The sequence below is a fragment of the Jatropha curcas genome, chromosome 3 (genome assembly GCF_041381405.1).
Source record: "Jatropha curcas cultivar XTBG-Jc1 chromosome 3, XTBG_Jcur_1.0, whole genome shotgun sequence".
NCBI lineage: Eukaryota > Viridiplantae > Streptophyta > Magnoliopsida > Malpighiales > Euphorbiaceae > Jatropha > Jatropha curcas.
In genome coordinates, this window is record NC_143153.1 from 31,982,905 (window position 1) to 32,253,705 (window position 270,801).

The window sequence follows — 270,801 nt, forward strand, 5'->3', positions numbered from 1 at the left end:
ATCAATGGTAGAGAATCAAGCTGGCTCCCCAATCAAGATTTTAAGATCTGATAATGGGGCTGAATTTACATCCAATCAATTCAAGCAATATTTGCAAGAAGCTGGCATTCACCATCAATTAACAGTAGCTTACACACCTCAACAAAATGGTGTAAGTGAAAGAAAGAATCGATCTGTGATGAATATGGCGAGATGTCTCTTGTTTGAGAAAAATCTACCCAAAGTTCTTTGGGCTGAAGCTGTAAACACTACTGTATATCTTCAAAATCGGCTTCCAACCAAAGCTATTGATGGAAAAACTCCTTTCGAAAGCTGGTTTGGAGTTACACCATCGGTTGGTCATCTCAAAATCTTTGGAAGCATATGTTATTCATTTATTCCAAATGCAAAAAGAGGGAAATTGGATCAACGAGCTGAAAAAGGAATTTTAGTAGGCTACAGCAGTGAATCCAAAGCCTACAGAATTTTGAATCCTGTTACTAAACAGGTGTATGTCAGCAGGAGTGTCAAATTCGATGAGAAAGGTGAATGGGATTGGAGTAAAATGGAACCAGAAAATTCTAAATCAATTCTTGATTTTCAGCAAGAGCAAGAACTTCCAGTTGACAATGAAGAAGAATCAAATGAAGATGATTATGCAATTAGAGGAACTAGATCCCTAGAGGAAATTTACAGCAGATGTAATGTTGTCTCACTTGAACCAACTCAGGTGGATGAAGCCTTAAAATTGCCTGAGTGGAGAGCTGCCATGGAGGAGGAGTTGAAGATGATTATGAAGAACGAAACATGGATTTTAGTTCCTAGACCATTGAATAAGCATGTAATTGGAACTAAATGGGTATTCAAATTGAAATTAAATTCTGATGGCTCCATCAATAAGCACAAAGCAAGATATGTTGTTAAAGGCTACGCTCAACAGCAAGGGGTTGATTTTACAGAAACCTTTGCACCAGTTGCAAGATTTGACACTATCAGATTGATTTTGGCACTAGCAGCAAGTGAAGGTTGGCAAGTATTTCAATTGGATGTGAAATCAGCTTTCTTAAATGGTTCTTTGAAGGAAGAAGTGTATATTGAGCAGCCTGAAGGTTTTAATGATGGAAGCAATAGAGTGTGTTTGTTGAAGAAAGCACTCTATGGTTTAAAACAGGCCCCAAGGGCCTGGTATGCCAAGATTGATCATTACTTGCTGAATTTGGGTTTTAAACGAAGCTTGAATGAGGCAACACTTTACGTAACTCAACAAGGAAGTGATGTGCTTATCGTTTCTGTGTATGTTGACGATCTACTTGTCACAGGTAACAATTTACAATTAATTCAAGAATTCAGATTGAAGATGCAGCAGGTTTTTGAGATGAATGATCTTGGCTTAATGTGCTATTTCCTTGGGATTGAAATTGCTCAAGATGAGCAAGGGATTTTTATTTCACAAAAGAAATTTGCTTGGGAGCTGCTTAAAAGGTTTGAACTTAGCAAATGCAAACCAGTGAGTACACCTACAGCCCATGGAATAAAATTGCAAAAGGATGATGGTTCTCACTCTATAGATGCTTCAACTTATAGGAGCATGGTTGGTTCTTTGCTGTATTTATCTGTAACAAGACCAGATATCATGTTTGCAACAAATTTACTGCCGAGATTCATGAATTCTCCAACTGAAAACCATCTTACAACAGCCAAACGAGTTCTGAGATATGTGCGAGGAACTGCTGAATTTGGTTTGTTTTATAGAAGATTAAATGGTGTGAAGTTGTTGGGGTTCTCAGACAGTGATTGGGCTGGTTCATTGGACGATATGAAGAGCACTACTGGTTTTTGTTTTTCACTTGGTTCTGCTGTCATTTGCTGGGGAACAAGAAAGCAAGCTTCAGTTGCTCAATCAACTGCAGAAGCAGAGTATGTTGCAGCATCTGCTGCTGTAAACCAAGCTATATGGTTGAGAAAGGTATTAGTTGATCTGAATTTTCAGCAAGAAAATCCAACTAAAATACTTTGTGACAACAAATCAGCTGTTGCTATGGTTAAAAATCCAATCTTCCATGGAAAAACCAAGCATATCAAAATCAAGTATCATGCAATTCGTGAAGCTGAAAAGGAAAATGAAATTCAGATTATTCATTGCAATTCTGAAGACCAAACAGCAGATATTTTCACCAAGGCATTGCAAAAACCAAGATTTGAATTTCTTAGGAATAGACTTGGTGTTTGTCTCAACTCTTGCATCAAGGAGGAGTGTTAAAGTTACAGCTACAGCTATTGATGCAAGTGTTGTTGACAATTTTTGGAGGTATTTTGTTAAAGTCATTTAGATTTTGTTGTATTTTGTTGAAGTCAAGAGGTAGGTGAACTATCTTGCTTTTAAGTAGGTTTGGTGAACAACCTTCCTTGACTTATGGAAGGTTGGTGAACAAACTTTAGACTAGCTCTACTATAAATGTTTACATTATGCTGTAATGGAATTAATAAGAAATTAATTGTTTCTTCATACTCACAAAATCTGCAGCTTTTTCTTTTTCTGCAGAATTTCCTTCTCTTCCTTAATTTTCTGCTCTTCTAAACCAACACAAGTATTATGATTGGTAGTTTTGTTGAAGATGATAAATCACCGATACGATCCGGGCATTCTGGAGTGGAATGTTTGCCTGTTAGCTTAGTGACAATGTCTTTCTCTCTTGATCAAATAAAACAAATCAGGACCAAGCTTGGAGTGGTAAGTATTTCAACTGTAATAGCAGTAAGTACGTCTTTATATCAAAACTCTTGTATGTCAAATTGCTAATTTATATATATCATTACCTCTTGATACGTCTAAATGAAGTAAACATCTTTTAGATAATTAAGATTTGATTAATGTTTTTGTTCTCTGTAATAGACAATAAAAGATGTGATTACCGGAACAATTTTCTTGGGGAATCGAATGTACATGGAAGCAATGAGTAAAGGATCAGGACAAGCCCGAACAACATCATTAGTGTTGCTAAATACAAGGATGTTTGAAGGTTACAAGTCAGTTCAAGAAATGACTAAACCTAATGCAGAGTTTCCATGGGGCAATCATATTACCTTCTTGTCTGTACCAATACCAAAGTTGAGTGGTACAGACCCTAAAGACCCTCTCCAGTTCGTTTGGAAAGCAAGACAAATCATCCAGAGAAAAAGAGCCTCTTTTGCTGTTTATCTCACTGCAAAATACCTTCAGCTTGTAAACAAATTCAGAGGCCCAGAGGTAATGCTTTAAGCAATTTTTATTCATCAAATTGATCGATATATATATATATATATGAGCATTCTTCTTTTTAATTTCAGGCTTTATCGAAATATCTTCGTAACACATTGAAGAACTCAAGTATGGGAATTACAAATTTAATGGGGCCAGTAGAGCAGATGGCTTTAGCTAATCATCCAATTAATGGCTTCTACTTCGTGGTTACTAATTCTCCTCATGTACAAGTTTATAACTCCCTAGAAATTTTCTATTTATATTTTGATATGTGAATAGAACTGAAAATGAGACGTGATTTTATTGGAATTGCAGAGTCTGGGGACAGGAGTAGTAAGTTACATGGGAAAGCTTAGAGTTGCAGCTTTAGTAGAAAAAGACTTCATTGATCCACAAAAGTACACGTTGCATGTAGAAAATGCATTTGAGATGATATTAAAAGCTGCATGTGGAGTTCCTGCACCAGCAAATTAAGGACACAAGCTAGTAATATGGATAAAGATACGGGATTAACTAGACAGGGTTTATGGCTTTATAACTATGAATCAAACTAATAAAAATAAAAATTTTTTAACAATTGTTCTTACTTTTATCTTTCTTTTTTTTTTTCTTGGTAAGTTTATCTTGAAAGGAAACGTTCCTCCAAGTGTTGGCTCCTTAAACCTGTATATAATAAAATAAATTAAAGATAATATAATTAATTTACTTAATTATTTATTATAATATAAATAAATTGAATTATATAATATCTTTAATAAAATGGAGAGCCATCGTTGATAAGGAAGAATTGAACTTTATCAACATTAATGTATTTCAGAATAAATTTTTTAGGAGGATTTCATCATTTATTCCGCTCCAAACTTCCTCATCTAACGTATAATATTAAAGATGTTAACATTTAAAGCGACAGGTTCAGAGACCATCTCTCCCTATTTTTTTTTCATCTGCATTTGTCTAGCAACTATTTAAAATTGAAAGTTTCAAAAATATAAAGGTTTTATATAACACGAATTGGTCTAAGCAGAAAAGACATATTTCTTATATAAAAGGTCGAGCGTTCGATTTTAATAAATCGACCCTTATAAATAGAGAAAATCAGATTTGAAAAAGTTTCCCTTATAAGCCTGAGGCAATTGAATCATTTTTGCATTACTGTTATTTTTAAACATGATAAATGTAATTGGAGAGTCCACCATCTTACTTTAAAATAATTTTATTTTATCTTTATCTTAAACTAATTTATTAAAATATGAATGGATAATTTAATTGTGGAATTCAAAACAAAAATCAAGAAATAATAACAAATTTGATAAAAAAAAAACTAATAGTTGATGTACTTCTTAGGCTCCGACTCATTTATTATGACTATTAATTTGTCAGCTGCACTTATGCTGGTAGCTAAAAAGCAGGTAGATAAAGGTGGACACAAAAATAATATACAGTGTTGTCATTGGGATTGCGAGGCCAACGTACATCCATAAATCATTGAAGAACTCAAGTCACAATCTCAAATCTTTATAGCTAACCATCCTGTTGAAGGAAAAATTTATGGTTGTCTAGGGGGAAAAAATCTATAAATTTGGTCATGTTCTCCTTCAGAATTAGGTTTTTGTTTTCTTTAGTTGAAGAAAAAAGAAAACTGTAGGATTAATGGAGATAGAGCAAGAAGTAGGACTAGAACCTGTAAGTCCAACAGGACAATATTTGAGCAACTCTGTTCTATCACTTTGTATTATTAGTGTTATTGAATCACAAGTTCCATTAGATTTACATGAGTCGAGTGCAATACAATTGCTCAAAGATGTATTCCTTCCCATCAACCCACGTTTCTCTTCTGTTATGGTAATGTATCTCTCTCTCTCTCTCTCTCTCTCTCTATATATATATATATATATATATATATAGTGCAATGACAACTAAATTTTGGTAATAACATAACAGTTAATTGTATTTATAACAGGTAAAAGATACAAATGGAGAAAAGCGATGGAAGAAAGTAGAAGTGAATCTCAAAGACCACTTAAAAGTGCCCATATTCCCAACTGGAATGTCAGAAAAGTTCTACAGCAATTGCTTTGATGCTTATTTATCAAATTTAGCAATGGAACAGTTACCCCAGAATCAACCTTTATGGGAAGTTCACATGATAAAATACCCAACTAGCTCTGAAGTAGCTGGTAATATAATCTTTAAGCTCCACCACTCTCTTGGAGATGGCTTCTCTTTAATGGGAGCTCTTCTTTCTTGCTTACAAAGAGCTGACAATCCTTCAATTCCCTTGACTTTTCCTTCTGTTCAATTGCACACTAAAAATGGTAATATGGAAGGCAAAAAGAAAAGAATACGAAAGTGTTTTCTTGGAATATTTTCTTCAATATTGAATACTCTATCAGATTTTTGTTCAAGTATTATGATTGGTAGTTTTGTTGAAGATGATAAATCACCGATACGATCCGGGCATTCTGGAGTGGAATTTTTGCCTGTTAGCTTAGTGACAATGTCTTTCTCTCTTGATCAAATAAAACAAATCAGGACCAAGCTTGGAGTGGTAAGTATTTCAACTGTAATGTCAGTAACTAACTCTTCATTGCTCATTTATATAATATCAGCTCTTGATATATTTGATTATGGAAAAGCAAGACTAATGATTTAATTCTCTTTGTAACAGACAATAAATGATGTGATTTCCGGAACAATTTTCTTGGGAACTCGAATGTACATGGAAGCAATAAGTAAAGGATCAGGAAAAGCCCGAACCACATCATTAGTTTTGCTAAATACAAGAATGTTTGGAGGTTACAAGTCAGTTCAAGAAATGACTAAACCTAATGCAGAGCTGCCATGGGGCAACCATTTTGCCTTCTTGTCTGTATCAATTCCGAAATTGAGCGGTTCAGAACCCAAAGACCCTCTCCAGTTCGTTTGGAAAGCAAGAAAAATCATCCAGAGAAAAAGAGCCTCTTTTGCTGTTTATCTCACTGCAAAATACCTTCAACTTGTAAACAAATTCAGAGGCCCAGAGGTATGGTTTAAGTAATTTTTATTCATCAAACTGATCGATGGATGAATAAAAAAGATCATATCAGCTCTCTTGTTCTTAATTACAGGCGGTATCGAAGTATCTTCATAACACATTGAAGAACACAAGTATTGGGATTACAAATGTAATGGGGCCAGGAGAGCAGATGGCTTTAGCTAATCATCCAATCAATGGCTTCTACTTCGTGGTTACTAATTCTCCTCAAGTACAAGTTTATAACTCCCAAGAAAATTTCTATTTATATATATTGGATATGTTAATGGAATTAGTGAAAATGAGACATGATTTTAATGGAATTGCAGAGTCTTATGACTGGAGTAGTAAGTTATATGGGAAAGCTTAGAGTTGCTGCTTTAGTAGAAAAAGACTTCATCGATCCACAGAAGTACACGTTGTATGTAGAAAATGCATTTCAGATGATATTAAAAGCTGCATGTGAAGCTCCTGCACCACCAGCAAATTAAGGACACTAATATGCATCTAAATGCGGAATAAATGCGGAATTGGCTGAACCGGATTTATTGCTTTACGTATGAATCAAGCCAATGAAAATAAAAAATTTTTAAAAATTATTATTACATCTTTCTTTTTTTTCAGTATATGAACAAAAATACTCTCATTTAGTAAAAATTAATATTTTTATTGATTTCATGTTGAGTGAAAAATAATGCACGCAATTACATATGTCGTATTGAACTTTCCACTTGTTTTGCTTTTGAATATCTTAGATATGTTCCCCTCTCTTACACATACATATGATGTCTGTGTTTCAGGATTTTTTTTTTTTAACAAGCAAGGTTTTGTTTCTCATTGCAGGCCTTAAGATTAGGTTCCTATCTATGTTAGTTGCTTGTCCATTTGTGAATAATTTATATGCTTTAAATAAGCAATCTTTTATATCTGAAATCTTAATATTCAACGTTATGAATCTTTTAGACCAAGATTTGCATTAAAACAAAAAATTCATTTTCTTCTTAATGTTTTTGTGCTTTTTTTTCTCTGTTTGTCAGAGTGTAAATTCGTAACGATTTGCTATCGAACCTTCAAATTAATTGGAATCCAGTATACAAATCTTTTATTTTTATTTCGCTATATTTGTAACAAAGTCCATACTTATTAGATTTAATTAATTAATTAATATAAAATGATGAAAGCAGGATATATATGATGCAAGTCAAGCTAGCTACAGTTGGAAATTTTCAAGTCCTAACGTCTAGATTATTGGCATTAACGTTAACTTCCTCAAGTTATTGATTACTTGCAAACGTCAAGCGTTTTGACATGCTAACTGCTTGCTTTGTGCATACATGGATATTTTAACCAATTTGGTTGTGCATGATGCATCTCAGCAACCACTCCTACTTTCTAATTCTTATTTATCTACTCATCCATATAAAAGTTTTCAATACCAAACTATAAATAGAATAAATTGAAAAATGCATGCACGTTGTGTAATTTTTTTTTTTTTTTTAGTACGACTGTTTCTACATTTTGGACTAAGAAGAAATAAAAAAACTTCTAACTACAAATCAGAGTGGCGTAGTCGTAAGTGTAGTGGGCCCATACCTAATAGGTCCCTCGATCAAACCATAGTTCTGATAAAAAGTGGCTTCTGCAAAAAAATAAGATAAATTTTTTTAAATATTTTATAACTACACTAGATTTTCTGGAAGTAAGAAAAAAAAAAGAATTGAATCAAAGCTTGAATATTAATAATTATAATTATTTTCTCCAAACTTAATAGTCATTGTTATAATTATTTCATTATTTCTAGAATTTAGATATTTGATTTTCTTTTTTTTTTTTTTGAATTCTATGAAATATACTAATTTAGTAGATATAAAAATAATTTTTAATCCCTTTCAAAAAAAAAAAAAAAAAATTAGTCGGGTGCTTGAAATTGATGTCCTCTTCTAGAAGCACCGAATGGCAAGAGACCTTCAAACACGTATGATTCTATCTGTACACGTCAAAAAGCCAAAAAGACAAAGTGGATGAGGTCATGGCCACGTCACCACGCGGAGGACGAGGTCGATGAACTGGTGACGACGCAGATACTACAGTTCACTGTCGTGATATAAAGTTCCACGTGGCGGGCCCGAAGGTGACATCATTCACACGCTCGATGACGGTGAGTTTTAAATTCGTTCGGCTGACGTCAGCATCGCGCACCGTCCGGCGTCTGCCAGCGGCTAATTTGTTTTGTTTGGCATCGATGATAGGAAATGGGCATATACCGTATTTATATTTGTATTCTACTAATTTATAGCATTTATGTCAGCAAATAATATAAGTCCAGCTGTCTGTTTCCCTCAATTTCTGTCAACTCATTTTGATTTATAAATTGTTCCTATCTAGATTTGTGAGTGACTTTGGATATTGCTTTTTCGTAATTTTTATGATAAATGGTATTTTCAAAAAATTCTTTATTTTTCTAATAAATTTAAGAAGAAGACTCATAGATTATAAATATATAAATTTCAATTTTTATTATATGATTTAAAAATAATATTCATACATTTAAAGATTATTTTTAAAATCAAGTGACCTTTTTCAATTTTATTATTAATAAAAAAATATGAAATTTGTGAAATCACATGTTAATGTATAAGATTATCTATGAATTTTAATATTTTATTCTCGTGGTATTTAAAATTTTTAAAAGGTCGATCATATGCTTTTAAAATTATAATTTTTATTATGAAATAAATCTCTTTTAACGATACGATGCATCTCTAAAATTAAAAAATTATATTAATAAATCAAAGTAATTTAATGCTTTAAAGTTCAAAATGAAAAGCTCACTTAAAAATTTTTCTTTTCTAAAATAATAAAATTAAGATTATCACAAAATAGCTGAGATTTATTTTTCTAAATCCAGAAAATTTCATTAATAAACACAGATTATACGACAGTAAGTATAATTGGATTGGTAGTTAAAAAGTCAATAACAGAACAAAATGATATTTATACTACGAAACGACAAGTAAGCTGACTCACCATGTAACGTAGACATTACAATTCCATGATTTGTTTATATATATAAATTTTGGTAAACGTCATTTCGTCACCCCTTGTTGACATTTTCGTCGCCCACCAGTTATTCCATACACATACTGTAGGTTAGCTTCTCAAATGGGACAAAGAATTTGTGCATGTGAATCATCATAGTATAAAATTCAAGGGCAGTATATTATCGGTAGTCATTTCAATTATGTAAAAAATAAAAAATTTAAATTTAAATCTTTTTAAGTAAGAGAAATTTCAATAATTGATTTTATTATATAACGTGCAATGTGATTTTCGGCATAATAAAATTCTCGATAAATAAAAATATTTAATTAAATTATGTATATGACTTTTAAAATAAATTTATTGAATTTTTCGAACATAAATAATTGAATTTAATGCATGATATGCAAATAAAAAAACTAAATAAATCTGAATACAATCATATTAATGCAAGAATAATATATATTAGACATATTTCATGTTAGAAAAATATTTAATAGAATACACGTAAAGTTAGGGATGGACCGTTGGAGTGCCTAAAGGGCCATATTTATCTCAGCCACCATAATATGTGCCAAGTGGATTTCTATTTATCTTTTACTTGTATTATGTAATAAACGTTACAAACACGTGATTTTATAATTTGTATTTACAATTTTTTTTTAAAAGTTTTGCTATAAAAAAATTTAATTTTATCGTGTTTTGTTTCTTTCCATCATAAATAAATAAATATTTCTTCAGACATACTCATGAAATTCTTTGAAAACTTTTTTTTTTTTATCTCTTTTTTAAACATAAGATATTTCATTGGACTTGATTGAAAATGTGCTAATTTTCTAAGATTTTATTCAAAATGTAGAAAGTTATATGTATAAATAAATATGAAGATATCTTTTTTAATTATTCTGTTACATAATTTTTGTCTTAATTTTATTTTCACACAAATTAATAAAATTTAATTAATATAATTAAATAATAATATTTCTTTTATTTTTTCAATATATGGTTATATTAGTATTTCATTAAAATTAAATGATTCATATAAAGTTATTTTGAAAATTAATAATTACAATCAAATATTTAATTAAATATAAACTTTTTAAGAGATTATATATTGATATTTTAATTTTCTTTATATCTAAATTTAATTAATATGAATATGATAATTTAATTATGATATTTATTAATAAAATATATATTAAATAAGGATAAAATAATAAATTTTGAATACTATTTATTTCTTAAAAGAAAATTTGAGAAATATTTAAAATAAACGAAGAAGGAAAATATAACAATAATTATGAGATAAAAAAATATTTTTTAATAAAAAAAAGAGTCAGTATCAATCAAGACGCAGGCACTTTACATTACATGTGCCTAATAAAATACATAATAATGCAGAAATAATGACACAATTAAAACGTCACCCACTAACCCACACAGGGCGTGACAAAACAAAACAAGAAAAGCCCAACTGCCGTTGACGCTCAAAAACGCTGTTTTCCAATTATCGAAGTCTCCGTTTCCCAACTATAAAACCTCCATTTCCCAATTCAAAAACTACCCATTACCCATTTCTCTCCTCCTCTCTCGAACCTCTGTTTTCTGTTTACCCATTGCAATTATGCAACAAGCAATCCCTTACAAGTCATGGCTGCCCTTGTACACCACTTCACCACCAATTGGCGTTTTTGGCACTAATAAAGGTAAAGAATTTTTAAAAGGGTCGAGAAATATGGCCAATTTGGTTCAAGAAAATGCAATTATAGTGTTTGCCAGGCGTGGATGCTGTATGAGCCATGTAGTGAAAAGGTTGCTATTAGGGCTTGGAGTGAACCCACCAATTTATGAAATTGATGAAGATGATGAAGCTGGTGTTTTGCAAGAACTGGAGATTATTGTTGGTGGTGGTAATAGTGGTGCGGATGATGATAAAAAGGTTTTGTTTCCTGCTGTTTTTATTGGCGGAAGATTGTTTGGAGGATTGGATAGGCTTATGGCTACTCATATTTCAGGAGAATTAGTGCCTATATTGAAAGAAGCTGGAGCATTATGGCTTTGATTGTTGCAAGTTTTGTTCTTATTTCTAACTTCTTATTGCTGCAATTTAATTCAACAAAAAATGTAAAAGATTAAATTTTTAGGTTTAGAATTGAGATTGTAATTTTGTTAGAAGGAAAGGAATACAATTTTTTTTATGGAAAGTTGAAGACTTTGTTTCTTGATCGACTTTTGGTATTTAAACAATAGTATTCACAGCTGTTTACAGTTGTTAAAGAAGAGACAAACTTCATTGGCATCACATGGAAAACCTTATGTTATGTTAAAAGCATTTCTTAAGAGACTACCTAACATTTTTTTTTTTTAATTTATTAAATAATAAGGTGGCTTTCAGTTCTTTCATTTCACTCAGCATTAACAGCTAGTGGCTAAGAAATTAATTCTTTACAGAAATTATTGAAATAAGAATGAATTTTACTTACAGTTGCTAATCAACCCAAAAGAAATAATAAATGGAGTTGAGAACCATGAAGGAACTCAGCGCTTGGACTCTGAATCTTTAACTTTTAACTTTTGAGTTCGAACCTCCACTTTAATAACGGCAAAAGAGCGTGTATATATATATATATATATATGTATATATAGACACACACACACACACACACTTGTATAGCATTGAAACACAACAGATAAGGATACATGCGTGAGGTTTTTTTAGCTTAGAAGTAATCAAAGTGTATCTAACCATGAATCAAAATCATCCAAAACTATAGACTTTGTGACAGGCTGGGAGGAAGAAGAAGATTTGATTTCATTATGGGTAACTGTCACTTTCCCCAGCTGACATGAGCTGTTTTGGTTTGACAAATTAGTCGTTTCGTCAAGCAAACCATCAAGAACATCATCTAGTTTGGCAGCAACAGCTGTTGTTTCCAAAGAAGTTGAGCTAGAGGTGTTTCTAGTGAATTGTGGCATAACTACAGGAGCTTCCTTTTGGGACACAGGAAAACTACTGGACTTCAAGCCAGCAGAAGAATCAAGAAAATTGGTCTCACTAAATGAGTCGAGAAGCATATCCAGTTCTGCCTCCGCAGCTGCTGCCTCAAACGTGGATAGTTTCTTCTTGGAGTCTGCTTGGGACTTCTGACTCTTGCTTTCACTGAATTTGCTATCTCGACTTGAATACTGATCGCCCTTAGCCTGGTTTAATCTATCCAATCCTTGATTAGGTGAAATGAGGTTTGAATATCTGTTAGCAGTGGATTCTGATGATATAACCTCAGTATTTTTGTTGGCAACCTTATTCTTCCCGGAAATATCTCTGAATGCCAATCTTTCAGCGACCATTGAGGTTGCTTCAGTTTCACTTGTTTGCATTTGGTCTGATTCCGGGCCGCAGCTTGCCTTTGATCTATTGTCAGTCTGTCAAGTAAGCCGTGTTACGTTCAGCATGAGAAACAGAAATCAAGATGATAGACATGCAATTGCAGACAGTACCTTACAAACTGATATGCAAGAGGAAATATTCTTGAGTGCAAAAAACTATTTCAGGGTGATACTTTTAGGTCTAAACATTAGCAAATAATTGTCAATTCTGACTTCTGCAAGTATCACAGGATCCAAAATATTTTAGTGTTTGTGACATCCTAGCCAGCTTACTACTAATAATCTAATACACAGTAGGGGATGTTGAAAGCACTCTCAAAGAGGTTTTAGTTCCTACAATCAATCACATCAAAATTGTCAAAGTGGCTAAACTAGTTAGAAGCTTATTCTAAGATCTTCGGACTGGAGAAAACTAAACTCAACTATCAGTACATTTGGCATTTAAGTTGATGAATGCTTTTTACGAAAGAAATTTTCTTCAGATGCTGCAGCAAAAACAATCTGAAATTATTGTTTAGTTTTACAGAGTTCTAATGTCTGAAATATGTAAAATTTACCCTAAAATAAATTTTAATCACATATACTCAGCATATTCAATTGGTGCTCATATTCAATCTAGTTTGGGATCAGGTATATACATCACTTCCATAACATTGGACTATTTAGCCTAAAAATAAAAGTAGCATAAACTCTTAGAAAATATTCACCAATCAAATTCGTATGTGAAGCGTACCAGCTCTGGTGGTAGTAAGTCTTCTTCAATATAGAGCCTCTTTGAAATGTCTACTTTTGCAAGTTGTTCAGCAAGAGCATTCAAATTCAGAGAGAAAAATGATGCCTGGTTGAAAAACATTCAGCAGAAAATCACACAGAGAAGATAGTTAAATAAGCCAAGACAAGGAATAAAAATTGAAAGAAGAGAGAAAAAAAGAGGAAAAGAGCCCACAAAATAGTTATAGGAACAATAGCACTGACATAATGATAAATGCCTAACACTCCAGATCACTGCTTTAAATTCAACAAAAGATGCTTCGCATGTTTCTCATAAATCTTTAAACCAACAGAAATTCCATTTTGTTAACATCAAAGTCAGTAAGCAAAACCTCTTTATAAATATTCTAAGAAAGGTCTAAACTCGAAACTAAATATCAGAACTTCCAAATGAATTAGGATTCCATCCTCACCTTCTCTCCTTTGTTGGAGAAAGGAAGTGTAGACATAGTCCATATCAACGAGAATACATCAAATATTATTTTCACTTTTTCCAGGTAGCTACACTTATAACTGGTCAAGTTCAGCATAACATTAACTAGACTTGCAAAATTCTAATGCAATCCAGAGTTGAGCATAAGGTTTGGGTAATATACTAAAGTTCCATCCAAAAGTGATAATTTCATTTTTAAAACAAACTACAAAACAAACATAAATTGGGCTCAAGATAAGATAGTATTTCATCCAGGACTCGATGGTGTCATCCACCCAGGGTAAACCCCAGCTTTCATTTGCTTGAAACTAGAGACGTACGTTATCACATTGGCATCTTATATCTAACCTATCTAGCAGGGGGAACAATGGAAGAATATAATTGTCCACAATTACTAGCATAGTAAGGACATATACTTCAAAATTCTGAATCATTAAATTTCTTTGTTTCTCTTCTTTATCATATATTATTGTCATTATAAAGGGAATAAAGCAGTCAATTACCTCAGGGATTGCAGTTGTTTCATCCTCTACAACAAAATTATCATCTCCAGTCCATGACAAAATGCCCTCTCCCCTGACTGAGAGCATTGACCTTACTCCGAGTTCAAAGTCCCCTGTCACATACACACCAACTTAGGTGAGACTTATAGTAGAAATAGATTATAATGAAGCGCAGTATGTGATATTGGGGTGTGTGTATTCCTACAAAGTCATAAGAACAACCACCATAACTTTCTTTCCAGATCACTCCACCATTACATTAAAATGAAATTAGCATGTGCATATGATTTCTCCGCCGCACATACAGTAACTAAACAATATAACTTAAGCATACTTCTATAACTAATGAAGCAGAAAGCGTCAAGGAAAAACAATTACCAGGCAAAATGTCGTCCATTGAAGGGAAAGTATCCAGGCAAACATTTGACTGGCATTGAGACTGAGCTTCAGCAATCAGGTGACGAAAGTCTGCACCTTTACTCTTGGGCAGAATAACATCAGAGGCTTTACTTATACTATCCCCAGATGGGACTTCAGAATCTGAATCAAACTCTTCCTCATAACGATCCCAATTCGCTGGAAGACCAGACTGGCGAGCTTTCTCTTTTGTTTGCTTCCCCAATGCTTTATTTCCACCTCCAGCATTATTTGCACCTCCAGAAGGAGCTTTTGATTTTAAACTAGAATGAGAAGGCTTTTTGCTATGGTGTAGTGAGTGAGCCCTCTTAGATTTTGCTAATGCTTTTGCGTCCATTATTCAACACACTAATTCAAATATCTATCTCATTGCCATTCCAAATTTAATTCCCCACTGCAACAACACAGACAATTCAAAATTAACGTAGAAATTTAATTCATCACCTAAATTTTAAAAGACCCATTAAAGGATTTTCAAAATCATGTGCAAATGTATCAACCGAATGAAGAAAGTATCAAACTTTCCTCTTTGGCGAACAAAATCAATCTAACCCAGTAAAACGACAGGCAAATACGAATGGATTAACTTATTTAGGATATATTTGCTCAAGGAAAACAGAAAAGAAACAGTTAGCAAGTAAATTCTAGAAAGATACCTGGATCCTTTGGAGACTTCCTTCTACTTTGAGAATACTTTGTCTGGTTTATGGGCAATCTTCGCGAACGTTGAAAGACAACGCGAAACTCTGTCGTTTAAGCAGCGAGTCTGGGTCGGGTGTTGGTACATGGTGCCCTTTTCACTTGCGGCCCAAATTAAAATGGGCTGATCCTTTCTTACTATTCCATTCATCGCTGGGCTCATTTGTTTGCGGCTTATAACAAAGCTTCGACCAATACGAACGACAAGTCGGCAAATTGCTAGGCGCTTGGAGGACTGTCGTTCACAGAAGATATACGGTACGTAGCTTATTCTTGAAGGAGTTATGAAACACACTTACATTATTTATTAATTTAATTATTTTATCAAAACTTTAGTTATTAACAAGGTGAAAAAACAATTCCTATAAAATAAAAAAATTTCATCTTAATTTAGCTTCCTTTCATTTTTGGGATTGAAATTAAAAATTGTGATGAGGATGAAGAAAAGTTCTTGAAAATAAATTAACACATACTAGTTTTTTTTTTTTTTTTCGAAAAATAACACATACTATTTTTATATACTCTATTTATCATCTGAGTACATACAACATACTCCCTCCATTTTCAAATACTTACTACATTTGAGTATTTCACGTCCTTTAAAAAAATTATTCAATTTATTTAAGTTATAATAAATTATTGAGAAATTTAAGCATTCACTATTGGTCATATACAAAGGGTAAAAACGAAAAGATTAAATTATTATTTATTAAATCCATAAATGTAATGAATATTTAAAAATATAGTAATTTTTTAAATGTGATAAGTATTTGAAAACGGAGAAAATAATAATATACAGTGATGAGAGTGGGAGAAGCATGGGTAATGGATGCTACATTATATGGCAACTATATATGTATATTTATGTATGTATATGTAAAGAAGACTTATAGCTTGCAAAAAACATAAAAGTTAAATCATTTAAATTTGCTTTTTTAATTTGTTGGTTGGTAAAGTTAACTTATGATGAGAGAAAGCAATTGATCAGTTGATTGATTTGAATCTTTAGGACTAATATTTTCTTTTTTTGCAATCACAAGTGCCTAAACTGTGCATATTAGGCCTTTTATGAACACACATTTATGGTTTAAATTTTATTCTATTTCTATATTTCTTTTTCTTCCTTTTTTTTTATAAATTAATATAATATAATACATATGTTGATATAACGTTAAACCAACATTAAATTGGATATTTTTAAAGATTAAAAAGATTACACTTTTTCTTTTTTTTTTTTTTTTTTCTAATGATTGTATGCTTTTCTTCTCAAAATAATGATTCTAACTGTATTGACAAACCAAGTAGAAGAGAAATTACCCTCTTTTTGAATTAATGTTTTGAATTAGCTTAGATAGTGAATATGCTTTGAACAATTTCTTGTCTTTTCTTAATTTCTTTCCCCCTTTTAATGTAAATGTAACCATGTATGCAATAATTATATCAATCATTAAGATGGATATAATCACCATTTCAATTTCTTAATTAATTTATCTATATATATATTAAACATTTAAATTCTTTTTCTTAGTGGAATTTCAGTGCTCATCAAAAAAACTTGATGGAGACCCAATTAGTTAATTTGTTTATTCTCAATACATATATATATATATAATTAATTATGTTTATGTTTAGGCATTATATGGTGTCTTTCTTCTCTCTCTCAAACTCACACATACATACATACATATATATATAAATAAAATAAAGGTGATGAATCAAGAATGGTTTACTAGTTTTTCCCTTTTAAGAAAACATGTAGGGACATTTAATTCCAATGGTGGGTGCTTTATTAAATTTGCTTTCCAAGCCAAAAAGAGAATCTTTAATCTTCTTATATATGGTATTTTGAATGAGTACATTATCATTTGGTTGATTGAGCATGTCTATAGTGGTGGTCTCTTTCAATGTTTTTTAGATATATATATATATATAAATTGTCATTAAACTATTAATTAATAATTAATTTTTTAAAAATTTGACCAAAAAGTTACATGAAAGAGAGATAGATAGATAGGGTTAAAAATGAGTTGGTCAAATTATATATATTTACAAGTGAAAACAAATTGCCACTAGGTGACATTTACATGCTTTAGTCTCTTCTTGTAATGAGTTGTATTAGTGTTTGAAGTTTGAATGGTTGAGGAAAAATTGATTTGTCTTCTTCGATATCTAAAATTCTTAGATACTTGCACTATGGCATTAGGAGACGAAAATGGTGCTCCTTTTTTTGCTAGACAAGTTGTCTTCCATCTTCACCACCTTCATATATATTCACTCACCTAGGTCTAGGTGGAAATAAAAGATCTTGTCTACCCACTTTTTCTTTTTTCACCATCACTACATAAATTTGGACTAGAAAAGAATAAGAAAAATCAAGATTTTATCAACCCTAAATCAATTTATAATCTTTACGGTTTTGAACATCACTTTGTAATTACTATTTGGTATTTTCTTCCATCAATTACCCAAATCTATGTCGTTTATATATCAACATATTGTGGTTTCAAGAGAAGAGGCGCAAAAGAAGAGATCCTATGAATCTGTTGTATAAAATTAATTGTTTTGATAGACGTTAGCTGTTTTAGTAGCTTTTTATAAAACGGTAAAAGCTAAATAAACTTTACGTGAGTTAATTTTTTATAATTAAAACGATATCTTAACCTTTGAAAATCAATTCAAATATTATATTACTGAATGCTATAAAAAACACCATTTGGCATTTTGATCTCCTTAAAAAAGTATTACCGAACACAATCTATATGACAAAGTGAGTGCAAAGAGATTGACATATCCACAGAATCGATATACAAAAGTGTGATATTAAAATTTATTGTTGTAATTAGTTTTAGCATATTATTTGTTTTTATGCAAAGAGAATTATATAGCTTTGTGATTGCATAAAAGTAATATTTTTTGTAAAATAAATAAAAAAATAGATAATTATATACATAAGTTTAATGTAAATTAATTAGTAAGTTAATTTATTAAATTAAATTTTTTAACATTTGGTATGTACATAAACAATATCTTCAAAGAATATTCACTTCCCACTTTTTTATGTGTTTAAAGCTGATTGGATTAGATTTAATGAGCCCTCCACTGTTAGGACATGTGTAATACAAATAAGAAAAGAAAGTCATAAAAGAAAAAGAAAGAGAAAAAAAATAATAATAAAAGATAAATAACATGGTTTGCAAAAAGGCATATATTCTCTAAATTTTTGATATAGCCACGGCATGTGGTTTCTGTAGGATCTAGATCCAAAATCTGTTCTCCCTTTTGGGATATTTTGTTCAGATAAAAAAAAAAAAAAAAAACCCATTAAATTCTCATTCTTACCTTAGAAAAAACTTCAATTTTCAATATTTTTCTCAAAAAAAAAAAAATCTAATATATATGTAATTGCATATCCTATTGAATTATTCAAAGTAAATAGAAAATTAAATTAACCCATCTTCATGGTAAATTGAAAGATCTTAATGGTAATTAATTAAAGGAATGAATATTATTATTATATATAGGAATGGTATAAACATCCATCTCATCACATGACTAGGTTTTCAAGGGAGTTTATAATTAAGGAATTGGGACTTGTCCATCTCTTGAAATTACAAAACAAAACTTGTGAGGATTTCTTTGAATTGCACAAACAATAATTAATTAATTAATTAATTAATAATTAATTAATTAAACCAGTCTATCCTCCCTTCATTTCAAAGTTTAAAAAGACAAGCAAAGAAACAAACATACTCTTGGTGACAACATTTTGCTTTTCCCTAAACCCTAATTCTATTTCAAATGCCTATATAAAGTGTAAATATACATATTTTTGAATTGAATATATAGCTAATTAATTCTGATTTTCCTTTTTAATACACACACACATTATATACACTAATCCTTTCTAATTAACTTTATAAAACTTTTTTTTAACCATCCGGTGTCCGGATCCCACTAGCCTAACTAATTTGGATTCGTGTTAGGCAGGCCCACAAAGGGGCAAAGCGCTCTCTCCCGAGCATTTAAATGGGCTTCATACTCTAGGGTTCGAACTCGAGATATCTAGTTAAGGAAAAAGAAATCTATGTCATCTCATCTCACCTATCGGAGATCATGCATTTTTTTTTAGAGAGAGTAAATTAATTGATTAATTAATTAACTTTAATAAATATGTGGGGTTTGCACAAGAATCCCATAAGACCTTGAAAGTTGAAGCCCTAGAGAGAGGTGTTGGAGAAGGAGAGAATATTCTGAAGCAGCCACAGTTCAACAGCTAAATTCCAAACATAAATACTAAACAAACTTAGAAAGCTAAAACATGATTAGATTATGATTAAGGTTAGCAGGAAAAGTCAGCCCACAAGGAGACGACTGCTCATACTTCCAAAAATTCACTGCCTTTGTCAGCTCTCTGTCTTTTAACATGTTCCCTATTCTATTCTATACCTTAATTATCTTTGCTAATCTCAGTAATTAATACTTAATTAGTTAACCAAAGTTTAATTTTATATCAATATATTGAGACCATAGCAGCTAGCTAGCTTTAGGGCATCCCAAATATAATTTTGCTTCACAGCTTCAAGACTATGTCTTAATTAATACATTTAAAGCATCTATTTATTAATTAATTGAACAAAACCCAGTTCATTTTTTCTTTTTTATAATAAAAAACCCATCAATTATGTGCTATTAAATAATTTTAAAGTCATAACAAAATAAAAAAAAAAGTTGTAAATCACCTTTACATTTACTAATTAAAGAAAAGCAAAACATAAATAATTTTATGAAAATCATTAAACGATAGAATTATAATAATGCTACCTAATTTATTAACAAAATATTTAAGCCAATATCCATAATAATAATAATAATAAAATAAATCAAGAAATCAAGAAAAATAGTAAAATAGGCAACAATAATAGAAGGGCAAGTGGTAAGAAACATAAATACATATTGAAGCAATGGCCCTACTGTCATTAGGACGATTATTCCCTTTTATGTGTTACTTTCGTCGTTTCCCTTGGATTTTACCTTCCTTGACAGTTGGGCACGTGCATGGAAGATTTAATTAAATCCAACAAAAATAATTAATCAAAGAAATAATTCAAACCATCAAAATTAAAATAGCTATGGATGGTCTGTGATTAATATATATATATATTTTTTTTTTATTAGCAAATAATAAAAATAGCATCAATCTTGTTTGGAAAAAAACTTAGCTATAGCTTTAAATTTTGACTAAGGAAGAAATCGATGAATTGATAAAAGATTTTTATGACTTTCGTGGAAAATGAGGTTAAAAGAAAGGGATTGTGAGTGGACGGAGTGTATGTCTCAAGCCAGTCTCACTCAAACTCAGACAACTTAACTTCTCTTTTTTGACAAAAACCAACATATACATAAATCCATGCCATTGCTTTTTCATATGACCACCGCTACAATACAATTCTTAATCAAATTTTCTTTTAATCAATTAATTAATCACATCTTCAAAAACATATATAAAAGAAATTTCAAGTTCAAACATTAAAAAAAAAGGAAAAATTTCATATCCTAATTACTATTAAAAACTTAATTGTTGTTATTAAAACATTATCAAATCGATGATTCCCATTAAAAATTTGATCGTCGGGTCGTGTTAATTCCATACGTATCTGTTTCAAATCGTCAATTAATTTATATGACTATCAAAGACAATATTATAATTCTACCTCTTCCAAAGTAGCATCTCACTAATGGTTCCAACCCTCGGTATTTGATTTGATTACTCGCTTGTTATGGTTTAATGGTTACTTGCAATTAATTAAATTGAACCAAAGAAAACAATCCAATCTACCTACTAGCTAGACACATGCTTTTGTGCTTATATATGTGTGTGTGTATATATATATAGGATATAAACTCATATGCAAAGCAAGATATAGATAGGATTACCATACAAATATTTGTGTGGATTCTTGAGTATATATAAAATTAATATATCAATTTGCATTTTAATTATGTTGAATGCATAATATTTTAATACATATGGGTAGATTTGGAAGCTAGGGAGATATTTTTCATTAGAAAAATAGGAGAACAAAAAAGCAAACAAATAATGGGATAATCATTCCAAATAGAAAAGGCATAGAGACTATCTTTCCTTTCCCCAACCTCATCATATGTGTCATCATGCACCTTTGGTTTTTGCCCTTCAAGTACCTATAGATACTAGCTATTAGTATTTCTCTCTCTCTTCTTCTTCCACCTTTAACTTTTCACCACCTCTCCCCAAAATATTTTTTTCCATTATTCTATTCCACCTTAGCCAAAAAGCAAACTACACTTAAAATGACTGCACCATATTAGAAAGAGAAAGCCTCTAGTCAAGATAGAGATCAAACATCTTGCATATATCTGCTTATGTTGTTAGGGTTGAGAAACCCTCTCCCTAAAGAAAGTATCTATTTTCCTTTTCTTTTAGGTTTTCTCTTAATTACAATTCAAAGATTAATATAAACTCTCTTTGATGATACTTTCTTTCTTTCTCTTCTTGATTTGTACAAGATTGAGCCAAGCGAACTGAGAAAACAAATAAGAACAAGAAAATATTAGAAACCTTTGATATATTTTAGAGAAGATCATGTCTGCAGAAGAAGCAATCTCAAGTATCAGTAATGGTTTTGCTAATCCAAACCCAGTTAGTGGATCTAATCCTCCTCCTCCAATAAAGAAGAAAAGAAATCTTCCAGGAACACCAGGCAAGATAATTATAAGCTAGCTAGAGCTTTATGATTAATTTATAATGTTCTTCTTTATTTTATTTTGTTAATTTAGAAGTAATCTTACGAACTGTAGCTTCTTTTTAATTGATTTGTTGAATATAACTCTGTTCTTCTATTTCTTTTCTCTCTCTAGCTAGCTTTTATAGATGGTGATGATCATGAGTATATTCAAAGTTATATATACTTACTCATTTTTATTAAGATCTTTTTAAAAATTTAATGGGATATACTGATTCTTTATTCATATATGCAGATCCTGAAGCAGAAGTTATAGCTTTATCACCAAAAACTCTAATGGCTACAAACAGATTCTTATGTGAAATATGTGGAAAAGGGTTTCAAAGAGATCAAAATCTGCAGCTTCATCGACGGGGTCATAACCTGCCATGGAAGCTAAAGCAAAGGACTACTAAAGAAGCAAGAAAGCGCGTATACGTCTGCCCTGAAAAGTCTTGTGTCCATCACCATCCCTCTAGGGCTCTTGGAGATTTAACTGGCATTAAAAAGCACTTTTGCAGAAAGCACGGTGAGAAGAAGTGGAAGTGTGAGAAGTGTTCAAAGAGATACGCTGTTCAGTCTGATTGGAAAGCACACTCCAAAACCTGTGGTACTAGAGAGTATAAATGTGACTGTGGAACTCTTTTTTCGCGGTACGTATATACATGAACACACACATATATATATACCCATGATTTTAATTTTCGAGAATTTAACCAATTCTTTAGCAAAGTCCAAAATATCAAAGAAGATGATAATTAGAGATGTATAGCATAATTAAATTAATTAGTACAGTGTAGAGAGCTAGAAAATAAAGCATGAAAGTGATTCTTGTGGTTGTAATACGTTTGTCTGTTTGATAGTTGATAGAGCTATAGAGCATTACTTTTCAAGAAACAATAGAACAACTCAACGAAAGAAATCAAGAAAGTGATTTTTGTGGTTGTGATATCTTTGTCTGCGCACCGCCCTCCCTCTTTCTCTCACTGTGTTCTCGAGAAAAAGAGAAAAAGGAGATATAATGAAGACAAGGAAATAGGTGTAGAAGACAATATTGTTAATTTCCATAAATTTTCTAAATATTTCTTACACATAGACAAAGATTGAGTATTTGGTTTACCTTTTATGACCTATGTATGCCTAGCTACTAATTTTGTTCTTATAGTAATAAGAATTTCTAAGATTAGTTGATTAATTTTGTTAATTAAATAATTTTAAATGTTTTAAACTTTTCTTTGAGCAGGAGGGATAGTTTCATCACTCATAGGGCATTTTGTGATGCCTTAGCAGAAGAAACTGCAAGAGTAAATGCAGCAACAAGCATAAACAGCTTAGCAGCTTCAACAAATTTCAACTATCATCTAATGGGAGCACCAATAGGGCCTAATAACATGGCACAACATTTCTCTTCTATTTTCAAGCCAATCTCAAGTTCTAATGACCAACAAACAATTGATCAAACAAGAAGAGGACTTCCCTTATGGGTAAGCCAAGGACCTCAAGGCCATGAAGCAATAATCAATAATAGTATCCAAGAAATTCACCGTCAACTTGGGTCTTTAACTTCATCAGGAACAATATTTGGTCAAGACCCACTTGTTTCATCCTCAGATCAGTATCATCAGATAAATTGGCCAAAAATTTTTGGAAACAATAAGCAAATTTCTTCAAATAATGTTCATCAAGAAGAGCTGACAAGCACTACTTCACTTCCATTAAACGAAGCTGCAGTTCAACTAGCAAGTGTTCCTTCTTTATATAGCGGCCAACAACAACAAACCCATCAAACCACTACTACTGCAGCAGCAAATATGTCTGCAACAGCTTTACTGCAAAAAGCTGCTCAAATTGGTGCAACTTCAACTGACCCATCATTTCTTGGAAGTTTTGGGTTAAAATGCAGTAGTAACGGTCAAATTCAAGAAGGGAACAAGTTTTGTGGATTGTATGGTGCTAATAATCTCGATCTTGATCTTGTTCTTGATCATCAAATGCAAATGTTTCCGGCAACAAAACGGCAAAAAGTAATGCAGAATGAACCAGAAAGCACTGTCGTCGGAGGAGGAGGAGGGCAAACAAGAGATTTTCTTGGTGTTGGTGTACAACAAGCCATATGCCACCCATCACCAATGAATGGATGGATTTGATATGAAATGAGGAATATTTCTCATGGGTAGCATGTTTTTATTTCTTTTACTTTTTTTTTTTTTTTTTTAATTTTTAATTTGACTCGATTGGAATTTCAACTTGCAACCTTTGTAACAGCACCGAGTCAAAAACTCATTATTTTTTTAATAGAAATTAGTTAATTTTAGAATTCTATATACTATAATAAAGTGGAGAGATTTTAGAATTGGGAAACTTTACAGAGAGGAAAAGGTAATGGGCTTAAAGGTTAATTTATGCATAGATAACCATGAAGAGAGGTGGAAGGACGGAAGGAGGAGATCCATGCATATTCCTGTTGAGTACCGAAAGCTGATTCCTTTAAAAAATGGTGGCTTTTTATTGTTTTGGATAAAAGAGGGAAGGTAAGTAGCTAGTGGGGGCAAATTATGAGTACCTTTTGAACTCCATTATTGCATTTGTTTCATCTCTGTGGTGGTAGTTGTCTTGTCGAACAAGAACTTGGAAAAGAGAGAGAGATCAGTAGCATTGGGCAAAAAGCATCATATATATAAAATTCTACTATCAACCCTATTGTTTAAGATAAACTAACATAGCTTTTTTACGAGCATATCTTGCATAATTAATTTTATTATAACAAGTGTGCCCTAGCTAATGCATAAAATTGTCCCATCCTTATATAAGATTTTGTTCTCATAGAAACTCCCAAATTTTCAAGATCCATTATATACCTTTTGAAATTGTAATTTTTAATAATAATAATCTTACGCCTTTGAAATTGAGAGATGTAATTTTTAATAACAATCTTTAAATATCGATCATTGCTCTTGAACGTGCTTATTCATAACAAAAATTGTAAATTTAAATCCACGGTAAATCTTTTAAAAGTTATAATGATAATTCAAAATTTAATCTTTTTCTTTAATACTTAAGATCTAGTTCCACCTATGACTTTATTATATGTTTAGACAAATATAACCAGGGTTTATTATTGGTAAAAATTGAAACATAATAAAGTACATGGTATTCCGACATGAAAAAGAGCAACAAAGATCAAAAGAAAAAGAAATAAAGAGAAAAGAGAGCTATATTCTTTTGCATTACCCAGTCTCTTTGATCTTGTAAACCTTTTATTGATACGATTGATTGGATTTTAATTTGCTTTGTGTATCATACAAGTTAAGCAATGAATGCACATCAGAAAAATTTATATGCCCAGTACTTTCTCACCTCCAAATTTTAGCTTTTGATACATATATTTAATTTTTATTTTCAAAGTAGAACAAATTTATTTAAAAAAAAACAAAAGATCACCTATATATGGCCATGAAGCATAATGCATTTTGTGTGCATGCATGTGTTGGTGTTAGGCTTTTGAACTAGTGCCAAAAAACATAGTGGGATTTTCAGACCCGGCAAAATTCTTTTAGGTGGACCCTTTGGGAAAGAAAATAAAAAATTGAAAAGGGTTTTATTTTCTGGCTTATTTTCAAGCAAGAAAATATGTAGATGAGATGATGATATGATCATGATGCATATTCTTCGTATTGTGACATAATCTCTGTCCCACACCCACATTCTTTAAATTTCACATCCATCTTCATTATTTTTTTATCTACTTTTTCTAATTTAAAATTTGGTTAATAATTATTTTATTGTTTGGAGTGTAGTAGAAATTTTTGATTACCAACAACCCAAATGTGACAAAATGATATATAAATTTATTAAAAAAGAATAAACAAATATTATGGCAAGATGATTGAAATGATTTTAAAAATTACAATTAGCCTAGAGTTTAAACTCTACCATTGCTAATAATTTTTTTTTATAATAAATTAGAGTAGGGGACTCGAGATTTAAGGCCTGAGAATGGAAAGACAGAGTACAAAAGATTTCATTAACAATGATTAAATAAAAATAAAATTGGAGGGGCATGGCAAGAAAATATACATGTTCTTACAAAACTTTGTTACACAAGTTTTCTTACAAGCTTCTTCGCCCTTTTAATGAGCTCCTAGAAGTCTGGAGCCCAATTTCACAGTCTCAAGCCCAATTACATCAATAGGCATGGATCCAAGCCCAAGTCCATCAATTGTTCTCTTAAACCCTACGCTAATCGGAGCTAGCAAAGCAACACTGTAACAGAAAATGAAATTTACAGACTCACCGACGATTGATCTTCCGATACGAGACAAGATTCTCTCTATCCAACAAGACAATGGCTCCATGCATGTCGGCACCTCCGTTTGGCCCTGCTCTCTTGTTCTCGCCAAATTCGCCGAACGCTGGACCCCACCTATCACCGGTTCATCCACCACAAACCGTTATTCCGCCCTGCTCGACTTCCACTCCAAGCCCCGCCGCGCAATCGAGGTCGGCGTTGGCTGCGGAGCTGCTAGCATGGCTTTTTACCTACTAGGTCTTTCTGATATTATCCTCACCGACATTGCTCCGGTCATGCCAGCATTGAAGCACAACCTCAAGCGGAATAAACAAGTCCTAGGAAAGATGTTGAAGACCTCGATCCTCTATTGGAACAATCAGGATCAAATCAAGGCCTTGAATCCGCCGTTTGATATTGTGATTGCAGCGGATGTAGTTTATATTGAGGAGTCCGTAGGGCACCTCGTAGGAGCTATGCAAGCGCTGGTGGCGGATGATGGAGTCATTTTGTTAGGGTATCAAGTGAGGTCGCCGGAGGCGGATAAGAAGTTTTGGGAAATTTGTGGAGATGTTTTTGAGATCGAGAAGGTTCCGCATGAGGATTTGCATCCAGATTATGCATATGAAGAGACTGATGTGTATGTATTTCGCAAGAAGAAGACGTAGCTATACATATTTTGGTAATTCTTGTGCTTGTTTCCATTTGTACCTTTTCCTTGTTGACGTATTATAGTTGGAGAAGCGAGCATCTGAATTTGATGTTGTTGTGATTCTATAGTTGATTACTCTTGAAACTATATGCGAACATTGTAAAAAGTTTTGTTCTTGAAAAATAATTATATTTCTATTGTTGATCAACCTTGAAGTTGTACTGGAAAATTTTTAATTTTCTTCTTGATTTGAAGTATATTAATAAATTTAGCGTAAATTTAAAAACTTTGGTAGTAATAGCAGAAAGAGAAGCTTGTGTGTTTAGAGCAGAGTCAAGATAGAGTGGATAATTGCTGCATGATTGTTATTGCTTTGTAATTTTACCATGTGTGTTCGTGGGAATATTGAGTTGTCGATTCTGATTTTTGGAGAATGCTATTTAGATCATGTATTTGTTGGATGTCAAAAACATCATAAAATTATAGAAATTTGGTTTCAGATTTTAATTTGAGAATTGAGAAATAGTTAGAACTACTGAAAAATCATAACTTACAGGAAGCTCGAGTATCTATAGAAGTGTCTTAATTTTGAGATGGTTGATTTTCCAGAGGTAAAATGTCCTCCCTTCATCTTTGTGCTATGAAGGAAAAAATATTAATCAGGGGGGCACGATTCACATGGACGAGCTGCTTTTTTCTTAGGTCATGTTAGGCCTTGCAGCACTAGACCATTAGTGTATTATTTCTCAATAGGAAAACCTAGAAGTATAAGGGTTGAATTATTCAATTATTATTGTAATCAAATCAATGGATTCTTGATCTTCTAATGTAAGAGGAGAATTGTATCTTGCAAATAAGGCCAACCATTGTGGGCCAAACAATATTTAAACATCGGTTTTTCTATTTGTTGAGTGATGCCATCATTCCCTGCATGCATTCAATGATTTCATTGCAGAGTGAGGTAACATTTCAACAAGGTCAACTAATCTTGCCAAATCCCCCCTTCTCTTGGGTTATCTTTCTTTTACTTCAGAGCTCTTTTCTTGATTCCACTGTTATCTTTTGCTGTATGGGAAGATTAAAGATTAGCAAGAGCCCATGAGTAAGAATCTGAAATGTGAATATGTAAATCCTTTTTCTTCCTCAACAATGGATTTCTTGTTTGTTATTGTTGTTCGTTCAATGATTATGAGGTTTTCTAGGGCTCTAAATTGGGCTTGACATTTTACTTGAAACTGTTCATACATGTCCTGTGTTTTCTCAAATTAAATTTCTGTTCTGCTAGAAGTTTTTACAATGATCATAATAATTGTTCATCTTGCTACAAGCATCTGAAAATAATTTTTGTTGTTGATTTGTACTGGGCAAGTTGCCTTACATGTGTGCGTGTGTGGTGGGGGGGTTGGGTTCTTACACAAGTCGCGCATCGACTTCTTGCAAGTTTGGAGTGACGTGAGAAACGTCTGCATCACTGACTGAACCTTGTAATGTCTCTATGCACATTTTTGACGGAACAAACATATTGTGTGGGACCCATTTGGACTTGGGTACAGCCAAGCATTATGGACAATCACAGCTAGGTTAGTTGTTTAAGACCAAGAAGAGGCCCATGAAAATGAGGACTTGTCAAGTGCATGCATGTTACCAAATCTGGACTTAAGGGTGTGAAGTCCCAGAACTAGTAATGGAAATTGAAGACAAGTATGCGAACTAGAAGTGTCAAGATTATGATATACAGACACAAAGGAACTTGAAACTACCAACTAGTGAAACTTCTAGGTTGTATTCTTTATGTTACAAAATTACAAGCCTTCTTGCAACTTCTATCTACACAGGAAGGTCATAACTGACTGGCTCAGAAAGCCTTACTGCAATATGTTTGCTTCTGAACTATGAACTGCTAACGGAACTATATAAAAGACTTGCTTTTAACAATAAAACATTAACCTGCAACTTTCAAATTCTACAGTTTAAAGTCACTGTTTGTATCATTATTGGGGTTCACCGATTTGGCCAAGAGGCCGTGATTGTTCTGTCGCATGTTGACAGGAAATGTTAGACAAGTGTATAGCTCCTCTTCTGGAAACTTGCAGGTAGCGAGCCAACTATAAGTCGTGTTTTCAGATGACTGCGAGTTCGCACGACGATCATCAGATGTTGAGCCTGATAAGAGAGTTGTCGTGGATCGGTTTGATGCAAGTACTAGCATCTCTTGAGCCTTGTCGAGCTCACACTTCAGCATGAGAACTTCTTTCTGAAGCCTAATCTTTTCTGCTAATACATTACGTAGTTGTTCTTGAATGTTCTCGTATTCATGCTCTTTGGCTTCCATTTTGTGCCTTGCTCTTCTGTTCTGATACCAGATTGCAACTTGTATCGGAGGAAGTCCTAGTTGGTAGGCAAGGTCAAGCTTGAGGTCTGCATTGAGCTTCTGGTTGGGATAGAAGTTTGATTCCAAGATCTGAATTTGGTCTCTGGCGAGCCTTTTCTTGCTGGCTTTAGTAGGGTGGTGGCTTAGGGTTTGGGATTGATGGAAGTGGGAGTTCATTTTGTTTTGGTGCTTTAGGAAGAACCAAGTCCGCCTATTTTGTATATAGACAAGGAGCTTGAACCCTCTTTTATAGACGATTTTGTATCCTGCAGGCGCAAGTACATTTTTGGAATTTTCTCATGGGTGAAGATTGAGATGATGATTCAATTTTCACTCCAAACAGACCCATCATAAAAGTTCTTCTTACATATGTATTTGCATTGGAAATTATAAAGTTTGAACCTTTTTCCAATGCCCAAAAATTTAATTGTTAATTCAACTCTTATTCCGATAATTTTGACATTTTTTAACTTTTCAATATGAATGAAGAAAATAAATGAAATTACAGAGTAATTAACTAATTAGAGTTGAAATAAAATAATTAATATTTAGTATTATTCATGGAAATTTAATCATATAATAGCAAAAAGTTGACTAAAATACTCATTTGGAATTGATTCTTTTTCCTATAATATAATTGAATTGTTCATTATGGAAATGTTAAATCAAAATAAAGATTAATGATCTAATTTCTTAATTGTATTATAATTTTAAATTTTATTCCATCTACCAATTTCATTGGATGAATTTATGGTGATGTAGTATAAATTTTACATTTTAAGTATAATTAATTATTAAATAAGAAATTAGAGACATAATAATGATTTGTGTCCTAATTTGATTAAATAAAATTAAATTGGAAATTAATTTTATTTGTATATGTATATAAGCAACAATGATCACAACTAAGACAGTAATCCAGCGATGGACAATGCGGTGTTGAACACTGTCATCTCTTCCTCTTCCTCTCCTCCTCCTACCTCAAAAAAAGCGAAGAATTTCGACGATGGCAATTCAGAGAAGCCCATACGATTCATTTACTCTGATGATAATGGCAAGCTTAAGCTTGACCCAGATGCTATTCATGTTCTCGATCAAATTAAAGGACCTGTTGCCGTTGTATCAGTGTGTGGCCCTGCCCGTCAGGGTAAAAGCTTTATTTTGAACCAGGTAATTCTAACTCATTCTTTAATATTTAGCTTGATCAATCTTTTTTTTAGCTTCTTATTTGTGAAAAAAAAAAGTGAAAAATCGCAACTTGCCTTTTTTGGGTGTTTGCTTGTTAATTTTTTTGGATTGTTTGTATTATTTGGAGCCTTTTATATGGTTTTGAAAATTGTTGGTTGCAGGTGTTATATCATTTTCTCTTTTCAATCTTTTGTTTTCCACCCTGTGCTTGTGAGTGCTTTAGATTTTGAGACTTACTGAAATTTTATTTTGGGGAATTGTTAGTATTGTGCATCATGTGGCATTTTCTCTCTTCAGATCCTCTTTTGCATGTTTTTGTTGATTGGTAATATTGCACATTTGTATCTATTTGTGAGCTTAGACTTTGTTTACTGCTTGTGGAGTACAAGGGACAGGAATTGCAATGCTTGAAACTGAGTTTCATCTGCAAAACCCCTTCTTTTATCCATATGCTTCCTCAGATTTGGAAGAAACAAGTAAAAGTTACGTTTTTGGCATTTTTAGTATCAATTAAGGATTTGCTTGGGTACGGAAGAACCCTGGGCGATGGAAATGAAAGATGTTAGTGAAGGTTGACTGTGATTAATACTTGTCTTTTTCTGTCTTCTCTGTTGTCTTTTTCACTCTACGTCATTCTTGGGTTTTCTGTTTGTGTTATTATTTTGAGTTGTGTTTGAAACTTTTGCTCGTTGAAGTATGGGTTCTAACCGAAATAACTGCTGCATTTTTGTAGCATTAGCAAGTCTAGGCTGTGCCAAATAACTCGCTCATTTGGAACCCAGTTTACTTTCTGCATATTTCTTTCAAATGTATTGCCTGAAATTGAACTCAAATATGATTATCGTGCGAACATACAATAGCTTCATGGTAGGAGCACTGGATTTCAAGTTCTGCCAACCCACCAACCATGCACTAAGGGGCTTTGGATATGGAATACACCATTGAAGAGAACCACATTGGATGGAACAGAATACAGTCTCTTACTATTAGACAGCGGAGGAACCAATGCTCATGATCAAACGGTGAAGTTTTTCTTTGTCTTCTGATTTTACATTATCGCAGAAACCTGTTAATATTGATTTGACTTTTTGTTAATATTTAAATCGACTAAAGATTATATCATGCTATGTGAAAAAGATTTCTTTGGTGAGTAATAAAGATAGACTCAGGTTTATTCGTTTTTCAACATACATTACATCAATGGATGGACTGGGAGAAAGAAGATTAACCACTTATTTCTGTTGAAAATAAACGAATATGAGGAAAGGCATGTCATTAAATATATATATATATATTGTTATGCATAATAATTTCAATTTTTCTGACTGTTACCATCCAACAGGGAATGTACAGCACCCAGATATTCTCATTGGCAGTCCTATTGTCGAGCTTGTTTGTCTACAACCAGGTCAGTATATATCTTACAGTATATATCTGTGCACCTTAACAGTGACTTTGATGCCATGTATTCCCAATTCTATGACATCCCATACAATTTTGCTTTCTCTTTTTCAGGTAGGTCTTATTGACGAAGCTGCACTTGATCATCTCTCTCTTATCACTGAAATGACTAAGCATATTCATGGTAGAGCCTCCAAAGAAAATGACTCGGTTTCTGAGCTTGGAGAATTCTCCCCAGTCTTCACGTTGCTTTTAAGGGTGATTAGTTTTACATCATTATCATATTGTACTGTATGCATTATCTGGAAATCAATTCATTCTGAGCCTGGTAGCCTTATTATTCACATCAATTCACCTTTTTCTTTGTTACTGTCAGGACTTTTACTTGGACTTGAAGGAGAAGAATGCAAAAATAACACCACGTGATTATCTGGAAGTCTCCTTGAGACCAGTGATGGGTGATGGAAAGGATATTGCTGCTAAAAATCAGGTATGTATTGAAAGATATCTTGAAAATATAGCAGTAGGTTCAAGGTAATCACCAAAGTGATATGGTCATAGGTGCTAATAGCACTAAAGAGGCGTTTTGGATCAAAGCCAATCAACTATAATATTACTTGTAGGCTAAAACAAAGTTGTAGAAAAGAATAGTTAGTCACTGATAGATAATGTGCTAATAGCTACCATTGAGCAGCTTAAGTTACTTGCCAACTGAACCATAGTCCATGGTGGTAGTTCGTATTTGGTCATCAACTAGTGGTTAACGCTTTTGTTAGTGTTTTCTTTTCCTTATATACTCATAATAATTTTATTAAAGGAGTAGTTTAACCATTTTCTTAACATCTTTTATCCAGCTTGGTTTTGGTTAGCCTTTTGTAGCTAATTTGTACCATTCATTTTCATTTTCATTAGTTTTGGCATAGTCAGAGATTCAGAGTAAAAGTCATAGTGATGCTCTTATTGCATTTTTTCTTCATTATTTATTCTGGTCTATGAGCATGTCTTCATTTGAGATCAATTGTATCTTGGTTGTAATATAGTCTACCTGTATTTTGGTTTTGTTTGTGAGATTAGAAGTTAAAAATTCTTTCATAGTCAAAAGGAAAAGGAGAAGAATGGTTTTGAGTGTTATTCCCTTATTGGTGCTCACATGAGATTCTTCATTGTCAAGCTTTCCCCTTATGTAAATGTTGACTGTAGAGCAGGAAGGATATATGGATCTACTTGTTCCACATTGACCTTAGCTCATATTTGCAAAGAAACAAATCCTGGCACCAATATTTTTTTCAGTGTTTCACTCACATATATCATAGTTTGGAAAAAACCAAATATACTTCTCAGAGATTTACTATTTCACTGTCTGAGTGTTGCAGATTGCTGATTTTCATTTCTAAGATCAGTGGAGTTGAGTATTCTTTTAGTTTTAGGTTCTGTATGCCTGTCTTGACTTGCTTGTGTGATGATACCAGATTCGTGAGTCCATTCGAGCTTTTTTTCCAAATCGAGAGTGCTTTGCTCTTGTTCGTCCTCTGAACGACGAAAATGAACTACAGCATCTTGATCAAGTTTCTGTAAGTAATTCTTTTCGTCAGTTGTCACATTCCAGCCTAGGCAACAACTTATCATTCCTCTTCTTTCTGTTGTAACAATTTGTAAGTTTTGTCCAGTTAGACAAATTTCGGCCTGAATTTCTGTCTGGGCTTGATGCATTTACAAAGTTTGTTTGTGAAAGAACTAGGCCTAAGCAAGTCGGAAGTACTGTCATGACAGGACCTTTTCTTGCTGGTATCACAAAATCTTTCCTGGATGCTCTTAATAATGGTGCAACTTCCACAGTATCTTCCTCATGGCAGGTTAGTGTTTGATTATGACTTTTAATTTTCTGTTTCCATATCTTCTACTCTTTTGTTATTCATAAGTATTTAGGATTTGGTGCACATTGCCCTGAATATTCGTTCTCCTTTTTGATATGTTCTTTCCCTGTTTTCTCTATCCTTTTTTTTTTTTTTGTTATTTTATTCATGAATCAAAATTACCAAAAGCAGTTTGTAGTTTATTTCTCCAGTTACAATTATTTGTTTAGCAAAATCATACTTGAATAAACTCAAGTAAGTTATGCTTATTATGGGAAAGGACATCCAAGATCATACTATAATAACTAAAAGCCAATTGCTTACCCTTGTATTTACTGGCTAATTGGCTTTTTTTTTTTTTTTTTTTGTGCTGCCGGTGGAGCAGTACAGTAAAGCTGCATTTATGGAGGCAGATTTACAATGTTCAAATGCTATACAACTCATGGAAAATAAATTGCAAGGAGCTTGTCTAGTTGCTGATGCGAGGATTGAAAATGTTGCTATGGTAAACCCTTTCACATTTTTTTATTTTACTTATCTATCAGTGAAGTGGTTTATTTCTGTTTGATGAATTCTTAATTTTATATGTTAGTATCAGAGAGCTGCAGTCATTTATAAGTATGCCATTTGTCTATTTGTAATAATTTGTGATGAGTTAACAACGATATTACTCAGGTTCTTGGAAGTCTTGTATCTGAGTATGACACATCCGTTCATGGTCCTATGAAATGGCAGAAGCTGTCTTTCTTTTTACAGAAGAGGTTTGTGTTTGTTGATTCCTTACAAATTTTACTCCACTTTACAGTCTGGTTTTTTCACTCTGTTGAGAAGCCAGATTGCCCATATTGTGGGTTGCTGCATGATTAATGCTTCTGTGTTATGTGGTGGGAGTTTCATAACTACTATACCAAGATCAGTGTCGGTAATATTCATCAAAAAGCATATTTTATTATTCACCAATGTTTTTGCTTCATGATTTGAGCTGCCTAGTCAAATGAGTTTATTGTCAAGAAAGTGATCTTTTATATTTCATATTTTTAACCTATCTAGTTTATTGTTATGAAGATCTTTTGAAGCAATGTAGTTTATTTTTGTCATAGAAGGCTGTCCTAACCAATGAATCTACCTACATAATATTATCACGTGCCTTAACTTTCATCTAAAGCTGTTGTATTTAGTTTGCAAGGCCCAATAATCCACCATGCTAAGAAGCTGATAGATGAGGTCTCGTCAGAAAATAGCTCCCTCATGTTGAAATGTCAATCCCTAGAAGATAAGATCGAATTGCTTCATAAGCAGCTTCAAGCAAATGAGAAGTTAAAAGCAGAATGTCAAAAGTGTTATGAAAATGCGATAATTGACTTCCAGAAGCTCTCTGATCAGTATAAGAGCCGCATAATGGATCTGGAGAGCAAATGCAGTCTATTGGAGGAGCGATTTTCTGGTTCACTCGAAATGTTGGATTCTGCGAAGCAGGCATCTTTTGAGTGGGAAAGAAAATATGAAGACACATTGACTGAGGAAAGAACAGCTGTTAATCTTCGGGATATTGACAAAATGGCAGTTTGCAAGTCTGGGATATCTGAAGCTGCTAAAGAATCTAGGCTGGCTTGGAAAGAGGCAGATGAATGGAAAGAGAAGTACGATGTTGCTTTTAATGAAGCCAAGGCTGCAATGGAGAAGGCAGCTCAAGAGGCAATGCTTAGACAAGAAGATCTGAGAGCCAGATTCATCAAAATTCTGGCTGAAAAGGTTGTGTACATACATCTCTACTCTATACTTACATATATTTCAATATAGATAATTCAGTAGACGAGGCTAAATTCACAGCTTGAATGCTTGGGAGCACAACACAGTGCAGCAAATTAAGAAAAAGACTGTTGCTTCCCAATCCATTCTGGTTGTGAAAATTGTGATTTCCTACAATATATTGTTCAAATTTCTACGTATTATACCAAAACAAGGAACAAAAATAAGAGAGATAAGATTTTAATTGGACCTATGGGCCTAGACTTTGGACATTGTATGCATAATTAGTGTGAATAAATGTACAAAGGAAATTCGTTCCCTTTCTTGACTTAGCATAAAAATATAATTAAGGAGAAAAAAAGATATAAATAACCATTCTGTTACTTAATTTGTATGAGATTGTACAGGTTGCATTCTAGCACTGTAGGCTTTGCACATGAGCTCTCGTGTTTGGCAGTAAAATGTCTAATCTCATATGTTGTTGTTAAAGTTGAAAATAAAAGGTTAGAGAGAAGAAGTATTTGAATGAAAGGGAGGGGAAGAGAAAAGAGGCCAAATGAGGCAGGGGTGAGAGAGCCATTTACCTGGAAAAACAGTAAGAAACTAGGTGTGTAGTTTGAGGAGAATATAGAACCGTTTTGAATATCAGAAGGGACATATTTGGATACTTAAAAGTTCTTAAATTCACATTTATAATAATTTTTCCAAGAAATTTCGGCATGATGACCATTAGTATATTAATTACATTTCCACGCACATATTATATATGCTTAGATAATGCTTTAAGGTACTTCTTGGAGTTTTCTAATGGCAGGAAGAGGAAATCAAGAACAAGGTAGCTAAGCTTGAAGAGGCTGATCAAAGATTAACTACTTTGACTTTGGACTTGAAGGTTAGCATATTTCAACTTCTTTCATGTGTTGACCAGCAGCATATGGTAGCCTCCAGTTTCAAGAAGCTTACAAATATTACTTTTTTGTGCTTTATCTATGCATTTAGGCTGCTGAAACTAAGATTGGAAATTATAAGTTAGAATTATCTGACTTAAAGCTTCAAATGAAAGAGTTGTCTGAAAAATATGAGTTTGTCAAATCTTCTGCTCAATCGATGGAGAGAGAAGCTCAGACATTGATGGAGGACAGAACCCAACTGGAAAAGAAGTACCTGTCCGAGTTAAAAAGATTTGAAGAAGCAGAAAAAAAGTGCAAAGTTGCAGAAGAGGAAGTTAAAGTGGCAAACGAGTTCACTGAAACAGAACAATCAGAAGTTGTAAGTATTCAAAACGAGAAGTTCACGATTGATAGACTTGCCCTGACAAAAAGTGCAGACAGTCATATTGAGATCTTGGAAAGATCAAAGATGGATCTTGCAGGTGAAGTTGAGAGGTCAACTGCGTCAGAGGGTTATGCCATGTCTAAGGTCGCTTTATTAGAAGCAATGGTCAGAGAAAGAGATCAAGAGATAGAGTTATTGAAAAAGAAGTCTGAGCAATATGTAACCTCAGTTCAAATCCTTGAGGGTAGATTGGACTCTAGGCATGTAGTGCAGGCAGAGGCAAACAGAATAGAGAAACAACCTTCCTTGCAGCTAGATTTAATGCAGGAAAGACTAAATTTACAGCAAGATTTAACTCCTGATGATTCAATTGATTCTGCTATGGATTCTGGGCTGAAAACTTACTCTGGTAGGAAACGCTCGAGGCTAGATACTCCTGACGTGAGTTTTAATGAAGAAATAGCCAGCGGAACTAAAAAGTCCAGAAGCGCTTTGGCCCTGCAAAAATGCACGGCAACAGAAGCTGAATCCGTTTTCAAGGCAAATGAAGAAGATAGTGAATATCTAAAGGCTGCTTCAGCTAGCTGCACCAAATTAACCGTAGCGAAACTGCGGCAAGAACTTATTGAACACGGTTTTGGTGATGAATTGCAAAAGCTGAGGTATCCCAAGAAGAAAGACGTCCTTGCTCTTTACAAAAAACTGATACTGAAGTTGTAAAATCTTCAAGTTGGAATTCTGAGTTTATGACTTTTTGACTAAAAGAGAATATTTCACGGGCGCCTAGATGAATATATTGTTAGCATATTGTTGGCAGAAGCTTCAGGCATATGCATATGCATGTGAACATTACTTTTAGGTGTATATTACAAGTGGTTCAGTGAAATCTATTGGCACTGTAATCTTGTCGGAGGGGGGAAATCTAGATGCTTTGTGTATGTAATCTTCATAAGCAAAGTTATATTGCTGTGCATTATTCAGTTAAAACCGTCAAACCAAACCAGACCAATTTGGTACGGTTTAGTGTCGTTTTGAAAACAAAAATTTTTTGCTTGTGATGGTTTGACTTTTAATGTTTAAGAGTGTGAATCAAACCGTAAAACAAATACATAAATAAATATTATGTAGTTACCCTTTAATTTTGAAGTCTTATTTAATTTAACAATTCTTTGAGTATACATTTGAAAACTAATATTTTAAATATGAACCTGTGGAAATTTTTTTGAAGTAATATTTCAAATATTAATTTCTTTTTTTTTTATCAGAACAATATTAATTTCTTAATACAAAAAAGCGTTACATTTTTATTTTATTTTATTGCATCTTATAATATGATTTGTGATATGCATTGTAAGAATGAAGGTAGGACTGGTTTTTTAAATATAGAACCTGAAAATTTTACTTGAATTCTTAAATGTGTTTTGGAAGAATTTTATCTGCTAAGTTAAAAATTTGAAATCTGAAATCATTGTTATTGAAAATGATTTACCTGAAATTTTATCTGCAAACTTGATGATTATTACTCATCTAAAATAAAAGAAAAAAAAAATTAATATCTGATGTGTAAATAATAAAAAGAATTCACCAACACAATCAATTGGATGAATAAAGTGAAATTTTTAAGTGGCTAAGGAAAATTTTGAAAGAACAAATGGAATTTAGTTACAATAAATCAAAAAGAATTAAAAGAATAACAGGTGAAATTATTACATCATATGCAAAGTTAAAAATTCATCATCACACAATCATTATAAAGTTGAAAAAGAAATTAAAATGCAGGAATGAAGTATAACCTGTTAGAATATTTAAGGTAAGAATCCTCTTTGTACAGTTTCCAAAGTTAAGATTGTCTCTCAAAGAAAAAGGTTCATGACCCATGTGAAATTTACACCTTAAGCTCTTCCTCACACTGTACAAAGAATGCAAATATATATGCATTACATATAAAAAAGAAAAAAAAAAGTTATAATAAACTAGCCAAAATCTTCAAATTTAACCCTGAAGAATGTGGCTCCTAGAAGTCTTAAGCTAAAGAAACCTTATTCTTTTCATCTTCCTTTTAACCCTAATTCAGAATATCACATATATAATAGTAATTTATTTCTCCATTGCATGCAAGTATCTTTCCATGCATAATCTTCTTATAATCCCTCGTTTTTTCAGTGCTTTTTTTTATTATTTTTCAAGGGATAAAAGAAGATCCATCATGAACTGCAAAATGAGGAAGCAATTGATGAGGAGGGTTTGCTCTGGTTTGGCTACCTTGATCAAAGGATATAAAAGAAGGACTATAATACTCAACAAGATTTGAATTCTTGAGACTATTATTACTCCCTTCATGCCCACTCTGTAATCCTTTTAATTTTGAAGAGAGAGAGTCTTTATTCAAGACTGAACCACATTGTCTAGGCTGTGTTTGGTAGAAAACTTTTGAAACAACAAGCTCACCATCTTTCTCTTCTTCATTGTTGCCAAGATGGTATTGGTGCATTACCCAATTGGTCTTTTCAGGCTTTCTTTGCTTGCCATAGTTAGTGTAAAGAACTAGAATCTTTTTATACCCTTTCACCTTTCCACCAACAAAAACTGGTCTAGTCTTGCCTGTTTTATGCCATCTTGTCTCTCCACCTTCTGTGTCTGTGTGAACCTTTCTTCTTTTTCTTGTTCCTGTTGTATATGCTTTTGAAGGTCGGTGAAAGAAATGGCGAATAAGACCATCTTTGCTAACTCCTGCGTATAGTAACAATAAGGTAATAAAATTAGTCCTATAGAAGATTTTAATCTCCATGTTCGTAAGCTAGGCATGTAGATTATTGCAAGTTTAAGGAAATTATGGAATTAATACAATTGTTTCATTTCCATTAGATACATATTGGAAAAGTAATGCTTGTAAGAATTGTGTATTAAGGTTAGTTGGAGGGTTTTGTCATTTCTAGCTAGGTATTAATGGGTTTCTTCTATTCAAGTATAATGGCAAATCCTATGTATATACCAATTACCAAAGTTAGCTGGTGGGTTTCTTCTAAGTGAGAAGATAGGTTAACTACTATTCTAGATCAAGAATGTTTCACATATATATATTTTCTTTAATTTCATTTTTTAAAAATTTAGTTTAATTTGAATTCAATAAATCAATTAATTGCCAGCCTTACACCCTGAGATTAATCATATATTGTTAAACTAAAACTCATTGGTATATACATTTTCATATCAATTAAAAGGCAAAAAAGAAAAAAAAAAAACTTTGCCATTGGAGGAATCCATACATGTATATATGTACAATTGTACATACATATATCCGATATCTTCCCCATAAGGCCATGACTAAGAATGATCTTGGATATTTACCTAATAATTAACCTAATTTTTCAAAGATCAGAAGGTTATGTTTGTATGTATGCATGGGTTTTAGTGTAATTAGCAATAATCAACTTAATAATAACTGGACCCTTATGTTTGCATGCAAACGTTCAAGAAAGTGGTAAAAAAAGTTGCAGATCTAAATTAATGTAACTATAAAAAAACAAGAAGTAAATGAAATATAGAAAGATTATACTAGAAACCAAACATTGGACCTGGTAACTTTTCTGGGTGAGTATAGCAAATTCCATTCTCTCCTTCAATTGTAGGGATAAACTCGTCAATCAGAGGATGAAGTTTATGAGCATCAGACTTCACCTTTCCTTCCAAATGCTCAAGCAGCTCTTGATCCGTCGGATCAAACTTCACTCCAGCTGGTAACCCTGGCAGATCATGGATTCTCGCCTATACATACACATGAAATATATTTATATATATATCTATATATGTGCACATAAGAAAATGAGACGAATTAAAGCAACAGTCGAACATAGTTAACAAGAAAAAGGAAGAAAGAAAAAAGATTATAATATATGATCATAATAATATTAGAACAAGAAAAATGAATACAAGAACCTGATCATGGCATTTGATCTGATGACCACAAGACGGGCAGCATCTAATTAGGGTTTCTTTGTGTCTTTGAGCAAGAACACTTGCATTATTATTATTATTGTTATTATTGGAAGAAGTAGGAGAGCTTCTGTCAATGGTTTGAACATCATTACAGTCATTACACCAAGTCATTTCCTCTGTTTCCTCTTATGCCCATCCCACTGTAAATATAATCTTTCTTTCTTGCTCTCCTCTCTCCAAAGAAAGAAAGAAAGAAATAAGTGATAAGTGAGAGAAGAAGAGAAAGAAAAGAAAGAATAGAAAAGCAATTTGTCTCTTCTAAAGCATGTTCTCTCTCTTTCTCCCCTTCAAGAAGCCATTAATCTCTTCTTGAGGGTAGGGAAGGAATTCAATTCTTCCTCACTTTTTAGTCTTTTGCATGACTTAGAAACACTTCAACTTTCTCTGCCCTCTTTGTCCTTTCCCAAGAAAAAGAGGGAGGAAGAGAGCTACCTAAAAAATCAAAAATAAGGTGATAATTAATTTATATATATATATATATATATAAACATAGAGCATGGTTAATTAATTAAAAGAAAGGGAAATTACATGATTTTTTTTTTTTTAATTAGGGTTGCTTGGATTTTAAGTTTGGTTGTGATTGTGTATATGCATATGTGTGAAAACTTGTTGGAGAATAAATGTAGTTTTCGGGTCTTTTTTACTCTGTCTAAAGGCAGCTTATGTTTTCTTGAAACAAATTTGTAATTAATTAATTTTGAAACAAAAATAATAATAATAATCAAAGATTTAATCAGGATTGAGTGAAGATGGGGCAATCTGTTACTCTCTACAGAACTGTTTCACCACATTAGAGAGAGAGAGAGAGAGATTTGTTTCAGGTCCAATGTCAACCTAGAGTGTGTACAAAGCTATATATATGTATATGAATTCTTGAATTGAAAAAGAAAAAAAATAATAATAAATGAAGATAAAATGGCCAAATAATATTATCAACCAACCATAATTCTATTTCTTCACGCAGACTTTTCATGCATCGCAAGAAACCCATCTCTCACAGTAAATTGACACCCTCTCTCTTTCTAAATTTTTTTTTTTTTTAACTTAAAAATTGATAACTACAGCTACCAAATTATATAATTAATCGGCATATTACGGATTTATTTTATTTAGATGGAGATTTTCTACATCAATAGCTCCATCTTACTACTAGATTAAGGATGGTTTACTTTGTTTTATTGACAGTTTATTAAATTTTTACCTTCTTCTTTCATACAATAATTAAATAAATTTATTTGTGTAAGCTAAATCAATTAATAAGTTGATTATCAAAATTTATAAGCCGAATCATTTGAAATTTCGCAATTGAATGAGAAAGCTTATATTTAGAAATAATTCAATAAACTTACAGATTATGACTCAATTGGAACGCATGCTAGGCAATTGAATGAGAAAGATTTTAGATTTGATCCCACTAAACACACCTTCCAGAGGCTAAGCCTCGAACCGGATTTAGTTGGTCCATAGTAATAGGGTTCGGACACCGGTAGTTTACACGAAAAAAAATTCAATAAGCTCTACAGTTTATTAGATAAAATAATGAAACTCTCCCCAGCAATTATGAAATAACACTATATACTATTTTTTCAGTAATCAGCCTTAATATTAATTCTTAGTTATTCCATCAATAAGGTTTTTAATTTAGATTTAGTATTCAGAATTCAACCTAAACAAACTATTCCTAAATCATTAACTCAAATTATAAACTTTATCTTGCTAACTATAATAGAATAGCCTAACCTATATGTGTATACAATTACAGGTTAAATGTTGCGATTCACTCTTGGAAAAACTAAATAAATTAATTAATTATGACTATTTTCTATAATTTTAAATTTAATAAAAGTGAGTAATTAAGTTGCACGAAAATAATTTAATCTACTAATGAAACGTTCATATGTGTATATATATATATTATAAACATAATGTTAATGATTGAGTATTTTATTTATTTTTATTTTTTAAAACTTAATGGTTTAATGGTTAAGTACTTACAGTATTTTTGAACGCCGGATGTGAAAAATTTGAACAAACTTTCATCAACTATCTTCTTTTTTAGGCTTTTAGGCCTCGTTTAGTTTAAATCGATTTATTTTTTAAAAAGCTGCCTTTTCGAGAAGTAGAGTTTTCGGAAAGTAGAGTGCGATGGTATTTAATTGATATATTAAATTTCCAAGAAGTAAAACTGGATTAATGAAATATGAGATTATAAAAGACAAAAATACCCCTAACATATTTATAATAATTGAAATATTTTATTGAAAAAAATTTAATTGAAATATTACGTTGAAAAAAATTTAATAACCTAAAATATTTCATTGAAAAAAAATTTAATAAAATACGTTTTATACTATCTACTAGCTTATTGTATAAAATATTATTATAATATTATTTATTTGGTTAATATTATAATTACAAATAAAATAAAATCTGTATTTTTAAAGAAGTTGTATTTTTAAATTTCCGAAAATTACACAGTTTGTCCCAACTAAACATGGTCAAAATCTGTATTTCCTAAAAACTTCAACTTTCTCTCTTCACTTATCCCGGCCAAACGAGTCCTTAAAAATCTTCTATTCGTATTTCTACATATACTCTTCTCTGTAACAACGTGTTTCATATGGATTAGAGTGCCATGGGAATTTGTGTAGGACCCAGTGCACAAGGTTTTATTCTTCTTTACCACTCTTTTTTCCCTTTTTTTTTTATCTTTTTTGCCAATAATTATATTTCCTCTTTTTCCTTCAGGAATTTTTTTTTTTGAATGATGTATAATTAAAATTGTCTATGTTAAGAGAGGCATGCTCCTATGTTATATCATTGTCCGCCTGTAAACTTTACAGGAAAGAGACAGAGAGAGAGAGAGAGAGACAGTAAATTCCTTCATTTCCTCTTTGAATATACTTAGTCCCAGCATCAAGGTACGTACGTTGCAGGTATGAAATTATGCTTATTAGTAACTAATCATCAGTGGTAAATTAATTAAGAGGTAGCAGTTATCAATAAATTTTAATTCCATAATATAAAATTTGACATTTTATCGAATTACCCAATTAAGTCAAATAGATTGTGAAAAAAGTTGAAATGGATTTTTTTTTTTTTTTTTATTTCCATTTCCATGCAATCTGCGACGTGGCAGAAATGTTTGTCCAAATGCCCACGCTAAACCCATATGAACTAAAAGCCCTCTATTAAAGGGCTGGTATCCAAAATTTGGCCCATTTTACTTTATTTTTCTATTAGCCCATTATATTTTTATACAATGAGATAAAAAATATTCTTGTTTAAAAAAAAAAAAAATTCATAGACCAAATCTAAATAAATCATTATATGAAATATTAGAATCTAAATTTTAATTTTTTATTTTCATTTAAAAATTTTAAATATATAAAAATCACTACTTAAAAAACTCAAAGATCAACCTCAAACAGTTTCAATCAAATTTATGAATTTGAGTATTGAAAAACTTCTCTAGTCAACTTTATCAGGCCAAATTATCATTTTCCTGATAAATGCGAGAGCATTGGCCCCTCAAGCTCTTACTCAAATTCAATATTTCCATTAAATGGGGACGGCCAAGGACGACAAGCACTTCCATACACCTACCTCCATTAAATTACCAAAGGTGTCTTGCCAGTTGGAATCTTTCTTCTACTTATCATTTCAGTAAGCTAATTAGGGATCAGCATCCGGTTAACCAAACTGAATTAGCTCAGTTTCAGTTTATCAGAATATATTTTTATAATATCTAAATCCAAAACTAAATGGTATAATAACCGATTCAAATTGAATTAAATCCGTTTGGTTCAATTTAAGTTCGATTATTTTAAACCAAATGAATTATTTTAGACTTAAAAATAATTTCAATACTTATATATATGATAATCGAACAAAAAATTGAAAACCGAATGGTTTTATATATTCAAATCAAACAATAACCGAATTTCTAAAATAATTATCTGAATCCGACCGAAATGAATAAGTTTAATTCGATTCTCGGTTAGAAATCGGGAATTGCTCACCTCTAAAGCTAATGGTCAAAAACAGAAAAGTATAGAATATAGCATAAGTGTTTGAGTGTGCTAAGAATGATAATCACCTAAAACTCTTTTAATGGCAGTGCCTCTAGATTTTGAATCCTGACTTTGCATGTAAAGTAGTACTTGAAAATACAATTCATTTTTCCTAATCCAATCGCACGTGCTGATAGTTTTCATTTAGTAATAACGATGAAATTGGTTTCAGAATTATAAGGTTACTAGTTCTAAGTCTTATCAGGCTGATTAAGAGAAGACACATATAGATAAATCACAAATGAGACAATTGGATACAATTTGTATAATAGCTATTGCTAAATGGAAATAATATATGTGATTCATTTTCTAGACAAGTCTTATATTTGCATGTCACAATTACCTAACTGAAGAGGAAGGCGATTAACGATTCTTTCATGTCCTAATATATAGTCTTTATACTTTTCAAAGAGAGGGATGTGGGAGACCTAGCTATCTGTCTATTTAATGTCATTGTACCAATCATATTCCCTTTGCCCTATGAAATCAAACACTAAGACATAATAAAAATTCTCTATCAACTCTCTTTACTACTCTCAACTAAACTCTTTAACTACACTTCATCACTAGCTTCTTCATTGTAATATGGAGATAGCTTCCCATCCTTCTTATTGGATTTTGGTTTGTTTCCTACACCGGACTCTTGCAGCATTTTCACTACCCTTCGCATCGATGGACGACTAATGGGAAGTGAGTTTGTGCACCGGAGACCAACATCAAGAACCCTGCAAATTTCATTCTTGAAACAAAAATCAAGCTTGGAATCAATTATATGATCCACTCCTTTTTGGTCTAAGGTGGCATAAACCCATTTAACCAAATCTTTCTCCCCGAACTCTGGATCTATAGGCCGTTTGCCTGTTACCAACTCTAACAGGACTACTCCGAAACTGTAGATGTCACTCTTCTCGTTCACTCTGAGAGTATATGCATATTCTGCATCAGATTAAGATCAATATAATTAGAATGATAATATGAACATAGGAATGAACATTACTACTGAAAAAACAAATGAAATTGGTAATGTCAATTGAATGTAAGTGATATATACCTGGAGCAATATAGCCATAAGAACCAGCAATTACAGACATGGATTCTGTCCCCTTATGAACTCCTTGAACAACTTTAGCAACACCGAAATCTGCAACTCGAGCACCAAACTCTCCATCTAACAATATGTTGTTCGATTTCACATCTCGATGAACAATTGGAGGAACACAATCATGATGCAAGTAAGATAAACCTTCTGCTGCATCTAAAGCTATTTTATACCTTGTCGGCCAATCCAACAAGCCACTCTTGCTACTATGCAACAAATCACCTAAGCTTCCATTAGGCATATACTCATAAACAAGAAGCTTGCAATCCCCATTATTACAACAACACCATAATCTAACAATATTCTTGTGTCTAATCTTTCCCAAAGTTTCGACCTCTACTTCGAATTCATCTTTATCAGAATTTGCAGTAGCAATAGCATCATCTTTCTTGCTCCCTCCACTTAGTTTCTTTACAGCTACTGTTTCGCCATTACTGAGAACAACCTTATAGACTTTACCAGAAGCTCCACTTCCAATCACATTATCTTCATTGAGGCAATTTGCAATCTCACATTCGCTAAAACCAAGTTTATGGAATGATCTCCATTTCGATATTGTTATGATTCCTTTCTTGGATTTCTTGAAATTCCGGTACTTGTAGAAAAACAAAGCAATTCCAACAACAAAGACTAAACCAGCAAGTATAAAAATGGACCAAAGCATCCATAGGTAGCTTAGTTTCTTCTTTGACTCGCTTGTTTGAGGACAAAGACCTTCTAAATCACCACATAAACCTGGATTATCAATAAAGCTGTTTCTATAAATTTTCTTTGCAAACAAAGGTGGGAGTTCTCCAGAAAGCCTATTATTTGACAAATTGAACAAATTGAGCTTCAGTTTCTGCAATTCTAACGGGACTTTCCCAGAAAAGTAATTCCCAGAAAGATCAAGGTAATTAAGCACTGGCAAATCCCCAATTTCATTTGGGATTATACCGGATAGCTTATTATTTGCTAAATTAAGCTCATTTAAACTCTTCCAACCTTCAATTCCTGGAGGGAATCCACCGGATAATTCATTTCCATTGAGAACTAACCTATTTAACAAACTTAAATTAACAAAACTTGATGGAATTGAACCAGTGAACATATTGTTGCTTGCGGAAAATTCAACCAAATTTCCTAGAAAACCAATTTCAATAGGCAATTGCCCAGAAAACCTGTTTTCTGAAATCAGCAAAACAGAGAGATTATACGCAGAAGATATTTTCCGTGAGATTTTCCCAGATAATGAATTCCCTACTAGTTCGACCAAATACACACGTGGAAGCCCCCAAAACTCTTCTGGAACCTCCCCGGAAAGTTTGTTGTTCCTTAACCGAGCACGGCCTAAACTGAGACATTTTCCTAGACTTTCAGGAATTTTCCCAGAAAATGAATTGTATATCAAAATTAAGTCCTCTAATTCCCCCTTTGCACACAAATTCTCCGGTATTTTACCGGAAAATTCATTGTATGACACGTCTAGTGCTTTCAACGGCGAGTTCTGTCCGAGTTGACTTGGTAATTGTCCTGTGAGCTTGTTATTGAACAATTTGAGCTCGTATAAGTTGGGAGACTTGGCTATACTCTCTGGTAAAGTGCCTTCGAGTCTGTTCTCGTACAAATTCAGAGACTCGAGCTCCAACTCGCACAACTCATCTGGAATCATTCCAGTTAAAGCGTTCATGGATGCGTCCAGTCTTCTAAGTGTCGTCAAGTTCGAAAATCCTGTCGGCAGCGTGCCTGATAAAGAGTTGTTGAACAGCTCAATTTGGATTATACTCTGGAACTCGGTGAGTGAGCTCGGAATTGACCCACTAAGTCTGTTTTGAGACAAATCCAAGTTCTCCAACCGAGTTAACCGGCTCAGAACTGCTGGAATGGGACCAATAAGCTTACAGTCGGCAAGCCAAAGCTCTTTAAGATTCGTTAAGTTGGCGAGTTGAATCGGTATTGGACTCGGCGTAAACGGGTTATAAGCGACTTTGAGATTCTCAAGAGTGGAAATGTTACTAAGCTGAGTGGGTATTGTCCCGTTGAGCAAATTTCCGGCGAGTATCAACGTCTGAAGCCGCCGGAACTCTCCAAATTTCACGGGAATCTCACCGGTCAAATTATTTCCCGCCAAACTGAGGTACCGGAGATTCGACAGCTGAGCCAGAGATTCGGGAATGAACCCCACTAAAAGATTCTGGCCTAAGTCCAAGTACTCTAGATTCTGACACGTGGAGATATCATCGGGCAGAGAAGCGTTGATGGCATTATTGTAGAAAGAAATGTAAGTGAGAGAAGGAAGGCGGCAAAGGAAGGTAGGGAAGGGACCGGAAAGTAATGAGTTGGAAAGGTCGACAGAGTGGACTCGGTGAGTTACGCGGTCGCAAGAGATGCCGAACCAATTGCATGGAGTGTCGTCTCGCTCGTTCCAGTTAGAGAGTGAGTGAGTAGGATCGGAGAGACCGAGTTTGACTCGTTGGAGATAAAGGCCTTCTTGGTTTAGGGGGAGAGAAAGGAAGGGAAAGGAAAGAAAGAGGAGGGAAAGGAACAGTAGCATTTTAGAAGAGAAGAGGGAAATTTTTGTGATTCAGTTTTGGTCTGTTTCAGAATTGGACAAGAGATTTTGAAGGAGTGAAGTGGGACCTACTTAAGAGACAAACGTGGGGTACCCCATTGGTCCACTGGATAGGATCGTGTTAGAGAGAGGGTAACAGAGAGAATTTAGTTCAGAATTGGAAACAATGGGCAGTCAATGAGAGTCATTAAAGGGTTAGTATAACGGGAAAAAACTTACCTCTCTCAGACACAAAGCACAAAGGTTTTGTTGGCTTTCTATCAAATTGTGTTTTTCCCCGCTATCAAATTTATTTTTTCATCCTTAAAAGAATTAAGAAATTACGTTTAAATTACAATCGCTTGCTACTCTGATCATGTTTTTTGAAAATTATATACATTTTTAAAACAAATTATTTCTACCAAAAAAAATATAAAATAAAAATATTTTTTGAAAAATCTCTACTTTTATCGTATCGATCCATAAATAGCCTCATAAATCTGATCGAAAAAATTTAGAGATGCTATAACATGAAATGAAGTAAAGGGAATTCGATGCTCTGTCTTTCGGTTTTCATAATTGCATGTCACATTGATAAAGACCACTTAAGGAATGGATTTTGCAACACTTAGAAAGGGATTGCTAAGACCCTAATTGCATAGCCAGGCTCCAAGTCAAAAAGCTTTTTTATGCCGTTTGAATGTTGAAAAACATGCTATTGAAAATGATTAGTGCATGCATGCACGTGATTTTCTGTTAAAGTTTGAATATAATTCCCAATTGCTTGTCCTTTCCAATTTTTAAAATTAATTATATATCAGAAAAAGGACCCTTGATAAATTAAGAAAAAAATTGAAAATAATTCTAGAATTTAAATATCACCAAGCACCCTTGATAAATAAATGTTGCTTAATATTATATTTCAGTATATAAAATAATTAAAAATAAAATAATGAGGAAAATAATCTAAGGAATTCTGCATATATCTAAATTAATTCTTCATTATATGTAAAACAAATTAAAAAAATTCCCTAGACCCTAATAAAAAATATTGAAGCCAATGACCTAAATCCCTTAGTGCACATGATGCAACAGTATTGCTTCCTAATTTTCTTAGTTGGAACCAACTAAAAAGGGCAAAGAATTAAGAAAAAAACACTAAATAATGAACTTTAACACATGCTTTTGAAAATCTTTGCACCCACACAGCTACCAATTTCAGAAAATAATGCTGCTCCTTGTGGAGGAAATAAGCATTGTCCAACTAACATTTCTAATTTTACATGCTCAGACCAATTATTTAGTTAATAGATTCAAATCTTTATTTCCTTTAAATATTTTCCATGTGCAAAAAAGAAACTCATGTCTAACAACTCTTATCCTTTAAGAATTGACATTATAAAAAAAAGGAAAAAGAAAATTAAAGTTATGAGTAATGAAATAATTTCCGATAAGTCGGATCTGTGAAGTTAAATTAAAACGCGCATATATGCTTCTTGGGATAATGTTTACTAGAGAAGAAAAAAAAATGATTGGTGGATGGTAGAATTTATTACCAACCAATTATCAATCCATCATAAATCAAATTAAAACAAAGGAAAGTGTCCAAATCAAGTAGAAAATGGGTAGCATTTGGTACAATTCTTCACCTAACTTGCTGGTCAAAGCCCCACATTTCTTTCTATAATTTCTTCACCAATAAAAAATCTCCAGGCACTACAATTATATTTAATTATTAAGTTCTTGATTTATAAATTAAAATAATGTTTAATTTATTTTCTGTTATTCAAAATTAAAATTTTAGACCAATTTTTATTAAAATTTTCAATTAGAAAATGCTTTTGAGAGATTAAGGATTATCATCTTTGAAATATCATAGAAATGTCCAAAATTTATCAGATTTGAAAGATACTTGAGGACTTAAACGTCAGCTAATCTTGGCAATTAGTCATCGAGCAGACTGTGGATCAGAAGCATCTTTTGTCCTTATTTAAGTTATTGAAATTGATATATTTTAGTTGACAGGGAGCATGATTATAAAAACTCCAAGAAACTTGTTTGTCTAGCATTATTGTTGCATCACCTGCCTTTTTTCAAGGATCAGGAATTGTAATTTTGTTCTCTCAGTGAGTACACGTTCTGGAAATCGAACTTTCAGCAATTGAAGTTATTTACCCCTTCGACCACTTTGTCTAGTATCATTGTTTCACTGCCTGTCCTTTTTTCAGGAACAGAAGCTATAATCTCCCTTCGGACTATATGGTGTAAAAAATTTAGTTCTCTCACGGATTAAAATTGCTTACCACTTCAACACAGTGCGTGTCCGCCTCTTATCTCTAATGCAAAATTACATCAAATGCCAGGAGAGAAAGTTGTCACAGGCCCATTTTCCATTTTGCACTGTGGTGAAGCCTTTGATCCATTAGAGTAGAGCTGCATCCAAGTCCAAAAAACACAAACAAGAGAAGATTTCTTCATAATCACAACAGATTGGGCCAATCTTCAATTTATTTTTGTTTTCATACACCGAAGACTGTTAATGTGGAGTTCAAGTCTTAAATGTTCATGGAAACGTCTCGAAGTTTTATTATTTTCTAGTTTCTGCTATTGCAAATAATATGATATACATAATGGAGTTTCAATAACTTGGTTTTTTTTTGTAAACCATCCGATATCTGACACAGTCGACTAATCTAGATTTGGGTTCTATAGAGGCCCATTATGGAGGCGACCCTCTCAACTCAATTTTCTCCATTCACAACGTTTGGACGTTGCTTAAGGGATCCAGTACTTCATCTCACTAGAACAACTGGTAGTTGGTAGTTTCTAACAACTTGTTTACTAAAACAAGTTACAGTTCTTGGCATAACAAACTTCTTTTTCTTCTGTTTTTTAGTTTATAACCTCCCAGCCAACAAATAGCCATAAACCCAAATGAAACTCTCTCTCTCTCAACAATAAATTTACTAACTCATTTCATAATTATAAGCTAATAACATCTTTATAACTCTTTTCCAAAACTGTCACTAAAAAAAAAAGAAAAAGAAAAATCTTCCTTTACTAAAATAAAACAATAAATTTACAAAATTAAAAAAAAAAAACAACCCATCTCCTTTTTTAAGCTCATTAATTAGTTTCATTAAGAAATTAAAACTGCAATTAAGCACTTATATATGCTCTCACACACACATATCTATATATGCCATTTACCAATTAATTCAAATAAATCAGAAATTAATTTAGCCATGGCTATGAAAATGGTCTCTGAAGAATTCCAAACACAAACAACACCTCTTCTTGAAAATTTACCAATCCAAAAATTACCAAAAACACCAGCACAAAAAGCAGTGAGAAAGACATTTAAAGGAACTGCACATTTGGCTAAACTTCTTCCAACAGGCTCTGTTCTTGCATTTCAAATTTTATCACCAATTATGACACATCAAGGGCAATGTCGTACAATCACTAGCAAGTCATTGACATTAGGTCTTTTAACATTATGTAGCTTCTCTTGTTTTCTCTTGTGCTTTACGGATAGTTTTCGCGACGAAAGAGGTAAAGTTCGATATGGAATGGCCACGTTTAAGGGTTTATGGGTTATGGATGGATCGTCGCCGGCGAAATTATCACCGGAAGAGGCTGCAAATTATAAATTGAGATTTTTTGATCTTTTTCATGCTTTAATGTCTATGGTGGTTTTTGGAGCTGTGGCTTTGTTTGATAAAAATGTCGTGAGTTGCTTTTTTCCAACACCAACAGAAGAAGTTCAAGATTTATTGGTCGTCGTTCCTGTTGCTATCGGGGCTATATGCAGTGTTTTGTTCCTCGCGTTTCCTAGTAAACGACATGGTATTGGCGCCCCTCTATCGCGCCATTAGTTTTTTTTTTTTTTAAATTTCCCTTGACTGTTAAACATACTATGATTTAATTTTCGTGAATTAATGGAAACGTATAATTTCTGGGATTAATGTTTGTTAATCGCATGAATTGATTGATAATTGCGTTCTGTACTGCCGTTAGCAAATTGTAAGCTAGATATCCCTTACAACGACGAGCCGTTTGAAACATGAAATTGAACCACTTAGACTACTGGGTTCATAGCTTGCATAGAGAAATGCCTTTTCATTTTCAAATTGGGCTGTTATACTATTGGGCTACTGGGCTTTCATGGAAATTCTTTTTATCGTAAATTTGGCCAATTTATTAAACTTTCAAGCTAATTTAAGCTGTTAGCCCTTAATTAACTATAATAGTGATTTAATTAAAACAAAACGTTGGTCTAATTAATATTTTCCATACATGCAAAATATAAGTAGGGGAACTTTATTTTTTTACAGGTTCTTTTATTTTTATAATTTATAAATAATTAAAAGATTATCTATATCCATTAATTTGAGTATCTTGTAAATTTTTTTAGAGAATTTTATTATCAAAAATGGGTATTGTTCCAGCCCCAATTGGTACATTAGGTCTTGCACTAAAAAGTTGACCTAGAAAAATGAAAATGGAGTATGAGACAGGGAGAAAACAAGATCTTAACCTAGTCAAGAATCAACAGCATGTCATAAAATTGAAAATTTCAAGAACTTTTCAAGACGAGACTTGCAATTTGCAAATTCAATCCTAGACCTATTAATTCTCAACTCAACCCTATTTTCCCCAAATAATTTAATAATAATAATAATAATTAGGAAAATGAAATGAAGGGGCCAATGTCCAATTTTGTGTTTAAAAAAAAAAAAAAAAAAAAAGACAGTGCACAAGTTCTACTTGTTCGTGAGGAGCGTTGCTTACAATCTCTCACAATGTTCATGACAAACAGAATGAAAGATACATTAATTGCCACATGAAGATAACATGGATGGTCCGAAAAAAATCATACTATCTCTGTGTACTATGTACATTACCTGTACATCTTTAACTTTTTAGAAGAACATGTATACTGTATTGTTGGACAAAATTAAATATTTTGATAGTTGATAGTTGTTAGTTGTTTTAATAATATTTAATTATTTTAGCAATTTTAAACGCTATTTTATTCTCTAAAATTTAGTTCAGATGTTATGTTACCGAACACTATGAAAAATAATAATTAATTCTACTTAAAAAGCCAATTCTGAACACAATCACTAGTGAGAAGAAAAATCATTTTGAATATTTTTCGTACTTTATTACATGGATTGAAAAGTAAGTATTAATGAACAATATGACTATAAATAAAGACTCATCCACGAATTACTCGAGAATTTATTCGAAAAGAAAACTATTTAACAAAATAATTAAGCTTGACCTTGAGTTCTAATATATAAATGAGTAAATTTTTAATGCGTATTTATTTGATTTTCTATATTTTATTAGAATGTTATGAGAAATAATCCCATGAGCAATTAGTGACATCAATGGCATAGAATTATGCACTATCAAAAAGCAAAAGTATGAGATAGCAACAGACGAATAACCTTTCTATTTTTAGATTATTTAGGTTTTTCAGAAAGCATTTCTTTTTAGTACATGTAGTCAAGCAATTTTTGAGTCAGCATCAAGATTAAGTTTTTTTATTGAAGGATGTCAAATATTCAAAAATTAAGAAGTGCTATTTTAAGAAATAATATTTATAAATTTAGAGGGTAAATTTTTAAAAAATCTTTTACTAATAAAGGCGATAATTTATAATTTATACATCGGCGTAAAAATCATGTCACTAAAATTAAATGCAAAATATATAGATGCCGTAATTAAAAAGAAAAATACTTTATTATCAATTAATAAAAATAAATTACTAACTATAATTGTAAAAATAGTCAAACTTTTTATTTATTTATTTTTTGTTCATTTGGATAATTTATGAAGAGTGTCAACAAGTGGAGGCTACTTACAACCATCTTTTGAACAACAATTGAATGAATGCTGAAATTAATTTTTTTTTATTAATAATTTATTAAAAGAAATCTATTTATAAAATTAAAAGAATTGACTGCAATAACAAAAATAGTAACAATGTACTTTATTACGTATTCAATGATATTACGTATTTAGAAAATAGAAATTTGTTAGTATTAAAAATTAAAATACTTGGATCATATTTTTCCATAATTTTTTCCTTGTTTATCTAAAAAATACACTGTATATAGCTTACTGTCAGAAATATATTTCAATACTATAGTAAAATAAATAATTACGATGGCATGTATTAATTTCTAATAAGCACTAGAAAAAAAATATAAGTTATCTTGAAATTTGTAATGTGTGAAAAAAAAAAAATTTATCTGATTACATGGAAGAAAATCTTCAGGCGAAACAGAGCGTGAAAAAACGCGCTCAAGATGTTGGGATTGTGATGAAACCTGTGGACAAGTCGTTGATGGCGATAAAAGAATGAGCAGTAACCGCGAAAAGAAACGGTTCGATTTAAGAACTTGGAAAATCCAAAAGTGAAAAGAATCCAAAATCTCTCTCTCAATTTGTTTTTTGTTTAAAAAAAAAAAAAGAAAAGAAAAGAACAGTCACAAACCCAATTCGAGAATGAATCAATCCCTTTGATTTCCAAAAAGTATCATCTGACAAAATACCACACCAAACTCTTTCTCTCTTCAAAATATTCAATTTTTATAAATTAAATTTTGGTTTTTTAAAAAGAAAACAAAAAATAATGGAAGCAATTAGAGAGAGAAAGACTGTTCGTTCGCTTGTTCGTAGTTTCTCTCTAAATGCAAAATCACAATCTTATTATTATTTATTATTTTCAACAACAATAATAATAAGAATAAGAAGAAGAAGGAAGAATTTCTATTACAATATTAATTACTGATGATATTACTATATATTCTCCAAATCTCACAACCGCACATCTCAATCACACGCACCAAATACCATCATCTCTTCTTCTTCTGCTTCTTCTTCTTCATTTAGAGAGATAAACTAGAGAGAGAAACTGTATGAATCAATGAATCTTAAGTATGCCTACCTAAGTAGTAAGATCGCTGCTTCGATCTCTCTCATTTCTATGCTGGATTATTGATTTCAATCTCTAAGCTTAAGTTCTAGGGTTTCCAGCAATGGATGGAAGTGGTGGTGCAGCGGATGGAGAGAAGAAGAAGCCTGAAGGAGAAGTTAAGTCTAAGCGGAAAATGAAAACTGCTTCTCAGCTTGAGATTCTGGAAAAAACTTATGCTGGTTTGTTTTTTTAATTTTTTTTTTTAGCTTTTCTTTTTTAATTGAATAACTAGTTAATAGCTTGTATTTTTATTTGTTAACTGAAAACTGAAGCTGTTCTACTGAAATGCAGCTCTCTAACTGAAAATTTCTCCTCTTATTATGCTACTTTATTTGTTATGCTTTCATTTAAGCTTGATATGTATATATATTATTTTTTTTTAAAAATGCATTTCAAACTGTTTTTTTTTTTTTCTGGTCCTAATTTAGTATTTCATTTAGCTGGAATTCTTACTCTTTAGTTTTCAGCTTTGGCTTTTTATTCTTGGGCCGTATTATCAAAATATTGGCTAAATTGCTGCAAACTTGTGTTTTGTTCAGTTGAGACATACCCCTCAGAGTCATTGCGGGCAGAGCTTTCAGTCCAATTGGGACTCTCTGATCGCCAGCTGCAAATGTGGTTCTGTCATCGGCGTTTGAAGGACAGAAAGGCACCACTAGTGAAGCGTCAGCCCAAGGATTCGCCGGCACCATCTGGTGAGGACATGGGGGCAGTGGCAGAGGTTGGAAACGAGCACATGCTTGTGCCTGCTTCAGGAACAAGTCCATTTGGTCATGGGATGGATCCGCGGAGAGTAGTTGCTAGGACCCCGGGGGTGGCTGTCCCAAGGCTTGCTCCTGAAATGTCATCAGTGAGGAGATACTATGAACCACAGCAGTCAATAGCTGAGCTTAGAGCCATATCATTTGTGGAGGCTCAGTTGGGGGAGCCATTGAGGGAGGATGGTCCTATTCTTGGGATGGAGTTTGATCCCCTGCCACCAGATGCATTTGGTGCACCTATAGGTAATTTTGCGCATAGATGCTGTTAGTTGCCCCATTCTTCTTTGATGATCCTGTATAGAAATGGTATTAATTTAATAAGTTTGGAAATTTACTTTTAAGTGACAATCTGCAGCTGATTATCGGTTTAGTTAGGAAAATATCACTGATATTAGCAATAAGGACTATTAGATTTCATTCTGAACGTTGATGCTTTAGGAAAATACCACTGATATTAGTTGTCAAATCGAGAATCGAAGTTTTTAATTTTAGAATCTAGAATTGAGAATTGAATTGTAAGATTCTGTATAGCTTTTTAAAATTAATTAAAAATAAATACATGCATATATATATATATATATATATATATATATATCCATTAATTTTATGAAAAGATGCTAAAAAATTTAGTTGCAAATAATGTATTTATATACATTTCAATTCTAAATCATCTACTAAACACAAAAGTAAACAGACCTAATGACTTGTGTAGTCGTCGAGTTCAAAATATCAAACTATGAAGTTAAATTTTAAGATGAAGACAAAGTGAAACTATCAAGCCGCTAGAATTTCCTAAATTTTTCCACTTGTTTTGTTGGGTAAGAGAATTGTTGAACATGAAAATCAACTCGAACCGTAAGATTCACGATCAATTCCGATTCACCCATGAGATTCGAATCATTTAGCATAAAAATTGAATCGAATCATAAGATTCTGATAATATTAGATTTCATTCTGAACGTTGCTGTTTAGCGTTTAGCTTACAGTTGTTATTTGTCAAGAAATGGATAGGAATGAAATGTCTTGAGGGAAGTGTCAATCTGAGATGACATTGATGATATTCTATATTGCTTAGACTTTAGAGTTAACTGAGACAAGATATTTTGTGAGGTAGGCTACTCATTCTTTGCCTTTTGCATTAAGAAATGAAGAAAAGGCAAAGAAGAATATTGTTGGAATATGAAATTCTATAGCCCGTGCATTCTGAAAATTTAGAAATTGAATTTAATGCGTTAAGTGTCCCCCTGGGGAGTACGTTCGCAAGAATGAAGCTCAAAGGAATGAACATGGATGACCTATGTTCAAAAATATCAAAATCGCTCAGTGTATAACGGGATTTTTGCTGGTTGATTCATAATGTGCCAATATATTATTATGATTTTGAAATCATATTGCCACTCTTTAATGGACAAATGACTGTTTCTGAGCCGATACTCAAATGGGTCAAGTGAGACGTGAGAAGAAGAAGAAAGGGAAGGCGGGAGGGAAGTGTACCTAGGCAGAATATTGGTGCATGATAGAGGTAGTGGAGGAAGAATATAAAGAAAAGGGGAATGGGTAGACAACATAATGGGCAAGGACAAATATGTTTTTTCCTTTTTCTTTTAATTTTTCCCTTTTTCATTTTAACTACCTTTATCACCCTGGCACGTTAAGCCTTCTTCTTGAGTTGTATTTTGGGTTGTTAGCCAGGACACAACCACAGACTATACCAGCAGATTTGCTATGAGAATATTTGGAAATTAAAATTTCAATTTTTGGCCTAATTTTATAATTTATAACTCAGTTTAACAGTCTGTTTTAATCATTTACAAGGTACTTGTGTCTAATGATCATGGGTGGCAATTTGTGTTTAATGGTCATATTCGTGTTACGTTGCTACACCACTATGACATGACTTGGGTTAACTAGAACATGATAAAATAAGCTTACCATGTTAAAAATTAAAACACATCCAATCATTAAATGGGTAATGCAACATGACATGATAATATATGTTCCCTTTGAAAAATGCGTTCACATTAGGGAAATATATATATATATATATATATATATATATATATAGATATTTATAAAGCCCATTTCCAAACAAAATGTCATATTTAAAGGGAAATATTCATTCATGAGTTTGTTTTTAATCTAAAAGAGAAGGTAGTCTTCTCTTTTTGTAGAGGAGACAACATCCATCTCCTTTACTCAAAGCTAATATGAGATTTAATTCATTTTTGTGTTACATATCATTTATGGGCTTGTAGGTCAACTTATAATACAACATGATTATTTTCATGTCACAATCTGGTTAACATGATAATGACTTGAATGTGATAAACCTGGACCACCAATTTGGTGTTGGGTTCTTGTTGTGTTCAATATTGCCATACTTAACTAACAACTTAGATAATTTCATAAATTAGAAAAACTTTTGTATCATGTCAAATTTATTTATTGTTCTGAGGGATAGAGGTCCAAAATGATCTCGTCTAGGTAATATTTCAAGCAATTCATGAGTTTGCATTCAGTAAATAGTTCTTTTAGGTGTTGATAATATTTATGCATTGTATATTTAGCTAAAATATGGCTTAATTGATTTTTTCCTAATTTATTCAAAAATTCAAGGTAGTACCAGCTAGTTTGATTACACCATGGCCCAATATTGTGGCATTGTTACTGATGGTGTTGCCATGACAGATATTGTTATGTAAAGCATTGGTGCCAAGTCCTTTTAACACAGGGTTCTTGTTCTGTTCACAAGAATATGATGTGTTCCTTTTTGTTCATCCGATTTTAAAGTTTCTTTTTCTCTCATATTGAACATCATGCTGTCTTCTAACTTACGTTCCAATATTTGCCTTTTCACTTGCTTTGGTTTGTGGGACATTTCCATGTGCCAGCAATAGATAGCTTACTGAATGCTGAACGTGTTTTGATGATCTTTTTTATATGATACTAGGAACAGCTACACTGGGGCAGCAGAAGCAGCCTGGAAGATCTTTTGAGGCCAGCCTGTATGAGCGACTTGATGCAAAATCTATCAAGGTTAGGCTATATTCTTATTTTGTTGAATTGCTAGAGGGATGTTGATAGAATTGATATTGCTCTTTATCTCTCTGTCCATGTCTCTCAATCTCTGTTGTACAGAGAACTTATCATTCTACCTATGTAATCATAACTAAGATCCTAATGAAACCTTTCAATTATTGAAAACATAAATGCTGTTGTCATAGAACATGAAGACCACCAGCATGGAGGTATATTAGTGAAAGGCAATCTCCATACATAGGTCTGGTGGTTTATAAGAATCTGTGGGGTTTTTTCCCTTGTGGAAAGTAGAGCGATTAAGTAAGCAACTAGATTAATATGCTGTTTACAAAAATAAAAAATGTTTATTCGGAACATAGTATAGGCTCATTTTTCGTGTGACAACTGATCAGGATTGTCTTGTTTATATTGCTAGTTAACTGTGTTTTGATTCAGTATTTGGTTTCAGTGGACATCCAAAATCCTACGTGGACTCAGTTCCTGAAACCCAATTTAACTAGAAATGTGACGACAAATATGGTAACAGTGAGAATAACCTCGAGGGAAGCAATGAAGCAGGAGTTAGAAAGTTTTAATAGATTTCAAATGCATTTCTATTTCCTGTTTAAATATGTCTGCTTCTCTTTCCTTTGTGCCCCCACCACTCCCCCACCCCCACCAAAAAAAATAAAAAATAAAAAAATAAAAGAAAACACACATGTGCACATTCACAAGTGGAATTTACTAACTCATTTCATTCTGATCCTCATCCCCCATTTGGTGTCTGATACTTGCTGCCGTATACTTTCTTTTGCTTGATGTTAATCTTTTGATGACACCATGTTTTTGTGCAAATATAAAATATATTGCAGTTCTCTTCTATTTCTCTAATGATTATATGGAAAATAAATCATGTTCACACATCTAATGTTCAGGGTACTACAAGGCCTGTGCATGAATACCAGTTCCTTCCCCAGCAACCGACTGTTAGAGCAGATGCATATGAACGAGTTGGCCCATCCTATCAATTTGGTTCGCCAGCAGACAGTCATAATACCAAGAGTGCAGCATTATCTGCAGGACGCCCTTTAATGCATGCAAATGAGCAAATGACCTCAGGATATGGTTTTCCAAGTCAGCTGCCCAGTCTAAATCTCATGCCCCCAGAAGGCAGGCAGGGCCACCTCTTGCCATCTGCTACAACAGAATATGATACTGTACTACGAAAAAGCTCCTTCACAAATGTTGGTGGGGATGCTCAAATTGGTTCCCACCCAATTTCTGTGTTGGACAATCCATTTATGCAGTCTGAGAGGAGGGTTACCCATGATGAGGATGTTTTGCGCATTGAGAGGAAGCGAAAGGTAGATTTACTTCATTCAGACATCGACTTCTTCTACTGTAGACTTAAAAATGCATGCTTATTTAACTTTTTTGCAGAGTGAGGAGGCAAGAATAGCACGTGAAGTTGAGGCCCACGAAAAGAGGATAAGAAAAGAGCTTGAAAAGCAAGATATCTTAAGGCGAAAGGTAAAATTTTATTATTCACATAATTTCTTCCATGATTCTATAAGGTTATGTGCAGATGGTTGTCCCTTACCTATACTTCATATTCAGAGAGAAGAGCAAATAAGGAAAGAAATGGAAAGACAAGACCGTGAAAGGCGGAAGGAAGAAGAAAGGTTATTGCGTGAAAAGCAGCGAGAAGAGGAGAGGTACCAGAGGGAGCAAAGGCGTGAACTAGAGCGGAGGGAGAGATTCTTGCAGAAGGAGTCTATGAGAGTAAGTTTGACCCTGTTTCCAATATGTTCCTTTTATAACTTTGCATATGCAGAGGCCAATGCTGAACTATCCTTTTATAAATTTTGCATGTGAGGATAAATTTGTTTTTTACTTTTTTTATTTTCTTAAACTTAGGCTGAGAAAATGCGTCAAAAGGAAGAACAGCGCAGAGAAAAGGAGGCAGCAAGGCAAAAGGCTGCTACTGAGAGGGCAATTGCACGCAGAATTGCTAAAGAGTCAATGGAGCTAGTTGAGGATGAGCGCTTGGAACTCATGGAATTAGCTGCCTTAAGCAAGGGCTTGCCTTCGATAGTTTCTCTTGACTTTGAAACTCTGCAGAATCTTGATTCATTCAGAGGTTAGTTATGTCTGACCTCATTTACATTCAAGACTATCTGTTTAGTTATTAGTAGCTTGTTATATTTGTACTTTTTTGTATTCATTGTTCTTTGCAATGCTTGAGTTTAATTTATATGATTCTTGGCCCCAAATGATAACACTTGTTAAGGTTATTTTGTGAATGAACTTCATTTTCAGTACGACTGCACAGGCTTACATTTTCATATTTTGTTCTCTATAGATAAGCTGGCTTCATTCCCTCCCAAATCTGTTATATTGAAGAGGCCTTTTGCAATTCAACCTTGGAATAGTTCAGAGGAGAATGTAGGGAATCTTCTAATGGTGAGTTTAAGTGATTCTCAATCCTTTTTTTCTTTTTCCATTTGTATTTTGGACACACTCTTGGAGAATCAATGGGCCAATATTGCTAATATTCTCTTGCATTTGCCATTATGGGCAGCATGGTACTGCTCTAGAGAAAAAGATTAAAAAGGGATGACTTCAGCTTTTCTTCTAGAGTGTACATTAACTTCATGTCATGCTTTTTTTTTTCTCTTTTTTTTTTTTGATAGATTGGAAATTCTTAGAAGGAAAGCCGTTGATATGGTTTGTGTCCTGGGTCTCTTGCATTATGAGGCAGGCACTCAGCCAGTGGACTACTAGTCCAATGGGAAATTATACTTGGTTTGAGTGTCAAAATTGAGTACAAACTTAAGCAAGGGCATCTTTTTCTCCTCATTTTTCCTCTATGGACATGCATTCTAATTATAGTAGACAATTTTTCTTACGCCCTCCTATTTACTTTTCAGTCTTTATAAGGCTCTTGAAGTAAATTGTGAACTTACAGGTTTGGAGGTTCTTAATTACTTTTGTGGATGTTCTCGGGATATGGCCATTCACTCTGGATGAGTTTGTCCAAGCTTTTCATGATTATGTAAGCAGTTTTTATGTCTTTGAAATGTATGGGACTCGACTATCTAAGTTTTAGTGATATTTAGATGCATTTCCTGTTCTGTTATTTCAGGATCCAAGGCTATTAGGTGAAATACATGTTGCTCTTTTGAGAACCATAATTAAAGATATTGAAGATGTTGCTAGAACACCTGCCTCTGGGTTAGGGGCAAATCAGAACAGTGCTGCTAATCCTGGAGGTGGACATCCACAGATTGTTGAAGGGGTAAGTCTTGCTAATTGCTTGTAAATGTGGCAATTTCATATTCTCAGTTTTTTCTTTGCTTTTCAACCGATATATTTTTGGTCTTCTGTATCAGGCATATGCATGGGGTTTTGATATACGCAGCTGGCAACGTTACTTAAATCCATTAACGTGGCCTGAAATATTGCGACAGTTTGCCCTTTCTGCTGGATTTGGGCCACAACTGAAGAAAAGAAATGTTGAGCAGGCTTATCTTCGTGATGATAATGAGGTGCTTCTCATTTCATTCAGTTTTTCTTCTTTCAACATATAATTTTCCTATTTCCGTTAATTCCCAGTGTACATTCTGTCTCCTTATTATGCTTGTGTTGTGAGAAACTGAGACTGTTCTCCATTTTGCTTTTGAATGACAGATATCTCCATTTTGCTTTACCAAACACGTCACAAAGTACAAACTTTCCACTTTTTAGTTTTAGTAATACCTGTCATGGAAATGTCATTACATTTGTTATTGGTATGTCGTTGGTTCCCTTATGGAGAAGACTATATATTTTGAGGATTGCAATTTGCAAATATGTTGATTCAGTTAAATTGTGAATTTTGTTATAGTGTTAGTCTCAATGACATCCTGCAAAAAGTTCAAAAATTAAAGCCATGACACTAGTTGTCCTGTTACATGACTCTTCTCTATATCCAGCCTTTTGCAACTTCGATCCCAATTCTTCATATTTGTTTTTGCTTTTATTTACTGTTGCGGAAGCGCAATTAATTGAAACCAAATCTTGTACTCATTCTACTAGAGGAGGCTTCACTGGTGTTGGCTGAAAGTTTTTAGTAACTCCAGTGGTAAGCTGTGAAGTTGCCTAATTAACCAAGTTGAAAACCAGTACTGGCTAGTTGCACTTTTTTTGTAAGATAAGGTGCTTTATTGTGAAAGAAAGAAGCATATCCTACAGTAGTTAAGATTGATGGCTTTGTTGATGGAAAACCAATCATCCTATCTGGATGATTGTGCTGCTGTCTTGTATGGAAATCAAAACTGGAGGTCAATATCTCTGATGGTTGCTGTGTCTGGTGTCTTGTTATTACTATCAGAAATAGCCTGAGAATCACATGTTCCATAGTGTTGCCTTAAGATGTGGTATCCATGAATGTGAGGACAGTATGTTTTTCATTTTCACTTCTAAAGGTCATTCTTTTTCTATGTTTTGTTTGATTCATTTCTTGTTTATATTCTCTTTGGTGTTATATTCAGGGTAATGATGGTCAAGATGTAATTACTAATTTACGCAGTGGAGCGGCAGTTGAAAATGCTGTAGCTATAATGCGAGAAAGGGGATTTTCTAACCAGCGCAGATCTAGGCATCGCTTGACACCTGGTACTGTTAAATTTGCAGCATTTCATGTTCTGTCACTTGAAGGAAGCAAGGGTCTGACTATATTAGAAGTTGCAGAAAAGATTCAGGTAATTTAAATTACTGATTGTTTATGCTTTTGTTTTCCTTCCTATATTAACCTATCTCATTCACTAATTTTTTATCAAAGAAATCTGGACTAAGAGATCTCACAACAAGCAAGACACCTGAAGCTTCAATTGCTGCTGCTTTGTCGAGGGATTCAAAACTTTTTGAGAGAACAGCTCCATCTACATATTGTGTGCGTCCTGCCTATAGGAAGGATCCAGATGATACTGAGGCAATACTTGCAGCAGCTAGAGAAAGAATCCGGATATTTAAAAGTGGTTTTATAGATGGAGAAGATGCTGAAGATGCTGAAAGAGATGACGATTCTGAGAGTGATGTGGCAGATGATCCTGATGTTGATGATTTAGGTACTGACTTAAACCCTAAGAAAGAAGCTTGCAGTTCTCCAGAAGCAAACAAATTTAATGCAGAAGAATTATTTGAAAATGGAAAGGAGAATGATGAGGTCATCAGCACTCCACAAGTTGGACTTCAGAATGTTGGCGAGGGTTTGTCTTCAATGCATTCTGAAGTAAAAGGTGTTCGATCTTCCACTGGTCAATCTATAGATGTTGCTGGTGTATCCACTAATGCTGAGCAACAAGGTGCAGATATTGATGAAAGCAACCTTGGTGAACCATGGGTTCAGGGTCTGATGGAGGGGGAGTACTCTGATCTGAGTGTGGAGGAGCGCCTTAATGCCCTTGTTGCATTAATTGGTGTGGCAATTGAAGGAAACTCTATCCGGGTTGTTCTTGAGGTATCGTAACTTCTCCTTCTGGTAAAATATTTTAAAATCTTGCAATTTGCTTGTCTGTTGTCTGAAACGAGGGCTTTTCAGGAACGCCTGGAAGCTGCAAATTCTCTAAAGAAGCAAATGTGGGCAGAGGCCCAACTTGATAAACGTCGAATGAAGGAAGAGTATATCACAAAGATCCATTTTCCCTTCTTTACAGGAAACAAGGTGGAACCTAATCTCGCAATGTCTATAGCAGAGGCTAGGCAAAGCCCATTGGTCACAGTTGATGAAAAAATTAATGAGATGCCTTCAAATGCTGCTGCTCAGCAAGAAAAATCAACTGACCCACAGAATGACATTAATTATCTTAACACTACTGAAGGAAACATGCAAATGCAAGATTTCTCTGTTGGTCCAGATAATCTTCCATTTCATCAATCAGGACATGCTGCAGAAAAGTCACGCTCCCAGCTAAAATCCTTCATTGGTCATAAGGCAGAGGAGATGTATGTGTACAGATCATTGCCTCTTGGTCAAGATCGCAGACGTAATAGATACTGGCAATTTATCACATCTGCTTCTTGCAATGATCCTGGATGTGGCAGAATCTTCGTTGAGTTACGTGATGGTCGTTGGAGGCTTATTGATTCTGAACAGGTAGTACTTTTTCCCTGTTGACTCGCTTTTGCTTCGACAGTTTATGTATGACCTACACTATACTCGATATGTTGCCCCCTTTTTTTTTTTTTGGGGGGGGGGGGGGGTTGAGTTGCATTTGTGCATGGTGTTGTGTCTACAATATTCTGGAAGTGGCATGCATTTCTAGTTTCATTTTTTGCTAGATTTTCTATGGAAGAAAAGCAAGAGGTGTCTGCCACATGCAATATTTCCTTTTGGAGAGCTACTATAATTTAGTAATCTTAACCCTGTGACAATGATCCTGTGCAACTTCTTCCTATTTCACTCTTCTCCTTTATCTTTCCATTTGCATGTACCTTTTTGTGCTTGCTTATCATCTTTCTGAAATTTGCGTGCAGGATTTTGATTCATTGTTGGCATCTTTGGATGTGCGTGGGGTTAGAGAATCCCATTTGCACATGATGTTGCAAAAGGTTGAGATGTCCTTTAAGGAAGCTGTTAGGAGGAACATGCTACCTGCAAACACAGGGAGACAAATTGGGGACACTGTTAAAGCAGAAGCTGCTGATATGGTTACTGGCCCTGATTGTGGCGCTACTATTGATAGCCCAAGCAGCACTGTATGTCTTGCAGATTCTGATATGTCTGATACCTCGACATCTTTTGCTGTTGAACTTGGAAGAAATGAAATTGAGCAGAATTTTGCCTTGAAAAGATATCAGGATTTTGAGAAGTGGATATGGAAAGAATGCTGTAATTCTTCAGTATTATGTGCAGTGAAGTATGGAAAGAAAAGATGCAGACAACTGCTCAGTCTTTGTGATTACTGCTATGATATTTATTTCTCTGAAGATGACCATTGCCCTTCTTGCCATAAGCCATATAAGCAATCTAGCAGCGACTTCAGTTTTTCCAAACACGTGGCTCACTCTGAAGAGAAACTGAGGGTTGGGCCTGCTTATAATTTGCGTGGTTCATCTTCTCCACTGCGGATCAGGTTGCTTAAATTGCAATTAGCCTTGATTGAGGTGAGTGCCTCAATGTTCTTATCTTGGCAGATCAGCTTTATATTACTGGTACTATTATTGTGATTTTAGCTTTACTATTAGGAAAGTGCATCTGAATTTTGGGCTTGCAGGTTTCTGTTCTGCCAGAAGCTCTTCAATCTGTTTGGACTAATGGCTATCGAAAATCATGGGGTACGAACCTGCAGTCCTCATTGACAGCTGAAGACTTGCTTCAGGTTATGTGGCCTTGTCTTTTCTTACTTCATTATTTGTGATGTAGTTCATACTTATTTGTTTTTTCCTACACGTTCAATGTTTTCCCTTGTTTCTTATGCTTAAGATTTCAACTTTTTATATTTCCTTATTTACTCTATGATTGGGTCCAAGGTTTTGAACTCTTGTTTACTTTCATTTCAATACCTAGCCGCTTGCTATTATACAATTACTTTTATTGCATTGATATGTGACATGTGTCTCTTTACTTCTGGTAAACGTGAAATTAGAAAAATACGAGTGAGTTGTATTACCTGTAATTCAGTTGTCTCATGTTCACACTTCTGTTGCATGTCACTAATAAACTTATTAACGTTGAATAAACTGTTTGCATATTCATCCCCAGACTCTGACATTCTTGGAGGGTTCCATTAAGAGGGATTATTTATCCTCGAATTTTGAAACGACCAATGAACTTTTGGGTTCAGACGACCTATCTGGAGTTGCAGCTAATGATTCTTTCAGAATGGAAAAGGTTCCTCTGCTTCCGTGGTTACCACGAACAACGGCAGCTGTAGCTCTAAGAGTGATGGAGTTTGACTCCTCGATTTCATACACACTGCATCAAAAAATTGAGTCTCAGAAGGACAGGGGGAGTGTAGACTACATTGTAAGTAAACCTACTTTAGAGCATAAATTTTAGTTCAAATAATGATGTTGGGATGGACCTCTCTCTCCCTGTATTGGGTCTTTTTCCTGGATTCTTAACACAACAAATGTTTAGTTCTGTTTTTTAGGGGGGGAAGGAGAAAAGAAATACTATATCCTGATTTGAATTGTAATTTGCTTAATAACTGTTTTCTTGACTTTCATGCCTATTCCTCAGAAGCTTCCTTCCAAGTTTGCCATTGTGAAAAGCACCCAAGATAATGAAGCCAATGAAACTCCTCATACAACTGGATTATTTCAAGAAGAGAATTGGGCCGATGCTGGTTTTAGTGCAGTGGGTCGTGGAAGGGGGAACCGAGGTCGGGGTCGTGGTCGTATCCGCGGCGGGAAGTCTCAAAGAAGAGTTACTGGTTCTAGATCAGAATCTGTTAAGAGAAGTATGGCCACAAACAATGACAGAATAGGGCAGGTACTTTCATGGAAAGGACAATCACGTGGGCGAGGAGGGCGTAAGCGTGGTCGTCGCAGCATTAGAAGTAGGCAGAAAACAGTCAAGAAAACAGTGGGCATTTCTTCTGTAGCAAATATTCCCAAGCAAATAATCTATGACAAAGCACCAAGAAAGTTGGGAAGGCACGATTGGAATGGTGATGAAACGAGATTCCAAGAAGGTACCGAAAATCTCAGCAGCTCAGAAAGATCAGAATATGATGTTGATAATGGTCAAGCTACAGGAGATGAATATGATGATATGGCAGTGGATGACTACTCTGGTGGTTATAATGGCAAATCTGATGACTTACTTGAGGGAAGTGATTACAATGTAGACGCCAATGAAGAGGAAGAGGAAGAGGATGACGATGAAGGTGAAGATGAAGATGAAGATGACCAAGCAGATTTGGACGTGGAGGGATTTATAAATGGGGACTCTGATGAGGATGACATCAGGGATGGAGAGCAGAATGGGGACCCGGACGACATCATTGGATCTACATCTTCAGATTTTAGTGATTATAAGTAAGTAAAATTTAACATAGAGACTGTTAAGAAAGTTATTTCTAACTTGCATTCTTTAGTGTTCCGCAACTCCGCCTGTAAGTATAAGTGAACTGAATGTATTTATAGAAGAAAAGGTAATTGTTGATATTTAAATATCAATCTATTGTCATTTCTTTTGACCAGCCTGCAGTTGTATGCCTCGATCAATGATTTTCCCTCCGCCACTTTACCAATTAAGGTGCTGCTTTCTTATGCGGACTTGTAGAGGGAGAGAGAGAGAGAAAGAAACAGAAAGAGGAAATGAGACGGAAAATATATTGGTCTCAAATTAGCCTAATATATAAATTTAACCTTAAATTCTGCATTTTAATATTTCATTTTGACGAGGATATAATTATTATTGAAATGTAAAACACTGGGAACTCATATTTAGTAATTCGCAGAGTTCAAAACACAGACATATGTATTGGCATATGAATTAATATTTCAATGGAAGCAAATAGCAGTCTGAAGCTAATTTTCACCTTATGCCTCAAACATAACAACACAAAAACTTCAGATGCTTTTTATTGAAAACTATTAACTCAAATATTTTGACTATACTATGCTTTCTCAATCCTGAGCATTAACATTCAGTACAAATTATGATCCAAAACTAAATAAAATCCTCAAATATAATGCAATAGAAAATGTAGTCAAAATTTCCAACAAAATTGCATCAAGAAAGACCACCACTCAAATACTTTTTAACTCTATTTTGTTCTAGTTCCTACATATGTATTCACAAACATGCTCTCTTTCTTTCAAGGATACCAATTTTATCTCAGTTACCTATAAGTCTTCTGATTCCTGCCTTCTGCTCTGATGTAAGCCTTGTTGGAAACTTAATGTTGAATTTGATTCTAAGATTTCCTTTCTTTGTTGGATCCTTTTGCATTGGCATTCCCTCCCCTGGGACGATCTCCTCGTAATCTGGATGAATCACATTATTGATTACAATCGATAAATTCCTTCCATCTAAGGTAGTCAGATGGACAGTGTAACCTGTCAAAGCTTCAGCTAAAGAAATCTTTTGTGTGACTACTAGATCATTTCCATCTCGGGTGAACACCGGGTGTGGCTTTTCGTCGATTATGAAGACGAGATCAGGGGGTATTGTATTTGGAAGTTCGTTCCCTTTCTCAGGGAAGGTGATCTTTGTGCCTTTCTTCCACCCAGGCTTTAGGTGAATTGATACGTATTCCTCCACCTGCACGGTCTTGCTGAGACCAAACCGAAACACAAGGACCTCTTAAATTCAAGTAATAGTTATAACCTAACCAATTATCAACGACAAAAACTATATATCCAAAGCTAGAACAAATAAGCACATGCCCAAATTAAACTTGGAAAAAAGAAACATGGTTTACAAAAGAAAACAAGAAAATAAAAATCAACATAAAAAGAACTGCTCAGCACTTACCCACTGCTGTCAACAACCTCCCGGGATAGTTTCAACTTTCTGGGTGTCCCCTTGTAGAGCTCCTCAAGGCTACAAGCCAACCTCTTCTCGATTGGAGGAGGTTTTCTCGGAACAGTGCGGTGCCAATCTCCTCCTCCATCGCCATAAGAAACAAAGATATCATCACCAAATAACCCACTTGAGAACCTTGACCCACTCATCCCTCCAAAACCAAAAGGACCTCCCATGCCTCCAAATGGGCTTGAATGCCCAAAAAACTCCGCAAAAATATCATCAGCATTCCGGGGATTGAATCGAAATGACGCAGGAATATCCCCGGTGGAGTAGTAGGAAGATCCTCGAGTATCAGGCGGTGGAACCTGGCCTTTTAGACCCTCTTCACCATATTGGTCATAAACTGCTCTTTTATGAGGATCACTGAGAACCTACAAGAAAAACATTGAATTTTGCTAGTGGACAATCCATAGACGCAAGACACAGCGCAAAGTACCCAAAAATTCAAAAGAAAAAGGAAAGATCTGTTTTCGTTTTGAAATAAAGAAAAAAATCAAAACAGACACCGCCAAGAGACAATCTCAAAAGATACCAAGACCAAACTATGAATTTGAACTGGTTGTACAAATGATATAGTTAAAGATTGAGAACTATTAAAATGAAATAAGTCAAAAGTAGAATAGAGTACCTCATAGGCCTCAGAGATTTGTTTAAACTTAGCTTCAGCTTCTTTCTTATTATTAGGGTTCTTATCAGGATGCCATTTCATTGCAAGCTTTCTATAAGCTTTCTTCAAGTCATCATCTTTTGCATTCTTATCCACTTGTAGAAGCTTATAGTAATCGACCCCCATCTTCTCTCACTTCTCCTTTCCACTTCAAAAAATTTAAAAAACGGCTCTTTCTGTCTGTGTCTTTCGAGGTAGGCTTCTTTTGGTTCTGTGCTTGGTGGGTATTATCGAAGTTGAAGCCTTGACGATGGTGGTGGGGTGTTGGAGGTGGGGAGGGTTGTCACGGTGATGACGGTGTGAAACAGTGGCGTGTGGTGTTAGACTGTTCTGTTAGTATATTTTCCACGTTTGATTGGTTTGAGAAATGAGAATTATGTGGAAGGTTCCAGAAATTACCGCACTGTATATGACCGTATACCCAATCGTATATTTTTTTATTTATTCGGAGGCTCGATCAGCCGAGCTAAGATTATGGACTCACCAAATTAATGAAAACACTTATAGTGAGAGCATTCAAACTTGAAATCTTTCATTTTCTATATAAGTGAAAAAATCAGTCAGACCATATTTAATTGGCTATCCGATCTTATATTTGTTTAAACGGTATAATCAATATACAAAATCGAGGTACAGCAACTTCTCTGTTTATATCTCAATTATATTAATATAATAAAGAAATTTTCTTATTATTTGCTGTTGAGTTATATTCACTACAACCTTTATTATGAGTTCCTTTTATGAATTGAGTACATTTTTAAAATAAATTAAATAATTTAAAATTTCATCATTAATGAAAAATATAAAATTCTCTTTCAAAATAGTGAAATTCATTTATCAATTATATGGTAATTTTTTTTCAATCAAAATTTGCTTGATTTATAACATGTTTAATATCTTATCATTCAAATTTGAACCAAATATTATTCTTCCAAAAATAAATATACTCAAGATTTATTAAAATAAATTTACAATAAATAGTTGAAAATGGATGGACCATTAACATATAAAATTTCTATTATTAATTATTTTGCACATACTTGAAAGAGTAAAGTTCATATCTCCTTTCATATTAACAAATTTAACAAAAATCAAAGAAAAATATAATGTGGTATGAATTAAAATTTATTAGTGCAAAGTTAATGATTTAAGGAATCAAATCAATATCTAGTTCTTCAATTATAAAAGGCAATAAAAGAAAAACCAGTCTACTAAAATTACAGAATTACATTGTTAATTATAACTAATAAGGAAAAAAAAAAAAAAAAAAAAAAACATAATCAAATGATCTAAGAATGAGCATTAACAAGGGATCTGATGAGTAAACCATTTAAGTACTTTGATGGGAAGCTTTATAAGATCCACAGCCAAATTTGCCAGACCAGCACAACACACACAACATGGGCACAAGCAACTCAGTATAGTCCTGCCATTGCAAAACAAAGAAGAAATGGGTAATATTAGATGAAATCTAAAATTTTATGATCTGGGTTATGCTTCGGAAATATGAAAGCCTCAGAAAAGGGGATATCAAACGAAACGACAATTGGTAGTTACAGAGACTTACCCGATGATCCAAACGACAGCACCCACAACTGATAAAACCAAAGCAATCAAAGCAAACGGCAGTCCTAGCAAGAAACCCAATGGCCTGCAATCTCCCATTTTTCGGTCTGCTATATCTCCTTTGTAAATTTGATATGTTGACGAAGAAGAAGAAGAAAAAAGTTATATACAAATAGAGCAGATTCCATAGTCAATCGCGACTCGGACGCGGAAACAACCGCTATTGCCTTGTTGGGTTTTTGTTATTTGTAATTTGACCAAATTGCCCTAATAAAATTGCTCGAGGGATTTTAGATTTTTTTTTTTTTTTAACCTAGCAAAATAGGAGTATCTCCTTATGAGAATTTATTATTATTATTATTTTATCTTAATATGAAATTAATCTCGTTTAAACGTTAAACATTAGCAACCGTATATTTATGTCATTTTAAAAGTATATTTTCACTAATAAAACTCGTTGTTTTGCAGAGATCACCGTTGAACTCAAATGTATGTTACTATTCAAGATACTCTTGTTAATAGGGTAGAGTATCGAAGAGATCTGAGATTTTTATTTCTAGAAAGTGGAGGGTATTCTGGCCAATGGGTGAAAATTTTGGAACTTTCGTGTCTGTTTCTTTTGGGCAACGAGTCAAAATACAAGTAATGGGTAACTTGTGAGGATTGTAACATGTGTTTCACATAAGATTTTTTTTAATGGAGAGTCCTTTTATTAAGAATCTAAATCAAAAAGAAATTCTTCAAATTTAAAAAAAAAAAAAAAACATTTGCTATTAATTTTTATTAGGGAAAAAGATAAAATTTCTAATTAACAGCATTAAATCTACTTGATAAAGATAGGAGATTCCTTTCCTTATCATTATAATAAACATTGCATGCGTCAGCGTTACGATTAATGTTGAACCGGTTGGGCTTGATTTATGAATTTGAAATCCAGTTTCCTAGTGCGATTGATCCAAATTTTAAAGAGATTTCTTATCTCGGCCCTTATAAATGGGCCTGATTTTAACTCGGCACTGGCCCAATACCACAAAGGAGTCCAGTAGGAAGATTGAGGTTTCTCAACAAAATTAATTTTTTTTATTAACTTAATTGATAGTAATTAAAATTATTTTTAAGTATTAAATGACGACGTATAACATCATCTACATGACAGATAGATATTACACACACACAGAAGATAGAGACATGAGTGTGGGATACAAACACGATACTTCTCACCACAAGAACAACCAAAGAAAGACAAAAAGTTATTATTCACATCTTTTGCTTGCTGCCATTAAAATATCATTATTTCATGACCCTTTAAAGACAAAACTTGCATAATATAGAACTCTATACTCTATTAATTCCATTATGATACCAAAAAGATATGTCACAAAGCAAACAATGGGTATGTTTGAATAACTATATATATTTTTTGGATTTTCTTAAAAAAAAAAAAAATAGGTGGACCTCTCTTGGAAAATGACTCCTAAACCCTAATATCAATTGATAATGAAAGTTAGATTCCTAATTACAAAATAATCACAAGCACTTACAATAATTGCTATTTTGAGGACCCATTTGTAACATGTATGTCCTTGTCTATCTTTAGGACCAATTCAATAAGGACATCTATGTGTCCTTATCATTTCAAATTTTCCTTTCCATTATGGTCCATATATATCCATAGAGCCTGAACTAATTGACCCATTTCTTACTTGGAAATTTTATTATTTCCTTTCAAATTTTAATTTTAGTTTAGTTTATAGTAATATAACGTAATCAAATTTATTTATTTATGTTAGATTATGTTCTACCAAATATATCGTAAGAGTTTATTTAAAAGTGTTGATTTTAATGAGATTAAACACGGTTCAGTATGTTAATTTTTAGAATGATAAATCAAGATTTCGGTATTATTATGAAAATTTTGAATCGGTTAATAAAAGTTGTTTTATGATAAAACCTTTACATAATTGTAATTAAAGAATTTGAGGATCACACACCAAGATATAATTAAGTGGTACATGTATATACGGCATGATAATAGATCTATGTTCGAAACCCCATATTCAAAAAAAAAAAAAAAAAAAAAAAAGAAATTGAGGATCTCTATTTGGATTATGGAATATCATGGAAAAGGAAAGTGAAATCAATAGAATAGACAAAAACAACTTGAAGAGGAATAATAACAATATATAGTAATAAAAACAATAATAATAATAATATCTACTAAATGTGGCCATAGTATTTTTCTTTTTTTTTTTTGATAATTAATTAAATGAGACAAATATAGTCTTAAACAAACTCACTCACAGATTAAGCCAAATTAATAAATACATTTGATATAAATGAAAAGTACTAGTGTTTTTTTTAAAAAAAAAAAATTAAAAAAGGATAAAATGGTATTAAATATTGATAATTTTTTAAATTGTAATTAATTATTAATTCCGTGAATGAATTAAAGTATTTACGTGTTTTTATCGCGGTTTAATTTCTTTTTTTTTTAGCTTTTTTAATATTCATTTTGAGTTAATTACCATTAATTCAAGCATTACAAATAAAATAAAAAGAAATTACAATGGAAGTACAAATTACATTGCCTATCAGTGTCAATCAATTCCTTTTTTTCTTTATTTAATTTCATTTTTAATAAAATTTCATATATTAATATTAATAAACATTTTGAAGGAAGGTATTGAGTCAACTCATAACAACAAAATCTTGTGTTGGTTTTGGTTGGTTAAAGAGTACTGGAAGTGGGCAAGTTGGTCATTTTCATATCAGAGAAAGTAATTGAGGTTTTGAATCTCGAGCTCAAAGAGAAAACGAAGAATAAAGGAATTAGCCTTTCCAAAAATTAATTTTTTATATAAATTATTTCTTAAACTTGTATCAAAAGTATAAACTGCTCTAAAATTCAAATTATTTGATATATATTAGTTATGATTAAAAAAATAATTAAATATTTGATCTAAATCAAATATAATTAAAAAATAATCAAACAAAAAATAAATTTAAGAGTAATTATTAGGAAAGTAAAATAAATTTTAAGAAATCCTTTTTGATACTATTCAATTTGCATGTTAGGTAACAAATGTACATTTAATTCATAATAATAATATAGAAAGTACACAAACATAAATTTAATTTTTTTTGTCTTTTATATGTTCATCCAGTGAATTTATATGATAAGAATAAGTACTATTAATTAAATTGGCCAGTGTAATTTAATAAGTTTGTACTACAAAATAAGGTATAGCATCATTAATAATTTATTATTTTTCCTAGTATTTAAGACAAGTTCTGCCAGGAAATTACAAGCTGTTTGTTAGGTCATGAGTGACAGTTTACCAACTATTTTACAAATTATAGTATAAGATAGAAAATGTACGAAGAAAGATATTTTATGTCTGTCATTTATTACAATTTAATTACTCAAAATCTCATGAAAAAATAATTTAGAAAAATAAAATAAAAGCAAAAGCATAACCAAGAAAATTAATATAGAAATAGTAAAACCTAGAAAAATATCCCATGTGTAAATAAATAATCAAACACATATAATTATCTTGTATTATTCATAAAAATCCATAACATTCTCGAGTTTTATTTTGAATTTTTAAATACTTTAATTTATAAAACTATTAAATACTTTATTTAATATTATAAAATCATTCTATTGAATCTTATAACATGTAAAATTATATCGATTAAACAGTTATTGTACAATTGAAAAATATGAAAATTATTTTTTAAAAGTTGTTAAAATCATAAATCAAATCAATATTTTATATATATTCTAAAATAAATCAATATTTTATATATAAAAGCTAAAAATTTTAAAAAGATTATTATTAAGAATATGAAAATGTGTGCAATGCTAAAATACCCTTTTACTAATTTTCTAGCACCATGTAAACAGTAATAAATAAGGGTAAGAAAATAAAAATGTAATAAACTCTTTCTTAAATTCTAAAAAATACAGTTAAATTGGAACAAAAAGAACCTTAAAAATTAACAATTTGAGTGTATTATGAGGTATTGCATAATATTTTCCAAATAATACAAGAGTGAATTTATGAATTTAACCTTTGAAAATGATAAAAGATATTTCATTATCAGAATGGCACAGTGTGTCACTGTTAACTGTAATAGAATTGTTGTCAAGTTGATATTTAGTTAAGCTTGTATACGCAAATGGACAATTTCATTTGGGTGAAAGTGATATAACTTCTATTATAGGAAAGGACAACGAGGACCGGACCAGCAAGATAGTGACCTGTCTCCTCCTCTTCCTCTTGTTCAAATTCTAAAATAAAAAACAAAAAATAAAAAATAATAATTACAAACTAAGAAAATAGAAATTACATTTTCCCTGAAAATGATTAAATCCAGAAAAATTAGAGAGAAACAATATTATCCTAATTTGAAAAAAAAAAAAAAAAAAAAAAAAACTATTTTGCTTTCCTTTTCTTAACATGTAGGTGGGTCACGTGCATCTATAGTGCCCTTTTCGTCATGATTAAATTATTCAATTTGAAAAGTCTTCGTTATGTGGTTGAAATGGTTTTGCAGTGCAGAATGTAGTTGTTATTTGGATTGTTGCAACTCATGAACACTGTGTAGCCCAGTTGCTTTCTTTTTTCTCTACTGATAATTAATATTAAGATTTATAATTAGCTGCTCAAACGCACATGTATAATTCATTTGACCGGATGATCTTTGTAAGATTAGAAATTTGATCAATAAAAAACCATTTATAAAAAAAAAAAATTATGAATGCTGAAATAAAATTAGTCTCGTATTTAAAAATAAAAAACGAGAATACTCGGAGAAAAATAATAAATAGTGCATCTATATATGTATATATGCAAAGTTTTATGCTTAAAGATATACATTACATTATATTTACAACATTAATAAAATTCACGAGCACTTTCAAGATTTTGAAATCTACGGAAAAAGGCTATCCACAAAAACTCTCTCTCTCTCTCTCTCTCTCTCTCTCTATCTATCTATATATATATATAGGTCATATGAGAAAGAGAGAGAGAGAGAGAGAGATGGAGCAATTATGAATACATAGAGCTTGCAAATGCAAACAAAAGAAGAACATAAAAACAAACAAATTTCAGAGATCTCAAACACAAGTTGTGGTTGAGATTCAATCTTTCCACCTCCCACTTACACTGCAAAACAAGAAAAACAACAAAAACCTCTTTAATTAATATATCAAATGCTCCCACTGTCCCCTCCTCTCTATCATCTCCAAAATACCGACTAGCCCACCGGAAAAACAAGAAAATAAATAAAAACCAAAGAAAGCTAGATTAGAAAAAGAATCCATTTCTTCAAACCCTAAATTTCCTTATATAGTGTATTACGTGCAATATATATAATAATTGCACCTCGTTGGATATATATACATAAAATTCAACTTCTATTAAATAACATTTTTAATTTTCTTGAATTGATGCTAGCTTTGTCACCTTTGAGAACCACCACCTCCACAGAAGATGATCAGAGCAAACAACATATGGAGAGTTTTAGTCCAGCCGCCAATGAAGACTTCCCAGACTTGCTTGAGAGCATCAATTTCGACGATTTTTTTGTGGGTATCAACGATGGAGACATGTTGCCAGATTTGGAGATGGACCCTGAAATTCTTGCTGAATTTTCCGTTGGCAGAGAGGAAGCAGAGATGAATACTTCGGTTGTTACTAATGACAAAGTGGAAAATATTACTAGAAAAGAGGAGGAAGACAAGGTCTCAAATTCGGATTCTGGGTCTGGGTTGGATTCTAGTTTGAGTACAAGAGGAGAGGAGATTATAAGCAAGAGAGATGAGTCTGTGGTGATTAGTAATAATACTAATAATAATTCAGTTTCTAAAGAAAGTGATAGAGGAAGAAAATCATCATCAACACAAGCCAAGAATAATCAAGGGAAGAGGAAAGTGAAGGTAAAATTACTTTTTACGTAGACGTTATGCAAATTAATTTATCAAGGTTTCACTCAATTATGAATATTTAATTACTAATTTTCATGGGGATAAAAGAGTTCACGAGAATCATAAGTTCGTTCATGGATTATCCAAGGTTGGAGGGCTTTTGCAAGAACACAGCCATACTCATGTCCTGTGGGGTTGTTTTCAAGGGATTGTCTTTTAGTGTAATAGTGAATAAACAGTCTCTTGAATTGCGTGTAGGTGGATTGGACGCCAGAGCTGCACAGAAGATTTGTGCAGGCAGTGGAGCAATTAGGGGTGGATAAGGCAGTGCCTTCAAGAATTTTAGAGCTTATGGGAATCGACTGTCTCACTCGTCATAACATTGCAAGCCATCTCCAAGTACATACTTCACTCTTGTTCTTTTTTATCACTAGTACTTTTTCTTATCTGTTAGCACATGATTTCCTGCAAATTTCTTCTTTTTTTTTTTTTTATTTTTTTTTATCCCATGTGAAAGATCGAGAGACCTTTTCATTTTCTTCTGTCAGAAGAAATCTTTAAGGACTAGTTATTATGTCTTGTAATTTTATTACGCATTTTTCTAAGAAAATGGATAAATATATGAAGATAATATTTTGTTTTTAATAAAGTTCTCTTATTGTACATAAAAATTGTTTTCAGAACTAATCAACTTTTGCTTAATGATATCTGATGATAATATATCTTGAGTTTCGAACTTCAGTTATAGTGAAATTAATTTTAAAAACTTGAGTAATATAAATTGTATATTAATTGCCATTTGAAATGTCTTTGATTAGAATTTAGACATTCTCAAGAATTATGTTGTTGATATATTTTAAATATTATCTTCAATATTAATGGGAGAACTCGAAATGTTTAGTAGATTTCTTCTAAGATGAAATTTTTGTCTTTCAAGTTGAAGAAGATTTTAAGTAATTGTTGAACATGTGCAGAAATATAGATCTCACCGGAAGCATTTGCTAGCGCGTGAAGCTGAGGCAGCAACATGGAGCCACAGACGGCAAATATATGGAGCTACAGGAGGTGGTGGTGGTAGCGGAGGAAAGCGAGAGGTGAGCCCTTGGCATGCACCAACCATTGGATTTCCACCCATGACAACCGTGCACCACCACCACTTTAGACCTTTACACGTTTGGGGTCATCCGCCAATAGACCAATCCCTAATGCACATGTGGCCTAAACACCTAGCCCATTCACCGTCACCGCCACCACCTGCCCATACATGGCCTGCACTACCACCAGACCCTTCATTTTGGCATCAGCAACAACGAGTAAGCCTTCAATATTTCATTTTTTTCTTTTTGTTAATTTAATTTTTACTCAATTAGTGTTAAGAAAGCGCCATTAGTTTCTAACAGGCGAATTGTTTGTTTCTTGCAGGTTCCAAACGGATTAATCCCTCCAGGAACGCCTTGCTTTCCACAATCAATGGCACCAGCGGTAAGTAACAATTGCCTTACAGTTGTGGACTCTTCAAGTTGTTTGTTTCTTTAGTTTTAGAATCTCTTTTTATCTTATCTGATCCATTGTATATAATGTTGTTGTTTTTTCAGAGATTTGCCACAGCTCCAGTGCCAGGTATTCCACCCCATGCCATGTACAAAGTAGACCCTTCAAGCATTGGAGTCCTCCCCAGACAATCAACAGCTCTCCATCCTATCTTCGACTTTTATCCAGTGAGTCTTCTTAATTTATAATATTCGCTTGCTAGATAATTTCATACCTATATTCTAGGTTGTATGGATATCTTAAAAGATTCAAGATACATGTGTTATACCTGTATCGGATACTAATTAATATCTCTCAAATGCTATAGACGTGTCGGATATTCTAAAAAAAGCACGCTGTTGATTATAATTATTAGATGAGAGATATATTTTTAGAAATCTTTACCCTGGTGAAAATGGAAAAGACAAACTATATATAAACCCACTTTAGTGATAGAATATAACTCTTTTTCTAATTTTATAATAAATTAAAAATCTTATGTGTACATTTGCATGACAAGAAAAAAAAAAAACACGTCCATGCATGTATAAATGTAACATGTAAAGTATGGTGTTGATTTCTTCAAATTAAGTGGCGGTCGCAACCGACTGATGTTCACAAATCAGCCGATGAATTGTGGTTAGGAGTGAAATACCACTCGAACCCAGAGCTAGCCGGGGTTATTTACATTTATATATTGTTGTTTCTCTAATATAAGTTTGCATGTTATTACAGTCGAAGGAGAGCGTAGATGCAGCCGTTGGAGATGTTTTAGCAAAGCCAGGGCTGCCACTTCCTCTTGGATTAAAGCCACCATCTCTTGATGGTGTTTTAGGAGAGCTGCAACGACAAGGCGTCGCCAAGCTACCACCCACTTGTACTGCTTGAGTTTATTAACTAGAACATCCTCCCAAAGGCAGTTTGTTCTTCATCAACGGTTTTTCAAGAACCACAAAAACCCTAAATTTGACGACATTTCCTCTGCGTTTTGCTAGTCTCCGATCGATTTTCCTCTTATTAACTTTCTTTTCCTTTCTTGTTTTCACTTTTTTTTTCCTCCTCAACGGCAGGTTTGTTCATTAATAGCTTCATTAGCTATGTGTAATAATAAAGTAAGATGTTTTTTTTTTTTTTCCTTTTTCTTTTTCTTTCTGTGTAACGGTTCCACATATGTATAAATATGAGACTCTATGCCTACGGATCTACAGTAAGCATTTACATTTCTTTTATATAATTTTGCAATTAAAGAGCTTCATTTTATGAATTTAGATAAATTACAATTCATAATATTGTCTTATCTTTAGATTATAAATATAAAACCTTTAGTAAAAAAATTAACTGTTTACAAGAATATAATCCAGTTAACTATAAGGTTATATATAATTAATTCATTAAGGTTGTGTTCGACAATAACTTTTTAAGTAACAGTCAAAATGTTAAATGCTACTTTTTATAATGTTCGGTAATACAGCGTTTGAACTAGTTTTTAGAGGTTATAATAGCATTTTCTAAAAAATTAACCCATATAACGCTTAGCTTTTAACATTTCATTAAAAGTTACTCAAACAGCTGACAGTTAAGCGCTATTAAAACAATTAATGGCTGTTAAAATAGCTAATTTTACTATATAAATCGTAACTTTTGAAGTAATTAATGTCAGAATTTGAATGTTATAGTGGATAAGTTCCTTTGAGTTCTAAGTCTTGCATTTGAATGTTTATTGGCTTGATGTATGGAAGTACCGATACACAGGGGTGCAGGCGAGAAATTTCCATAGATTGACCCGTAGGAATAGAGGAAAAAACAAATATAGCAATGCACATATAGACGTGCGGCATTAAAGTATCGGATGGTTCCATACTTCCAATCGTAGAAAGACAAACGAAGTCAGGGACTAATCACCTGTAATATGGACCATATCATTACCGACGCGTGGAATAAGGCATTGATTCCCTGCATGAGGGCCCACGTTTAAGACATCGAATAATTTAGCAAGGATCACGTGATGGCACGCTCATGCTAATGGCAAGAACCTAGCAGCCACAGGATTGGCCCTTGTTGGGCCCATTGAAGCCCTAAACAGTGACGTGGCAGAGACAAAGCAAATACTCGAGAACGTGATTTTCGATTTTGGAGCTGAAAGTATATACTAAAATCATTGGTCCATTTATGCGAATATGATTGGTTTGGAAGGCACCGAACCAAGTATTAGCAAAGGTAGAAAGGGATTTGCATATTAGGGTTATTGATTTTTATTTTTGTTGGATTTAATTTTTATTTTATTAAACAAAAAAATTTTAAAATTAAAAGTTAAATTATTTCAAAAAAAAAATTAAAAAGTTAAAACTGAGTTAAGTCTATGTCCTCTCCGATATTCTAATTTGTAATTGTAATATCTATACCTTATGCCTTCAATGGGCTTTGATATAAAAAATGGGCTGTTCAATATTCTAGGGCCTCGGCCCTTGAGTATTGGGCCTTCAGAATAGCTTTATGGACAAACTATTGATTGGTGAAAGTGGTCTAGTTAGGATAATAGGAATAATAAATCATGGGCTTTGGAGCTATGGGGCGTAGAAGTCTAGAATCCCTCTCAAGATATAAATCTAAAAGCCCATTAAAATATTCCTTTGGAAGGTCTCTTGCTTACCCTACAATCTATAGTCAACCCTAAAAAGATTGAAATGTTAGGTCCGATCATCACGCAATTAGTCATAAAATCCCTTGAAGGTTACTTAAAAAACTTTTAATTTAACAAAGCATAAAATCAACATATATGCCTTTAACAAAACCACCCTCTTTGACTAATTTGCTTTTGCATCTTCTATTGGACTTTTCTAACAACTAATAATAGTATTTCTTGTGTATATAATCTTGGCTTGTGCCCTAATGCATTTTTAAGGCTATATATCATTATATAACATTATCCGCTATTGTATTAAACGTAGATTAAATTGGTCGGTGAATTCTATTTGTAATTAAGTTCGAAATTTAAAATTTTCAACGTTGAGAGAGTTTTACCTGAATACTATCTTAACTCTGAAAATTTTTTAGAGAAAAACAATAAGTCAAAAGATTAAATTTTTAATTATTATATAGCAACCCAACCATTCTTTTTGCTTTCACCTTTAATTTATAGTTAGTCCCTATTCCCTAACTAACTCAACCGCCAAGGAGTGATTCAAGCTATCATCAAATTCAATTTTCACACTACCCTACCATAAAAGCAAAAGAGACCTTATGTATCTTCTTTTGTTAGCTAATAAAGAGAAATGAAATGTTCACTTTTGACTGAAAATTATAGTAAATTATATTTAATTTTTCTTATAAAAATAATTAGATGCCGTCTTTATTGGACACTCTCATTGAAGTCACATGCAAGCCTGTCCTAATTCCTATTATTTCCTACCCCACAAACATATTTCTTCTCCTCAATCCACGCATAATTCTCCGGCTCATTTCACTCAGTTGTGTTATACATATATATGTATATAAGAACTTTGTGGGAAATGAAATCTCAAACCAGCAAAATTTCAATTCCCATTTCTAACAATTCCTCTCAAATGGCTTCCTTTAGTGGCAATGCGTTTTCCTACTTATTTCTAGTAATGCTTTTCTCCTCTAGCTTAATCCAAGCAAGAGAGAGCAAATTCTTTAGCAAAATTACCCATTTCAGCACTACCGACTTTGAACCTACTGAACTTTCACTACTTTCACCAATTGAAGCACCTGCACCATCCCCATTTGTAGTGCCGCTAGCACCAGCGCCAGCGCCGACAAGCGAAAATGGGAGGTCTGACCTTTTTACTCCAGCAAAAGAAGAAAACGAAATCTTTAATCAAGAATTTGATGGCGAAACCTACCGATATAACAACTACAACGAAAAAAGTAGCTATAATGGCAATTACAACAACAACAACAATGACAATGGCTACAAGCTTGCTAGTGAAAGCCATGAGACGGCCAATCAAAATAACTATAATGGCTACAACGTTGCTAGTGAAAGCCATGAGACAGCCAATCAGAATAACTACAATGGTTTTACAGGTAATTATAAATATAACAACAATGGTTATGAGCTTGCAAGTGACAATGGCTACGAGACAGGCAATCGAAACTACAACAACAATGGGTATGAGAGCAATCAGCAACTCGGAATGAGTGACACCAGATACATGGCGGGTGGAAAGTACTCCTACAATGCGAAGAACGAGAACTATTATAATCCTGCTAATGAGTATCAAGTCGGGAAAGAAATTAAAACTCAAAATCAGGCATATTATGGGAACTTTGAGAATCAAAATGAGTTCAATAATTTGCAGTATGAGAATCAGGAGTCGTACGATGAGCAGGGGAGCCAAGAGGAGGAATCTTTGCCTTGAAATTTTTGTTGGTATTTGATAAAATTAATGTTTGTTGTGTATTACAAGATTAATGACAGAAGAAGATTGGATATATTTAAAAATTATAAGCCTAAATTAAACAAGGGAAATTCTCTTTTCATGAGTGATTTTCATTTCTCTTTTTATTTTTTAAACTTTTGTTTGTATTAGCGCAAAGATTGTGGTTTAAATTTAAAGAAAGAAATGTAGATTTATTTGGAATTTATTATTGTGTGCGAAAGCTAATCCGTGATAGATAAATAATATTTCTATCTCTAAACGCATCAAATAAAAGCAGATCTATTTAAAATTTTGAAGCTAAGCATTTGTAGCAACAAGGCATTTATTACTTCTCAACATAGTTTGATTCGAACCAAAGACATGATAGTAGTCAATTTTAGAAAACCAGAAAATCATGACATTTGCAGTGCACTACATAGTTATTTGACAAAATTGCTGATTATATTTTTGCTTTCATCAAATTACTCTTATAATGTGGTCTGATACTCAACTGAAATTCCAGGACGAGAGAAAATGCAAAAACAATATTAAAAAGTGATATAGATAGTAAATAAATAAAATTTATTTTGCTTATTTGTTTGAATTAAATAAAATTTAGTTTGTCTATTTATTTGAATTAAACCATGTACGGCATTCAAATAACAGTATATATTTCATTTTTTATTATAATATTTATTTTCATGCTTTTAAATTCTGTTTTAAGTTATTAAATTAAACATTTTATTAATATAGAATTCAAATGTCTAACGTTTGAAGCATTTTCTTTTTTTGTTTTTAATAAGAAGAAAATTCTATTTTATTAGAAAGAAAATCATGGAACAACATATCAAAGACTAGAGTTTAATCTATAGTAATTTTGATAAACAACCTTTAATGTTTAGATCTCCACCAAATAATTATATAATTTTCTAATTAATATAAAACTATATTTTAGTTTCATGCAAAAAATTTATTGAATTATAGATTATTACAAATTTCAAATACTATATATAAATATATAAATATATAAAGATTTTGTTTTAATTCTATTTCTAAAACCAAATTAAAAAACTCAATTTTTCAAAATTGACAAATTGAAATAATTCACAATTTGAATGATTTAATCGGTTTATAAGGACCTTCACAAAAAGTTATCGGTATGATTGACTTTACCGATCATGAGAAAATCCAAAAAATAAAAATTAACTTCCAAAAGATTTTTCTATTCCCCAAAATTATGTTGGCTACAATAACCTGGACGACGCGAGCTTGCTTAAATTGTAATTAAGCACTTAACCAGAATTTATATCTAGCCGACGAGCTCATGCAAATCTTGACATTCCAAGAAATATAGTGTAAAGTTAAAAGTTAAAAAAAAAAAAAAAAAAAAAAAAAAAAAACACAACGAATTTCTCCTTAACACAAGGATATGCTTCTTCCTGTTGTGGTGGTCGAAGAGCCACCATGTCCAATATACATACAACCATGATAAGTAGAAAGCTAAGCGTATCATATCAGTCTAAGCTGTGGTTTCCTTCTTCAAGTGCATGCCCTTTGTTTCCCATTGACCTGTCTGACTTTCGAACAAAGGCAAGGGAAGTTAATGACCAAATTGGCCTGCATCCAACTATAATCTTGCCCCAAATCCCAAACAAAATTTGATTCTCTTAAGCTTAAAAAGCTACTAGGCAAGGAGCTATCTTGATACCGAACAAATTCATGTCCCACTCGATAATTAGTGATCTTCTCTGTAATCTGGGTTTTCCTTCAAGATTACAAAACCTTCAAGAATGGGTGAAAGAGGAATATACCTGCAAAAGAGGCTTGACCATTAGTTTACTCTCGACTCACTGGTAAAATTTAAATAACTACCAAGGGAAGAAAATCGCACTTCTCAGTAGCAAGCTCAGCTCTATCACCAGCAGCCAGAAGCACTGGGGTTGAGTGGGTCTGGAAACCAGTGATAGTCTTGGGTCGACCTGCCTGACCAACAACATCAACAGCTTGTCCTACCCGAACAGGTATAGACAAAGGTTTTAGATTCTCATCGACCGTCAACAACATCCTTGGCTGTGTTGTAAGAAAACATGGTAGTGAGAGACAATTGATTCATCTAAGCTAAAGATAATAGCTCATATAGAAAAGAAATAATTTAAACTGAAACGAACCTGCATTGCTAAAACAAGGAAGTACAGAACATAATGATACTTTCCCAAGATGATGGCTTTTGTATCAAGACATGCATGAAGCATCGTTATCAGACCAGCAAGAGCCGTCCTAAAGGGAAAGAACATATATATAGATCTGGTCAGTTGATTCTAAAAACATGAGCATGCATGCACAGAGCTGAGCAGAAGTTAAAGCCATAATAGCTAGGAGATTCTCTCTGGAAGAAGCCACTTACGGTGACAGCAAGAATCGATCAGAATGATATGGATTAAGAGTCAGTAAGCCTTTACCCAAATGTACAAGTCCCTGAGCAATTCTCACCTGGAAAGGGCCAATTGGAATCAATCTCAAGTAAAACCACGTGGCATAATTACAATAAGCAAGAAAACAATTTTTGAGAAACATTACACAGAACAAGAGGCTGGCATCTTTGTAGTAATAACTTGAAAGGTTGCGAAGCATGCCAGCAATTCGAGCATTGTTGGTTCCTGCACCTATCAAACCTAAAGAAATAACTGCAGCCTGCAGCATTTAACCAAATTTTGCAACCTTTAGACAGAATATCACAGGGGATTTAAAAAATTAAGAAATAAGTGCATCCAAGCCAACTTCATCTTACCATTGCAACCTCTGAATCAGTATCATGGCTGAGTCTGCTTAACGTATCCATAACATTAACCTGGTAGATAGTTTGGTAAGCAAACAAATAATTAAATCAGCAAGCAAAAAAGTCCCTATTTTCTATACTCAGAAGGAGCTTAATTGAATTTGGAATTATCAGATAAATTTCTAACTCTTATCATATATATAGGAAAGCAATTCAATGAGCTCACTTGTACAAAAAACATGGTTTCATGTTACCCACATAATTTGTGGATGATAGACTAAAAGAAAAATGAGCAATTAAAAATTTAAATAATAAGGTAATAAACAAAGTTTTTCTTGATTTTATATCAAAAAAAAAAAAAACAGCCTGTTGAAGTTTCTATAATTATGATGGGTTGATACCTTTGGGTTAGATATGCAGAGGAGTCCAAGAGCCAAAGGAACTGCTCGACGGATATTATGCTCCCCATACTGCAAAAGATGCTCCAATGAGCGAATTGCCATTTCAAGCCCCAATTCCTCAGCCATTGCAACCATAGCAATCCCAAGCACAGCTGGTCCCTGGTGGGTTTCACCCTTCTCAAGATGTTGAGCACAATGACCCAGAAGATTTTGAACCTGTATTGCAAAAGATGCAGTGAATTGGGAGAATGACTTCTAATAACCATTTTCTTCTATTGAAAAACATTGAAAAAATACCTTGAGAACATTCCCAGTCCCCGCATAGGCACAAGAAAGCAGAGTCATGTCACAGTATTTTCTTATTTTTTCATTAAACGTCTTGGAAACTTCTGCTGTGGCCTCCACACTCTCCTGTTTAACATAGCACAGGCAATACAACCAGAATGTAAATAAGTTGCATTTCCTACCTCAGTTGTAAAGGGAGAACATGGTATAAATAAGAAAATTCAAACAATAGCAACTTTACCTGCTTCCCGAGATATAGAAGACCAAGGCCAAGGGGCAAGAACCGAGTAAGGGGCTCCTGCAATTCTGACTCACTTCGGTCCATTAAAGCAAATATAATAGCTTGTGCAACTTCTTCGTTGCAAGATCCCACATATATCAACCCCAAAGAGATTGCAGTGAATGCAATTACATCAAGAGAGGCTTTTGCATCATTAAGTATGGGAGACAATTTAGCACGTATCTGTCAACCATATAAAAAATGAGCTTTTGTTGAACCAAATAAAATCTAATTGAAGGAAATGATACTCTTAGCTGGCAACAAAACTACAAACTGAAACAGGCATAAACTACATAATTGCTCTAAATTTTAAATTACGAGGGAGTATTTAAGAGAAAGAAAGTCTACTATAGCTAACAAAAGAAAAAGCAAGATGCCTTTACCTGCTCATTCTGAGAACCAGCATATGCAATTCCTAGACCCATTATTGCTCCAATTCGGATACAGGAATCATCTTTGTCTGTATACTCACCTAAAAGCGCAAGTGCCTGTGAAAAGCAGTACAAGGTAAACATACTATAACTGGCAATGTTATTACATTATTCTGGGATCAAAATAGGAAAACTCACAGGATCGCAATCATTTTTGATACCACAGTTGACAATCCCAACTCCTAGAAGTGCACCAGCAATGACATGATTGTCATTGCTATGGAAATATTTATCAATTTGAGCAAGTCCATTGTCAACATCCCACAGTAAGATCATACCCTGTTATAATTGACATGTGAGAAATTTGCAGACAACTCGTAGATGAATACATAATGGTAAAAAAATGCATACCAGACTTGCTGCAGCACTGGCCTTTCCATGTTCTTTATTCTTGAAAAGCCAATTTCCTGAAGAAGCACCACTTGTAGAGTCTGACGGAACTGTCATTAACTTATCCTGTGACCAATATAACAATAATTATCAATGTAACCCACCTAACACCAGGCTTTCTGCATGCAAATTGACAATATTTACCTGTCCAAAGCCTGCATTTACAAATGCATTGACAAATGTAGCAGCCAAATTTTGCCTAGCAGAATCAACACTAGCACCAGCACTGGCTCGGCCATCAAGCAAATGAGCCTAAGAATAATCAAGCAAGCAAGTCATGAAATTGCAAAGCAAACAATAGTAACATTGCATTATGATATGAAATATAAAAGCTTAAAGAAATTTCAAATTAAATCTAGTTTCAGCATTTTATGAGACCAGAATCCTAACCTTATAAATATCCTCAGGAGATTTGGGCTCCATGACCTCAATATCCCGAGCAAGAGTTAAATAACCTTCACTTAATTTGGTGTTATTGATGATTTCCTGCAATGCTTCTCTGTCCTCATCATCCGCAGCCATTTCATCATCAAGCTCAAAAGTTATTCCCTGCATAAGTGGAACAGCATTCAGCAAACAATCATTACTTACACTGCAGTAAAACTCATGCCTCGTATACCTTAGAAATTCAAAACTTACATGTCGAGCAACGATGTAACAGAATTGCTTCTTTCTGAGCAGGTCATCACAAACTGTAAAAACTTGCTTCACATACTGAAAACACATATTTGGAGTGGTTAGAATTAATAAAGAATTATAGTTTAAGGATAGTCTTAATCTGTCCTGCATTAGCCATCAGATGACTCAATACTGAAATAACGCAAATCAGTTAAGGCTGTAGTAATTCAAATTAACATTGAACAAGAAATCTGCATCCGCCTCTCTTTAAAAATAGGTTATATATACAAGGAATTAAAAGCAAAAAAGCTTCCAAAATTCATAAAGATGATCAAACCTGCATGTTATCAAGGAATAGTGCAATCTGAAGTGCATTTGAAAATTCCTCAAATTTGAGATATATCATATATGCAATATCAAGAACAAGCATATCATCTGGTCCAGGAAGGTATCTGCATTTCATCATAACATGAAATGTCATTATCAGATAGAGAGAGGTATAAAGAATACAAACACACAATTATACACAGCTCTATAAATGAATATATCTCATGTCACAGCAGGAATTCTCAAGCATTATTGCTCAAACTACAAATACTAATAGGATTAAGGGCAGAGTATAAGTAATGATATTTATCTCCTAAAAAGAAGTATTTTAGTTTGACAACTATCCAATTAAAGGATTTTCTTGCTTACATATGGATCTCAACATTGACTTTTGAGAGTACAAACAAGCACAACTTAAAAAATTTTACACTATTAATGCAGAAAGGCAAAGGCAAAATGCTTTGCAACCTATTACCTAACACAGCCTTTAAATAAATATAAAGTATACTTTTAATTACCTTGCCGCACTGGTAAGATATAGGCATGTCCTCTTGAAATTTGTGCTGTCCACATGGTCAATCAAGAGATCAAGGTCTTCAACCTAGAGTAAGTCAAATTATAAGAAGTCAAGTTCAGAAATGTAGGGATAGTTATATGCAAATATAACATCAGACGAAATGAGAAGATAAAATGAAGGAACACTACTTCGTACCTCCATTAAAAGGTCAACAGCTTCAGGTTCAGCATTGTGCTGCCGGAAAAAATAAAAACCATATATTAGGTTCAGAAACCAGGTGTCCTTATATATGACAGAGTTATATGTTACATAGCATTTGGGGATTTAATCAACCAAAATCATTTTTTCCACTCTACTACTCAGGTGTGCATCTTTCTTCACTGCAGTGAATAGAAGCCATAGCTAAAAAGTGACATTGAGGCCTACCTTCATGTGAAAAGCAACAATTTGTGTTACAAGTTCCATTAGATCTTCAATAGAGGTCTCCTCACTCTGCAACATAAGAAACAAAATCAGAAATTGATAAAAAAAAAAAAGGACATGGCATTGTTTCAAGCTGTAAATGCACATCAACAGGGAACCAGTTGCGCTGCCTAATAATTCAACAGACCATGTCATAATCCTCATAACAATTACTTTAACAAAGAAATTTTGTTTTCATTTGCCTTCTTTCATAAGAAATTTCAGTACCATTAATAAAGAATAGATTCTAACCTGTCTCTTTGCATATTCTTGAGCAATTTCTCCTGCCAAGTTCCTGGTAACAAAGAAATAGAATCGGTAACGTCAAAATTGATCTCATACAGGAAACTTCAAGGAGAAGATTAAATAAGATGCCACAACAGCTGTGGAAACCAGAAATATTAGCAAGCTTGGGTTGTCAAACCCAGGAAGAAGAAAGGTCCTATCATTCAGGCCACACATATAGATGTGACTTGTAGACAATCATATATTTATCTAGCTGTTTTTTTTTTTCTTGCAATTTAAAAGGCTAAAACTTTTCTTTTGTAAAACAGCAATTACAAGCACAAGGTGAAACTCTTGCTATTTTTATTGGCTTAGTGCTAAATAAACTTACTGTTATCTATGACTTTATTCTTAACTATTTCTTTAAATGTAACATATTTTAGTATATTTTAATTTGGATTCACAACTAATTTAATACTTATTATACAAATATATGTGTACGTGCATTCACTTATCAATTAAGTAACAAAAATATATTATCATCCGGGTTCACCTTCAACCTTTGACACTCACTTCAATAACAAGGTTATTTTTGAAAAACTTTCATAAGTCACTCCTTCTTCATAACAATTACAGTACCAAAAATAATTGTGTTCTCAAAGAGTTGATACTCACCTGACATATTCATGGCCCCATGAACCAATATCACCTTCTGAACCCAACAACCGGTACTTTAAGCTCTCCTGAAATTCTCAAGAAATGAAATGTTAACAATCTATAGAGCTTCAAACTGACGCATGCAAAGAACAAAAGTCAAGGAGTATTTATAAAATAAGGCATGGTCAAGAAAACATGAAGAGGAAGAGGGTCACAAGTGACGATACACAACACACTCGCTACCTACATGTTTGCCATCCCAACCACTATAAGAGAAAATAATTATAAATTAAAAATCCTAAACCATGCGGCGTACCAATTCTCCCTCAGCAGACATGGTCAATGCCAAAACTGAAAGTATATCCGCCAAGTACTTCTGCAATTACGAAAAAGTATGGTTAAGCTACAACAGGTACTTGATAAGATAAAGGGAAGCATCCTCCAACAGAATCCAGACCTTCAAATCTGAGTCAGCCATTGTTTCATAGTATGCCTTTAGAGTTCCATAATGTGGTCGAAGAAATTTCAATGGCTTTGGAACAGAAGTCATAGAGCTTGTTGAGGTCCGAATTTCCTGCCTGCAAGAAAGATTTTTCCATACCATCAAACCAAAATGTAACAGGAATGTCTCTAAAATCACTCATATAAAAAAAGGATCAAATAATGGACAGTTTAAAATAATGCCATCCCTAATTACATCTTTGGATTACCTCATGTTCTCTAGAGCAACCTTTTGCAACCCGGGATCAGTATCCTGAACCCTTTCCACATATAACTCCAACTGCTGCTTCAAAGCGAGGTCCTCATCCGACTGCACATGATTGACCCACATCAGAAAATTAGAACCAGTATGCAACAAAATTTCCTCATTTCATAGAATATCCACACCACTTTCTTAGAAACCTAGTTCTAAGAGCTACTTTCTTAGCTGCTCCTGCAAAGGAAGCAAGGGTTGGTTGGTTGGTTAGTTAGGATACTAGCTGGACGGAAAGCAGAAACCTTATTTTAGCTACTTTATCTCTCCTCTCTAAGCTAATCATGAAAGCTCTTCGAAGCAAGGAAAGGACCAAAGATAAGAATCGGGCAGCAGGACGTGTAAGCCCCGAAGGGAAACCCCGGCTGGAGGCAGGAAAGAAAGAGAACAAGACAAGAAAGCCAGTCGATCAAAAGGAGCGTAACTCGAGCTAACAGCAAGAAGCAAAGTCAGGATAATAAAGGACTGGCATCAATCACATAAGCAGAGCTCGCTAGAATGTTAAATATAAAAGAAATAGAGTTTCAAAAATAAATAAATAAATGGAAATCTCAAATTGTTAATTCAATTCAAACAAACAGCTATTACTGACATTATCTTCCAATTCCATTCTACTTCAGAACTTTCTTATCAATTCTACACAACTTTGAAAAACCCTAGCGAAAAACAGCTTATGAAACGAAAAAAAGAAGACTCAACGGAAATTTCTACAAAAAAAAAACAAACACATTAGATTTAACCAATTCAATACTCACAAGATCCTCATCTTTCTTCTCGTCCTTCTTTTTAGGGTCCTTCGACGGCACCTTCACCGACGTTTCTTCTCTAGGGATGCCGCTGCCGCCGCCGCTGCTGTTTGGGTCTGGAGCCATGTTAGAAGAAAAGAGAATTCGATAGCAGATCTGATTATTGTTCGATAGCGAGATTAGCAAGTAAGCTCAGATACGACTAAGGAGTTCGATACCTAGAGCCTAATTCAAGTAGGAGGTAATATATCTCAAAGCGGCTTGGAGAAGAAGAAATTTTTATTTAGTATTTTTTTTTTTTTTTTAATTTATAAATCCTTAATCCCCTGGAAACCGGACAGTAGGGAGTGTCGGGTCCGACCCGGTGTTGTATTTTTTTTTTTTTTTATTTTGTTCTTGGAAAATAAAAACTTAGTTTTACTTTCAATACATATATTTGGGCTCCTTATGAATATCAGCAATAGTGTAAAGATTTTTATCCTATCGTATTTTTATATTTATCGATATTGTTTATCACTTCAATTATGATCAATTTTTAATTTAATTATTTATATTAAAAATATAGTTTTTTTTATAATATATTAAAAATATAGTTGATTACACACATTGTCATATTTTATTTTAGAATTAAATCAATTTGAAAGGATATAAATTTAAGATTTATCAGTAATTATTATCGAAATATTTAACAAAATGGCTTATGCAATACCAGTAAGAAAGACTATTATCTAAATTGGTTGATGAAATAAATTTTTTAATTTGTTAACATTAAATTTATACTTTTTGTAGAAAAATTCTCAGATCACAAATATAATAATATTTGTGTATCATATATTACATATTTTTGGTTCATTAAAAAGTAATGTCACTCGATCTTTATTAAATTACCTATAATTTGTTTTTAAACATGATACCACAAAAGTGTTTTTTTGAAAATATTTTTAACAGTTCTCTTAGGAAATAAAAAATAGAAAACAAAAAATGGACACATTCACTTGTTAATAATAAAAAAATAATATTTCAATTCAAAATTTTTAAAAAATTGTTATAACTTTTATAACTGAAACGACCCGAAAATTTAATTTCGTAGAATTTTCATTTAAAAACTAAAATTTTTTATTTCAACCAATGAAATTATACCAGCTAGTATTTTATTATTGCTAAACTGGACCCGTAAACCAATTCGATTTTTCGAATACCAAGCGAAAAACTCGAAAATCTGCAAATCGAGCCAAAAATTGAATCAGACCAAACCGGTTCGAATCGAACCGGAATGGTCTAGAAGCCCAAGATTTTTTCTTTCTTTTCTTTTTTCTTTCTTTTTTTCTTTTTCTTTTCCTTCTTTTTCCTTGCGCCAGCAACAGCGCGCGACCTTCCCCCCTCCTTCTCTTCCCGTTTCCGGCCACCAGAGCCGATCAAGCTCATCTCCTCGCCGACGCGTCACCACTGCAGCTGCTCAGGCCTCCCTTCCCTGCTCTCCTTCGTTCCTGGTGAGCGCAGCAGCCGCAGGAGGGCCGCGATCTCGCTCGACCGTGAATCGCGTCTCCAGCTCAAGTTTCCGGCGATCCCAAGCCACGAGCCAGGTGCGGTCGACCTCCTGTCCTCCCCTATCTCTATTTTATAGCTTCAATCTTGAGTGATTTCGCCTGGATCGGAAAAATCCAAAGAGGAGCGGCTGGCCGAAGGTTTAGAGGCGATTTCCAACCAAATGGGGCACAATCAGTTCAAATTGGTCATATAATCGAGGTCCTGGCATAATTTCGAGCATTTTGGTGTGTCAATCGCAAATTTCTGGGCAAGATCGACTTTCCGGCCACCGTGCACGGCTGCCGGCGGTGGCAGTCCGGTGACCGGCCGGCGACTCTCCGGCGAGACCCTGAAAGGCAGAATTCTCTTCTCTTCGTGCTGATCGTGGAATCCTCGCCCAAATTTCAATTGGTACGCTCTAAGGCTCCGTTCCTAATTCTTGGTATAAATTCCAAATTTATAATATTATGCTGTGAATTAGTTGAAGAATTTTTAGGAGAATGTGAACCTAGGATATAATTATTAGAGTTGTGATTATATTAGATTATGAGTGTGTAATTAAAATCACTATCTGCCTTAGTTAAATACAATTAATTTTGAAACTTTAGAATTTAAGTCCTTTAAGATAATAGTTGGTAATCAAATGTGAAACATAAATTGGAAATAGTTTATTAGATATTTAGATAGCAATTAGCCTAAAACTAGTTGATTATGCATAAGAAAAGTAAAATGAGTGCTTAGTCGGTTAAGAGCGATTAGGTGTGTAATTCTACTAAGCTTATGATTTAATAAATATTCTTATATGGTTTGTGAATATGTATTAGTTGTTATTAGAAGCCGAAAGACGTGTATTATATCTAGATGATTTATAAGATTGATTAGTTAATGTGTAAAATATAATTTTGGTATCGAAAAACTCCGAATTTAGTTGATGATTATTCAATACATAAGCTATAGTTTTATATGATTGTTAAGGATTTATATTAAATTGTTTAACTAGTAACGAGTGGAGGTTAAGCAAATAGCTATTTTTCACTTATTTGTTTATTTACTTACTTAATGTTATATAATAAGTTGAAGTTTGACATTGACGATTAAATATTGATGTGATTATTTTGGACGGAGGAAGGGAAATTAATTTGTTTGATTGCCCGAAGGATGGGCTGTGTATGTAATGGTTGATGGATATAATATTGCTGATATTTAAGCAGGTAGATAATCTCATTTTTAGGGGAGATGCTGCCGAAATTTCGATAGAACTCAGATTATTTTTAATTAACAATATAATTAAGAAGATTATTTAAATAAATTCTATAATTTGATACATAATAAATAAAGTACTCTAATTATTTATATATTATCATTATTATTCATTTAAGTATTCCAATATTTATTTAATTATTTTCATTGTTATTGTTTATCATTATTATTATTTATTTTATTATTATTGTTTATTGTTAACACTATTTACTTAGTTGCAATTGATCTTGGATGTCTACTTGAGCATTGCATTACGATGTTTAATTGATTAATATGCTTGCATTTAATTGCAATACTTGATTAATTGTGTTGTGATATTGCTGTGCTTTGTTTGTGTGGAATTGGGATGAAGTGGGTCACCATGGGTTTGTGAGGACGGTCGATAAAGCATGGATCCTGATTATGATGAATTATGAAACTGGACCGTCGGCCGGGTAAATGGGAGATCGGCGCCCCCGTGTGCACCTACTGTTACCGTTACTGTTAACCACAGGTTGGCTTCTTTATTTGGGCGCACCGGATAATCTAGGTTTGATCGCAGCCCGCAGGGTGGCCTCCTGTTGTGAGCGCCTGATGATCTAGATTTGATGGAGACGACCGGGTTGCCTCCTGTTGGTATGGAAAGGAAAAGAGAGAATGGAAAAACAATGAGAGGGCTGGTCAAGTGAGGATTAGACCGGTCGGCCAGTATGGGGGATCGGCTCCCTGGTGCACACGTTATGAGAGGATGGGCCATGTGGGAGGACGGCTCATCGGGGGTTTCGGTGACGCCACAGACCAATTTCCACGTGATGTGATTATATGAAGATGTTAATAATTGTGAGTGCTGGTGATATGCCATTTGTGTGACTGGCTGTGTGAGCATATAACTAGTCGGATGACTAGATTGATATATTTATACATTTGTGTGAATGCGTGTGTTGTGCAATAAATATTACTCCTTAGAAAACTCACATCTCTTTTGTTTAAATCTTTCAGGAAGTAGCATTTTCTAAATTCCAGCTATAGCTCTGCTCTTTCGCTGTTTAAAAGAAATTCTCTAATTTTAGTTTTGATCTATTAAATAGATAAATGTCCGAAGGCTTGTCTGTATACATCTGTTAGTGAACTCCGCAGTTGTAGAATTTGTGTACAATTAGTCGTGTACTAACATAGACGATATAATTACGTGAGCCATATTAAAGATGTGATGTATTGTTAATTGGGCCCGAACTGTGAAATTTTGTAGAAGATAAATTTGGGCCGAGATGTAATAAAATCTTGAGATTTATTTTTCAGTAATATGGGCTGAATATTTGAAATTTATATTGAGATAGTAAGTTGTAGTGTTTTAGGCTTACTACGGGCTTCGGGGGCCTTAAGCTTACCCGGGCTCTAGTGCCGGTCCGGCCCATGGAGACGGGTCGTGACAAAGTTGGTATCAGAGCGTAGGTTAGGGTTCTAGGACACAACTGCGGAGTATAGGAAATTTCCTTATGTTGGGATCGGCCGTAACCAACATAAGGGAAGAAGCTTGGGAATTTCCTTCTTAGGGAGGGTGGACGCACTGAACCCTATGAAGGAAAAATCCATACCTGCTGTGTAAACTAATGGTCCATAGAAAGAAGTAATTGAGGACTTGAGTGAAAGTAGTGGACAATAGGATGAACCCATCGCAATACCTATAGGGGCTAGAGTTGATATCAACCCTTAGGCTAGGGAATAGAGCAATACTTGTTGGTAGTGGATTGGCCTGATCACCCAGTACACTACTTTTCATGTGAGCTCTATTCCTACAGTAAATAGGTTAGTGTGGAAAATAAATAGGTTTTTCATTTGTATGGTGGATTGTTGAACTTTGGGTGATTAGGAATCGGTATTTTAGTATTCAGCTCGGCTACTGAATTTCTTTAGCAATTATCCAAAATATAAAATTTCTGTCATTTTATTTACTTGTTATTTGAATTTAAAATCCCATCTTGATTTTGAATTTAAATTGTATTATGACACATAATTTCAAAATGACTATTTATATATAAAAAATTATTTTTGAGAGTTGTCTATTTATATCACGGGGCTAGTAGAATAAGATAATGGGATGGTAATGATAATGATAACAATGATAAATGTAAGTAGATAGTTCATAGTCAAGACAAACAAACGAACGTTGGAAAGGTCGAGTAGACAATTTTGGAATAGGAGTTAAGTTGCTACTAAATTTGGAGTATAGGACTGTTAATGTGTAAAGAGAGAAAGATAACATTAAGAATGAACTTGAATAGTTTAAGGGTATAAGGAATAATATATGACGAGTTGTAATATATATGAGGAGTAAGTGGTAGATAAAAATGAGAGGAATTTATGAATCCCTTACTAGATTGGTTGAAAATTCTGAAGTCAAACATGAAGTTAAAGATTGGTGAGACAGGTGAGTTGAATTTGAATTTGATATAAGTTAGCAATAGATAGATGCTAAGTTAATAGCTCCACATATGGTACCTAATACTTGGTTAAATGAGACTAATTAAAATGTTGGCATTATGGTTTGAAATTGTAATCTAGGAGAATATGGACAAAAGAGTAAAGAAGTTAATAGCATATTTAAATCAGACTCTAAGGAGTTAATGAGATTGATTCGATGTGATATTTGGATGGTAAAGCGCCATTAATTTGGGACTTGATATTGTTTATAATGGAGGTATAAATTGAAACTCCATATAGAAATGGATAAATTATTTAGCTAAAGAATTTGGTAAAGGAAGTTGGATTATTGTGGTCTATCTATGATATACCTGAATGGAAATGTAGCATTAGGTCAAGAATTAGGAAAATTTATTAAAAACCTTAGTATTGATAAATATTAGGTTTAAGGTGAATGTTTTGGGCATGTAATAAATGGTAGTTTAAAATTTTGGTGATTAGGTAAGTCATCAGCAATGATGATTAGTAGTATGAAAGAAACCAAGAGGACAAAATAATTAATAAGAGTATCTAATATCCTTAGGATGAACTAATAGCAATATTGGTGGAATGAAAGTTATTAAAAATATAAGAGCTAGGAGAGATGAAAGGTGTTATTATGAAAGACCATTTGATGATAAGTTTCAGGGTAACTTGATAGATTAAGTATTAAAGAGAAATTGATGGTTAAACAGGAAAGATATTAAAAATCCTTGTAGAGGCATGATAACTGGGGGAATAGTTGCACCAGTCTATAGTAACAATATTATAGGGAAAATAGGACTTATATGGGTATGAACCAAGAGAGTGAGCTCAAGTCGCCCTGTGATACTAATAGACCATGAAAGTTACAAGACGATTTTTCTTAAAGTTTTGAATTAAAGAAATAGATTTCGAACTTTGAGTAAGCAAAAGATGTAGTAATAACATATGTAAACTAAATGAGTTAATCCTTATTATAAGTCAATCAAATTTCAATTATTTTTAGTTTTCGTAAGCTATGTATTTAATCCTTACCAATATATTTTGCTTCATAGAATATGTGTTTTGGTTAGATTGATGGAAAAGCCTTTTGACATTACCATTGTGTATTTTCAACTTTAGTGGAACATGGTTTTCATGGACAAATATGTAATAAAATTTAAATTTTCAAATAAAATTAAATAATCTTGAGAAAAATATGTATTATTATTATTATTATTATTATTATTATTATTATGCATGTTACTGCTAAACTCGGTTTTATTGAACGACTTTCTAAAGATTTCAGTAGCTGACTGATGATAGAAATTGGAGGTTATAGTAATAGACTTAATTTTCCTGTGAGTTTTAATCAAGTGACAATAGATGTAATAGATGGTTGAACGAATACATTTTGAGTGTGATGGAACCTTGTTTGCTAGTTTAAGGGGTTTGAGTTATAATGAAACCTTTTATTCATTCATTCTTGGATGTCAATCAAATGATAATTTGTTTGTTAAATATTCTTACATGCTTTCTTTTCTAGTTGCATTCCTATCTCTTGCTCATTTCTAAAATTCGAGGACGAATTTTTATAAGGGGGGAGATTGAAACGACCCGAAAATTTAATTTCGTAGAATTTTCATTTAAAAACTAAAATTTTTTATTTCAACCAATGAAATTATACCAGCTAGTATTTTATTATTGCTAAACTGGACCCGTAAACCAATTCGATTTTTCGAATACCAAGCGAAAAACTCGAAAATCTGCAAATCGAGCCAAAAATTGAATCAGACCAAACCGGTTCGAATCGAACCGGAATGGTCTAGAAGCCCAAGATTTTTTCTTTCTTTTCTTTTTTCTTTCTTTTTTTCTTTTTCTTTTCCTTCTTTTTCCTTGCGCCAGCAACAGCGCGCGACCTTCCCCCCTCCTTCTCTTCCCGTTTCCGGCCACCAGAGCCGATCAAGCTCATCTCCTCGCCGACGCGTCACCACTGCAGCTGCTCAGGCCTCCCTTCCCTGCTCTCCTTCGTTCCTGGTGAGCGCAGCAGCCGCAGGAGGGCCGCGATCTCGCTCGACCGTGAATCGCGTCTCCAGCTCAAGTTTCCGGCGATCCCAAGCCACGAGCCAGGTGCGGTCGACCTCCTGTCCTCCCCTATCTCTATTTTATAGCTTCAATCTTGAGTGATTTCGCCTGGATCGGAAAAATCCAAAGAGGAGCGGCTGGCCGAAGGTTTAGAGGCGATTTCCAACCAAATGGGGCACAATCAGTTCAAATTGGTCATATAATCGAGGTCCTGGCATAATTTCGAGCATTTTGGTGTGTCAATCGCAAATTTCTGGGCAAGATCGACTTTCCGGCCACCGTGCACGGCTGCCGGCGGTGGCAGTCCGGTGACCGGCCGGCGACTCTCCGGCGAGACCCTGAAAGGCAGAATTCTCTTCTCTTCGTGCTGATCGTGGAATCCTCGCCCAAATTTCAATTGGTACGCTCTAAGGCTCCGTTCCTAATTCTTGGTATAAATTCCAAATTTATAATATTATGCTGTGAATTAGTTGAAGAATTTTTAGGAGAATGTGAACCTAGGATATAATTATTAGAGTTGTGATTATATTAGATTATGAGTGTGTAATTAAAATCACTATCTGCCTTAGTTAAATACAATTAATTTTGAAACTTTAGAATTTAAGTCCTTTAAGATAATAGTTGGTAATCAAATGTGAAACATAAATTGGAAATAGTTTATTAGATATTTAGATAGCAATTAGCCTAAAACTAGTTGATTATGCATAAGAAAAGTAAAATGAGTGCTTAGTCGGTTAAGAGCGATTAGGTGTGTAATTCTACTAAGCTTATGATTTAATAAATATTCTTATATGGTTTGTGAATATGTATTAGTTGTTATTAGAAGCCGAAAGACGTGTATTATATCTAGATGATTTATAAGATTGATTAGTTAATGTGTAAAATATAATTTTGGTATCGAAAAACTCCGAATTTAGTTGATGATTATTCAATACATAAGCTATAGTTTTATATGATTGTTAAGGATTTATATTAAATTGTTTAACTAGTAACGAGTGGAGGTTAAGCAAATAGCTATTTTTCACTTATTTGTTTATTTACTTACTTAATGTTATATAATAAGTTGAAGTTTGACATTGACGATTAAATATTGATGTGATTATTTTGGACGGAGGAAGGGAAATTAATTTGTTTGATTGCCCGAAGGATGGGCTGTGTATGTAATGGTTGATGGATATAATATTGCTGATATTTAAGCAGGTAGATAATCTCATTTTTAGGGGAGATGCTGCCGAAATTTCGATAGAACTCAGATTATTTTTAATTAACAATATAATTAAGAAGATTATTTAAATAAATTCTATAATTTGATACATAATAAATAAAGTACTCTAATTATTTATATATTATCATTATTATTCATTTAAGTATTCCAATATTTATTTAATTATTTTCATTGTTATTGTTTATCATTATTATTATTTATTTTATTATTATTGTTTATTGTTAACACTATTTACTTAGTTGCAATTGATCTTGGATGTCTACTTGAGCATTGCATTACGATGTTTAATTGATTAATATGCTTGCATTTAATTGCAATACTTGATTAATTGTGTTGTGATATTGCTGTGCTTTGTTTGTGTGGAATTGGGATGAAGTGGGTCACCATGGGTTTGTGAGGACGGTCGATAAAGCATGGATCCTGATTATGATGAATTATGAAACTGGACCGTCGGCCGGGTAAATGGGAGATCGGCGCCCCCGTGTGCACCTACTGTTACCGTTACTGTTAACCACAGGTTGGCTTCTTTATTTGGGCGCACCGGATAATCTAGGTTTGATCGCAGCCCGCAGGGTGGCCTCCTGTTGTGAGCGCCTGATGATCTAGATTTGATGGAGACGACCGGGTTGCCTCCTGTTGGTATGGAAAGGAAAAGAGAGAATGGAAAAACAATGAGAGGGCTGGTCAAGTGAGGATTAGACCGGTCGGCCAGTATGGGGGATCGGCTCCCTGGTGCACACGTTATGAGAGGATGGGCCATGTGGGAGGACGGCTCATCGGGGGTTTCGGTGACGCCACAGACCAATTTCCACGTGATGTGATTATATGAAGATGTTAATAATTGTGAGTGCTGGTGATATGCCATTTGTGTGACTGGCTGTGTGAGCATATAACTAGTCGGATGACTAGATTGATATATTTATACATTTGTGTGAATGCGTGTGTTGTGCAATAAATATTACTCCTTAGAAAACTCACATCTCTTTTGTTTAAATCTTTCAGGAAGTAGCATTTTCTAAATTCCAGCTATAGCTCTGCTCTTTCGCTGTTTAAAAGAAATTCTCTAATTTTAGTTTTGATCTATTAAATAGATAAATGTCCGAAGGCTTGTCTGTATACATCTGTTAGTGAACTCCGCAGTTGTAGAATTTGTGTACAATTAGTCGTGTACTAACATAGACGATATAATTACGTGAGCCATATTAAAGATGTGATGTATTGTTAATTGGGCCCGAACTGTGAAATTTTGTAGAAGATAAATTTGGGCCGAGATGTAATAAAATCTTGAGATTTATTTTTCAGTAATATGGGCTGAATATTTGAAATTTATATTGAGATAGTAAGTTGTAGTGTTTTAGGCTTACTACGGGCTTCGGGGGCCTTAAGCTTACCCGGGCTCTAGTGCCGGTCCGGCCCATGGAGACGGGTCGTGACAAAGTTGTATCAGAGCGTAGGTTAGGGTTCTAGGACACAACTACGGAGTATAGGAAATTTCCTTATGTTGGGATCGGCCGTAACCAACATAAGGGAAGAAGCTTGGGAATTTCCTTCTTAGGGAGGGTGGACGCACTGAACCCTATGAAGGAAAAATCCATACCTGCTGTGTAAACTAATGGTCCATAGAAAGAAGTAATTGAGGACTTGAGTGAAAGTAGTGGACAATAGGATGAACCCATCGCAATACCTATAGGGGCTAGAGTTGATATCAACCCTTAGGCTAGGGAATAGAGCAATACTTGTTGGTAGTGGATTGGCCTGATCACCCAGTACACTACTTTTCATGTGAGCTCTATTCCTACAGTAAATAGGTTAGTGTGGAAAATAAATAGGTTTTTCATTTGTATGGTGGATTGTTGAACTTTGGGTGATTAGGAATCGGTATTTTAGTATTCAGCTCGGCTACTGAATTTCTTTAGCAATTATCCAAAAATATAAAATTTCTGTCATTTTATTTACTTGTTATTTGAATTTAAAATCCCATCTTGATTTTGAATTTAAATTGTATTATGACACATAATTTCAAAATGACTATTTATATATAAAAAATTATTTTTGAGAGTTGTCTATTTATATCACGGGGCTAGTAGAATAAGATAATGGGATGGTAATGATAATGATAACAATGATAAATGTAAGTAGATAGTTCATAGTCAAGACAAACAAACGAACGTTGGAAAGGTCGAGTAGACAATTTTGGAATAGGAGTTAAGTTGCTACTAAATTTGGAGTATAGGACTGTTAATGTGTAAAGAGAGAAAGATAACATTAAGAATGAACTTGAATAGTTTAAGGGTATAAGGAATAATATATGACGAGTTGTAATATATATGAGGAGTAAGTGGTAGATAAAAATGAGAGGAATTTATGAATCCCTTACTAGATTGGTTGAAAATTCTGAAGTCAAACATGAAGTTAAAGATTGGTGAGACAGGTGAGTTGAATTTGAATTTGATATAAGTTAGCAATATATAGATGCTAAGTTAATAGCTCCACATATGGTACCTAATACTTGGTTAAATGAGACTAATTAAAATGTTGGCATTATGGTTTGAAATTGTAATCTAGGAGAATATGGACAAAAGAGTAAAGAAGTTAATAGCATATTTAAATCAGACTCTAAGGAGTTAATGAGATTGATTCGATGTGATATTTGGATGGTAAAGCGCCATTAATTTGGGACTTGATATTGTTTATAATGGAGGTATAAATTGAAACTCCATATAGAAATGGATAAATTATTTAGCTAAAGAATTTGGTAAAGGAAGTTGGATTATTGTGGTCTATCTATGATATACCTGAATGGAAATGTAGCATTAGGTCAAGAATTAAGAAAATTTATTAAAAACCTTAGTATTGATAAATATTAGGTTTAAGGTGAATGTTTTGGGCATGTAATAAATGGTAGTTTAAAATTTTGGTGATTAGGTAAGTCATCAGCAATGATGATTAGTAGTATGAAAGAAACCAAGAGGACAAAATAATTAATAAGAGTATCTAATATCCTTAGGATGAACTAATAGCAATATTGGTGGAATGAAAGTTATTAAAAATATAAGAGCTAGGAGAGATGAAAGGTGTTATTATGAAAGACCATTTGATGATAAGTTTCAGGGTAACTTGATAGATTAAGTATTAAAGAGAAATTGATGGTTAAACAGGAAAGATATTAAAAATCCTTGTAGAGGCATGATAACTGGGGGAATAGTTGCACCAGTCTATAGTAACAATATTATAGGGAAAATAGGACTTATATGGGTATGAACCAAGAGAGTGAGCTCAAGTCGCCCTGTGATACTAATAGACCATGAAAGTTACAAGACGATTTTTCTTAAAGTTTTGAATTAAAGAAATAGATTTCGAACTTTGAGTAAGCAAAAGATGTAGTAATAACATATGTAAACTAAATGAGTTAATCCTTATTATAAGTCAATCAAATTTCAATTATTTTTAGTTTTCGTAAGCTATGTATTTAATCCTTACCAATATATTTTGCTTCATAGAATATGTGTTTTGGTTAGATTGATGGAAAAGCCTTTTGACATTACCATTGTGTATTTTCAACTTTAGTGGAACATGGTTTTCATGGACAAATATGTAATAAAATTTAAATTTTCAAATAAAATTAAATAATCTTGAGAAAAATATGTATTATTATTATTATTATTATTATTATTATTATTATTATGCATGTTACTGCTAAACTCGGTTTTATTGAACGACTTTCTAAAGATTTCAGTAGCTGACTGATGATAGAAATTGGAGGTTATAGTAATAGACTTAATTTTCCTGTGAGTTTTAATCAAGTGACAATAGATGTAATAGATGGTTGAACGAATACATTTTGAGTGTGATGGAACCTTGTTTGCTAGTTTAAGGGGTTTGAGTTATAATGAAACCTTTTATTCATTCATTCTTGGATGTCAATCAAATGATAATTTGTTTGTTAAATATTCTTACATGCTTTCTTTTCTAGTTGCATTCCTATCTCTTGCTCATTTCTAAAATTCGAGGACGAATTTTTATAAGGGGGGAGATTGAAACGACCCGAAAATTTAATTTCGTAGAATTTTCATTTAAAAACTAAAATTTTTTATTTCAACCAATGAAATTATACCAGCTAGTATTTTATTATTGCTAAACTGGACCCGTAAACCAATTCGATTTTTCGAATACCAAGCGAAAAACTCGAAAATCTGCAAATCGAGCCAAAAATTGAATCAGACCAAACCGGTTCGAATCGAACCGGAATGGTCTAGAAGCCCAAGATTTTTTCTTTCTTTTCTTTTTTCTTTCTTTTTTTCTTTTTCTTTTCCTTCTTTTTCCTTGCGCCAGCAACAGCGCGCGACCTTCCCCCCTCCTTCTCTTCCCGTTTCCGGCCACCAGAGCCGATCAAGCTCATCTCCTCGCCGACGCGTCACCACTGCAGCTGCTCAGGCCTCCCTTCCCTGCTCTCCTTCGTTCCTGGTGAGCGCAGCAGCCGCAGGAGGGCCGCGATCTCGCTCGACCGTGAATCGCGTCTCCAGCTCAAGTTTCCGGCGATCCCAAGCCACGAGCCAGGTGCGGTCGACCTCCTGTCCTCCCCTATCTCTATTTTATAGCTTCAATCTTGAGTGATTTCGCCTGGATCGGAAAAATCCAAAGAGGAGCGGCTGGCCGAAGGTTTAGAGGCGATTTCCAACCAAATGGGGCACAATCAGTTCAAATTGGTCATATAATCGAGGTCCTGGCATAATTTCGAGCATTTTGGTGTGTCAATCGCAAATTTCTGGGCAAGATCGACTTTCCGGCCACCGTGCACGGCTGCCGGCGGTGGCAGTCCGGTGACCGGCCGGCGACTCTCCGGCGAGACCCTGAAAGGCAGAATTCTCTTCTCTTCGTGCTGATCGTGGAATCCTCGCCCAAATTTCAATTGGTACGCTCTAAGGCTCCGTTCCTAATTCTTGGTATAAATTCCAAATTTATAATATTATGCTGTGAATTAGTTGAAGAATTTTTAGGAGAATGTGAACCTAGGATATAATTATTAGAGTTGTGATTATATTAGATTATGAGTGTGTAATTAAAATCACTATCTGCCTTAGTTAAATACAATTAATTTTGAAACTTTAGAATTTAAGTCCTTTAAGATAATAGTTGGTAATCAAATGTGAAACATAAATTGGAAATAGTTTATTAGATATTTAGATAGCAATTAGCCTAAAACTAGTTGATTATGCATAAGAAAAGTAAAATGAGTGCTTAGTCGGTTAAGAGCGATTAGGTGTGTAATTCTACTAAGCTTATGATTTAATAAATATTCTTATATGGTTTGTGAATATGTATTAGTTGTTATTAGAAGCCGAAAGACGTGTATTATATCTAGATGATTTATAAGATTGATTAGTTAATGTGTAAAATATAATTTTGGTATCGAAAAACTCCGAATTTAGTTGATGATTATTCAATACATAAGCTATAGTTTTATATGATTGTTAAGGATTTATATTAAATTGTTTAACTAGTAACGAGTGGAGGTTAAGCAAATAGCTATTTTTCACTTATTTGTTTATTTACTTACTTAATGTTATATAATAAGTTGAAGTTTGACATTGACGATTAAATATTGATGTGATTATTTTGGACGGAGGAAGGGAAATTAATTTGTTTGATTGCCCGAAGGATGGGCTGTGTATGTAATGGTTGATGGATATAATATTGCTGATATTTAAGCAGGTAGATAATCTCATTTTTAGGGGAGATGCTGCCGAAATTTCGATAGAACTCAGATTATTTTTAATTAACAATATAATTAAGAAGATTATTTAAATAAATTCTATAATTTGATACATAATAAATAAAGTACTCTAATTATTTATATATTATCATTATTATTCATTTAAGTATTCCAATATTTATTTAATTATTTTCATTGTTATTGTTTATCATTATTATTATTTATTTTATTATTATTGTTTATTGTTAACACTATTTACTTAGTTGCAATTGATCTTGGATGTCTACTTGAGCATTGCATTACGATGTTTAATTGATTAATATGCTTGCATTTAATTGCAATACTTGATTAATTGTGTTGTGATATTGCTGTGCTTTGTTTGTGTGGAATTGGGATGAAGTGGGTCACCATGGGTTTGTGAGGACGGTCGATAAAGCATGGATCCTGATTATGATGAATTATGAAACTGGACCGTCGGCCGGGTAAATGGGAGATCGGCGCCCCCGTGTGCACCTACTGTTACCGTTACTGTTAACCACAGGTTGGCTTCTTTATTTGGGCGCACCGGATAATCTAGGTTTGATCGCAGCCCGCAGGGTGGCCTCCTGTTGTGAGCGCCTGATGATCTAGATTTGATGGAGACGACCGGGTTGCCTCCTGTTGGTATGGAAAGGAAAAGAGAGAATGGAAAAACAATGAGAGGGCTGGTCAAGTGAGGATTAGACCGGTCGGCCAGTATGGGGGATCGGCTCCCTGGTGCACACGTTATGAGAGGATGGGCCATGTGGGAGGACGGCTCATCGGGGGTTTCGGTGACGCCACAGACCAATTTCCACGTGATGTGATTATATGAAGATGTTAATAATTGTGAGTGCTGGTGATATGCCATTTGTGTGACTGGCTGTGTGAGCATATAACTAGTCGGATGACTAGATTGATATATTTATACATTTGTGTGAATGCGTGTGTTGTGCAATAAATATTACTCCTTAGAAAACTCACATCTCTTTTGTTTAAATCTTTCAGGAAGTAGCATTTTCTAAATTCCAGCTATAGCTCTGCTCTTTCGCTGTTTAAAAGAAATTCTCTAATTTTAGTTTTGATCTATTAAATAGATAAATGTCCGAAGGCTTGTCTGTATACATCTGTTAGTGAACTCCGCAGTTGTAGAATTTGTGTACAATTAGTCGTGTACTAACATAGACGATATAATTACGTGAGCCATATTAAAGATGTGATGTATTGTTAATTGGGCCCGAACTGTGAAATTTTGTAGAAGATAAATTTGGGCCGAGATGTAATAAAATCTTGAGATTTATTTTTCAGTAATATGGGCTGAATATTTGAAATTTATATTGAGATAGTAAGTTGTAGTGTTTTAGGCTTACTACGGGCTTCGGGGGCTTTAAGCTTACCCGGGCTCTAGTGCCGGTCCGGCCCATGGAGACGGGTCGTGACAATAACAAAAATAAATTATAAAACAAGTTTAGAAACCTTTTTATTTTTTAAGTTTTAAATATATAATATCGATTTATTTATATAATAATAATAATAGTAATATCAAGTTTTTATCCATTTTTAAAATTTTTTTAGAAAATAAATGTTATCACTATAAACATATTTTTATGTGATAATAAAATTGATTACCTATTAAAACATAATATAAAACTCAAAAAATAGAAACATTTAATTAAGTTATTTCAATATTGTAATTTTAATTGCAAAAAGTCATTTTATAAATGTTTTAATTTTTGATTTTATATAATTAGTTAATTATATATACGGGAATAAAGATAATTTAATGTAAGAAGGAATTGTGCTGGCCAGTCCAAACGGTAAGGCTATTGGCAGGGCCGAGACCAGAGCCCACGTAGGAAATCTGCACATTTACAAAGAGACCAAGTTTTCTTTTTTAATATTGGGATAGAGGATTCAGAACTAGATCTATTGTCAGATCATACATATACTTACTATAAGACTATACTTTAGTATTCATTTACAAGAGACCAATTAGGCATAGGGATCATATTTTATAAATATTATACAAATTATATATATTGTACCAATTGTAAATACTATGATATTCTGAAATATTTATTGGAGTACACTCCAACAATAATAAACTATTTGAGTAACATTAAAGGTTCCATCCATGAAAAACACCCATAAGAGAGACCGTCGTAAACTTTAAAGTAAGATTATTAAAAATAAAATAAAATAATGGAGAAAATATTAGGAACACGTATACAAGTAGGTGAAAGCTCAAATGATACTTGTTGCAAGTAAAAATGCTTATTCTAATTAAGCTTTGTGTGTATATATAGCATAGCTCAGATATTCCTGATAACTATATGTAACAGAAAACAAGAACATCAAATTTTATGTAAGATAATTTGTGCCCCAAATTGAGGTTGAAGAGTAACAAGAACATTTGGAGCATGTTTGTAAGAAGGTGAAAGTTCAAATGAGAATCGTTGCAAAATGAGAGCTAGTGCTAATTTGGCTTCAAGCATAGCAAAGTTTTGTCCAATGCACACTCTTGGTCCCCAACCAAAAGTAAAGAATGGCCTGGAATTTCCATGAGAAAATCTTTCAGGATTGAACTCAGTTGCGTCCTGTCCCCATAGTTCAGGATCCCTATGTATAAGGTACAATGGGATCTCAAAGCCGACTCCTGCTGGAAAACAGTATTCTGCCAATTTAGTCTCTTCATATACGGATCGGAAAAGGGACGTTGCTGGATATAATCTTAATACCTCAAGAAGGATCGCATTCACCTAAAAGATTTTGATAAAAATATAATGTTATCAAGAAATTAAAAAAGAAAGATACATACTTTAAAATTAACAAACTTACATTTTTCAAGCGGTTTAACTCATCGAAAGTTGGTTTATTTTTTCCCAGAAGTTGCACAATCTCCTTCCTAGCCTTTTCTTGCCAATTCAAATGCATGCTCAATACAATCATAGTCCAAGTTAACAAATTTGCAGTAGTCTCATGACCAGCAAAGTAGAATAGCTTGCATTCTTCTATCACATCTTCTTTTGACATCCCAATATTTTTGTTTTCTTGAACCTCATCCAAGTTGGACTTGAGTAGCAGATTCAATAAATCATCTTGCCCTGCATTTCCTGATAGTATAGCCTTCTCTCTGTTTTCCACGAGGCCTAGGAGTAAAGCTCGAACTTGTTGATGAATTTGCATCATTCTTTTGTTTAATTTTGAAGGCAGGAACCTATGGATTCAACTAAAATCTCATTTCATGAATACACTAATTAGCACTTCAAAACTTTTTTTTTCAGTTTTAGATAGGTTGAAACTCGCAATCTCGCAGTTTTAGAGACAACTCAAATATCATTAAGTCAAAGACCATTAATGTCTAGATGAAGCTTAAATTACATAAGTCTTTGAATTTAATGTTTATGTTTAAGACATAAGATCATGAAAAAAGGGTTATGAATTAAAAACTATAAAAAGGCAAAAGAAATGGAATCAAAGTCAAATAATTACTGCTTTGCATACCTTGACCATAAAGAATTTAAACTGTAAAGTGACTGTAAATAGAGTCCTGCTTGTTTCCTTTGGAGAGAAAATATAAATTTCCCTTCTTCAATATTACTACCAAAAGCTGCTCTTGATATAATGTCTCCTGTTAGGTTTTGGAGCTCAGGCATAACATCCAATTCATAAAATTCTTTTGAGCCTACTAAATTATCCCATTTCTCAATCATTTCTTCACAAGATGCCATAAAAGATGGCAACATCCCCTGCAGAAATGAATCTTAATCTGTCATTTTTTTTATGTCCATAGAAAAATTTCTACTGTAACTAATAAGAAAACACATTAACAAAGTAACCTTTAACTTTTCTGTGTGAAATGCAGGGTTGATTATCTTCCTGTGCAGTGCCCATTTATCTCCATCAATATTTGCAAGACCTCTCAGGAAAAATTTAAAGTTTGAAGTTACTTCTAGCTTTCGAAATTCCGATTTTCTTGTCATAATCTCTTTTGCTAGCTTTGGATCCATTATTGTTACACGAGGAGTCATTCCATACCAAATTGCAAATGGCTTCTCTGCAAGAAAATACAAAAATTCATTTCTTTTATTAATCAAGCTTCCACCTGCAGGATTAAAACTTCCAAACACTAGCTAAAATGGATTATTCAGTAGCAGAAAAGGAACTTTGTTAATAAACTATTAGTTTGAAAAAACTTACTGTAAGTCATGTAGAGTTGGTGAAGCAATGGATTGAGAAGATGACCAATATCATGGGTTAGTTCCATAGGCTTAGACTTGGCTTCTGTGGCTAACTTGATCATCTCTTTAACGTTTCCATAAAGTAACTTGTATGGAAGAACATGGATGCCTTGTCTTCTCAACTTCTTCTCTATCATTTTCGGTGTCCACCATATTTTATGTAATAGTTTCACACTCCAAACTATAACCGGAACACACAACAGTAACCCCAAAACCAAGAATGCCATAGTTCTGTTGTCTGAGCGGAGTTCTTGGTTTAGTATGTGACTTGTTCTTGGTTTTATATTTTGATTCTGAGGCAGACCTAGTGGGTTTATACAGGCAAAACATGTGAAGATGTTATTACGTCGGAGTTAGACTAATTGTTAAATAAAACATGAATGAACCTGGAATCTAGGCAAACTTTACGGTCATCAATTTGAAACCTGGAATCCCAACTAACATCAAGTAAGCTCGTTTTCCCAACTAACATCGAGTAAGCCCACTTGTGGTCTCATCCTTACAGGATTGAAATCGCTTACCAACTTATAAGACAATAGGCTCATAGGTATAAATTAATTTTAGCTGTTCTTCAAGTTTTAAAATTTTCCTCTTTCTGGTTTGAATAAAAAAAAAAAAAAAAAATCATGTGAAGAGAATCCTCCACCAAACATGAGCAATCCATGCAATGCTTATGAGTAGTGAACCCTCTACGAGCATGGACTGCGTGAAGCTTCTACGAGCACGGACTGCATTGCACATAATACTCTCATATATTGCCTGCTAACCAAAGAAATAAACAGATCTACATCCCACCCTCTACGAGGTATTGCCTTTTCCTCATGAAATCATATGTTTCTGTTTGAATTTCTTTCTTTTCTCTTTCTATCTATTCAACAAAGTTGCTGCTTCTATTTTCAGCCACAGGCAATCTATGTCGGGGAAGAATGCATTTTGGTGAGGGTACTAATTATTTATTAGGAAATACGTTTTCAATTCTTCTACTACACATGCATTGTAAGTATTCTTCCTTACATATTCTGAACCGTACACGGTTTTTTCGGCGGTGTTGATCACCAATGGGATGGTGAGCTCTTTGCCACAGCTGGTGCTCAAGTGATATTTGGGAATCACAATAGTTTTAAATCTAAACTAGGTTATTGTTCCATTAAGTGCAAAGTTATATCAATTATGTTTACAGTGCAACTTCTGTTATATCTGTTCGATTTAATCCTGGGAACCAAACCTTTTGGCAACGACTGAAAGGTGTTCCTGGATAAATGACATAGAGTTCAATTATCATGTGCTTAATCATTCAATGTACAACTCAAGTTGATAGTTCAAATCCTTTCCCACGTTGAGACAATGAAACATGAACATTGTAACAATTCCTCACACATGCGATAACGAAAATGTTGTGTCAGTTGATCTAGAATATTGGTAGAGTTGAAGTCATTTTGTGAACAGATTTTTCAAGTTGAAGCATGCATTAGCATGAACAACAAACTCAATCCGATGCAAAAGAAAAGTAAAAATTAGAAGTGTGAGGATACTCGTGGGAATAACAAAAGTGAAATTACAATAATAGAGAAGATATTACAACAAGTCTGTAAGTAGGTGAAAGCTCAAATGATATATACTTGTTGCATGTTCTAATTAAGCTTTATGTATGTGTGTATATATAGCCTAGATCAGATATTCCTGACAACTATATGTAATAGAAAATGAGTTCATCAAATTTTCTGTAAGATAATTTGTGCCCCAAATTGAGGTTGGAGAGTAAGAGAAACATTGGGAGCATGTTTGTAAGAAGGTGAAAGTTCAAATGAGAAGCGTTGCAAGATAAGAGCTAGTGCTAATTTGGCTTCAAGCATAGCAAAGTTTTGTCCAATGCACACTCTCGGTCCCCAACCAAAAGTAAAAAATGGCCTGGAATTTCCATCAGAAAATCTTTCAGGATTGAACTCAGTCGCGTCCTGTCCCCATAGTTCAGGATCCCTATGTGCAAGGTACAATGGGATATCAAAGTCAACTCCCGCTGGAAAACAGTATCCTGCCAATTTAGTCTCTTCATATATCGATCGGACAAGGGACGTTGGTGGATATAATCTTAATACCTCAAGAAGGATTGCGTTCACCTAAAAGAATTTGATAAAAATACAATGTTATCAAGGAATTAAAAAAGAAAGATACATTGTTTAAAATTAAGAAACTTACATTTTTCAAGCGGTTTAACTCATCGAAAGTTGGTTTATTTTTTCCTAGAAGTTGCAGAACCTCCTTTCTAGCCTTTTCTTGCCAATTCAAATGCATACTCAGTACAATCATAGTCCAAGTTAGCAAATTTGCGGTAGTTTCATGTCCAGCAAAGTAGAATAGCTTGCATTCTTCTATCACATCTTCTTTTGACATCCCAATATTTTTGTTTTCCTGAACCTCATCCAAATTAGACTTGAGTAGCAGATTCAATAAATCATCTTGCCCTGCATTTCCAGATAGTATAGCCTTCTCTCTGCTTTCCACTAGGCCTAGGAGTAAAGCTCGAACTTCTCGATGAATTTGCATCATTCTTTTGTTTAATTTTGAAGGCAAGAACCTGTAGATTCAATTAAAATCTCATTTGATCGACATACTAATTATAACTTCAAAACTGTTATTTTCTTTAGTTACAGATGGATTGAAACTCGCAATCTTGCAGTTCTAGAGACAACTCAAATATCATTAAATCAAAGGTTATTTCTTTGAATTTAATGTCAATGTTCAAGACAATATCAAGAAAAATGGGTTATGAATTAAAAACTATAAAAAGAAGAATGAGTTTCTAATTAGGCAAAAGAAAGAAATATCATATGGAACCGAAGTCAAATAATTACTGCACCGCATGAGTTTCTAATTAGTCAAAAGAAAGAAATATCATATGGAACCGAAGTCAAATAATTACTGCACCGCATACCTTGAACATAAAGAATTAAAACTGAAAAGTGACAGTAAAAAGAGTTCTCCTTGTTTCCTCTGGAGAGCAAATATCAATTTCCCTTCTTCAAGATTACTACCAAAAGCTGCTCTTGATATAATGTCTCCTGTTAGGTTTTGAAACTCAGTTTGAACATCCAATTCATAAAAACCTGTTGAGCCTACTGAATTATCCCATTTCTCAATCATTTCTTCACAAGATGCCATAAAAGACGGCAACATCCCCTGCAGAGATGAATCTTAATCTGTCATTTTTTATGTCGATAGAAAAAGTTCTACTGTAACTAATAAGAAAACACATTAACAATAGTAACCTTTAGCTTTTCTGTGTGAAATGCAGGGTTGATTATCTTCCTGTGCTGTGCCCATTCATCTCCATCAATATTTGCAAGACCTCTCAAGAAAAATTTGAAGGTTGGACTTATTTCTGGCTTTCGAAATTCCGACTTTCTTGTCAAAATCTCTTTTGCTAGCTTCGGATCCATAATTGTTATACGAGGAGTCATTCCATACCAAATTGCAAATGGCTTCTCTGCAAGCAAATACAAAAATCCATTTTTTTCATTAATCAGGCTTCCATCTGCAGGATTTACACTTGCAAACACTAGCTAAAATGAATTATTCAGTAACTGAAAATGAACTTGGTTGAAAAAACTTACTGTAAGTGATGTAGAGATGGTGAAGCAATGGGTTGAGACGATGACCAATATCATGGCTGAGTTCCATAGGCTTAGACTTAGCTTCTGTGGCTAACTTGATCATCTCTTTAACGTTTCCATAAAGTAACTTGTATGGAAGAACATGGATGCCTTGTCTTCTCAACTTCTTCTCTATCATTTTCGGTGTCCACCATATTTTATGTAATAGTTTCAGACTCCAAACTATAGCCGGAACACACAACAGTAAACCCAAAACCAAGAATGCCATAGTTCTATTGTCTGGATAATTAGTTTAGCATGTGACTTGTTCTTGGTTTTAAATTCTGATGCAGATCTAATGGGTTTATATAGGCAAAACATGTGAAGATGTTACATCGGAGTTGGACTAATAGTCAAACAGAACACGTCGAAGTTTAAAAAGTTGCAATGTATAAAACGTTGGCAGCAATCAAAGTGGTCTTACCTTTATACAAATTGAGACGGCTTACTGCCCCCAATTAATAGAATAATCGTAAGCATTAAGTTAACAATGTTTGTAAAATACCGTATGACATCTTAATCAATAGTTCATCTTCATTTTTTATTACAAATAGCCTGGAGGAAAATCTGAATTGCAGACTATTATTATACATTAAAACGGCATTTTCAGGCCGAACACTGTCTTGTTTTTATCAGACGATAGGCTCATAGGTATAAATTAATTTTAGCTGTTCTTCAAGTTTTAAAATTTTCCTCTTTCTTGTTTCAATAAAAAAATAAATTTTGTCGTTGACAAAGTCCACATAAGATAAGAATCCAATGTAAATGCAATCAGGCTCTGGTTTTGTTTGTTTTTCATGTGGTTAAACAGATAAGTGCTACTTTAAAAATATTTAAATATTCACGGAAAATGAAATGAATGGTTGTCACTTAATGCAAATGGTAGTGGGTATTATTGGGATGCATTCACTTAATGCAATCAGCTGTTTTTGACTGTTAAATGTTTTAACAGTATTTAGTTATTAACTATTTAGATACTTTTTCATAAGATGTTAAAAGTCAAACGTTACACGAGTTAACTTTTCACAAAAGTTAATTCAAATATTATATTACCGAACATTTTTTAAATATAATTTTTAATGATGACTTATATTGATTCCAAGCCAATGTATATGTTAAAATTTGACTTAAAATGTATGCAATTTTTCTTAAATTGCTTTTGTTTTATTCAAAGACATATTTTGAGCTGTTGAATCTTGCTTTACTTTATTCCAAGTAGAAATTCATTTTTATTACATTACTGTGATTAAATTTTTTAATTATATTATATTTCATTTTATATCTTAAGACGTAGATCCACTATATTAAATACAAAAGGTAAAAAATAGGTCTAACATGAATAGAATATGTAAACAAAAATACAAAAGAACTCTGTTAAAAAGGTGTATAAACAAATAAGAAATTTAGATTTGCTTAAAAAAAAAAAAAATACAAACTTGACTGAGTTTAAAATTATAAGATCAAAAAAAAAAAAAAAAAATGGGAAGAAATATCATAGATAAAGGAAGTCAGCCACTCTGGACTAAGGGCCTATGACCAAAGAAATTGAAGAGAAAAAAAAAAAGTATTTTTCTAGCGCATTGGTACTTGAATTCAATTCCAGTATAAAAATTTGAATTCAAGCTCAACTTATTTATAGTTAATATAAAAATATTTTTTATATCCAGGAATTGAATTCCAACTCAACTCGTTTAGCTTATCAAATAAGTTCAAGCAAGTCATTTTTGAAATGAGTTTTTAGTAGTTAGAAGTAAAGTGGCAGAATATTTGTTCCAAGACTAAACTTGCAATGTCAAAAAGTTCAGTCAATAAAATCAAAAATCAAACCGTAAAAATTGGTTCTGTATAATTTAATGCTAGTTTTTCCAGAAGCATTGAAAATGTTTAATACAAACATACATATAATGATGAATAAATAAATGTGGGAATTTTTTTTTTTGACAAAAATAATGTAGGATATTATTAACCTTCAAGCCTTAAAATATCAAAAATACAAACAGGTGGTCGGTCAGACCAAACCACCTTGCCTGTCGAGATGGTAATGGCTCTAGCAAGCATATGAGCAGCACCATTCGCAGACCTACGAACAAAGACTAATCTCACATCCCTCAACTCATCGAGAAGAGATCTACAGTCTGAAATAACTAATCCAAAAGCAGAGCCATCACTATAGTTGGGATCAGTAATAGCCCGTACACAAGTTTGAGCATCTGACTCCACAACCACAGAAGACCACCCCACTTCCTTAACCCAACTCAAAACCTATTTAATAGTCATTGCCTCAATAGTACATGGTTCAAAATTACCAAGGATGGACATTTGCAAAGCTCGGACAAAGGCCCCATTCGAATCTCTAATAACTGCACCTATACCAGCATAATCTCCATTAAACAAAGCACCATCAACATTCAATTTAAGAATTCCTTGACTTGGTTCAGACTAAGAAGCACGCGCTACCATCCTACCCATATCACCATCAACACCATTAGCTTGGATCCAACAACTTAATAAATTATTTGCTTTCCTCACAACCTCAAATGATGACAACCTCTTATCCCTCCATAATAAATCATTTCTTGCCTCCCATATAGCCCACAAAATCATTATCTGCACTTTAAACTCAAACTCACCAAGGACAGTAGTCATGCTCTTAAACCAATCCCAAAAGGACAAAAAATGACCAAATCGAAATCCAATTGAGGAAGACTGCCAACATTCTCTGGCAAAATCACACTGCACAAACACATGAAACACATCTTCCTCACAATACTGACAAAATGCACAAAGACCAACAACATGCAGATTTCATCCCTGCAACACTTTAATACAAGGAACAACATTATTCAACAGCCTCCAAATAAAATTAATACACTTAGGAGGAATATGCAAACCCCAAATTCTCTTCCAAAGACCCACCTGCAACAGCTGCTGTTCTGTTGGCTCAATAAAAGTAAGATGACGATAAGCACTTTTAACTGAATACACACCTTTTTTATCAAACCTCCAAAACCACACATCATCACCACCATGCCTACTCAAAGGAATAGAAATAATTTCAGCAACATCTTGAGGCACAAAATTATTAGAAATAACCTCCATATTACAGCGGTGATTCTCAATAAGATCTGAAACCCACAGTAAACCAGTAGCAATTGGCCTAGGCGTCACAATTTTCATTGAAGATACTGACGGCAACCAAGCATCCTGCCAAATGGAAATAGTAGAACCGGAACCTACCCGCAAACAAGCACCCACACAAACAACTTGCCGGCTTTCCTAAAGACTGCGCCATAAAAAACTAGGTCTGTTACCCAAACTTGACTCAAGAAAATTAGTGAGAGGAAAATACTTAGCTTTCAACAAAGAAGCCACGACAGAAGTCGGATTCATGAAAATCTGCCAAGCTTGCTTTCCTACCATGGCTAAATTAAACTCATATAACTTTCTAAACCCAAGACCACCCAAAAACTTCGGTCAACACATCCTCTCCCAACTAATCCAATTAATTCCCCTCCGTTGCTGCATATCACGTCCCCATCAGAAACTACACATTATGCTCTGAATTTCCTTGCAAAGAGATTTAGGAAGCAGAAACAAATTCATAACATAATTAGGTAAGGCTAGTAGTACAGTCTTCAACAGTATTTCCTTCCCCGCTCGTGATAAACAATGTCGCTTCAGGGAATTTAACTTCTTCCAAACTCGATCCTTGATAAAACCGAAGACCTCTCTCTTATTGAGACCAAGACGAGTTGGTAAGCCCAGATAGTAACCCAAATCTGGTTTTCTTCCACACCCATAACACCACAAACTTGTAATCGAACCAATTCCGAAACATTCTTGGAGAAACATAAAGAAGATTTGGAGAGATTAATAAGCTGACCTGATGCTTGAGCATACCCATTAATAATTCCTCTCACCATAGCTGCTTCAGAAGTATCAGCCTTAAAAATAAGCAAACTGTCGTCAGCAAAAAATAAATGGTCAATAAAAGGAGCCCCACGAACTATAGAACAACCATGCCACAGTCCTGCATTAACAGCAGATTGAATCATGCGGGAGAGACCCTCCGCACAAAGAATAAACAAATAAGGTGAAAGTGGATCCCCCTGACGCACACTACTAGACGGAACAATAGGACCCAAATGGTTACCCTTATGCAAAATCCAATAAGAAACCGTTGAAACACACCCCATTACCAAACTAATCCACTGATGGTTAAACCCCATCTTATCCAAAACGACAGTAATATAACTCCACTCTAACCTATCATAGGCTTTTGAAATATCCATCTTCAATGCCGCATACCCATCCTTACCACTCCTCTTATTAAGAAAAAATGCATCAACTCAAAAGCAATAATGCTATTATCCTGTATAGAACGGTTAGGAATAAAAGCACATTGCGATGGAGAAATAATGTTAGACAAAATCTGCCGAAGCCTATTGGCAATAACTTTGCTCATAATCTTATACACAACATTGCATAAAGCTATTGGCCGTAAGTCACCCATACTTTCAGGAATATCCTTCTTTGGAATAAGCACAAGGAGAGTATTATTTAATTCACTAGGAAAAACACCCTGACTCAAATACTGGATGCAAACCTGTGAAATTGAAGGACCAACAATATCCCAATAATTTTGATAAAACACTGGATTAAAGCCATCCATTCCAGGAGCTTTATCAGGCTTCGTACTAAATACCGCCACTTTAATCTCATCCGCAGTATACGGAGCCATAAGGTCAGCATTCATATCCGGTGTCACACATACAGGAACATGATCCACAACCGGGCCAACATCACCTACATTAGTAGTAAATATATCAAAAAAAATACCCCGTGATTAGCTTATCCAAACCCGAATCATCCTCCACCCAAACACCCTAGCATTCTTTAATTTAGAAAATTGATTCTTTTTAAAACGTATAGATGCAGCCATATGGAAAAAACGGGTATTCTTGTCTCCCTCCTTACGCCAAAACGTCTTAGACCTCTGCTTCCAACGAATTTCACGATCATTCAATAAATCATGAAAATTTTTTTAGCCGCAATAAAACTCTGAATGTCTACAGGAACTCTAGAACCCCGAAGCACATTCATAATCCGTCTACAATCTGCCAACAAATTCCTATCAAAATTACGTTGCTCCACACCCCACCGGTCCAATGCTGAACTACAAAAAGCCAATCTGTCTAACAAGTCCATATCTTGCGAAGCAACCCAACTATCATGAACCAATTGACGACAAGCTGGATTCCTAACCCATGAATTTTCAAACTTAACACGTCTAGCCACTTAACGGGTCATATAAGTTCAAACCTCCAAAAATAATGGGAGATGATCAGATGAAGAGGTATTAAGAACATGAGCACGTGCCAAAGGAAACAAACCAACCCAATTAGCCGAAGCAAGAACGCGATCAAGTTTCCCCCCAATAAGAATATTAGACTCTCGACCATGTTCCCAAGTAAATGGGTAACCACCCATGGGAAAATCAGTAAGACCAGCATCTAAGATAGAATCAAGAAAACCATTAATCAAACTCTGAGGCTGCCGACGCCCCCCTTTCTTTTCATGTTGGTGAAGAATATCATTAAAGTCACCCAAACAAACCCATGGCAGCTCACTACATTCAACCAAATTCCTAAGCAAATTCCATGATTTAGAGTGACGATTACGGTCAGGTTGCCCATAAAAGCCAGTAAGCCTCCACTCACCCACCTGATCAACCACTACCTCAACATCAATGCATCTTAAAGAAATATTAAGCTGTCGAACTGATGAAACAGACTTCCATAAGAGCGCTAAACCTCCACTATAACCCACAGAATCAACCACAATACAATCATCATAACCCAACAAAGTTTTTATTTCATTAATTTTATTAAAAGAACAAAGAGTCTCAATAAGAAAAATAAAAGTATGCCTTTTTTCTAAAACAAGAAATTGAAGACATTGAATATTTCATGGGTTGCCCAGCCCACGACAGTTCCATGAAAGGCAACTCATTTCTTCCGGCAGCCCTGCATTCCGGGGGCGGCCGATATCACATTAGTTGGACCAGTAGGCATACTCATTGAAGAAGCAAAACCTTGAGTCACTCCTTGGAGCTGGTCCTGACCCACACGTTGACATTTAACATCACCAACCTCAAGCTCATCACCCATACCAGGAGTAGAATCCTGACCAAGTCCTTCCAGGGATGAACTATTTGCATTCACAGCAAGTGGATTAGAAAATATTTGTCCCTGATGCACTCCACCAAAACTTGTCTTATTCAAAATAGAGACCCCATGCTGGCCCACCATATCCGCAGCCATCACACCACCAACACCCTCCTTTTTACCAGACCGGACATCAGAATTGTCATCGTTACCACCCAAAGGACGCAACCAGCGGTCACCAACAGGCCTTTGCACCCGACGGTTTGATGCACGCAAGTTCTGAGAAAAACGACGAACAGCTTTACCAGGTTCAAACTCAAGCAATTTAGGGCAAAAACGTTCAGTGTGGCCAAGAAAACCACAGATAAAGCAGAATATTGGAAGTCATTCATAAGAAAAGTAAACCGTAAAAGACTCCCCTGTGGAACGCTTGATGCTAAACTCCTCCCTAAGTGGCCGACGAACATCCCACTTTACTCTCATACGCATATAGGAGTCCCAACTATTCTCAAAGTTCTTCGAATAAGCCTCCATAAACTGGCCAATCCTATCCCCAATATCTTTTAAAACTCGTTCTGACCTAAAACTAGAACGCAACCCCTTCACTTGAACCCAGAGAGGGACAAAGAATAATGGAACATCAAGGGGAGTAGGATAACTCCCAAGCCTTTCCAGAAGCAACAGCTGATTATCAAAAGTCCATGGACACATCGATAGCACACGATGGACGTCAACCTCATGGAAAAACTGGAAAACATAAACCCCTCCATTGATCTCACGAATTTGCATACCCATCAGCGGACGCCAGAACGATGCCATAGTATGTCTCATTGCATGGAAATTAATTGTTTTTTCAGTCAAAAATCGCCCAACAAGACATAGATTAGGGTCCTCACTCTGATCCTGTTCAAGCGGTTCATCATCCCCATAAACTAAGCCATCATCCTCATCACCGTCCACAGAAAGATTGGCCATATCGACCGAAACGCCGTCCTCATCAGCCATCGGAGAAAAATACAGGAAAAAACCAAAAAAACCCTAAAAAAATAGGGACGAAAGACTCCTACAAAGGAGACGAGAGAAAGGCCCACACTTGATTAAAAGTCATGGAATAACTCATTCTGAAAGTAGATTGGATAAACGTTCTGGAGCTGGTTTGGTCGCTAAAACCTGGTTTGATTTTGGTGCGAATCGAACCGGTTGGATGTCTATGTTGTCAATTGTCCACTAAACAGAAGGAAATCTTTTCCCCTGGATTGGTAGATGAGCTTCAATTATGGGCTTCCCTTAAATTAAGGCCCAAGAGATTTTAGGTCCATTTCATTATGAGGCCCAGACCCTTTATCTCTCTCCCTCGAGACGAGAGTCTCGTTTCGGGTAGGGTTTTAGCTGATTTTCCTAAACACTTATTGTCTAGGGTTTTTCACTTCAAAATTGGAACTCTTATCATCAATATCTAATCGCGGAGATAAATTAAATTGAAAAATTGAACTCGAGAACTGAAATAACAATGAAAGTAAAAGTAATATCACGATCAACTGACGAATTCACTCGAGAACGAAGCCAAGATCTTCAGGTTTTTCTTTTTTCTTTCCCTTCTCTTTTCGAAATTCCAGTTTCATTTTAAATTTCGAACAGGAAAAGAAATCCATTTTCCACTCTTTCTATTTAGAAAGCTCCGATTGTTATTAAAATAACGAATTTAATTTCAATATAATTAGAGAGTGTTTCACAATTTCGACCCCAGTCTACGGCCTCAAGAAAAAGCTATCGAATATGTCCGTGCACTTAACGCCACCAAATTGGATAAGGTAATTCGAGAAATATTTAATTGAATTGTTTTTGTTTTTTAATTATTTTTGGCGGGTAAAAAATTATTTTGATTTTTATAGATATTTGCAAGGCCATTTATTGGAGCAATGGATGGTCATATTGATGCTGTTTCGTGTATGGCAAAGAATCCAAATTACTTGAAAGGGATATTTTCTGGTTCTATGGATGGAGGTATTTAGATAATTTTTAGTGGTGCTTTGCTTGATAAGTTGATGCTTTGCGGATTTTGTTTTTTGGTTGTCAGTAGGATGAAAAATTAGTTTCTGAATAATGATTTGAGTATTATATTAATTTTCTATCAGATTTTAGGATTTTTTTTGGTTCCTTATTGTTCTGGAGATAAATTTGGAACTTTTTTATATTCTCCGGCTTAGTTGTTTATTTATTTATTATTTATTCTTGCAGATATTCGCCTTTGGGATATTGCTTCCAGGTAATTTCATGTTGAAGTCAATTGGAAGTTTGTGATTTTATATTGTAACCTTGGTTAGGATTTTTGCATTTTACATATATATGCCTGGATACATACATGTAGAATGCAGCACAAATAGTAGAAAGAAGAGGTATGAATTTGTTTCCTTACTAGCTAGTACCTTTGTTAGTTTAAGCTTCTATTACTTTCACTAGCTTGAATTCCTTGTTAAATTTATAATTCGTTTATAAATTCTATCAATTTTAATAAATTTGGCTTAAGGATAGCCGATTCCTTAGAATTAAAATTGTAGAATTCTAAATAAATTTTCATTTATTCCTAATATGATAATGTGGATTTGTATATACAATCAATAAATTTTATGGAATTCATTTATATACCAAACAAGGTGCTGTCTTCATGGATATAAAGGTGGACCAGGTTAGAGAATTAGATGTGTCTGTTGTACTAAAATTTCTGTTTATAGCTGTCTTCATGGATTTTCTTTCCAATGAGATGTGTTTTTTCATTTTGATGTTGAGCATGGAGGATTGACAAATATGTTCATGAATATATGGATCAACAGGCGAACTGTCTGTCAGTTTCCTGGTCATCAAGGTGCTGTGCGAGGTTTGACAGCCTCTACAGATGGGCGGACGCTAATATCCTGTGGAACCGATTGCACGTAAGACATAGTTTGTACCAATAAGATCGAACTCGAGTTTTCAAAACTGAAATCAATAAAGGAAAAAATGAGATGTTTTAAACTGAATGTCTGTTGTACCTTTTATCTATCTTTTGCATACAAGAAAGCCAGTTTATGTAAGTTGCCCGTAATGTTATTTATTCAGTGTGAGGCTTTGGAATGTCCCAGTGGCTTCCATTATGGAATCAGACAGCACCTCTAACAGTTCAGCCGAGGTATCGCCTTTTCTTCATGAAATCATATGTTTCTGTTTAAATTTCTTTCTTTTCTCTTTCTATCTATTCAACAAGTCGCTGCTCCTATTTTCAGCCAAAGGCAGTCTATGTTGGGAAGAATGCATTTTGGTGAGGGTACTAATTATTTATTAGGAAATACATTTTCGATTCTTGTACTGCGTATATGCATTGTAAGTATTCTTCCTTACATTCTGAATTGTACACTGTTGTTTTCAGGGGTGTTGATCACCAATGGGATGGTGAGCTCTTTGCCACAGCTGGTGCTCAAGTAGATATTTGGAATCACAATAGGTTTAAATCTAAACTAGTTTATTGTTCCATTAAGTGCAAAGTTATATCAATTATGTTTACAGTGCCACTCCTGTAAATTAGGTCTCAGCCAGTGAATAGTTTTGAGTGGGGAACGGACACAGTTATATCTGTTCGATTTAATCCTGGGGAACCGAACCTTTTGGCAACGACTGCAAGGTATTCCTGGATAAATAACTATAGTTCAATCATCATGTGCTTAATCATATACACGTGATATAGCTTTCATTTTCATTCTTTACTTGTTATTTATACTTTAGTATCATGAATTTGAATCCATATTCCACCTAAGAATATTTAGAACAACCAAAGTAAGTTAAAGACAGAAGATGATTGCCAAGAGACATCAAGCATGTTTGTCATTAAAGAGGACTTTTTAATGATGTTCAACAAGTGGATAAGGGCATACTACATTGAAGTATAGTAGTTTCCTCTAGTGATAAATGGGAACCAGAGGCTTAAATTTATTTTAAATTACTAAGGTTTTCCTTTTGTCTTTCCTGATATTGTGTGATTTGAAAGACTAGTGAATGTTTTATATTCCATCTTTTGTCCTTCAATTTCAGGAGAAAAGAATAAACAGCTAGGCGTGGTTTATTTTCATAATTGCTTATAGGTTCAACAGTTCTCCATGATTCTATCTGCAATACAAATTAGCTCTATTTAGATGCTTTACGACTATGAATGCTGCAATACATTAACAGCTTGGCCTTCTTGTTTGAGCCAATGAATATTGCTTGCTTAATGAGATTTGTGTGGTCACAATTGACTGACATCTTCATACATATGGATGTAATACTATGTACGGACAGATGTCATTACAACCATAAATTAAATGTGTATATGCTGCATATGCTACCTGCAAATTTCCCCTCTGAATATTTATTTATTGGCATTATAGGTGTCAGGCCCTTCCATGGATGGGTGCACATTGCATGTTGTTTTATTTGTGAATGCTGCATTTGTTATGAATAATAAATATGTTGCATACACTTACACATATTGATACACATGAGAGAAGAGAGAGTACTCATGTGAAAGCTTCTTTTCCCCCTTTTGCAGTGACCGTAGCATAACATTGTATGATTTGCGTGTATCAACTCCTGCAAGGAAACTTATCATGCTGGTAATTTTGGCCTTCCATTTGCATGAAAGTATAGTACTTGTTGTATTCTTAAGTTTCCTGTGTATATTTGTCACTTCTCTCATATTTGCAGTTTTTTTTTTCTTGCAGACAAAAACCAATTCCATTGCATGGAACCCAATGGAGCCAATGAACTTCACAGCTGTGAGCAAATTAAATTGAGGCTTACCTTGGATATAAATATATTCTAGAGCAAGAAGTAGAACATAAAGAAAGCTTTCATTTTTGCTTGCCTGATGCTTCGTAATATAACATGGAAGTAGTACTTCTGTAGAAAGCTTTTGAAAAGAGTACTAATGATGCATTCAATAACGATGCAGGCAAATGAAGATTGTAATTGCTATAGTTATGATGCTAGAAAATTGGATGAAGCTAAGTGTGTGCACAAAGATCATGTTTCTGCGGTGTAAGAAGATTGATGTCAAATGGTTCACCTTGTTGTACCTAATATTATTACCATGAAACTTCTACTAACACATTATCCTTTTCAGGATGGATATTGACTACTCTCCTACTGGCCGAGAATTTGTAACAGGATCTTATGATAGAACTGTGAGTTCTATCTTGCAATTGCTTGTTTACCTTTTTCCTTAGTAACTTTTTTCTATTTTTCTAATAACTGCACATCTTCTTCAGGTTAGGATCTTCCAGTACAATGGCGGTCATAGCAGGGAAATTTATCATACAAAAAGAATGCAAAGGTTTGATCAGTTTGGTTCATAGCAATTCAGTTTTGTTGATTGATTTTGTGATTTATTTAATATTAATGACAAACCTCTCTGTTGAATCTAAGTTGTATATGAACGTTTTAACTTCAAAATGAAGTTTTTGTATCCTAGATCCTGTGCCTTTTAAAGGTTTGTAGATGAAATGCAATTTTAGCATGTTTGCTTTCTGACCGTTTCCTTCTCATTTCTATGTAGGGTATTCTGTGTCAAGTTCACCTGTGATGCTAGTTATATTATTTCAGGGAGTGATGACACCAACCTGAGGCTATGGAAAACGAAAGCATCAGAGCAATTGGGAGTAGTAAGATTTTTTTTCTATCCACTCATTTCATCAGCAATCCTTGGCAAGCACCTTGTGCTATTACTCCTAAAAAAGTTGCAGATTTCACCGTCTGTTATCCATTGATTGAGACTCAAATGTACTAGTTCATATATATATATTTAAATTTCTTGGTTTATCAGGTTATTAGTATTGATTATTATTTGCACCATATAAGATGCATGGTGGATTGAACCTTTTTGAGGTCTAATAGTACTTCATTTTGTAACACAGTGATTAATATTTGTTTCACTGCCTCACTGGCTGATCCTTACATGAGTTGTTATCCATTTTTCTCCAAATGTAAATCCCAATATATCCTTTTTTCGTTACAGCTATTGCCAAGGGAAAAAAGAAAGCATGAATATCATGAAGCTCTCAAGAAACGCTATAAGCATCTTCCAGAGGTCAAACGTATTATCAGGTGAAAATTTTAACCTTTTAATTGGGAGTCACTTTCTTGAATGGCAGATAAGTATCGATTGGATTGGTTATTAGGGCTGTGAGAAAACTATATAGGATACCAGTAGTGGATGGTCAATCAGCGCCTTTACTTACTTTTCCTTAATGATTGATTGCAGGCATAGACACTTACCAAAACCCATATTCAAAGCTGCTGCCCTCAGACGCACAATGACTGAGGCTTCACGGAGGAAAGAAGAAAGAAGGAAGGCTCATAGTGCTCCTGGAAGTATTGTCACTAAACCATTGCGCAAGAAGAGAATCATCAAAGAAGTTGAGTGAGTTAAGCATGTTATCGGATGCATTTTTACGGGCTGTGCATTTTAGAATATTTGACCTTGTGTCGTTAAGTTTACTAGTCTTTAAGAGGCAGTGTCCTGGCATCAAGGTCTCTAGGTCATTCCACCACAATGTAGTCCAACATGAGTGAATCAGGAGATCTCTGGAGGATCAGGGTTATAAGTTAATCATTTTGTTACAGTTTTTGATAGGCCAAAACTTTCTGATGCATTGTAATTCAAATGTTAATTATAATCAATTTTGAATTTTTTTTACCCGATTTGAAACAGTGCAAGTCCTTGTTTTGTTTTAAAAAGTACAAAGAAAGCCAATTTGATTCATGTAAATTTTAAGGCTTGTCCAATCAAGCGTCAAAAGTATATTTTGAATGAAATCAGGACAACTTCTAGTTTGCAATTTGGCAAGGAGAAATCACATTTCTGGCAAAATCCATTGATAGTTGCGTCAAGCTGTCTAAACATTGGGGAAGCAGGTGGACGAGACGGCTAATTAAGAAAAAGCATTCAAGGCAACCAAAGAAATGCAGAAACAACTATGAATGTTAACTGGGTGTATCATGATTTTGGAAATCTACACTTCATACAACATCATCCAAGTCCAAACCCAGATGTGAAATATCTTCACCATAATTAGGCTTAGTACAAGAATTCTATTAAACAACTTCCTAATTCAAAATATTGAATGGGAATCTGCTAAGATCTTCGTTTTCGATCATCTTCTTCTTCATCATCAGAGTCGCCACTTTCACGAAAACGTGGATTCTTCTCCTGTTACATCAAACAAAGTTTGGATTAGCCGACCTACTGGAAATATGCTTAAGGATGTGCGAAAGCAGAAAGCATGTTTTTGGTTTCTCTGCAACAATTGATGCAAGTTTTATAATTGCATTCAGCTGAAAAGCAGGTAGTAACGGAGGCCCTCCAAAACAGAGATCCCCTCTTAAGACTAGCATAATGTGATTAAAATTAAAAAATGATTGCAGGTGACAAAGACAATTAAGCATTAGAAAATTACTGGTCGGGAATCAGGATCAGAGTTTCTCCTTGATTCATGATCTGAAGCTCTCCTTGAAGACTCGTGTGGACGACGGTCATCGTCTCGGTGCCGCTTCCGGTGAAGATCTGCTTTCCATAAAGGCTCAGATCAAATAAGATTTTATGAACATGCCAAAACAGATTGATTATAGGCATGGCAATAAAAAAGACTAGGACTATTAATACAAAAAGGGCACAAGGAAAGATACTCAAAAGGAAATTTGAAAGTACAAAAAAGAGAAAATACCTCTGCCATGCCGGTTATAACCACCATGACCATGGTTTCCACCATGCCTGCCATCTGCAGAAAAAACAAGTCTTAGAATATGTATAGGAAAACTTTTAAGTATAATATACCATCAGTTTAAGCAAATGAAAAGGCAAACTATAAGGCAGAATACAAGAAGAAGAAAAATGCTTGAAAATTAAAGAAAAGATACCCCAGTAACCCCGGTAATGATTTGGTAAGCGTTAACCTAACAGTACTCACAAAGCATTCCAAGCTGCCTCAGTAAGACAGTTCAAAGAAAACTTTTGGATGTAATGCATTGGTATGACTAGATAATATTTCATAAATTTTATGATAAAATTGTGAATATCAACAAGCAGCATAGTATTTCCAACAAATAATTATTCACAGAATCTAGAAAGAGTAGAGTTTCCAACTTCAGATGGTTGCTTCAACACATTTAGTAAGACACTCAGGACAAGGGAACAAAATTAGAATCTGATCCGAGAATGTAATTTAGAAACTGAAAAGGCAGTCTACTATTCCCTTTATACCATTCTGTATTTATAGTGTACAGCATAGAGCCTATACATTTCAACTACTAATACTCAAAAGATAATTTATAAGTTAACAAAAGTCTGCCCATATAAGCAGACCTCTCTCTTCCATGTCAAACCAAGCAGCACAATCATTTTGCAATTCACATGATTACAAGCAATCCTGTTAAACAACTCTTAGATTCTATCATCTTAACTCCAAGCTGCACCATTGTTAGCAAAAGAAATTCTAACGAAGTCCTGTCTTCTTCAAAAAGCTGCCATTCACGTATAAATTCAACTTGTACAACATCATACTATTTTCAACAACCATCAAGTCCAGTATTTCTGAAAAATTCTTAGTAGCCTGCATAGGAATGAAATCGCAGTTGGGGTAAGCCATCAATTTAGGACCCAATACACGTTTCATCAACCTAAAAAGTCAGAATCCTTGGTTTGGCCCAGTAACATTGTGTGGTAATCATGAATTAACCTGCATAAATTACATTAGAATGCATCGTTGCAGTTTCATCATATTTCATTGTAAATAATGTTCATAATTAGAGGCTTCGAGTTCACAGCTTCGAAGTTTGGAATTATGCTTTAATTCTAGGCCTGGTATTAGCCAGGCTCAGCCATCGTATTAAGGGTTTATCCAAAGAAATCTCAAAGAATATGATTAAAGTTGCATTTTTAAAAAGAAAGACAATCAAGACCAAGTTCTCAAAACTTACAATGAGGTGCCATCACTGGAGGGAAAGTGCCCAATGAACCAGCGCCATAATCCACAAGCTGCCTTTGTTCCAATTCTCGCTGAACCAATTTTCCATAACCACCTCTGCGTATAACATGTTAAGGAGACAGAAAGTAGCACATGATATAATTTTTGTATTGCAAGATCTGAAGATCCTATGTGCCCAAATGAGCAGAAATGACTGCAGATTCTAAATACTCAAAGTGGCTTTTCTTAATCAGTAACTCCTCACTGGCAAGAGTTAAAGCGCATTCACTCAAGCAAAACTAATTTGAATTTTGTATCATTTAGAAAGAATTACATGGTCCAATCACAGGATAGAAGCCATGTATAAGATGACTGGAATCAGAACTATATGAAGAAAGTAATAGTGATAAGCTGACTGCCTGTATAACTATCAGTACTTGAGCCAGAAAGATTTCCAGTTTGATTTCAACACCAGGATAACCTTGTTAAATTGCTGAAACAAATAGGCTCTAAAAACATCAATTCTCATAGAAAATAAGCATTGCTACAATGTTAACTGGATTATACTGAGAAAAAAAAGCACAAAAAGCATTAAAAAGTTATGCAATAAAAGGATATCAGGATCATAATCTGTACGATATTCATCTCTAACCTGCAAAATTAAGGGGAAATAATAAAAAAAAGAAACCACATAAAAGGGTCAAATGCAACAATAGATAACTGGAACAGCAAGCTCACCTGTCCACCACTTCGACCACGGCCCCATTGCCTTCCTTCCTGGAATCCCCAATCAAAATCCACACGAATTGGACGATCATCAAGAATTGTTCCACTGATATATTTTACTGCATCTTCAGTATCTTCTCTAGAGTAGAACCTAAAAGACACATACATGAAGCATTCAATGCCAAGCCTACTTCATAAATACTACAATTTGAACAAATTTCTGAAATTCAAACATTCAACTTACAAGACAAAACAAAACCCACAAGGAGTTTTCGTGTTCTTATCTAATCCCATAATAATCTTCTTAATTTCTCCAGCTCGAGAGAAAAGTTCATAAACTTGTTCTTCGGTAGTATAGAAAGACATGTTCCCTATATAAACAGTTGTCGAGGTCGCAAGGGCATACTCAAATTCCTCCTGCGATCCAGGAAACTTTCTATCCCGATATGCAGAAAGCTTGGATGGGTCCTGCCATTTAAGGGAAAAAAAAAAGATATAAATTGCTAATAAAAGTCAAAATTTTAAGGAAAAAAAAAACAAAATTGACATGGAAAATCATAGCTTCGAATTAACAGTTACCTTGAAGAGAGAAGCCATTACAGTACGCAGTAAGAGGACAGAAAAGCCACTGGTTTAATAAAGATGAAGACTTTACGAATGGAGGAAAATTCCCTCTGAGATTCTGATAGTCATAAATGCACTAATTGATGCAGAAAAAAATTAAAGTTTTTAGCTATAAACCCTAGAAAGAGAGGATGCCACCAGGAGAAACAAAACCGGAGTCTGTTGTATTGGGGACTAATTGGGAATTAACAAAATCATTTTAAAAAATAATTGTATAAAAAAAAAGCCTTTTCGTTTAAATATGAAATTCATAATTACATATTTGTATTATTGTCGTTCGACTGCGCCAGTAATCAATCAGCTTGTTTTCCCACAATCGACTAGTCATGTTATTGTTGGTAAACCAAACGACAAGTCATATGTCAGTCACCAGATGCCAGTCAAATGGTCGTTCGACGACCCGAGAAGAATTCTCACTAGTTTAGTAAGCATGATATTACATGTGGTTAACAAGTAATTAGCTAATTATTATTATTTTGATTATATAAATTGCACGATAATACCGAACGTAGTCTTTCCTACCTTCGTGTCCAAACACTCCGGACTGTGACAGGGTTTAAGTTCCTATCTCCAAAACCCCCCACAAAATTAGCAGAGATCCAAAATGGCCTCTTTCGCCGCCGCAAGATCCCTTTACCGGTCATCTTCCTCCGCTCGCAACGTAGCATCCCGCTTCGCTGCCAAACCCAAATCTTCACAAGCTTCTCCTTTTCGCGCAGCCTCCAACAAGCCTCTCTCTCAATCCATTTTAAGGTCACATATCGCTCTATATACATGTAAAGTTCGTACGTTTCTCTATTAGTATTAGTGTGAAGTTTCTTAACAGTGGGTTTTTCTTTTGAGAATAAAAGGCGACCTGTGGAAATGAGCTTTGGATTGGAATCGATGATGCCATACCACACTGCCACGGCTTCGGCATTAATGACTTCAATGCTGTCTATCTCTCCCCGCTGCTATGGTTGGCTTCCGGAAGGTATTAAGAATGTTTTTGTTGTTGATGCATTAATTAGCTAGTTACATAATTGATCTTTGATCCATTTTTCTCGAACTGTTTTTATTTCTTGCTTATTGAGTACTTTCTTAATGGAATAAGGAGCATTGATAGTTTTTATTATTATGTTACCGTGAATAGCCCGGTGTGTTTTTAATACCTTTGAGCCCTTTGGTCATGGACTTAGATATTAGGCCTTGTGGTTGATTTCATCCTTTCATTTTCTTTTTTTTTCAATCACTGTGTTAAGAATTTTGAGTCTAAGAATAAGAAATAATGTCATTCTTTTATTCATACGTCAATTTATAAGTAAGTGCATGCTCCTCTCTTTTCCTGTTGTAGGACAAGATGAGACTAGATGAAGATCAGGAAGCAAAGATGGACTGATTTGGATTTATTTATGGTTCTGAGCTTTAAAATTAAACGAGTGGCATCGTGTATAGTCTAGGCAGGAGACTATTTTATGAGAAGAATTTAAGGGACATGATGTAAAATGACAGCAATTCTGCAAAATAGTTCCTTAAACTTTTTTTTTTTAACAAGTGTTCTGCTAAATCTCACTATTTGATCTGTGTTTATGTTATTTTTGAAGGAACCTTATGTTGAATGTAATCAGTTTTGCCCCCATTCGATTCCATCACGTGTGTGGATGACTCCTTTATTCTTAAGATAGACCCACTTATTTGTGCTCAAACAGGACTTCCTGAGTGCAGATGGTAGCCTTTGACATTTACTCATCCAATGTCTTCATGAAACTAGAATAAATGAACTTCAGGGATAGACAGATAGTTTTATGAAATCTGAGAGCACGCATGAACATTTGAATAATGTGATTGTGGGGCCTACATGATGCAGGGTTTTTTATTTGGTTATAAATGGTTCAGTGTTGTGCAATTGAATTTTAAATAGTTGAATGCAACCATTTTTCTTTATTAATTTTGATTTAAGAAAAGAATTTCCCTGATGATTAAGGGAGCATACTGATTATTTTTATTCAACCAGCTTGCAATGATGATGTGTGATGAATGTTCAGAGGATTCAAGCAAGCTTTTGTACAAAAGTCTGCCCTTAGAAGTTTTGGTTGAGCTGCTGAGGAGATGACTTCATATTTCTTGAGCTTTTGAACCTAGATGAATTACTAATTAGTAGGATTTCCTGCCCTTTCTATAGCCCAAAGATAACACCATTGTTTTTTCCTGATGTTTGAGCTTAATATCTCTTATACATCAGCTTGAAAGATGTATTGCGTAATGAAAAATAAAAGTATATTTTTCATTTATTTCCTTTTCTGAAACGATTATACTGTGGGTATGAAATTATTGCACCATTGTTGATATTTTGTATTTAATCAGTTTGCAATCATGATGCGTGATGAGTCTCCATGCATTCAGGACAAGTTTTGTTCCAAAATTCCCAACTTTCATTCGAAGAGGATGATGCCAGCTGATTTAGAACTGTTGAACGACAAGTCATTTTTTTCACTTTCTTCTTTTTAAATAGTTTTCTTGCCTTAGCTAAATGCTGTGGGAAATAAGACCGTTTAGTTGGTGTCATGTGCCATGTAGCTACTTCGTTTCTCTTTGATGTTTGTGAATTATGTTGTGTGTGTGTATATATATAACTCTAAAGCAATTAAGTACATTTTTAGTTCATTAACATATGAGTTGCAGTTGTGAGCAGTTGCTATTCCTTCATATCTAGTCATTGGTTGTAAACTATACATTGGAGAGGCCGTATTATGAATTCGAATCACATTTTTCAACCCCCAATCCCTTTGTCATTATGTGTTGTATGTATTAGGTTGATTATATGCATGATTGAGAAAGAAATAGTGGAGCATGCTCATCATGGTGCTGATGGTCCGTAATTTCTGCATTATTTTTTCTGGCTGTCTGCTGAGTAATTCAAGTTTTGTCTGGCTTTCTGCTGAGTAGTTTAATGATATTATTTTGTCTTGTTACCAACTAGGTTATGTACTATTTCCTGGATGTTGGCTGTACTGTGCTTTTCAAGCCATGAGAGTTTTCCACTTGTATCTGACTTGATGTTTTGCATGGTTAGGGCTGTAATCTCTATTGGCAATTCTGGCATGGCGAGGAGCTTTCTTGAGCTTTCCTTATTTAGGTTGGTTTATATTAATGTTGAAGGGACACAATTTGTTTAGCAACGGTGGCTACTAAGAATTATATGTTCCTATTCTACACTCTTGTTTTGCATAGTTGTAGTTAATTGTACACATTTTATTTCTGGATTGTAAATGGATGAAATTTTATTTCTAGTGATATGGGATTGGTTTTCCAAGTATAGAATTTTATCTTTCCTTCAGTCCTTTTGATCCGACGAGTAATAAAATTTTCTGATGAAAAATACGTCAAAAGATATTTTAAATGATCATACTTTAAAGACTGTTGATATATATATGTTCATTATGGTTACAACCAGCTTCAGAAAATACAACCATTCAATTCGACCTGTAGCCATTTTCACCAAAGTAAAATAAACTCACTCTGGAATATACATTAAAAAAAAAAATGTAGATTTCCACAAAATCTTGACAATATAAAATTATGAAATTTAGCAGAATTGCGTCCCTTTCCCAATATGATAATTAGATATTCCAATTAACATTCAAATACTAAGATTAAAAATTACACATTAACCAAAATTTTGTACCATATTCGAAAACTGTCTTTCAGTAAATCAGGGCACAAAATAATGTCTTCAGTAAATTCCAAATATTCACTTCCTGAAGATACTAAACACCCTCAAGAGTAACCAAATTCATACCCAACCAAACTAATCATCCTTGGACAGTTACTAGTTCATACTCAACCAGAGAGAGATTGTTATTTTCTTGAACTACAAAACTAGCAGGTTCTGTAACTTCAATTCGCCCCCACTTGTCTACCGCAAGCCTCATAGACCCCTTGAACATGTCAATCTTAGCATTACGCAGAATAACAGTGGCGCCGGGATTCATTAGATCAACTGCATAATATAGGAATTGTATTACAACAATGATATAAAATGGCATTTCGCCAAAACCTATACAATTGACAAACAGATTTGCAAACGAGAACTAGATTTCCATAAGCAGAAACCATAGAGAGCTATAATTGATCCCTAAACAAAGACAAGGTGCATTTCAAAAGGCTCCTAAATAGATGTAAATGAGCATCTAAGCTCCAAAAGATCCATAATCGTATGAAAATTAACCTGATTGATTTTCAGAACCAACTATCCGAAAGTTAGAACTAATCCATATGAGCAAAAAAGAATAGACAGCATCTAAAGAAACCTCCTTTATGCTTCAAATCAAACAGATTAAGCGAGGCCAGTGTTCATTAGTACAAAATAAACCCTTTCTGACTCTGAAGGCATGTGAAATTATTGTTCTTTATAAAACCTTAAATATGAAATCAATATTTCAAAATTACAGGCAAAATTATATGAAAATGAACCTTTGAATCCCTACATTCAACAACAAAAAGGCGAGAGAACAATAAAGAAGACCCGTTCATTTTTTTATCTTAGACTCGATACAAGCATCAAATTACCAAAGTAAGCGAAACTGAACTAATAATTTAGCTGACTTCAAATTTAATATTGATCTCAATCCTAATCCCTCTTTCGTAAATTCAAATTAATTTAACATTTCCAACTAATAAATAGAACAAGCGAGAGAAAGAGGCAAAACCTTGGTCATTGCGGGCTGTGAAGACAATAGAGCCTGTCTCGTCGCCGACAAGACACTCGGAGATACGAGCGGGGCGGACAGGACGCTGAGAAAGAGACATAGGAGCACGACGGGGCTTAGGAACGGGGACGGCCTTGGAGTTGAGGACCTTAACGGTGAGATTGTGACCGGTGGTTCCTGGTTTTAGTTCTTCTACCTTGATGAAGACGGGCTTTCTCTTCTCTGCTGTAGCCATTATTGAAATCGAAGGAGATTTGGTAAAAGAGGTATTCAAAACCCTAAGCAGCTTCTCGCTCGTTTTGTAGAAGTACTGAATACAACAAAGGGAATTGGGGTTAGGGCTTTTGATTCGCGACTTTTGGTTGGTTAGGTATTATTACTTTTATTATTTATTTATTTTTACGATACATAAAAATTGCTAGATGTTAATACTTAATACGTGTTTGTGCACGTGGGGATTTTATTGGGAGTAGAGTATGTTTAAATCAAATCGAACCAATATAATTCGAACAAATAAAAAATTTTTATATCGTACAAACTAAATAGTGTATTGAATCAATTCAAATTGAGTTGGTTTGATTTAACTTTTAACTATATTTAACATATTTCAACTTATTTTTGAATTTTATGAAAATAAAACCAAATAAAAAATTTTAAAATTAAAATAAAACCAAAAATGGATTGGTAGGAGGTGTATAAAATGTTAGGAGCCAATATGCTTTAGAAAAATCTAATAAAATTTTCATTTTATAAATTAGTTTTTATTCACACCTTATTTTTATTTTCGAAGGAATACTAGAATTTTATTGCAAAGATAAGCTTACATCATTAAGAAAAAGAGCTTCGACATCTGGAGGAAGCTCATACCATAACTGAAAACGAGTATAAGAAAAAGTAACCTTAGCTAGCTAGAGCATCAGATGCTTTGTTCACTTGTCTTCGCGTCCAACTCACGGGAACGTTGGTGAGAGTTGAAAGAATAGCCATGCAGTCAGCAACCACCATACCAAAATTGGAGCAATCATCCTCCACCTGCAGTACAGCAAACTATACTTCTCGACAATCAGTCTCCACAATCACACTAGAAAAATGTCTAACTTTGATCCATGACATCACCTCCCTCATTGCTAAAGCTTTAGCCATTCGCGCCTCATAAACACCAAGCCAAAACCCAGAAATGCCCAGCTGAAAAACCCCTGTGGAACTTCTAAAAATAGCACCAAAGCTAGACTGATTCCTATCCCTATTTACTACAGCATCCAGATTACATTTAACAAAATCTTCAGTAGGAGGTAACCACACAAGGGGACCTTCGCTAGGTGCATAATAGATTGAGCTAGCAGATTCCCACACTTGCACTTCACGGCAATCACACAACACACCCTTGCCCCGCGAAATTATCAGATCAGGTGTAGTATAAGTGCCATTCCAGATAGCTTGATTTCGACAAAACCATAAATACCATGCAATGGAGCAAAACTCTGTAAGCTTATCCTTCCCCCAATTCTGCAGAACAAACTCAAAGTAATGAATAAAGTCAGAAAACCCTTCATTAGGAAGTTGCACTCCCAACCGCTGCCACACAGCCTTAGCAGAGGGCAGTGAAAGAACAGATAGGTTCCATCTTCAACTTGATCATAGAAAACGCAAGACTGATCCAACTCCACACCCCTGTGAACCAACCTACATTTGGTAGGCACCAAATCCCGACCCATTCTCCATAGAAAGACTTTAATATTTGGCGGGATATGGAGTTTCCAAATAATTCCCTAAATCCGACTTGTAGGCGGGGCTTGAATCTAAGAATACAGCGTGAAAGCTATCCTATATGCAGACTTAATAGTGTAATTGTCGTTCCGTGTCCAATGCCAAATAACCAAATCCTCCATGTTCCGAGAACTAAGGGGCACAGACAGAATATCCGCTACATCTAAAGGAAGAAGCCCACTAATCAAGCTTTCATTCCATACCCGTCTGTCAGTATCAATAAGATCAACAACTCGTAGATCCTTAAAACGCAAAATAGGAGAATGAACATAGAACATCATATCCCTACAGACCCAAGGATAAGACCAAATATTAACATTAACCCCATTACATATCCTCCACCTCAATCCCTCCTGTAAAATTTCTTGAGATCCCAAAAGACTCCTCAATGTATAGTTAGGATTATGCCCAAGTGAAACAATAATAAAATTCCCATCTGGAAAGTATTTAGCTTTGAGTACCTGTGATAAAAGTAATGTGATCGATTTGAACTCGCCAACCTTGTTTTCCCAAAAGAGAGATTGAAACTTTGAAAATGGCAAAACCCCATCCCCCCCTTCCTCCTTCCGATAACATATGCGCTCCCAGGCAAGCCAATGAATGCTACACCTCTCATCCCTTTTCATTCCCCACCAAAAAGAATTTAACATTCGTTCCAGCTAAATTCACGTACCAATAGGGATCATAAAGGCACTCATGCAGAACGAAGGAATAGCTTGGCCAACAGTTTTAATTAAAATTTCTTTCCCTGCACGGTATAATGGTTTAGTCTTCCATCCCTGAAGCTTTTGCCACAACCTATCCCGCAAAAAACCAAATTTGGCCTATTTATTTCTCCCTATTAATGAAGGCAAATCCAGATACTGACCATGGTTCAAGGGCAAGGACATACCCAAGGGCCGAAATGGTACTTGTCAAAGCCACAGGAGTATTAGAACTGAAAAAAAATACCTGATTTCTAAAGATTGACTGATTGACCAGAAGCCATCTCATATGTTCGAAGAATAGCCTTAATAAGGGCAGCCTCTCGACCATTGGCCCGAAAGAAAAAAAGACTGTCATCCACAAAAAGCAAATGAGAAATACTGGGAGCACTACTCTTTACACAACAACCATGAATATCACCTTGTTGCTCAGCCGTACTAAACAATGCTAAGAGACCCACTGGCTCCTTCCCCCTGAAGCCAACTGTATTTTCGTTTCCTCATCATCGGACAAAGCTAGGCCCTCCATGTTTACATTCATCATGAATCAAACCAAAGAAGTCACCAACTCATATGCACAAAGCAAGACTTTCTCTCATGCACCAAGCAAGATTGCTTTTATTAGAAAATTTAATAAAATAATTAAAAATATTTGAGAAATTATTTCATTGTATTTTTATTGAAAATTTAAGTTTTTTCTCTTCCTTATACTTTGTTTGTACCATTTTAAGTGTCGTTTTGAAAAAAAAAAAGATTACCACTTTATTTTTATTTTAAAAGATTTAGAAAACATCAATGTAATCAATTATAATTATTTTTTGAATAATGGATTATAATTAATTATTTAATCAATTTAATACTCCAACTTATATATTAAATGCATCAAGTTTTCTCCCTTATTAATAATGAATGAGAATTTAGCTATTTTTATTTAAATATCATATCAATTTTCGTAGTTAGGACTGTAAACCAGCCGAGCTTTAGTGAATTTAAACTCATTTCGAGTTTGTTTCGTTTAAAAATAGTCAAGCTCGAGCTCGGTTTGGGCTCAGCTCAATAACCATGAACGAGCAATAATTCATTGAAGGTCTATCTTTTAGCAACTTTAAGACCTTTTGAAAGGGCCATCTTCGAAGGTCTTAAACTCCTTTGTAGAATCACTCATCTACTTATGACTCAAATAATTTGAGAATATAAATAGAAGAAAAGAAGCTGATTGGAAGGAAAATAAGTACACTGAAAACACTCTTTATTTGTACAAATTGAATACTGATAAATCAATCAATCACTTTTATGGTAAAACAAATATTTTGTTAGTTCTGTAGACTGCTAATACATTGTAGTAGAAATTATTATATGTTAGTAATGGCAATAACCAACAAATACTATTTCTGTGAGGCTACTTCTTCTTCTTCCACCACCACCAATGCTTGCTGTGGCTCTTGTTCTCTTTCTCCTTTTTCCTGTTCTGGTAACAGATGTTGCCGGAAGCACCGTAGGATCACCAAAAATATAAATGCTGCAAATAATTTCAAAACCAATGTAAGAATCAAGAGTTGAGAATAATTTCATATGTTCTAGTTAATAGGCCTTACAAGGGCAGAATGAACCAAGCTAAGTGCAACAAAATTATATAATTAGATTGAAGATAAAAGCAGTATTATAAAGAGACATGTCCATGAGGTTTTTGAGTCAAATATACCAGAAGCATTTCTTTAGTATAGCCTATGTGCTATGCAGGATGAGAATATATACATATTGCTTCATTCTAATGAAGTATCACCAGATAAATGCAACTGCTTGGACAATGACAAGTTCTGTGAATTACCTGCAAAAATGCGAGTTTTGACACTGGACATATTCCAAAAGGCTGTGATTGCTGATCCTGCCACAATCTTCTTGTGGGAGCAAGCTTCCCATGCTTCCAAAATGCGGCTTTTAATGTAATCAACTGTAAACCCAGATATGTTTACTCCCAATCAACCAACCAAGATTCCAAGAATGCATAGCAAAGTCACTCAATGCATTAGAAATTAGAATTACATGAGGTGATTTTTACATACCTTTTTGATTTATCTGACTGGAATAGCATGAATACAATTTGGGGATAGTGAAGCCAATGAACAACCCTGCTCAAATCCACAAACCATATCATATTCACATCAACCGCTATAAAAACAAATAAAAACAAAAAACCTTGTTTGGTATATAGATGAAATCCACAAGGTTTTGTGAGTTTTTTATGTGAAAAGAAGATGTTCATCTTTGTAGAATTCAACATAACTAAGCCAAATCCTGACATTTTAAAAATGAATTCTGTACTTCAAATTCATTTATAACAAAAAAAAAAGGGTTAAGGTTGCAAGGGATATGAATTTTCAAATTCAAGCATTTTAGGGATGTGGACAAACATACTAATGCTCATACCTAGAGCACAAAGTCTCCTCAAAGTTACAAGGTGACCATACTCAGCTCCAAGAAGCAAGAATGGAATTACCTGCAACAAGAAAATTAAGAGCCCATGTTGTTAAGTATTCATTCAAAGCAAAGCATGAAAATTGCCAAGTATTTAATGAGGCATTGATAATTACTTTGAGGGTCATGGATGGCTCTCCTGAGAAAAGCTCTCTTGTCTTTGAAATTGCAAGATTAGCAGGTGGAAGAATTAATCTACCCAATTTCAAGATGTCCTCTTCTTTCAGCTTAAAGTTGCTTCTCTTTTCAACATTACTTCTGTGATTAAACCACAAAATCTAAGATAACATATTTTGTAAACCTAAAAACAACATTGTATTAAAGAAGTATTGGAATTGTACCTTCGACATATAGAATTTGAGATGAATGATGCACCCAGGAGCAAAAGCCCAAGTTGGGAAATGGCAGAGAGCATGCTTTGAATATTTAAAGAAAAAAAAAAAAAGAAGCGATTTAGATCCTTTGTTTCAAAGAAAAGAAATTCAATATGGAACACTAATAAATAAAAAAGATTCGCACCTGAAGCTAATTCCTTTAGCAAAGCAAGAAGACAAGAAACACAGACACCCAAAGCCAAACCAAAGACTTGATTTTGCCACATCTTTCCACATTATCAGGTCATAAATAATTATTCCAATTCTATCCAAATTGCTTTCATCACCAGCTTCAACTTCTAGATTCCACAAATTTAACCAACAAAAAAAAAAAAAAGGCACAAATCAATACAAAAGTACCTACAAAGGAAAATTATATTTGAAAAGAGTATAAAGTAAATGGAAACAGAAGCTGCTTAAGCCTACTTGGAGAAGGACTTGAAGAAGGTACTGAAGGGACCAAAGAAAGCTTCTCCTTTTTAGACCGTCCACTATGCCTTCTTTTCCTAACTTTGCCAATCTCCTCCACCAAGCCCACCAAGTCTTTATCTTCTTTAATCTCTATTTCTGATCTTCTCCTTGACCTTCTGCTATGCCTTGGTGAAGCACAACCCATAGAACTCAAGTGAGCTGCTTTGCTTTTGCATCTCCTGCGAGACCCAGTGGGCTCCATGGCAGCCTCCTCGGCCATCTCAAGTCGATCTGCGAGGCGAGTTCTTGCTTTTCTTGGAGATGGCGAGAGGAGAAGCAGATCTTGGAAAGAAAGAGAGTTAGTGGAAGATTTGAGTGACAGAGCTGAAGGCGTTGGCGATGTCCTTTTTGCTGATGAGTGAATAAGATCTAAAGAAAGATGTGGGGGTTCTTCGTTTTCAACAGAATAGGTGATTCTAGCTAAGCGAGAAGCTGATTTTGTTTGAGAGTTTGGGTTTGATTTATGAGAAGGAGGTGTCGAATCCATTTTTGAGCGATTTATGTGCTACAATGGCCGATTTTTTAGGATTCCAATTTAGATTTAGCGAGAGATGCTTGTAAAATGCAGAAAATTTGAGAAACTTTTGGATCTCGAAACTTGGATCTTGGTAGGATTTTAATTGATAGAAGGTGAGAGGATTGAGATAGGGTTTTTGATTCAGTTCTTGAAATGTCAGGAGCCGTTAGAGAAAGTGTTTTTGTTGTTTTTTATATTTTTTTTGAATTTTAGAAGAGGGGGGGGGGTGGTACCATGAAGTGCAACGGTAACTAACAGGAATGGGCTTCTTCCGTCGTTTTGTGACATTTTATGGCTTTGTCTTTTGTAACGGGTCCATTTGGTGATGGGCCTAGAGTATGTTTTATGATCTGTGGCCCATGGATTTGACCTTAAGGATGAGACAAAATGGTGTGTCATTTAGCGTATATTAAACGTGCGGTAGCCGAACGAGACACAACCGCCACATTAGCCACAATTTTTCCTTCGTTTCATTGATGGAAACTTCAACTTTAAAAAACGACCATTTGCCAAATCGTAAAGACTATAGCTTGTGATTTGATAGATTACAAAGGGCCTAAATCAATGAAATGATTGAAAACTCGTTGTCGTTTGATTAGTAGACGATTGAGAGAAGCAATTCAAAGGTATGGATTTGAAATATACCAATAGGTCCAACTCAATAATAATTCAGCCCAGCCCGTCAAGTACAGGCTAATGGGCTACCGATGGACGGATCCGGACATACCCTTCCTAAGCAGGAATTTTAACGTTTTTAACGTCCTTTTAAAACCCGGGTCGGGTCTTTTTCTTTTATTATCCTATCCCATTATTGATTCAAGATTTTAGAAACACCGACTGTCTCCGCCTTATTTATGGTTGGAGAAAGCGTCTTCGACGACATTTGAATTGGACTTTAAACGGAGTAGATTTTTCACCTAGCAGCTATATCAAGGGATTGCGCTCATCTGTATCAAGGTTAGCAGCTTCCAAATCGCTATCTCTATGGTTTTCGCTTTCTTCAATTCGTTTTTGCTGTCTAGGGTTTGTCGGTCGAGATATGATTCGACTAGGTTCTGATTAATTGATTAATTTTTTTTTTTTTAATTTGTGGGGGTTAAATTATTGTCGAGTTAGAATTAAGATCTTTCTATTAATTTAATTATTAAGCACGTTAGATTAGAATTCTTCTGTTTCTGAATGATTGTTTTCGGTTTGGGTTGTTATATACTTATGTTCGCGCTTATCTGCTTCGGACTGATTGAGTTTTTGGTGGAGTTTTAGATTGAGATTTTGTTTTATCTTTGGCAGTTCTCGGTAGCTTCTCGAACTCAGAGGATTCAGTTCGCGTGAGGTGAAATTGTAATGGCGGCTCTGAAGGAACTCCTGCCTCCGGTCAAGTCTAGTAGTACGACCTATTATGATCATTCAAATGATCCTTGGTTTAAACAGCGATTTAGCTCATCTGAGGCAGAGCAGGCCGTAGTTATCAAACATAGACCTGTACCTCCCTACTTGGACCGTAAAGGTTTTGTACCCCGGAAGGTGGAGGATTTTGGGGATGGTGGTGCGTTCCCTGAGATTCATATTGCACAATACCCTCTTGATATGGGTAGGGAGAAGTCTGCAAAACCAGGGTCAAAGATTCTTGCTTTGACTGTTGATGCCCATGGTAACGTGGCTTATGATGCTATTGTGAAGCAAAATGAGAATGCAAAGAAAATTGTTTATTCACAACACAAGGATCTGATTCCGAAGATTTTGAGAAATGATGAGGAGATGGATGAGGATGAGGATGAGGATTTGCAAAAAGAGATTGAGGAGACAACTCAAGAGACTAAAGCAGCACTTGAAAAAATTGTGAATGTGAGACTAAGTGCAGCACAGCCAAAGAATGTGCCTAAACAATCTTCAGATTCAAAATATATTAAGTACAAGCCATCACAGCAATCGGCAGCTTTCAATTCAGGGGCAAAGGAAAGAATCATCAGAATGGTGGAGATGCCGGTAGACCCACTTGAGCCGCCCAAGTTCAAGCACAAGAGGGTTCCCAAGGCTTCTGGATCCCCACCTGTTCCTGTCATGCATTCCCCTCCTAGGCCTGTGACTGTGAAAGATCAGCAGGATTGGAAAATCCCTCCTTGTATCTCAAATTGGAAGAACCCTAAAGGGTACACAATTCCTCTTGATAAGCGTCTAGCTGCTGATGGAAGAGGTCTGCAGGATGTTCAGATCAATGATAATTTTGCCAAGCTATCAGAGGCACTTTATGTTGCAGAGCAGAAGGCTAGAGAAGCTGTAGAGATGAGATCTAAAGTTCAAAAGGAGATGATGATGAAGGAGAAGGAAAGGAAAGAGCAAGAACTGCGGGCTTTAGCTCAGAAGGCACGTTCTGAAAGAACAGGTGCTGCTCCTCCTGCATCTGCTCCGATCCCATCTGATAAAAGTGCAATGGGTGTTGATATGGCGGGGGATTATGAGCGTGTGAGAGAAAGAGAGAGGGATGTGCACAAGGAGACTAGGGAGGAAAGGGAAGAGCGACTGCAACGTGAGAAAATTCGTGAGGAACGACGTCGAGAGAGGGAAAGGGAGAGAAGGTTGGAGGCAAAAGATGCTGCGATGGGTAAGAAGAGTAAGATCACAAGAGATAGAGATCGTGACATCAGTGAGAAGGTTGCTCTTGGTATGGCTTCTACTGGTGCTGGCAGAGGAGGCGAGGTTATGTATGATCAAAGGTTGTTCAACCAAGAGAAGGGAATGGATTCTGGTTTTGCCACTGATGACCAATATAATGTGTATGACCGAGGCCTATTCACAGCTCAGCCTACGCTTTCAACATTGTACCGACCCAAGAAAGATGTTGATGCTGATATGTATGGAGGCGCTGATGAGCAGTTAGATAAGATCTTGAAAACAGAAAGGTTCAAAGCCGACAAGGCCTTTGCTGGTACTTCAGAGAAGGCTGGTCCACGGGACAGACCAGTTGAATTTGATGAGGCTACAGAAGAGGCTGATCCATTTGGTCTGGATCAGTTCTTGACAGAAGTGAAGAAGGGTAATAAGAAAGCGCTTGACAAGATTGGCAGTGGTGGAACAATGAGAGCTAGTGCTGGATCTTCAATGCGGGATGGATACGATGGTGGTTCTGGCAGAACTCGCATTGGATTTGAGAGGGGCCACTGAGTACCCTCTTTCCTCCTTATTCTTCAATGGACCTGAACTTGGGACCTGGAACTCATAAGTGGCTCTATTTTATTGTTTAAGCAATGTCCAACTTCTACATTATCGAAAATATGCTATCTTTGTAATCTGGATAACAGTATGTGAGATGAATTGCTGATTTAAGGTGGTGTCCGAATTTCTCTATTTTCTTTATGTTTATGTGCATAACTTACCTTCGATTTTGCTTTTCTATGGAAAAAAAATCTGCCACGCGCTCGAGATAGTTCTTCAATTTGCTTGGTATTTGTTTTGCTTCCTCTGTAGCATCTCTCTAAGAAAGTGTCATATTCTTCTTTACTGGTTTTTCTCTGGCTGAAGTTAGAATCATGCTTTGCAATCTTCTGCATCTTTTCATCTCCTGTGTTGGATTTATTTACTGATGGAAGGGCAGACTTCATAATTTTAAAGAAACATGCATTCCAATTTCTCTGGCATTTCTAGAAAAAGAAAACAGATCATGGGCTCAAAGATTTCACTGCGAAAAAGATGTTTGAGTGGGCTTTGTATAATATTTATTGGGCTTGGCCCATTTAGGCAAATTTATATGAAGCCGAAAACTCAAACATTTGATTACTGTACACATGAATTCCGTACACGGTCTTCTTCTTCTTCCTCGCTTCGCCAAACACTCAATACTGAAACACAGTCTTGCTTTAAACGCTATACCTTCGGTTGCTCAAACTCTAATAACCGCACAATCATCACAATATTTAACACAAGACCGAGTCGAAGCCATAGCAAGCCAGTTGTCAAACTGCGTGAACTTACAGGAATTAAACCAAATTTACGCCATTATTATCCGCAGCCGACTGCTGTACTTTTATCCAGCTCCATTTCATTGGAACAACATAATAAGAGCTTATACCAGACTGGATGCACCTATAAAAGCGTTGAAAGTCTATATATGCATGTCTCGATCTGGTATCTTGCCCGACTCTTATACTCTTCCCATTATCTTAAAAGCTGCCTGTCAGTATTTCGCTATTGAGATCGGTAGGCAGTTTCATGCTGTTGCTTTAAGGCTTGGACTTGAGTTAAATGAGTATTGTGAGAGCGGTTTTATTAGTCTGTATTTGAAGTCGGGTGATTTTGGGAATGCCTGTAAATTGTTTGAGGAAAATCCTGATAGAAAGTTAGGTTCTTGGAATGCTATTATAAGTGGCCTTAGTCAAGGTGGGCGGGCCATGGAAGCGATTGAGATGTTTATAAAAATGAGGAAATGCGGCTTTAAGCCAGATGGTGTCACCATGGTTAGTGTGGCGTCAGCTTGTGGGAGTTTGGGGGATCTGAACTTGGCTTTTCAGTTACATAAATATGTTTTTCATGCCAAGAATTTTGAGAAACCTGATATTTTGATGCTGAATTCGCTTGTTGACATGTATGGAAAATGTGGTAGAATGGACTTAGCGGGTAGGGTGTTTTCAAGCATGGAGCAAAAAAATGTTTCATCTTGGACATCAATGATAGTAGGTTTTGCAATGCATGGTAATGTCGATGAAGCGATTGAATGCTTTCACTGCATGAGAGAAGCTGGAGTGAGACCTAACCATGTCACCTTTACAGGAGTGCTAAGTGCATGTGTCCATGGGGGTAAAGTAAAAGAGGGGAAGTATTTTTTTGATATGATGAGGAATGCTTATGATATAATGCCAGAGATAAAACACTATGGATGCATGGTGGATCTGCTTGGCCGAGTAGGGCTACTTGAAGAGGCTAGAGAGATTGTGGAGGGGATGCCAATGAAGCCGAACGTGGTGATATGGGGGTGTTTGATGGGTGCCTGTGAGAAATATGGGGATGTGAAGATGGGGGAATGGGTTGCCAAGCATTTGCAGGAGTTAGAACCTTGGAATGAAGGGGGTTTTGTGGTTTTATCTAATATATACGCTAGTAAAGGTTTCTGGCAAGAAGTTGAGAGGGTGAGAGTAGGCATGAAGATGCAAAGGCTAGCTAAAATCCCTGCTTATAGTTTGGCAACAAGCACTGACTGAAAGTTTTAACTTTTCTATTTGGTGAGGCAATGACCAATTCTTTGTCCTGAATTTCACTAAATCTGAGGATTTATGCTTCTCTATTAGTATTGAAGTGTTGGGTGAAATGAGTTTCTTTCAATAATGAAGAACGTGTTAGCAGTAACTAAAGTCATCTTTATCTGGTCAGCATTGCAACCTGTTACTCTTTGGTGTTTTAGAACCAGCAGTAACGGACACATCCAGGTTGAGCAGAGACGTCTTACAACAGGAAGACAAGTTGCGAGGGTTGGAAACCACTTGTTTAAGCCAAAGAAATTTTCTAGAGAAGGCCAAATTTGCTCTGCCTTGACGTCTTTGATCTCTGCAGAAGTTTTTCCTTCCCGCTTTGGCTGTTGTTGATAGATAGCCATTGATTTTTTATCCAATTAGTTGTACCTTGCTTACTTGTATATTAAAGTTAGATGTACACATTTTTAAGTAAAATTTGTCGAAAATAAATTATTTTAGAGGAGAGATAAATGAATTTTTTATTAATGATGAAATTTAAATCACTTAATTTTGATTCTAGATTTTATTGCCAATCTACACCACTTAATTAGCTTTGATTTGCACATGATTATTCAAAAATAATAAGGATTTTATGATCAAATTGCAACGACAAAACATTTTAGTTTTTTTTTAGTATCGGAGAGGGGGAAACGTTTTGTTTTTTTTTTTTTGTTTGTTAATATTGAAGAGGGAAATTCGAACTTGTATTTCTTGTCAGTTCATATATGCCACGTTTTAGTTAAAGTTCATGTCTATGCTCCTACGGCTATGATACACAATGTTGCTGGCAAAAATGAATTAATGTGAAAATACAAAATTAAGACAGATTTGGAGCTCTTATAAAAAAGTTCAGAAATTTTACTGGTAGATTTTCCAACAACATCTAACGTAGTCAAGGACTTCCATTATCTGAATTACATACTCTGATCCATTATGAAGATTATGTGCTTGAACAAACAACAACTTACTAATTACCAAAGGGATCCTTGATGATAGAATAGACATCTAATGGCACTTACCCTCGAGATCCAACGCGGAGTTGTTGATCTTTAAGAAGGAAATCCGTTTATTGACGAGGATCAATGGCATGCATGTCCTAATGGCTTCTTGGCATGCCTTTCACAGAAATCTTTTATTCTCCGAAAGCCAACTTCAAGAGTTGAAGGCTCAATGGCAAAAGATATGCGAAGCCAATTTTTCATTCCCACACATATTCCTGCAAATAAGATCACAAAATGTTATAAGTATCAATGTCAACTGTCTATTTAAGCTATCCGCCATTTTTACCTGGTAGAACTATGACTGATTCCTCCTTAGCAAGCTTGAGACAGAAGTCCATGTCGTCCTTAATGCCTTCCAATAGTGACAAGTTCAATTTTGCCTGTAATGAGTTTTCTAGTTAAGGATTATCTTCTTTTGGAGAAATGGAATTTATATATATGATATTTGATGCCTCACCATTACAAACATAGAACCTTGTGGTCTATTCGGGCAAGTAATGCAAGGAATATCCTGCATTCCGTCGCAGCATATGTCTACAGCCTCTCTCAGTAAGTTGAGAATTTTCAGAAAGAAATCCTCATTTGTATTCTCCAGGATTTCTGGAATTGCACCCTGATAGACATCCAAGATTGTTTTGACAGGAAATTTTTTTTTTTTTTTAAATTTAGGAAGAGCATCATTAATCACAAACCTGAATGAATGTTGCAGGATCAGATGAGATGTTGAGATAGCTAATTATTGAATTAACAACCTAAGACAAACAGAAAAAAGAAATTGTTAAAATAAAACCTGAATTGACATGACAATAGAAGAATATTCATAATCCTTCCATGAACAGAGAGAAAGAAGTACCAACCCCATATTTTTGAAGAATGCCATTAGGATCACTAACAACAAGCCAACCAATTCTCCAGCCAGGAACGATCCATCTCTTCGATATGGATCCAAGTGAAAGAACAGGCACGATTGATCCAAAAACTCCCATTGGAACAAATGGAGTACTCCCAAATGTAAGATGCCCATATACTTCGTCAGCAATCACCATAATTCCAAGCTCTCTAGCTGTTTCTGCAATCTAATAAAGAACACACAAATATGAACGTTGCAGCTCACCAATTATGATTTGATATGTCACGGTGATATCAAACAAAAAGAAATCAGAAATTTCACCCACTTTCTTCAAGTGTTCATATCTGTAGACATTTCCACAAGGATTTCCAGGGTTTATTATAAGCATAGCAGCAGTATTCTCATCTGCCAGAGACTCAACAGCCTCGAGATCAACCTCCCAGCCCTTATCAGGTAAAAGATCAAAATGGCGAACCTCAATATTATTATGTCCAGCAATAGCTTCATAGTATGGGAATCCTGGTTTTGGTAGCAAAATGTTAGCCCCAGGTCGTCCAAGAACTGATAATGTGATTTCAATAGCTTGTGTGCATCCCAGTGTAACAAAAACATCATCTGGCGATAGCTTGTATGGAAGATCACGATTAAGGTAATCTGCAATAGCCCTGTTGGAGCTCAAAAAACATCAAATAAAGAAAATAAGAAACGTTGTCCAAATTTCCGTAGATTGTTTTATCAGTTTTGTGTAAGTTTAAAAAGTCTTTTTTTTTTTTTTTTTTTTATTATTGTTATTTAACTTTAAAGTAAGTCATTCTACTCCTCTTACACTAACTTTCTTAAAGAAGGTCAGTGCATTCTCTAGTTATATTATCTGAAAAATATTATAAATTAATGCATCTTCCATCGTTCCATAACCATTTACTTCTAAAAAAAATTAAGGAATTTACTCGCCTTGACAGACTAAAACAATGAAAATATAAAATTTTTAAAAAATTATTCTTACTTCATCCTTTTTTTTTTTTTTTTGATACGGTTAGAAATATCTTTCTTTCTATAAAAATTTTTATTTTCATAAGTCTAACACATCGGTTAAGTAATGAATCCGATAAGACAAATTAATTTGCATACCATATTAATGTAAATTTTGTTATTTACTTATATAGACTGTGTCTATATATAGGATATATATGGACGAAACTAATGAAAATATAAATTTTGATTGAAAACTATGCAGAAAAAATAGAGATTATATTCAAAATGTTTTTATTTTTCATTGGTTTAGTCTATAAATGATTAATTTGCATAACTAAATACATAAATTTTAGGATTGATTTGCATATACTGAACCCATATACAGCACATACATCGAATAAATCAATGAAAATGGAAATTTTTGTTAAAAGAATGGCCATAGAAAATTAAAAAAAAAAAAAAGAGGAATCTTATTCCTAGAAAGTATCTCCAGTTACTTCCAAAAGAATAGCACATCCTGGACAAAAATGAGGCCCAGGTCTCTGCAATTCTTTTGAAAGTTGCTTAAAACTCCTGTGTGCACTTGAAACACATGTACTATATTGCAAGGTATCTACCTCAAGACATTTAAAGCCAAAAGAAACAGCTTAAGTGCACCTAATAAATAAACTACAAATAACAAATATGAAGTTGTAGCAGCAAATGTCACCACAATAAAATAGTAATATAAATTGAGTGCGCAAAACATGTTAACACACAACCCCAACTAATCTCCAAATAATAATATCATTATTATTATTCATTAATAATTTAATTCTAATCCTGATGATCGCACGCTGGAGTTATAGAGCCGGCATTTGGGGAGAATTTCGAAACATAATAGCTCTCTGATGCAAAAAAGATTAATCTCTCGTTTAATCGTTTAATCGTTAAATTGAGATGTAAGAAAAAATTAATTCTAGCACGGCATATGAGAAATTAAAAATAATATTTTTAACTAATTTTTGATATTATATTTTCAAAACTGAGTTATGTTTCAGTAAGAAATTATGGTTGCGTGGTATATGAGAAATACTTAAAGGAAAGAGAGCTCGCATACTTCCAAACAATAAATAAAATTATAATAATTGAGAAAAAAAAAAAAAAGAAAAGAGGAAAGTTGATATTTTGGAGAAGTTATTGTACCTTCTAGCAGGAAGAATACCAACAGTTGGAGAATAGCAGTTATATTTGGCCGAATTTACAGCCTCGATAATAGCATCTACAGCCGTGGAAGCGGTATGAAAGCATGGGAAAGAAGAAGGGTCGCCATGGCCGAGACGAATGACTGGTCTATCGTCTTCTTTGTTAAGATTAGCCATTATAGTGTTCAGAGCACCACGAACGGTTATTGATGACGCTGCAATGAGGCCTTTGTCTGCCTGAAAACACCATTTCTTTGATCCATTCTCCATCTCTCCTCCTTCTGGCCTCTGCTGAGCTGAGCTTGCTATGGGAACTTTTTCAGAGGTGAGAACCACGTGTTACGCTTAATAATTTTGTTGCAAAGTCCGAAAAGACCATTTAACCCTCAATAATCTCTTACAATTTCTATTAAGGATTAAATTAACAAACCGGTTTCAATGGATTCCATCTTCTAAAAATTTCGTGAAATTTAATCCATATATTCAAATAAATACCTAATAAATTTAATATCTGGATGTTTTTTCACTAGAAAATAATTAATAAATAATTAAAAATTTTTCTACCCAAGACAGATTTTTTTTCTACACAGATTGTGATGTGATGACCTATGAGGGTAAGACTTGTATCAATAGCAAACGAATAGTAGCCATTAGATTGCACTATTTAAAATTTAACCATTAGATGAAATAATAGATAAAAGATCTAATATGTTTAGTCATTCATATTTAATATGTAGAAAGTTACTATTGAAAAATAATTCTAATTATTATAACAATGTTAAAAACAAAATCATTTTTGTCAATTTAATTTCTGAAAATTTTATTTTTCATAAAAAAAATGAAACAGGTTTATTATTTTATATAAGTTAAGAATGTATATTATTTAATATTCTTTTTTATTTATAAACAAACGTTTGTTTGTTCAAATATTATGTTGTTATTTTGTTTTTTGATTTTTTTTTTACAAAAAAAGGGAAAACTATGATTTAACAATTAAACCTTTCAAAAACAATTTTAATGAGTTTAATTTTTTGAGTTTTTTATAATTCAAAGAAATAAGTTGATTTGAATTCTGTAGAATTTTAATTTTTTTTTTTAAGTAAAAATATATTTTATAAATTGTAGACAACTAGACAAGTACACAGTGGCCCATTGGACAAAATATATGGGTCGAGACAGGCCCATTATATACAACAATGATCCGTATGTAGTAAGTCTTGACACAGCCCATCATTTAAACTTTAGACTTCACGCGAATTTTAGGAGCATGGAATTTTAAGAAGCGCCTCTATTACGTGGATAAAACGTACGGTCAGCAAAAAGGAGATTGCATGGAGATGGAAACAACGAAAATAGAAAATAAAAACAAAAATAAAATTGACAGGCACAACGCGGGTATTGTTGCCAGTCAGTTGCTTCTACTATGTGACTGTTGATATTGAAGACGCGTCAAGCACAAGACAATGACGCGTGTCCGTTTTGTATTGGTTAGCCTTTATTCTCTCTCTTTCTTATTTAACTGTCGGCTCAACAGAGCTATTGAAAAGGAGAGACACAAAGAGAGATGGACGACGATGCGGTGGATAATGATGCGACTGTCGTTAGTCGTTAGTCGTTAGAATTGGTCTTTATCTGAACCATTAGAACTTGCACATATGCCCGTTCTCCGTGGGAGAGCGTATATGCACGCTCCATATATGAATTTTAATATTTCTCACATTATTGATGATTTTGCAATATAGCCTTCATTAATGTGAACAATGATTTTATTTTTTAAAAGAGGTAGCTAATGAATTGCTGATTTAAGATGGTGTCCCGAATTTCTCTATTTTCTTTATGTTTATGTGCATAACTTACCTTCGATTTTGCTTTTCTATGGAAAAAAAATCTGCCACGTGCTCGAGATAGTTCTTTAATTTGCTTGGTATTTGTTTTGCTTCCTCTGTAGCATCTCTCTGAGAAAGTGTCATATTCTTCTTTACTGGTTTTTCTCTGGCTGAAGTTAGAATCATGCTTTGCAATCTTCTGCATCTTTTCATCTCCTGTGTTGGATTTATTTACTGATGGAAGGGCAGACTTCATAATTTTAAAGAAACATGCATTCCAATTTCTCTGGCATTTCTAGAAAAAGAAAACAGATCATGGGCTCAAAGATTTCATCTTGGACATCAATGATCGTAGGTTTTGCAATGCATGGTTATGTCGATGAAGCGATTGAATGCTTTCACTGCATGAGAGAAGCTGGAGTGAGACCTAACCAGGTCACCTTTACAAGAGTGCTAAGTGCCTGTGTCCATGGCTGTAAAGTAAAAGAGGGGAAGTATTTTTTTGATATGATGAGGAATGCTTATGGTAAAATGCCAGAGATAAAACACTATGGATGCATGGTGGATCTGCTTGGCCGAGTAGGGCTACTTGAAGAGGCTAGAGAGATTGTGGAGGGGATGTCAATGAAGCCGAATGTGGTGATATGGGGGTGTTTGATGGGTGCCTGTGAGAAATATGGGGATGTGAAGATGGGGGAATGGGTTGCAGGAGTTAGAACCTTGGAATGACGGGGGTTTTGTGGTTTTATCTAATATATACGCTAGTAAAGCTTTATGGCAAGAAGTTGAGAGGGTGAGAGTAGGCATGAAGACGCAAAGGCTAGCTAAAATCCCTGCTTATAGTTTGGCAACAAGCTCTGACTGAAAGCTTTAACTTTTCTATTTGGTGAGCCAATGACCAAGTCTTTGTCCTGCATTTCACTAAATCTGAGGATTTATGCCTCTCTATTAGTATTGAAGTGTTGGGTGAAATGAGTTTCTTTCAATAATGAAGAACGTGTTAGCAGTAACTAAAGTCATCTTTATCTGGTCAGCATTGCAACCTGTTACTCTTTGGTGTTTTAGAACCAGCAGTAACGGACACATCCAGGTTGAGCGGAGATGTCTTACAACAGGAAGACAAGTTGCGAGGGTTGGAAACCACTTGTTTAAGCCAAAGAAATTTTCTAGAGAAGGCCAAATTTGCTCTGCCTTGACGTCTTTGATCTCTGCAGAAGTTTTTCCTTCCCGCTTTGGCTGTTGTTGATAGATAGCAACTGATTTTTTATCCAATTAGTTAGTACCTTGCTTACTTGTATATTAAAGTGAGATGTACACATTTTTAAGTAAAATTTGTCGAAAATAAATTATTTTGGACGAGAGATAAATGAATTTTTTATTAATGATGAAATTTAAATCACTTAATTTTGATTCTAGATTTTATTGCCAATCTACACCACTTAATTAGCTTTGATTTGCACATGATTATTCAAAAATAATAAGGATTTTATGATCAAATTGCAACGACAAAACATTTTAGTTTTTTTTTTTAGTATTGGAGAGGGGAAACGATTTGTTTTATTTTTTTTGTTTGTTAATATTGGAGAGGGAAATTCGAACTTGTATTTATTGTCGGGTCATATATGCCACGTTTTAGTTAAAGTTCATGTTTATTCTCCTACCACTATGATACACAATGGTGCTGGCAAAAATGAATAAATGTGAAAACACAAAATTAAGACAGATTTGGAGCTCTTATAAAAAAGTTCAGAAATTTTACTGGTAGATTTACCAACAACATCTAACATAGTTCAAGGACTTCCATTATCTGAATTACATACTCTCATCCATTATGGAGATTATGTGCTTGAACAAACAACAACTTACTAATTACCAAAAGGATCCAACCTAGAATTAGATCCTTGATGATAGAATAGACATCTAATGGCACTTACCCTCGAGATCCAACGCGGAGTTGTTGATCTTTAAGAAGGAAATCCGTTTATTGACGAGGATCAATGGCATGCATGTCCTCACGGCTTCTTGGCATGCCTTTCACAGAAATCTTTTATTCTCCGAAAGCCAACTTCAAGAGTTGAAGGCTCAATGGCAAAAGATATGCGAAGCCAATTTTTCATTCCCACACATATTCCTGCAAATAAGATCACAAAATGTTATAAGTATCAATGTCAACTGTCTATTTAAGCTATCCGCCATTTTTACCTGGTAGAACTATGACTGATTCCTCCTTAGCAAGCTTGAGACAGAAGTCCATGTCGTCCTTAATGCCTTCCAATAGTGACAAGTTCAATTTTGCCTGTAATGAGTTTTCTAGTTAAGGATTATCTTCTTTTGGAGAAATGGAATTTATATATATGATATTTGATGCCTCACCATTACAAACATAGAACCTTGTGGTCTATTCGGGCAAGTAATGCAAGGAATATCCTGCATTCCGTCGCAGCATATGTCTACAGCCTCTCTCAGTAAGTTGAGAATTTTCAGAAAGAAATCCTCATTTGTATTCTCCAGGATTTCTGGAATTGCACCCTGATAGACATCCAAGATTGTTTTGACAGGAAATTTTTTTTTTTTTTTTAAATTTAGGAAGAGCATCATTAATAACAAACCTGAATGAATGTTGCAGGATCAGATGAGATGTTGAGATAGCTAATTATTGAATTAACAACCTAAGACAAACAGAAAAAAGAAATTGTTAAAATAAAACCTGAATTGACATGACAATAGAAGAATATTCATAATCCTTCCATGAAGAGAGAGAGAGAGAGAAGTGCCAACCCCATATTTTCGAAGAATGTCATTAGGATCACTAACAACAAGCCAACCAATTCTCCAGCCAGGAACGATCCATCTCTTCGATATGGATCCAAGTGAAAGAACAGGCACAATTGATCCAAAAACTCCCATTGGAACAAATGGAGTACTCCCAAATGTAAGATGCCCATATACTTCGTCAGCAATCACCATAATTCCAAGCTCTCTAGCTGTTTCTGCAATCTAACAAAGAACACACAAATATGAACGTTGCAGCTCACCAATTATGATTTGATATGTCAGGGTGATATCAAACAAAAAGAAATCAGAAATTTCACCCACTTTCTTCAAGTGTTCATATCTGTAGACATTTCCACAAGGATTTCCAGGGTTTATTATAAGCATAGCAGCAGTATTCTCATCTGCCAGAGACTCAACAGCCTCGAGATCAACCTCCCAGCCCTTATCAGGTAAAAGATCAAAATGGCGAATCTCAATATTATTACGTCCAGCAATAGCTTTATAGTATGGGAATCCTGGTTTTGGTAGCAAAATGTTAGCCCCAGGTCGTCCAAGAACTGATAATGTGATTTCAATAGCTTGTGTGCATCCCAGTGTAACAAAAACATCATCTGGCGATAGCTTGTATGGAAGATCACGATTAAGGTAATCTGCAATAGCCCTGTTGGAGCTCAAAAAACATCAAATAAAGAAAATAAGAAACGTTGTCCAAATTTCCGTAGATTGTTTTATCAGTTTTGTGTAAGTTTAAAAAGTCTTTTTTTTATTTTTATTTTTATTATTGTTATTTAACTTTAAAGCAAGTCATTCTACTCCTCTTACACTAACTTTCTTAAAGAAGGTCAGTGCATTCTCTAGTTATATTATCTGAAAAATATTATAAATTAATGCATCTTCCATCGTTCCATAACCATTTACTTCTAAAAAAAATTAAGGAATTTACTCGCCTTGACAGACTAAAACAATGAAAATATAAAATTTTTAAAAAATTATTCTTACTTCATCCTTTTTTTTTTTTTTTTTGATACGGTTAGAAATATCTTTCTTTCTATAAAAATTTTTATTTTCATAAGTCTAAAACATCGGTTAAGTAATGAATCCGATCTAGGTGAGAAAATTTAATTTGCATACCATATTAATGTAAATTTTGTTATTTACTTATATAAACTGTGTCTATATGTAGGATATATACGGACGAAACCAATGAAAATATAAATTTTCATTGAAAACTATGCAGAAAAAATAGAGATTATATTCAAAATGTTTTTTATTTTTCATTGGTTTAGTCTATAAATGATTAATTTGCATAACTAAATACATAAATTTTAGGATTGATTTGCATATACCGAACCCATATAGAGCATATACATCGAATAAATCAATGAAAATGGAAATTTTTGTTAAAAGAATGACCATAGAAAAAAAAAAAAAAAAAAAAAAAAAACGAGGAATCTTATTCCTAGATAGTATCTCCCGTTACTTCCAAAAGAATAGCACATCCTGGACAAAAATGAGGCCCAGGTTTCTGCAATTTTTTTGAAAGTTGCTGTAAAACTCCCGTGTGCTCTTGAAACACATGTATTATACTGCAAGGTATCTACCTCAAGGCATTTAAAGCCAAAAGAAACAGCTCAAGTGCACCTAATAAATAAACTACAAATAACAAAGATCAAGTTGTAACAATAAAATAGTAATATAAATTGAGTGCGCAAATCATATTCACACACAACTCCAACTAACCTCCAAATAATAATATCATTATTATTATTCATTAATAATTTAATTCTAGTCCTGATGATCGCAACGACCGAGTCATGGAGTCGGCAGCTTGGAGAGGATTTCGAAACATAATAGCTTCTTGACCCAAAAGGGAATTAATCTCTTGTTTAACCGTTAAGTGGGATGTGAGAGAACACTCTTAATAAACTAAAAAAGAAAAAATTAATTATAACACGAAGACCGAGGATATATGTGATTAAAACCAAATGCTTTAAAAAACAATAGTAGAAGATTTTTTTTTCCATCAAAAGGAAAATGATTTCCTCATTTAAAAGATGAGATTTTCCTTTTAATGACATGTATATTTTTAAATTAAAAATAATATTTTTAACTAATTTTTGATATTATATTTTCAAAACTAAGTTATGTTTCAGTAAGAAATTATGGTTGCGTGGTATATGATAAATACTTAAAGGAAAGAGAGCTTGCATACTTCCAAACAATAAATGAAATTATAATAATTTAGAGAAAAAAAAAAAAGAAGAAAGTTGATATTTTGGAGAAGTTATTGTACCTTCTAGCAGGAAGAATACCAACAGTTGGAGAATAGCAGTTATATTTGGCCGAATTTACAGCCTCGATAATAGCATCTACAGCCGTAGAAGCGGTATGAAAGCATGGGAAAGAAGAAGGGTCGCCATGGCCGAGAGGAATGACTGGTCTATCGTCTTCTTTGTTCAGATTAGCCATTATAGTGTTCAGAACACCACGAACGGTTATCGATGACGCTGCAATGAGGCCTTTGTCTGCCTGAAAACACCATTTCTTTGATCCATTCTCCATCTCTCCTCCTTCTGGCCTCTGCTGAGCTGAGCTTGCTATAGGAATTTTTTTCAGAGGTGAGAACCACGTGTTACGCTTAATAAATTTGTTGCAAAGTCCGAAAAGACCATTTAACCCTCAATAATCTCTTACAATTTCTATTAAGGATTAAATTAACAAACCGGTTTCAATGGATTCCATCTTCTAAAAATTTCGTGAAATTTAATCCATATATTCAAATAAATACCTAATAAATTTAATATCTGGATGTTTTTTCACTAGAAAATAATTAATAAATAATTAAAATTTTTTCGACCCTAGACACATTTTTTTTCTACACAGATTGTGATGTGATGACCTATGAGGGTAAGACTTGTATCAATAGCAAACGAATAGTAGCCATTAGATTGCACTATTTAAAATTTAACCGTTAGATGAAATAATAGATAAAAGATCTAATATCTTTAGTCATTCATATTTAATATGTAGAAAGTTACCATTGAAAAATAATTCTAATCATTATAACAATGTTAAAAACAAAATCATTTTTGTAAATTTAATTTCTGAAAATTTTGTTTTTCATAAAAAAAACATGAAACAGGTTTATTATTTTATATAAGTTAAGAATGTATATTATTTAATATTCTTTTTTATTTATAAACGTTTGTTTGTTCAAATATTATGTTGTTATTTTGATTTTTTTTTTTACAAAAAAGGGAAAACTATGATTTAACAATTAAACCTTTAAAAAAATTGATCAGTTTAATTATTTGAGTTTTTTGTAATTCAAAGAAATAACTTGATTTGAATTCTGTAGAATTTAAATTTTTATTTAAGTAAAAATATATTTTATAAATTGTAGACAACTAGACAAGTACACAGTGGCCCATTAAACAAAATATATGGGTCGAAACAGGCCCATTAATTACGACAACGATCCGTATGTAGTAAGTCTTGACACAGCCCATCATTTAAACTTTAAACATCACGAGAATTTTAGGAGCGTGGAAATTTTAAGAAGCGCCTCTAGTACGTGCAAAACGTACGGTCAGCAAACAGGAGATTGCATGGCAACAACGAAAAAAGAAAATAAAAATAAAAACAAAAATAAAATTGACAGGCACAACACGGCTATTGTCGCCAGTCAGTTGCTACTACTATGTGACTGTTGATATTGAAGACGCGTCAAGCACAAGACAATGACGCGTGTCCCTTTTATATTGGCAAGCCTTTATTCTCTCTCTTTCTTATTTAACTGTTGGTTCAACATAGCTGTTGTCTGTTGAAAAGCAGAACACAAAGGGAGATGGACGACGATGCGGTGGATAATGATGGGACTGTCGTTAGTCGTTAGAATTGGTCTTTATCTGAACCATTAAAATTTGCTCATATGCCCATTCTCCGTGGGAGAGCGTATAAGCACGCTCCATATATGAATTTTAATATTTCTCACATTATTGATGATTTTTACAATTTAGCCTTCATTAATGTGAATTCAATGATTTTATTTTTTAAACGAGGTAGCTAATGAAAGTTGAATTCACGCTTTGAAGTAAAGCGTGGAAAAAAAGTCAAGCCGTGAATTAACGGTCACCGTTTACGCCAAAGCCGGCAGCAAATGCCGCTTGTCTCGAAATTACTTCGTGCCACGTATCGTCGTTAGGGCGGCGCACTCAGTCAAACCCCTTGCTGACTGGACCCACCATTTCTCTCACTCCTCTTCTTCCCCTTCTATAAAATTCGTCACCGCCCCAATCTCATCTCACAGCCACCGCACACAGCACAACCGTTGCTAATTAACTTATAAAGAGTATCCATATAACCATTCATGAAAAATGGCTCCCAAAGAGAAGAGCAACGCTGCCACTGATCTCAAGAAAAGTAGCGGCTATAATGATAAGAAGGAGATGCATTACAGAGGAGTCAGAAAGAGGCCGTGGGGTCGTTACGCTGCCGAGATACGGGATCCGGGAAAGAAGAGCCGGGTCTGGTTAGGCACTTTTGACACGGCTGAAGAAGCAGCAAGAGCCTATGACAAGGCGGCGCGTGAGTTCCGCGGTTCTAAGGCCAAGACTAACTTTCCCCCTCCAAGCGAAATAACACCAATTAACACCAAGGTCGTTAACTATACTGATAACCAGAGTCCTAGCCAGAGTAGCACAGTTGAGTCCTCGAGTCCACCGGCAGCGCGTGAGCTCTCACGCGATCTTATGGAAAGGTTTCCGTTTGTTTATCAGCAGCAGAAAGCAGTGGGTACGATTTGGTTTTTGGACGGAAATATTAGGCCCGAATTTGTGACTCACCGATTCCCTGTTCGGTTTGAGCCAGTGGGGGTTGAGTTCAATGATGGATTAATGAGTGGAGGAACTCAGAGTGACTCGGACTCGTCGTCTGTCGTGGATGGAAAACCAGCAAGGGATTTCGATCTAAATCTTCTTCCATCAGAGGAGGAAGAAGCTTGAATTTTTTTTTTTAACTCCTTATATTAAATATTTTTGTCAGGCAAATAATTTTATCAGGATTAACAAATGCTCTTAATTATCATTAGATTAAAATGTAAATCATAAGTTAGGAATTAGGATCAAGTTCTTTTTGCAACTGAGAGAAATAATAATAATTTCTCTTTTGAGTTGTTTCTTTTTGTAATAATCTCATATCCACAGATTTTTTTCCATTTAATTATTGTTTTTAAATTTAATGAAATAGCCATTGCTAATATTTCTTCATCTTTGTGTAAATCTTAATAATTGTTAATAATATTATTAAAGTAGAAATATTAATTTAATTAAGTAACAAAGTAAATTTTAATAATAAAATACGAGTTCCGTGTTGAATGGAGGGTACATGTTGAGTCGACGGCTGGCCTGAGTCTGCCGTCTAATTTAAATCCTGATGTGAGAGCAAAGAATAAAAACAGATCTGAGGGAATAATAAAAAATTGACGCTGTTTGTTGGAGACTTAGAGGCCCCGCACGCAGCGGACGAGGAGGAGAAGGGAGCCGCTTTGGCCGGCGAGCAGTCTGCGTCGGCGTAATCTATGGAGTCAATTTCGCTTCAGCTTCTTGTCTCATTTCAATATGGGAACACGTCATCCATGCACTGGACTGGATTTAACATACTCGCGCGTGGGCATAGAAAAACATGGCCAGAGGCACCGAGGAGCAGTGACGGCACGTGAAGTGGCGACTATTGTTGCCTTTTGGTGTGTCCGGCGGAGAGAAGCCGCCAATATTTTATTTTTCGTGACGTGACGAAGCTATAAAGCTACTAAAAACTACGCCGCCGCGATTCCGAATTTTGAGTACCCTATGTTCAGTTGTGAAGCCCATAACCGCGATAAGTGCACCTGTCCACGCGTCATTAGCCTGTCATGGCAACGCAAGAAAATTCTTTTTATATTTGGCGGCCATTGCTACCTCACATCACAAGTCACAAGTCACGATTCCATGCCTTTTTATTTATTTATTTTTTTTCTAACTCTGCGATTAAATGGGCCGACCCATGCTTCATTAATTTAACCCTGCAACGAAATGGGCCATAAAAATAAGTTTAGGCTTTTTAACCCAGTTTGGCTATGGTTATGACTCTGGGCTTGTGGATGAATGTATTTGCAACTAGAAGCCATTGGGCTTAAAAATAAGTGATTTTCAACAATTTAAAATTTTCAAAATTCTATTGATTTGCCTGAATATCATTATCAAACCAAATAAATTTTATGAATATATAAATTTAATGTCATAAATTTTGACAAATTCCTAGATTTATAAAAATTGTCTTAAACATAATTTTCAAATTACTTTTATATAGTACCTAATTTTGATGTTTGAGGCTCTATTTTTCTAAATCACCATAAGAATAATTTCTTGATCAACAAACATTTAATTTATAAATTTAAATAAATTTGCTTTCAATTTTATAAAAAATAATATAAATTTAATTGCGATCCATGGACGAGTATCCACGCAATGATAACACTATAATTATGATATGAATAACCTTTGTGTGATCAGTAAGATACTATGATTGGCTATTATTACCATTATCATGTCTTTTTTACTTTTTTTCCCCACACCGGAGGGAGACCTTGTCGTTTGACAGATCAGCACGGTATCAGCTGACATGGCTAAATCTAGAGTGCAACGTTCCTTTTTGCCACTCACTGCGGAAGAAATTTGCTAATTCCTAATTATGGCATCCGACGGTGTCGTTGCGCTTCCTCACAAGGTCAAACAGTGTTAACCCCCCAGCTAACCACAACTCGTCTTCGAACGGAGGAGAGGAGGAAGAACAGGTAGAGAGAGGGAGACCGCACAGAGAACCAGGACCAAGTCTGAAATGGAACAAAAATGAAAATAAGCAACGACAAATACAACTGAAAATAAGAAAAGGTACGATCTCGCTCGCTATCTTAATTGAATTGAGACTTTTTATTCAAATCGAATTCGTGTCGAAATGGCAATATGCTTTCCCGTTTTAATTGTATATTATGGATATTTTTAGCTAATTTTTTCGTTAATCTCTCCTTGATTTCTTCATTTTATGATTCATTTGTTGCTACTTTTTGCAGGTCGTGAAGCGGTGAAATTGTAGGAATGTGTTGATCGTTGTAAATCATTTGATTTTAGTCAATAATAATGAAGCGATTTGTATATATCAATGATGATGAATCGCCAACGCAGGAACTTTACTGTGACAATCGCATATCAAATAGAAAATATACCTTACTGAATTTTCTTCCCAAAAATTTATGGGAGCAGTTCAGGTGGAACCCCTTTTTATGAACTTATAATTAGTGAATGAATTGTTGATGCATTCTTTTTAAAATTTTATTTGCTTTACTTAACAATTATATTTTCTTTTTTTTTATTTTTTCAGCCGGTTCATGAATCAGTATTTCTTGTTGATTGCTTGCCTTCAGCTATGGTCACTTATTACTCCAGTAAACCCGGCTAGTACATGGGGTCCCCTAATTTTTATATTTGCAGTCTCAGCATCAAAAGAAGCTTGGGATGATTACAATAGATATCTCTCGGACAAGAAGGCCAATGAGAAAGAAGTTTGGATTGTTAGGCAGGGTATCAAAAAACATGTATGGAAATTGTTTATTTTCTTTCCTTTTGCAGTGATACAAGTGCTCTAGCTCTGAATTTACTAGAAGAACAATTAAATTGAATTCATTAAGTTTGGAGTATGTAGAGATGCATGATTATAGAAGCTGGACATCTAAATAAAGGCTTTGTTAATTGAAAGTATATGTCGTGTAGTGCTAAAGCTTTGTGTAATCACATTTCCAACTGAAGACCTCTATTTTTATCTTTCAAACTATTATATGTTGGTTTGACTTTGAGCCTAAATGTTAAAAAAACTCACGTAAAGAGATGTGTGTATTTTTGCTAAGGCACATTATATTTAGTTATTGATTAACTTGATTGTATTCACTTGTAGATTCAAGCACAGGACATTCATGTGGGTAATATAGTGTGGCTTCGTGAGAATGATGAAGTTCCGTGTGATCTTGTTTTGATTGGTACATCAGATCCTCAAGGTGTCTGCTATGTGGAGGTACATATGCAATTGTGTCGATCAGTGTTAAATCTGTAACTATAACTTGTTATTTATGAAATCGTCCTCTTGCTCTTTGTATTGTTGTTAACATCCATCATTTAGGATAGCATATTTATTTCATTATTAGGAGATCGGCTTGAAAAATTTTGGAATGACACAACACATTTAAGTGAAGTTAGCTTGAGAACAAGAGTCTGTATTATACCTGGAGGACCATCACCTGCCTAACCAGATATTCTTTCTTTTATGCTTAACCACATAGCTGCGACCTCTTGTATGCTTAAAATGCTTGGCTTTGTAGATTAAAACTACACTATAGTACCAATTACTTATTCACAAAATATAGTTCTTTTGATTCCAATCAAACAAGTTAGACTGCTTCTGGTATTTTACCTTTCTCTGTTTGAACTCTTTTTACATTATAATTTTGTTCCTCCTATGGATAAGTAATAATTCTGAAAAAGTATTCTTAACTGCCAGGAGCTATAATTTTCTCAAGTTATGTTTAGATGGACATTCTCTTCATAAGTACTATGCGATGTACAATGTTGCTGTGGGACTAGTGCTATGATGACTATGCATGTATAACTAAATTATATTGAATTTCTAATATGTTATGTTCTAGGTTGTTTTGAACTTAGGCAAAAGTATGATGTCAAGTCTAACAATTCTGGCCTATATCATTGGTAAAAGTTCTCCTGCCCATGCTATTTTGGCCAAGTACTACAATTTGTTCCCCTATTGCTTACTCTATCACTTCCCACCATATTTTCTACCTTCTTCCAGAAATAGGAGGCTTTGCTCTTCCTAAGAACCTAAGGGAATGGAAACTTTGATATTCATAATATGGTGAAAGATTGTAGCTTTCATCTTCAAGAAGATGTTGTTTGTTTTAGCATTTGGGCATCCTGACAGTTTTACATAATTTGCAGACAGCTGCCTTAGATGGTGAAACTGATCTGAAGACAAGGGTAATACCCTCTGCTTGCATGGGAATAGATTCTGAATTATTGCACAAAATCAAGGTAAGGTTCCTTAAGATTAGTCAATTACAACTATGTGTACTTTTTTGGTATTTTGCCTCAAATTTTAGTTGGTCCTGAGTTGTTAAAATTTTTTCATCCTCAGGGTGTCATTGAATGTCCAAATCCAGATAAGGACATCAGAAGATTTGATGCAAATCTTCGCTTGTTTCCTCCATTTATTGATAATGATACTTGCCCTTTGACTATAAAAAACACAATTCTTCAGTCATGTTACTTGAGAAATACAGAGTGGGTTTGTGGGGTAGCTGTCTACACAGGCAAGTCATATTTTGTGAATTGTGATGGCCATTGATCATGATCATTTGTTTTATTTATTCTCTTTATCTATTTATTACGCTTGAGTTGTAAGTGATAAAAACATTTTTGTGCATGCACAGTGCTTATATTTATTGGTTGTATGATACATAAATAGATGGGAAATATATGACTTTTTAAGCAATAGAAATAGAACTAATTCATATGCATGTTTTGAAATAGAGGGATGGATGTAAACAAAGATAGATTGAGAATTTTAACCTTGGCTCTTGTGGCTTGTGTGAGTATTGCATTATTTTTTAGTATGTCTACCTGCATATGATATGAGTTTATAAGATAGAGGGGGCCTATTGGTCAATTTACTTAACTTTGTACGTGTAGCTTCATGTAGTCTTATCATGAAAATTATTTTACTAATATTACTTGCACTTGTTCATACTGCCTCAACATTGTCGGCAGAAGTTCTTGGATGATTATATGAGGCTTTTGAATGACAAGCTCTTAACTCTCTCTTTTTCAACACTTTCTCAACTTGTGGTACCTTTTATGCTATGAGCTTTGTTCTTGAATTATTCATCTCCCTGGTTTCTTTGATCACTGAGTTCTGATTTTATTTTCGGTGGACTACTTAGCATTTTCCCCCTGGTGATAATTTCAGTTCCAGTGATCCACATGATATTCTTGACATAACTGTGGCATTGTTATGTAATTTCTATACTTTCTCTTTACTTTTCAGGCAATGAAACTAAGCTGGGTATGAGCAGGGGTATTCCTGAACCTAAGCTTACAGCTATGGATGCCATGATTGACAAGCTGACTGGAGCTATATTTGTTTTCCAAATAGTGGTAGTTATCGTTCTAGGCATAGCTGGGAATGTCTGGAAGGATACAGAAGCAAGAAAGGTTTGTTGTGCCTGTCAACTTACAATTATTTTGCAATAATTAAGTTGAATCCATTATATGATATCTTTGTTTGGTAAATCATGTGCCTTGCAGATTTGATCTTTTATGACATTATAGCTTTTATTTTCCGTTGTAAGAATCTCAAAGCAACTTCAAGTAAAGAATCTGAATAAGTCTTTTTGCTCTGAATTTGATAATTGGGTTTTAGATTTGACATATGGCTTCTAATCTTCAGTTTCTAATGTGAACGAATATGATATGAGACTTTTGTCATGACTCTATATTGAGCCCAGTCTCCCCCATACCCTTCCTCTTTCTGAGCTTTGTTTTTTTCATATAGTATATGTATAATGTTTATATTCTCAAATTCTAAGCCTTGCCTTTTCTTTCCAAGAAAGCTTATTAATTATCTTAAAAGTGCATTGACCATTGCGTGTATTAGTTGTTTAGATACATAATTTTTTAATAGTTAACTTTGAACCATATGCGTTCTTGGTTTGCTCCTTTTGCAGCAATGGTATGTTCTATATCCAAATGAAGGTCCATGGTATGAACTACTGGTAATACCTCTGAGGTTCGAGTTACTATGTTCCATCATGATACCCATTTCTATTAAGGTAAGTGCCTGCAAACCATGCCATCAAATTTTTATTGTCAACAGTGTTGTTTTGATGATATGACAATGGGGGTATTGAAGGTTTAAGAAGTTATGATGGTACTGTCTTACTGGGTGTTGGTTATAAAAATTTCTCAATGTTATCTGTGTTGATGAGGAAATATGATTAGTTGGTATTTATGGTTTATAATGATATTAGTTTTTGTTTTAATGGACTAACAATGTTTAAACTCCTTTTCTGTTGCAGGTATCTTTGGATCTTGTGAAAAGCTTATATGCAAAGTTTATTGATTGGGATGCTGAGATGATTGATCATGAAACTGGTTGTTCATCCCATGCAACAAAGTAAGTTGAGAGATTGACTAAGAACCCTGTTCTTCAAATGAGTATGGGAATCAAGTTATTTAGAATATGTTTTGAAGAGGTGTTCATTGTATGTGGCAGCACAGCAATAAGTGAGGACTTGGGACAAGTTGAGTACATTTTGACTGACAAAACTGGAACACTTACTGAGAACAGAATGGTCTTTAGAAGATGCTGTATCAATGGAATTTTCTATGGGACTGAGAGTGGCAATGCGTTGAAAGGTTTCTCTTTCTCTCTCTGTCTCTCTCTCTCTCTCTCTCTCTCTCACACACACATACACACACACAAATGTCTTCTACATATATATTTGGACTGTCTCGTCTTTCTTATGTTTTGCCTCTTCCTAGAGAAAGACCATCAAACAATTCCTGATGATGATCACTTGTGGTTTTTGGACTTTGATTATCTACACTTCGATTTTGCAAACGGATATTAGGTTGGATTAAGTAACAATAACAAATACTTTTTGACACGTGGATACATTTCTTATAGATGAATTACTTTATATGTCTTCATATAGTTGAGTTTCCCCTGTAAATTTATTACATGAAGACTTATAAAATTTTATTTTTGAAAATTTCTATTCTTATTAACAATTATACTTTTTCCATCCAATTTCTTCCCAATTGGCTAGGAACTTGCTAGTCAAAACTAAGGGTTTCCCATTTTGAATATGGACTTGACTTTGCCATTAAGTTAGGGCTTGATATTATGCAGATATGAAACGTCATCTATTAAACATATTTGAGATTCTTATTGCTAATTTATATGTTTTCAATTTGGGTATATATTTTTTTCTTTCATATGCTGAAAGTAGTAGTGCAGATACTTGAAATTTAGCTTATAGTTAGTTTTTCCTTTGTCACACAGATGCACAGCTGGTCAATGCTATTGCTAGTGGGTCTCCAGACGTTATTCAGTTTCTTACAGTTATGGCAATATGTAATACTGTTGTTCCTGTGCCAAGGTGACTAACCTTTTCTTTCATGTGTCCTCCTTTTAGATATTTTTCAAAATTTTAAATTTCTCTTTAGATTTTTGCTATGTTTTTGCCGTCAAGTTCAATCCATGGTAGATTCGTGACAGTATCACCTTTCTGCTCTTGCTTTTAGTAAAACTGGAGCAATATTGTACAAAGCACAGTCTCAAGATGAGGAAGCTCTTGTTCAAGCTGCTGCTAATTTGCACATGGTTTATGTCAGCAAAAATGGAAATATTCTTGGTAAAAAGTTTGCGCTTTTGGTTATCACAATGGCTCTTACACTAAATATGATAACATAGATTTTGCTCCTTTTATGGTTGGCAGAGATCAGATACAATGCTTCTGTATTACATTATGAAGTGTTAGAGACTCTGGAGTTCACTTCTGACAGGAAAAGGATGTCAGTAGTGGTAAGAGATTGCCAAAATGGAAAGGTAATCCTTTTGTCAAAAGGAGCGGACGAAGCTATTCTTCCTTATGCTTCTGCAGGTAACCTTGTGTACTGGTTGTTGCTTGTCTATAGAGAAAGCAGAAAAGACTATTAATGTTTTGATAAAGTTACTCAAAATTTGAGTTTCGCAATTGATTGATTGACATTGACAACTCTCCATCACATAGTATTCTTTTAAGTCGTCTTCAGTGCAACAATTTAGTTTTATCATGACCCTTTGATGTTCTAAGATACTGATATCTTATGTTAAATAGTTATATTGATTTGTAATTTGTGTTAAATTCATTTAAGGCTGAGAACTTCATAGCCTGCCAATTCCTTGGCATCCATCATGATCTGAAAATGGTCTTTTCTTCTTTGGGTGATTAGTATGATAACTTTTAGTTTGCAATCCATGGTGTAGCATCTCCACAGATTTTTAGATGGTTAGGATTTTTTATTTTCTTCTTGATATTTTTCTTTTAATTGCTCAGAATTTTATCTAGGTTTATGCTTTTCTCATCCAGAATTTTTCTTTTAGTTTACATTCGGTAAGCTGTAATGAAATGCAAGTTACACTACAAAGTCATTTGATTACATTAAATTCCATTCCGTTAAGGCTTGCCAGACATGCATTAGTTGCATATTGTATTATTATTATTATTATTATTATTGCTCTATTTTTAGTTACCATGGATTGCTCTCCCAAGGCAGTACAGACACATTGAAACCCTTGTAAGACTATTAGTGTCAAATGGAAATAAGAAAGTTTCTGTTTGTAGTTGGTGAATACTAGTAATATTTTTTATGTTTAGTAGATCGTAGCATGGTACCCCAATGCATAAAGAAAAGAAGCACAAGCATATTGTAAAATGTCTTTTTATTGATTCATTCGCTTGAATATCTGCTAATATATCACAGCATATTATAGATTAAGCACAAAGCATATTATAGATCTCTGGTATTGATTCATTTTCTTGAGTATCTACCAATATATCACCAGATCTAGGACAACAAACGAGGACGTTTAATGAGGCTGTAGAACAATATGCCCAATTGGGACTGCGGACATTATGCTTGGCCTGGCGTGAACTAAAAGAAGATGAATATCAAGAGTGGTCTTCAATGTTTAGAGAGGCTAGTAGCACATTGGTTGATAGGGAGGTAAAGGGTACATCTCATCTCAATAATCTTGTCTTTTACAATTTTTTTTTTTTTTTCTGATGTATGCTAAGCTTTGGTGGTTTACATGCCTGAGTTGCAAATGCTGCTATTATTTTGTGCAGTGGAAAATAGCTGAGGTCTGCCAAAGATTAGAGCATGATCTTGAAGTTCTAGGAGTTACTGCAATAGAGGATCGCCTACAGGTGAACATTTTTATGATTGGATCACCAAAATCCAAATCTAGCTTTGGATGCTGAGATCTGTTGGCTTCATTTTCTGGAAATATTTTTCAGGATGGTGTACCAGAAACAATTGAGACACTTAGAAAAGCAGGAATAAATTTTTGGATGCTAACTGGAGACAAGCAGAATACTGCCATACAAATTGCCCTTTCATGCAATTTTATTTCACCAGGTAGATATAATTCATTTTTAGTCATCTCTTCATATGATATTGGTATCCCTTCTGTTCAAATGTTTTAAAATCTTCTGATGTGTCTTTTCCTTTCTAAAGCATCAAAAGCCATTAATTTTTGTATGACAAGGATGGGCTTTCTCAATTAATTATATTTTGCAACTACCCGTAACCTCTTTATCCATCTGTCTGCACTGTCACACAGATCTATATGACTTTCATGCATTAGTTGAGGATCTATTTGCATTCCCTATGTTAATAATATCCTTGATGTTAATTGCTTCATTCATCTATGTGTCATTTTTTTTCCCACAATCAAATTGTGTGCATCTCAACCTCCTGCATTTCTTTTTACTTTTTTTTTTTTCCTTTGCAGAGCCAAAAGGTCAGCTTCTATTGATTGATGGAAAAACTGAAGATGAAGTTTCCAGGAGTTTAGAAAGAGTTTTACTTACAATGAGGATAACCACTTCAGAACCAAAGGTATAATACACTTATTTTCAAATTCAAATTCAGATTCCTTTGTTTCTTCACTTCATTTTTGATCTTATGATCCTTCCTTGCTGATTCAATATTTTATTGAATCTAATGTGAATCACTCTTCCTGAATGACTTTGAAATAGACCTCATGGAAAAGGTATGTAAATGCTAGCTGACTAGTAACTAGTGCCACTTGAGTGATGAGTACCAAAGTTATGTTATTGTTGATGAATGTAATTAAGGATATAATACTTGATGTAAAATATAGATTGGCCCTGGATAGTGTGACGAATATATTGGTCTGCTGAGAGTAGGTAGTTGAGCTCTAAATGATCTTACATTAATACTGCAGGAATACTTTGATACATATCTGGTCAAAAATAGCTGTGTTGAGGCCTTTGAGAATTATATTATTTTAAACAATTGCATTATTTTTTTCAGGATGTGGCATTTGTTGTTGATGGCTGGGCTCTTGAAATCTTACTGAAGCATTATCGGAAAGCTTTTACTGAATTGGCAATACTATCTAGGACTGCCATATGTTGTCGAGTGACACCATCACAAAAAGCCCAGGTTGTCGGGTTCTAATTTTGTAATGTTGGCATTCCACATGCATTTGTCTAATTTGGCTTTGTCAAGTTAAATTTTTATTATTAGATATTTGGTAGCCAATTCCTTACATGCATGGTTAAATGCTGTATCAATTTCCATAAACTAAAGCTTTAAAAGTTCTATCAATTGTCAGTAAATTGAAGCTTGCTTTTATTGTATCAAGGGAGTAAAAGAGTAGGTCTAATCCATAGCATTCCATGGCTGCCTTATTCTGGAATGCGAAGGTGAACTGGTTTGTCTGGAAAGAAAAATAAAACAAATGAATTGATTGGGAAGTCTTTATCATAAGATCTATGCATCTAACGAGAACTTAAATTTGGAGACAGGTTGCAGACTCATGGGTATGGCAACATGTTGGTCTCATATAGTTTTTTCTTAGGAATGTAACATGGGACATAAGTTCCATGCTTATAGCTGCTGATCAGAATGGATGGGGAATCAAATCATGTGACTGGAATATAGTTACTTTATGCATTTTGGATTAGCTGTCCAAGTTTAGTTCATATTGCTGATTATAGTCTATTTGCATGAGATTTGTCCGAAAATTTAGGAATTTGGAAAACAAAGGCAAGACGGAGGTTTTCAATCATGCCATGCCTGCCAATTATTCGTTGTACTTAGCTTGATTCATCTTTATAATTATTGGGGAATAAAATTGTACTTATGGTCTCCGACTCATTCTTTGCATTCTTCAGTTTTCCCAGTGATAGAGCTAGTTGTGTAGAGAATAACAAAATTTTTTGAACTTTCTACTTGAAATTGAAATTCATGATACTGATACAGTTCAGTAAACTAATACTGATTTGATGTGTATAATGCTTCTTTTTGCAGCTTGTAGAGCTATTGAAATCATGTGACTATAGAACACTGGCTATTGGGGATGGTGGGAATGATGTGAGAATGATTCAACAAGCTGACATCGGAGTTGGCATTAGTGGTAGAGAAGGACTGCAGGCAGCAAGGGCTGCTGATTATAGCATTGGAAGTAAGTTGTCTTACATTATTTGTGTCTTTGATGCTGCAACATGTGAACTTTGCTTCAAAGGGTTGCTTCTGTAGAAGTGAGGAATTTATTCCTTAAACTGGTTTTTAGGTTGACTTACTTTTGAGGTGCTTCTTATTTGCACAAACCACAATGATATTTCATTGCCCAAGCCATGAAAATCAGATTCCCTCTAGGGTTTGGATTCTTTGCTGGTTTCAAAGTAACTTCTCCAATTCTGTTTATTATTCAGATACCAATAACATGTATTCTCAGGAATGTTTGGTTTTTTCATTGAGAAAATCATGGAAGCACTAGGGAAGCTACTAAAGTGCTGATAAGAGAGATGATTTGATTGCAAGGCAAATTAAGATTTGTGATTGTGACAAGCAGTGATGAACATGGAGATTAGCTTTATGAGCAAATGGATGATATTTTTAATCATTTCAACATTTAAAATTTATTCACCAGCTTATTCTTGGGCCTGTCTGTTTTGCTTTCTTTCTTGGGAGAGCTAGCAACTGTGTCTATATGAAGATAAGTGGAAGTTTACTTAGGAAGAAAATTTAGGATAAGTTAATCACGGTCTAACTTTCCAACTGTAGACAAAAGTATAATGACACATCAAACCTTTTCTTGGTTAAATCAATCTCATGAATTTAAGAATTATTCTTGAAGTCTTCTTGTTCTGTAAGTGCAAACATTGTAAATTATCCTCTCCATAACACTTCCATTCAACTAAAACAAAAAGATTAAAAGGTGATTTTAATTTTTATTTTCTCATGTGTGACCTTTTTGATTTGCAGAGTTCAGGTTTTTGAAAAGACTGATTCTTGTCCATGGCCGTTACTCGTACAACCGAACTGCATTTTTGTCGCAATATTCCTTCTATAAATCCTTATTGATATGTTTCATCCAAATCTTGTGAGTATCCATATTTAGTGCCGTGCTCTCTTTTGTTTATATTCGATAATTCAGCATGGTATGTTTTGTGCACTAGATAGACATTATGATCTCCTTTTTTCAATACTAAAATTTAGCATAACATTATGATCTCCTTTTCTTTACACTAAAATTTAGTATATGTTCAGTTTTTCATTTATTTCAGGTGTGTCAGGGACCAGTCTATTCAATTCTGTCAGCTTGATGGCTTATAATGTTTTCTACACTAGTGTACCTGTTCTAGTTAGTGTACTTGACAAAGATCTTAATGAAGAAACAGTAATGCAGCATCCTCAAATTCTATTCTATTGCCAAGCTGGAAGGTGTGCTTATTTTCTCAGTTTATAAACATACAGTATGCTTATCTATAAGAATTCCATTTTCGTTTTCCTAAGGGGTTGAATTCATTGGAATGCTGACTAGCATGATTTGCTGTCTGCATGAGAGTAATTCCTGGTCCTCTATATTGAGCTGACAATCATTCTTGACACAGGCTTCTCAATCCAAGTACCTTTGCTGGATGGTTTGGTCGATCTCTGTTCCATGTGAGTGCTATCATTTTTGTATAATTACCTTCTTTTCTTTCTACAATTATTTATAGCTATTGCACCTGGTCCTTACTTCGTACATATTTAGTTCAGAGACAGAATCATATAAATCTAGGATTGGAATTGGACTTAAATTTAGTAATAGTGCTCAAATTTTGGTATTAAGTGATTAAAATTGACATAAATGTATATCGTAATGCCAGTTTTGAACTTTTAGGTATTAGAATACTCATACAGCTGCTCCAAGCATCAAGTTTTGTGGCGATATGTGAATTTCTGAATTTTAAGTTTGTGGGATCCAAAATAATGGGCCATTATATCATGTTTTAATGGTGTTTAAGGGGTTTCTATATACCTATTAACACCCGGATGATTTTCAGGCAATTGTTGTATTTGTCATCAGTATAAATGCATTTGCCTATGAAAGAAGTGAAATGGAGGAGGTTGCAATGGTGGCACTTTCTGGATGTATCTGGTTGCAGGCGTTCGTTGTAACATTAGAGACCAAGTAATCTTCCATCTCTTGCATTATGTTGTTTGTTTGAACAATAAATTTATATTTGAAAATGGCAGAAGATTTTAAATCCCTCCACTTTGGTTATGAATTGCAGCTCTTTTACAATATTACAGCATCTTGCCATTTGGGGGAACTTGATTGCATTTTACGTCATCAACTGGATCGTTAGTGCCATTCCATCAGCCGGGATGTATACTATAATGTTTCGGCTGTGTGCACAACCATCTTACTGGATAACTATATCTGTAAGTATTACTTGACCATTTCCTCACATTATTCTTGTTATCAAACCAGATACGTCACTGAGCCTTTGTCGAGCACTCGTTTCCTTGCAGGTCATAGTTGCAGCAGGAATGGGGCCGATACTAGCTCTAAAGTACTTCCGCTACACGTATAGACCAAGTAAAATCAACACTCTCCAGCAGGCTGAACGTTTGGGTGGGCCAATACTATCTCTAGGGATTATCGAGTCACAACCGAGATCACTAGAAAAAGAAGTTTCTTCCTTATCAATAATAACTCAACCGAAAAACAGAAGTTCAGTTTATGAACCTCTATTATCAGACTCTCCAAATACTAGAAGATCTCTTGGTTCAGCTACTCCATTTGATTTCTTTCAATCACAATCCCGATTGTCTTTTTCCAGCTACTCAAGAAATTGTAAGGACAACTGAAAAATTCCAGTACTTGTTCATTCACATAAAAATGGTATATAGGCAGCTGAACATTTGATTGGAAAGTCATTGTTGGGATATAGCAGCATTTTATAGGATACATTTAATTTTTCACCCTAGTCTCTTACTTAAATGTAATTATTCTTTTTGACCTACTTGAGAACATTTCAAATTTCATGGATTTCATAGTATATATAAATCCCACATTTTATCAATAAAAAACCAACACTTGAGCTAAAAAAGTTAATTATACTAATTATTCATGTTGGATATCATTTGGCAATAATTATAATGTTCAATACAAAGGTAGACAGATAGCCATCTATCTGTCTCATTGAACTGAAGTTAAAAGTCTAATGGCAGTGGCAATGGAGGCAGGAGGAATAGGGCAATCCATAAATGTGTGAATCTATCTATCTATCTATCTATCTAATAATCTTAAAAATGTACCTATTCACAGTTGTCAACCATACTTTCTTGGAATGAAGTTTAAGTATTAGAGAGTCACAAGCATTACAAAAGTATGGGCCTATATGTCCCATTGAATTTAATTTTTCAATAAATGAAATGAAAATATGTGACACTTTACCCTAAAGGTCAAGGGCAGGTGGGGGACCCTAAAGGCCCAATCAAGGGTCATTTTAGCATGGGCTGCTCCCCCACTCCCACACCATTTCTTGTGAGTCTCTGACCATAACATCACCTAACCCCAACATATTTCATTGCACCCAACCCATCCCAAAAAATATAAAAAAGACCTAACAAAGTTGAAAAAGAAAAAAGAATCATTCCAAACAGTCCCTTATGGGTCCTTTCCCTACCATCCTAGCTGTATTTCAGATAAGCAGCCCTCCTAGGAAACAAATAATATGTTTTCATTTTTAGAGTGGTACATCATCCCTAGTTTTTTTCCATTTCCTTTCTTTCTTCATAATTTTTTACTATATACTTTTTGTCACATCACAACCCTGCATTGATCATCATCAAATACTCTAATTCAATGGACATCTAGATTCACATGTACATTAACTATACTATGTTATTTCCTGTATTTATAAATATAAATATGCGATTAAAAAATAATTAATTATTTGTGAAAATAAATGTTGTATCTAAATAAATAAGATTAATATTAGAAAAATATCATTTATTACTTTTTAAAATATTTAAAATGATTTATATTATGAAGCAAAATAATCACTGTAAAATAATTTAAGCCACTTATATTTTGAGATGGAAAAAGTACTAAAATAATAAAGAATAAAGGTTAATTTTACCCCTAAACTTGTTTAGCGGGATTAAAAATGTCAGATTTGACCTTTTCGGTCAATTTGACTCCTAAATTTATTTAAAATAATTAAAAAGATCATATTTGAGATTGTGAGTCAATTTACGCCTTAAATTTATTTAAAAATAATTAAAAAGATCAGACTTAATATTTTTTATTAATTTAACCGTGCATTTAAGATTATAGTTGGGATCGAGTTATATAATATATGAAAAAAATTAATTAAATATGAAATAAAAGAAAACCATATAAAAAATATATTATATCCTCTTTACGTTGACCAATAATTTTAAATTTATAAATATATATTAATTTAAATATTTTAAAATTGATATGAAATTCATATATTTCTCGTGTTGAACATATTAAAGTGATATTACATATTTATAAATTTATTGTGTTGCAAACATGACGCTTTTATGAATTTAAACTTCAATTCAAAAGTGTTAGAAAAATTTGATAGGGTATTTTTATTACAGAAAAAATAGGGAAGAAAAATCAATTCTATTAAATTAAATCAATTTATTAATTTGTCAAAAAATATTAAAACAAGTTTAAGAATTAAATTGGCCTAAAAAGTTAATTTTGATTTTTTTTATCATTTTAAATAAATTTAGGATTTAAATTAATCCAAAATATCAAATTTAACTTTTTTTTTTAATTATATTAAATAAGTTTATCGATCAAATTGAGTTTTATTTCAAAATAATAATAATAATAATGTGGCCTAGAGATTTGAGACGATACTCTCCAATAAATGCTTAGATAAAAAGAACATCAATGTGAAATATGAATAGCAGGAGTTGTTGGCATTGATAAATGCACATCAATGTCTCCTACCTCATCCATTGTTCCTTTTAATTTACTCATTGAACAGGTAAAAAATTGTATTTTTCATATCAACTTTATTTATAAAAATAGAATTATCACTGTTAAAATGATTTTACTTTAATATACTTTTAGATCAAATATAAAATTGTATAAGCAATTTTTTCTTTTAGAAAAAGAACTTTTGTCTTCTTATACCAAAATGAAGTTAGTAGCTGGATTTGCCTTTGCTTCAACTTGTTTGTGCATCAGAAATGGTACTACTCTCACGTGGAAGGCATATCCATAATAAATGCTTCGATATGTATCGAGGATTTAAATCCGAGACTTTTCATTCTTTATATCTTCTAAAAGAGATAAGAATATCAAATAGATCGTTTTTTAATACATTTTAAATAATAATAAATTTTTCATTTTTTACATCTTCTAAAAGAGATAAAAATACTAAACAGATCGTTTTTTAATACATTTTAAATAATAATAAATGATATGTTTCTAATATTATTATTATTATTTCAAATATGATCGCTATTTTTACAAAGTTACTTTTAATATGAGATTTGATCATATCTTCCTTATCGTCGTTGCAAAATATTAAACGGACTTATATTTCGAGACAGGAAAGTAACGAAATGCAATAGTTGGAACATTTTTAATCAAAATAGGCGTTATATTTTTATAAATTGAAGTATTTAATAAATATAATTTAAATATTCTTAAATTCACCCAAAAATAAAACGAGAATAAAACCAAAAAATGATTTCAGTTATACAAGAATGATACAGCTTAATGCGAGAGATTTGCAGAGAAAGGCAAGCCAAAAATTTCTGACAGATGAGATCAACCCTTTGCCCAAGAATCCTCAAATCATCAAAATATACTCACTTGATGCATGCTTGCCACGTAACACTCTTATTCTTTGCCACCTTACGGATTCAGATCTCAAATAATATCCTTTAATCCATCCAATTATCCACTAATTAATCAAATCACAATTAATTAATTAATTAATTAAAGATTAAATCTAATAAATCACTTCATAGGGATAGAAATAATTTTTTTATTTATTTTCCTCATAGCTCCTAAATCCTTCCAATAAGATGTATTTTATTTATTGATAAACATCACAATTTAAATTCATTTAATTAAACAACAATTACCAATTAATTAAAATCCAAAAACCCTAATAAAGACTTGAACAAAGTAGAAATGGATAATTTCATTAATCAACTTTATCAAACATGAAAGACAAACGAATTCTCTTCTTCAAGAGAAGAAAAAAAAAAAAAAAACTTTAACTTGAATTACAAAAAAAGAACCCATCAAAGATTAAACTACACCAACAACATAATTTTACAAATTAAAAAAAAAAAAAGAAAAAAAGAAAAGATTGATGATAATTGAACAACTTGAAATGAAAACAATAATTTACACACCAAATCTCATATATATAGTGGTTATTATATATACGGCTGGTGCAAGTTTATGTACACATCCATGGTTCCAATCACTTTAAACCCTCAATTAGTCAGTCATCATCATCATCATCATCTACATCAAAAGCTCATTAACCCATCCAAGATCTGGATGATCAAGATTACCCACCAATCCACCTCCATTATTATTGTTAATCTTCTCATCAATTGATTCATTTCTTGAACAATCTCCGTTCCAAAAATTCCTAGATAACCCAGATGGGTTTGAAGTTGAAGGTGAAAGAATCATCTGTGTCTGTTGCTGCTGGTCTTCGCTTAAAGAAGCATCATTGAAATTCATGGCCTCTAAAGATGACATTAGCTCCGTAAGCACATCTTTATAGCTAATTAATCCAGACCTTGGCTTGCTCAATCGATCACTGTATCGTGAAAATCCATGGCATTTCACCGGAGATAGAGGCGGTGATGGTGACCATGACGGTGACAATGGCGGTGAGATATGGGACATACCCAGTAAAGTAGAAGTAGGGGACGAAATTACAGAGTGACAAGACAAGCAGCAACAATGGCCATGGTTAAGAGAAGAACAAGGTGAAGCCAAGCTCTTATCATACTTTATAGTATCGGAAGAAACTTCAGGTAGAATGCGAAGTTGTTGAGGCGAGTGAGCGAAAAAGCAAATCTTTCGCTTGCAATTCTTGCCCTCTTTACAAGCTTCAGTTCTATAGCGGGAGGGATGAAGCCAACACTCGAACACACCATGAGCAAATTCACAGGTGTCTCCGCGACTGCAACCCCCACGCCTGAACTCTGGACAAACGGCACCCGAGTAGTGATACTTCCGCGGATCTCGCCGGCGAGCCTTTTCCCCTGGATGAGCAAAAGGACAGTCTGTCCAGTCGTGGCTGCGGCTGCGCGTGCATCGGCGGACTTTGAACTCATACATACGGAAATGGTCAGATGAGTATGGATCAAGATCCTCATTGGAAAGTTTCTCATGCGAATTACTATGATCACCATTGTTGGAGTCATTGAAAAGAATGAATTTACGAAGAGTAGAGTCAAAAGGGGACATATCAGGATTTTCTTGAAGGATTTTCTTGGAAAAGAGTTTTCTTGGAGGAATTTCAAGATCTTTAAAGGGTTTCTTGCAGGAAAAGAGTTGATGGGAGGGGTAGAGCTTGTGTTGCTCAGCACAAACGGTGCTCATCGTCAATTAATATGGTAAAAAGAAAAGTAAAAAGAATTGGAGGAGAGATTGATGATTTAGATGAAGAAGGGCATGAAGGGAGTGTTGATGGAGAAGGGAACAAAGGGTGGGGCTGAGATATATAGGTGGTTAGAGAGAGAGAAGGAGAAAGGGTGAGGTATGGAGGGTAGAGATGCGTGGCATAGTAGCATTTGGGATGAACATGCAAAAAGGAGTAGGTGGCAACTTCTCACAACTCATAGCATACAATGCATTGATATGTGTTTGGATTTGGCTTTGGCTTTGTTAAAGTTAAATTATAGTATATTTTTATTAAGTTTTTGGATTTTTGTTTGAGTAATTATGGTACGACTTGAGGACTATATACTATCACTTCCTCCTTCTTTCAGAATAATTATTTTGTCTCAAAATATAATTCGTCCTCAATATTATGTTATTTTTATTTTACGAGAAAATTTATAATACAATTTTTTTAGTATAAAAAATATAATTAATTTTTAAAAATATACAAAAGGTAGAAAAGATAAAAAGTATTTTTGACATTTTATTAAGACACTTAATATAAAAGATATAAAAAAATAGAAGAACCTTATATTTTGACAGAAGTGATTACAGAGAAATTTTAATACATTTTCAAAAATACAAAAGAGTAATTAATTTTATTTCTTAAAATAAAGGAACCGTGTTATAATTTTTCCTACTTATGGAAGATATATTAATTATTTTTACAAGTTACTTTTGATTTTAAAATAAAAGTAATTTAATTAAATTATTTTTGATTTTTAGTAATTTAAAAAAATTAATTGATTCTTTAGACGCGTGTAATGATCTTATAGGATAGATAGAATAATATCAATCTTATAAAATTAATTAGAGGTTAAAATTTTTTTAAATTTCAATAATACTAAACATTTCTTGAAAAATGTAATACTCTTTATTAGGTGATGTATGAATCATTCTTTACAATATTAAAAAAAATAAATCGAATTCCTTTCAAAAAAAAAAGAAATTAAATTGAATACTTTAATGAATATTTTTTATTATATTATAATTATTACTATTGTAAGAAAAAAAATTTAGTTCTAATGATTTAAACGGGACTAGATAAAGATCTAAAACAATAGTCGGTATAGATTTTTACTAGAAACAAAAACTTCAAAGGTATGCAAAATGTCGGCTTAAGCAAGTAGTTTTTTGTTACCCAATTGGGTCTAAGACCAACAAACAAATTCTAACTTATTTGAAAATCAAATTTTCTAATAAATAAAAACAAAATTATTTTTTTAAAAAATATTTTTATTTAATTAAATAATTAACTATTTGGACTCTTAAATTTTAATTAAATTACTGTCACATTCCTACTATTTAGCAAAATCACTAATTCATCATTAAAGTTTAATTTATTAAATTATATAGTCACTTTGCATTCGAGGGCCAATTTCCGACTGGCTGAGGAAATCTTTGCATGCCTCCGTTACTTTTTAGGAGTCCGTCTCATAAAAACTGTCTATCTGAAACTGTCTCTCGATTCGTAAGTTTTGACACAAAGTTAAAATTTTAGCTCTTTCAGAATATCAAGGAGTGACTATATTAAATTAGCAAATGAGAAACTAAATAATAAAATGTTATAGAATATATAGTTAAATTATATTAAATTTTAGAGATAAATCAATGAGTTTATCAAACCAAAAATAACTTAATCATTCAAGAACTAAATAATTAATTTAGATAAGTAGGACATGAAAACAATTCAAATCTGATGTGACCTGGACCTAAAAAAAAAAAGGTTTAGACCCAAGATTATCTGGGCCTGGCCTGTGAAATGAGGATAATTTTTGCTATAATATAAAATTAACCCAACAGTCACTAATACATTCTTCTCTAAATAAGCTAATAACGCTGCTCATATTTTTGAGGGTAGCTTAGTCATTTGCTAATACTATTTTGTGGCTTCTATTTGCTATCCTATCAAGTTCTTGGTTTTCTATATGGCTCTTCCCATCCAAACGCTACAAATCAACTTTTGAAGAAATATTTCTATTCTCTGTTTTTTGTTGGTACCAGAGCACTAGGATACCAGCAACAGTGGGTTTGTTCATCAATACAGCTTGGAGGATCTGTGAAGATTCCAAAATACCTGCTATTGTCATTGCTGTGGCTGTCTTTACTCTGATTTGTTTGCGCAGTATATGAGATAGTTTGCAAATTGTAAAGGTTTAGAGTATACTTTCATGTATACGGGTAACCTTTCTAGCTAGTTTGCAAATTGTAAAGCTTTGATGGGTAGCTTTTCAAGTAGTTTGCAAATTGTAAAGCTTTGATGGGTAACCACAACTCTCTGGTTGGTTTCTTCTTCGCCGATCTGTAATTTCAGCTCAATAATTTTCCTGGTTGGTTCATATTCGATGAAATTTCGCAATAAGATTGTATCTGAACCACAAGCTCTCTCTGCTAAGCATCTGTAGATCAGATCCACAGTCAGTTCGACAAGCCTCTAAAGCGCCGCCAGTCGCAGCTTCGCCACCTCCGGTTGTCTCTCTGGCGAACATCACCTCTGTCTCCGAAAAAAAAAAAAAAAATATAATAAAATTTCTGGCAGTGTTGTGTGTGTGTATGCGCGCTTGATTTCTGGCAGTGCGTTATTATCACTAAGGCAGATGCTTTGGTTTCATCACTGAAAGCACACTCCAGCAACAATATTTTTGTTTGGTGGCCCATCTTCTTCCAATCATAGCCCCCCTTTCAAGCTCACCACCGGAGGCGACCCCACAGGGGGTGGCTGGCCGGAGTTTTGCATTTGCACTCACTGGCCAATCTTTCAGTCCGAAAACAATTGAGGATCTTAGATCTTTTGCTTCCATCGACAAAAATAAGAGGTTATCATCTAAAACTCCTAGCAAGTTTAAGGGTTTTCCTGCTGTAAATTTCACTGAAGATGATATTCAGAAACTATCTCTCCCATATCGATATGCTTTGATTGGAGCTTTTATGTTTGGAAGACCTTCTATGCAGGCTTTGAAGAAAGCTTTTGATTTGATTGGTTTTAAAGGAGATTTTACTTTGGGTTTAATTGATTCGAATCATATTTTGATTAACTTTGTTTTTGAGGAGGATTTTCTCCGTTGTTGGCTTCGTCAGACTTGGTTTTTTAATGGATTCTCTATGAGAGTCTCCAAATGGTCTGCCTCTTTTCGACCAGATGTCGATAGCTCTATTGCCCCAATCTGGGTTTCTCTTCCAGGGCTCCCCATTCATTTTTTTGACAAAGAGGCTTTATATTCTATTGTTGAATTAATTGGCAGACCTTTGAAGGTAGATGCCTCCACTGCTTCATTAGTTCGGCCTTCGATTGCAAGGGTATGTGTTGAGTTAGATATCTCTACTGATTTGCCTCAACGTATTTGGATTGGGAATGGAAATTCCGGTTTTTTCCAAGCTATCGAATATGAGAATCTTCCTAAGTTTTGTCTATCATGTATGAAATTGGGTCATGACAGTTCCACCTGTAGGATGGCTTCTACCAGTAATGTGCCAAATCAATTTATTGAGCCTGTTAAGAATGTTATTGAACCATCTCAAGCTCAAGTTTGGGTCCCCAAGAAACAGCCTCCTTCGACAGAGTTTCAAAATCAGAATTCCATTGATGCTATAGTTGTGTCCTCAGCAGACCCTCCTCCTCCTAAAATTAGTTCAGATGATCAGAAGGTGTCCACTACGTCTGCCCCCTCTTCGTCGCAGAACAATTCTGCTATTCAAATTTTGCCAACAGACAGTGTCTTGTTGGACAGTGCTCCTTTAGTTTCGACTCATGGTGCTGAAAAGGTATCTTGCCCGTCTGATGTTGACATTGGTGAAGTTAATAATAAATGTTCTTCTTTGGGATATTTGTCAGAAGGGGATCGCAGTGATTCAGAACTTACTGCTAACGTTGATGATCTCAAAAAAGCTGGTTCAATGATTGCTGAAAAACTTTCCGCTGGTAATGTCAATGGTAATTTTGAGTCATCATCTGGTTTGGGATTTATTAAGGTGATGAAGAAACAGCGCAACCGTAAAGTCAAAACAGCTATTGAGCTTCTCAAGCCTACACGGCGTCAAAAGCAAACTCAAGCTTCCTCTGATTGCATCCGACCTAATGAATATATTGAGCTGGAATCTTAGAGGTCTTCCATCTTCTTCTAATCGCTTGATTCGGCTTTGCCGCACTCATCACATTTTTCTGCTTTTTGTGATTGAACCCATGGTCGATGCAGGTAAAAATTATTTTTATGCCTCTAAACTTGGATTTGACAATGTTTATTCGAGTGGAAACAACAAGATATGGATACTATGGAAAGATAGTTTTCTGCAACTTTCTAATTTTGTGGATGATATTCAAATATTGAGCTGTTCTGCTTTTATTCATTCCCTTGCGATCACCATTAATCTATCTGCTGTGTATGGGTATCACTCACGTGCTCAAAGGAGCACTCTTTGGTCTCGTCTTCTTAGATTGAGCCGTGATACTGTTGGTCCATGGATAGTTGGGGGCGACTTCAACGCAATTAAAACTTTGGCAGATTATAGAGGTAACTCAACTCCTAATTTACTTAGCATGCAAGACTTTGTTGATACTTCTAATGATTGTGGCCTTATTGATGTTCCATTTCATGGTTCCAAATTTACCTGGAATGGTGTTCGTAGTAATGGTAGAGTGTGGGAGAGGCTAGATCGGTTTTTGGTGAATACTGCTTTTTTAGACTGTTTTGAAGATCTGAGTGTCAGGCATTTGAGTAGAGCTACTTCGGATCATTCTCCTCTTCTGCTTATATGTAATAAGGCTGATTTCAATTTTCCAAAGGCTTTTAAATTCCAACATATGTGGCTTTCTCATCCTACTTTCCTTCCTATGGTTCGTACCACCTGGAATTTGAATTTCTATGGGGGAGGCATGCGTGGACTTTGTCTTAAGTTATTTGCTTTGAAAAAGGCAATTAGAGAATGGAAAAAAAATACTTTTGGCAATATTTTTGATGCAGTTCAAGAAGCTGAAAAGGAAGTGGAATTAGCTGAAGCTACTTTTGATACAACCCCTTCATCGCACAACAGGAAAGTCTGGCAGGAGAAACAGTGTGACTTGATTAGAAAGCTTAAGATTGAGGAGACCTTCTGGAAGCAAAAAGCTCATATTAAATGGCTCGCTGATGGTGATTCAAATACAAAATTTTTCTATAATTATGTGAAGATGGCTAGGAGAATTCATCGTATTTCCTCTATCAAGACTGAGGAAGGAACATGGATTTCTAATCAAGCTGATTTGGGTGCGAAAGCTGTCACTTTTTTTTCTTCTCTCTTCAAGTGCAGTGATACTCAGCAGATTTATCAACCTCTTCTGGACTACTTACCATCCTTGGTTACTGAGGAGAATAACAAAAACCTTGAAAGATCACCAACTGATGATGAGATAAAACATGCTATTTGGCAGCTTAATCCGAATAGTGCTCCTGGACCCGATGGTTTTGATGGAAGATTCTACAGAGAGTGTTGGGAGATAATACAGTGGGATGTGTGTAGTGCAGTGAAGGAGTTTTTCTTGGGTTTGCCCATTCCGAAAGCCTTTGGTAGTGCTCAGATTATTCTTATTCCGAAAGTGGAAAATCCTTCTTCCTTCAATCAGTATAGACCTATATGCCTTACAAATTTTATCAGCAAAGTATGTACCCGCATTTTGGCAAATCGAATCTCTCCTTTGCTAGACTCTTTGATTTCTAGAGAGCAAGCAGGTTTCATGAGGGGTCGCTCAATTCATGCTCAGATAATGCTTGCTAATGAGATGGTTCATGAAATTGATAGAGCATCGAGGGGACACAATCTAGCCATCAAGTTAGATATGGCTAAAGCATTTGACAGGGTGGATTGGAAGTTTTTAGAAGCAGTTCTGGTAAGATTTGGCTTCTCCGCTCATATGATCAATATTATTATGAGCAATCTTGCTTCTACCCGGCTTTCTGTGTTGATTAATGGAGTTCCTTACGGATTCTTTCAACCGACTAGAGGAGTTAAACAGGGAGATCCATTGTCACCATATCTGTTCATTTTAGCTTCTGAAAGCTTTACTCGGGGTCTCAATCATTTAATGGCTGCGGGAACAATTTCACCTTATAAACTGGCGAGACATTGCACTATAGTTTCTCATCTTTCTTTTGCAGATGACTTGTTGATTTTTCTTAAAGGGGATGCCATAAGCATTTCAAATCTCAAGAAATTTTTGATTTCATATCAGGCAGCTTCTGGGCAATTGATCAATTTCGACAAAAGCTCTTTCTATTGTTCTAAGAATGTCTCTCAGGATAAGGTTTCTCGTATTCAAGATGCTTTGAGCATTAAAAGGAGACCCTTCCCTTTTACATATCTTGGTGCACCAATCTATCAAGGTATTAATAGAGCTCAGTATTGCAGTGGCCTTTTGCAGAAAGTCGAATCAAAGCTTACAGGTTGGATAAAAAAGATCCTCTCTCCGGGTGGCCGTTTATTATTGCTCAAGCATGTTCTAAATTCCATTCCTTTGCACATAATGGGGGCCATGGCGTTGCCCAAAAAAATATTGAGCTTATTGGATCGCAAAATGGCTACTTTTTTCTGGGGTAGTGATGTGGATCATTCGAAATATCACTGGGTCAGTTATCATGATATGTGTTTCCCAACTAAGGAAGGAGGACTGGGGTTAAGATCTCTTCATTCTTTACAGAAAGCCTATTCGCTCAAAATCTGGTGGACTTATATGCAGAGGAATTCTTTGTGGGCTATCTATATGCTCCAAAAATATCATAGGCAGGGAGATATGCACTATCAACTTATCAACTCTTGCACTTGGAAACGGATTTGTCAAGTTCACTCTCTTGCTTGCTCACTTGTTGATTTTGCAGATAATAATATGGTGTGGCGAGGAGAAAGGACTGGCCAATTTACTCTTGCTTCAGCCTACAATTGTGTTAGAGAGAGCAAAGCTTCTTGCCTTTCAAGCAATGCTATTTGGGACTCATCTTTCCCACTTAAGCTTTCCATTTTTACATGGAAACTCCTCAGGGGAGCTTTACCTTTGCCGCGACGTCTCCAATTGTTTGGGATTTATGGTCCATCCCGGTGCCCATTTTGTTTCAAGTCAGAGACCACTGCTGACCACCTTTTTTATTTCTGCCCCATCATTGCTAAACTTTGGAATTACTTCGGCTCTTTTTTCCTAGATAATCTTGAGCTACAAAATTCTCTACGGCAAGCATTGATTTTTTGGTGGCTTTGTGACAGACCCGATTCGGCTATGGGTAAGCTTAGGCGCTTGGTACCACAGGTAATTGTATGGACTGTGTGGAAAATGTATTGTAAGTATACTTGGGGTAATGAAGCTTGCTTTCCAGACCTCCTTTTACAAGATATCAGTAGGTTGCTATTAAACTGGAGCATTGTCAATTCTGATAAGAAATTTGCAGCAACCTGGCCGGCAAAATATGATTACCACTTCATTTCGGCTTCTTTTGGCAAACAAAAATTAAAACCAATGATTATTACTTGGATTCGGCCTAGGCAAGATTGCTATAAACTGAATATTGATGCATCTTTCAACAAATTTTCAGCATCCGGGGGTGCTATCCTCCGAAACAGCCATGGTAATTTTGTTGCTGCCGCTTGTTTCCCGATTGATGCCAGGACAGCTTATGATGCCGAGCTTAAAGCTTTGATTTGGGGGCTTTCTTGGAGTATTGATAAAGGTTTTTATCCCATCCAGGTGGAAATGGATTGTCTGGAACTAGTTACACATGTTAATCGGACACAGTGGATTAGAGCAGGTCTTTCGGTCTTGCAGCGTGTTGCTGATTTGTTGCATCTTCACTCTTCTTCCATTCATCACATATGTCGTGAAGGAAATCAAGCTGCACATCTTTTGGCCACTCATCATAGACTTCACTATACTTCTCTTTCTTTTACCTCTTTTAATTCTTTGCCTCCTTTGATTAAAGGAATTGTACTTTTAGAGGCTATAGGGACTCAATATTTGAGATATAAATAAAATAAAAAATATCTTTTGCATAAAAAAAAAAAAATATATATATATATATATATATATATATATATATATATATATATATATATATATATATATAATATAAACCAATACATTTATAGATTTTTATATATAAAGTCTAATAATAAACTCCCTTGTACAAATAATAAAAAAACACAATCTTGATTTGAAGTATCTGATCGAGTTGACAGAGCATAATATTTGAGCTATAGATGATCGCTTGCTCCACTTGGTGGCTATTCATAGCCATTGTTCGACTCTATGGTCTTTCTACAAGTCCGATATGAGTACATTCAAATTTATTTCTTTTATTGGATAGAAAATCTGTATTTCTTTCTGTATAACTATCCAAATAATAAAAGACATCAGATAAAGATATCCTCATATTTGGAGACAATAATTCAGATCAGTTTACAAATCTAAAAAATTATTTAAAAAAAAAAAACGAAATAAAAGAAGAAAAGAAAGGTTTTAAGTTTTAGGTTTTGAAAGAGAGATAAAGAATAATGCGATGTTCTTATTGTAAATACACTTAATGTTAAGTAAAACAACATATCGATTCACTTCAGATAAATAAATTTACTGCTTCAATTGATGTTATTTTACCGTATCAAACTTGATTCAGCATTTCACTATTTATTTGAGCTGAATTAATAAAATAAACTTACTGCTTTATTTGATGTTCAGTAAAATAACTTATTGATTTAATTCAGATAAATAAATTTATTTTATTATTGTCTGATCAAATAAGTTAAATGTTGAATAAATTACTAACCAAGCAAAATAAACCACAAACAAATTAAATTAATTAAGAAACATAATTTTGGGGAGAAAAAAAAAATTTAAGTAGGAACGAAGGGCAATAAGGACAAATTAATGGAGGATAAGTAGTGGAATTATCTTCATTGTCTTATAGTACGTCATAATTCAGAAGAGAACAATTTAAAAGATGAGAGTGCAATTGAAATTTCGCTATAATAATAATAATGTCTTAACCAAGCTTGACAATATTCTCCTCATAATGACACATCACATACGTACAAGAGGAGGAAAAAAAGAGGATTAAGAAAACTGTATTATAAAATTTCTCAAGTCAAAAAGGTTGTCTCTGGATAATGAAAATGATTTTAGAATAATTGTTAGTAGCAGTACATCACTTTATTAAAATTTAATTAAAAGCAAAATAATTTGTTTTTTAAGAAAAAATAATAAGAAATTAAGCATGAAAAGTTGAGTTCAACAAATCATTTCTACAAAATCAGGTGTTCGATGCATGGAAAAAGACTTTGTGTTGTGTATTCGTAGATTTAATTTATAGAAACTATTTATAAATCGTGGTAATAACAAGTTTCGGAACAAAATAAGTATCGTATTTAAAAAAAAATTCTAATTTATATGTCAATAAAAGTGAAAAAAAATTTATCGATAGGAGTTGGTATAAATGAAAAAGGCTCAAGCCACTTAAGCAATAGGTCAAAACTATATGAACGAAGAAAATTTTAAAATCTCTCGAATATTAAATAGTTGTTAAATCAGTGGAATCTTTTATGAAATGAGTTTAACGCACCAAGATGATTTTCTTTAATCCAATGGGTTAGAGACACGTGTGGTGTAAATAAAAAAAAAAGTGAAGAAAATTTGTACGGAGAAATATTGAATTGGCATGCAGAGAAAATACTGATAGAAATTCATTAAAATTTTTTCTTTTCCTGAAAAATTGTCGTTTAAGGCGGTTGCCATGACGTGTGTTACATGTCTACATCTCAAGCTTAAAGTAGGAATACCATTTTAAGATGGAAACCATCTTCTATCCCATCCTAATTTATACAAATTTAATTAGAAACTATCAACCAACCAAATTGTTTGTTAACCAGCTCAGACTCATCTCCTATAGCCCACTTAACACTTAATCAAGTCATTTCTACCATTCCATATATGAAGTCGTTTTTTGCCAAGCATCAAATCGTTTTGCTGAGACAAACAAACGACATGTCGTTCAGATGCTTCTTATTTGAACAAAAAGATGTTAAATTTACTCCCAATCTCCATTTTATCATTGAAATCCAATCTCAGCCCTTGGAAGGGATAAGAAAAAATCAATTTCGAGGAAGTTAATAGAGTAAAATAAATTTCTAATTTAAAGATTAGAGATTACTGAAGACAAAGAGCTGCAATCCTTCTACTGAAAATGTTTATAGCATTTCTGAAATTTCTTGGTCAGAATCCAATTTTCTTGGAGGCCGCTTCATTCCGTAACAAGCCAGAAGTTTTGTTCCTGTTTCTTATTTTGGGCCTTCCATAGGCCTCCTCTTTGCAAAGTGTCCATCAGGAATTTCTCATGCCATGACTTGATTAGAAGAAAACCCATTTCTTTAAAAAACAAATTGCTTAATGGTTCACACTTCATAGCACACAGTTTTCAGGATTTGAGTGATTCAAGGAGCATAAAATATACATGATTTGAATCTGCCTGTCTGTTTAGCAAACCAACGACTACATAAGGATAGACAATTTGCAGCAAGAACTTAATACAGCTTCAAATGTTTTATACGCGAGGAATGAGGTATAAGGTTCTGCTTCTGATAGTTTTGTCTTTAGTACCTGAATCAATCAAGGGTCGGCAATGGACAGATTCCAATTGTGCAGATGTAGCACGGGACTTCCTTCCATGCATGAATTTCCTACGTGGGATCGAACCGACACCCTCATGGGGATGTTGCAGTCAGCTCAAAGACCTCAATAAGATTGCAAGACATAAGAAAGATAAACAGAGAATTTGCCAGTGCATTCAGGACATGGTCGATGATCAAGGTAAGTTGAATCCCTCTCGCATCCCCTGGCTTTCCAGCAAGTGCAGAGTGAAGCCTAGATTCCCAATTTCTAATGACAGGAACTGTAAGATGTAAGTATGCCTTTCCTTCCCCTCTCTTTCACACATGCCCATAGACATACACACTACTGACTGTCTTTTCTCTTCTGCAGAATTAGCTAACACAAGAAGAAGCCAGCTACCAGAAGAGTTTACCTGCTAGTGCAATAATCGATATGTATCTTGGTAACCCATATGCTACCATTGAATCATGTAAAGTGAATCAAAGTTATATAATCAACATTTTTCTACTGTTGTCATCAAACGGTTCAGGCAAGTAATAAAAATCATTATTTCTCTAAACGGGTGACAAGAAAATACAGTTTCCCATTATCTAGGCAAGATCCAATGCTATGATCAAGTCCAGTCTCACTTGAGTTGAGGAATGAATATATGCTGAATAGAAAATGGGCAACAAAAAAGGTTCATAGATTCGCTTTCAACAGCGCAGCATACCCATAAAAATGAAAATTATTTCAACCTTCAGACATTTCCACGATCATTTCATTTAACTTCTGCACTAAAAATGCCTGCCATAATGGCACAACCCAAACACCACAATCGTGGCAACCACAATTTTGACAAGTTAAATGTTGCAACATAGGATTTGCAGCTCCTGGGCCTTAACTTGTGAGAAAATTGATACAACAGTTAAAGCTTATAAACTCCAGACAACTAAATGATGATCCAACTACATTTTTGCACAAGAAATCACTTCATATAATTTCACTAACTTCAACAAATGAAAAGAAGTTCAAGTAAAATTCGCATCTTTTTAATTTGCTCTATTGTACACACAACAAAATGCGCATAGTTCCAATGATCTACAACTAAAAACGAAACAAATTTCTGTATACACACATCTTACTAGTGATTTCCACATTTTAAAAGCATCGAAACTCCAATTGTACATAGATATTATCATTGAAATCTCACAACTATGCACGATATGTCATCTTTACTTTTCCTTGAAACTGCCTCCTCTATCAAGTGCTTTGCAGCTGAATGAGCATCTTTTATGTCTTTGATAGTGTCCACTGCATCTTGGTTTGACATCACCTGCCCAGATTTTATTAGATATTAGAAATATAAACCTAAGCTTTGATATATCACTTCTAACTTCTAAGGCATCAAAAACAGAGGTTGGAGACTAATAGATTTGATAATTCATTATTCTGATTCCCTGGTCATCATTCACAACTTTATCTTCTCATCCTTCTTACAGAGTAATAAAGACAACATTAAGGTATTAATAAACAATGAGAGTTTAACTTACCTTCCATATTCCATCACTTGCCAGAATGATGAATTCTGTATTATCATCAACTGTTTCTTGAGCCACATCAGGTTCAGAACTAAGGTGTATCTTCAAGCTCTTATCACCAAATGCCCTCGCTACAGCTAGCTGTCCGTCAACGCGAGGAACATCCCCTACAAACAATATTGTGAGACATTTATTCTAAGTCTTGTTTCTGGTTATAATAGATATTATTTTACTTTTCTTCCTAGTATGATTTCCACCAAAATGATAGTCTAAATCTAAAAACCTGGCCAATAATCCATCTGTTCCTAGCAAATACATGCTTGAATTACTATTGAAACAACAAATTCACAAAATACAAGCTTTCATAAAGAAAGCTAAAGAAAAGGACCAGCTGCTCAACCATATTCAGAAACCTAAAGCAAAATTACTTGGTGTGTAAAATAGAAAAATATTGTATTGTTGAATTGTAAATTTCTACCTACCAGGAAGGTTTGATACGAAACCACCACGACTCTCAATCATGGGTTTTTCCTTGCTTGGCTCATGATCAACGGATAGTTGTTTGGCCACACCATTCTTGCATATGACAGCACGAGAATCTCCCACATTTGCTACTACCAACTTCTGACCATTGATGAGGATTGCTGTAACAGCAGTTGATCCTCCTTTTCCCAAGACAAAAGCTTTTTCCAATATTTCAGCATCTGTAGTATCATAAGCTCTCCTTATTGCACTCTCTGTATCAGTCCAGAAGTCGTGCTGCTTGCAAGGGAGCAAGAAAATAAGAAAAAGAAATGTTTTTTCTTGATAAATAGACATGACACTGCTAATGAACCAGATACAATAAATTGATATAAGTACCTGTTTCAAAATATTGTCAAACAAATGAGTTTGCAAGTAATTTGCAATGTCATGACCCAAATGACCATCAAATATTGCAAATAAACCCAACTCATTGTTGTTTACTTGCTTGAAATTGGAAACTACATAATCTTCCATGGCATGATTTGATTTTCCCTTTACCAAGTGATAACCATGTGTAATATGCTTTGACAGTTTGCTTTTGCCTTTCCCAGTCTCAGATGACGAACCAAATCCAGCTTTTACCTGACAAAGAATATAACCAATTCATCAAAGAGGAGTCTAGAGATTCATATATCATATATGAGAAGGTATTCAGAAATTTAGTGGTCAAGAAATTAAAAAGAAAGGGCTGTATCCCTTGGCAATTTTTAAGCACTGCAAAGATGAGGGTCATAACAGGGTCAGGAAGCATCTGGCTTTAGTCTATGTATACAAAAAGGAACTAAAAAGTATACTTGAAGGTTAATTAAAAAAAAAGAAAAAAAGATTGACCTAAGAAAGTAAGGTTAATCAGAAACAGACAACCAAGATTTTTCTTTCAAATACTCAAACTTTAATTCCAATCTGAGTTGCAGCCCATGAACAGTTAGAAGTCAGCAATTCTTCAATTTTGTTATATTTCCATAACTTTGAAATAGAGAAACCTATAACCAAATTCAAGAAAAGCTAATACTAAATGGCAGCACCTTTCCTTCTTCACAATCTTATCAATAGAAAAGTAAACAATAATCATGAACTACTCATCACTGGAGTTGAAAATTATTAGTAATACAGGATTTGACCAAAGACTCCAATCTTCAATTTCATAGGTAAAACAAGAACTCTATATAGTCATAAAACATAACAAAAGCTAAACACATTAAAGCAACTGGAAATGACCATACACAAGAAAATCAAGAAACACCAACAAACCTTCATCTTGTGCAGAATTTCCTTGCCAGTGCCAGTCATGGTCGAGGTCTTGTTCCAATAATGAGTTTTCAAGAAAGAGAGTATTGGTAAGGTTAAAGAAAGAGAGAGATATAATACAGAAAGAAACAAGAGAGATGCAAAAATTAAAATATATAGGTGGAGTTTGACCAAAGAACACGTGAGCTGCTGGTGAATTTATACACATCCGCCGCGTTCTTTTCTTGATCATTTCTAACAACGCGCTCTTGCCGACGACTTCTTTTGCCTCCATTGCACTTGCTTGATTTGATTGCTGACATAACCATACCAGTCTATGGGCAGAATCCAGATTGGACCCCGTATTTTGTATATCTTGTCGAGTGAAAGCCTTTCAACGGGTAAATATTGAGTGCTTCGATTGACCATTTTCCTGCCACTAGAGATAAATACATGTAATCGATTCAGAGTTCAAATCATGCGCTGTTCTTATAATTTTTGAAGAAAAAAGTTGTAATCTTTTTTCAATCTTTTTTTCAATATTTCTAACCCATCACTCCCTCCCTATAATTTTTGAAGAGAAAAAAAGTTGTAATTGTTTTTTTCTAAGGAATATATGTATATACATGTAATTTTTCAATGGATAAATTTTGAGTCTTTCAATTAATAATTTTCTTATTATAGTCCATTAATAAATACATATAAATTACTCGAGTTCGAATAACCCATCATTTTTTGAAGAAAGTTGTGAATTATTTTCAAAATATTTATGCGTATCTCTAAGCTTCAACCACTTGATTTTCATTCCAACTAAAATAAATTTGATAAAATAAAACGCGTTCAGTATAGATTGAGATAGTTAATCGTAATAAATAGAACCATATAATTTAAAACCATTTGTGTCTTAGTATCATCGATCGAGATATTATTAATAAAATAAAAATGTAAAAACAAATTATAACTCATATGTAATTGTTACAACAACTTGTTAGTTGTTGACTGAATAATCATAGCGATAATCCAACAAATGAAATTTCTAGTTCTAAAATTAATTAATCTCAAATTACTATTAGAATACCCTGAAGTTTTGGCTTTGTTAATGATATGCATGCCTAAATTGACTTTTCACAAATTTGGACAAATGAAAAAAAAAAAAATAAAAAAAGGTATCTATCAGTTTCTGTTCTTGGAAGAATCCATAAGTTTACAAATTTCATTTTCTGTACAAGAAATGTTAGAGTCAATTTGACAAGTTGGGTGCAAGTTAAGTTAGTTTCTTTTTCTTGATTAATTTGATATAGCATATAAAGATTAACTTCTCTTTTATTTTTAAAATTAAAAGAGAGTAAAAATTTCAGGTTTTAATCTTTATTTATCATCCTAATATTGATAATTTTCATTAATATATTGAATATATTATATATATATAATTTTATTTTTTTTTATTTGTACGCATATTTTTATACTTGGATGTAAAGTGGTGTATTTTCATACACGTATCTTTATATTTGAAGTTTTATATTCTTTGTAGATAAAATTCACAAGAGAATGTAGTCGATTTTCGTTGATTCCACCATGAGTTTATATATATATTTTTTTTATTTTAAGAGTAAACAAAAAAAAAAAAAAAAAAAGAACATAAGAATAGAAAATAGAGTGAGAGTGGTTATTTGTCTCAAATTATTTATAGGTAAAAATGGAACTTTGAAGCATTGTATATTTCAAAGTTTGTGTACCGTCAGTCATGATATCAACCACTTAATTGTTAGTTAATTAAATTAAATACACAAATTAAACATAATCACTTTAACTTTATTAAAGTGAAAAAAGATTTTTTTTTTTTTTTTAACAAAATTCTATTTGTTTAATTAATTGGAATTATCATGTGAAATTCATTTAATTAATTTTTCTTGATGTGAATGAGATGATTTTCATTTGGGCACTCAAACTAGTGTTGAAAAGGTGCCAATGATTAAACTATTTGTTTAATCAATTCATTGAAGTAACATATGAATCATGATTGCATTCACACAATCACAGTAAAAAGAAACAAGAAAAGAGAAAAAAAAGGAAAAAAAAAAAAAAAAAAACAAAACTATGATCTGTAAAATGCTGTGGGTAATTTAAAAATTTGTAGCATACTCGTTTGGACCAAAAAGTTGAAAAAAAAAAAAAAATAAATAAATGAAGGGCTTTTGTCAATCAAATGGGTTGGTTTGCTGCATATTTTATATACACACAACACAATCACACGTGTCTCGTTTTAAAGAAGAGGAATTAAACAATATGAAAAATATTGTTGAAATGTTCATTTCTTTTTTATTATTAGGAAAGAAGAATCGTTCTTTATCAGGTTTTGGAGAGTGATTTTCACAGCTCCTCCTTCTGTCATTGAAGCTTTATTAAGTGATTTTCTGTAATAAACATCATCACTTTTATTTGAAAAAAAAGAAATGATTTGCTCATTCTTTATTCATATTTGTATACATATGAGAACTATACATAGATATAGTTAAACATTACACATTGGAGTCCTTCCTTGAGGTAAATAACATAAATCAGTTAATATATACTAAGCTGCTCAAACTTCAGTTTATATATTTTTCCCTGCAAAAACCCAACAAAAGCTGTTAATCAAATGCACAGTTTCGAAGATAAAAAGAAAGAGAGAGAGATGGGGAAATTAATATTTACTTGCTGCAATCCATAGCCACAGAAATAGGAAAACTAAGATGCGTATTGCAGAGTTTTGGCAATTCACTAATACGAGTAGCATTCAACCGATATGGAGATGTTTTAGCAATACACTTTGTCATATTCTCGATGCACCAGCAGACATATTTTGCTCCGAGTCCTTGCTTTGCCAATAAATTCAGTCTTTTAACAGTTTCACAACATAACCCACCTGGCTCCTTGTAAAGTCCCCAGAGGAAACCCAAGCAATAGGGGAACTCAATGTAAACAGGAAGACACACATTGCCAAGTGGCTGAGGCTGAACCATACTCAATTCTGAAACTAAGAATAGGGTGACTAAAAAATATCCAACCATGCGAGCCATTTGCTAGTTCTTTGATGTTAGATTTTTTATCGAGTAGTGCTGGTATTGATGCTTATATGTATAGTTAAAACAGTTCTTGAAGAGAAGGTTTAGTGGGTCTCTTTCCATGCAGTTCTCATTCTCCAGGAATCACTGATAATTGTCGCAACAAACTTGGTAGATGGCTTGTGTTTGTTGTTTAAAGGTAAGTGATAGAAAATTAAGTATAAAAGCAAAGTTCTGCTGATCTTATTGCTTGAAAATTGTGATTTCTAACACTAATAGAGCCTTAATAAAATGTAACTCAATTGTATCTCGCAAACCGTGAGATATTACTGTGTATTCTTGCTGTGATCTCTTGCAGTAGGTTAGCTATGGAATATCAGAATGGGAGCTTAAAATAAGAATAAAAATCATTAAAATTATTCCAAACAGTACATGATTCTTTTTTTTTTTTCTTTTTTGGGTATATGTGTCTTTATTACACTTATAGAGTATTAAAATGCAGTTTCTTGGAGAGAGCTTTCTCCATTTTATGCAGTTTCTTGGAGAGTGCTTTCTCCATTTTATCAGGTTCATAATGCAGTTCTTCTACTTACTTCATCATTTTTATTCAACTCTCAAACAAGAAAATTAATTTTAAAAAAAACAAAAACTCGGTAAAAATTTCCCGTTTAGATTTCTCTTTTAAGAAAGCAGATAATGGAGCGACTTACTTGGAGCAATCTTTATTAACAGAGATGTGTGTGTTACTCTATTTTTCTTGCACTATCTAATTGATCAATCTGATTCATCATGAGCTGAACTATACTAATACAGTCAAAAGATCAATAAAAACACTGTATCTTTCCGTTTATGGCTGATTCAGAAACTAAGATTATATAATTATCAGAAATGCTACAAGGGCAGTCATTTGTGATTTTAATATATAGTTATGCAAAATTTTTCAACTGCTTTTATCATGAAGTTTTGTTTCTGATAGATTGGCTTGAGAAATTGGAACTTGTTATTCTTATTTTTGAACCCAAAACTGTTTAGTTGGCTTGTAACTAAACAACATTTTTTTCATCATGCTGTATAAAATTATTTCTTATTGACCATGTTGGTTTATTTCTGGAAAGCTCAATACTTGTGTCGTTTAAATTACAGGTTTATTTCTTCAAACTTCGGCAATGGAAAATTATGAATTGGCTTCCATTAACTGTTATATATGGTACAGTTAAGGCAGGGAATTGAAATCCAGAAATTTTTTTTGAAAATGCCATTCGACATTACAATTTTCTGACCTGATCATCAGATTATTTATCTAATTATAGCATATGTTATAGCATATCTAATTATCAACATTACAATTTTCTGACCTGATCAACAGATTATTTATTAATTATAGCATATGTTATAGCATATCTAATTATCAACATTACAATGTTATTCCTTTTCTGATCCACTTAACATAAATAACTAATTATAGCATCTCAATATGTTATTCTGCAAGTTCCTTCAAACTCCAACCTTTTAATTAACCCTGCAGCCAGCCAAGAACAGTAATTAGTCAAATATATTACCTTAATTTTGAGAAATAGATAGAGAGATGTAATAAATTGATTGATTAATTACCTATTGCAGTCCATATTCTCAGAAATCGGAAAACTAAGATATGTATCACAAAGAAGCGGAAGTTGATCGATACGAGTGGCATTAAAGCGATCTTCTGTAGCCTTTGAAATGGATTCAATGCACCGGCAAATCCAGCGCGGCCCAATTCCATGCTTTGCTTCTTCATTTAGTTGGTGAACTGTTTCACAACATTCTTCAGTTGGTTTACTATCTCTGGCTGTGATATAGGGCAGGCAAGAAGGGAATGTATCATACACAGTATCACACATTGTGTTCGGTGATTGAAGCTCAACCGCATTTAACACTGTAACTAGGAGGCTCAGTATTAGATATCCAACAAAGCGAGTCATTTCCAGAAATTCTTTTGCAGAGAGTTTATTTAGTAGTGGTCTTAATGCTACTGATATACCTGTGTTGTGAAGCTTCCATATTTATAAGTAAACATCAATATATTTTTAGTTGGCTTTATTACATGCAACTATCATGCTCCGCGAATTACTGAATCTTGTCGGAAAATGTTTCGTAAATTGCTTAATTGTGTGTTTTAATTAGTATGTATAATTCGGAAAGCTAATCGTTTAGAGCAGTTAATTATAACATTGATCTATTGGCCCTTGGAAGCCGTGTTGAACTACCTCTTTGAGCCTGAAACTTTCTTTCTAAAACACAACCGTAAATTTTTGCAGTTATATCTGACAATATCTAACCATGGAATAACAGAATGGAGGCATAATAATTCAAAGTACACTTTTTTTTTTTGGTATCTTTCTAATCTAGAGTAATAATATGCAATTTCTTGGAGAGTTCCTTTATTCATCTTATTGGCTTCATATTGCAGTCTGTAACAAGAGATCTTCTGCATAATTCATCATTTTATGGGATTCTGCAATCAAGAAAAAAAGTTTAGTCAATTTCCAAACTAGATTTTTTCCTTTTCTAAAAGAGTTGATGATAGAGTGATTTACCTGGAGCAATCCTTTTTAATTGAAATGGGGAAACTAAGATGTGTATGGCACTTAATTGGAAGAGCATGGATACTGGCAAGAAGAAAAGGAGGATCTTCTGTTTTTCCAATAAGCTCAATGCACTGGCAGATTCTTTGTGCACTATGATTCTGCTTTGCCAACCTATTGAGTTCTTGGATTCCCATACAACAATTCCATGTCGGTTCGTGCACATGTCCATTGAGAAATTCCACGCATGAGCTGAAGTAGGCTACCACATTCAGACAATCAATGGAATCTCGTTGTCTATGAGACATGGCGGATGTAGAAAGTAAGAGGATAAATGTCAGAAATGCTGCAATTCGAGCCATTTATGGTTTGTAGAAAGTTTTTCAACTTCTTTGAAGATTATGAAGGAGTTCTGTATCTGTTTCAAAAAGTGAAACTTGATACATTTTTATAGTGAACCCAAAAGGAGGGAGTTAGCTTATAGTTGGCTAACTCACCTGTATTAATCATGCTTCATAACCTACTGCTTATTGATGATTTATTTACAGAAAGCACATAACTTGTGTTATATAAAATATAACTTCATCTGTTTAAACGATCTGCATTAGTAAATCATGAATCAATTTTTCATTAACGGCGAGAAGGGTGTGGTTGTGAAAAGAAATGGAATTGGTATGACACCATTTAATTTTTATCTATCTGTGCATGGCAGACCAATGTCAAGAGTTAGTAAACCCAGCAAATTAATGTTGATATAACGAATAACTCTGCTTGGGTCGAATCCGGTGCTACACTTGGTGAATTATATTACAGAATTTGGGAAAATAGTAGAGTTCATGGCTTTCCTGCTGGGTTTTGTCCCACTGTTGGAGGTGGTGGCCATATTAGTGGACGTGTGTAGGGTAATATGTTGAGAAAATATGGGTTAGCTGTTGATAATGTTATTGATGCTGTGATTGTTGATGTTAATGGTAAGGTTCTGGATAAGAAACAAATGGGCGAGGATTTATTCTGGGCAATTAGAGGTGGTGGTGGTGGAAGTTCTGGGGTTTTTGTTTCTTATAAAATTCAACTTGTTTCTGTTCCTGAAACAGTTACATCTTTTAGGGTTGAAAAATATATTGATGAAGATAATAGTACTATTGATCTTGTTTATAAGTATCAATCAGTTGCTCCGACAATTGACAATGGTCTTTTTATGAGGATGTTAGTGCAGCCAGTGAGTTCAAAGATCAACAAAGGTCAAAAAACAATTAGGATTACTATTGTGGCATTATATTTAGGAAATGCAAGATTGTGTTGTGAGTTCATTGAGTAAAGAATTGCCTGAATTAGGGTTAAAGAAAGAGAAGTGCAGTGAAATGAGTTGGATTGATTCTGTTGTTTGGTGGGCTATTGATAATGCTAGTTCTCCTAATGCTCTTCTGGACAGAGATCTCAATATATCAAATTAATTTGTTTCTCAATAATTTTTATTGTTTGCTTAAAGAAATAGAGGTTTATATATATAAAAAACTGATTTCTTTTTTACTTGGAGCAATCCATTTGAACAGAAATGACACTTGATCGGAAAATCATTGATAATTGGAACAAGAAATGAAGGATCATCTGCTGCTGCAATTTTTTCAATTCATTTACATATCAGTTGTGGAGCACTATGATTCTGTTTAGCAATATTATTGAGTTCCATAAAACCAAAACTACAGTCTTAGTGTTGGTTCATCCCTTAGTCCCTGGATATATCAAACAAAATTCTTCAGAACATCATTACAAATATGAAATTCCAAGGTTTCTGACAAGAAGTAATGGCTGATGCTGAAACTAAAACTATTACTATTATAAATTCAATCAGACGGTTCATGATTAATTCACAGAGATTTTGCCTGCTAAGATTAGTGTTCTTCAACTTCAGATTAAGCAATTGGTTTTTTTCCCAATGCAAAGAAATTAATACTCTCCATAGTACTAAAGAGTTCTTTTTACAGTTTCCTATTCTATTCTTATTTAAGATGAATCTGTATTAATAAATATGCTATCATTACTATAAATAAAAAAAAATTAAAATAAACAACTAATTAAAAAGCATATATTTCATATTCCTAAATTAGGAAAAAACAATATAAACCTTCATTTTTTTTCTCTCTCTTGTTTTGTGAATATTAGTTTCTAAGTTCGATTAGTGTCATGTATTATATAAACTATAAGACATACAACCACCGTCCCTAACGAAAAAAGAAAATATGAAAAATGAAAATAAAACGACGTCGTTGCTGCGCGTCCAGACCATGAAATATAACCGTTGGAAAGACGGCCCATACCTGTAGAGTGACGACCTGGCCGTTGGTTAGACTGGCTCCCAAATTCAAAAAAATCGACCGTTAGAGATACCCTCTTCTTCTAACGTTATACTCCTCTCCACCTTCATTTACAACTAAAAGATACTCCCATCTAACTAAATCATCAAAAACTGAAAATACCAAGGACTCCTCTATTTCCGATATCCAGATTCACGCTCTCTCCCCTCTCCCTCTCTCTAATCTGGAAGTGAACTGAACTGAACTCTCCAATGGCTTTGGCCGAAGAATCTAGCGGAGCAGGCGTGATAGATCAGACCTATGAATTTTCAGCCCCACGATTCTATGATTTCATCAAGGGAGAATCAGACGAAGATTCTCTTAAAGCCGAACTCTGGTTTGACACTGCACTCAGCTATGCGCCTTCTCGTATGTTCTACTTCTTCTTGCTTAGTCAACATAACATTTCACGTCTTGATTGTTTACTGTGTCTCCCTCTTGTTTTTATTTATTTATTTATTTATTCTAACATTAGGTTAATATCATTCCATGTGGAAGTGAATTTAGGGTTAAAACATTAGGGGTTTCTACGATCCTTTCATTATTTACCGTTAAATTCAATTCTTTGATGAGTTAGAACAGTTTTTATTCGGAATTGAGAAAGAATTGGGGAATGTTAAAAAAAATTTGCAAATGCACACTTTGGTTGGTTACAGAGAAAATATAGGAAAAAGGATAAGAATTCAAGGCCTTAGTTTTTCTTGTTATTCCGTTCCTTGTGATAGAAAAATTTTGATGAATCAATTAATAAAATAGATTCCCTGTTAGATAGGTCAATTACCAAGTTCATTATTAGATCAATTTCATAGGAGACATTTATTAGGAACGCATAAGACATGTGAACAGAAATAATGGATCGAGAGAGATCAAATCGAGTAACTGTAATGGATTTTCTTTCTTTTTTTCTTTTTTTTTTTGGAAAATTGAACTATTCTATATTGCACTTGAGGTAGCATTTCTATTTTCATTGTGTATAATCTTTAATCGTGTTTAATGCTATTTTATGCAGCTTTTATGCCTAGAATTAAGACTGGAAGATCTTTTAAGGTTGAAGGCTTATGTGACTTTAGTGAAGCAGACCAAGTGCAGAAGGTGATGATATTGTTATCTGTATAATCATTTTCTGAACAATTTAGAAGATCTAAATATCTGATCTAACATTTCTTCATTACAATTGCAAAGCAGGTTCCAGAATCGTCAGATTCAACAGCAGGTAATTCTTCCTCAGAGACCAAGTCTCAATTGGAGGTCATGCCACCCTCTGAAACTAGAGAGGAAGTGACAACACTTCATGAGGCAAACAAAGAAAAAAATGGAAACTTAATCAATAGTTCTTGTGAGGGAGATAATGAGAAGACCATATGCACTGAAGAATCCAAAAGGTTTGTTATTTAATTCTTGAGTTCTTACAATTTGATAGGACTGAAATTAAATATAACTTTTTTGGCTGCAACAAAAAAAATGGCTAAAGAAGAATGGTATGAGTTCTGGAGAAGATAATTGCTAGTATAAATTCAAAAGAGATTCTGCTCATTATTTTTTATTTTTATTTTCTTCTTCTGACCTCAGTTTTTTCACCAGCAGCTCTAGCATCAAAATTGAACCTGTCGATATTAGAGAGAACGATAAAGCTGAGACATACTGCACACCTAAGCCCCCAGTCTCTTCTCCGAAGAAAGGCCCAGTCACCAATTCCAAGAAGCATCTATCAGCTAAACACATAGCTAGTTTAGTTAGGAATCCATCAGCGCTGAAGCCAAAGAGTCAATCACAGTCCTCACAAGCTAAAGGCTCCAAGCCACAAAGTAGCACAAGGTTCTTAATGAGACTTTTCATTTTATCTTCTGTGTTTAAAATTTGTATGCAAGGTAAATATTTATGAGGTTGAGTAACTTGGTCCTTTCTATTACAGGGGCATAAATATAAAAAATACAACTGGGACTCCCAATTTAGCCCAAGATAACCAAGCAATTAAGCGACAGAAGCTGGAAGGAGGGAGATCCAGACAGGTGATTGATTGCTGCTGTGTACTCTTTCAACTAACTTTTGTCGTGATTTGTCTTGCTTGAGAGCAGTTTATGATTATTTTTATCATCATTCCAGATTCTTAATCTTAAACCCCCACAACCATTGCACCACAAGTCCAAACTGGGTCAGAGCAGTTGCAATTCCAATGCATCTGTTGCTAATAAAATTCAGAAGGAAGACAGAAAGGTCTGTTATTTTGTGTAATCTTCTAAGTCGTTTGTTTCTTGTGACAATGCTAGGAACTGACCCATTGGACATTGTATTTTCTTCTTTGTTTAAGGTTTATGTCAGGGAGCCAGCAGCACCAACACCGTTTGTTTCAATGGCAGAGATGATGAAAAAGTTCCAATCAAGTACCAGAGAATTGTCACTGCCCCACATTAGAAGCAGTTCTCTTTCACATGTAATGAATGGAGGAAGCCCTATTTCGCACTTTGTTAAATTTTTTCTTCAAGTCCTTGGGTTCTCCTTTTCCTTTTTTTTTTCCCCCTTTCTTTCCAAATTCTTTTCACTAATTGAGGATGATGTACTTCTGCTGTCCAGAGTAAACCTCAACTCACATTGACAAAGCCGAAGGAGCCTGAACTTGAAACAGCTCAGCGAGTTCGTTCAGTCAGAATAAAGAGTACTGCCGAGCTTGAGGAAGAGATGATGGCCAAAATTCCAAAGTTTAAAGCTAGACCATTAAACAAGAAGGTATTTTGTCTTCCTGTTGCTTCTGTTATGGTCAATGTGTTTGCACAGGTCATTTGCACCAAATCGAATTTTTCTTCCTTGTCTAATTGGAACTTTTTCATTCGTTTTAGATACTGGAAGCACCTACACTACCTGCATTACCAAGAAGTACTCCACAACTGCCTGAATTTCATGTAAGCCTTGTGCAATAATGTGAATAACAGTGCGCAACCTTTTTTTTTTTTTTTTTTTGCTTTTTGCGTCTGTACATATATTAGGCTGATCTTTCTCAATTTTTCTGCAGGAATTTCATCTCGAGACAACAGCAAGGGCCAATCAAAATGCAGATTCAGCTTCAGTGGCCTCAACGGAAGTGTCTCATCAGGTTTTAGAGCAGCCTCATTTGTTGTTCTTATTCCTTGTACCATAAAGTGATTTGCTCACTCTTTTACTTATCATGACAGAGTCATCAATGGAAGCCTCATCTTACTGAACCTAAAACTCCTCTTCTTCATACTACTTTGAGGGCCCGTCCACCAAAGGTGAAAAGTTCTTTAGAGCTTGAGAAAGAGGAACTTGAAAAGATGCCTAAATTTAAGGCAAGGCCATTGAATAAAAAGGTAGAACTCCATATCTCAACGATGCTAAGTTATATACCTTTAAAACCTTAGTTTCCTGGATTAATTTTAATACCTTGTCTGGTGTATAGATATTTCAAAGTAAAGGAGAACTAGGGGTGTTTTGCAACGTAAAGAAACATATTACCATACCTCAAGAATTTCACTTTGCCATAAATGAAAGGATTCCACCGGCAGCTGCTGTTGCTGATTTGTTTGACAAGGTAACCTAATGGAACCGCAGTGTCTTGATTTTGTAATTAAATTGTAATTTTCTTTCCCCGAGAGGTCATCATGTTCTTTGTTATTCTTTTCAGCTTTCACTTAACTCGGAACCTCATCGTGACAATCCAGTTCCAAGAAACACCGTCCCAAATCCATTCCATCTCCACACAGAGGTATCATTCATTTTCGTTGGTCATGGGATGAAAATCTATCGAATACCTTGAGCATTTTAAGTTATTCTTTGTTTTGCTCTCAGGAAAGAGGAACTGAAAAAGAGAGGAAATTTGTGATGGACATTGTGCAGAAGCAGCTAGAAGAGGAAAGAGCAAGAATTCCGAAGGCTAATCCTTATCCTTATACTACTGACTATCCTGTGGTATATATATTCAATTCATATATCCATTTCGCTTTGTAGTTGTCACAAATGATGTTAACATGAGGAGGGTAATTTTGAACGCAGATTCCCCAGAAACCAGAGCCCAAACCATGTACAAAACCAACACCTTTCCAGTTGGAGAGTCTAGTGAGGCATGAAGAGGAAATGCAAAGGGAATTGGAAGAAAGACAAAGGATAGAGAAAGAGGAGGCAGAGATGAGGAGGTTCAAAGCACAACCAGTCCTTAAAGAGTAAGCAAACTTTTTTAGGCCTCAAATTCTATTCCTTTTTCCATACAAGTAAATCATTTTTCTTTCCATGGTTGGCCTGTTGCAGGGATCCAATTCCACTACCAGAAAAAGTGCGAAAACCCCTCACACAAGTTCAAAAATTTAATCTTCATGTGGATCATAGAGCCGTGGATAGGGCAGAATTTGATCAAAAGGTGATTTCATTAATTTGACATGAAGTTAGATTTGTGAAGAATGAAGGCTTTTCATGCTAAAAATTTGATCCTTTTCAGGTAAAAGAGAAAGAGCAATTATACAAGAGATACAGAGAAGAGAGTGAAGCTGCAAGGATGGTATGGGAATAAATCTTCCATTTTCTTGCTCTATTATTACAGGCTTGTGAGTTGCAGTAACCAGGGATTAAATTTTGTTAATTGCAGGTAGAAGAAGAGAAAGCTTTAAAACAATTGAGGAGAACAATGGTTCCTCATGCAAGGCCAGTGCCAAATTTTGACAATCCATTCTGCCCTAAGAAGTAAGAAAACTAAAATTTGACGCTCTCTGCTTTTTTTCTCTTCTAGCAAATTCTTCTTATAGAGACTTCATGCCTTTTTTTTTTTTTTTTTTTTTTTTTTTCCAATGTACAGATCTTCCAAGGATACAACAAAAGCAAAGTCACCGACTTTGCGTGTGCTTCGAAGGAAAGAACGGCAGAGATTGATGATAAACGCAACTTCGAGCCCTGCTTCATGTATGAGGTGATATCATCTAGTATCAACCGGCAGGGCTGCTACTACTGTTCAAGAACTCTTGAACCCCTCTTTCTCTTTCAGAATTCTTGTACCGCTAAGATATAGAACTCTTAGATCACATCTTGTACACAATTAGATTTTGTTGTAACATTTGTTTCAGAATGGAAAAAAGCGCAGTTCAATCTTTGCATTCTGCTTCAATTCTACCTTTTTTGCCTTCAAATTTCTTGGGGTGTTGAGATAAAGGAAAGCTTGGTGCTTAATTTTTGTGCAATAATATGAATGAGAGAACAAATATTTCTTTTAATCTTAAAAGGTCATCAACTGTACGAGAATTCTGGAATTTGTGCAAAAAAACTGGAACTTGTGCAATATTTTAATGAAATCATCAACTTGTTCTTTTGTGTGTAAATAAAATATTGATCAAATACTTTCCTGTGCAAAAATGAGAATAATAATTCTTTTAATCTTGAAGATCCTGAAATTGTACAAGAAAACTGGAACTTGTGCAAACAACTTGGTTCATTTCTTTTAATCTTTTTGTGTAAATAAAATATTGAACAAATATTTTTCCTATGCAAAATGGCGTTTATCTGTGCAATAATGAATGACAGAATAAATAATTCTGTTAATCTTGAAGATCCTGAAATTGTACAAGAAATCTGGAAGTTCATTTCTTTAATCTTTTTGTGTGTGTATAAAATATTGAATAAATATTATTTTAAGAAAGTTTTCATTGTTTACAAAAATTTCATCCTGAATCTCCACACATTTATTTACATACAACGGTTTTACAAACGGTTAATGGACCTTTCTTCCTTTTCCTATTAAAAAAAAAAAAAAAAAAAAAAAAAAAAGAACATTACAAATTTTGCTTATTTTCCTTCTGCCGATATGCCAGAATCTGCAACAGGGAAAAAACAGCTTCAGTTCATCATCAACTTCGGATACATCTCATAAAGTTATATAAACCAATTCGTTTACTCACCAGACGATCTCTACTGGAAGTGCAATTAACTTTAAGACCTGCCAAAGTTTCTTGTTCTTCCAAAATTTGCAGCTCATCCACTGAAATCGGAGGATGCAGGATGGATAGGTTGTTATCAGGCTTGTGCTGCCCTTTAACTAATAATATTTCAACTTCTTCAGCTTGCAAAAGTGTCTTGCGAGCAATATACTGCATGATATATGTCATACAAAATCAGGAAAGCAAATACTCAATCAACCACAACCCCACGGTTACACAATAAACAATATGTTCAGATGTCGATGACACCATTGCGCTGAAATCAAGCTCCTCTGGCTACCTCTCAAATTAAGAAGCAGGAAACAACTTCCCAAATTAAGTAAGACATCATACTTGATTCTAAATTAGAATTCCAGCATTCTCACAAAGAATTGGATCATCTATACATAACATGCTCCAATAATTATGATGACGGGAAAAGATCTCACCTCACACAGGTGTTTCACTGACAAACTGGGATGACCACAAAGGAATGGCCGTTGCATATCCATTGCACTTTCTTTTTCCAAAGAAATAAGCCTAAAGTGAATATCTAACTGCAAACAATAATTCAGCTTTAATCAGGCAGAATATACAATTAACAAATGAAACACATAAAATAAAGATGACAGGGCGCGATCGGACACAAAGCAAGTTATTGCCCTGCTCATCAAAATGTACAAGCACGCTTTCAATTGTACAGAGTACTGAACTTTTTTTTTTTTTTTTTATTCAGCAGTTGATATGTACTTCCCACCAAATGTTCAGTTGCTGTAATTTAGGAACACTGTAACCAGTAATCAACATGCAATGTTCAAGAAAGCAACACGTGGTTTTGCATCTTAAATCCCCGTTATCTAAGTAACGAGTCAATTTTTAATTTGACTCCTATTTGTATGAGTATGGTTCAAGTATATCAGGGTAATTTGGTAATCTGAGCTAGAGTCTTTTAGGAATTCTAAGAGTTCTCTACAGTTATTCTTTCTACTACTTGGGATCATAAAATTCATAGGTTGGATCCAAGTCATTATTTTGGTGTTTTCTTATTTATGATTCTTAAGTCCACGTTCTTCACATTACTGTGATAAAATTTTGCATGTAAAGAGGTATATGCCTACCATATAATTTCTGCTATCAAGCACAATTAGCTCTTCTTTACCCTCTTTCCTGAGTGTTCTACTGCTGTAGTGCCCCACATTATTAGCAACCTATAGACATCATATTTCTTTTGCTTTGTCATGTAAAACTTATCCCCACCAAGAACCCCCAAATAACTGACAAAAAAAGTCTTATCAAAGTTACCCTCACCTCAGCTTTTCCTGATTATCAGTACTTAAAAAAAAAAAAAATTTCCCTGCCAACCTAACCACAGCTTAACAAACAATTACATCCTCACATACCTCATCATTTTTTTCCTCAAGGCTCTTGAAATATTCTACCAACTTGGATAACCGAGTGCTTCGGGAATTCTTGTTGTTGCAACCACTAGCATTACCATGTCGTGTGTGACTTCGAGCACCACCCCTGCCCCATGCAAGCATTTCTGTATTCCAAACAAGACCGGGCGATATTCCTCTGTTCTCTCTGCTTGCTTCTAAATCATTTTCTATGGATACACCCTCTGGATTGAAAGAAGATGAAGAAGGGTGAGAGGACCGAATTCCTGTTCGTCTTTTACGCCTGCGCTGCCTAACTTCTGTGGAGCGCTCATCAGTGGAAGATGAATCCTTACCCCCATTATCATCATTTTCTTCCTCGATGTCTTCAGATCCTTGAAATTCAGTGCTCCGGCTGTTTCGCCGCCTTCTTGAAGGAATTGTCCTATGATTGCGTTGTGATCTTGGCATGAATGGAGTTGATTCTTTACCCATTGTGCGTCTCTTAACAAGTGCTTCTGATTGCCGTTGAAATATTTGGGCAATTGAAGCTTGGATCTGGCAAAGAAAACAAATCAAACAACACACCAAAAACAAGACAGAACATGTGCTGAGTTCATACAATTCCCTATTCTCAAACGAGACTTTTGGAGTTCTAGTCTAATACCATTTTTTAAAACTAAACATAAAAATTAGAAAAGTCATATGTACAAAGTAGGCCACTGGTGTCCATTTCAGAAGAATTAGAACTCCCTTAGAACTCAAATAATGGAATTCAAGGATCAAAGTCAGACGATTTCATCAAATTAAAGTTCAAATATCAAAGCAAAAGGTCAACATAGCAGCACCAAGCAAAATTCAGATGATATACACTTTTGTCAACCATGATGGTCAAGTACTCAAACATTATCACTGCTATCTCCAATGACTGTTTTTCATGAAAAGTACATTATTAAACTTTGAAAGCACTATCCTTTAGCTAGGACATTAGGTTATTAAACAAGCAGGGATTCAAGTCCCACAACGTTGATTCCAAGCTCACATCTCCCTGGAAATCCCGAAAAGCCAGTTCTCATTTGTTCTTTTTGCGCACTTCTCTTGATGTTATTATTTACTGCTAATAACATAGATAAAACACATGAAATCAACAGAAATGCACTCACCTGCTTGTTCCGTGTCCTTTCCTCCTCATGAAAAGCCAATTCCTGGGACCAAGTATTCATGCCGTCTCAGAAGCATGGCAGATTAGAAGAAATGCAAATAATAATAATAATAATAATAATAATAATAATAATAATAATAATAGGAATTAGAAAAGGCAAATAACTTATACCTCCTCCTCATACTTGTCAATATCTGGATATAAAGCAGCAATCAGGGCATCATAATTAGGATCATCTCTCAAAGAACGGCGGCTTGCACAGTGTGTGCGGCAAGCAGGACACTCATTATTCCTGCAATATATTAGTAATCCAAGCAATAAAATTTGATTGGTGGACAATTATTTAAAATATTCTAAGAATTACCCTAATGAAGGTGGGATTACTGAATCAGGAGACCAGTAAGCAAGCAGAATAAGAGTAAAAGAATTATTGAAATTTTTGTCACATACCCAAGTCGCATTGATTTGTCAATGCATTCCCTGCAAAAACGGTGCAGACATTCCATCACAGTTCGTGTTTTCTTTATGATTCCTGTGGAGATATAATGCATGATTAGATTTTTTTTTTTTTTTTTTTTTTGGATTGAAAATGTTAACTATCTGACTATGGCATGGCCAAGCAACCCAATATTCATTGAGAGAACGTTCACAATTTTCAACCTAAACAAAATCCAGACAAAAGATGATGAACAAAAATAATATTCTCATTTTAAGTTCTCAAGATCTCATATCATACATGTGATCTGACTTGGCATTTCAGAATTAGAGCCAACAACACTCATAACTCATAATATTATACCAACAGCAAACTGAGATTTTTTCAATCACAAATGGCACAGGAAATGAAAGGAGACGAGATTTCTTTCCCAACAACAATGGTATTATGGAAGGGAAGGGAGCTTGGGAAAAAGATCCATTGCAAAAGTAGTTTATCAAATGAAGGACAGAATTTCTTTCTATTAAGTCACCTATTCACCAATATTAGAGAACAGTTTGATATCAAATAATGGAGCATCTCTAACACAGACTAGACCTTATTCCAAACCATCTGCAGTCAGTTGTGAGAGTCTTCAGGAATTAAGTAATGACAGAACTATATCACCAGTCAAATACTCAGTAATGAACACTGTGTTCTCATGGCCTGGGGAACAAATAAAGAAAATCGAAGTGCCTTTGAAAATTTCTGACTACTATAGGAAGCATGGTCCTCACCTAACAATTTAAGGTTTTGGGAAAGGTACTTCTTTGCACTTCTTCCTCATGCTACAGAGCAACAAGCAGCTTGAAGAGGAAGGAATAGAATGGTACGTAAATTATTCATCACAGGTGATTCTGATTCTCAGGAACTGCATTATATGAGATCAACAGGCAGGAAAAAAATTTTATTGTGACCTAAATCTGTATCTCTTGCATCGCAAAAACTTAAAAACTACTTATCGCATTGATACATATTCAAGAGTTGGAATTCACTGGATCAAAGAATATCACTGCAAAATGATACCCTGACCTAAGGCTAGATTATGTCTCGAACACATCAAGTCAAACATACATCTGGAAAATAAAACTCCTTAGAGAAAAGGAAAAGAGAATAAAATTCCAAAGCAAGAAGCACCTAGACATATTGGGCATTGTACATCTTTACGAATCTCTGGCAGCTCCACAAAGACATATCTACAAAAGAAAAAAAAAAAAAAAAAAAAAAAAAAAAAAAAAAAGAGAATTTATCAGCCCTCTAGACCTCCTCACTGATAAATATAAGTGGCATAATCAATTGTTAGAATAAAGCAGAGAAATCAATTGCAAAAAAATCAATACATTTTCCTAAGTTGCATCATTGTGTAAATTTAGCTCTTTCAAAAGATTTGAACTTTGTGGTATACCCATTTATAGCAAATATGATTTTATATGCCCACTAACTTCATTGACCATATGGATGTTTGCATCTCCTGCAGGACAGTAAGATTGTATCTAGGATTTTCACATAGAGTGAAAAGCTGATAGCTCTAGATCACTGACTATTCATTCCAGATGTTCATTGCAGAGGACAAATCAGCAACCTTGATTATACTGGAAACTTCTCTAAAATTCAGATGTTTATGAAGGATAAGCACCAAGACGTTGCAAGTTTTCATAATCCCAAAAGAGTTACTAAGCCCTTGTCATTGCATGAGGGTGTATTAAACTTCAAGTAGTTACAACCCTTGTCCCCATCAGCCTAAGTTTTTGAACCATACTGCAGATAAACCATGCTAAACCAACTAGCTTAAAAAAGTTTATAAAGTAGCTTGAAAAGTTTAGGTTCTCAATCTAAGACACTGAATGAAGTAGTTTGAAAATATATTGTCTACACTGCACAGTACACCATATAAACAATGGCACAAACATGTCAAAAGCACTAATATTGAGATTTCTGACATCCTCTGTTTTACAATCTATCACATATAGTCTTATCTAAGAGTAATGTAAATAGGCATATACAGTATGGTAACAAATTCAAAATTAATTCCCAAAACATGCATGATAGTTTCTGCAATTGTTTGCATGGTTAATCATTAATGAATTAGGATATGGTTAAACACCCACAAAAAAATTATACCAATTTGTAACTAAGGCCCAAACTGAAAAATTGCATGGAGATATTAATTATGGTTGAATTGTGGCGTGAGGGCTGCTTACAGGCAGTCACAATTGCAACTCATAATTAAATATAAGGTTCTAACTTGCTCTATAGTTCAGATAATAATTTCTGGTTGGTGTAAAGTTTAGGACCTTTAAGGTGATTAGTCTGTTGTAACTTATAATTGTAAATAATTCTAGGTGAGTCACCGCAGCATTCCATAATAAAGAGACTACATCAGTCAAGTTCTTTGTAACCTTCACTCCAGCAGACCGTCCTTCAACTTAGTTTTGTATTCTCTTATTTTCTACAATTTGTTACTCATTACAGCACATCATGGTACATATTTTGTGGTTCTAGAATTAAGTTTCATGCCTCTAAGAACCCAAAAAAGAGATGCTTCCCAAAGACAAAAAGAAAAAATATATATGCTGTACGAGAAGACTTTACACGCAACAAATGTACAAGTAAAAAGACACTAGTCGAGCAGCAACATTTAAAATGCAAACAAGTTAATGTGGAATCTTTGCTATACATCCAACATTTAGCTTCGTCAACAGATACCAGAGGGAGTCAATCTAAAGAGAAACTGTGAAATGCATCAACCTCTTCGAGACTACCAAAATATTAAGACAATGCCAGTAGAATCTAAAGACCTTTGAACTTGCCATTGCAATAAACAAGAACTCAAAGTCCCTTCTACTAGAAAAAGCAATGGAAAATTAAAATCAAACCAACACTTCACCGAGAACACCAATCTCATGTAAATATATGTATAACTGCATGTACTATAAAGTGTGACAGAAAAAAATAAATAAATAAATAAGAAAAAAGAAGAGTACCTGTAGTAAATTGTACAAATGAAGAAGCAGGAAAAAAGAAAAGACAAACAAGACAAGTGTGGGAATGAGAGATTCTTACTCGGGTTTTTCATCTTCAGAACTGGAAGATAGACTTTCTTCAGAATCTGAGAAGAAAGAAAGAGAAAGAGCAACAATGGATTCAGTCAATCGTGAACAGCGAAATCAATTTCTTCACTACACCCACAGCTAACCTTTATACGTACATAATATTATACACATACAGGAACGCCCACCATGTATGAATAGTAGAAGAACAACAAGTAGTTACCTCGTTTCTCTTCTTCTTCCTCGTCTTCTTCATCTTCTTCTACACCTCCTTCATCTTCTGGTTTCTGGGCAGCCTCTTCTTCCTCCTCCTCTTCTTCTTCTTCTTCTTCTTCTTCTTCTTCTTCTTCATCTAGCTCTTGTTGCAGTTGTTGGTGGTCATCCAAAGGAGATGGGTCAAGGCGAGGTTGCTTGGGATATTGTTGGCCGTTTTGATGAGGAGAAAAGGCATCTTCTTGCTGCTCATCGTTGTTCGGATTGTCTGATAAAGAGCGCTTCTGTGCAGGCATTGATGCCTTTATTCTAAGATATCGTCAAATGGGTTACCGTTTGGTTCACTTTCTGTCTCCGTAAGCTCTTTTGTTTGGATGCAAAGTGAGAAACTGTTTGTATGAGGTAGAGAGAGAAACCGAGAGGCGAAGAATGAGAGAAAGGGAGAAACGCAGGGGAAAGAAGAAGAAGAACGGGAAGAATAGATGGGAGAGATTTGGCTTTTTTATCGTGTATATATATACATATATTTCTTTTTAATTTTCCTATTTTATTTTTAATAATTATATAGTTTTAATTTAAGTGCTCACTCTCTCACTAGGAGAGATCAGAATCGCATGTTACGGCGACTAAAAGCAGCACATGGTGGCTCGGTGGTCAGCCTCCTATCTCTTTTTTTTTTTTTTTTTTAAAGATTAAACAAATTATAAAGACATTATAATTAATTTTATTTATTATATAATTATTTTCAAAAAAATTTTGGCGTTTCTATCATTAGTACACAAATACAATAATATGGCTGAATTTATTTTTTAATACTTTTTTTAATCTTTTCCTTTTGGTTTGTTCAAAATATATTCATTTTCCTTTTATATATTATAGTTCATCTTTAATTTATCTATTATTTTTATTAAATTTTATCTTATTTTCAATAACCCTCAATTTTTTATTATCTCAATATAATAATTACTTATGTGTTATTTAAGATGAACATAATCGAAAGTTACATAAATAAAAATATTTAAACATATTTCTTAACACGTGTGAAAATATTAAGTGGACTATCTTTTTAGAACTGAGAGATTAATGTTTTTATATACTCATGTGAAAAAAAAACTTAAAATAATTAAATTAAATGAATGTAAGAACAAAATATTAAAATAAACCAAAACTTAATATTCTTAACCATAAATTATGCTAAAATCATAAATGCTCTACAATCCCTATGGATAAATTTGAATAGTTAAGGGCAATTAATAACTCGTGAAATTTTATAAATTTACAAATTTAAATAAATTTGAATAAATCCAGAGCAATTAATAACTCATGAAAATTTTCTAAATTTAGGAACTTCATAAATTTAGTGTCGCGACAGTTGAAAATTTGTTATCTAATATAGTCTTTCATCAGAACATGAACAAATAACAATTAATGCAAATGAAAAAATTCATGGAATTTAAAAAAAATGGAAGATAATTAAATGATTTTAACTAGAATTAGAATGATTTGGAGTAACATCATTGAATGGGAAACATTTTTTTAATAAAATCCTAAAGGTGGAAAAGACATGTGCTAATAAAATAAAAATTGCTATCCAAAGAGTGATAATGATGCTTCTCCTCCTTAGAATTTTCCTTTTAGGAAATATCATGGAACTATCCAGCGTTGATTACAAAGCAATGATTAGCATTTAAATTTGCAAGGAACCCAAATAAATGGGCTAAGCCCATTGGGCTAAACCATTTGCAATATCAATTTGGGCTATTGGTCAAATTTTGATTATTTACCTAAGAGAGAGAATGAGAACTGTCCTAAACATTGAAGTCCTAAATTTAGATACTACATTGCTAAAGATAAATGAAACTTGTAGATTATAAAATAAAATAATCTGAATGGAGGATTCATCGGACAACGAGCACTCCATCTTTGGCAAAGTCCCCTACTCTTTCATACAACATTTCACGTTCTCCTTCATCCCATGACTGCCTCTTCAGAATATGTGGTTTTACTTCTTGCGTGATGACCAACCGTCCAAGAGCAGAAGCATTTTTCAACAAGTAGGCCGCCAACTCCATCTGGTTTGGGGTGCTATAAAATCCACCAATTTCAACTTCCATCAAATGTTTGAGCGCATATTCACCAGGCTTGACCTTTCCTTCATCAACGTCCTCTGGACAATATGTCTGCAAATGTGGCAGTAATTATTAATATGTTCACACTGGGTATATACATATATGCTCTAAGTTTTGATTTATGCATTATATGATATAGTCAAGCATTCAAGTGATGCAAGCAGCCAATAGATAAACTAACCATGAAAATTTCTTTATCTCGTACTATTATTTGCATCCTTGAAGTTCAGTACAATTTAAATTACTTAAATGTTTGTGCGAGTGCAAGAATTCAAAGCCAGAGACAGAAAATGAATGAGGCACGATGATATCCAAGCTTTTCAATGTATTTTTGAAGTCTTTTCTTGTGTAGTTGTTTTGCCGGAAGTATAAGTTAACAATGATATCCAAGCTTTTCAAGGTTATGTACATTTCTCAATTGTTGAGTTTTAAGGTGGTGCTGGTTAATCCTCTATTGACGCGATAATTTGTCAATTAACTGTGTAATTAATAATTTTCTTCAAAAACATAGGAAAGACAGTCATTGATGGTGCAGAGTTTGAGTCTGCAAGAGAAAGATGAAGAAGAGTTCAAGCTGGTGGAGCATTATTACACTCCTGGTTACCAAAAAGATCACTACTATCTCACTTATGCGCTTCCTCAGGTCAGACTTCACCTATACGTTCAACTTCGACATCTCCTTTGCTGAAATATGGTTATTTCTTCCTCAGGTTAGACTTCACCTATATTTTCAACTTCAGAATCTTCTTTGTTGAAATTGACATCTTCCCCTGCTCCTCTACACAAAACAATCTCGATACTTGGCAAGAGGACAATGACAAATCTAGGTCCTACTGTTGAGCTGACCATTTCTATTGACTTCGAAAACACAATTTTCAAGGAAGGGAGCTCCCTCTATGGACAAGATGAGGTATATTTTATAATTTTTCATTCTCTAGCTTGTCTTTTAGCCAAAAAAATTTGTGACTCTTTTGGTTCCTAATGCATTAAAATGAATCAAACATGTTGGGATTAGCACAAAAACTATTGTATTAAGTATTTAGGTGGTATCACAAAAACTATTTAAGGCAGTGACCTTCTGTTCCTATTGTTGTCTTATACTGCCACAAAGGTTGATTACTATAGTATTGAGTATTAAATAAGTTTGTACTCTTGCAACATTTTGACTGATATTTTCCTTTAGTAAAATTGTAAGAATTAATTAACTCCTTCAACAAATTTCTCCTTATACATAGTACAAGGGTTTTCATTATTTTTCCATAATTCTCGATTCACATTAGTGACAAACATATTATCGCAATCAAAATTGAGTTCGACAATAGATGATGAGCAAGCATGTTCCGGTCTCTTTGATAGTATACTTAATTTAATAATGTCTCTCAATTTAAAATATGAGATAAAATAGTGTCAAGAATCCCACATTAACTAAATACTAAATCCACAAAGAGCATATAAAGGTGGCAAGTAGGGGTCTCATAAATGGTTGAGATTAAACGGGTTTATATCATAAACGAGTATTGCAATTAAAACCTTAATCTGCTTATTATATTAGACGAATCCGTGTTGAACTCGAGCTAATTGGTTACAACTTTAAGAGATTAAACGGGTTTATATCATAAACGAGTATTGCAATTAAAACCTTAATCTGCTTATTATATTAGACGAATCCGTGTTGAACTCGAGCTAATTGGTTACAACTTTAATTTATTATAAACTTGAGTTGAATCGAAATTTAATATTCTCTATCTAAAATTGCAATCTCTTAGGATTTGCAAACAAGTTTAGAAATGTATAAATTGTCGACAAATGGTAGAGATTGAGTTGAGTTGTGATATGGGTATCTAGAGATGGGGAGTGTAGAAAGAATGTGGTGGCTGGCGGCAGCGGTGGTGGAAGAAGGGGTTCGGTGGCAATTCAAACCTTATCAGGCATACATTAGGTTTTCAAACCTTATCAACATAAGTTAGGTTGAGCAAATCACATTGGGTACTAAAAAAGCTGCAATCTATGGTGCACTGAAACCCCTGGCTAGCCTACAGACTTTCATAAATCTAGCACCGGAACTAGCAATCTTGCCATCCTGAAATGGATGCCCTAAGGCATTAGCATGTACTAAACCTAAGAGAAATCTTCAATAACTATACACTACGGAACAATGCTCTTGCTATTACTACTACCACGACTACATTCTACGATGACAGAAGAGAGGGAGCAAGCTTAAGAACAATTGGTTTGTCTGATCTGGAAATGCTTGTAAGTGGCATTGTCTTGGATGGTTATCTTAATTCTTCCTCTGTCATCGACCTGTCCACATACCATATTCTTCAACTGGGTACCTGTTCCTTTGTGGATTGAATTTTCTGTATGAGTCTTTCTTCGTCGCTCATTGTGTCCAGCCAAACGCCTACGACAACTCCTTTTGGTTTCATCAAATTCTGATAGCTCGTGAAATCTGCATCACAAAATTCCCTATCAGACTGAAAAATGTAATAGGCAGTTCAGAAACTTGGAATGTGTGTGCATGTGAGTTTGTGACAATGCGAAATAAGGACGCAGAGGAAAAAAAGTATCTAATGAATTATATAAAATTAGCGCCAACCACTGTAACTAACAGCTGATTCCACCTTTAAAAAATTTCCTATAGATCATAGAGCAAATGCAATAGATTCCACAGCATAATATGCCAAATAAAACAAGATCGACGGAACGGATCAGAAATTCCAAATACAGCCACAACAAGACACTGGATTACGAAGATTCAAGATGATCTATGCATCATGATTAATGGAAAAAATATCATTTCCGAATTGAATGATTACTCAACAACCTTAAAATAGGCTGGAAAGTAAATATCAGGAACAAACAGCCTACTACAAGCAAACTGTTCTGAAATAACTTTCAAGATTTGTTCAACTGTTGTGCATCCTACCAATGCCTCATTTCATCCAACATATCACCAACCATTATTTGGAAGATGCAAAGATAGCATCTTTTAGAACTTGTAGGTTCAAAATTCCAAAGTTTTAGCATCGACCAAGCATAAAGAGAGAAATTTCATATTGCTACGTTTCATCTATTTTCTTCTTGGCGAGAACAGACTACCAGGGAAGATGAACAAATAAAAAGTAGCCCAGCTTTGAGAGTAGTTAGTTCATAAATTTACCCAAGGAAGGAAAAACATGCAGTAACAAAAATGGAAGAAGAAAACATGCAGTAACAAAAATGGAAGAAGAAGAAGAAGGAGAAAGACACTATCTTTCAGGATATGTAATACAATTAGCAACCAGCAACAAACATGACACCCCAACTTGGATTTAAGGTTGGAAATAAACCTTATGAATCTTATTTTCCTTGTTTTTTTTTTTCTTTTTCTAAACTAAAAAACAGTTTAATTAAGTCAAATTTTAACATCTTCTTACTGGTAAAGAAAGTTGAAACAAAAACTTGAAATTGTTAAATTATTTAATACCATAATATTAAGCTACATCTTAAACAACAAAGACCATAATTAAGGCATAAAGACTCAAAATTTCGCTCATATTTGCTAATAACAAAAAAGAAAATAAAAAAAGGTCATCTCTAAATCTAACCTGCTACATTGCTGGCAAAATCGTTGCCTAATCCCATCAACAACCACAATCTGAGCCTTCGAATGGTACTCACAAACCTTATGCCTCTTATGATATGGCTTTGCATAGGTTAGATCAGCCGTACACTTCTCAGCTTGACAACACCTCATCCCCCCACTCCCAGCACCACCACCGCCGAATCCCTTCTTTCCACCGCCAGCCACCGCTTTCTTTTTCTTGTTACTCTCAATACAATCATCTACACTTCCCATCTCTAGTGACCCATCATCATCTGATGATTCACCACCAAACTCAGCTAATTCTTTCTTCACCAACCTTTCAATAATCCTTTGCTTCCCTTTTCCATCCATTATTTTTACTTATGGGAAGCAAGAAAGTCACCAAATTGAGAACCAAAAGCAAAATGTATTCTGTGCAAACAGTGAGAGGGTCTAAGGAGTGTAGCCAAAGAACATGAAAAATAATAGAGAGAGATATTAGAGGTAATGAGTGAGGACCACACAAGCTCCATTCTTTTCTATTCTTTTATTGACTTATTTATTTATTTACCTGAGGTTCTGGTTTTTTTTTTGTTTCCCGTAAAGAATTTTTAAGACAAAACAAAAAGAGAAAGAAAGAAAGAAAGAAATAACGAAAGTAAGAAAAGTCTTTTCTTTCTCTTTCTTTCACTTTCCCCTCTTAGAAAAAAAGAGAGGAGGCGGTGAATGGTGAAGGTCTGGTCTTGCGCCTACTCTCGTGAGTGGTGGGCCTGGTTGCTCCAGCAATGGCCATTGAAAGGAAAGATACAGGTAAAGTGAAGTGAATTGAAATGTGTTAGGTACTTAGGTCTTTGTTCACCGTTCCTTTTCCCTATGAACGGGACAATTCTTTTTGTACAAGACTAACAATAGCGGTAACTCCTCCATCCCTAATAATAATTCATTTTCTCACAAATTAAAATGACAAACTAACTAATTACTATAAAATAAGAATTAATTTTTTTAAAATTAAATTAACAGTGAAATAAATCGTGATCTATGTTGCACGGAAACGGAAAATCAGAAGCATCGAAATGCAAAAATGTACACGGAAAATAGTATTTTTTTTAAAATATAAGAACCGAAAACATGAGAAAAACGCGTAAATATGAAAAATATAGAATTATATTTATTAATATAAAGATATAAATTATTATAAATCATTAAATATATTTAATAACAAGTTAAAGTCCAATCAATATTTAATCATATCTAAAAAAATTACAAGTTTCATAATTATAAAATTACATGTTTTATGAATTTGTATTTATTTATGCATTTATTTTAACTAGTTTTTTTTATAACGTGCGTTGCACGTTGACTATGCTTGTTATATACTCATTATTTATGCTAGTTTAATTTTTTATTTATGTAATATTAAAATATAAATTCTTATTTAGATTGAGTGGTTAAAATACATTACACTTTATAGATAAAATAATTTTTTTTATTATATATCAACGTACAGATTCATACAGTTTTTATCGTACGTCAGTTGGTTTCATTTCTTTTTTAAACAAAATCAAAATTGAATTATAAAAATCATCATATAGCTTCTATTATAAGTTTTATAATTAATTTATATATTTTGTTAATAACTTTCACTATAATCTCCTGTAATAAATAAATACACTTTAACAATAAATCAAATTAAATATTTATAAACAATAAAAATTTTTCATTTTATTTTTATTTTTTAGTCAATTAAAATCATGAAAGCATTTAAAAAAATTATTAATGTTATATTCTTTAATAGAAATAGGATTTGAATTATATAAGATATCAATATAACTAATAAAATTTGAGATGTTTAAAAATAATAATATTTTATCTTAATTTTTGGCCAACCAAATTAGAAAGCAATTTGTAATTAAAAAAAATTTAATCATACCCTTTATAAATCAAAATTTGAATCATCTAGATATATTTATTTAAAATAAATTCAAAAAAATGTAAAAGTTTTCGAATGCCTCTTATTTACATATATTATTTGAAATAATAATGTTGAAGCTAAATTATAAATTATAAATAATAATAAATTATTAAAAATAATAAATTATTATTAATAATTTACATAATAATATAATATAATATAATATAATTATACATAATAAGATAAAAATAGTAAAAATTTAAAAATTTAAAATGCTTAATTATATATATATATATATATATATATATATATATATATATATTAAAAAAAGTAAAAAAAATATACAATCAAATTATAGAAATATTATATATATTTTTAGGTTAAAACTTTTTAATTGTTTAAGACTAAGGTTATTTTAAAATATCTTAAATTTCTCAAAAATAATATCGGCAATCATATTATTGTCATTCATTCTCACTTTTATATATATAGTATAAATTAGAAAAATGAGTTTTTGAAAATTTTCAATTTATGGAAACATATTTAGAAAGAAAAAACGTGTTTCTAAATTACTTAATTTATGGAAAAGGTCTTGAAACATTTCCGAAAAATTTCTAAGCATTTCTGTGCGGGAAACGTCTGACACATGAAAACGGCAGCGAAAGAAAGTTCCATGCAACATAGATCCTGATCGTATGAAAATCTTTCTTCGTCCGCATGAAACGACAAGAGATGTATGCCAAGCGAGCAGTCGTTTTATTTGGGAATCGGTATTAGCGGGGCACTTTTGCAGAAGTTTCGAACTTTTGAAACTGAATCATTTCCCGCTTCATTTTCTCATTTTCTCTCTCTTTTAGTGCTACTCACAAAGTCATAATTCCAAATTCGCGACCCGCAAAGGCTATATGACCGTCATGTTAACAGAATCCGGCGACTTCTCCTCTGCTCATGATCCTCTCTTCCCGTGGCTAGTGTAATTGCTGATATCTGTCTGTCTGTCTTGTTTATTTATTTCATTTTGGCAGTGGTTTCAGATTGATGTGATTACAGGTCAATCAAGAATGCACTTGATAACAAAGCTTTCGGTGATTTAGACAAGCGTGTAATTGATTGTGTTAAGACTTTCAAGCACAATACCCACTACCAGAACGATCCCAGATTTCTCAAGATTTGGCTCCTCTATGTAAATTTTACTCTTAACTCTGAGCTACTTTGCTCGCTCTGGTTTTCTTTTTCATTTCTTTTTTTCGCTATAATCTTTCCTTTACTCTTAAATTTGTAGCTTTGATGGGATTTTGTTTATTTATTCATTTGTTTTGTGTTGGGTTTTTAGTTATTTGATTGGTTAATTAGGTTTCTCTGCTTGATTGTAGACTCTGTAATATTAATTTTCTTAATATTTAATACTTTCAATTGGTTGTGTAGATTTTCCAATAGTAGTGGGTTAGTTTAGGTTTTCTTTTACTTTTCTGTGAAGTTGGATTATTTGAAGGGTTAATTCATTTTTGTTGGGTTCTGTAGTTGGAAGGTATTGATGACTCAGAAATTGTTTTCAAAGAAATGGAGGAGAACATGATATGTATTGATCAATCTTTGCTTTATGAACAGTGTGCCATTCTCCTTGAAGTCAAAGAGAATTGGCAGCGAGCACACATGGTTTACCAGATTGGCATTTTAAGGTGTCTCCCTCTAGTTTGCCTTTGTCTTTTTCAATGGATTTTTGCTTGCTTCTCTCTGTTTAAAATATAATTAAATTTCGTGGTTATTATATTGGCATAACAGGAAAGCCAAACCCCTTGAAAGATTGATGGGAGCACATGCTTTATTTCTTGACAGAATGTCCCACAGGGTAAATGGTTGGTCACTTAAAAAGGTGTGCATACCAGTGACAGAAACAATCTGCAAAGTTTGATTTTTTTTTTTTTCTCTGGGTTTTCTATATTGTATGTTTAATATATTTATGTTAGAGTATATGGGTAATCTCACATCGGATAAATACAAATAACTAAAAGGGCATATAATGTGAAGTGTGAACCAACCAAAATGGCCATTTTGTGTTAAAGGTAAGTCCAACTCATTATAAGCTTAATATGAAACATATAATTGAATTTGATTTGATTAATTTGCTCCTAGGGCCCAAATTCTCAACAATTTAACTATCTGAATGCTATTGATTTTGCAAAAAGCTACCATGTTCAAGTCATCATATTTTGTGCAGAGTTTGTTTTGCATAAGCATGTGCATGCACACACATAGATCATACTTGTTTGTGCAAACCTTAAGTTAGTGAAGAGGCACTTCCCCCCTTTTCCTTTCTTTCTTTTCCTTGCTATTATTTTTGGTATCACACATCTATAAATGCTTCTATTTCCTCATAATCCTTTCCTAATCACCACATAGTTAAACATTCGCTATTAGTTATGGGAATTTCTTCTTTTAATGAACGTCTTAATGTTGAAAGTATGTTTTCCAAATAACCTAATATGATAGCAAGCTTTGTGCATAGAAATTATAACATCAATATATATCAACAAACTCTGATTTCACTTCATATTCGTTTCTCTATTCTTTCAAGACATATGTTCAGGTTGAAGCACTGGTTTGTTCAAATGAGTAGTTGTATCCCTATTTTTGCAGATAGATGGTGTTGAATCCATTGCACATGGGAGAAAATACATTAATCCATGGTCCACCTCCACCAAGGAAGAGATATGGAAGAAGATAAACGCTCAAATCATGAGATATGATGTAAAAAAATTTAGCTACCATTACTTTCATGACTATTCATCAATCCACCTGATCAGTAGTTAACGTGACCTGAGTTTGCTTTGCTCTTGTTTCAGGGATACCATGCAAGTAATAAAGCATACTCTGGGAAAGTGGACTTGTCTTCTCTAGGAAAAGCATCAAGAAATAAGATTGTTAAGATAGGTGATTCTCATCTTTATATCTGCATAGATATCCTAAGCTGCTCTTAGTATTTAATCTTAATTGAAATATTCATCTTTGGAAACAAATTAAATTCTTGATTATTGTTTTTCTTTAATTAGACGTGAGTAAAGGTTAACTTCTAAAATATGTTGAAGAATCAATGTGGAGAAAATGCGTGAATGATATTTGATTTGATTTTGAAGCCAAATAAACCAATAACAGGACAAAGTCCCCAAATAGTTAAAATTTGGTAAAAATTTGTCTTCTATTGTTCTTTTTCGAACGTTGTTTTTATATTAGCTACGAGTTTTAAAGAACCCTCTTCTTTTTATGAAGCGTCATTTCAATTATGTTTAAGAGACACTTGAGATATTTAAATTTTTTCATTATTTTTTATTACCTGTATTGTGATATTTAAAGGTGGAAAGCAGTACCAAATCAAGGGTTGTGCTGGTCAGGGTGGTTTTGCTAATGTATTTAAAGCATATGTCAATAGTAATCCTGATGACGTTGTTGCATTAAAGGTAGTTATTCTCCTCTCCTTGATAAGGATTTCTATATTTGAATTTTGGTTTGTATAATAATACCCTATGTCTTGCAGATACAAAAGCCGCCTTTTCCCTGGGAATTTTACATTTATCGTCAACTTGATGAACGGATCTCAAACAAGCAAGTATGTAATCTTGAGTTTTTCATTACATTTCAGCATCTGTTGGTTTAAAGAAGTTTACTGTTATTGACATTGGACTCTATCAGAGGTCAAGCTTTGGTTTTGCTCATGGAATGCATGTATATTCCGACTACAGCATACTTGTCTGTGACTATCTATCCCATGGAACTCTCCATGTAAGTTTGCTTCGATATATATCTTCCTTTTCTTATCAGGCACATCATATTGAATACAAGTGCTTGCATGTAATCATGTGTAGGATGTCATAAATTCCTATGTTGTCATTGGGAAGTCCATGGAGGAGGTTTTATGCATTTATTACACTGTAGAGATGCTCTACATGCTGGAAACTTTACATGATGTTGGCATAATTCATGGTGATTTCAAGCCCGATAATCTTCTTGTTCGCTATTCCAGGTAAATTTGTTTCCATCATGGTTTTTGACAATTCACAATGTATTTGATTCTAGACATTATTGTAACTCAGGAATACTGGATTGTTGCATCTAAATCTATTGCGTCGTAGGATATAGAGGTGATTTGGCTGTTTATGAAACTGTTGGATTAGTAGAAATATACCTTAGAAATTATGTTATGCAAAAATTTAATGGGAACAGATGACTTATGAAGTTCCCAAAGACCCTTGCCATTTTAAAGTGATACAATGCATCAACCACTTTTACAAATGGTGTGGAAGTGTATGGCACTTTGTGAAATTATGACATTAATAACCTGGATTTTGGCAGGAATGACCTTACTGAAGATGGGTTTTTGGATCGAAGTGGCCCTTGGGTTGATCAGGTACATTTTGGTTCTTAGAGATTAATTTTGGTCAAATTGTTCAAAAATGTACTTAGAATTTTCTTGCGTAGGGCCTCTGCCTTGTTGATTGGGGGAAGGGAATAGATATGCATCTCTTTCCTCAAGATGTAGAATTCGAGGGAGATTGCCGGACTTCTGGCTTTCGCTGTATTGAAATGCAAGAACATAAGCAGTGGAGGTTTCAGGCCAGTATCCAGTTAATGAAGCATTTACAGAGAAGGTGCTAGTTTTACTAGACTGACCATTCATAAAATTTCTTTGTTTTTCAACGTCAGGTGGACACATACGGCCTCTGTGTCATCGTCCATTTGATGCTGCATAATTCTTATTTGGAGATTGAAAAGAAAGCAACATCAGATGGCAGCTGCGTTTATCTACCAAAAACACCTCTTAAACGGTATATTTCTTAGTTAAGCTAGATTCTTTGTAGTTTATCCATCAGAACGTGCCAATCTTTGCTTCCCTATATTTGAATGAATAAATTCAAGAAACTAAGTGCCATTAAATCAGAAATTTTCTTTTCTTTTCCTTTCCAGATTATTCGTCTTAATAATCCTTTTTCTTCTCCTTTTCTGATTTCCAAGTTGCTTGTAAAATCGTCTTCAGATATTGGAATGTCGATCTATGGAAAGAACTCTTCACAAAGCTGCTCAACAGCAGCACAAACAATGATGATAAGTTATTGCACAACTTGAGGAAACAATTCCAGAATTACTTGTTCTCTAATCGTCAACTGTTCAAGAAACTAAAAGACTTGCTGGCAAAGCAAAGACTTTCCTTGTGTTCTGCTTAGCATATGTTTCTTGCAGAATTTTATGACCAACTTTTAGTTGTTAAATGAGCATAGATTTCAGGCCACAGATATTAGAAGGTAAAAGTTCTCATTTTGAAATACATATACATACTTGAACCTTGTTTTCAACTTTTGGTTGATTGTTCTATCATTTTAGCGAAGAAGATCTTGACACTAGAGCCATTGCAAACGTCAAGAATGCTATCTTCAAAAAGAAATGGTGTCTGCTTGCTTATTAGTTAAAGGGATGATATATGCAGACATGTAAAGAAGTGTTGTAAACTTGTAATTGTCCAAATATTTCTTGTATTTGTAAATGTCTCTCCTCAAGCAAACAAACATTGTCTATGAAGCTACATCAAATTTTTTTCTTTTTTTGAATTAGGTTTTGTTTTCCTCTTCTTCAGAATGTTTACAGTAGTAGCAGATTTCAAGAGTAAGAGAGTTTTTCTTCTTTCCATTGTCCGAATATGAGATTTCTTGTCATTGTAACTTTGTTGCAAGACTATTATTATTATTTTTTTTTTTGTAATATTTATTGAGAGGCTCAATGGGTTGAAATAATATTGCGAACTATACAACAAGTAGCTATTATCTAAATTCATCAAATTGGTAAAAACATTTATTATCGATCGAATTCGAATTTCAGACTTCTTATCAGATTACATGTAACTGGCAAAGACTATAATTTATATTTGCTTGTTTTATGGTTTGATATGATGGTACAATAATTTACTAGTTTAAAAATATTGACTAGAAAATAAATTTAAAATAACCATTACATTTTAGCATGTGACAAGTAAAATTTTATCTGTAAAATTAGAATTTTGAAATTTAATGTTGTCACTACTAGTAGGACTTTAAACCTACTAGGATTCTCATAAACCTAATTGCTAAATCTAATAATTGTGCAACTCTGTTAGCCTAATATATTTTGCATTTTTCTCCCTTTACTTCTCTCAAGTTTCCATCCTAATACGAGGTAGTCCTCTTGTCAATCATGGATTTGTCGAAAATTGTTTTAGCTTCATCTGAAAATAAGGTATCTAATGTAATTGAATTCATGTTATCTTTTCCTGACACACGTTCAGTTTGTATATTCTTTGATGATTACAACTCTGCTGCAGGAAGAAATCAGAGATCGCATCAGCAAATTGTCAGATGAGATTCTTGAAATAGTGCAAAAACATTTGAAAACAAAAGATGCCGTTGCAACAAGTTTATTATCTCACAGATGGAAACCAGTATGCCTCTCTGCTTCCATTCTCACTTTGGATATATCTAACATGTTCGAGTTCTGTAAAACTATTCAACTCCCTTGTAATAGCTACAAGTAGAGATTTGTTAGAGCAGTTAATCAGTTCTTACAATCTTATATGGGCATCCAAGTACGCATGTTCGCTGTTCGTTGCTGTCTTAGGTGTAATTACACGGATGATATTGATCAGTGGATGGAATTTGCCTTTGTGAAGGGCGTTAATTGTTTAGCTCGTCTTCAATTGTAACAAAAGCTGTTGTAACCAAATTCCTATAATCAGCTATCGTGATCAACAAATTGAAGGCAAGTATGTCTTGCGAACTAAGATTTTCCAAGGTAAAACAATCAATTTAGAGCAGCTGAAGTTGAATGGTTGCATTTTGGGACCAAATTTCACTCACCATTTCAGCTGCTTAAAGGAATTGTCCTTGTCCTATTCGCCTTTATCTTCATATGACCTGCATATTTTGTTTTCCTGTCTGGTGAAACTCCAAGTTTTGAAATTTACATATTGTGTCTTGGCTCATTACCTCTACTGAGGCATTTCACAGTTCTTCTCTCTACTGGACTAGAGGAAATTAAGCTATCAAACGTGAAGCTCCAATGCTTTGAATGTCTTCGTCTTGACCTGATGGTTGTTAAATGTATTTAAGTGGAGCTCCTTGAACTGGTTCCTTGAATGTCTTCGTCTTGATCTTTTGCCTTTTAATTTTGGCTTCTTGACAGCAATTGAATGGGTTTTGGTCTGCAGGTCGAGTGGACACTTTTGCATAGCCACTTTCAGCCAGGTTAGGAAGCTGACACTAGATTTTGCAGGGCTCGTAAATTTTCTCGAAGATTATTTCTATCCTTAAGAGCATTTCCCAGTCTTCGTGTTTTTCATCTATGGATATGTTGTTTTATTTCTCTTTTTCTCTCAATCAACTTTGCAGAGATTATCAGTAGTTACTTATATAATTCATATATTGTAATACATGATAACTTAGCCTGCGATTTGTGATTGCAGACATCATGTGAATATGACATTAAAAGTCGAATATTGTTCTTTTTTATCTTTTAACAATATTAAAATAAATAATTTATATTTCATATGTTCTCTAAAGTTATTTGTATTATTTTTTATTAAAAGAAAATGTAATAATAAAATAATTAATTAAATATAAGGTGCATTTGGGCCGACAAAAACTGAAGTCAGGCCCAAAGTCAAAGGATCTGTCACTCGGTCAGTGTTGCCCAACGAGTCATTGAGCTAAATCCGAGTTTCCCTTGCTCCGTAGCAGTGAAGCGTTACAGTCTTACAGATGGAGATTAAGAAAGGATAAATTAGTCATTTGAGGATAAGAAACCCTAGACGATCACAGTCATATAAGTACAGATTGTCTCCGTCATTTTATACTTACAAGCAGGAGGTCGCGAGTCTAACTGGCGTTCTCTTAATTTTCGGCGACCTCTCAGGTAACTGATCTCTTTCTCTCTATATATAGGGATCCATTGTCCTTTTACCTCGTTGGCTTATCGGTATAGATGATTATCATTTCCCATCTGTGTTTGGCTGCCGAGAAAAAAATGAGCACAAATTTTCAAAATTCTTATGATTAATCTTGCTTTGACTTCTGAAATTTGAAGTATAATTTGTAATCTAAATAGGAGGCTGTTAGTGTGGATCTTTGCATAATGGAAATAAATGATTCGCTTGCTATTTGGCCTTTAAGATGGTGTCGCCTGTTCTTTTATATATTTATACATAATTTATTTAAATTAAAAAAAGTCGATTTCTGTTGCCCGAAAATCAGGGAGAACTGATGAAAAAATATGTTGACCTAATAAATGTCTGGACTTGAATGTTGGGGTCCAATTCTGTTCTGAGTAATTTGTTTCTTTGCTGGATAATTTGGGTCCAAGAGAAGGAATTGTAATTTTGATGCTTGCATTGTTATGACTTAAATTTCTGAAATGGTTTTTACCCAATTGAATTGCCATGGTGTATTTTCAATTGAATTTTGTTGCACCAGGAAAAGTGTGTTTATGTTCTTATTGCAGTCAAAAGACTCGTCGACAAGTTTCCTTGGACTCGTCAAGAAATGGTATCATACTATCATGTGATGGTGAATTTCATTGTATTATAACTAAATCACTGAGTGAGTTTTCTTGCTCTGTTTTGTTCCCGGTGGTCGTCCCAGCTATCAAATGTTTCTTTGTAAGATTTAAATGAAGGTGCTTTTGTACTCGGAGAACTAGATACAAGTATATGTAATTGCTTGGTGAAACACATATGAAGGTTGTTAACTATTTAATCATCACAGCTTTATATGGTCTAAATAATATGGAAATGTAGATTATTTGGATGTGCATTTCTTGTGTTGAAAACCTCGGAGTGTCGATTCTCATTTTGTATTTTCATTCTTAGTGGATTTTCTGCTTGGGAATGACAACTTAGTCAGGTTCGTTATCATGATGGACAAGTTTTTCTGTGGTAGACTGATCATGCTATTTAGTGGATTAATGACTCTTTTCGTTTTGCATGTTTCTTTATATGTATTGATGAATCTTTTCATTTGTCATAAATTTAAAGCAGTTTCTTTGAATTCAATTTATGTAATTTTTCCTATATGACTTGCACTTTTCCTTTTAGGTCACCATCTTGAATTGCAAACATGGCAGATGGATCATGGCATCCATCAGTGTTTCAGAAGATAAGTGAGCAGTCCTCCCTCATTTCTAAACTATCACCTAACTTGCAGACCCAGAATTACAGCGTGACTGGAGCCTATGGGAATGGTGTCCATAACCATTTGCATCCCGCACTTCAGGGCACTGGTATGGCACTTATGTCACCACTCTCGCCTGTATTTGTACAGGCACCATCTGAGAAAGGTGCTGGTGCCTTTATGGTTGATTTCCTTATGGGAGGAGTCTCAGCAGCAGTCTCCAAGACTGCCGCTGCCCCAATTGAGCGAGTTAAACTCTTGATTCAAAATCAGGATGAGATGATCAAGGCTGGTCGGTTATCTGAACCATACAAGGGAATCTCTGACTGCTTTGCCAGAACAATAAAAGATGAGGGTGTACTTGCTCTATGGAGAGGCAACACTGCTAATGTTATCAGATATTTCCCCACCCAGGTCATTTCCTTTTATTGATTTAACTTTTATGCTTTCAACATTTCTTGTTTTTCTGCCTTAATTGTTTCGTCTTTTCTGGTCCAAATAAAATGGTCATGACCTCTAGTGTTCATTGAAGTCCTTTTTGCTTCTTAGCTGTTACCATTCTTTCCCTTTGCTCAGAAAGAAAGTGAGGGGAAATTCTATTTGATTCCCTCTCTCTCTCTCTCTCTCTCTTTTTTTTTTTTTTTATTTAACTTCTCTTGCTGCCTGGCTGCTTATTCCTTTGCTATGTGCTTACTTGCTTGTCTGTGTGTCAGGCTCTGAACTTTGCTTTTAAAGATTACTTCAAGAGGTTGTTCAATTTTAAGAAGGACAAAGATGGCTACTGGAAGTGGTTTGCTGGGAATTTGGCATCTGGTGGAGCAGCTGGTGCTTCATCTCTTCTATTTGTTTACTCCTTGGATTATGCTCGGACCCGTTTGGCCAATGATGCAAAGGCAGCTAAAAAGGGCGGTGAGAGGCAGTTTAATGGTTTGGTTGATGTTTACAGGAAAACCATAAAATCTGATGGTATTGCTGGACTTTATCGCGGTTTTAATATATCTTGTGTTGGAATTATTGTGTACCGTGGTCTCTACTTTGGAATGTATGATTCTCTTAAACCTGTTGTTCTGGTTGGTAATTTACAGGTATGATTTATGCTGATGCCACCTGTTCCTACCTTCCCTCCTTTCTTTTCTCCCAAAGCTTCTGTTGCATATAATGTTGTTTGGAAATATTAAGAATCTGTTGTGTTGAAACACTGTGTCTTTTACAGGATAGTTTCTTTGCTAGTTTCTTACTGGGATGGGGAATCACTATTGGTGCTGGATTGGCCTCTTACCCCATTGATACAGTCCGTAGAAGGATGATGATGACCTCAGGAGAAGCTGTGAAGTACAAGAGCTCTTTGGATGCATTTTCTCAGATCATCAAGAATGAAGGGACTAAATCCCTCTTCAAGGGAGCTGGTGCAAACATCCTTCGTGCTGTAGCAGGTGCTGGTGTGCTTGCCGGTTATGACAAACTTCAGCTTATTGTCTTTGGCAAGAAATATGGATCTGGCGGAGGTGGCTAATGTGTTTGGAATTGGATCTTCAGTTTACTATCTTTGGAATGACAGATGATGATGAAAGTGATGCTTGTCTAGGTTATATTCTCATGTTTGAATAATTTTTGTAGAAACTATAGTGGTCCAAATTGATATAAAATCATATAGTTGCCTGAACAATTTCAATTTTGAGTGCTAGCAAAGCTTTTGGCTTGGAAGGTGTTTCTTGTTGTATCAGCAACTTTTGTATGAGAATAATTAGACAGCTTTTGCCTGAATTATATCATCTTTCATACTGGTTTACGTGAATTAAGAACTATTCTTGAGGAAGTTAAAGAGGTTTCTGCCTAAAATTGAGGCTTTAAGCCTTTGCGAAATTAGTACCTATATCTGCAGTTCCCATTTTAGTATGGTGTCAGGAGTCCTTTATTTGTCTCTGTTAATATTATATTTTAAATATAGTTCTGCGTTTCTTCGTTTCGATTTCCAGTGACATTGTATTCAACATAGGTTATAAATTAAAATTTTTAAGCCACTTCACTTTAAGTGAATTTTAGTTTAATTGTGTTTTTTTTTATCCATTGGGAGGTTTATTGAGCCAAGTAACACTTCAGACTGAACAATAGGAGCAGCGTTTTCATTTTAAGCCATTTTTCTAATGACGTTGTCTGTTAGCTCCTTTTTAAGTCTCGAACTTGAGACCTTCATGATTTATTTACTTATTTTAAATTAATCTCAATTTAATTAAGACTGATAGTAAACAAATTAAGTTGAATTTAATTTGAATAACTCTTATATTTGGCCCTCCAAATATTATTAAAATGCAAATGTGTACATTTGCCCTCTAAATCTAAAATGTAAGTGCATGGGTGTTAGTGTCTTAGCCATAAAATCCTGAAATGAGGTTTTAGAAGAAGGAATGTTAAACAATGGGATTCTTCTATGAAATGAACAAATGGATGTCGTCATAAATTGATCATCCACGTGTTCCTGTATCTAGACCAAGTTTGAAGAAAATCTCAAAGTCTAGATCTTTAGTTTGTTCATCGCATGCTTATCGCTTCAATTTCAAGAAATAATTTTGCCATTTTTTTTCTTCAGGGGATGAAGAAGCTGTCCTTCTCCTTCTCCACTTCAAACAAACTGTGAAAACTACCCACACAATTTTGGAAGGAGCTAAGTCCTTATCATGCGCATCGTCTTCCCTTAATCCGATTTTCCTAAACCCATTTCCTGCAACTAATCCTCGCAATAATTTTCCTTAATTTAATTTATTTTACAATTTAAATTCACTCTATATCTTATGTAAAAATATATATATATATACTTTATCGTTACTTGAAAGAATACTAAGTTAAACGAGTATTAAATCATTTTTCAGTTACGAGATTAATTTCGTTTTTAAGAGTTTTATGATTCTCTCTCCATAAGTGCTTTTCCATTCGTTTTTAAGAGGATTAAGGCTCTCTCTCTCCATAAGTGTTTTTCCATGAATCGAATCCTTGACGTTGCAGTTAATTAATAGAGTTAGTAGCTAATACAAGAGATAAATACAAGAATAATCCTACACTAATCCTTTGGTCGGAAAAGTTGATGTTGCACAGAAAATGCACCCATCAACACCAATTCTTTGTCTAATATTCAAAATTTGGTAAGGACAGCAGAAACATCTACAGGGAGCTTTCAAAAGACAGCAGAAACTGCAAGGAAGATACAAAATTTGTCTGCGAATATGTGTTTAAGGTTATATGTAACGGTTAACTGTCACTATAATGGGTCGTTGAGAATTTTCTTTGTAATTTGTCATCTAGAAAAGAAAACCAATGTTTTCCATTGGACATGAGAAACATGATTATAAGTATGACTTGAAAATATTCAAAATTTGGTAAGGAAAGAGCTACTAGCTAGCTCCTTACATAAGCAGGCAAAGCTCATTAACTTAACTACCTTAAAAAACTTAAACTCAAACACTAAGCTATGGCTTCATTTTGGCTTAATCCTATTCGTTCCCTTGCCTTATTAGTACTCTTATTATTACACTCATCTCTCCTTTTTAATAATGTAGCTTCAAAACATACCCTCTCTTCTGCACATCATCATCACCACCGATCTCACCCTCATTCTTCTGCTTCAAACCCAAGACTCAAACGAGCTTATATCGCGCTTCAGGCATGGAAAAAAGTAATCTTTTCTGATCCTCACAATTTCACATCCAACTGGGTTGGTCCGAATGTATGCAAATATAATGGTGTTTATTGTGCAGCTGCAGTTGATGACCCTACAATTAAAGTTGTTGCTGGTATAGACCTAAATTTTGTTGATATAGCAGGTTTTCTTCCCGTCGAGATAGGCCTTTTATGTGATCTTGCACTCATCCATTTAAATAGCAATAGATTTTGTGGTCTTATCCCAGAAAGTATAGCTAACCTTACACTTCTCTATGAGCTTGATCTAAGTAATAACAGATTTGTGGGTCTTTTTCCTTCTGCTGTGCTTTCACTTCCTATGCTGACCTACTTAGACCTTCGTTACAACGAGTTTGAAGGGCCATTGCCTCCTGAACTTTTCCAGAAAAAACTGGATGCAATATTCATTAATAACAATAGATTTGCTAATGTGATTCCATCTTTTCCAACTGGAAGTACAGCTTCTGTTATTGTAATAGCTAACAATAAGTTTGGAGGCTGTCTGCCACCGAGCATAGCGAATTTTGCAGAAACTTTAGAAGAGTTGCTGTTAATTAATACTAGCTTGACAGGGTGTTTGCCACCAGAAGTAGGTTACCTCTACAATTTGAGACTGTTGGATGTCAGCCATAACAATATAGTTGGTTCTATACCTTATAGCCTCGCAGGGTTATCTCATTTGGAGATATTAAATTTAGCTCATAATATGATGGATGGAATTATCCCTTCTGGAGTTTGTATACTACCAAATTTGTCCAATTTTACTTTCTCTTACAATTTCTTCTGTGAAGAAGAAGGCATATGCATGAATCTGACAGCTAAAGGCATTGCTTTTGATGATCGTCGCAACTGTTTACCAGACAAGCCACTGCAAAGAAGCAAGGAAGAATGTAACCCAGTAATCGAGCATCCTGTAAACTGCTACGAGCAGCGGTGTTCTGCTGGTGGCAGAAATTTTGGTGGCGGTGTAGCTCCCGTTGGTCCAGCGATAGCACCTGCCGCCACTCCTTTGTTGTCACCTGGTATTGCTCCTAGTTCTACGTAATTAATCTTGTAATACAGTTTCCATAAGATCAAAATAAGTTTCAATATTCAGTCTGCAGGCGACCTTGTAAATAAGTTTTTATATGAATTTAGAACATGAATGTATATACTGCTTGAAAAAACTGGGGTGCTTTACCACCTAGAAACTTTGTAACCATTTCCTTTTCTTCAAGATAGGCTTGTAAATGAAAAGCATATTATCTTTATTTGCTATACAAAATTACACTCATTGCAACAGACACCTAAATTGAGTCATAAATTGCCTTTTAGGCTATCTTATAGCTGAAAGAATAGCTTCTAAGTTCTTGGAAAAGCGAAAAAAATAATATATATATATATATATTAAAGATCCAAGAATCAAAAGTAGATCCATGTCTAAGAAGCATATTAGACTATTATCCATCAACTGAATCCAATACAACAATTTCGAAGGGGGATTTAGGTTTGGGTTGGGGGAATGAAAGGGTTCCAGAGCTATGAGTTCTACTGAGAGCCATCAATCGCTCAACCCCCACCCACCTGCATATGCTTTCCTATAACAAGTTAACTTATTTGCAAAAGAGAAAAAAGCAATGGAGTGAGCCAATATTGGAATTGAAAATAATTTTCATTTGTGAAATTGTCAAAGAGCTCTAAAAATATACATTATACAAATAATACAAGAGATGTCAAGTACAACTTGCTACACCAGTGAACATTCCATGTTGCTTTATGCCTATCTCACCTATCTTCTGAAGATGTACCCAAGCAAAATATGGGTTCTTTTCCCGACCTAAAAAACATAGAAAAGAAAAGAAGAGACGTGACTACAACATAAAAAGAACAGAAATTGAAGTACACGTCAATCAAAAGTCAAGCACCAAGAAATTATGCAGTAGATGATCAATTTCAAAAAGAACCTTTTTCCCTTTTGCTCCAAGTAAAAGAATTGATGATATTTGCATACAAGAAGGATTTATATGCAATTTTGAAACTTGAAGAAGAGAGAGAGAGAAAAAAAAAAAGTTAAGGCATCACTTGATCTGAAATTATTTGGGAGCTAAACAGATTACATTATCAGTCTTTTGCTCAAATTACATGAAACTTAGCATTGCGAATGCTGCACAGGAGGAAAAAATACAGAAAAGGACTAGCCTCTATTGCTAGCCTGCCCAAGGGGTCTCCAAATGGTCCAAATAAGTAAATAAATGCATCTCACTTCACAGATGACCAAAACTCCATCTTAAGAATCTCGACCTAAAAGTAAAGTAAGAAGTACTTCAAGGTTTTGCATTAGGTCATTACCATGATTAACAGTCGGGCAATGTCAATCAATCCTATGTAATATAAACAGAAGTGAAGTAATCTCCCTAGGCTGGTGGCAATGGACGCCGGCAAGTTGGGCACTCCATCTTGATATCCATCCACCTTTGTAAACAACCGGAATGGAAAAAATGATCACATGGAGTCACCTGTTGGAAAAATTGCAGTTTAAGTTACGTAAGTGGAAAATGAACACAAAAAGGAGGAAAAAGAATTCAAATTCCCAAAGGAGTACCATGCAATCATTAGAACGCTGAGTGAGATCAATTGAAGTCATGCAAATGACACAATCCATAGCCTGATTTGTAGCTTGATCAAACCTTCTATAGTAGCTATATTTCTCAGGTAGTATCTGCAGATAAGTAGACAAAATGACATCTCTATAAACAAAGTCCCGGCAGTCTTTAAACGAAAAGAAACTGTTACCATGAAGATATAATCACACTTCAATTTTAACCTGTGCCTCAACTAAATAAGAAATCAAGGCTTTTGCTATTTTGGCAGAAATACAGAAGGTGCCGCACCATTTGCACTACATTACTCCAATTTAAGCAGAACACAGTGAAAAAAGAACCAAACCCTTATAAAGGCATCGCTGAGTTCTGTTACACAGATAAAGGACCAGCCCAACCAGTTTTTACTTGAAATTAAGCCTTCACAATTGTTTTCATCAAGGAACTCCAGAAAATACATTACATGTAATGTTCTCGCCAAGAATTTTAATTATTTTATTGGAAAACAGCAAACTCTTTTGGGGGATAACCAAGTTAGAGATTCCAATGAGTATTCATACACATCAAACATGTGCATGTACAAAAGAGTTTGGACATAAGCACATAAAAGCGAATATAAAGAAAATGTTCAAACATTTTCTTCAATCATAAGCAACACGAGTCTATATAATTTTCGTTATGCATGTACATGTATTGGCAGAAATGAGATAAAATTTGAGGATCGTGAACATAATTTCATAGAGCAGTTCCAGATATTTGAATATATTGAGGAAGTAAAGGAATATAGCTTCATAAGTTATTGGAATGAAAATGTTCAGATAGATGCACTATGCATTACTCAGTTCCACATGGCTTGATCACCATTTTACCTTCATATATGATTCACGGTTTCTGAATTTGTGCATGTGTAGGTGCACATATATGCAAGTGAATGAGCACAAACACATGAAATCATTTCACACACAAGCACAAAGAAAACAATCAGAACTCTGTCCAACCTGCCGAGGAATGAACCACCGAGAACCAAGATAATGTTGAAGAAGAAGGATCGATGCTTGCAGCCCAATAAATACACTTAAACAAGTACACCAAGTCTTGTCAGGTTCAATGCGCATGAAGTTGTTAGGGCATCCAAAAATATATAATGGGATCGCCAGCCGAGTAACGGTCATGCCCAAGATATAATGAGGGTGCAAAGGTTTTCTTGAATCGCGAATAATATTTGTGATTATTTGAGGAATCCAAAAGGAGTACATCAGGAGCAGGATTGGTCTTAGAAAATTATGGAACTCATACATGACCAGAATGCCGCCCAAAAGGATCCCATCTGCAAAGAATTATAGTAGTTATATCAATTAACCTACAAATATGAAAAACAACCTCCATAATTTCAGGGCATCGTGTGTGTGTGTGTGTGTGTGTAACAAAAACCAGAAGTAATGCACCAAAGTGGATGCTATAAAACAAACATAACCTCAAGTAGGGGTGTGTAATCGGTCAGCTTGGTTCTGAACCAAATTGAAAACCAAAGTTTCTTTTCTTTTTTCTAAACTGAACTGGAACCGGTTTGGTTGGTTTTTGGGCAAAATAACTTATTTTCTATAACAGAACCAAAAACTGAAGCCGAAATTATTTACCATTATAAACCATAACTGAACCAGTTAACCAAAAAACGAACTAGATTGGTTCAGTTTGGTTTCTCGGTTTTAACCGATCTATGCTCACCGTCACCCCTAACCTCAAGAAAGTGTATGAACACGTGCCTGTATGCATGTGCAAGCCAAAGTAACATTTCCATCAATCGATTGATAAGTAAAATTTAATAACTTACAAAAACGACTATACAGAACTGAAAGCTCACGCCTCATCGTCTCCCAACCTTCACCGCTATTTGTAGGCCTGCTTGCCTTCCATATAGCAAGAAGGTACCTCATCTCAAAGATTGAGAAGACTACAAACTTGAAAAAAGCAGCAGTTGCAAAAGCATTAAATAAGGATTCTGCATAGAAACGAGGAACACTTTGTGAGATTGAAAACAAGCCAATGGATAAAAAATCTGCAGGATGAATAAATCAGAAAAAGGGTGTTACACCAATCCACATGAAAGGAATGTGCTGAAACAATAGCAGGATTATGGCAACTTGAGACACAAAACAGAAATAGGCATAGAGATTATAAGAAATGTTAATAGTAAATAGTAATCAGCTAACACAAATAGCACACATCAGGGACTCCCACTGTCAGAATTTTAAAACGAATTGTTGTGACATTTCTGGCATGAACCATCTTCATGTTGGCATTGTACAAATTGATGGAGAAATTCTAGGGGAGACTAGCCCACAAGCTTACTAATAGACAAGGCCCATGACATCACATCAAAAAAATTTATACTTAACCATGGTTAAGGATAAGATCTAATAATGATTAACCATGAATATTCTCTGTCAAATGAAATTCTATCGTCTAGTTTATAGCCACAGAATAAATGGATTCAACCAAAGAAGACAAAAAGGCTGCATCATATGCATATACATAATTTTGATATTTCCCGACCAAAAATAGGGGAAGACTCCAAATACATTTTTATCCAAGCCAATAGAGAATCCTTTTAAATTATCTTTTCAAATAAGAGTAGGCAACAATCTTTCAAGCACACCCTTTCCCGAACCTAACACAAAAATAAGAAAGAAATTTTAGAAAGGAAATTCTCACGAATATAGAGCATCATTCATAAAATACAGAAATTTCAAAACACAAGAAAGTAAACATTCTCAAGCAGATGTAAGTGAGGTGGCACTTCTAGTTGCAGAGATTACCAACTAAAATTCCTGCTGTGAGATGTAAAAGGCAAAGATAAGCATCCATGATAGCCTGCTGTCCGATCATTAAGATTGAAACTTTCGCAGCTCCCTGATTCAGGATAATCAGAACCATTGTCACTTAATTGAAATCATAAACGTCTACAATGTTGAAATTTGATATCATAGAATGTGTTCTGTATCATTTAAATAGAAAGTGTGAATCTTACAGATTGAGTGTTGCTATGTTCCATTTGTCGAATCAACAAAAGAACTTGGAGAAAAGATACCTGATGCATGCATGTTAAGGAACCCACCCAAAATTTAGATAATATAACATTAGCATGATCCTAAAATGGATGACATATTAAGGATACAAAGGTGACCATCAAGGTATAGTTCACTGCTTTATTATAATAGACTTCAATGTTGACAGAAGTAGCATTTAATAGTAAAGGTGAGAAGCAATCCCCATCATCATCCACAGCAGGACTCTCCATTAATCCTTCTATGTGATAACGATCATGATCTCCATCTACAGGAACATATAATGACTGTAAGGTACAAAAAGAAAATGGAGGTTGAGGAGGAAGGGAATCATATTTATGGTTCATTCAGAAATTTAAAAAACACACACACAAAAAAAAAAAAACGGAAAACAACTGCACATAAAAAAAGAGAAAGTAATGCAAAGAGAGAAAATGCAGTAGTTTAAAAAGCTTGGACCTATTCTCAACATCTAAATCGATTGCACATCCATATTTATGGGTTTTCTTTCGTGCACCCATCATTTCCTAGTTAAACAGGGGGATTTAATTAAAAGGAGTCGATATGAGAAATTTGCTACTGTACAAGGCCAAACTTTACATTTCAATTTTTCAAAATAGTAACAAGTGCTGGAGACACCAAAAATCATCAATGCCCTAAGATATAGAAACAAAGTCTCAGACATTAACAGAAACAAATTGTGAACAATAGATAGAAATCAATTTGGAGAAAAAGAGTTTATATTTTCAGAGAACTCAGGTACCATTTTGGCTGGATGAGGCATGAGTAATCTGGGCAGCAATTTCAATATTGCAATGTTTTTCCATCTCGTAAATTGGTGCTGCAACAAGAAGGTGTTAACTGCTCTGTATTGTTAATTTCAACTTAAATGTCAAAATCAAGTGTAGAAAATTTACAATTTTTTCTTCTCCCAACTTTATCTTGTGGATTCTCTTGGAACACTTGAGAGGAGAAAACTCCGAGCTGTTCAAGAAAGCTTTAAGTCACAACTCAGCATCAATCATCAACAAAAGAAGATAATTTAGTAAGCACAATGATATTTTGGTCAATGCATAAATCAGCTAAATGCTACTGAATGTATTTGCCAAGACGTTGCCAAGCTTGAGAGAATCCAGCCAGAGCACAGTGCTGCATTCAGACTACCAGATCCAAAACAAAGCAAAAATTCTTCTGATACGAACAAATCACCAACTAAACAACCAAGTCCATACCACATAATTAATAACATTGAAATTAATCAAATATAAGACTAGCTCATTACTGAAACTCCTGAAGCAAAGAAGTACCTAATCAGTCTGGAATGGATTTAGATATTTACAAAACAGTCAGCATTACCATATTGCCAGCTCATGGTAACCATCGAAAATGCACAAATAGAAAAGAACGAAGGCAACACCACAGAACAATAAACCATGCAGCAAGATGAAAAGCACAACAAAACAATAAGAAGCTATCCTAGAAGGTTCTCTAATCAAAATAGACTGCAAGTATATTACCAAATGATATGGATTGGATAAAATATAATCTTCTTCTTGGCTCAACTCTCCCTCTTTCCCACTGCAATAGTGCATTAAAAATGCAACATTAGTATTAACAATGAACTGTCCTACCAACTTTACAATATATGGCAGGAAGGAAATCATACAGATATTTAGCAACTAAGAATTGATGGGTATTTTCAAAAATATGAAAGCAAAAATAAAGTCAAGAAATATAACAATGTAATTATTCCATATAGGTTTAACCCAACCACATGAAGCTGACATGCCTTTCAAACACAGTTAAATGAATCCAAAGAAAAATTAAACTTTGAATTCCAAATAAGTCTTCCTCATCTAGCCAGAAAAGCATCTAAACTTAGAACAAAAGCCAACATTTTTCATTAATTGATGCATTTGGAAGAACTTGCAATGTGCAGTGATATGCTACCATCCATGAGATTCACCTGTTAGCTACCATTCGAAGTTGTCTAAAAGGCCATATATATACACCTTCCACCCTGATTTGTGAACCACCGGCATTATGTGCATTGTCGAATACATCATGGAAAATAATAACACCCTGTCATCAATACCATGGGCAAGAATACACATCGTTTTAGTAGAGATATGACCACACCATGAAGAATCAAATATTAAAGCAAATACATATATGATAAAACTAATTTAAGTGAAAATTTTATGTGTTATGCCACAAAGTGAGTATTTTGGAGCTCTAGTAGTAAGCCATGTTCAACATATGAACATATGCTAAAGGTCCTAAGTCACTTGTGTGACGAAACAAAAGTCATAATCCAACAGTACTAAAGGCTTCAGCAATGAGAACAGAAAGTATCCAACTTAGGACAGCCAATTACACCAGGCTACATGGAGTGGTCAAACCTACATGAAAAAGTCATATGCTTTGTCGGACTTTGCTACAAAATTGAATAAAGTAATACTGATATCCATCATTTTCATAGTCACTGTTTCTACTAAAATTGAAGTGGTATAGCAGCATACATATATTTTGTTATACTTATCCAACACAAGCTTTTCAAAGTCATGCGACATGCAAAGTGACTACGTACAAATAATCCAGCAACATAACATTTGTGAAGATTTCCGAAAACTTTTTATGTGAAGTTTGCACCATAAAAGAATATGTAGATCATCTAAACTTTGGATCAAAATGTACATAAAGCTTTCCTTTTCAAGTATAATTTTTCCACAACTTGCAGCATGCAACTGTAGTGTCGCTTCATCTCATTCAAATTAGCATACGTATGCTCCAATTTTTTTTATATACATTTGGTGTTTAGGGTTCAGAAACTCAATTACAGAAGGCATAGAGGCCAACTAATGATATATAGCCAACTTCAAAAAAAAAAAATAGCCAACTTCAAAAAAAAAAAAAAAAAAAAAAAAAGTTTTGACATAGTGCGCTGCACTGCTATAATTAAAGGAATCCAAATAGAATCAAACCTAAACTATTTCTACTCATAAATGAACTTGTAAAATGAGGGAGAAAATGCTCTCACCTGGACATAATGCACACCAGTTATTTTTGTCGGGGTGCTGACTAATTCAATGACAGATTCTCCATTGGATTTCCTGAAATCTGGAAACCTGGAGGAGCTATTTGTTGAATCTAGAAATTTCCAAGTCCCTGAAATCACAAGTCCAAAAAATATATATATATGATAAAAAAAGCACCGCAGTCAACACAATTTAAGGAAATTTAATATAATGGCGACTTGAAAATAGAATGCATGAAATTTACTTAGTTAACTACTAGTCATAAATTTGCAACAAATTTTACAGTCCAATAAGGAAAGTTATCCTGCACATATAATAGGATCACAGGCCAGGCACATAGTACATCCCAAAATATTAGGCAACTAAATGCCACCGATACGCGATCATGCCAAGCAACTTTAAGGGCTGAACTGGATGTGATTACAAGTATGTTACTGTCACGATCAAGTAAAACTTGTCTGTTTGGATCAGACTTTGAAGTTCTGACATAAAAAAAAATTCTAATTATCCCTACTTCCTTCTCCAGTTCTATTTTATATTGGCTTTTGCTGAATAAATCAAGCAGGCTGCCCTGTGCACTTTGCAACAAATAACCCATTGTAAAAGGAATATGTTCATGTCATCTCAAGCAGTTGGAATTGCAGATTAAAACAACAGTGTTTAATACAATCCTGAAATTGACCAAAAGCAATCAGTTGAACAACAGTCCATATTCTGTATCCCACTTAAAGCATCTTGCAAGTGCTGCAACTAATTATGTCTTAATACTTGTCTAACTATCCTAACAAGCACCCCAATAGAATCCAGAATTCTATTAATGTTGGTATGAACCCACACTGTGGATCCAACTGTAAAGACTGTTGAAAGAGCCAAATACAAAAGCTAGAACTTATCAGAGCATTCTAAAAGAAAAAATGCAGTCTGTAAGAATTGTATTGTGTAAAAGGCATGAATGTACTCAATATATGACCAAGAACAAGAATCACAAACCTCTGTAAGTTCCTGTTATGTTCCATGCAGAAAATGGACCCAAATCATTTTCATCTTTTCTAATGAATAGCCACTGCAAGAAGCAACACCAATAAACAAAACTTAGCTAAATATTAATGCTATAATTTCATCATAAACTTGAGTTATTAAATATGATAACTTCCCTTTTTCTTTGAAACAGAAAAAGGTAACCTCAAAGTCCCCTATTTTTAAGCTTATCCTATTTTATTAAGAGAGTGAAGTGTAATGTTAAACAAACAACTGAATGAAAAAAAAAAAAAAAAAAAAATGGTACAGGGAAAGCATAAGTTATTGGCAATGAAATTGCTTTTCCCAACGGGGACAGAGAGCTGGGATACTTAGATAAATACATTATATCTTGAAAAACTATGATCCTAGAAAATTAGAGCCGTCCTGAGGGAAATATGAGATATATGATTTTCCGAGAACATTACATCACGCAAAAGAACTAAAATAAGAAAAAAAAGAGTAAAAAAAAATTACTGCAGATTAAGCCTGGCTGAATAAATTGAATTATGACAGGAGACATGAAAAAGTCATATCGAATAAAACGATAAGAACAACAATTTAATCTTCAGATTCAAAAAATGTAACACCAGCGGTCCCAAAATAATTGTCCAGTATGAAACAGTTGAATGTGACGCTTTAAGATTTAAAAATAGAAGCAACGTAAAAAGGTTCACTGTTGAAATGAGCCCTTTGCAAGGATTGGCAGCTCCTCTCTCCATGTTTTTTTTTTTTTTTTTTTTTTTTTCACACTCCAATGAAACAGTTGTTCAGGGTCCTCACACAGAGCATAAGTAGTTTTCTATATTTAAAGTCAAAATAACATAAAACAGATTAGCAAGAATAATGTGAGATCAGTATGATCGCACAACAAGAGTCTAAAGTTCTTAACCAATTCCATTCCACGAAATAATTAATGATCGGATGCCAACCTTTCGTAATTTTTATTCCATGGATCATGGCTACTAAAGGAGGATCGAGAATGAAAAATATAAAACATACTTGCTGTTGCATAAATAGGAATAGACTGTCTTTGTTCTCTTATCGATGATGAAGCAGCCAACAGTAATGCAATGGAAGTTTAAATTTTGTACCACGTATAAGCAATAAGCTAGTTTGGCAGATAGAAATCAAAGTAGACCAATAAAATATCTGCCATTAAGTCTTGCCCTAATGTTGTGATATGTCCTCTCTTGCTACCTTTTACATTACGATAGAAACTCTATTGACAACACTTCTAAAACACCCTGAATCTCGTGCTAATGGAGTGCTATATTCTATCTTGCTACTTGCTACGAATCTCGCCCTAATGGCATGACATATTCTCTCTTACTACCTTTTTTTAAGATAAAAGTTTGTTAGTTTGCCAACAAAAACTGTGATATCACACTCAGAGCTATTAAAACTTGTCCCATTCTCATTCAAAAAAATCATATCCAATATACACCAATCTTTGCACACTATGCAACCCCTTAGAAATTAGTAGTCAAACTATCAAATTTGACATAATTAAACATAAGACTGCCACTCAAAGTGGCAAAAAACTAAAATTGAAAGAATCTCGAACAAAGTTAGCAGTCAAAGGTGGCATCTTTTTAATCCAAAATTACAATCGTTATCATACATTCTCATCAAAATCTGCAAATAAATCCACAATTAAGCACACCCAATAACAATTGAAATACTAACCTCATCGCCCCAAGACCGTGTCCGCTCCTTCAATGGTCTAACACCAGCCACCGGACGAAGAACAACAAAGCCAAACCATAACCCAAAAACAACTCGAAGAACAAACCCTAATGGCCTCTTTCTATGAAGAAACAAAAAACCCAAATTCTTACAAGTAACCATATCAATATAACACCTCCCTTAACCAAACAACAGCGATGAGCAGCAACACCAAGATTCAACTCCAATTGGGTTCCAGAAAAGACCGGTCTTGAAGAGCACAATAGCAGAAAGAAACAAAACCCTCCATTGGACACTAACTAAAAGGGATGAAGAAGAAGAAGAAGAGGTTGCTTAAAGTAGAGTCAACCAAACGAATGGGAACTAACGACCGGAAGAGAGAGTGAGAGCTCAACGACTAAATTGGGAGATTAATTAGTGGAAGCAATCACCAAACCAAACAAACACAGCCTTCACTGGAAGATATTGAAAACCAGAAAATCATGCCCGGACGGATTGATATAAACAAACAATAATTTATTATTGAATTTGATTAATATATATATATATAATAATAATAATAATAATAATAATATATAAAGAGAGTAGATTTGAGCGATGAAGTAAAGAAGGATTTCTTAGTAGTAGTTGTATGTTGACATGGCTGATGGCTGCTTCTTCCCTTTTGGTTCTTTGGTAGAATGGAGGTCAAGAGAGAGAGAATGGACTGTGTTCTGTTGGCTGGGTGGCTAGGATACGCGCGATTGGGGAGGTGGTGTTCACGTTCCTGCCTAACCAGAACTAGTAGTATTATACTAGTACAAATACACATTTAAACTAAATAGTACTTAATATACCAATTCACCTTCAACTTTAAATTTTATTGCAATTTCACTGTGCTTTGATACTTATGTCAATTTCATCCTGAATTTTAAAATTTTATTGCTATTTCACTTTAATTTGATCTTTATAATAATTTCACCTTGACCTTTTATATTTTGTTGTAATCGCATCCTAAATTATAATTAGGATTGGCTTTAAATAACTTAATATATTAATATGAATGAAGGAGTTTGGATTAATATTAAGATTAATCTTTTTTTTAAGGTAATAGTAAGGACAATCTTGTTTTGAAAGGTAATAATAAGAACAATCTCTTTTATTATTTTTAATATTTTTAAATTTATTATTTTATTGATAATAAGTACTAGTTAAAAATTAATTATTTGACATAAACTCTTTTTCTTAAAAAAAATTATAATATAATTATTATTATGGTTTGTTTTTAATATAAATTTTGAAACAATTATAAAATCTAAAATAAAATAATCAATTTATTTGACTCATAAACTATTAGAAATTGTAACATTTTTTTATCAAAATAGAATATAAGATATAATTATATTCAAATTTAAAGAAAAAAAACATTAATGTATCAAGAAATTAATTTTTAAATATTATTTATTCTCAATTAAAGAAATAATTTAAAAATATTAAAAATAATAATAGAGGTTGCTATTAACTCAAATTTCTTCACATTTACAAATGTATTAAGTTAATCCCAACCCAAAGTCAAGAGTGAACTTATTTTTTATTTACAATTTAAGTCCTAACTATAAATTAGAGTATTATTATAATAAAATGTCAAGGTTCAAAATAAAAATGGTATAAAAGTTAAATTGGAGTAAAATTATAATAAAAAAATTAAAATTCAGAGAAAATTGGTATAAAAAACAAATGGGGGTGAAATTACTATAAAATTCAAAGTTTAGAGTGAAACGTTATATTAAGCAAACTAAATAGAGGGTTGTCGTTTTTGACGGCTAAATTGCACAGAATCCTTCGTTAAAAACGCTGCGTTTTAAGCATTCTTTACTCTGCCGCAGTTAAACCCCTTTCCGTCTTCACCCTCTCAAAACTTCACTGCCAGCGAAAGTACTCCTCTCTGCAAAGCAACAATGGAGGAGCAAACTAAAGGGACAGTTACTTCATTATCGTCGATGTTTCCCGTCGACGAAGCACAGAAAGCGGCGAAGCGCGTGGAGGACACAGTTGCAGAGAAGCAGAAAGAGCTCGACGACCTCAAAGAATTCATCGCTGATAATACTAATCTCATTAACCTCGTTTCTCGCCTTCCCGATGAACTTCACCATGACGTCATGGTGAGAAAGTCTCTCTATGTTTCTCCTTTACTAATTTTTGTCTCAAAGTTAATATTTTTATTATTATTGGATAATTATTTGTAGGTTCCATTTGGAAAAGCAGCGTTCTTTCCTGGTCGATTAGTACACACTAATGAGTTCATGGTATCGTTTTCTTTTTGTCTTTTTTCTTTTTAAATTTAATAGTTTTCTTTAATGTAGTTTGGGAATGTTAATCGTTTTTCATGAAAGGTTCTTCTAGGAGAAGGTTACTACGTAGAAAGAACAGCAAAGCAAACCGTGGAGATTTTGAAAAGAAGAGGGAAGGTTTTGGATTCACAAGTTGAATCTCTTAAGGCTAATATAAAGGATCTTAGAGCTGAGGCTTCATTTTTTGATTTTACTGCTTATGAGGCAGCGGTTAGTTTGGCAAACTTTCTATTTGGTGCAGGATATCTTAAGTAAATTACAATTATTTTTGACTTCTTTATTTGAAAGGAGTTTTTCTTTTCTTTTTTTAAATGGGTAGATCAATGTTATTTCTCATGCTTGGACATTTATGGTTTATGTTGTCTCTGTCAATATGGGCAACAGGAGGGTCTTGTGGAGATTAGGGAGGATTATGTGGAGGAAAGTTCTGGTAAAGGAAAATCTAAATCAGGCAGGTTCTTAGCTCTTGTTTTTGCTATCATTTAGCTTGGTTTTTTAAACTTTTGACTGCAGTTAAATTATTTAAGAGCATCGATACTGTAATTGTGGATCAATGTTTTTCTTTTGGCCTTTTGTATCTCATCTTCTGAATGATATAAACTAGAGGGACACTTTGTGGAACACGAGGGTTGTTTTCTCATAAATGCTACATTAAGTTCCAGTTAAAGAGAATACAAAATAACTTATATTCTTTAACCTTCCACCATTATTGGGTGCCAAATATTCTTCCTGCATGCTTATCTTTCCCTCTTATGAGTTGATAGCATCTTATAATTTCCTATAGAACTCCTGAGTTATGATTAAAATTTTGGGATTCTTCTGATATATTTATTTGTCAAATATTGGTGAAGATTTAGTGCATAACAGAAAAATTTTGCCTTTCTTTACTCCGTCTAGAGTTAGTTGAATGTGTAATGTGATGGAAGTTTAAATCCTTTTTTGATGGGATCCTTTAAGAATCGATGCACCTGTATCTTGGCCTGAGCTTCCTCACCTGACATGTGTGCATCTTATGCTTGAATTTCTAAGCTATATGATTGTTTATTAATGTGCAAAGTTCTTTGTTCACCATCTTGTTATCAGATTTGAATTTGACTGATTGTTGCGTATTGTTGCAATAATCACAATAAGTAGAATTGCTCTTACTGTGTTAAAATTGAAAGCTTCAGCAATTAAGAAATTTGTTATTGTTTTTCAGAGAAAAATGACGACAAAGTTGTGGTTGACAACGATGAATTTGCTCGTATAATGTCCAGGTTGGATGAACTTGAGAAAGAAGAACTTGCGGTTGAAGGTGATAATGAGAACGATGTAGATGAATACACCAGAACTGCTGAAAGTGACAATGAGAGTGATGAAGATCAGCTCAATAATACTGTTGAATCTGATGATGAGTGTCATGAAGATGAGCATACTGATATGCCAAAGAGGGGTAATGGCAATTATGGATACGAGCCAAAGGAAGCTAAGCTTAATCATTTTACATCTCAGAATTTTTTTGAGGTAAGGGCTGTGTTGTATGTTTCATGGGTTGCACTTGGGTCATTTTGTTATAAGAAAATACTCGGTTTCAATCACTGACTAAATTTGGGTGTCAGATGAGGAAACCACAAAAACAAACTAAAGTTGGAAATGTACCTGTTCAAGCATTATCAAATATGTATGACCGTCAATTAGATATTAATGATAAGCCAGACGTAAGTGACAACATTCATATTCTATTCTTTCATGTATTTTGAGAAAGCTTTATCCGCTATTGATTCTGGAATTTGAAAATGCAGTGCACAGGTTTGACAGTACAGTCTCTATCCAAAGGTTAGCCTTCAGCAGTTATGCTGTTTACGCCTTCCTTGTGTATACTGTGTGCTATTATTATATACTTTAAGGTGATGGGTGCTCGGCAGCTCCCGTGGATGGGAGGACCATTAAATAAAATGTGAAAAGAAATTCATGCAACAAAGGCTCTTTTAATCTCAATATTTTTTCTGATAGTTCTGATCTCGTCCAAATATGTCTGTTTATCCCTAGTTGTATCTTCAGATCATAAGTCAGATAGCAAACCATTGAGTGAGACAAAGGAGTCTATTCCTTCTGAAAAATCTCTACTGTTTCCTGAGGTGAAGGAGAAAGTCAAAACAGTATCATCAACGAGAAATGAGGTATTCGTAATGTTCAAGTAGTTCATACCTGAAGTGGTTTTAAGTAGTTCATCTTGAAATCCTAACTGCTTAATGTTCTCATGTCCAACCAAAGACACCTGAACGGACTCCAAAACAAGGATTTGACAGTTCCAAGGTATGTTCACTGTTAACCTAATATTCTGAGATGGGAGGTTGTCCTTGCTGATTTTCATTTACATTTACAGGCTTTTACGGGTTCAATTGTGGAACGAACTGTTGACCTTCCAAATTCACAACAAAAAACTGTTGCATCATCAGAGGTATTGATGCTCAATTTGGATGATATTATGGCATTAAGCTGTATGTATTTTTCCTTTTTTTTTTTTTTTTTAAACTTTACACCCTTATTATATTCTTGAATTTTGCAGTCATCCAATCCCCAACCTTCAAAGCCAGTCTCTCGATTCAAAATGCAGAGAAGATAGCTCTCAGTAATGTCAAAGTACATGCGAAAGTAGAAAAGCTGGACCTATTTGGATGACTAATATGAACCATGGTTGCTCATGAACTGCACTGCTGATATATTACTTATGCTATAAATTTTCATCCTGTATCGGTAATTGCATAAATTAGCCGAGCTTGTGAATGACCTGAACGAATGAATGAATGAATAACCTTCTTGTTTCTTTTTGTGCATGGCAAAAGTTTAATTTTACTAGAAAGTGGGATGTGCCATATGACCTGAAATCATAACTACTAAATTTACTTTGTAATCTCTACTTGGCATCTAGTTTCTTATGGTAGTAGAGTAGTTGCAATACTATACAACAATATACATATAATACAGTTTCTACAAGAAGACAATCCTTCAACTGTTAGGAACCTTCAGCTTCCTCTTCTTGAATTCTTCAAGCATGTTCTCTCTTTCTGAAGGAGTTGCAGACAGTACCCACTTGCTAAATTCAATCTCTCCCATACCCTTGAATTGAGCAAGAAGGCCGTACTGGATCCTTTTCCTATTCTTGGATGATGAGCCATTTTCTTTCTCATCTGCATCATCTAGTTTTCTTCTCTGCTTTGAAGACACAGCAACGTTAATATTCTCAGGAAAGCTCTCGTCATTTTTCTTTTTAATTCCATGTCCAAAATTGATGATGTTTTCATTACGATGAGCATATAAAATACCTGCAAGTCAGATGATTCAATTTATGTTTGTACAGACAACCCTTTGTTTCATGAGTTGAAAGTAACAAGGACAAAGGAAAGTAGATGAACTTACCTAACTCATCAAGCACAGGTTTATTTGTTGTAGCAGTGACATCACTTGGCCTGCTGGTCTCCAACACTGACAAAGTTGTCGTGCCCATTTGTTTGGGAGGAAGAAAATAACTCCCAATCTCAGCTAGTTCCTGCCTTGCAGTAGAGCAATGAGCGTCATTTTGTCCATGTTTCGCATGTAATTCAATGATTTCACTGGTGAAAAGCTTATCAGATAGATCACGGAACAAATTGCAGATTCCAAAAAGCTCGCCCTGAAATTGCTTACAATCCTATGAAAAAGCCAACAGAGTAAATTATAAGAAAACACTTTCTGCTACACCCCCATAACCAACTCCTTCTAAAGGGGAGGAAAAAGGGTACCTGGACACCTTCAAAGTAACGTTTTTCCATTTTTCCCGAAACTGCAATATTTGAAAGTTGTTGTTTGTAGACTTGACGGGAATAAACAAGTTCCTCGAAGGACCCAGCTGCAAGAAGACGGAACACTACAACATGACGTTTCTGCCCAAAACGAAATGACCTGTCCTGGGCCTGTAAATCATAGGCAGGATTCCAGTTTGGATCAAATATAACCACACGATTTGCACTTACAAGATTCAACCCAAGCCCACCAGCTCGAGTTGATATGAGGAACACCTGAAACAGGAGATGGAAGTCAGAAAAGATTTTGAAGCATGCACTAACAATCAGCCTGTTACTTGGAAGAAAATTACCTGTTTGCTTGGGCTTGAATTGAATTCATCAACCATAGATTGACGCAAATTAGTTGGAGTGGAACCATCAAGTCTTGAAAAACTATACCCTTTACGTATGAGAAACTTTTCCAGTATGTCCAGCATCCTGCAAAAACTAGTTCAGTTTCAGCATCTGAAAAAAGAGGCAATCCAAACAACATGAAGTACACAAAGGAAAATTATACAGACAGATGCTATTTGAACTTCATTTGACAACTATGTAAACTATTACTTCTTATCACAGAAACAAAATAATATCCCTCTCAACAATAATTAACATGGAATCTAGCAGGTGGAACGTAATTAATCAATTTCACGAGCATTAGTTAAGATCTTCTGTTAGAATTATCAACAATAAAAACACAAGCTTCTGAATCTCATCTCTCTCTCACTCTCAATTAATGAGAATAAATAGATCCAGAATATTTACTGTCAACTTTTACTAACTTGGTAATACCAATTAGAGTTTAACTGCCACAGAAAATTAAATTTTTACTGTATATATTCCCACAGCATGATACTAACAACTAGAATAGCAAGATTAAATAATAGGATTGAAGGTTCGGATGAGTCAAGTTATGGAACAGACCTGACAGAGTAGCTGAATAGAAGAAGCTTGTCACCTCGTGAAGCCCAAGAGAACATTAACTTTTCCAGTGCCCGCATTTTTCCACAATGTTTAACATCACTCAGGCCAATGAAACTCTCAGTTTGGGCATTCCCCCCTACCAAATCTATGTCAGGACCAAAGACAGCAGAAGCAAACTCTGCATCCTTCCTTTGTTTGTCTGGTTCATCCTTAGGGTTAGGCTTGATCAACTCGAGGTGATTGCTTATCTGCAGTCACATCTGGATGTAAGCATAGAGAAATACGAAAACAAACTACAAAGGTTTATCCTGGTCTAAGCAAATCAAATTCTTTATTGAAATAATAACGAAACAGTTGATTTCCCCCAAGTAAATAATGATGGAGCATAGGATAGTCAAAACAATAATGAAATATATATATTTTATATATATATACATATATAGCAAAATTCATTCACCTGCTGTAGCTTGACAAGGCAAGGAAGGACAAGGCAGAAGGGGCAGGAATCACAGCCTTCAGGGTTATCCCTGTGAAGGTAAGGCCATATAATTCCATCAGGTACAATCCTTTTGCAGCATTCCACTTGTTTAAGGGGGCTACCACAGCTACATGGAAGGTCCTTATTTATAAGACACTGGATATCAGGTATTTGTAACATTCTGCTATAAACCCGTTTTTGTAATTCACTCATGGCACAGAATACAACATTATCTTCCTTTCCCAGCATTAGATGCCCAATGGTCTCATCCTTCGTCCTCCTAAGCATATATTTACGAAGAACTGCCACTAGGTGCTCTTTTCGCTCATCAGCAACCTGGACAAATCTTTCAGGTGCAGTTGCCCTCTGACCATGCTTGAGAGGTTCATCATAAAACTCCCTAAAATGTTCTCGTGTTCCCAATGATCCAGGCGCAACCCAGTTGAAGAGATTAAAAAGTTCCATAATTTTATTTTGCATAATAGTTCCTGTGAGACCAATTCGTTTTCTAGTGCTAATTTCTAAACATGCTCCATATAGTTTTGATTTCTCATTTTTAAGCCGGTGTGCCTCATCAACAATCACAATCTCCCATTCAATCTCTGACAAAATGCTCCCATGAATTCGATATGTGTCAAAACTGGTAATAAGTATCTTGGCTCCACCTGCTTCCAACTTCTCAAGAATCAAATCACGATTTGCACCATGGTAAAGAGAGACACTAAAGTTCGCCCACCTAGAAAATTCAATCTCCCAGTTCTGGATGACAGAAGTAGGGCAAATGATTAGTACAGGACCTTTTCTTGATACCTGGTTATCCCTTACTATTGTGGAATCGGCACATTCTCCATCTTTCCCAAAAACAGCAGCGAGGAATGCAATTGTCTGAATAGTTTTGCCCAATCCCCTGTTCCATGTTTTGATAAAAGCTCTATCAGCTTTTCAAGATAACACAGATTCACAGGTCATGCACCCCTGAATTCATTGCATATATAAAAAGCTTTAAACAAACTACAATGCAACCAATACAGTTTAAGCGTAGTCAATTGTTGTATGTGTTTCCTAGACATAAAAATCACTATTACCGCCATAGTAGTAGTTAGTTGTGTTGGTAAAGCTAATCAGAAATTGAGATTCTGAGCAGATACCCCATAAAAAAATCTACGACTACTATGTCAAAATATTAATGAAACCTTCAGCAACGATGCACATTAAATGCAGAAAAACTAAGCATATGTGCTATGTCAATTCCAGTTATATAAAATGTACAAATTCCTAAAGAAAAACTGAAATTGTAAAGGAATTAGCCATTTATGAACAAAAAAAAAAAAAAAAAAAAAGCTGAAGGCGGCTGTTCAATACCATTATCATAATAAATAAAATCATTTAATCGAGAATTTTATTATTTCCACGCTCTACTAGAATCCCAAGAACATAATAAGGCAATCTCTTGAAGGCAAGACATTACCACATTGGCTTCATGGAGAAACCTTTTACACTAAACCAACCATAAACCTATTAAGTCACAGATAAATAAATTTGAATGTTATGGAAAGAAGTGGGACATCGACAAGATATTGTTCCAAGAATACAAACACAATAGTGCAAATAGCATATATTAAATCACCAAATAATGAACCAAAATATGGAACAGTTGAAATAGTTATAAAAATTAAATACAATATATATACTCACATGTCATCGCCAAGAACACCTCCATGATTGTTTTTGTATAGCTTATATAAGAATTTTACTCCTTCCTTTTGATGTTCAAGCAACCTGCAGTTGATAGAAGCAGGAACCTGCAATGAAAATTACATTTTTTTTAGAACAGATTCAAACGAACCAACCATTGTAATTAAAAAAGATAATTAGCTAACCACTGTAATTAAAAAAAAAAAAAAAAGCAAAAAACAAAAGAATCAAACTAACACTACGCAGTAATTAATAATTACCTGTACAATAGGTGACTCTCCAGGCAAAGAAAGGACTAATGGTTCAAAGGGTCCTGTATGATCAAATAACTGGCCCAATTCAGGTCTCCCAAAATCAGCAATTTTTATCTCCTGTTCTGCTTCTTCTTTCTCCTCATCTTCATTTTTCTTTAACTGGGATTGGGGTTGTTGTGGCAAAGGAAAACAGTCTCCAAGTCGTTGAATTTGCTGTGAAAGAGAGGATTTTGGAGGCTTTCTTGGAATTAAATATGTGGTTGGGTCCGGTTCTTCTTGAGACAATGGCCCTGTAAAAATTGAAGATGAGAGCTTTTTGCAAGGTTTTAGTGTTTCATTCAAGGCTTTGAAAGTGGCTAGTGACATAAAGGTGAGTGAATTGACGAACTTGTTACGATCTAAGCTATAGTTTTTAGGAATTGGGTTTCTCTCAATCAGTTGATTTTTGAAATTTTTGTTTTTGAAGAAATCGAAGAACAGTGTTTGCTTCGGTAACTAAGGCTGAGTTAGCGAATCGCCGAGTCGGTATCCAATACGACGGCGTATTGCCACGTTGATGTCGAACACTTAGCCAACGACGCCTCGCGAGACATTGGTAATGCAAGTTATGTCGTTTTATTATTTTAATAATGTCATCTATTAATAATATCAGAGGTGTTAACGAATAACAGTAACTTTTAGGTTATTTTAATGCTTTATTGGCTAAAATTATGTAATACTTCAGCTCTATAGTACTTGTCATAAAAATATTTATAGTTTTAAAGAGTAATAAATATTTTTTTTCATATTTATCCTTTATATATAACCAATAATTATTATTCCAATTTAATGGTTTTATTAGAGAATTAGTATTAAATTAAAGCTAATATAGTAAATTTACTCAACAATTTATTGTACCTTAAATAAATTTAATTTTTTTTCTTAAGATATGTGAAATTTCAAATATAACAAATATTATGAAACAAAAATAGTATTAAAATTAAAAATTATAGGTTTAATATATCAGAATATCCGAACTTAATAGATTTTATAATTTTACATTATTTTGATCTTTCAATTAATTTACCTAAATTTTAACCTTTTGTAGTAATAATACTCTTAATTTCAGTTACTTAAACAAAATTTCTGAAGCATGGTATAAAAATTAAATTAATCAAATATAGTTGTTTTAAGGATGAAAAATCATAATTGTTGTATTTTTTAATTGATAATATAGCAAATTATTATTCATATAATAAAATACAAAAAAAATTGCAATAACTATTTAATTATTTTAATTGCAAGTGTTTAAAATATCATATTTATAAATCTATAAATATGTGATTTACAAGATTTAAATATAATTTAATATTCCATGAACACTTAAATTTTATTTTTATTATTAATTTTTTAAAAAGAATGATTTTTTTTTTTGCAATTTCATCCTTAATTGCATTACTATTTTTGAATTGAATTCCATCCTTACTGTTTTATTTATTATTTTATAATTATGATCTTATTGAATTATTATTTTATTTATAGGACTATTATATATATAAGTTTACTTGACCTATTAAAATTTAAAAACTCACTGCTATTCCATTATTTATATATTTTAATATTTTATTTGCTTTCAAAATATATTAAAGATACGTTGAACACTCATTAACATGTAAATTTTATTTATTTTATTAATTTTTCTAACTATTATTAAAATTATTACTTTCAATGTTTATTTTATAAAAGTGAATTTATAGGTATAGATGAGAAAAGAAACATAATTTCTTGATAAATAACAAAAAAAAAAATTAAAGTAAATAACGAATATCTAAAACAAGAGCAATACGTACGATGGAGGTTGTTAAAGGTTATTTGGGAGCCGCTAGCCACCAACAATATTCGACATTGGATTAAAGGTTATTTTACACTGTCTTCCCGCTGTTCCCAGTGAACATTTTGGCTGCTTCTGAACACAATTCCAGTCTCCTGAGTTGAAAGCTAGCCCCTTGTTTTCATCTTATAAAAACAAAAATAAAAAGAGAAACCCATTTCAAAATACTATAAATTAAATTAAAAACTACACTCTTTCTCGACCGTTGTCGCAATGTGTAATCTCTTTGCAACTGAGAAATAATTATTACGATAATGGTCTGTCTTTGAAACGCCTAATACATTTACACCGGGGATTATAATATCCAGCTCTTCCCATATATTCCATTTCACAATTAACTACGTTCTTCTTGCTTTTCTGCAACGGTAACATCCACAATCAATCCTCTACACTCTACATATATACACACACCAACTCCTCCCTCATTTCACATCTCTCTCTCTCTCTCTCTCTCTCTCTCTATATATATATATATATATATATATAGATATATATACTTATCTCCTTGTTGAATAGAATTAGTTGACTGTTAATTTCTTGAAGAAACAATTTATTAATCATGGGGTTTCAAAGGTTTCTTGGGTTTATCTTGTTCTTGATGATGGGGTTTCTTTTTGGTTCATCTGAAGCTTACAAGTTTTATGTTGGTGGTAGAGATGGTTGGGTTTTAAATCCTTCTGAGAACTACACTCAATGGCCTCACAGAAACAGATTTCAAGTCAATGATACTCTCTGTAAGTCTTTCACCACCCAGAAATTTACTTTGAAGTTGATTAGTATTTCCTAATTTGCTAACGTTTTTATTTGCAGTTTTCAAGTACAAGAAAGGATCTGACTCAGTCTTCGTGGTGAAAAAGGACGATTTTAACTCATGCAATACAAAAAACCCTATACAGTCTTTAACAGACGGTGACTCTTTATTCACGTTTGATCGTTCCGGGCCATTTTATTTCATCTCTGGACATGCTGATAATTGCAAGAAGGGCCAAAAGTTGATTATTATTGTATTGGCTGTGAGACCCACAAAGCCTTCTGCTACTCCTGCCCCTCCATCCCCTTCTCCATTGGCAACACCACCTGAGTCTCCATCATCTTTACCCACTCTTTCTCCTCCTCTTCCGCAGCCGTCTCCGGCTGATTCAAATGGTTCAGAAGTGGCGCCACCTCATTCGGGCTCTCAGAGTTCGACTGGTTTTGTTGGGTTGGTTTTGGGTGCTTGTATTGGGCTGGGTTTTATATTGGGCTAATTCATTAGGGTTTTAGCTATTTTCTGATTTTGATTATAGATTAAAGAAATTAAGAAGGCTTGCTTACGCCTTCGTATTCATTATTTTGTTCTTAAATTTATTCTTATTTTATTTTTTCAATAAAAATTATATTTTTGTCTTCAAATTAAGAAATAATCTGATGTGGAAGATTGTATATATCAATTTTCTTCCATTTTCTACTTGTTCTTTTTTTTTTTTTTTTTTGGATATGAATATTTTGATATATGCATAGCAAAAAAATGGACTTTAATATAGTGGCATAGTTAAGATTTGGTAATAAAAAAAATTGATATCTTGCCACGTTGGTGTTTATATGATTGAGCTGTTAATATTTGAAAGAGGATATATACGTCTACAACCTGTATTGACCCAAATAATAACATGGCCAGTGCTGGACCAATGAATGGGCTGAAAATTGTGATGTTTGCCTTAAACGTTATGTCGTTTAGGTAAATTAAAACCTTATGATTATTAGGACAGACTAGATAAATTGTATGCTATTTGCAATTTGAACACACACATATATATATAATTCTCATCGTCATCCTAATTAATCAGGAGTTTGATAACAATATTAGCTAGATGAATGGACAATATGTACTTTAGACGTAATTCGTTTGAGACGAATTTTGAATCTAAATCCACTGTCTAAATAATTAAAAAGTGATATATAATGCTATTTTATAATTCTAAAGGTAATTTTATTTTTTTATCCAATAAATTATATTAGCTTATTGATTCAATTTAAATAAATAAGCTTATTTTTTATTATTTGAATGGATAAATTGGAAATCAAATAAGCTATTATGAACCTGAAACATATCTTTCAAAAAAAAAAAAAAAAAAAAAAAAAAAAAAAAAAAAAAGGAAGAATTGGAGAAATTAAATTGTAATGAGGCGTCTAGCAGCTTGTGTCATTAATTTTGCGGTGCAGGAGCTTCACATGCAGCTTTGAATATCATCTCAAATGCATTTTCTATACAAGACTTGTACTTTTGTTGATCAATGAAGTCCTTTTCTACTAAAGCAGCAACTCTAAGCTTTCCCATGTAACTTACTATTCCTGCCATCAGACTCTGCAATTCCATTAAAGAAATTTTTGTTTTATTACGAAATTCTCTTCATAAATAGAACTTTTCTGGGATTGATAAACATGTACCTGAGGTGCATTAGTAACCACAAAGTAGAAGCCTTTAATTGGGTGATTAGCTAAAGCCATCTGTTCCATTGGCCCTATTAAATTTGTAAGTCCCGTACTTGAGTTCTTCAACGTGTTACGAAGATACTTCGATACCGCCTGTAATTTAGAACAAGAAGACATGATCTTTTTTTTTTCATCCATCGATCAGTTTGATGAATAAAGATTACTTAAACCATACCTCTGGGCCTCTGAATTTGTTTACAAGTTGAAGGTATTTTGCAGTGAGATAAACAGCAAAAGAGGCTCTTTTTCTCTGGATGATTTTTCTTGCTTTCCAAACGAACTGGAGAGGGTCTTTAGGTTCTGAACCACTCAATTTCGGAATTGATACAGACAAGAAGGCAAAATGGTTGCCCCATGGCAGCTCTGCATTAGGTTTAGTCATTTCTTGAACTGACTTGTAACCTCCAAACATTCTTGTATTTAGCAAAACTAATGCTGTGGTTCGGGCTTTTCCTGATCCTTTACTCATTGCTTCCATGTACATTCGAGTTCCCAAGAAAATTGTTCCGGAAATCACATCATTTATTGTCTGTTACGAAGAGAACAAAATTTACTTCATTAAGACGTATCAAGAGTTGGTGATATATATAACTACGCAAACTGACATATCAAGAGATTTGGTTTAAAGATATACTTACCACTCCAAGTTTGGTCCTGATTTGTTTGATTTGATCAAGAGAGAAAGACATTGTCACTGCGCTAACGGGCAAAAACTCCACTCCAGGATGCCCTGATCGTATCGGCGATATATCATCTTTAAGAAAACTACTAATCACAACACTTGAACAAAAATCTGATATGGTATTCGATATTGAAGAAAAAATTCTAAGCCAACTCTTGCATATACTTTTCTTCTTGCTTTCAATATTAGTGTGCAATTGAACAGAAGGAAAAGTCAAGGGAATTGAAGGATCGTCAGCTCTTTGTAAGCAAGAAAGAAGAGCTCCCATTAAAGAGAAGCCATCTCCAAGAGAGTGATGAAGCTTAAAGATTACATTACCAGCTACTTCTGTACTAGTTGGGTATTTTAATATGTGAATTTCCCATAAGGGTTGATCTTGGGGCAATGTTTCCATTGCTAAATTTGATAAATAATCATCAAGGCAGTCACTGTAAAATTTTGTCGACATTCCAGTAGGGAAAATGGGCACTTTTATATGGTCTTTAAGCTGCACTTCTACTTTCTTCCATCTCTTTTCTCCATCTTTGTTCATTACCTGTTGGTTACCAAGGTAAATATGCACGTGATTTTAATGTATTTTTAGACATTTTACATTAATATACAAATAGATAGATAGATAGATAGATAGAGATATTACCATAACAGAAGAGAAACGTGGGTTGATAGGGAGGAAGACATCTTTGAGCAAGGACATAGCTTGTGAGTCATCTATTGGAACTTGTGATTCAACAACACTAATAATACAAAGTGATAGAACTGAGTTGCTTAAATATTGTCCTGTTGGACTTACAGGTTCTAATATTACTTCTTGCTCTGTCTCCATTACAATTTTCTTTTTTCTCAACTATATTTTTTGTATGCGCACTTCAACTACAGTTAATTAACCTATTTTGTTCTACATATGAAATCAAGAAGTCGTGCATGAGAATATATTTATAGAATGCTTTGACCATGACTCATGCCTATGAAAATAAAATTTTTTTTTAAAACTATTGTACTTCTTACTATATACCGAGAATAAAAATGATAAAATAAAATTTTCAAAATGTCTATTTTCATTTAGATATGTATTTTCCTATTTATATTTAAGTCTCAATTTATATATTTGGCTTTATATATATATAAAATATATCATCAAAAGAAATTATTGAAGAGAGCATCCAGAAACTCCGACGACAAATGGGGATAAGCTGGCGAAGCTGCCCTTGTATTTTTAAAGGTCAATCTCATGCAATCAATGGCTAATAACTAACTAATTAAAATTAGTTGAAATATTCATTCTCTTAAAAGTCAAGAAAAAGAAATTTTAAGAAATAAAAGATTTGAACTAGTTAGCTGCTGGGTGTTAGTTAAACCACGTATACCTGCTCATAACAAACGGTGACGACTTATTTAGGATTAACACCGCCAAATGAAAGGAATGGAATCAGACATGTACTGAAAAGTCTACTGTATTTAATGGTTTCTCATGTATTGAGGTAATTGCTTATACTAACATTAATTTGTTTAGGTTATAATCTATTTTCAGAAGATTTTTATTCTTCTTAGTACATGCATTTTTGGATATCGAATTTAACGTTATCACTTCTATAGAAGTTTGATATTGCTTACTGTTGGAAAAATCGCTATTTTCCCGCCCTTCGGATCGGCTTCAAGCAGAAACAAATGAGAAAATAAAATAATGACTGAGAAATTAAAGAGAATAAATAACACAATAGTTTAACGTGGAAAACTCCCCAAGTGGAGAAAAACCACGGCCGTTGCCAAACAACAATCAAGAAAAATATTCATCAGAAGACTTGCTCTAAATCCCTAATATAAAACACATTCATCAGGAGACTTGCTCTAAATCTCTAATATAAAACACATTTAAATGTTTTTGGTGTGTTTTGGTGTGTTTAGAAAGCTAAACATTAGCTTTCTTTTATAGACAATTCACCACCCTCCATTAACTCTTCTCCCCGATGTGGGATTGAGCTAAACTATTTTTTTTTTTAAAATTTGTTTTCAACAAAGGCGGTTAACGCTTACCATTCCAACCAATACTTTATTTACTGATATATCATTAAAAGAAAAATACAAAGATGAAATGAAACTAAAATAATGAACTAATTTTCATTTACAATTATTAATTTATTGTAATTAGGTTTGTTAATTGTTAGTACTACATATTTATATAAGTAATTAATGCATTCTTATCGACAAAAAGGATATTTAATAAGTGGAGATCGTCTTTCAACAAAAGAATGAAAAACAAGGAAAGATCTGCTATCTTGTTTCCCATTTAACTTAATTTTTTGGATTTTCTAGAAGTAGAGATTAGAATTTATTGATTCATGGATGTTGAGCTGCTAGCGACCAGCATCAGTGCAGTTGAGAAATTAATAATCGTTATATTCTCCAGCCTAACCACCAATTTCTTGAGCTTTCTTGATAGATAAAAGTCAATCTTTTGTTTTAATTTAGGTAAGGATAAATTCAAGAATTGAGCCGAATTGATTCTGCTTTAGGGTTTTACTATAACCTCAATAGACTTCTTGTAACTGCAAAATATATAAAATAAATGAATTTATCATAGTCAAGTGAATTTGATTTCAACTAGGTTATGAATTTATGGATTTGATTTTGCAGGAAGATGGTGAGACATTTCGCTGGGCTGATATCTTGTCCCTTTCATGGGCTCTTTATTGGGCTGACGATAGCCCATTTTGAAAAATATATACCGACTATACTGAAGGCAGCGATAAATGAGTTATTTTTACAGATATAAAATATTTATTTATACATTGTGGATATCAGTTACATAAATATAGGAGTAACAAAATTTATATAGGAGTAAAACAAATCATAATAATGAATAAACAAAATATAATTAAGTTCTTAAATTAGTTAATTAATTTTTCCTTCAAAAGGTATTTCACAAGCGGACTTAAATATCATTTCAAAGGCATTCTCTATGCACGAATTGAACTTTTGAGTATCTATGAAGCCTTTTTCTGCTCCAACCGCGACTCTAAGCTGTCCTGTATAGCTCACCATCGTTATAGTAAGACTCTGCAACCCATTCAAAAGCAAGTTATGAATCAGTTCGAGCAGTTTCTGTCTATATAATTAATCTTTTCACAACAATAATATTATTAAAATTTAATAGAGTAATTACCTGAGGTACACCGACCACCATAAAATATAGACCTTTAACAGGATGGTTAGCTAAAGCCATGGATTCGACAGGGCCAATTACATTTGAGATTGTCATGCTTGAGTTCTTCAATGTGCTATGTATGTACTTGGCTGTTGTCTGCAATCCCAAACAACAATTTGTTATCCAAATCAATTTCACAGCACGCACCGAACTATTATCAGGAGCGTAAACAAGCCAATTCAAGCTCAAACTTGTCAGGCTCGATAGAATTTAGTTCGGCTCGAGCTTAGCTGAAAATTCAATGAGTCTGAAAATTCTAGCTTGAGATTTGTTGCTCGAATAGATTTAAAATAAATATTATATATATATGTATGTATATATGAAAGCTCGATAAAGGTCAACAAGCTTTCAAACTGAACATTATTAGGCTTGAACTCGAGCTCTAATTCAATTTGAGCCAAATTTTTTTGAATTTTTCTTTAGCCGAGCTCAAACAGCTCCACTCATTTATACCCATAGCTGTTAATATTCTTAAACATTATAAGAATCCTAATTAGAACTGGCAATTCCAAGTTTCAAATCTTTAACCTTACAGGTAAAGTTCGACTAAGAATACAATTCAATTCTATTGATATAATCACTTATTAGTAAGTACTAATAACAATCCTAATTAGAACTAGCAATTCCAGTTTTCGAATTCCTAACCTTACAGGTAAAGTTCGTCTGAGAATACAATTCACTTCCGTTGATCTAATCGCTTATTAGTAAATACTAGTAATGATCTTAATTAGAACTAACAACTCCAGGTTTCGCACCCTAACCTTATAGGTAAGGTTCGCCTGAGAATACAATTCACTTCCGTTGATCTAATCGCTTATTACTAAACACTAATAATGGTCCTAATTAGAACTAACAACTCTAGGTTTCGAACCCGCCTCTGAATACAATTCACTCCCTTTAATCCGATAATTTGACTAGAAAATACTTTTATGCAACTAAGATGATGCACATACCTCAGGGCCTCTAAGTTTCCGTAGAGCATCGAGGAGCCTGCCAGTGAGATCAACAGCAAGAGAGCTTCTTTTCCTTTTGATGATTTGGTTTGCATTCTCAACGAACTGAAGTGGGTTGGAAATTGCAGACTTGGTTAATTCAGGCATTGAAACATGCAAGAACCCGAACCGATTCCCCCATGCAGACTCAGCATTAGGTTTCACCATTTCCTTCACCGATTTGTACCCACCAATTGCCCTCGTATTCAGCAATACCAATGCTGTTGAATGTGCATTGCTGAATCTATCATTAACTTCTACCATGTATAATCGAATTCCGTAGAAGATTATACCAGTAATTACATCGTTTATCGTCTGTCCAAAAGCAACAACAAAGCAGAATTAAATTTTAATATTAATCCGAAAGAAAGATTATACTTGTATGATCAGAGATCTTCATTTTAAAAAATTTCTATTTTCATTGGTCCGGACAAATCAACTCGTTTTAAAATTTCTAGAGAAAACTCTAATTACCGTTGCGTTCAGAGTTTTTTTGTACTCATGCTTCAAATTATATATATAGATTCTTAATACACTATTTAGTAAAAACATTAATAAATGGAATAAAATAATTAAGAACTAACTTACCACTCCAAGCCTAGCCTTAATTTGTTTGATGCGATCAAGAGAAAATGTGACAGTTGATAAAGAAATAGGCTTAAACTGCACACCATCATCCCCTGATCTGATAGGGGACTTCACATCTTCAACCAAACTGCTCTTAAGAAGGCTCCATCCAAAATCAGACATAGTATTAAAAATTGAATTAAAAGATTTAGGTATAATGCTCTTCTTCTTGTTCTTGCTGATAATAATTTCAGGTTTTGAAGGTATTTGAAGTGAAGGAAATGTCAATGGCAGATTAGGGTTATCTAATCTTTGTAGACAAGAAAGAAGAGCTCCCATAAGAGAAAAACCATCTCCAAGTGCATGATGAAGCTTGAAGATGACATTCCCAGCTGCTTTGCTTGTTGGGTATTTTATTATATGAATTTCCCACAAAGGTTGGCTTTGAGGAAGAGGTTCTAAAGCTATTGTTGATATATAGTCATTGAAATATTTATCATAAGCTTTTGGTGATAATCCTGAAGGAAAATTAGGGATATTAACATGGTTTTTTAGTTTAACTTCAACCCTCTTCCATTTTCTTCCACCATTATTTTTGTCATTAACCTGTTATAAAATGCTCAGTAGTTAGTGAAATTCCCATACTTTAAAATTTTTTAAAAAATTTCAAAATGTTCATTAACGTTTATTAATTCATTAAAACATGTGAGCTATCGGAAAAATAAGATATTTAATGACAGAAATAAGAAAAACATAATACGGTTTAAAGACATGACAATAATTTTAACTTATTTTAAAGGATAACAAAAGTTTCAGTAGGTAGTACAATTAATTAAAACATGTGAGCTATAGAAAAATTTAAGTACAATACTATACATCTGACATTTTAGCTTTCTTTTAATGACCTAAATTGAATAAGTTAGGTGTAGCATTCACACGTTTCATAAATGGCTGCAGATCGTATTCTGATGAAGTACATTGTCAAAATAAGCCAATCAAAAATTTGAAAATGAGTTTTCAAAGACAGTTTGTCTTTTGATAGAATTAAATTCTATCAAAAATTAATAGAATATACAAATGACATAACCCAAATATATATATATATATATATATATATATATATATATATATATATATATATATATATATATATGTACAAAATGAATTCTGCATTTAAATCTGAACATGCATGCAGATTTTTTTTTTAGTTAAATTATATTTTTAACAAAATTTATTTACAAATAAAACGTATTTCATGTCCATTTTTATATGAAAAAAAAAAAATGTTAATTGGATCCCAATTAACAAAAATAAAATTATGAAACTACTAGATTCATAAAACTCAATATACAGTGTAGAAGAAAGAATATTGTTTTATGATAAAAATTTATTATATGCTCGTAAATTCTAAACATGGATGCAAGCTTAATTACAGAGAGAGATATATACCATAATAGAGGAAAAGCGAGGATTGATAGGGAGAAAGACATCTTGAAGCAAAGTCATGGTGGGCGAGTCATCTATTGGAACTTGTGATTCCAAAACAGCAAGAACACAAATGGAAAGAACTGAGCTGTTGAAATATTGCCCTGTTGGACTCACAGGTTCTGCAAATCTTTCTTCCTCTTCTTCTTCTTCTTGTTGTTGTTGATTAAACTCCATAGATTTATTTTCTTGGGCTTCACTTATTCCACTCTACTTTGGTTTAATAACTTCAAATGCTAATTTTTTTTTTTTTTATAGCATGCAAGAACCCTACTGGCAGACTGGCATAAATGTATAAAGTTCTTTTCTGGTGAGAATTGCATGTGATTATTTATTTCCTTGTCTTCTGCTTTTGGTTTTATTGATGGCTTTGAGTCGATTTATGGTTAGGGTCGGTGAAATCACTGCAAATAGACTCGCCTTTCATAAATATTTACCATCTTTTTTTTTTTTTAGTAAATCACGTAACTTATATTGCTAATATTTTTTTTCAAATTAACTTTTTTTGTCAATATTATTATATTTACTATTAAAATAATAAATAATACTGAGTGAATTAAATAAAAGTGGCCCCGACATTCAAAATTTTAGACATCCATAGGTCGACTTTTCAAACCTATCAATTAATGAGCAATCAAGAACTGGCTGCTAACCAGCTGTCGGTGCAACTCACAAGTTTCTTTCTTTTCTTTAAATAAATAAAAAATTAGTTTGTTTAATTATTTTAATTCTTTTTTCTCAGTTAGAAATTAACGAAATTGAAAAAAATTAAATAATCTAAATACCGAAATTAAACCGAACCAAATCATAATCAAACCGAAAAGCATGGTTTGGTCAGTTATTTGGGCTTGAAATTAATAGTGCTCTGGCAGTCCTAATTAATAAAATCTCTTCGACTTTGCTATATATGAATAAAAGCTTAAGACTGTGTCTTTTCTTTTTTTAAAGGTAAAGAAGACTGAACCTTACTTTTGGAATTCTCCTACTTGATTGCACTAAGAAGGTAATGAAAACTTGGATTTCAGCTCTTCAATTTTTATTTTTTAAATCTATTTAGACGATAGGTCTAAATCTGATCCGAGAAGCGTTGGGTGTCGTGCACTTCGATGTGATAAGATTGGTGGTTGGAGAGCTGGTCTTTACATTTAAGTTGGTGTTAGGGCCTCCTTAGGGTTAGGACATCCGTACACTTGAAAAAGACAAATGTAGAAATAATTTTTAAAAATCGGATCTAAATAAGTATTTTTCCCGATAAAAAATTTATATCGCTGGAATGTATATTTCGCTCGGGTTCAACCGGGCCAATTTTAGTCTGACCCATATCTCTTTTGATTGAAGGCCTCTTTCAAGCCAAATATTGGGTCATAGCCCAAATTAAATGGCTATTGGGCTATTTAGGGCTTCAATTCTACTTTGTACTCCCTATAAATGCATCTTGTTTATATCTTTCTGCCATTCTTCTCAACATTTTCTCAATGCTATGTCTCCCTATCCTTTACTAACTTTAATAAAATTTCTCTTCTTTCTTTATTATTTTTTTATTTTTGGTAAATTGAAAATGATGGAAGTAATGAACGGGTGATGATCTATTTCATATGATCAATAAATCCATTTCGCTGCGTTCTTTCTGATTCGTTATCACTTTCTTTCTTTTTTTTTTTCAAAATTGAAGTATTTACTCCATTAAAGATGATAATGATGAAACTCAAAAATCTTAGGACACCTTCTGACACAGTTTTACGCTGTGCATGAGAATAAGATTTTCGTTTCTGATATTCGAATAACAATTATTATTATTTCATATTTTTATTGTTTTATTTGATGAATATTTTTCAATTCACCGTTTTCCCATTCCATTATTTTCGTTTCTTCAATTTTTTTCATTATTTTTTGTACCATTTATTCAAAACAAATTATCCAAAATGTTGCCTTTTATCGTCTGCTGGATTTTGGGAAATCCAAAATTTTCTGCCCATCGAAAACGAACGTCGTTTAACGAACTGTGGCCGTCTGGTTTGGCTGTCGTCTTTTCAGCTAATTTATGACTTGATGAAAAGAACCGGGCGGACTGAAATATTACTACAATTAATTACTATTGGGCTTAAATTTTTCACTGCGAGACTTGTAAGTTTGGTAAACGGTTCGTTTTATCTGTAGCCCTGTTAAACTTTTCGTTTAATAATGAAATTGAATGAAAACTTTACGAGGAAACTAATTTCATGAAAAACAAAATTTTGCATTGCTTAATCATGTTATGTTTAACTATTTAATTACATTTAATGATTTGGAAAAATTGTTAACTTGGACAACACAAGTTTCAACATATTTGTGGAAATTAATGTTAGAGCACATACAAAGATCAAGAAATAACTCTGCCAAGGCAAAAGATCAAGAAATGTTGTTGACATTAGAAAACATTTTTTTTTCTTTTTTTAATTACTATTATAATCAAATGAGAGATGAAAGAATGTAAGAAAACAATCTCAATGCAAAGATACATTTATATTTCTCCAATTCAATTAATATTTATTGTTCTCCATAGATGATTACAGAACAATTTTAACTATATGACATCGTAGCTTGTTGGGTTGTAAAATTGATTAATTTACACATCAGCCACAAGGCAATTCAAATTTATTGTTCTACAAAATTGATGATCACCTAAAAATAATAGCATCTTTTTCTGAAACTATGACTAGTATCAAAATCTCCATCTATTCAGCAGCCTTGGTGGCCTTATAGGTGTTTACCAATTGCATCTGCACATCCTGTGAAACAGCTGAATGTTCTTTGTATTCCATTGTGAATTCGCCCTTACCCTGCATAAATATATGGATCAGTAACCTCCCGATAAAACATTTTGCGTACACATCCTAGGAATTATCAACTCATGCCTACCTGTGTCATTGAACGGAGAGCTGTTGAGTACCCGAACATATTGTTCAAAGGAACCTGAAACAACAGAATACGTCATAACCATTAGCGTTAGGTTCAGGTAACAGTTTGATACCCCAAGGTTCGATAATCCAAAAATAATCCAGTACTTTGTTGTCAATAGTGAAATTTTCCTTAATCATCATCTTGAGTCATTTGGGAAAAGACTGTAAATTTCCACATGTATTAATTGATGAAGGGATAAGTTATGCTTACATGGGCAGTTATTACAGAGTCATCTCCATCCTGGTCGTTTCCAACAATCAAGCCTTTTCTCCTATAGTTGATACAGTGACGTAATGAATTCAATACCAAAAGGAGCAGACTAAGAAAAATAGGAAGCCTCCATGAATAAAATCTTACAAAGACAAGGGAAATAAAGGCACTCACTTGTTAATATCACCGGCTACAGTACCCTGAAATTCTGTTGGTACTTTCAATTCCACCAGCATTATAGGTTCCAATATCACAGGCTTTGCAGCTGAGTAGCACTGATTTATGGAAATTGAAAGATTTATGGAAATTGAAAGAAAGGAAAATCAGGCCTATAAACCTCCAAAAAATGAGTATAATCAATAGCAAAAAAGAATTCATCCCAAGACATAGTTACAGGGAGGACCTGTCTAAAAGCATAAATTGCTGCTAACTTAAATGCAAGTTCACTAGAATCCACAGCATGGGAAGCACCATCTGTTAAAACAATACGCAGATTTTCTACTGGATGCCCAATTAAAGAACCGCTGTAGAGCAAAAATACCAAAGTTATAAGATCTATAATCACAAATACAACGAGAAAAAGGATCAAAGGATTCAAGCAGTACACCTAATCCATTTTATAGGCATCATGTTGAATTTGAAATACAAAGACTAGATCAAATTGTTGTTATATGACATATATCATTCAATTGGTACGCTGAACAAATCAACAATAATGTACATTGTCCGCTGCAAAATAATTTCAATAATCTTGAGATTGTAC

The 270,801-nt window shown here is 33.9% G+C and overlaps 48 protein-coding genes, 1 long non-coding RNA gene, 2 other non-coding genes and 3 pseudogenes across 70 annotated transcripts in view; 26 read left to right on the forward strand and 28 right to left on the reverse strand.

Annotated features, from left to right (window-relative positions):
- Window positions 1-3,733, forward strand: part of LOC149497947 (wax ester synthase/diacylglycerol acyltransferase 4-like) — a 6,776-nt gene extending 3,043 nt beyond the window's left edge. Inside the window, exons 4-7 of the mRNA XM_089719847.1 lie at window positions 2,584-2,710; window positions 2,873-3,226; window positions 3,307-3,444; window positions 3,536-3,733. Of these exons, the coding sequence (XP_089575973.1) occupies window positions 2,584-2,710; window positions 2,873-3,226; window positions 3,307-3,444; window positions 3,536-3,694 (778 nt within the window). The 3' untranslated portion in view covers window positions 3,695-3,733. The remainder of the gene's footprint in view (window positions 1-2,583; window positions 2,711-2,872; window positions 3,227-3,306; window positions 3,445-3,535) is intronic.
- A 935-nt stretch (window positions 3,734-4,668) lies between these two features.
- Window positions 4,669-6,963, forward strand: LOC105646876 (wax ester synthase/diacylglycerol acyltransferase 4). The gene is made up of 5 exons (XM_089718662.1): window positions 4,669-5,062; window positions 5,181-5,768; window positions 5,889-6,242; window positions 6,328-6,465; window positions 6,563-6,963. Exons 1-5 carry the CDS (start codon window positions 4,871-4,873, stop codon window positions 6,722-6,724), a joined length of 1,434 nt encoding a protein of 477 aa, XP_089574788.1. The 5' UTR covers window positions 4,669-4,870; the 3' UTR covers window positions 6,725-6,963.
- A 3,853-nt stretch (window positions 6,964-10,816) lies between these two features.
- Window positions 10,817-11,476, forward strand: LOC105646877 (glutaredoxin-C9). Its single transcript, XM_012232812.4, has one exon. The coding sequence runs from the start codon at window positions 10,897-10,899 to the stop codon at window positions 11,332-11,334; it is 438 nt and encodes a 145-aa protein (XP_012088202.1). The 5' UTR covers window positions 10,817-10,896; the 3' UTR covers window positions 11,335-11,476.
- Window positions 11,477-11,913: 437 nt separating this feature from the next.
- On the reverse strand, window positions 11,914-15,551 carry LOC105646878 (phosphorelay protein). Its single transcript, XM_012232814.4, has 5 exons — window positions 15,440-15,551; window positions 14,745-15,177; window positions 14,367-14,479; window positions 13,393-13,497; window positions 11,914-12,695 (listed from the first exon to the last, which is right to left on the reverse strand). The coding sequence occupies exons 2-5, from the start codon at window positions 15,118-15,120 to the stop codon at window positions 12,003-12,005; spliced, it is 1,287 nt and encodes a 428-aa protein (XP_012088204.1). The 5' UTR covers window positions 15,121-15,177; window positions 15,440-15,551; the 3' UTR covers window positions 11,914-12,002.
- Window positions 15,552-21,713: 6,162 nt separating this feature from the next.
- On the forward strand, window positions 21,714-24,560 carry NUC (C2H2-like zinc finger protein). The gene is made up of 3 exons (XM_089718651.1): window positions 21,714-22,222; window positions 22,500-22,896; window positions 23,487-24,560. Exons 1-3 carry the CDS (start codon window positions 22,105-22,107, stop codon window positions 24,388-24,390), a joined length of 1,419 nt encoding a protein of 472 aa, XP_089574777.1. The 5' UTR covers window positions 21,714-22,104; the 3' UTR covers window positions 24,391-24,560.
- A 1,863-nt stretch (window positions 24,561-26,423) lies between these two features.
- Window positions 26,424-27,391, forward strand: LOC105646880 (S-adenosyl-L-methionine-dependent methyltransferases superfamily protein). Its single transcript, XM_012232816.4, has one exon. It carries the CDS (start codon window positions 26,519-26,521, stop codon window positions 27,197-27,199), a length of 681 nt encoding a protein of 226 aa, XP_012088206.1. The 5' UTR covers window positions 26,424-26,518; the 3' UTR covers window positions 27,200-27,391.
- Window positions 27,392-28,933: 1,542 nt separating this feature from the next.
- On the reverse strand, window positions 28,934-29,938 carry LOC105646881 (homeobox-leucine zipper protein ATHB-52). Its single transcript, XM_012232817.4, has one exon. The coding sequence runs from the start codon at window positions 29,729-29,731 to the stop codon at window positions 29,147-29,149; it is 585 nt and encodes a 194-aa protein (XP_012088207.1). The 5' UTR covers window positions 29,732-29,938; the 3' UTR covers window positions 28,934-29,146.
- Window positions 29,939-30,458: 520 nt separating this feature from the next.
- Window positions 30,459-38,064, forward strand: LOC105646882 (uncharacterized). 2 transcript variants are annotated; one of them, XM_012232818.4, is made up of 12 exons: window positions 30,459-30,724; window positions 31,603-31,764; window positions 32,085-32,150; window positions 32,258-32,401; window positions 32,520-32,633; window positions 33,613-33,714; window positions 33,811-33,996; window positions 34,382-34,501; window positions 34,672-34,757; window positions 35,175-35,748; window positions 36,560-36,637; window positions 36,745-38,064. In XM_012232818.4, the coding sequence occupies exons 1-12, from the start codon at window positions 30,479-30,481 to the stop codon at window positions 37,738-37,740; spliced, it is 2,874 nt and encodes a 957-aa protein (XP_012088208.1). In that variant the 5' UTR covers window positions 30,459-30,478; the 3' UTR covers window positions 37,741-38,064. The 2 variants fall into 2 exon arrangements, with proteins under 2 accessions (XP_012088208.1, XP_020540098.1); XM_020684439.2 differs by lacking the exon at window positions 30,459-30,724 and having other exon boundaries at window positions 31,610-31,764; window positions 32,332-32,401.
- A 730-nt stretch (window positions 38,065-38,794) lies between these two features.
- On the reverse strand, window positions 38,795-41,430 carry NAC073 (NAC domain containing protein 73). Its single transcript, XM_012232819.4, has 3 exons — window positions 40,957-41,430; window positions 40,596-40,785; window positions 38,795-39,750 (listed from the first exon to the last, which is right to left on the reverse strand). The coding sequence occupies exons 1-3, from the start codon at window positions 41,125-41,127 to the stop codon at window positions 39,203-39,205; spliced, it is 909 nt and encodes a 302-aa protein (XP_012088209.1). The 5' UTR covers window positions 41,128-41,430; the 3' UTR covers window positions 38,795-39,202.
- A 3,919-nt stretch (window positions 41,431-45,349) lies between these two features.
- LOC105646884 (uncharacterized) lies at window positions 45,350-48,894 on the reverse strand. The gene is made up of 2 exons (XM_012232820.4): window positions 46,141-48,894; window positions 45,350-46,025 (listed from the first exon to the last, which is right to left on the reverse strand). Exons 1-2 carry the CDS (start codon window positions 48,719-48,721, stop codon window positions 45,643-45,645), a joined length of 2,964 nt encoding a protein of 987 aa, XP_012088210.1. The 5' UTR covers window positions 48,722-48,894; the 3' UTR covers window positions 45,350-45,642.
- Window positions 48,895-51,963: 3,069 nt separating this feature from the next.
- On the forward strand, window positions 51,964-52,682 carry DMP7 (transmembrane protein, putative (DUF679 domain membrane protein 7)). The gene has a single exon (XM_012233020.3). The coding sequence runs from the start codon at window positions 51,964-51,966 to the stop codon at window positions 52,594-52,596; it is 633 nt and encodes a 210-aa protein (XP_012088410.1). The 3' UTR covers window positions 52,597-52,682.
- Window positions 52,683-55,255: 2,573 nt separating this feature from the next.
- On the forward strand, window positions 55,256-68,679 carry RLT2 (Homeodomain-like transcriptional regulator). 2 transcript variants are annotated; one of them, XM_012232823.4, is made up of 18 exons: window positions 55,256-55,891; window positions 56,252-56,716; window positions 59,430-59,509; window positions 60,427-60,855; window positions 60,932-61,021; window positions 61,109-61,273; window positions 61,409-61,631; window positions 61,854-61,954; window positions 62,460-62,546; window positions 62,637-62,789; window positions 62,884-63,039; window positions 64,024-64,233; window positions 64,314-64,991; window positions 65,073-65,627; window positions 66,008-66,637; window positions 66,748-66,852; window positions 67,236-67,499; window positions 67,716-68,679. In XM_012232823.4, exons 1-18 carry the CDS (start codon window positions 55,774-55,776, stop codon window positions 68,517-68,519), a joined length of 5,313 nt encoding a protein of 1,770 aa, XP_012088213.1. In that variant the 5' UTR covers window positions 55,256-55,773; the 3' UTR covers window positions 68,520-68,679. The 2 variants fall into 2 exon arrangements, with proteins under 2 accessions (XP_012088213.1, XP_012088211.1); XM_012232821.4 differs by having other exon boundaries at window positions 55,257-55,891; window positions 59,424-59,509.
- A 357-nt stretch (window positions 68,680-69,036) lies between these two features.
- LOC105646887 (uncharacterized) lies at window positions 69,037-71,109 on the reverse strand. Its single transcript, XM_020684451.3, has 3 exons — window positions 70,642-71,109; window positions 69,960-70,384; window positions 69,037-69,759 (listed from the first exon to the last, which is right to left on the reverse strand). Exons 1-3 carry the CDS (start codon window positions 70,804-70,806, stop codon window positions 69,321-69,323), a joined length of 1,029 nt encoding a protein of 342 aa, XP_020540110.1. The 5' UTR covers window positions 70,807-71,109; the 3' UTR covers window positions 69,037-69,320.
- Window positions 71,110-71,826: 717 nt separating this feature from the next.
- On the reverse strand, window positions 71,827-72,455 carry LOC105646888 (taximin). The gene is made up of 2 exons (XM_012232826.4): window positions 72,248-72,455; window positions 71,827-72,106 (listed from the first exon to the last, which is right to left on the reverse strand). Exons 1-2 carry the CDS (start codon window positions 72,343-72,345, stop codon window positions 71,983-71,985), a joined length of 222 nt encoding a protein of 73 aa, XP_012088216.1. The 5' UTR covers window positions 72,346-72,455; the 3' UTR covers window positions 71,827-71,982.
- A 4,817-nt stretch (window positions 72,456-77,272) lies between these two features.
- Window positions 77,273-80,969, forward strand: GLK2 (GOLDEN2-like 2). Its single transcript, XM_012232827.4, has 6 exons — window positions 77,273-78,196; window positions 78,443-78,583; window positions 79,159-79,497; window positions 79,607-79,666; window positions 79,780-79,902; window positions 80,450-80,969. The coding sequence occupies exons 1-6, from the start codon at window positions 77,708-77,710 to the stop codon at window positions 80,600-80,602; spliced, it is 1,305 nt and encodes a 434-aa protein (XP_012088217.1). The 5' UTR covers window positions 77,273-77,707; the 3' UTR covers window positions 80,603-80,969.
- A 2,246-nt stretch (window positions 80,970-83,215) lies between these two features.
- On the forward strand, window positions 83,216-84,322 carry LOC105646890 (uncharacterized). The gene has a single exon (XM_012232828.4). It carries the CDS (start codon window positions 83,224-83,226, stop codon window positions 84,094-84,096), a length of 873 nt encoding a protein of 290 aa, XP_012088218.2. The 5' UTR covers window positions 83,216-83,223; the 3' UTR covers window positions 84,097-84,322.
- Window positions 84,323-85,292: 970 nt separating this feature from the next.
- LOC105646891 (26S proteasome non-ATPase regulatory subunit 2 homolog A) lies at window positions 85,293-93,232 on the reverse strand. Its single transcript, XM_012232829.4, has 25 exons — window positions 92,975-93,232; window positions 92,176-92,276; window positions 91,923-92,043; window positions 91,782-91,841; window positions 91,484-91,551; window positions 90,836-90,878; window positions 90,548-90,613; window positions 90,317-90,355; window positions 90,123-90,205; window positions 89,615-89,729; window positions 89,299-89,373; window positions 89,050-89,208; window positions 88,804-88,911; window positions 88,621-88,725; window positions 88,408-88,548; window positions 88,222-88,326; window positions 87,800-88,021; window positions 87,571-87,684; window positions 87,274-87,489; window positions 86,885-86,944; window positions 86,674-86,787; window positions 86,501-86,586; window positions 86,265-86,373; window positions 85,988-86,166; window positions 85,293-85,907 (listed from the first exon to the last, which is right to left on the reverse strand). The coding sequence occupies exons 1-25, from the start codon at window positions 93,089-93,091 to the stop codon at window positions 85,832-85,834; spliced, it is 2,682 nt and encodes an 893-aa protein (XP_012088219.1). The 5' UTR covers window positions 93,092-93,232; the 3' UTR covers window positions 85,293-85,831.
- Window positions 93,233-109,426: 16,194 nt separating this feature from the next.
- On the reverse strand, window positions 109,427-111,724 carry LOC149497948 (cytochrome P450 CYP72A616-like). Of its 3 annotated transcripts, XM_089719343.1 has the most exons (6): window positions 111,394-111,724; window positions 111,033-111,250; window positions 110,698-110,942; window positions 110,032-110,410; window positions 109,932-109,952; window positions 109,427-109,852 (listed from the first exon to the last, which is right to left on the reverse strand). In XM_089719343.1, exons 1-6 carry the CDS (start codon window positions 111,659-111,661, stop codon window positions 109,670-109,672), a joined length of 1,314 nt encoding a protein of 437 aa, XP_089575469.1. In that variant the 5' UTR covers window positions 111,662-111,724; the 3' UTR covers window positions 109,427-109,669. The 3 variants fall into 3 exon arrangements, with proteins under 3 accessions (XP_089575469.1, XP_089575471.1, XP_089575468.1); XM_089719345.1 differs by lacking the exon at window positions 109,932-109,952; XM_089719342.1 differs by having other exon boundaries at window positions 109,427-109,952; window positions 111,394-111,723.
- A 163-nt stretch (window positions 111,725-111,887) lies between these two features.
- On the forward strand, window positions 111,888-112,758 carry LOC149497949 (uncharacterized). Its single transcript, XR_016320104.1, has 2 exons — window positions 111,888-112,239; window positions 112,335-112,758. It is a non-coding gene; the product is annotated as an uncharacterized LOC149497949 (long non-coding RNA).
- A 211-nt stretch (window positions 112,759-112,969) lies between these two features.
- LOC149497950 (cytochrome P450 CYP72A616-like) lies at window positions 112,970-115,709 on the reverse strand. Its single transcript, XM_089719346.1, has 5 exons — window positions 115,046-115,709; window positions 114,701-114,918; window positions 114,367-114,611; window positions 113,631-114,009; window positions 112,970-113,551 (listed from the first exon to the last, which is right to left on the reverse strand). Exons 1-5 carry the CDS (start codon window positions 115,311-115,313, stop codon window positions 113,147-113,149), a joined length of 1,515 nt encoding a protein of 504 aa, XP_089575472.1. The 5' UTR covers window positions 115,314-115,709; the 3' UTR covers window positions 112,970-113,146.
- Window positions 115,710-117,046: 1,337 nt separating this feature from the next.
- On the reverse strand, window positions 117,047-120,292 carry LOC149497951 (uncharacterized; annotated as a pseudogene).
- A 108-nt stretch (window positions 120,293-120,400) lies between these two features.
- LOC149497952 (uncharacterized) lies at window positions 120,401-122,256 on the reverse strand. The gene is made up of 3 exons (XM_089719314.1): window positions 121,657-122,256; window positions 121,161-121,530; window positions 120,401-121,020 (listed from the first exon to the last, which is right to left on the reverse strand). The coding sequence occupies exons 1-3, from the start codon at window positions 122,254-122,256 to the stop codon at window positions 120,401-120,403; spliced, it is 1,590 nt and encodes a 529-aa protein (XP_089575440.1).
- Window positions 122,257-122,609: 353 nt separating this feature from the next.
- Window positions 122,610-127,959, forward strand: LOC105646894 (WD repeat and SOF domain-containing protein 1). The gene is made up of 17 exons (XM_012232832.4): window positions 122,610-122,827; window positions 122,973-123,062; window positions 123,144-123,255; window positions 123,490-123,517; window positions 124,083-124,181; window positions 124,348-124,417; window positions 124,512-124,546; window positions 124,655-124,729; window positions 124,811-124,906; window positions 125,810-125,873; window positions 125,982-126,035; window positions 126,212-126,297; window positions 126,383-126,443; window positions 126,528-126,592; window positions 126,815-126,920; window positions 127,274-127,362; window positions 127,520-127,959. Exons 1-17 carry the CDS (start codon window positions 122,762-122,764, stop codon window positions 127,680-127,682), a joined length of 1,359 nt encoding a protein of 452 aa, XP_012088222.1. The 5' UTR covers window positions 122,610-122,761; the 3' UTR covers window positions 127,683-127,959.
- Window positions 127,960-128,221: 262 nt separating this feature from the next.
- On the reverse strand, window positions 128,222-131,742 carry CBP20 (CAP-binding protein 20). The gene is made up of 8 exons (XM_012232833.4): window positions 131,526-131,742; window positions 131,191-131,414; window positions 130,959-131,097; window positions 130,839-130,872; window positions 130,234-130,341; window positions 128,982-129,035; window positions 128,715-128,821; window positions 128,222-128,467 (listed from the first exon to the last, which is right to left on the reverse strand). The coding sequence occupies exons 1-8, from the start codon at window positions 131,541-131,543 to the stop codon at window positions 128,393-128,395; spliced, it is 759 nt and encodes a 252-aa protein (XP_012088223.1). The 5' UTR covers window positions 131,544-131,742; the 3' UTR covers window positions 128,222-128,392.
- Window positions 131,743-132,096: 354 nt separating this feature from the next.
- Window positions 132,097-134,870, forward strand: LOC105646897 (protein NUCLEAR FUSION DEFECTIVE 6, mitochondrial). 5 transcript variants are annotated; one of them, XR_002285877.3, is made up of 4 exons: window positions 132,099-132,323; window positions 132,422-132,543; window positions 133,564-133,706; window positions 134,623-134,870. XR_002285877.3 is itself a non-coding variant. In XM_012232834.4 (3 exons), exons 1-3 carry the CDS (start codon window positions 132,175-132,177, stop codon window positions 134,604-134,606), a joined length of 348 nt encoding a protein of 115 aa, XP_012088224.1. In that variant the 5' UTR covers window positions 132,097-132,174; the 3' UTR covers window positions 134,607-134,870. The 5 variants fall into 5 exon arrangements, 4 of the variants coding, with proteins under 4 accessions (XP_012088224.1, XP_012088227.1, XP_012088225.1 ...); XM_012232834.4 differs by lacking the exon at window positions 133,564-133,706 and having other exon boundaries at window positions 132,097-132,323; window positions 134,530-134,870; XM_012232837.4 differs by lacking the exon at window positions 134,623-134,870 and having other exon boundaries at window positions 133,564-133,923.
- Window positions 134,871-135,099: 229 nt separating this feature from the next.
- LOC105646898 (Nucleic acid-binding, OB-fold-like protein) lies at window positions 135,100-136,613 on the reverse strand. Its single transcript, XM_012232839.4, has 2 exons — window positions 136,259-136,613; window positions 135,100-135,549 (listed from the first exon to the last, which is right to left on the reverse strand). The coding sequence occupies exons 1-2, from the start codon at window positions 136,491-136,493 to the stop codon at window positions 135,362-135,364; spliced, it is 423 nt and encodes a 140-aa protein (XP_012088229.1). The 5' UTR covers window positions 136,494-136,613; the 3' UTR covers window positions 135,100-135,361.
- Window positions 136,614-139,945: 3,332 nt separating this feature from the next.
- LOC105646899 (reticulon-like protein B17) lies at window positions 139,946-142,737 on the reverse strand. Of its 2 annotated transcripts, none has more exons than XM_012232841.4 (8): window positions 142,005-142,737; window positions 141,724-141,877; window positions 141,546-141,620; window positions 141,321-141,459; window positions 141,157-141,226; window positions 140,793-140,858; window positions 140,558-140,680; window positions 139,946-140,248 (listed from the first exon to the last, which is right to left on the reverse strand). In XM_012232841.4, the coding sequence occupies exons 1-8, from the start codon at window positions 142,534-142,536 to the stop codon at window positions 140,115-140,117; spliced, it is 1,293 nt and encodes a 430-aa protein (XP_012088231.1). In that variant the 5' UTR covers window positions 142,537-142,737; the 3' UTR covers window positions 139,946-140,114. The 2 variants fall into 2 exon arrangements, with proteins under 2 accessions (XP_012088231.1, XP_012088230.1); XM_012232840.4 differs by having other exon boundaries at window positions 141,321-141,462.
- A 625-nt stretch (window positions 142,738-143,362) lies between these two features.
- SKIP (chromatin protein family) lies at window positions 143,363-145,911 on the forward strand. Its single transcript, XM_089718807.1, has 2 exons — window positions 143,363-143,523; window positions 143,857-145,911. The coding sequence occupies exon 2, from the start codon at window positions 143,911-143,913 to the stop codon at window positions 145,726-145,728; it is 1,818 nt and encodes a 605-aa protein (XP_089574933.1). The 5' UTR covers window positions 143,363-143,523; window positions 143,857-143,910; the 3' UTR covers window positions 145,729-145,911.
- Window positions 145,912-146,053: 142 nt separating this feature from the next.
- On the forward strand, window positions 146,054-148,246 carry LOC105647040 (Tetratricopeptide repeat (TPR)-like superfamily protein). The gene has a single exon (XM_012233021.4). It carries the CDS (start codon window positions 146,349-146,351, stop codon window positions 147,756-147,758), a length of 1,410 nt encoding a protein of 469 aa, XP_012088411.1. The 5' UTR covers window positions 146,054-146,348; the 3' UTR covers window positions 147,759-148,246.
- A 379-nt stretch (window positions 148,247-148,625) lies between these two features.
- Window positions 148,626-152,131, reverse strand: LOC105646901 (putative aminotransferase TAT2). Its single transcript, XM_089718808.1, has 7 exons — window positions 151,797-152,131; window positions 149,965-150,304; window positions 149,647-149,865; window positions 149,482-149,541; window positions 149,247-149,402; window positions 149,076-149,169; window positions 148,626-149,004 (listed from the first exon to the last, which is right to left on the reverse strand). Exons 1-7 carry the CDS (start codon window positions 152,063-152,065, stop codon window positions 148,868-148,870), a joined length of 1,275 nt encoding a protein of 424 aa, XP_089574934.1. The 5' UTR covers window positions 152,066-152,131; the 3' UTR covers window positions 148,626-148,867.
- A 1,805-nt stretch (window positions 152,132-153,936) lies between these two features.
- LOC149497953 (pentatricopeptide repeat-containing protein At1g77170, mitochondrial pseudogene) lies at window positions 153,937-154,350 on the forward strand (annotated as a pseudogene).
- Window positions 154,351-155,355: 1,005 nt separating this feature from the next.
- LOC105646902 (nicotianamine aminotransferase 1) lies at window positions 155,356-159,005 on the reverse strand. Its single transcript, XM_089718739.1, has 7 exons — window positions 158,690-159,005; window positions 156,718-157,057; window positions 156,400-156,618; window positions 156,231-156,290; window positions 155,995-156,150; window positions 155,824-155,917; window positions 155,356-155,752 (listed from the first exon to the last, which is right to left on the reverse strand). The coding sequence occupies exons 1-7, from the start codon at window positions 158,956-158,958 to the stop codon at window positions 155,634-155,636; spliced, it is 1,257 nt and encodes a 418-aa protein (XP_089574865.1). The 5' UTR covers window positions 158,959-159,005; the 3' UTR covers window positions 155,356-155,633.
- Window positions 159,006-160,684: 1,679 nt separating this feature from the next.
- LOC105646903 (ethylene-responsive transcription factor 9) lies at window positions 160,685-161,663 on the forward strand. The gene has a single exon (XM_012232846.4). It carries the CDS (start codon window positions 160,773-160,775, stop codon window positions 161,397-161,399), a length of 627 nt encoding a protein of 208 aa, XP_012088236.1. The 5' UTR covers window positions 160,685-160,772; the 3' UTR covers window positions 161,400-161,663.
- A 1,381-nt stretch (window positions 161,664-163,044) lies between these two features.
- Window positions 163,045-175,614, forward strand: ALA2 (aminophospholipid ATPase 2). The gene is made up of 25 exons (XM_012232847.4): window positions 163,045-163,325; window positions 163,505-163,699; window positions 163,813-164,026; window positions 164,383-164,499; window positions 165,435-165,527; window positions 165,631-165,805; window positions 166,540-166,706; window positions 167,219-167,323; window positions 167,570-167,667; window positions 167,767-167,909; window positions 168,559-168,655; window positions 168,801-168,910; window positions 168,995-169,159; window positions 170,104-170,264; window positions 170,387-170,467; window positions 170,558-170,678; window positions 171,055-171,161; window positions 171,600-171,731; window positions 172,602-172,755; window positions 173,559-173,676; window positions 173,844-174,017; window positions 174,188-174,239; window positions 174,623-174,750; window positions 174,854-175,004; window positions 175,095-175,614. Exons 2-25 carry the CDS (start codon window positions 163,572-163,574, stop codon window positions 175,431-175,433), a joined length of 3,330 nt encoding a protein of 1,109 aa, XP_012088237.1. The 5' UTR covers window positions 163,045-163,325; window positions 163,505-163,571; the 3' UTR covers window positions 175,434-175,614.
- Window positions 175,615-178,743: 3,129 nt separating this feature from the next.
- LOC149497954 (zinc finger CCCH domain-containing protein 2-like) lies at window positions 178,744-180,424 on the reverse strand. The gene has a single exon (XM_089718644.1). It carries the CDS (start codon window positions 180,193-180,195, stop codon window positions 179,101-179,103), a length of 1,095 nt encoding a protein of 364 aa, XP_089574770.1. The 5' UTR covers window positions 180,196-180,424; the 3' UTR covers window positions 178,744-179,100.
- An 11,452-nt stretch (window positions 180,425-191,876) lies between these two features.
- On the reverse strand, window positions 191,877-194,328 carry LOC105646907 (putative protein phosphatase 2C 58). Its single transcript, XM_089719408.1, has 5 exons — window positions 194,164-194,328; window positions 193,249-193,494; window positions 192,870-193,146; window positions 192,400-192,554; window positions 191,877-192,182 (listed from the first exon to the last, which is right to left on the reverse strand). Exons 1-5 carry the CDS (start codon window positions 194,200-194,202, stop codon window positions 192,045-192,047), a joined length of 855 nt encoding a protein of 284 aa, XP_089575534.1. The 5' UTR covers window positions 194,203-194,328; the 3' UTR covers window positions 191,877-192,044.
- A 2,501-nt stretch (window positions 194,329-196,829) lies between these two features.
- LOC105646908 (non-specific lipid-transfer protein 13) lies at window positions 196,830-197,198 on the reverse strand. The gene has a single exon (XM_012232851.4). It carries the CDS (start codon window positions 197,196-197,198, stop codon window positions 196,830-196,832), a length of 369 nt encoding a protein of 122 aa, XP_012088241.2.
- Window positions 197,199-198,790: 1,592 nt separating this feature from the next.
- LOC105647041 (non-specific lipid-transfer protein 13 pseudogene) lies at window positions 198,791-199,209 on the reverse strand (annotated as a pseudogene).
- A 162-nt stretch (window positions 199,210-199,371) lies between these two features.
- LOC105647042 (non-specific lipid-transfer protein 13-like) lies at window positions 199,372-200,233 on the reverse strand. The gene is made up of 2 exons (XM_012233023.3): window positions 199,760-200,233; window positions 199,372-199,677 (listed from the first exon to the last, which is right to left on the reverse strand). Exons 1-2 carry the CDS (start codon window positions 200,107-200,109, stop codon window positions 199,668-199,670), a joined length of 360 nt encoding a protein of 119 aa, XP_012088413.1. The 5' UTR covers window positions 200,110-200,233; the 3' UTR covers window positions 199,372-199,667.
- A 1,937-nt stretch (window positions 200,234-202,170) lies between these two features.
- On the forward strand, window positions 202,171-207,205 carry TPX2 (targeting protein for XKLP2). 3 transcript variants are annotated; one of them, XM_089718993.1, is made up of 19 exons: window positions 202,171-202,470; window positions 203,111-203,193; window positions 203,287-203,483; window positions 203,683-203,916; window positions 204,014-204,110; window positions 204,205-204,315; window positions 204,410-204,532; window positions 204,673-204,825; window positions 204,936-204,998; window positions 205,109-205,189; window positions 205,269-205,424; window positions 205,514-205,645; window positions 205,739-205,819; window positions 205,903-206,022; window positions 206,107-206,273; window positions 206,359-206,467; window positions 206,546-206,605; window positions 206,693-206,787; window positions 206,900-207,205. In XM_089718993.1, the coding sequence occupies exons 1-19, from the start codon at window positions 202,314-202,316 to the stop codon at window positions 207,012-207,014; spliced, it is 2,334 nt and encodes a 777-aa protein (XP_089575119.1). In that variant the 5' UTR covers window positions 202,171-202,313; the 3' UTR covers window positions 207,015-207,205. The 3 variants fall into 3 exon arrangements, with proteins under 3 accessions (XP_089575119.1, XP_089575120.1, XP_089575121.1); XM_089718994.1 differs by having other exon boundaries at window positions 203,686-203,916; XM_089718995.1 differs by having other exon boundaries at window positions 202,175-202,438.
- Window positions 207,206-207,833: 628 nt separating this feature from the next.
- On the reverse strand, window positions 207,834-214,783 carry LOC105646911 (putative E3 ubiquitin-protein ligase RING1a). The gene is made up of 10 exons (XM_012232854.4): window positions 214,297-214,783; window positions 214,087-214,132; window positions 212,161-212,219; window positions 210,999-211,080; window positions 210,720-210,840; window positions 210,550-210,591; window positions 209,411-209,944; window positions 208,460-208,567; window positions 207,993-208,181; window positions 207,834-207,908 (listed from the first exon to the last, which is right to left on the reverse strand). The coding sequence occupies exons 1-10, from the start codon at window positions 214,580-214,582 to the stop codon at window positions 207,867-207,869; spliced, it is 1,509 nt and encodes a 502-aa protein (XP_012088244.3). The 5' UTR covers window positions 214,583-214,783; the 3' UTR covers window positions 207,834-207,866.
- Window positions 214,784-218,317: 3,534 nt separating this feature from the next.
- LOC105646912 (squamosa promoter-binding-like protein 4) lies at window positions 218,318-220,579 on the reverse strand. 2 transcript variants are annotated; one of them, XM_089719348.1, is made up of 2 exons: window positions 220,006-220,579; window positions 218,318-218,884 (listed from the first exon to the last, which is right to left on the reverse strand). In XM_089719348.1, exons 1-2 carry the CDS (start codon window positions 220,353-220,355, stop codon window positions 218,740-218,742), a joined length of 495 nt encoding a protein of 164 aa, XP_089575474.1. In that variant the 5' UTR covers window positions 220,356-220,579; the 3' UTR covers window positions 218,318-218,739. The 2 variants fall into 2 exon arrangements, with proteins under 2 accessions (XP_089575474.1, XP_020540121.1); XM_020684462.2 differs by having other exon boundaries at window positions 218,318-218,867; window positions 220,006-220,530.
- Window positions 220,580-222,697: 2,118 nt separating this feature from the next.
- LOC105646913 (protein kinase and Mad3-BUB1-I domain-containing protein) lies at window positions 222,698-227,603 on the forward strand. Of its 3 annotated transcripts, XR_001047508.4 has the most exons (15): window positions 222,700-222,868; window positions 222,946-223,078; window positions 223,417-223,574; window positions 223,678-223,768; window positions 224,533-224,643; window positions 224,739-224,826; window positions 225,247-225,350; window positions 225,428-225,499; window positions 225,583-225,672; window positions 225,756-225,913; window positions 226,243-226,297; window positions 226,369-226,503; window positions 226,594-226,715; window positions 226,925-227,189; window positions 227,269-227,603. XR_001047508.4 is itself a non-coding variant. In XM_089719347.1 (14 exons), exons 1-14 carry the CDS (start codon window positions 222,801-222,803, stop codon window positions 226,910-226,912), a joined length of 1,395 nt encoding a protein of 464 aa, XP_089575473.1. In that variant the 5' UTR covers window positions 222,698-222,800; the 3' UTR covers window positions 226,913-227,040. The 3 variants fall into 3 exon arrangements, 2 of the variants coding, with proteins under 2 accessions (XP_089575473.1, XP_012088248.1); XM_089719347.1 differs by lacking the exon at window positions 227,269-227,603 and having other exon boundaries at window positions 222,698-222,868; window positions 226,903-227,040; XM_012232858.4 differs by having other exon boundaries at window positions 226,925-227,603.
- A 2,063-nt stretch (window positions 227,604-229,666) lies between these two features.
- AAC3 (ADP/ATP carrier 3) lies at window positions 229,667-232,841 on the forward strand. Of its 4 annotated transcripts, XM_089719185.1 has the most exons (5): window positions 230,410-230,453; window positions 230,550-230,647; window positions 231,002-231,491; window positions 231,791-232,162; window positions 232,291-232,841. In XM_089719185.1, the coding sequence occupies exons 3-5, from the start codon at window positions 231,024-231,026 to the stop codon at window positions 232,588-232,590; spliced, it is 1,140 nt and encodes a 379-aa protein (XP_089575311.1). In that variant the 5' UTR covers window positions 230,410-230,453; window positions 230,550-230,647; window positions 231,002-231,023; the 3' UTR covers window positions 232,591-232,841. The 4 variants fall into 4 exon arrangements, with proteins under 4 accessions (XP_012088250.1, XP_089575311.1, XP_020540101.1 ...); XM_012232860.4 differs by lacking the exons at window positions 230,410-230,453; window positions 230,550-230,647 and adding an exon at window positions 229,667-229,824; XM_020684442.3 differs by lacking the exon at window positions 230,550-230,647 and having other exon boundaries at window positions 230,429-230,453.
- A 1,622-nt stretch (window positions 232,842-234,463) lies between these two features.
- On the forward strand, window positions 234,464-235,999 carry LOC105646915 (Leucine-rich repeat (LRR) family protein). The gene has a single exon (XM_012232863.4). It carries the CDS (start codon window positions 234,541-234,543, stop codon window positions 235,792-235,794), a length of 1,254 nt encoding a protein of 417 aa, XP_012088253.1. The 5' UTR covers window positions 234,464-234,540; the 3' UTR covers window positions 235,795-235,999.
- Window positions 236,000-236,381: 382 nt separating this feature from the next.
- On the reverse strand, window positions 236,382-246,802 carry LOC105646916 (RING/U-box superfamily protein). 2 transcript variants are annotated; one of them, XR_001047509.4, is made up of 15 exons: window positions 246,138-246,801; window positions 244,422-244,494; window positions 243,434-243,561; window positions 242,360-242,475; window positions 241,911-241,971; window positions 241,311-241,377; window positions 241,157-241,234; window positions 240,504-240,661; window positions 240,357-240,416; window positions 240,145-240,238; window positions 239,160-239,327; window positions 238,327-238,655; window positions 237,331-237,447; window positions 237,078-237,244; window positions 236,382-236,565 (listed from the first exon to the last, which is right to left on the reverse strand). XR_001047509.4 is itself a non-coding variant. In XM_012232865.4 (14 exons), the coding sequence occupies exons 1-14, from the start codon at window positions 246,297-246,299 to the stop codon at window positions 237,143-237,145; spliced, it is 1,713 nt and encodes a 570-aa protein (XP_012088255.1). In that variant the 5' UTR covers window positions 246,300-246,802; the 3' UTR covers window positions 236,799-237,142. The 2 variants fall into 2 exon arrangements, 1 of the variants encoding a protein (XP_012088255.1); XM_012232865.4 differs by lacking the exon at window positions 236,382-236,565 and having other exon boundaries at window positions 236,799-237,244; window positions 246,138-246,802.
- Window positions 246,803-247,986: 1,184 nt separating this feature from the next.
- Window positions 247,987-251,283, forward strand: LOC105646918 (Prefoldin chaperone subunit family protein). Of its 2 annotated transcripts, none has more exons than XM_012232867.4 (11): window positions 247,987-248,278; window positions 248,363-248,422; window positions 248,510-248,677; window positions 248,852-248,918; window positions 249,666-249,970; window positions 250,066-250,164; window positions 250,249-250,282; window positions 250,496-250,626; window positions 250,721-250,762; window positions 250,833-250,907; window positions 251,016-251,283. In XM_012232867.4, exons 1-11 carry the CDS (start codon window positions 248,075-248,077, stop codon window positions 251,070-251,072), a joined length of 1,242 nt encoding a protein of 413 aa, XP_012088257.1. In that variant the 5' UTR covers window positions 247,987-248,074; the 3' UTR covers window positions 251,073-251,283. The 2 variants fall into 2 exon arrangements, with proteins under 2 accessions (XP_012088257.1, XP_012088258.1); XM_012232868.4 differs by having other exon boundaries at window positions 250,508-250,626.
- Window positions 251,284-251,324: 41 nt separating this feature from the next.
- On the reverse strand, window positions 251,325-256,086 carry SWI2 (switch 2). Its single transcript, XM_012232866.3, has 8 exons — window positions 255,625-256,086; window positions 255,365-255,471; window positions 253,649-254,576; window positions 253,192-253,439; window positions 252,582-252,708; window positions 252,229-252,504; window positions 251,867-252,137; window positions 251,325-251,772 (listed from the first exon to the last, which is right to left on the reverse strand). The coding sequence occupies exons 1-8, from the start codon at window positions 255,982-255,984 to the stop codon at window positions 251,456-251,458; spliced, it is 2,634 nt and encodes an 877-aa protein (XP_012088256.1). The 5' UTR covers window positions 255,985-256,086; the 3' UTR covers window positions 251,325-251,455.
- Window positions 256,087-257,946: 1,860 nt separating this feature from the next.
- Window positions 257,947-258,823, forward strand: LOC105646919 (early nodulin-like protein 3). The gene is made up of 2 exons (XM_012232869.4): window positions 257,947-258,222; window positions 258,299-258,823. Exons 1-2 carry the CDS (start codon window positions 258,048-258,050, stop codon window positions 258,733-258,735), a joined length of 612 nt encoding a protein of 203 aa, XP_012088259.1. The 5' UTR covers window positions 257,947-258,047; the 3' UTR covers window positions 258,736-258,823.
- Window positions 258,824-259,638: 815 nt separating this feature from the next.
- LOC105646920 (wax ester synthase/diacylglycerol acyltransferase 4) lies at window positions 259,639-261,549 on the reverse strand. Its single transcript, XM_012232870.4, has 5 exons — window positions 261,280-261,549; window positions 260,599-261,177; window positions 260,136-260,489; window positions 259,916-260,053; window positions 259,639-259,832 (listed from the first exon to the last, which is right to left on the reverse strand). Exons 1-5 carry the CDS (start codon window positions 261,463-261,465, stop codon window positions 259,674-259,676), a joined length of 1,416 nt encoding a protein of 471 aa, XP_012088260.2. The 5' UTR covers window positions 261,466-261,549; the 3' UTR covers window positions 259,639-259,673.
- A 1,941-nt stretch (window positions 261,550-263,490) lies between these two features.
- Window positions 263,491-267,179, reverse strand: LOC105646921 (wax ester synthase/diacylglycerol acyltransferase 4). Its single transcript, XM_012232871.4, has 5 exons — window positions 266,853-267,179; window positions 265,425-266,009; window positions 264,798-265,151; window positions 263,803-263,940; window positions 263,491-263,696 (listed from the first exon to the last, which is right to left on the reverse strand). The coding sequence occupies exons 1-5, from the start codon at window positions 267,063-267,065 to the stop codon at window positions 263,532-263,534; spliced, it is 1,455 nt and encodes a 484-aa protein (XP_012088261.1). The 5' UTR covers window positions 267,066-267,179; the 3' UTR covers window positions 263,491-263,531.
- Window positions 267,180-268,438: 1,259 nt separating this feature from the next.
- On the forward strand, window positions 268,439-268,526 carry LOC119369531 (small nucleolar RNA R32/R81/Z41). The gene has a single exon (XR_005177064.1). It is a non-coding gene; the product is annotated as a small nucleolar RNA R32/R81/Z41 (small nucleolar RNA).
- A 41-nt stretch (window positions 268,527-268,567) lies between these two features.
- Window positions 268,568-268,668, forward strand: LOC119369543 (small nucleolar RNA snoR31/Z110/Z27). Its single transcript, XR_005177076.1, has one exon. It is a non-coding gene; the product is annotated as a small nucleolar RNA snoR31/Z110/Z27 (small nucleolar RNA).
- Window positions 268,669-269,371: 703 nt separating this feature from the next.
- LOC105646923 (elongation factor G-1, mitochondrial) overlaps window positions 269,372-270,801 on the reverse strand; it is a 6,217-nt gene continuing 4,787 nt past the window's right edge. The window contains exons 15-19 of the mRNA XM_012232872.4: window positions 270,442-270,562; window positions 270,213-270,313; window positions 270,039-270,099; window positions 269,787-269,840; window positions 269,372-269,707 (exon numbers count right to left, since the gene is read on the reverse strand). Coding sequence (XP_012088262.1) covers window positions 269,603-269,707; window positions 269,787-269,840; window positions 270,039-270,099; window positions 270,213-270,313; window positions 270,442-270,562 — 442 coding nt within the window. The 3' untranslated portion in view covers window positions 269,372-269,602. The remainder of the gene's footprint in view (window positions 269,708-269,786; window positions 269,841-270,038; window positions 270,100-270,212; window positions 270,314-270,441; window positions 270,563-270,801) is intronic.

What these genes read in the sequence shown, in the direction of transcription:
- LOC105646876 (XM_089718662.1), top strand. Translation starts at nt 4,871, where the DNA reads ATGGAGATAGAGCAAGAAGTAGGACTAGAACCTGTAAGTCCAACAGGA. An exon ending in CACGTTTCTCTTCTGTTATG is followed by an intron (nt 5,063 to 5,180) that starts GTAATGTATCTC and finishes TATTTATAACAG; the next exon opens with GTAAAAGATACAAATGGAGA. An exon ending in TGGTTACTAATTCTCCTCAA is followed by an intron (nt 6,466 to 6,562) that starts GTACAAGTTTAT and finishes ATGGAATTGCAG; the next exon opens with AGTCTTATGACTGGAGTAGT.
- LOC105646877 (XM_012232812.4), top strand. Translation starts at nt 10,897, where the DNA reads ATGCAACAAGCAATCCCTTACAAGTCATGGCTGCCCTTGTACACCACT.
- LOC105646878 (XM_012232814.4), bottom strand. Translation starts at nt 15,120, where the DNA reads ATGGACGCAAAAGCATTAGCAAAATCTAAGAGGGCTCACTCACTACAC. An exon ending in AATGGACGACATTTTGCCTG is followed by an intron (nt 14,480 to 14,744) that starts GTAATTGTTTTT and finishes TGTATGTGACAG; the next exon opens with GGGACTTTGAACTCGGAGTA. An exon ending in ACTTACTACCACCAGAGCTG is followed by an intron (nt 12,696 to 13,392) that starts GTACGCTTCACA and finishes CTTACTTGACAG; the next exon opens with ACTGACAATAGATCAAAGGC.
- NUC (XM_089718651.1), top strand. Translation starts at nt 22,105, where the DNA reads ATGTCTGCAGAAGAAGCAATCTCAAGTATCAGTAATGGTTTTGCTAAT. An exon ending in AAATCTTCCAGGAACACCAG is followed by an intron (nt 22,223 to 22,499) that starts GCAAGATAATTA and finishes TCATATATGCAG; the next exon opens with ATCCTGAAGCAGAAGTTATA. An exon ending in TGTGGAACTCTTTTTTCGCG is followed by an intron (nt 22,897 to 23,486) that starts GTACGTATATAC and finishes TTCTTTGAGCAG; the next exon opens with GAGGGATAGTTTCATCACTC.
- LOC105646880 (XM_012232816.4), top strand. Translation starts at nt 26,519, where the DNA reads ATGAAATTTACAGACTCACCGACGATTGATCTTCCGATACGAGACAAG.
- LOC105646881 (XM_012232817.4), bottom strand. Translation starts at nt 29,731, where the DNA reads ATGAACTCCCACTTCCATCAATCCCAAACCCTAAGCCACCACCCTACT.
- LOC105646882 (XM_012232818.4), top strand. Translation starts at nt 30,479, where the DNA reads ATGGACAATGCGGTGTTGAACACTGTCATCTCTTCCTCTTCCTCTCCT. An exon ending in TCTTCACGTTGCTTTTAAGG is followed by an intron (nt 32,402 to 32,519) that starts GTGATTAGTTTT and finishes TGTTACTGTCAG; the next exon opens with GACTTTTACTTGGACTTGAA. An exon ending in TCTTTCTTTTTACAGAAGAG is followed by an intron (nt 34,758 to 35,174) that starts GTTTGTGTTTGT and finishes TGTTGTATTTAG; the next exon opens with TTTGCAAGGCCCAATAATCC.
- NAC073 (XM_012232819.4), bottom strand. Translation starts at nt 41,127, where the DNA reads ATGACTTGGTGTAATGACTGTAATGATGTTCAAACCATTGACAGAAGC. An exon ending in AGATCAAATGCCATGATCAG is followed by an intron (nt 40,786 to 40,956) that starts GTTCTTGTATTC and finishes GTGTATGTATAG; the next exon opens with GCGAGAATCCATGATCTGCC. An exon ending in TCACCCAGAAAAGTTACCAG is followed by an intron (nt 39,751 to 40,595) that starts GTCCAATGTTTG and finishes TACTATACGCAG; the next exon opens with GAGTTAGCAAAGATGGTCTT.
- LOC105646884 (XM_012232820.4), bottom strand. Translation starts at nt 48,721, where the DNA reads ATGCTACTGTTCCTTTCCCTCCTCTTTCTTTCCTTTCCCTTCCTTTCT. An exon ending in TTATGGCTATATTGCTCCAG is followed by an intron (nt 46,026 to 46,140) that starts GTATATATCACT and finishes AATCTGATGCAG; the next exon opens with AATATGCATATACTCTCAGA.
- DMP7 (XM_012233020.3), top strand. Translation starts at nt 51,964, where the DNA reads ATGGCTATGAAAATGGTCTCTGAAGAATTCCAAACACAAACAACACCT.
- RLT2 (XM_012232821.4), top strand. Translation starts at nt 55,774, where the DNA reads ATGGATGGAAGTGGTGGTGCAGCGGATGGAGAGAAGAAGAAGCCTGAA. An exon ending in AAGATATCTTAAGGCGAAAG is followed by an intron (nt 61,022 to 61,108) that starts GTAAAATTTTAT and finishes CTTCATATTCAG; the next exon opens with AGAGAAGAGCAAATAAGGAA. An exon ending in TGCAGAAGGAGTCTATGAGA is followed by an intron (nt 61,274 to 61,408) that starts GTAAGTTTGACC and finishes TCTTAAACTTAG; the next exon opens with GCTGAGAAAATGCGTCAAAA.
- LOC105646887 (XM_020684451.3), bottom strand. Translation starts at nt 70,806, where the DNA reads ATGGGGGTCGATTACTATAAGCTTCTACAAGTGGATAAGAATGCAAAA. An exon ending in AAATCTCTGAGGCCTATGAG is followed by an intron (nt 70,385 to 70,641) that starts GTACTCTATTCT and finishes TTTTTCTTGTAG; the next exon opens with GTTCTCAGTGATCCTCATAA. An exon ending in GAGGTTGTTGACAGCAGTGG is followed by an intron (nt 69,760 to 69,959) that starts GTAAGTGCTGAG and finishes GTTTGGTCTCAG; the next exon opens with CAAGACCGTGCAGGTGGAGG.
- LOC105646888 (XM_012232826.4), bottom strand. Translation starts at nt 72,345, where the DNA reads ATGGGAGATTGCAGGCCATTGGGTTTCTTGCTAGGACTGCCGTTTGCT. An exon ending in GCTGTCGTTTGGATCATCGG is followed by an intron (nt 72,107 to 72,247) that starts GTAAGTCTCTGT and finishes TTGCAATGGCAG; the next exon opens with GACTATACTGAGTTGCTTGT.
- GLK2 (XM_012232827.4), top strand. Translation starts at nt 77,708, where the DNA reads ATGCTAGCTTTGTCACCTTTGAGAACCACCACCTCCACAGAAGATGAT. An exon ending in AAGGGAAGAGGAAAGTGAAG is followed by an intron (nt 78,197 to 78,442) that starts GTAAAATTACTT and finishes AATTGCGTGTAG; the next exon opens with GTGGATTGGACGCCAGAGCT. An exon ending in ACATTGCAAGCCATCTCCAA is followed by an intron (nt 78,584 to 79,158) that starts GTACATACTTCA and finishes GAACATGTGCAG; the next exon opens with AAATATAGATCTCACCGGAA.
- LOC105646890 (XM_012232828.4), top strand. Translation starts at nt 83,224, where the DNA reads ATGAAATCTCAAACCAGCAAAATTTCAATTCCCATTTCTAACAATTCC.
- LOC105646891 (XM_012232829.4), bottom strand. Translation starts at nt 93,091, where the DNA reads ATGGCTCCAGACCCAAACAGCAGCGGCGGCGGCAGCGGCATCCCTAGA. An exon ending in TGTCTGCTGAGGGAGAATTG is followed by an intron (nt 91,552 to 91,781) that starts GTACGCCGCATG and finishes TGAGAATTTCAG; the next exon opens with GAGAGCTTAAAGTACCGGTT. An exon ending in TTCTATATCTCGGGAAGCAG is followed by an intron (nt 87,685 to 87,799) that starts GTAAAGTTGCTA and finishes TATGTTAAACAG; the next exon opens with GAGAGTGTGGAGGCCACAGC.
- LOC149497948 (XM_089719342.1), bottom strand. Translation starts at nt 111,661, where the DNA reads ATGGCATTCTTGGTTTTGGGGTTACTGTTGTGTGTTCCGGTTATAGTT. An exon ending in CCAACTCTACATGACTTACA is followed by an intron (nt 111,251 to 111,393) that starts GTAAGTTTTTTC and finishes ATTTTCTTGCAG; the next exon opens with AGAAGCCATTTGCAATTTGG. An exon ending in TTAAATTCTTTATGGTCAAG is followed by an intron (nt 110,411 to 110,697) that starts GTATGCAAAGCA and finishes TTGAATCCATAG; the next exon opens with GTTCCTGCCTTCAAAATTAA.
- LOC149497950 (XM_089719346.1), bottom strand. Translation starts at nt 115,313, where the DNA reads ATGGCATTCTTGGTTTTGGGTTTACTGTTGTGTGTTCCGGCTATAGTT. An exon ending in TTCACACAGAAAAGCTAAAG is followed by an intron (nt 114,612 to 114,700) that starts GTTACTATTGTT and finishes TCATCTCTGCAG; the next exon opens with GGGATGTTGCCGTCTTTTAT. An exon ending in TTTAATTCTTTATGTTCAAG is followed by an intron (nt 114,010 to 114,366) that starts GTATGCGGTGCA and finishes TTGAATCTACAG; the next exon opens with GTTCTTGCCTTCAAAATTAA.
- LOC149497952 (XM_089719314.1), bottom strand. Translation starts at nt 122,256, where the DNA reads ATGGCTGATGAGGACGGCGTTTCGGTCGATATGGCCAATCTTTCTGTG. An exon ending in CCACAGGGGAGTCTTTTACG is followed by an intron (nt 121,531 to 121,656) that starts GTTTACTTTTCT and finishes CGTTTTTCTCAG; the next exon opens with AACTTGCGTGCATCAAACCG. An exon ending in AGGTTTTGCTTCTTCAATGA is followed by an intron (nt 121,021 to 121,160) that starts GTATGCCTACTG and finishes TTCTTGTTTTAG; the next exon opens with AAAAAAGGCATACTTTTATT.
- LOC105646894 (XM_012232832.4), top strand. Translation starts at nt 122,762, where the DNA reads ATGAAAGTAAAAGTAATATCACGATCAACTGACGAATTCACTCGAGAA. An exon ending in AACGAAGCCAAGATCTTCAG is followed by an intron (nt 122,828 to 122,972) that starts GTTTTTCTTTTT and finishes CAATATAATTAG; the next exon opens with AGAGTGTTTCACAATTTCGA. An exon ending in CAGGATCTTATGATAGAACT is followed by an intron (nt 126,444 to 126,527) that starts GTGAGTTCTATC and finishes CATCTTCTTCAG; the next exon opens with GTTAGGATCTTCCAGTACAA.
- CBP20 (XM_012232833.4), bottom strand. An exon ending in GTGGTCGAAGTGGTGGACAG is followed by an intron (nt 130,873 to 130,958) that starts GTGAGCTTGCTG and finishes TTAATTTTGCAG; the next exon opens with GTTAGAGATGAATATCGTAC. An exon ending in CTGATCCTGATTCCCGACCA is followed by an intron (nt 128,468 to 128,714) that starts GTAATTTTCTAA and finishes TTGATGTAACAG; the next exon opens with GAGAAGAATCCACGTTTTCG.
- LOC105646897 (XM_012232834.4), top strand. Translation starts at nt 132,175, where the DNA reads ATGGCCTCTTTCGCCGCCGCAAGATCCCTTTACCGGTCATCTTCCTCC. An exon ending in CTCTCTCAATCCATTTTAAG is followed by an intron (nt 132,324 to 132,421) that starts GTCACATATCGC and finishes TGAGAATAAAAG; the next exon opens with GCGACCTGTGGAAATGAGCT. An exon ending in CTATGGTTGGCTTCCGGAAG is followed by an intron (nt 132,544 to 134,529) that starts GTATTAAGAATG and finishes GTTACCAACTAG; the next exon opens with GTTATGTACTATTTCCTGGA.
- LOC105646898 (XM_012232839.4), bottom strand. Translation starts at nt 136,493, where the DNA reads ATGGCTACAGCAGAGAAGAGAAAGCCCGTCTTCATCAAGGTAGAAGAA. An exon ending in CACAGCCCGCAATGACCAAG is followed by an intron (nt 135,550 to 136,258) that starts GTTTTGCCTCTT and finishes TATATTATGCAG; the next exon opens with TTGATCTAATGAATCCCGGC.
- LOC105646899 (XM_012232840.4), bottom strand. Translation starts at nt 142,536, where the DNA reads ATGGATTCGACACCTCCTTCTCATAAATCAAACCCAAACTCTCAAACA. An exon ending in GAGGAGACTTTGTGCTCTAG is followed by an intron (nt 140,859 to 141,156) that starts GTATGAGCATTA and finishes GGATTTGAGCAG; the next exon opens with GGTTGTTCATTGGCTTCACT. An exon ending in CAAAACTCGCATTTTTGCAG is followed by an intron (nt 140,249 to 140,557) that starts GTAATTCACAGA and finishes AATTATTTGCAG; the next exon opens with CATTTATATTTTTGGTGATC.
- SKIP (XM_089718807.1), top strand. Translation starts at nt 143,911, where the DNA reads ATGGCGGCTCTGAAGGAACTCCTGCCTCCGGTCAAGTCTAGTAGTACG.
- LOC105647040 (XM_012233021.4), top strand. Translation starts at nt 146,349, where the DNA reads ATGAATTCCGTACACGGTCTTCTTCTTCTTCCTCGCTTCGCCAAACAC.
- LOC105646901 (XM_089718808.1), bottom strand. Translation starts at nt 152,065, where the DNA reads ATGGAGAATGGATCAAAGAAATGGTGTTTTCAGGCAGACAAAGGCCTC. An exon ending in GCATTCTTCAAAAATATGGG is followed by an intron (nt 149,542 to 149,646) that starts GTTGGTACTTCT and finishes TGTTTGTCTTAG; the next exon opens with GTTGTTAATTCAATAATTAG. An exon ending in ATCCTGCAACATTCATTCAG is followed by an intron (nt 149,403 to 149,481) that starts GTTTGTGATTAA and finishes GATGTCTATCAG; the next exon opens with GGTGCAATTCCAGAAATCCT.
- LOC105646902 (XM_089718739.1), bottom strand. Translation starts at nt 158,958, where the DNA reads ATGGAGAATGGATCAAAGAAATGGTGTTTTCAGGCAGACAAAGGCCTC. An exon ending in ATCCTGCAACATTCATTCAG is followed by an intron (nt 156,151 to 156,230) that starts GTTTGTTATTAA and finishes GATGTCTATCAG; the next exon opens with GGTGCAATTCCAGAAATCCT. An exon ending in ATCAGTCATAGTTCTACCAG is followed by an intron (nt 155,753 to 155,823) that starts GTAAAAATGGCG and finishes TCTTATTTGCAG; the next exon opens with GAATATGTGTGGGAATGAAA.
- LOC105646903 (XM_012232846.4), top strand. Translation starts at nt 160,773, where the DNA reads ATGGCTCCCAAAGAGAAGAGCAACGCTGCCACTGATCTCAAGAAAAGT.
- ALA2 (XM_012232847.4), top strand. Translation starts at nt 163,572, where the DNA reads ATGAAGCGATTTGTATATATCAATGATGATGAATCGCCAACGCAGGAA. An exon ending in ACTGTTGTTCCTGTGCCAAG is followed by an intron (nt 168,656 to 168,800) that starts GTGACTAACCTT and finishes TCTTGCTTTTAG; the next exon opens with TAAAACTGGAGCAATATTGT. An exon ending in GTTGTAACATTAGAGACCAA is followed by an intron (nt 174,751 to 174,853) that starts GTAATCTTCCAT and finishes TATGAATTGCAG; the next exon opens with CTCTTTTACAATATTACAGC.
- LOC149497954 (XM_089718644.1), bottom strand. Translation starts at nt 180,195, where the DNA reads ATGAGCACCGTTTGTGCTGAGCAACACAAGCTCTACCCCTCCCATCAA.
- LOC105646907 (XM_089719408.1), bottom strand. Translation starts at nt 194,202, where the DNA reads ATGACTGGCACTGGCAAGGAAATTCTGCACAAGATGAAG. An exon ending in AAATTCTGCACAAGATGAAG is followed by an intron (nt 193,495 to 194,163) that starts GTTTGTTGGTGT and finishes ATTCTTTGTCAG; the next exon opens with GTAAAAGCTGGATTTGGTTC. An exon ending in CAAGTGATGGAATATGGAAG is followed by an intron (nt 192,183 to 192,399) that starts GTAAGTTAAACT and finishes AAATCTGGGCAG; the next exon opens with GTGATGTCAAACCAAGATGC.
- LOC105646908 (XM_012232851.4), bottom strand. Translation starts at nt 197,198, where the DNA reads ATGGCTCGCATGGTTGGATATTTTTTAGTCACCCTATTCTTAGTTTCA.
- LOC105647042 (XM_012233023.3), bottom strand. Translation starts at nt 200,109, where the DNA reads ATGGCTCGAATTGCAGCATTTCTGACATTTATCCTCTTACTTTCTACA.
- TPX2 (XM_089718993.1), top strand. Translation starts at nt 202,314, where the DNA reads ATGGCTTTGGCCGAAGAATCTAGCGGAGCAGGCGTGATAGATCAGACC. An exon ending in CACAACTGCCTGAATTTCAT is followed by an intron (nt 204,999 to 205,108) that starts GTAAGCCTTGTG and finishes ATTTTTCTGCAG; the next exon opens with GAATTTCATCTCGAGACAAC. An exon ending in GGGCAGAATTTGATCAAAAG is followed by an intron (nt 206,468 to 206,545) that starts GTGATTTCATTA and finishes GATCCTTTTCAG; the next exon opens with GTAAAAGAGAAAGAGCAATT.
- LOC105646911 (XM_012232854.4), bottom strand. Translation starts at nt 214,582, where the DNA reads ATGCCTGCACAGAAGCGCTCTTTATCAGACAATCCGAACAACGATGAG. An exon ending in TCTGAAGATGAAAAACCCGA is followed by an intron (nt 212,220 to 214,086) that starts GTAAGAATCTCT and finishes TTTCTTTTGTAG; the next exon opens with ATATGTCTTTGTGGAGCTGC. An exon ending in TTGACAAGTATGAGGAGGAG is followed by an intron (nt 210,592 to 210,719) that starts GTATAAGTTATT and finishes ACTTGGTCCCAG; the next exon opens with GAATTGGCTTTTCATGAGGA.
- LOC105646912 (XM_020684462.2), bottom strand. Translation starts at nt 220,355, where the DNA reads ATGGATGGAAAAGGGAAGCAAAGGATTATTGAAAGGTTGGTGAAGAAA. An exon ending in TTTTGCCAGCAATGTAGCAG is followed by an intron (nt 218,868 to 220,005) that starts GTTAGATTTAGA and finishes TTTGTGATGCAG; the next exon opens with ATTTCACGAGCTATCAGAAT.
- LOC105646913 (XM_012232858.4), top strand. Translation starts at nt 222,801, where the DNA reads ATGACCGTCATGTTAACAGAATCCGGCGACTTCTCCTCTGCTCATGAT. An exon ending in CTCAAATCATGAGATATGAT is followed by an intron (nt 224,644 to 224,738) that starts GTAAAAAAATTT and finishes CTCTTGTTTCAG; the next exon opens with GGATACCATGCAAGTAATAA. An exon ending in CCAAAAACACCTCTTAAACG is followed by an intron (nt 226,716 to 226,924) that starts GTATATTTCTTA and finishes AATCGTCTTCAG; the next exon opens with ATATTGGAATGTCGATCTAT.
- AAC3 (XM_012232860.4), top strand. Translation starts at nt 231,024, where the DNA reads ATGGCAGATGGATCATGGCATCCATCAGTGTTTCAGAAGATAAGTGAG. An exon ending in TCAGATATTTCCCCACCCAG is followed by an intron (nt 231,492 to 231,790) that starts GTCATTTCCTTT and finishes TCTGTGTGTCAG; the next exon opens with GCTCTGAACTTTGCTTTTAA. An exon ending in TTCTGGTTGGTAATTTACAG is followed by an intron (nt 232,163 to 232,290) that starts GTATGATTTATG and finishes TGTCTTTTACAG; the next exon opens with GATAGTTTCTTTGCTAGTTT.
- LOC105646915 (XM_012232863.4), top strand. Translation starts at nt 234,541, where the DNA reads ATGGCTTCATTTTGGCTTAATCCTATTCGTTCCCTTGCCTTATTAGTA.
- LOC105646916 (XM_012232865.4), bottom strand. Translation starts at nt 246,299, where the DNA reads ATGGTTACTTGTAAGAATTTGGGTTTTTTGTTTCTTCATAGAAAGAGG. An exon ending in TGCCTCATCCAGCCAAAATG is followed by an intron (nt 240,662 to 241,156) that starts GTACCTGAGTTC and finishes ATGTTCCTGTAG; the next exon opens with ATGGAGATCATGATCGTTAT. An exon ending in CACAGCAGGAATTTTAGTTG is followed by an intron (nt 239,328 to 240,144) that starts GTAATCTCTGCA and finishes GTTTCTATGCAG; the next exon opens with AATCCTTATTTAATGCTTTT.
- LOC105646918 (XM_012232867.4), top strand. Translation starts at nt 248,075, where the DNA reads ATGGAGGAGCAAACTAAAGGGACAGTTACTTCATTATCGTCGATGTTT. An exon ending in TTACTGCTTATGAGGCAGCG is followed by an intron (nt 248,678 to 248,851) that starts GTTAGTTTGGCA and finishes TATGGGCAACAG; the next exon opens with GAGGGTCTTGTGGAGATTAG. An exon ending in TATCATCAACGAGAAATGAG is followed by an intron (nt 250,627 to 250,720) that starts GTATTCGTAATG and finishes GTCCAACCAAAG; the next exon opens with ACACCTGAACGGACTCCAAA.
- SWI2 (XM_012232866.3), bottom strand. Translation starts at nt 255,984, where the DNA reads ATGTCACTAGCCACTTTCAAAGCCTTGAATGAAACACTAAAACCTTGC. An exon ending in GAGAGTCACCTATTGTACAG is followed by an intron (nt 255,472 to 255,624) that starts GTAATTATTAAT and finishes TTTTCATTGCAG; the next exon opens with GTTCCTGCTTCTATCAACTG. An exon ending in CTATTCAGCTACTCTGTCAG is followed by an intron (nt 252,709 to 253,191) that starts GTCTGTTCCATA and finishes TAGTTTTTGCAG; the next exon opens with GATGCTGGACATACTGGAAA.
- LOC105646919 (XM_012232869.4), top strand. Translation starts at nt 258,048, where the DNA reads ATGGGGTTTCAAAGGTTTCTTGGGTTTATCTTGTTCTTGATGATGGGG. An exon ending in TCAAGTCAATGATACTCTCT is followed by an intron (nt 258,223 to 258,298) that starts GTAAGTCTTTCA and finishes TTTTATTTGCAG; the next exon opens with TTTTCAAGTACAAGAAAGGA.
- LOC105646920 (XM_012232870.4), bottom strand. Translation starts at nt 261,465, where the DNA reads ATGGAGACAGAGCAAGAAGTAATATTAGAACCTGTAAGTCCAACAGGA. An exon ending in ACAAATTCAGAGGCCCAGAG is followed by an intron (nt 260,054 to 260,135) that starts GTATGGTTTAAG and finishes TCTAAATTACAG; the next exon opens with GCGGTATCGAAGTATCTTCG. An exon ending in TGGTTACTAATGCACCTCAG is followed by an intron (nt 259,833 to 259,915) that starts GTACATGTTTAT and finishes ATGGAATTGCAG; the next exon opens with AGTCTGATGGCAGGAATAGT.
- LOC105646921 (XM_012232871.4), bottom strand. Translation starts at nt 267,065, where the DNA reads ATGGAGTTTAATCAACAACAACAAGAAGAAGAAGAAGAGGAAGAAAGA. An exon ending in CTCGCTTTTCCTCTATTATG is followed by an intron (nt 266,010 to 266,852) that starts GTATATATCTCT and finishes ATTTTATAACAG; the next exon opens with GTTAATGACAAAAATAATGG. An exon ending in TTAAGGCTAGGCTTGGAGTG is followed by an intron (nt 265,152 to 265,424) that starts GTAAGTTAGTTC and finishes GCTTTTGGACAG; the next exon opens with ACGATAAACGATGTAATTAC.